Raw genomic sequence first — 206,637 nt, 5'->3', positions numbered from 1 at the left:
GCCGGCAATCGCCCTGGCCACACACGGCCCCGTCAGGACAAGGGAGCAGCGGGGCGATCCAGGGCAGCCCCTTTCCCCGAGAATTCGGGGTTCCCCCGGTCCTGGCGGAGCGGGGCGGACCCTCGGCTGCGGCCGCCCCTCCGGCCCCGGCTCACGGCGGTTCTCCCGCAGGAGCGGAGCCGCTGCCTGGAGAGCGCCTGGCAGGGAATTCCGTATGTCCTGGCCTGGTAGGTGCCCCCGGCCGGGCCCGCCCGGAGCGCCGCGGCCGTGCCGGGCTGGCCCGGGGCTCTCACCCGTCCCTTCCCCAGGCTGGTGCCGGCGCTGACGCTCCTGGCGCAGCTGCTCGCCCGCGGCACCTCCGCCGCCGACATCGCGCCCGCGGTGCCCGGGGCCGGCTCCAACGACACCTTCAGCCTTTACTGCTCCAGGTACGGCCCCTCCGCCCCCGCCCCGCCCGGGGCGTCGCTGCGGCCCCCGGGACACCGGGGGAGGCTTTGGGACCTCCAGCACCGCTCTGTCCTTGCAGCTGCCTCCTCCTGATCCACCCGAACCGGGACATCTGCTCCCAGGTGGGCGCTGCCCCTCCCTCGCTGCCCCCCACCCTCCCTGCGGGGCCGGGGGGGGCTCCGGGGCCGCGGGGGTCGCTGGCCCGGCCCCGCTCATTTCCCGTTGCCTCCCAGACCGGCGGGGACAAGAACGCGGGGCTGGAGGAGAAAATCATCTTCCTGCTGTACCTGCTGCTGGTGCTCGGCTGCTGCTCGGTGAGGTCCCGGCTCGGGGGGAGGCACTGGGGGTCCCCAGCGCCCCGCTGACCCCCGGACGCCCCCCAGCTCCTGTACCGGCGGGTGCGGCTCCGGTGCCGGGGGAACGCGGCGCTGCCGCTGCTGAGCCTGGGCAGGGACGGCGGCTTCGGGGGCAGGAGCGGCCGCAGCGTCAGCAAAGCCTCGCTGTACTTCCAGCTGGTTTTCCTGCTCTGCTGGACGCCAGGCAAGGCCAGGGGGGTGTCCCAAAGCCCCCAGCCCTGCAGGGTCACAATGGGAGTGTCCCACCAAGGAATGTCCTTCTGTGTCCCACCCACAGCCTTCCTCCTCACCATCCTCTCCTTCACCAGCATCAGCCCTGCCTCACTCTTTGTCCTCTACGTGTCCACAGTGAGTAAAGCCCCTTTTCCAGGGCTCCCAGGCTGGACATTTGTCCCCATCCCATCCCATCCCATCCCATCCCATCCCATCCCATCCCATCCCATCCCATCCCATCCCATCCCATCCCATCCCACGTGGGAGCTGTGACAGCCCTTGGGGGCACCCCGGGCAGGGTGAAGACATGGCCCTGGGCCCAGAGTGGCTCATCCCACTGGGTTTTGGGTTGGGATTTCACCCCTTGGCTCTTCTCAGGGCCTGGATGTGCTTTAATTGGCCACACCAAGAGGAAAGTTCCCCCGAGTCCTGTGCCACCCTGCCTGGGCTGTGCCTGCAGGGACCGGGAGCCCTGACCCTGTGTCCCTGTGTCCCCCAGGCCCTGAGCGTGTCCCTGCAGGGCTTCCTGCACAGTCTGGTCTACGGCTGGATGAGGGAGAACTTCCGCCGGGAGGTGCTGGCCCGGAGCCCCTCCCTGCAGAGCCCGGAGGGGTTCAAGGCTTTCTACGACGATTCCCTGGAGGCTGCTCCCTGAGCTCCCACCTCATCCCGTTCCCTGGGGGCTGCTCCCTGAGCTCCCACCTCATCCCATTCCCTGGGGGCTGCTCCCTGAGCTCCCACCTCATCCCATTCCCTGGGGGCTGCTCCCTGAGCTCCCACCTCATCCCATTCCCTGGGGGCTGTTCCCACCTCATCCCATTCCCTGGAGGCTGCTCCCTGAGCTCCCACCTCATCCCATTCCCTGGAGGCTGCTCCCTGAGCTCCCACCTCATCCCGTTCCCTGGGGGCTGCTCCCACCTCATCCCGTTCCCTGGGGGCTGCTCCCACCTCATCCCATTCCCTGGGGGCTGCTCCCTGAGCTCCCACCTCATCCCATTCCCTGGAGGCTGCTCCCTGAGCTCCCACCTCATCCCGTTCCCTGGGGGCTGCTCCCACCTCATCCCATTCCCTGGGGGCTGCTCCCTGAGCTCCCACCTCATCCCGTTCCCTGGGGGCTGCCCAAAGCCCTGGCGGGATTTGCACATTCCCAGCAGCTCAGGGAATCCTGGAATGGTTGGGTGGGAAGGGATCCCAAAGCCCCTCGGGTGCCACCCCTGCCAGGGCAGGGACACCTCCCACGGCCCCCGGTGTCCCGGCAGGATCCTCTGGATGCAGCCCCTCGTGCCTGGAGCGGTTTGGGGAGGACACAGGTGGGGCTGGGCAGGTCCCACGGCGCTGGAGGCACCTGCAGCCCCTCCCTGCTGGAGACCCCCCAACTTCCACAGATCCACCGGGATGGAGTGCAGAATCCTGGAACCACTGAGGCTGGCGTGGTGCTGGAGGGGCTTTGAGGCCCCTTCCCACCCAAACCATTCCAGGACTGTGGGATATTGGGCTTGCAGGAGATGGGGTCTGGCCTCCTTGGGGAATGCAAAGCTAAAAATACATCCCTGAGGGAAAATTCCTGAAGGAGGAAGCTCGGGCTGTTGAGGAACAGCTACAAGAGGTGGTGGAGTCCCCACTCCAGGAGGGATTTCAAAGCCCCGTGGATGTGGCACTTGGGGACATGGTCAGTAGTGGCCTTGGCAGTGCTGGGAATGGTTGGACTGGATGGGCTCCAAGGTTTTTCCAACCCAAATGCCTCTGTGATTCCACGATTCTGTGATTCCATGCCTTGGGAAGGGCAGAGGGACACACAGCCACCCACAGCTGCTGTGAACCCTTCAGAAAACTGGGATGGCCACGAGTGACCAAGAGCAGGGACAACCATTCCCAACCCAATAAACCTCCCCAGCCTCCAAACCAGGACCCAGTTTGGCTCCAGGGCTTTTTCTGGACTGATTTCCTACTTTACAGGAATGCTCAGGGCCTGCACGGACACACCTGGGATAAGTAAGGATTCACACCATCCCAAAGGATATTGCTCAGAACTCCTTCCTGCAGCAGGGCCAGGGGCACGGAGACACCCAGCAGCCTCCTGCAGCTCCTGCCTGGCTCCAGAGGGGAAATTCAGGAAGAGTTCAGCCCCCTCTGAACCCTCCCAGCCCTGAGAACGGGCAGGGACCAATGGAGACAGCACAGCTTCCACTGGGAGCACTGGGAGCTGCCCCAGCTCAGGGCAGGAACAATCCAACAACCCTACCACGTGCAGAGGTGCTGGGTTCGACCCCGCCAGGCTGCCACATCCCTCACAAACCCTTCTTTTAGGCTAAAATTCTGTCCCTGCACGCCCTGCCCTGGTGGTGAATGCAGCTTTGGAGTACCAATGCCCTGATTCCAGCAAATCCATTCCCAAGGCAGGAAGGGGATCCCAGGCACAGGAGCTGCCTCTGGAGGCAGGGGCAGAGCAGCAGGGCCCATTCCAGGCTGTGGGGATCAGCTTGTCCAGGTTTTATTGGGAAGGGGCTGTCAGCAGCTCTCCCAGTGCCTCGGGCAGAGCCCCAGCCCCGCTGTGTCCCTGGAGCTCAGGCTGGGTTCTCAAGCAGAATAAATGGGATTTGGGGCCAGCTCCTCCCAGCAGCCATTCCCAGGCACTCCGGGGAGCTCTGATCCCTGCGGATGCTCCAGCCCCTCCTCTGGCTCTGCCCTGGAGAAACAGAGCAGCAATTGTCCACGTCCAGCAACTCCTCCTCCTGCTCCCACCGGCTGTCCAGGGGCAGGGATGGTTTTGTCACCTCCTCACCGTCCTCAGGAGCTGCCCTGAGCACAGCCCCCTGCAGGGCCGCTCCCGCTTCTCCCGGGCGGGATGGGGCTGCGGGAACGCCGAGGATCCCAGCACGGACAAGGATGAAGTGTCCGGGCGGGCCCCGCACGCCCGGAGCCCTGGGGTCCCTCCTGCCCTGCCGGTGGCACCCAGGGGCCAATTCCACAGGGACAGCCCCAGCCCAGCTCCGGGAGCAGCGCTCCCAGTGCCCCCGGGCGATCCCGGGCAGGAGCTGCCCCAGCGGCTGGGACAGGCTGCGACAGGCTGGGAAGGGTCTCCCGCTCCAGGAGCCCTCCGGGCTCAGGGGTGGTGCAGCACAGCCTGGAGGTCCTCGGGCAGCGAGCCGATGATGGTGTCGATGTAGAGACTCACCCTCTGCAGGGTCTCCTCCTTCACGGGCAGGTGCTGGCACCGAGCCCTCACCTGCGGGGAAACGGGAATTGACACATTCCGGGGGCCTTTCCCCCCTGCCCGGGCTCTGGATTAAAACAGGCAGGAAACGCCACCTGAGCCTCGGGAGGGGAAGAACTTCCCTGGATCCTCCCAGCTCTGAGGATTTCACACAAACACCCAGCTTCCCTGAGCTTCCCAGCCCTCCGGGGAGGGAGAGCAAGGTTTTCCAAGGCACAGGTGTGATCCGTGTCCCGCATTTCTCTCCAGACAGAGAGGGAGGAGTGCAGAGGGAGGGAGGGACTCACCAGCTTCTCCCGAAGCTTCAGCACCAGGTCCACGATCTCCACCTCGGACTTGTCCTTCATCCAGGCCACAATGTCCTAAGGAGAGAGTGGCTTCCCTCAGGGACACTTCCCAAGGGATTCCCCTAAGGAAAGCCTGAAGGTGAGCAGGGGGTTTCTCATCCTCATTCCTGAAACAGACAGAGTGACAGAGCCCCTCCAGTGCCACCAAGGCAGGGACACCTCCCACTGTCCCAGGCTGCTCCAGCCCCAGTGCCCAGCCTGGCCTTGGACATTCCAGGGATGCAGGGGCAGCCCCAGCTGCTCTGGCAATTCCAGCCCAGCCAGGAATTCCCAATTCCCAAGATCCCATCCATCCCTGCCCTCTGGCAGTGGGAGCCATTCCCTGTGTCCTGTCCCTCCATCCCTTGTCCCCAGTCCCTGTGCAGCTCTCCTGGAGCCCCTTTAGGGCCTGGCAGAACTCTGAGCTCTCCCTGGAGCCTCCTCATCTCTGAGTAAACCCAGCCCTGTCCCTGTTCCTGTCACCCAGTGCCTCACAGCCCTGTCCCTGTCCCAGCCCTGTCCCTGTCCCAGCCCTGTCCCTGTCCCTGTCACCCACCGCCTCACAGATGGCCTCCAGGTGCAGGGCCTCGAGCTTCTGGGTCATCTCGCGCTGCCGCTGCCGGAACCAGCCGTCGAAATTGGGGGACTTGAAGAATCGCCTGTGGAGAGAGGTCAGGAATTGTGGAATTGTGGAATTGTGGGGCCCTGGAGCTGGCAGGGACCCACAGGGACAATCCCATCCAACAACCCCACCCTGTGCCCCACAGCTCCCTGAGGTGACCCTGGGTCAAGGGGACCTGGGGCTGGCTCGGGGACACACCAGGACACGGGCACAGGTGCCCAGAGCAGCTGGGGCTGGCCCTGGAGCCCTGGCAGTGCCCAAGGCCAGGCTGGGCACTGGGGCTGGAGCAGCCTGGGACAGTGGGAGGTGTCCCTGCCATGGCAGGGGTGGCACTGCAGGGGCTCTGGGGTCCCTTCCCACCCACCCATTCCATAATTCTGTAATTATTGTTTCTGATGACTTTCTGGGATTTTTTTCATTCTCCATCTCTGTGCATTTCACATTTTCCTTCCTTGGGTATCCAAATTCTGGATTTTTCCCACTCCTATTGCACCAAGTGTCTTCCCCATCCCACTCAGAACCAATTATCCAAAAACCCTGGACCAGCTCCCCTGCATTTTCTCCACTCGTTTAAAACACACGAACCCCAGGGCTGAATTTGCCCTGGATTTTCTCTCCCTGACCATCCTGAGTTAATCCAGTGCCCGCTGGGACTGGCCCAGCTGGGGGTGGGATCAGGGCTCCCTGCAGGTCTCACCTGTAGAGCCCCAGCCAGTCCCCCTTGAGCACACAGGTGAGCTGGGGGCCGGCGTGCTCCAGGCTCTTCATGAAATCCTCCTGGCAGAAGGGGCGGATCTGGGGCGGATTCTGCACAGGGAAACCCACGTTAGTCCATGCAAATCCCTATCAGAGAATCCCAAAGGAAACCAGGAAAACGAGGGCTGCACTTCCAGTGGGAAAGGTGCCCAAGGCACTGAGGATAAAAACGCCCCAAGGCTGATCCCCACATGAGATTCCCAGGAAGTCAGCTCCTGGCAAAACTGGGAATATCTGTCCCAAGAGTTCTTTCAACTTTTTAATGAATTTTTAAAGGAGTAAAACCCCTCTTCCTTCAACAGGGGAGGTTCCCAGGAGTGTGCCCAGCACCCTGTAACACTGCCAATCCCAAAGGGGAGGAGGACTGGGAAGTGCATCCTACCTTCCATGGAGTGATGGCCCTCTGCAGAGGCATCAGGCTGGCCATGTAATGCTCCTAAAACAAGAAAAGATAAAAATAAAAATAATCACTTACAGCTGGGGAGTCTCTTGTGGTGCCCAGAGCAGCTGGGGCTGCCCCTGGATCCCTGGCACTGCCCAAGGCCAGGCTGGGCACTGGGGCTGGAGCAGCCTGGGACAGGGGGAGGTGTCCCTGCCATGGCAGGGGGATGGGATGAGTTTAAAGGTCCTTCCCACGCAGCCACTCCGGGGTTCCCTGCTCCGGGGTCTGTCTCCCCGTCCCCCCGGGGTGTCCCTGCACTCACCAGAGGGATGATGAAGCTCTGGGTGAGCTCCAGGAGGTGCCTCCTCAGCAGAGCGCTCTGCACCTCCGAGGGGCGCTTCCGCTGGATGCCCTGCGAGACAGACGGGGTCACCCACGCACAGGTGTGTCACACGGGGTCACACAGGGCACAGGTGTGTCACACGGGGTCACACGGGGTCACACGGGGCACAGGTGTGTCACACGGGGTCACACGGGGCACAGGTGTGTCACACGGGGTCACCCACGGCACAGGTGTGTCACACGGGGTCACACAGGGCACAGGTGTGTCACACGGGGTCACACGGGGCACAGGTGTGTCACACGGGGTCACACAGGGTCACACAGGGCACAGGTGTGTCACACGGGGTCACACAGGGCACAGGTGTGTCACACGGGGTCACCCACGGCACAGGTGTGTCACACGGGGTCACACAGGGTCACCCACGCACAGGTGTGTCACACAGGGTCACACAGGGCACAGGTGTGTCACACAGGGTCACCCACGCACAGGTGTGTCACACAGGGTCACACAGGGCACAGGTGTGTCACACGGGGTCACCCACGCACTGGTGTGTCACACGGGGTCACACGGGGCACAGGTGTGTCACACGGGGTCACACGGGGTCACCCACGGCACAGGTGTGTCACACGGGGTCACCCATGGTACAGGTGTGTCACTCAGGTGTCCCCTCCCTATCACACACAGCCACGGGAGCCTGAAGTGCTGCCCAAACTCCAGATCCCAAACCCAGATCCCAAACTCCAGATCCCCACATCCAGATTCTCAAACCCAGATCCCAAACCCAGATCCCAAACTCCAGATCCCCAAATCCAGATCCCCAAATCCAGATTCTCAAACCCAGATCCCAAACCCAGATCCCAAACTCCAGATCCCCAAATCCAGATCCCCAAATCCAGATTCTCAAACCCAGATCCCAAACTCCAGATCCCCAAATCCAGGTCCCATAGCACAGATTCCACCCTCTACTCAAGCACATGAAAATTTCAAGTTTCGTTACACAAAATCTGGGTTTTTTTCAGGCTCTTTTTTTCTAATATCAATTCTTCCCACTCAGTTTATTGTTAGCAGCAGGATTTAATCCTTAATATCAAGTGGAAAATCCTAAACCTGGCATGATGAATGTGTCCCAGTATGGACTAGATCATCCCAAACTGTAAATTCTGCTCCTTTGGAGAGCTCTGTCTGCTCAAACCGAGCTCTTGGCACAGTTTTCCCACCCAGGACAGAGCGGGAGGTGCCTACCTTTAGTAGCCTTTTTATCAGGGTTTTGTCTTTGTGAAGGAATGTTTTATAGGAAGTGTAGATTCCTGGATGGGAAAAACACGGGATGGGAAAAAAAACAGGAGTTACAAAGGGACACAGTTCCCTGCTGCCAAATCCCCAAGGGAAGGGGCAGTCCTGCAGGATGCCTGAGGCCTGGACCCACCTGGTTTGGTGTCCAGGGTCTTCAGCTTGGCCAGTTTCTTCACCTTCACCTGCTTGGGCAGGTCTCCTGTCACACACAGGGGGGACAATTCAGGCTCTGTCCCTTCCTGCTGGGACTGCACCTGGGGACACCCAGCCCTGCCCGTGCCCACCCTCACTCCCCACCTCCCTCCAGCCTCAGAGCAATCCCAGCTCCCTTCCCTGCTGGAATTCTGGAATGAGGATGTGCTAAAAACCAGCTCCTCACTCCCAGGGCTTCCTTGGCTTCCCAGTCAACAAAGGTGCTCCATAAAGGAGAGGAGGTTTCTCTCTCCCTCCACCTCTCTCAATTTCCTGCCCAGGAAGGGTTTTCCTCTCCTGGAAGCTCCAGGACAGCAATTCCTGCTCCCCACACCCTGCCCCAGCTCTGTGCTCATCCTGCACATGGCCACAGCCAGAGGTGAGCTCCTGTGGCTGCTGGGCTCTCCCAGGAGAGGAAATCACTGCCAGGGCAGCTCCCTGCAGCCTCCAGCTACTCTGCCAGCCCCACTGAGCCCTGGGCCAGCTCACCTTCCATCCCGAGCTCCCCTGACAGACACCCTGAGCTCACCTTGAATCATGATTTTAAAGGGTTAATAGAACCAATTCAGATTGAAGTTAGATACAGCAGTGATAGTTAATGATTATTAACTATCTAATGATTATTAGATGCTTAAGCTAAAGCTAATTGTTATATTATGAGCTCATTTGTAGAAGGAAGTGGAGCAAGTGAACCATTATAGGAACATATTGAAACCAGTAGAACAGTGCCCACCCTATGTCACAGAGCAGGGGGCCTTGGATCCTGCCAGAGGGTCACAGAGACCTGACAAAGACCTTCCTGACTTCATCCCTGGCACCACTGACCCAATTTGAGACCACCGACCCAATTCAAGAGAAGGACTGCACATGTGTGAAGGACTAATAACCTCATTTTAATACAGAGCGGGGATGGGGGGTGCTGAGGGTGTGCATGTGTGTTATTTTGGGAAATAAGTAAAAGGCAAAAATCCTCGTGCAGTGCAGTCACGCATTTCGGGGACGATCCCCCCGTGCCACCCACTGGCGTAACAAACACATTGCTTTCTAACTTTGACTAGTTAGAGAGTGCTTGTCCGTGATCTTTGGTTTTAATGATTCAACCTGACAGACACGGAGCTCCCCTGGCACCCTGAGCTCACCTGACAGACACCACGAGCTCCCCCTTCATCCTGAGCTCCCCTGCTGTAGGTGCAGTTTGGGTGATGGCAGTGGGAACAGGGAGATCCTTGGGTGTGGGTGCAGTTTGGGTGATGGCAGTGGGAACAGGGAGATGCTGGGAACAGGGAGATCCTTGGGTGTGGGTGCAGTTTGGGTGATGGCAGTGGGAACAGGGAGGTGCTGGGAACAGGGAGATCCTTGGGTGTTGGTGCAGTTCGGGTGATGGCAGTGGGGCTGCCCCAGCCCCATCCCCGTGGGCACAGCTGTGAGCAGCAGGTGAGCAGCGCTGGCAGCACTGAGCCATGGAGTGCCCAGGTGTGCTGAGCCACCACACGGGGCACAGAGGGCACACAGGTGCCACGCATGAACGTGGGGGATAAAAGGGGGGTACAGAGCAAGGGCAGATGCCTGCAGCCCTCTGAGGTGGTGTGGTGTCACTCTGGATGGGCAGATGCCTGAAGCCTTCTGAAGTGGTATGGTGTTACTGGGCATGGGGGAATGCTTAAAGCCTTCTGAAATTGTGTGGTGATACTCTGTGTATTGTGGCTGTCTCGACTGCAACACCCTGGTAGGCACCCTGAGCTCCCCCGGCAGACACCCTGGCAGACACCCTGGCACCCTGAGCTCTCCTGGCAGACACCCTGGCACCCTGAGCTCCCCTGGCAGACACCCTGAGCTCACCTGACATGCGGAGCTCGCCCACCCGCAGGATGTGCGGCCAGTGCTGCAGGGTCTTGATGAAGAAGGGGTTGGTGACGCCCACGACGATGTTGGGCCTGGAAGGAGGGGACAGGCTGAGCGCTGGTGGCCCTGGGTGTCCCTCAGGGCTGGCGGCAGGGCACAGGGGCACTCACGGGGCCTGGGTGCGCGTGGTGTATTCCTTGAACTCGCTGTCGTGGATGGTGAAGTAGGGCCGGAAGTCGCAGCAGTAACGCAGCGGGGCCAGGCAGCTGCAGGGACAGGCAGGGTCACCCTGGGCCAGCACAGGGGACAGTCCCTGCCCTGGGGCTGTGCCCACACCGGGGCTGCCACAGCCCAGGGGCCATCGGCCTCCTGCCCCGCTGGCCACCCTGGGCTCGTGCCCAGCCGCTGGCACAGCACCCCAGGGCCTTTCCCAGCTCTCCAGCCCCCCTGCCCCAGCCTGGAGTGCCCCAGGGGCTTGGGCTGACCCAGGGCAGCACCTGGCACTTGGCCTGGCTGAGCCTCTCTGGGGAAGCTCCAGGTTTTTGGGGTTTTGTGCTAAGGCAGAGCTCTGAGCTGGGGAGAGAACGTTCCTCAGGGCTGGACCCATCAGACTCCTTTGTACTCCTCTCTATCCTTGCTGGAAAATGGGTGTGGAGTATTTGCAGTTTGTCATGCAAAGCTTCCACGATCAAGCTAACCCAACCCAGGTGAGCAGCACAGAGTGCATGTGGGAGGGAAAAGCTGCCAGAATTTGCTGTCACAGCTCCCAGTCCCTCACACGCTGTGGGTGTTACCTGGTGAGGGCCAGGACCATCTCTGAGGACATGGTTGGGGACGGTGCCATCACCACCATGGGCTCCCCCAGCAGCATCAGCTCCCAGAGCATCTGGATGTGGATCAGCACAGGCTGGAAGCACCTGGGACAATGGGAACAATGGTCGGGTCACTCAGGATGGACCAGACACAGCTGTGGCCTGCAACACCCCCCAGGTGTGCTCCCGTCTGGGAGTTTGAGATCTAGGATGGATTTTCAGCATTCTACAGGGAAATTCAGGTGTTTTCACCTGGGCTGTCACTCAATTGTTTCATACAAGTTTAAAGGAAATGCTCTAAGCAAAGTCAAGCAATCTGTGATCAGAGAGTCATGGGATGGTTTGGGTGGGAAGGGACCTCAAAGCCCATCCAGTGCCACCCCTGCCACTCTGGGGCCTCCTCTGGGCTCTCTCCAGCAGCTCCAGGTGCTGCTGCTGCATCCCCAGGGCTGGGGCAGCTCTGCAGGTGGGGTCTCACCTGAGGGGGCACAGGGGCAGGATCCCCCTGCCCTGCTGCCCACTGGGCTCAGCCCAGGGCTGGGGGGTTCTGGGCTGGGTCAGATCCAGCTCTCGCCCCCAGCACCCCCAAATCCTTCTCCCAGAGCTGCTCATGCCCAGCCTGGACGGATCCCAGGGGTTGCCCTGACCTGGGTGCAGCCCCTTGGACTCTGCCTTGTTAAACCTCATGCGATTCCCATGGATAGATGTTGCTTTCAGCGTGTCTGAAACAGCAGGACACCCCGGGATTCCAGAGGATGGACATGGAAATGGCACCTCCAGTGCTGGGAGTGCCTGGGACGCTCCCCTGGGAGCTTTGGGCAGGAGCTGCTCCACAGCCCCTGGAGGGGGACACAGCCTCTCCCCTGCCCCTGGGGCTGTGCGGGGCACAACCCTCAGCTCAAATCCTGCCCAGAATCCCAAAGGAGCCCCTGGAATGCAGCAGTGTTTGATTCTGCACCATCCCTTCGGTTTACGATGCTCCCAGCAGGGAGAGGGCGGCAGGTGGAGGGGAGAGGGTTGGGAGGAGCCTCTCACCTGAACAGATCCAGCTCATGAACACTGGGGAGAACCAGGGGGGCTGGTAACAGATTCTGGATGAGGAAGGGAGAAAAGGCTGTTAGTAGCTGTTAGTGAACTGTGAGGAGATGGGAGCAGCCTGGCTGGAACTGCACCAACCACAGGGAACACAGGGAACAAGGCTCACATCCTGAGGTGTGTGCAGGAGCAGGGCTGGGTGCAGCACTCAATCCCAAACTAATTCCTGTGCCTACAAACTCGGGAAGATTCCCCTCTTTTCCAGATGGGAAAGGCTGCCCATGTCTGCCCCTTCATTTTCCAGGGTTTGAGACACAGAGCCAGCGGGGTTAGAGATGTGGCACCACACCAGTGTTAGTCACAGCACAGAAAGGGAAAGGCGGAGGAATCCAAACCAGAGCTGAACCAAAACACTGAAGCAAATTCTAAACAACTCCAGGGTGAAGGCAGGAGACCCAGCAGGGCCTGAATTCCCAGGAAAAGCAAGGGGAACAGTGAGTAAAGCACCTGGACTGGGTGCTGAGAGCCCTGTGAGACTCCAGGCAGGAGAACCTGGAGTGGAACTGCTGAGACCACACTGATCCCAGGCCAAAGTGTTCCCAACAGCATTCAGGATCCAGCTCCTCCCTCCGTGCCAGCCCCTCTCACCTCCTGGTTGCACTGCTTCACTGGGCTGGAGCCTGGCTTGTCCACCCGGGATGGGATCCTCACCTGCAGGGCAAGGAGAGCAGGGATCATGCTGGGGTGGATTGGCAGGGGACAAACTTCTCCAGCCACCAGTTCCAGCTGGAAGGGTTGTGGGGAATGTGGGGTGAACAGGGATTTCACATCCAGGACCACGGAACACGGGTCCCTTCCTGCTGGCACAGCCCGGGTACCTGGATGACCACTCCCATCACGGGCAAGTTCAGGGTCTGGCCGGGCACTGGGGGTGGCCACTGGTCGATCTCGTTGCACACTGAGGGACATAGGGAAGGGAAAGAGTCTCACCTGAGGGGAAAATCCAGCTCATCCTGGCATTCTGAACGGGAATTATTCCCTGTTCCCAGCTCACACATCCCCCTGGCTTGTGGCAAACCCAGAGCTGATAAATCAGGATGAAACGACCCAGGCAAAAAAGGCCTGTTGGAGGTGTAGCAGATTGCTGGCTTTGGGAACACCCTGTGTTCCTGCATCCACACTGACAGCCCCATCCCCTCCCTCCCTCCCTCCCTCCCTCCCTCCCCACAATCCCTCCTTTGCACCTGGTTATCCGCTTGGATGAGCAGGACAAAGATCTCCCCTGCTGGAATTTGCTCCAGAATGAAGCCATTCGGAGCTTTCCAGCTGTTTTTCAGGAGCCTCCCGATGCAGCCCCTCTATCCCAAGCTGGAATCCCTGCCCCCAGCTCACCTGCCTCCAGGCAGGGCTCCAGCTTGTCGAAGTATTCCGGAGCAATCAGCTGCAGCAGGCACTGGAACAGGTTCACGTAGGGAAGGCGGGACACGAGCACCAGGGACTGGGAATGGCACATTTGGGATCAGGACCCCCCCTGACCCCAGCACTGCACATTTCTGTACTGCTTAGAGAGGGATGAACTTAAAAACCACAACACTAAATCCATAGAGCAGCTCCCAAGCAGAGCTTTGGTGGAATTCTTGCTGCCACCTGCTCACGAGCCAGGATTTGGGAGAGCAAAGGGATGGGGGCATGGCCTGGCAAAAGAGCAGCTGGAGAGGGAATAAAAATCAGTTGCTGGTGGGTTCAAAGCTCCCAAAAACCATTTCAGGTGGAGAAGCACAAAGGAGCAACTCCTGAAATGGGAACTGGACAGATAAACAAAGTCAAGGAATGGTGGGAAAGGACAAAGGAACTTGGAATAACAAATCGTGTCCAGCAAGGCCTTGTTTGTTCTAACTGGGGCTTCCTTGTGAAATAATCCCTGTTTTTTACAGCTGTCCCAACCTAGCCCCACTAGAGGTTTCATTGTTACACTGATTCTTCTCTTCCTCTAACCACTAATGAGTGCAATAATTAGGAATGCAGGAGTCATTCAAACACCTCCTGTCCAACCCCAGACTTGGCCATTTGAATTCAAACCTCGTCCAAATGTGACAATTCCTTCCCTGAGCAATCCCACTGTTCCAGCGGAAAACTCAGTGGTTTAGTGGGGATGGAAAAACTGATTTCTGCATTAGCAGGAGTCTGAAAGGAACTCCTGGAGGTGGAGGGCACAAAGCTCAGGACACTGCTGGGACTGAGATGTCCCCATGGACCAGCACAGGACAAGGGGGAACGGCCTCAGGCTGGGCCAGGGGAGGGCTTCCAGCAGGAATTTCCCCATGGAAAGGGGGTCAGGCCTCGGCTGGGGCTGCCCAGGGAGGTTTGGAGTGCCCATCCCTGGAGGTGTCCAGGGAATTCCTGGAGGTGGCACTCAGGGCTCTGGGCTGGGGACAAGGTGGGGACTGGGCACAGCTTGGACTGGATGGGCTGGGAGGGCTTTTCCAGCCCCAGGGATTTTGGAATTCTGGACTCAGCACTGACCTTCTGGAAGTAGCCCCTCCTCATGGAGCTGTCCTTGACCTGCCGGAAGTACACGTACCCAAAATAGTGAGCAGCCTCTCGCTGCAGGGACAGAGGGACAGGGACAGAGAAACAGAGAGGGACAGAAAGAGACAGTGAGGGACAGCCCAGCCCCACTGTCACCAACCCCTCCTGGGCCACCCCCTTGCTCTGACACATCCTAGCATCCATCCCAGCCCTCCAAGAGAGCTTTCCATGGGGACACAGAGAGAGACACAACTGGAGCCAGGCTGGGAGAGCTGGGGGTGCTCACCTGGAAAGAGAAATGCTCCAGGGAGAGCTCAGAGCTCTGGCAGGGCCTAAAGGGGCTCCAGGAGAGCTGCAGAGGGACTGGGGACAAGGCCTGCAGAGGGACAGGACACAGGGAATGGCTCCCACTGCCAGAGGGCAGGGATGGATGGGATCTTGGGAATTGGGAATTCCTGGCTGGGCTGGAATTGCCAGAGCAGCTGGGGCTGCCCCTGCATCCCTGGCAGTGCCCAAGGCCAGGCTGGACACTGGGGCTGGAGCAGCCTGGGACAGTGGGAGGTGCCCCTGCTTCAGTTCCCTCTCCCAGTGGGGTCTGCCTATTTCTGGTCCACCTCCCAGAATAGCTGGGGGTCCCCATGACTCAGTTAAATCCCTCCCCCCAATTCAATTCACTTTTTGATCCCCCTGACCCAATTCCCTCTCCCAGTAGTTCCCTGTCCTGCTCTCCCTCCCTGTGAGCACGGAAGGAAATCCCTGTGCTGAACCGTTCTTGTCTCACTACTCCCACGGCCAAAGAAAAGGAGGATTTTCCCCAGGGACCCCAAATCCATGGAATCCTTGGCTTTTCCCCCTGGCAGGGGTGGGCAGGGCCAGGACCTACCTGCAGCGTCACCGGGGCCTCCCGGTTGTACCTCCCGTCATCCTGGAACGGGGAATTCCGGGAACCCCCGGCCTGGCGCAGCCGGAAGCTGAACTGGGTGTCCCCGAGGCCACCTGGGACAGAGACAGCACAGGACACAGGGACAGCCAGCTGGGAATGGCTCCAGCAGAACGGGACAGGGCTACGGGGAGTCCAACACGGGAAAGGGGAGGGACAGGGGAGAAACCAAAGCAGAGAAATCCGAAAGGGAAAGGAAGGGAAAAAGGAAGCAAAATGGGAAGGAAAAGGGAAATGGAACTGTAGGAAAAAGCTTTTCCCTGGCAGGGTGGGCAGGCCCTGACACAGGTGCCCAGAGCAGCTGGGGCTGCCCCTGGATCCCTGGAATGTCACAGGCCAGGCTGGACACTGGGGCTGGAGCAGCCTGGGACAGTGGGAGGTGTCCCTGCCATGGCAGGGGTGGCACTGCAGGGGCTCTGGGGTCCCTTCCCACCCAAACCATTCCATGATCCCATGAAAATGCAGAAACCCAACCTTTAAAGCCCCTGTCTGGATGAGCAGATTTATTTCTCACTGTCCGTTTGTGAAGTATAAACTCAGGTTTGGGAACATTTCTGCTGGAAGTGTCCCCTGCCCAGCTCCTGCTCCCAAACACAGGAATGTGACAGCTGCCACCCCTCCTGGCCACATTGGGAATTTCCTTGGAGCACAGGTTCCCACCCAGCAGAGCAGGGGGGGATCAGCACAAGGAGCCCCAGGGTGCTCCCTGCAGTCCCCTCAGCCCTGCTGCACCCCGGGGATTGCCCTTCCACCAGGGACACTTCTGTCACCCACCTGAGTAGGAGTCTGGGAAGGACAGGTAGCAGATGCTCGTTTTCTGCAAAAAACCAGCACCCAGTGAGACCCCACTGCTGCCAAAGGAGGGAGAAGGGGAACGAAGGGTGGTTACCTCCTTCTCGGTGAGCCTGAAGTCGTGGGGATACACCAGCTGTGGAGAGAGCAGAGCCTGTCAGCCCCTGTGCCCACAGCTCCACGCACAACTCCTCCTCCCTGATCCCCACAGAGCCCGCAGGAAAGCACCTGGGGTGATTTAACTCTGAACCTGTCACTGAACCCGGTTTTATTTGGATGTGGTGACAGACCCAAAGGCTCCTGGTTTAGATTTATTCCTGAGAGCTGATGGCCAAGTGAATGAACAGCCCCAAATCCTCCGGGAGCATTCCAGATGTGCAAACATCTGTGCTGTCAGGAGCAGGACAGGGTGGAGAAGGAGCTGGGGAAGAGCAGGTGGGTGTGGGGGGATGCACTGCAGGGGGACACCGGGAGGGCTCAACAGCCATGGCTGGGACAAACCCCACAGGGAGGAATTCCATCTGTGCTGGACTTGATAACCTTGGAGGGCTGCTCCAGCCTGACTCTGTGGTTCTCATAATCCATGGAGACCACGAAGTCACAGAGTCAGGGAATCCTGGAATGGCTTGGGTGGGAAGGGACCCCAGAGCCCCTGCAGTGCCACCCCTGCCATGGCAGGGACACCTCCCACTGTCCCAGGCTGCTCCAGCCCCAGTGCCCAGCCTGGCCTTGGGCACTGCCAGGGATCCAGGGGCAGCCCCAGCTGCTCTGGCAATTCCAGCCCAGCCAGGAATTCCCAATTCCCAATCTCCCATCCATCCCTGCCCTCTGGCAGTGGGAGCCATTCCCTGTGTCCTGTCCCTGCAGGCCTTGTCCCCAGTCCCTCTGTCCTGGAGCCCCTTTAGGCCCTGCCAGGGGCTCTGAGCTCTCCCTGGAGCCTTCTCCTCTCCAGGTGAACATTCCCAGCTCTGCCAGCCTGGATCCCTGGGAAGTGAGGGGCTCCAGCCCTGCAGCAGCTCCATGGATTCCTCTGGGCTCTCTCCAGCAGCTCCAGGTGCTGCTGCTGCGTCCCCAGGGCTGGGGCAGCTCTGCAGGTGGGTCTCACCTGCGGGGGCACAGGGGTGGGATCCTGAGGAGAGGGATCCCGCAGAGGCCGTGCTGAAGTGCAGGAATTGCAGCGGAGCAGAAAGGAGCCGGCAGGGGCTGGGCTGAGCCGGAGCTCCCCTCTCGGCCCCGGGAGTTCTGCTCCAGAGGCAGCTGCTGCTCCTGCCAGGAGCTCCCATCAGCGCCTGCCTCTCCTCCCCAGGCTATAAATAGCCCGGGTGGCCCTGTGCCAGGGGCTGGAAGTTCACCCAGCTCTGGCAATTCCCGCGGATCCCTTGGCGAGGGCGGCGCTCCAGCCGAGCCAGCCCAGTTCCCAATGAACTGATGAGAGCTGAGCTGCAGGGAACAGCCACGAGAATCCTGAGGCAGAACGATCCCCGAGCAGCTCCAGGGACCAGGCAGCATTGGAGAGGGAAGGCTGGGGTGCTGCAGTGGGAAGGGATTGGGATTGTGCCAGGCAGCACTTCCCTGCTCCCCTTGTTCTGCCCCGAACACATCCCTGTGCTTGGGACTAATTAATCCCCACCCAAACATTTATCCTGTTCATTCCCCGGGAATCATGGCCAGGACTGGGAGCCCCGGACAGCTGATCCTGGTCCATCAGGAGCCTGTGAATCCCAGGGACTGTGCTTTCCTCAACATCTGCTGCCTAATTCAGAGCAGGGGTTGGGACAAGGCTTCTGCTTCTCCTGCTGGATTTTGGGGGGGCTTTCTGCAAGAGAACGGTTGGAAAATCAGGCTTTAACCTCCAGGGTTGGAACTGATGATCTCCGAGGTCTTTTCCAACCTTAATCCCTCTGGGATTCCACATCTCTGCTTCCCCTTCACTTTAACTCTGATGTTTCTCTGTGTTTGGGGTGCGGGGAAATCACCAAACATCCAAAATTTCAAAATCTCAAATCCAAGACAAAAAGGAATCAGAGTCACTACAACTTTTCAAAAGCCAAAAAAAAAGGCAAATTAAAAGGAAATCAGGATGTGTAGAAGTCTCCAGAGCAGCTCAAAAGGGCTTCAATCACATCCTGAAATGTTTATTTGATTATTTGAAGGTGGAGGGGCCAGAAACAGGAATTCCATTTAATTTCTGTCTTGATTGGGGTTCTTCTTTCCAACAGCTTGTCCATGGAAGCAGAGTGGGAACCGCTGAATTCCAGAATCCTTGGGCTCTCCCTCAGTGTCTTTTGCATTTCTGAATCTCTCGGAGCTGGATTTCAGAGACCCCCTGTGTTTGTATGGCCAGACCCCCTAAATTGGTACCCCCAGAGCCCCCCAAGCCCCCACAGCTTCTCCTCTTCCTGGCTTCCCTTCCCATGTCTCATGCCTGCTCCTTCCCCTGGAACAGAACTCCACAATGTTTTTCCAGAGGAAGAGGGACAGCGGGGCTGTGTCATCCCCACTGACACGTTCCCAGTTTTCCTAAGTCATTTGTGCCACATAAGGAACATTTTTTCCACTGAAACTTATGCAGGCAAAAGGAGAAAAGGAAGGAAAAGGAGGAAAAACCCTTTCCAGAGATGAGAAAACAACATTCCTGCATCCCTCATCCACAAAGGCCCCTCGTCACAAAGGCAGACAGGTGAGAACCCACCTTTACACATCAAAACACACCTACAAAGCATTCAATTCACCATGCTAATTATTATCCCAGCATTCCTCCCTTCCTTGGGGTATTTCAGGCCTGGTTTTGCAGGAAAAAGGATCAAACAGGTGAAACTTGGGTCTGGAGGAGTTTTTTTTTATTCACTTTCAGGCTCCAGGGAAAGAAACAATGAAGTATTCAAAGCAAGGGAGCAGCAACAAGGTGGAGTTGGTTCCTCCTGCTTCCCATTCCCTTTGGAAGCTCCAGCATTTAAAACTGGGAAGGCTCAATCCTCTGAAAACCAGAGCAACCTCCCTAAAAGGGGCAGAGCAAGGAGTGACTCCCACAACCGCACAAGAAATAAGAAGGAATTTGAGGTGAAGCCTCAGGTTCAGAGAAATCCACACTTCCCTGCTTTCCTCAGAGAGCAGCCCCTGAGGAACCCAGCTCCCCCCAAGCCCTCCTGCAGGACCAGCACTGGGCATTCCAGGGAACTGGGAACGACTGTCCAGCCCTTCCCGCCCCAACCCCACCCTCTGTGGCCCCACAGGGGGCTCAGCTCTGCTCCAAGCCAGGGAAATTCCCTTCCCCGGGAATCCTGCACGGACACCTTCCTGCCCTGCCTGCTGGGAATTCGTGTCTTTGGAATCCTGCAATGGTTTGGGTGGGAAGGGACCCCAGAGCCCCTGCAGTGCCACCCCTGCCATGGCAGGGACACCTCCCACTGTCCCAGGCTGCTCCAGCCCCAGTGCCCAGCCTGGCCTTGGGCACTGCCAGGGATGCAGGGGCAGCCCCAGCTGCTCTGGCAATTCCAGCCCAGCCAGGAATTCCCAATTCCCAATCTCCCATCCATCCCTGCCCTCTGGCAGTGGGAGCCATTCCCTGTGTCCTGTCCCTGCAGGATTGTCCCCAGTCCCTCTCTCCTGGAGCCCCTTCAGGCCCTGCCAGGGGCTCTGAGCTCTCCCTGGATCCTTCTCCTCTCCAGGTGAACATTCCCAGCTCTCCCAGCCTGGCTCCACGGGACATGTCACCCTCTATTCCATGAATGGAATAGGATCCATATGGAAGAGGATCCATAAAGGTCCCTCGGATGCTGCCCTGGCCCCTCCCTGCCCTGGGCACCCCCCAACCACAAAGATCCCACTCACCCCAAATCTCTGCTCGGGCTCCCCTCCCCTCCCTGTTCGCTGCCCCCACCCCAACCCTGATCCCCCTCTCCCCAGCCCCGGCCGTGATCCCGCGTTCCACACGCTCCATTCCTGATCCCCTTCGTCCGCATCCTTCATTCCCTTCCCACTTCGCCATCCCTGATTCCCTCTCTCCCCACCCCTGATCCCTCCACACCCCCAGCCCCTGCCTCCCCTCGTCACCTCGCTATTCCCGATTCCCTCTCCCCATTCCCCACCCTCAGCGCCGATCCCCGATTCCCCCTTCCACCTGCCCGTTCCCGCCTCCATCCCGGACCCCTCGGCAGCCCCGCTCCCTGGCGCGGTGTGCCCGTGCCCGGGCCGCCGCGGCGCACCTCCATGGCCTGTCCCAGCTCCAGGTCGAAGGTCACCACACACACGCAGTCGATCCAGGCGGCGAAGCGGCCCCAGGGCAGCGGGGAGGCGGCGGCGGCGGCGCGGCGGGGCCGCGGCCCGGCCCGGCTCAGCGCGTCCATGGCGGCGCCGCCCGCGCGCGGCCCGCCCCGCGCCGCGCCCCCTGCCGGCCGGGAGGACCGCGCCCCGCGCCCCCGCCCCCGCGCGCCCCCTGGCGGCCGGGAGGTCCCGAGCGCGCCGCCCGCACCATCGAGACGGGAGAGGGTGCGCAGAGCGGCGCCGTGCGGGTGTCATGGCGGCGGCGTGAGGGCTCCCGCGGGGCTCGGCTCTGCTGAACCCACGGCGGCTTCACCGCTCGGTGCCCGGCCCGGGGCCTGTTGGACCCCCGTGTGTACCGGCTGGGACCCCTCCGGCCCCCGGCTGTGCCCGGTGTGAGCCTCCCCGAGCCCCCGTTCGCAGCCCCCGCGGGGCCGATTTTAGGAGCGCTTCAAACACCGTTTAGAAGAGACGCCGTTTATTCCCTGCCGGGCGTGAGGAGGAGATTTCCGCAAAGGGGTAAAAAATGGCATCTCTTCTACAGGAGAAGTTACCCAAACCCGCCCCGGTGTAATTCACACTCTCCACCTGCCTAACGCACAGTTCGCTGTGTGACCTAACCTGGCCCGGCTGAAACTTGACTTTCTCTCGAAAGAGAGTTCTTTTATTAAGCGACTTGTGTTGTAGAAGTTACCCGACGCCTCGGTTGCGTTTACAAAGGTGAGAAAATGACATCAGTTCCTTCAGGAGAAGTTTACCCCGGGAACGAGGATTCGCCGGGGAGCCCCGGGGATGTTGGCAGAGCCGGGCACGGGGCTGTTCCCGAGGCAGAGGGCAAAGGGTGACCCGGGCTTGTTAGTTACGGTGATTTTTGTGGGATTCCAGGCACGTGGATGCAATGCACGAGCTGCTTCCTGCTCAGGGGCACCTGGAAATAGCGGGGATAAATCACAGGTGTGTGGCAGATGTGCTGAGGAGCACCCAGGCGCTTTGGGGGGTTATTTATTGCCAGGGTCAGGCCCGGAGCAGAGGAGGAGGAGAACCACTGTGAAGAGAAAGTGTGAGAAGGAACAATTCCACCCTGGCAGTGCCCAAGGCCAGGCTGGACAGGGCTTGGAGCACCCTGGCACAGTGGTGGAAGCTGTCCCTGCCCACGGGACTGGATGGGCTTTGAGGTCCCTTCCAGCCAAACCATTCCATGATTCCAGAGTGCCTAGAGGCGTCCAAGTGCCCCCGAGCGTGCCGTGACACGGCAGCTCCTGGCAGGAGCTGTTTTCCCCAGGAATTCCGTGGCCAGGCTGCCCAGCTCCCCCAGCAGCACTGCCCCCGTGGGTTTGCTTATTTATTTCTGGCACTTCTTTGCCCCCCCTGTGCTGTTTGTTCAGTTTCAGCCCGTTAATGTGCTTGCCCAGCCTGTCAAACTCCCCTGATCAGGGAGCAGAGGAGCTGCACTTAAACACTGCTCTGTCCCATGAACTGCTAATTAATGCTCATTGTGATTTATTACAGGCTTGTAATAAAGCCTGCAACATTTACACTTGCCACACTTGGAGCTCATTCTTGCCACACAAGGGACAGGAGGAAAAGATAAGGAAAATATGAATTAAAAATATTGGACATTTCTTCCTCAGTAACTCTTTGTCCCACAATAAAAACCAGTTTTAATCTTGTCCCAGAGGTCTCCCATGGCTGATTTCGCTGCAGCCACACGAACATTCCCACCTGGCCAAGCAGAAGAAAATTAACTGTGAATAAAAAGGGCAATAAAAGCGCTTAGAACACCTGAGTAGTGTAAAAGTGAGGGCTGGAGGGTTTCCATTAGAATGGGAGCAGGGCCCTGTACCTGAGCAGGGAACTGTCACGGGCAGAAGGTCACACCCAGCATCCCCATTCCTTCACAGAGAATTTCCCAGAGCCACAAGGCAGGACAGGCAAATGTTGGAATCACAGAACCTGGGAATCATGGAATGCTTTGGGTGGGAAGGGACCCCAAAGCCCCTGCAGTGCCACCCCTGCCATGGCAGGGACACCTCCCACTGTCCCAGACTGCTCCAGCCCCAGTTTCCAGCCTGGCCTTGGGCACTGCCAGGGATCCAGGGGCAGCCCCAGCTGCTCTGGCAATCCCAGCCCAGCCAGGAATTCCCAATTCCCAATCTCCCATCCATCCCTGCCCTCTGGCAGTGGGAACCATTCCCTGTGTCCTGTCCCTGCAGGCCTTGTCCCCAGTCCCTCTGCAGCTCTCCTGGAGCCCCTTTAGGCCCTGGCAGAGCTCTGAGTTCTCCCTGGAGCCTTCTGCTCTCCAGCTGAACATTCCCAGTCTGGCTCCACAGGAGCTTTCCATGAACTGAGGACCTGCCCCAGAGCAGTTTTGGTTTGCTGTTGGTGAAACCCGCAGGATCTCAGGACTCCCTTGCCCAGCTCCCCTCGGTACCCTCCCGGTTGGAGCCGTGCCGGGCTCGGGCTCTGCCCCGCCCGGGGCTGCTGCTGCCGGGCCGGGGAAGCAGCAGAGCGGGGTTTTCCCGGAGGGCTGAGTTTGATGCACTCAGGAGAGGCTGCTGAGGGTCCGGTGGCAGGAGCCGCTGATCCCAGAGCCCGGGCTGAGCCCGGGGAGCTCCCGGCTGCTGCTGGACCATATTTGGGAAGGTCGGCGGTGCAGCTCTGGAAGCGCGGCGCTGGTGCCGAGCTCGGAGCTGCCGGGGCAGCGCTGGGGCTGCTGCTCATCTCCCCGGCAACCCGGCAAACACAACATTGCCCAACCCTGCCGGCTATAATTAACTGTGCGCCCCGGCCCCGCCGGAGCCGCTGCCCCGGCTGCCTGTGCTCCCGCTCTGCCAGGCGGGATAATGTTCCCCAGAGCAGCGAGGAGCATTCCCTGCAGCCCCGGGAACGTGCGGGGTGCCGCAGGCCAAGGAACGCGAGCTGCTCCTGGGGCTGTTTGTGCTCGGGCACTCGGAGCTGTGGGATTTCAACCAGGCCTGGTCACTCGGCCCAAAAGGCAGCCAGAGAGAAACGATGGGGTTTGGAAAAGCTCCCAGAGCAGCGCTGGGTACTCGGCAGAGTCTGTGGCTGTGGGAGAAGGGAGGAAAGCTCGTCCCCTCCTCCCTGCAGGGCCGCTCAGATTAATGTCAAACTGGCGCTGGGAGATCCTGTTCTGATGCCTGCTGGAGGCACCAGATCACGCCTCAATCCTGAGCCAAGAATAGATCCCAGAATTCTTCATCATCCACAGCCTATTCTGGGCCTGCAGCCTCCCACCCAACGTGTGCCCGCTCCCGCTCCCGCCGGGAATCCTGCTCCAGAGCTGGGAGCTCTGCAGCCAGAGCGCTCCTTGTGCTGAGGGGCTGCCCTCACACAGAGAACCAGGCAATCCGGGAATGGTTTGGATTGAAGGGGTCCCTACTGCCACCCAGTGCCACCCCTGCCAGGAACAGGGACACCTTCCGTGAGCCCAGGCTGCTCCCAGCCCCATCCAACCTGGCCCTGCCACACCTGGGCTCAGCCCCTCGTCTCAGTGCTGGAGGAGATTCCAGCAGTTGTTCCCAGCAGGATCCAGTGCCCCGTGTCACAACCAGGGATCAGAACCATGCCCTGGGGTGTCTGTCCCATCCCTGTCCCTGTCCCTGTCCCTGTCCCTGTCCCTGTCCCTGTCCCTGCCGGGAGAGGGGAGCTGGCAGCTCCTGGCCCTGCTGCTGCCAAGCCCAGAGTTCAGCTGTATCTTAGCGTGTTCCAGAGGGCTGGAGCAGAGATGAAGGAAGCTGTTCCAAGGTTGGAACTCTAGAAATCAGCTGGAGGAGTCAGGCTGTACAACCCTGGCCCTCCTGGGGGTGGGAATAGGCTCTGGCGGTGGCTGGAAGATTTGGGAATTTGCTTGGATGGTTTCGTCCTGTCCCCAGAAGCCACAATAAGCCACAAAAAATGCTTTATAAGCCCGTTTCCCTCCAACAGACGAAACAGGGAAGTGAAACTCCTGAGGTTGTGCTATTTTTTCCCACATTAATGGCCACCAACGTGCTAATTACCACACTGGGTGCCGTATAAATTCTAGGAGTCCTTCACACTGGAAAAGCATCCGTAAATGAGGAGTTTTACCCACGCAGTCACGGGGGACACTTCTAGTGGCATTTCTGTGGCAGCACCCCCATGGCCAAACCCCCGCCTGTGGCAGGGGGGTGACACGGGATGAGCCTTAAGCTCCCTCCTGACCCCAACCATTCCAGGATCCCGTGATTCAGTGCCCCCTGTGAGCAGGGCAGTACAAAACCATCCCTCTTTTCCCATGGCAAAGGCCCCGTTTTCCCTGTAAACTTTAACCACGTGCAGGAGTCTCTGCAGGGTCAAGGCCCCCGGCGAGAGCAGCGCAGAGCAGCTTAGTGGTAAATCTCATGGCAGGAATTCGCTTTGGAATGAGGGATTGGATCGCTTCCTGCTGGTTCCTGGAGGATGCTGGCACTTGGAAAGCAGTTTATCCACGAGACAAAGACAAATCCAGGCACGGCGACAGCGGATCCAGGAGCCCAGGCTGCCAGCATGACTCAGAGATCCCTGCTCCCAGCCCTGGCTCCCTGCTCCCTCTGTCTCCCTTTTCCCTCCCTTCTCCCTGCTCACCCCCACATCCCTGGACACAGTGGACCCTGTCCCCCACCCCAGTCCCCTGACCCCCATCTCTGGGGTCCCCCCCTTGCAGTAGCACTGGGGCCACCTGAAGGCCCTGGCCACGGAAGGGCTCCCGCTGTCCCCGTGTCCCCCCAGCCGCGGGGTCCTGTCCTCGTGCTCCCCCCGAGGCCGTGACCACCCCCGGGGGCCGCAGCTCGCCCACCCCACGGTCCCGAGGGCTGTCGCTGTCCCTGGGGCTGGGGCCGCCCCACCGTTCCCCCATCCCCGCCTTTGCCCCACCATCCCTGACCCCTTGTCCCCGTGTCCCCATCGCCATCCCAGTGTCCCCTGACTCTGTCCCTGTCACATCCCTGTCCCACCATCTCCCCGTCCCCGTGTCCCCATTGCCATCCCAGTGTCCCCGTGACTCTGTCCCTGTCACATCCCCGTCCCACCATCTCCCCGTCCCCAGTCCCCGTCCCCATGTCTCCATCCCTGCCCCCAAGTCTCCATCCCCTTATCCCCATTGCTGTCCCTGTCTTCCAATGTCCCCGTTCCTGTCCCCCATCCCCATTCCAATGTCGACCCCATCCCATCCCCGCCCCTGTCCCCCCATTCCCGTCCGCGTGTCCCCATCCTCGTCCCCCTGTCCTCGCCCCCATTCCCCCCACCATCCCCAACCCCATTCCCGTCCCTGTCCCCCTGTCCCGTCCCACTGTTCCTGTCCTGAGTCGCGATCCCCATCCCACTGTCCTCATCCCCGTCCTGCAGTGTCCGTGTCCCCATGTCTGTGTCCCCATCCTCAACCCCGTGCCCATCCCTGCCCCTGTCCCCATATTCTTATGTCCCCGTCCCTATCCCCGTGTCCCCGTGCCCATCCTGGCCCCGTACCCATGTTCTTATGTCCGTGTCCCCATCTCCATGCCCTCATTCCCGTCCCCGTGTTCCCGTCCCTATCCCCGTGTCCCCATCCCTGTGTCCCCATCTCCCGTCCCCGTGTTTCCGTCCCTATCCCCGTGTCCCCGTGCCCATCCTGGCCCCGTACCCATGTTCTTATGTCCGTGTCCCCATCTCCATGCCCTCATTCCCGTCCCCGTGTCCCCGTCCCTATCCCCGTGTCCCCATCCCCGTCCCCGCGGTCCCGCCCCGCCCCAGCCACGCCCGCCTCCCACAGCCACGCCCAGCACCGACCCCGCCCAGCACAGACCGCGCCCCCTCTCTCTCGGCCACGCCCCTCTCCCCCGCCCTGAGGGAGCCGCGGCGCCGCCGCCATTTTGGAGCTGCCGCCGCCGCCGCTCCGCCGCCGCTGCCCGCGCAGCCCCGGCCGGCCCAGCCCGCGGGCCCGGCCCGCAGCCCGGCCCGGCAGCGCCCGAGGGCAGCCCGGCACCCGCAGGTGAGACCCGGCTGTCACCGCCGCCCTCGCGGGGCCAGGGTCGGGGCTGGGCCCGGCGCCGCGGACTGGGCCCCGCCGCCCCCCCGGCTCCGCTCCGGCCTCCCGGAGCCGCCCCCCGCGCTCCGGGGGTTCGGCACCCTTTGGGGGGTTAAAAACCTCCCCCGCCGAGCCGCTGTCCGGGGCCGGGCCGTGGTCCCGCCGCCTCGTTCCGTGCGGATCTGGGTTAAATCCGACTGCTCTGCGCGTGACAGTTTCCTTTTGCCGTGTTTTGGTGCGTGCGGGGCGGGCTGGCGGGGCTGGGGGCTGCGGCCGCGGGCTCCAGGTGGTCCTGGGTCGCACCTGGCCGGCCGGGAGTGGCCGGAGCTGTCGGGAGTGGTGGCGGTGGCAAGGTCAGGGGTCAGGTCACCCTTCCTGGGACTCAGATCCCCCTCTTAGGGCTCAGCGCGCACTCCCGAGGGTCTGGTCACCTTCCGGGGGTCCCCTGCCCGAGGGTCACATCATCCCCCTGGGGGTCTGGTCCCTTTCCCGAGGGTCAGGTCCCCCTCTCGAGGTTCTTGTCTCCCTCCTGGGGATCAGGTCAGTCCCGGGGGTCAGATCACCCTTCTGAGGGTCTCCCTTCTTGGGGTCTGGTTCCCCTCCTATGGGTCAAGTCCCTCTCGGCTGCCTGGTCCCCTTCTGGAGGGTCAGACCCCCCTCCAAGGGGTCTGCTGCCCTTCCCAGGGGCCCGGTCCCCTTCCCGGGTGTGTGGTCGCCTTCCTGAGAGTCTGGCCCTGTTGCCAGGCGTCAGGTCCCTCCCGGGGCTCACAGGAGGGGGATCAGTGGTCAGGGTCCCTCTCCCGAGGGTCTGGTCCCTTCCCGGGGTCAGGTTCCTCGCAGGGCTCACAGGAGGGGGATCAGCCTCCCACGCGTGTCACCCTCCTGGCCACCTGCCCACCTCAGGGTGCAGAGTTTGGCCGTAAATGTCACCGTGCTGGTTTTATTAACGACCAGAAACGGGGGTAGGAGTGGAGGCCCTGCTGGAATCACCACGAGATTGATCTGACAGGAAAGCGGCTCCTGGCAGAGGCTGGGAGGGCCCTGCTGAATTTGAGGGCCTTGTTTTGCACCAGCTTAAAAAAAAAAAAAAAACAGACTAGGAAGTGAAAAAGAGAAACTGAGAGAACTCGGAGGGGCCTAAGAGGTTTTTCCTCGCTTGATCCCCCACTTGGAAATTAATGTTTTAAAAACTTGAAGGTTGTTTTCATCGTTTATTTTGTGTCTCAGAAAGGAGAAGGTGGTGATTCGAGCCCCACAGGTTTGAACCAAGCTCTAAGTGCAGATTTGGGTTATAAAGCTCTGTTTAAAGCCTGATGAGAGAAGAAACATTTATGTTTTCTCTTATTACTCTGACACTTAAAAGCGAACATGCTGCCAAAATACTTCAGTGGTAAAAAAAAACCCTTGGTGGATGGTAGTATAGGGATTTCCATGGCAACCAATGGTGATCTCATGGGAAGCAAAGTTAAATTTTGGGCTGTCAGTGGGAGCACATCGTGGCCTGGGCTGGCCTGGGTGACATTTGCTCGGCAGAAGGTGATGAGGGCTGGGTGGGAACAAACTGGTCTGAACCAAGGCTTGTTTTCTGTGTGTACACTGATATTCCTGGTGCTTTCTGTACTTTCTTTGGATTAATGTTGAAATCCAGGGATGTGGGATAATGTCCTGGCTGGCAGTGGGGACAGATTGGTGATGCAGCAGCAGGTGCCTGTCAGGCAGGTGGTGCAGGAAAGGTTCCTGCAGAACCTCACACTGGGGGAAGGTTTGTTGTGGGATGCAGGGGCTGTGGAGCATCTCCTGCTCAGCCTGGTGTTCCAGGAGCTCTGCGTGTGCTGTGGGAGGGACAGGGTGAATTTCTGACTTCACAAATTGGAAACTGTCAAAAATAATAACGACGAGGCAGCACTGTGAGAGAGCTGCTGCTCGGGGGTTTGTTACCAGGAGAAAAGTGCTCTGTGGGCTTACAGGATTTTTGGGAAGCTCAGGCCGCTGTTGGCAATGCTTCCCTGGGGAAAAGCGTCCTGGGGGACCCAGCTGTGTTCCAGAGTGGGATCTCCGGGTCCTGATCACAGTCTCCTGGTTGGATTGGGAGGCAGCTGGAGGGAATCCCATCCCTGCTGTCCCCCACAGTGAGAACCTGAGTGAGAAGGAGATGTTGGTTCGTTAATGCTTCCTCTCCTCTTTGGTACAGAGATATCCCAGTGTTTTCCCGTGGTGCTTTTCCATGCCCTCTGCAGGGAATGCTTCATTTCAGGTCTCCCCTGAGTTTTATGGTGGCAAAGGGGACCCAAAACTTTTCTTCTCTGAGCCCAGCAGTGGTACAGAGGAATTCCAGCATCACAGAACCATGGGATCTCCTGAGTGGGAAGGGCCCACAGGGATCACAGATCCAGCTCCTGGCCCTGCACAGACACCCCAACAATCCCAGCCTGGGCATCCCTGGCAGCAGTGTCCAAACGCTCCTGGAGCTCTGGGGCCATGCCCATTCCCTGGGGAGCCTGGGCAGTGCCCAGCACCCTTGGAAAAGAGCCTTTCCTGATGTCCATCCCATCCTTCCCTGGCACAGCTCCAGCTGTTCCCTGCGTCCTGTAACTGGTCACCAGAATTTGGGAAGAGCTCGGGGCTGGGAACAGAGGGATGAGCTTTCCTGCTCTCCTTGCTGACAGCCAGGTGTGCAGGGGGAACAGCCGTGGGTTCTGTGCTCGGGATCGTGACTCCGTGGATGTCATCCAGCAGGATGGTTTAACAGGGGCTGCGAGTCAGAGTGCCTGAAGGGCAGGAGCTGCAGCTCAGCCATAAAAATGGGCAAACTGGAACGCCAGGAAATAGGAGAGTCTCTTGTTGGAGTAAATCGTGGGTTTGGAACAGGAGTAGAACAAGAATAACTGGGAAATTTGGGTGCAAATGGTGCAGGAGAAACAGGTGAGATAGGTGAGCTGAGGGCAAAGGAGGAGCTGGGTGTTTCAATCGTAGGATCAAGGAATATCCTGAGTTGGAAGGGTCCCACAGGGATCATCCAGTCCAGCTCCTGGCCCTGCCCAGGACCCCCCAAATCCCATCCTGTGCATCCCTGGAAGTGTTGTCAAAGCGCTCCTGGAACTCTGTCAGCCTCGGGGCTGTGCCCATTCCTTGGGGAGTCTGTGCCAGGTTGACAGAACTTCAGAGAACTTTACAGGGAGGAAGGTTTGTGGGAGGTCTTGTTTTGCTGGATGCAGAATTCCTGAAGAACTAATGGAGTTAATAGAGTGAGTTAATGAGTGACGGCAGCGCTGGGGCCGGGCTGTCAGACACGAAGCCTCGGCCGGGAGCAGCAGTCCCTCACTCCTGGCCCTATTTATAGGGAGCACAGCCCTGCTCCCAGTTACATTTATGGGCTGCAGTGGATTTACCTCCTTTTCACAGAAAATCCGCAGATGTCGGGGGTTTATGGAAGGCTCAGGGAAGGAATGTGGCCTCTGTGTGACCAGGAGTAGCAACAAAGGCTCTTAAGTGTCTCCTTTGATTCAATATTATTGGAAGCAGGAGTGTGTTGTCTTTTCTGGCTGCTGCTGTGTTTCTCTACTTGAGCTTTTCTTTTTCCCTCTCTGCTCCCTGTTCCTCCCACCATCCTCCCTTCACTCCTGGTGGACTTCCCTGCTCCTTGTTTTGATCCTCCCCAGCAGGAGAGCCACCGGCACTGCAATAACCAATATTGGCATTGTTATCACTGCCTGGACTATTTTTACCTGCACCTTAACTCTGGTTTGGAGGGAAACTTGGGCAAATAAATATCAGTTATCTCAGGAAATGAAGCTTTTTCAGCCAAGCTTGAAAATCTCAGATGAAAAAGGCTTGGATTCAGGTGGAATTTGAGTGCCGTACATATTGCTGTTGGATGAGGTGTGGAAGTGGGAAGTTCCATCTCTGTGTTTCTTAGTGCCTGTTAGTCCCAGATGGAGCAGAGGCACCTCGAGAGTGACAGTAATAAACGTCTGCAGGGCCTGAAGCCTGACCAAAATTGTCATTTTTGTCAGAGGCGCCTTTAAACCAAGCCCCACGTGGCAGCTAGCCGTGACCGGGGGCTGTCACCACAGTGAGGGTGAGGTGATGTCAGGAGGAAGTGCAGCTCCTCAGCCTGAGCTGGCAGCTCTGCAGCTGCTGGGCTGGGGTTGCTCCTTGTCGTCCTACTCAGTCTCTCCTTGCTGTATCCACCTGTTACCTGAGAGCCAGGAGCGCTCTGGGGGTGGCTGTCCCCGGTGTCACGGTACCCACACACCCCATTCCTTCCACTGGAGTCAGCCTGGGGGGCCTGAGGACACCGGGATCATCTGGGCAGGAGGGGAAGCTGGAAGGCGTGAGAAAAAAACCTTCTGGTGAAATGGCAAAGGGCAGGGAGTCACAGGGGGCAGGCAGAGCTCAGAGCTCTTCCCTGCCGGGGCAGAGTGAAAAGATTCTCTGGCACAGCTTTCCACAGAATCTCCTGAGCTGGGAGGGCCCCACAGGAATCACAGATCCAGCTCCTGGCCCTGCACAGACACCCCAACAATCCCAGCCTGGGCATCCCTGGGAGGGGAGCTCCAGCAGCCTCAGGGCTGTGCCCATTCCCCAGGGAGCCTGGACAGTGCCCAGCACCCTCTGGGGAAGAACCTTTCCTGCTTTCCAGCCTGACCCTGCCCTGGCACGGCTCCAGCTGTTCCCTGGGTCCTGCTCCTCACAGGGAGCAGAGACCGGAGCTGCCCCTGGGGGTGAAACTGCAGCCCCTGGGGAGGTCTGAGCTCAGTCTCCTCCAGCTGGACATTCCAAGTGCCCTCAGCCGCTCCTCGTGTGGCCCCTCCAGACCCTTCCCCATCCCCACATCCCTCCTTTGGATGCTCCCCAAGAGCTTTAGTTGTTTTGTAAATTGAGGTGCCCAATCCCAGCACTGGAGGTGAGGCCTCCCCCCTGCAGAGCAGGACAGTCCCCTCCCTTGCTGCTGTCCCTGGTGCCCCTGAGACAGGGATGTCCCTCCTGGCACCAGGGCACAGCTGACTCAGATCCCCCTTGCCATCCACCAGGACCAGGTCCCTTCCCAGAGCTGCTCTCCAGCCTGCCCATCGCAGCCTGTGGGTGCATCCAGGGCTGCCCCTGCCCAGGTGTGGAATCCGGCACCTGCCTGTGTTGAACCTCACACCGCTGGTGATTCCCAGCCCTCTGATTTGTCCAGGTCTCTCTGCCTTAGGGGAGTCAGCAGCTCCTCCCAGTTCTGTACCATCTGCACACTTCCCTGGTGTCCCCTCAAGCTGCACCCAGGTCACCTGGGAAGGTGCTGAAGGGAACTGGGCCTGACCTGGAGCCAGGTGGAACTTTGGCTTTGCAGGGAAACTTCCCAAACATCTGGATTGCTCAGTCCAGGGTTTGTGTGGAGCTGACAGTGCCCCTGCTGCACTTCAGGGTGCCTGTGCTGGGAACCTGGGGTTGCAGTGGGATTTCAGTCCTGCGATTTGCTGCTGCTCAGAGCTCTGTGGCCTGGAGTGACACTGATGACTCCGGAGTCGCTTTGATTCTGATTTCCCTGGGCAGCTTTCGGAACAGTGGCAGCAGAGCAGAGCCTCGCACTGGGAGAGGCACAAACCTGCAGGAGTGGGGATGGTCTGGCTGCTGCAGCCACAGGAAGGAAGAAGGAAATAAAACACAAGAAGCTGCTTCAGTTTCAGTTTTGCCTTTGATTCCTTGTGAGGACTGAGTTCTGTCACACCTCAGAGAATGCACCAGTGGCTCTGCTGTGACATTTGGGGTTTTCTTCCATGTGGCAGTTTCTTCCTTTCCTTCCGTTCTCGTAGCCCTGCACGGCCTGCAGCTTGTTCCAGCTCCTTGCTTGGCTCTGCAGTGGGCTGGGATGAGGAGGTTGTGTTTCCTTAGCTGTTTATTTGTGTTCTCTTCCCTCGGCAGATCCCCCGGGACACCGTTTAATTGAATTCTTTCATGTTAAGATGGATTTCTTTTCTTTGAGAAGGATAATTGAGCCTGTGAGCTCACAGGTTGAAAACTGTCCCCGTGTCCCCGAGGCAGAGGACGAAGGGCACGGTTGCACCGTGCCAGGAGCGGGCACAAGGCCAGGCTGCCCTGTGCTGGCGCCGTGTCCGTGCAGGATGGCAGCGGCAGAGCCGCGGGCACGGGGCCAGCGCCGGGAGCTCCGCAGCTGGAGCAGCACGGCAACGCTGGCACCAGGGACAACACGGGGACGTGGGACCCAGGAAGGAGCAGAGTGACAGGGCCGGGGCTGTCCTGGGGATTTAACCAGGGCGTGGTTGGATGGCACTGTCAGTGTCATGGTGCAACATGTTCCTGGTGTGGCTGTGCCACTGCCGGGCTCACAGGGAGCAGGGCTCAGGCACCTCCCCTCCCTGGGAGCTTCTGCTGCTGCCTCTGAGAGCCTGCAGCTCCCGGCAGCAGAGGGACCTGGAGCTGCTGGAGTGAACCCAGAGAGGCCATGGAGGTGCTAGAGCCCCTCTGGTCTGCAGCCAGGCTGGGAGAGCTGGGAATGTTCACCTGGACAAGAGAAGGCTCCAGGGAGAGCTCAGAGCCCCTGGCAGGGCCTAAAGGGGCTCCAGGAGAGCTGCAGAGGGACTGGGGACAAGGCCTGCAGGGACAGGACACAGGGAATGGCTCCCACTGCCAGAGGGCAGCGATGGATGGGATCTTGGGAATTAGGAATTCCTGGCTGGGCTGGAATTGCCAGAGCAGCTGGGGCTGCCCCTGGATCCCTGGCAGTGCCCCAGGCCAGGCTGGGCACTGGGGCTGGAGCAGCCTGGGACAGTGGGAGGTGTCCCTGCCATGGCAGGGGTGGCACTGCAGGGGCTCTGGGGTCCCTTCCCACCCAAACCCATCCCATGACTCTGCGCTCCTGCTTCACTGAACACGAGTCCCTCTGCTGGAAGTTCTGCTGGGCAGTTGGAATATGGGGCTGGAATGTGATGGGGTTGCAGCAGTGGGGCTGCAGTGGTGTTGACAACAGCATGATTCTGTCTTAGTTAAGTCAAGCTCAGCCCAGGGAATGGAATATCTGGGTTATCCTAAGAGCCCTCAGCCCCAGAGCCAGGACTGAGGCTCATTCCTGCTGAGCAGGTGCTCAGTCTGCACCATTTAGCAAATTGGAAAACACCAAAGATGTTTCTTCTGCTTAGCTCTGCAGCTTGTTTCCTTTTTATTTTTCATTTGGAAGGTTGTTTTTCTTTGTGATCAGTTGTTATTTACTTCTTCTGCATTCTCCTAGTCCTTTTTCCTTGCCATAGTTGGAATGAGATGGTCTTTAAAGTCCCTTCCCACCCAAACCACTCTATGATTCCTTGATTTACTATATCATTATTTAATGTTACACTGTCCATGGTATATCTTAAATTTTCTTCCATGGCTTCCTAAGTATTTCCCCTCCCCCCAGCAATGTGTTCCGTACTCTGCCTTGGCTTTCCAGGGGCTGGAACCTCTCCCAAAGTTCACACCTCTGTGATGTAAATCCCTCTTTCTGAGGTAACAGTTCAGGGTTCCTTTTTTAGTCAGTGAAGGAGCCAGGTGCTCATTCCCTGTCTGTGCAGGGGTCTGAAATAGCTGAGTTGTGCTGGAGAAGTGCTCCAGCGTTCCTCTCCTGCCCAGGGAATCTGTGTGACTGACTGGGATCAGTCATCCCCAGTATAAATATCTGCACAATGGGTGAGACCCAGCCTGGGCAGGGGACACCTGCAGGGCTGGGACAGGGGCAGGGACCTCCTCACCTGGGTCAGGCAGCCTGGGAGGTGCTCGGCACAAGAGATTGGGCTGGGTGCTCCCCAGGAGCTTTTCCAACCTAAACGATTCCGTGACTGTGAGACGCTGATGTTTTGCCATGTCCAAACCCTGAGCTCTGCCTGGGAACCTTCTCCCTCTTCCACAGCGGGTGGATGAGTTTGCTGCTGGAAGCAGGAAGGGATTCAGAACCATGGAGATCTCTCTAAGGCTAAAGCACTGAACCAGATTAAAGTTGTTGTTGTGCACATGCCCAGCACAGCTGGTTTTCAGTTCTGTGAGGAGCGCGGGGCACAGCTCTGCTGCTCCTGGCATCAGGAGGACGTGGAGCTGCTGGAGCAGGTCCAGAGGAGCCCAGCACCTTCATACAGAGGCTGGAGCACCTCCAGAGACAGCCTGGGAGAGTTGGGAATGTTCAGCCTGGGGAAGGGAAGGTCATGTGGAGACCTCACAGCACCTTCCAGGGTCTGAAGGGATCCAGGAGAGCCAGAGAGGGACCCTGAATCAGCACTGGAGTGCCAGGGCACAGGGAATGGCTTCCCACTGCCAGAGGGTAGGGATGGATTGGTTTAGATTGGATATTAGGAAAAAAACCCTGCCTGGGAGGGTGGGCAGGCCCTGGCACAGGTGCCCAGAGCAGCTGGGGCTGCCCCTGGATCCCTGGCAGTGCCCAAGGCCAGGCTGGACACTGGGGCTGGAGCAGCCTGGGACAGTGGGAGGTGTCCCTGCCATGGCAGGGGTGGCACTGGAGGGGCTCTGAGGTCCTTCTGGCAGAGGACAGGGTTTACCCACCTTCTTCAGTACCTGGCATGGGGAGGAGCCAAAGCTCAAAAGAAGTTTATCAGTATTTTGCTGAGTTTTTATTTCTGCTTTAGAGAAAGTCCATTTAATTATGGCTGGTCCCAGACTGCTGTGTGTGACTGAGGGCTCTGGAAACTCAAGCATGAAGCAGCAAAGGCATTTCCAAAAGCTGTAAGGGGCTTTAGGGTGCCAGATGATGGTGTGGGGTTTGGGGTGTGGTGCGAGCAGTGACTGCGCACCCCCTTTCATGTCTGTTGCACTGTAACTTCCTCTTGCAAAAGAGGCAATTTCAAACCTTCTGTTTTTCCTTCCCTTCTGTCACCTTTGTTCTGACACATGACATAACTGGTACAGGGCAGTGATGTTAATGTGAGGAGTGCTTCTGGTGTGTCCATGGCCTCCCTGCTCCTGCTTTGCCCTCCATTTCCAGCAGCAGCTCTGCTGAGGAATGTTGTGTCTTGCAGGATAAAAATGGCCACTTCAGCTTCATTTTTGACAGGTGAATTTTGGGCATGAACAGCAATTTCTTTATGGGAAGGGTGGTCAGGCCTTAACAGGGGCTGCCTAGGGAGGTCCTGTTCCTGGAGGTGTCCAAGGAATTCCTGGAGGTGGCACTCGGGGCTCTGGGCTGGGGACAAGGTGGGCATTGGGCACAGCTTGGACTGGATGGGCTGGGAGGGCTTTCCCAGCCTCAGGGATCCTGGGATTCTCAGAGCTTCTTTGTGCTTTTCTCAAATACCTGGAAGCAAATGCTGGAATGAAGCAGTGCAGTTCCCAAGAACAAAACTGTTGAGTTATTTTTAGTTTTAGAAGAGAAAAGCAAGGAGGAGTGTTGGGTGTATCCTTGGATTTGCACTGGAGTTTTCCAAGGAGCAGTGAAGGGAGACGGGATCACCTGGCGGGCACGGGAGACTTTGGCCACGTGGGGAAAATCCTGTTGTGTAATCCCAGTTTGTTTGGAGCTGTGGACAGTGCCCTGGTCAGGAATGTGTCATTTTGGGAAAAGCAGGTGGAATCACCACCAGCCAACCAGCAGGGCCAGTGCTGGGGGAAGCAGGAGGATCTCCAGGGCCCTGGCTGAAAGGAGCAGTGCCCTGCTGGGTTTAGGTTTTATGCTTCAGGGGCAATTCCTGCTGAGGAAATCGCTGCAATTCCTGTGGGTTGGCCCATTCAGACTCCTGGGGGGAATCATGGGATCCCAGGATGGTTTGGGACCTTAAAGCCCCTCTTGTTGCTACCCCTGCCCAGGGCAGGGACATCTTTACTATCCGAGAGGACTCCAAGCCCCACCCAAACCATTCCATGCTTCCATCATCAAGAGGGCTATTGATGATCATCTGTGCAAGGTGGATGTTCAGTTATTTTCCCAATGTTGATCCAATCTCTAGGATTCTTTATTAAGCTTGGAAAAATAAATGTCATAATTTTCAGTATTTTGAAACACTTGCCCTACAGATTCCATGGGTTTTATGAGTGGTTTTGCTTGTGATTGAGGGAATTCAGTCCCAATGTGAGTGACTCCTTGGATTAGTGCTCCAAGCCCGAGTTGGATGGACATTTCAGCTGGAATGCTGTCCCGTTCCTGCTGCTCCATCCTTCCCCACTTCCCTGCCCTCCCTCCCTGCTCAGACATTCCTGTAGCAATGTTGGAAGCCAGTTTGGGGGAATGATCCAGCTGAGTATTTTTTTGCTGCTAATACTTCATGGCAAAGGAAACCCATTTTTTCCCAGCAATGCAGGTTTAATACCCAGCAAGCCGTGGCCTCAGATCAGGAGTGTGCCCTGCTGGTTTGGGATTCCCAGAGCAGGTTGAGCTTTGATGTTTCTTTGTCCAGGTAAAACCCATGGAACTCCTACGGGTGGGTCTGAGAGTTCTCAGGGATTGTTTTCCTTTCAGGATGTTTTAGGATGGATGAAGGCTGGCTCATAAATAGAGGTTAAGTGGTGCCATGCAGGGAGAACAGCCTGGTGGTGCCTTGTCCTGTGAAAGATGAACTGGGTAGAGAGGGAGAAATTTCCCCATGGAAAGAAAGGGGGTCAGGCCTTGGTCGGGGCTGCCCAGGGAGCTTTGGAGTCCCTGTTCCTGGAGGTGTCCAAGGAATTCCTGGAGGTGGCACTCAGGGCTCTGGGCTGGGGACAAGGTGGGGGTCAGGCACAGCTTGGACTGGATGCTCTTTTCCAACCTCAGCCATTCTGTGCTCCTTCTGAAGAGTCTTTATTTCTTTTAACTGCAAATCTTCTTAAACTTTGCATGGACTGTGTCTGTAATGCCCTGAAAGCTTGAGAAAATGAAAAGGCATTCATTTCATGTCCTGTTTGAGGGCTCTGCTTCGCTGGGGCCTCGGTTCTGGGTCTGGTGGGTGGAGGAGCGTTGGAATATTCTGGTAGGAACTGCAGTGTGTGTGACGGGCTGTTCTGATGCAGGTACAGCCACAAACTCACCTTGGGAGCTTTGAACTGGGATGAAGGACCAGGAAAGGAGCACAGCAGTTGTTTCACTGGGCCACTTGAGGCCGTGTGTTGATCAAATAGGCGTCTGTGGAACGGGCAGCCCTTGATCTCCCCATGGGGTGCAGCAGGAAATCTCAGTTTGCAAATGCTGGCCCTCAGTCTGAGTACAAAGAGGTGTCTTTTGTAACATCGCCTTAGTCTGTGTGGGCAGCAAAGATGAAAACAGCCAAGGTCCACGGAAGGACAAAGTGGGATTTCTGTGGAACGCTGCTTGTGCACCCCAGTAAAAACTAACACCCTGCTCTGAGATCCCAGTCTGGTCATGAACGGGGATTTCTGTGGGGCTGAGCTGTGGTGACCCAGGAGAAAATGTCACTTGTTGCTCAGAGCAGACAGAGTAGCCAGCCCTGAGCGGCATCAAAGTGATCCAGGCAGGCCGAGAGGGAGGAGCCTGGAGTCCTGCAAGGGATGGAAATCAACGCTTCAAGCACCCCAGGACTTTGTTTTGCTAGTTTAATATTCAAATACAGTTGCAAATCTCACACTCAAAGGCTGATGTTTAATGGGAAGCCTAGAGTCTCCCCGGGGTTCCTTGGGACTGATGTTGCTTCCGTGGGGCCGTCAGCCCAGAGGAGCAGGGGAATACCAATCCTGCTGAATTATTGCTGAAATACAGATCACAAACTGGGAGATTCCTCTGCCCTCAGAGCTGATGTGAGCCCAGCAGCACACAGAGGTGAATTTTAGGGATGTATTGAGCTCTGTGTGCACTGAGCTGGTAAAAAAGGCCTTTTTTGTGCTGTTCTGTTTCCCGAGCATTTGGGATCCTTCTCTGCCGCTTTTTCCTGCAGCTTTTGAAGTGCTGTGGTTTCGATTTCTTCGTGTCTGGGTGTGGAGCAGTTAATTAAAAAGTAACATTTAAATCAAGAAGCTGTGCAAATTCTGTCTTTAGCATGGGGTAGGGCAGCAATTAGGAGGCTGCTTAACGAGATACTGGGTGAGGATAAGGTTGATGATCAAAACAAAGTACTCCTGATATCATCTCTTTCTTTGGGAGCTTCAGAAGCCGGGAAGGATTAGAAGGAGCTCTTCATTTCGAGTGCACATTTGTCCAACACAGAGGCCTTCAAGGGTTTATTGCCAGGGGCAGCTTTTTGTTAAAGAACAAACCCAGCACAGCCCCTTTCCATGCAGAGCAGCATCCCACTGTGCCTGTGGTTTCCTGCTGCTGGCTAGGGAACATCGGGTGGCACTGAGCTGGGTGGGATGTGGGAGCTCTGCAGAGGGGTGGGGACAGGCTGGATCCATGGGCTGATGCCAGCAGGGTGAGGGACAGCCAGGCCAAGTGCCAGGTGCTGCCCTGGGTCAGCCCAAGCCCCTGGGGCACTCCAGGCTGGGGCAGGGGGGCTGGAGAGCTGGGAAAGGCCCTGGGGTGCTGTGCCAGCGGCTGGGCACGAGCCCAGGGTGGCCAGCGGGGCAGGAGGCCGATGGCCCCTGGGCTGTGGCAGCCCCGGTGTGGGCACAGCCCCAGGGCAGGGACTGTCCCCTGTGCTGGCCCTGCTGAGGGACCCCCTGGAATCGTGGGGACAGCTCCGGGCCCCTCCTGCCAGGAGAGCCCTGGAGGGGCTGGAGAGGGTCCAGGGAATGGAGCTGGGAAGGGGCTGGAGCCCCAGGAGAGGCCGAGGGAGCTGGGAAGGGGCTGAGCCTGGAGCAAAGGAGGCTCAGGGGGGACCTTGTGGCTCTGCACAAGTCCCTGCCAGGAGGGGACAGCCGGGGGGGTCAGGCTGTGCTCCAGGGAACAGGGACAGGAGGAGAGGGAACGGCCTCAGGCTGGGCCAGGGGAGGCTCAGGGTGGATTTTGGGGAATTTCCTCCTGGAAAGGCTGTCCAGCACTGGCACAGCTGCCCAGGGAGCTTTGGAGTCCCATCCCTCTACTGGGTGGCTTTGGAGGGCTTTTCCAGCCTAAATGGTGCCAGGATTTTGTAATGCAAATGCAGAGATCTTTTTTAATTTGTCCGATGTTAAGGAATAGTGAAGAAATTCATCTTCATAGCTCACAAGGGGAAAACAAAAGCAGATTCTTGGCAAACTGGTGAACTATTTGGTTGAAATTTTATCTGTGAATTTTAAGTGTATCCAGGTGATTTTCAATAAGCAGCTTGGGCCAGGGAATGTCTCAGGAAGCTGAAACACCTCTTTTGGGGCTGTGTGGCAATAATGAACCCCCAGTGAGTTGGGATCACTGCCTCAAGGACTCCGGTGTGTCCTGCTTTGCCTTTATCAGGGATTCCAATAAGAATCGAGCAAATGAGCAAGGCAGGGAGCAAAGGGAATGCTGCTGAATGAGAATGGAGTTATGTAAAATCCTGATGTCAAAGGAGCTGTTTTAATTTTGTGCTGCCGCTTGGGAGGGTGTCCCAGAGCTGCCCCTAGGTGGAGAATCTTCCACAGGTCCTGTCCCTTGGCTGTTCCTCATGGCTGGATGGGATGGGCTCCTGGCATGGTGTAATTTGAGAACAGAGGGGCTGGGTTCATGGAATTGTGGAATCCCAGACTGCTATGGGTGGGAAAGGACCTCAAAGGCCCTCCAGTGCCATCCCTGCCATGGCAGGGACACCTTCCACTGCCCCAGGCTGCTGCAAGCCCCATCCAGCCTGGCCTTGAGCTCCAGGATTTATGTAGGAAGCATTTCCTTTCCTCCTTTGGAGTTTCTCACCATCCTTGGTGCCTCTGCCATTCCTCTGAAGAGAAATCCACAAAGGTCTTGGATTCAATCTTTGCTATGTTAAAGATGAATATGGGAATTATTCCATCTTGGAAGCAGAGACAGAGTGTGTTCCTCAGGAGTCTGAGCTGGGAGCCTAAGGAAGTTGAGAGAGCTCTGAAATAACTGAGTAGCTCATGATTCTCTTCCCCTGGCAGACTGAATCCCAGAAATACTGAGGCTGGAAAAGCCCTCTGGGATCACCGAGTCCAAGCTGTGCCTAGTGCTCACCTTGTCCCCAGCCCAGAGCTCTGAGTGCCACCTCCAGGAATTCCTTGGACACCTCCAGGGATGGGGATTCCAAAGCTTCCTAGGCAGCCCCTGCCAAGGCCTGACCCTGTTCCATGGGGAAATTCCTGCTGAATTCCTGCAGGATGGTGACTTCCTGTCTCCCTTGTCCAGCACTCACAGGTGGAGGACTCAGATGTGCCTGCAGCCCCCGTCAGGGCTGACCCGAGACATTTACATTTGCTCTGAATTTTGGATGGTGTTTGCTTGTCTCTCAAGGAAAGTTGGGTCCTTTTTAGGCAAGTGAAATTGTGCAGTCGAGAAATGTTGATAACCCAAATGATCCAATTTCTTGGGAAGAGCTTGGGGATAAAAATACTGGCGAGTGTAAATTGTTGTGAGGTGGCAGTGGGGTGTTATGTATGAGCCTGGCACCGCTCCTCGCCTGCTTTCCTGGGAGTGCTTGACAGGTCTGGGGATGGATCAGGGCTAGCTTCCAGCTGGGCAGGGAGGGAGGGCTGTGCAGCAGGAGCTGGGAAAGGGCTGGGAGTGACCCTGTCCCTGCCCTGGGAGTCACCAGGCAGCAGTGGGACACCTGGGCACCCTCCATATCCCTGCAGGTGATGCACTGCCGGCTCCAGCTTCTTCCCAGGCAGCACTGGGCTGGGATAACCATAACAACAACAACAACAGCAGCCCCTCTGCTTGCAGGTGTGGGCAGGTCATTGCCCTCAGTGACTGCACTGGGAATCCTGGGCTGTGTTTCCTCACCCAGGGCTGCCTGACCTTGGGGACAGACCTGCTGTGGTTTAAGTGTCTGACTGGAAAACCACAGCAGCTGCACGTCCATCCTGTGGTGTACCTGAATCACAGAACCATGGGATCTCCTGAGCAGGAGGGGACCCACAGGGATCACAGATCCAGCTCCTGGCCCTGCACAGACACCCCAACAATCCCAGCCTGGGCATCCCTGGCAGCAGTGTCCAAACGCTCCTGGAACTCTGGGGCCGTGCCCATTCCCTGGGGAGCCTGGGCAGTGCCCAGCACCCTTGGAAAAGAGCCTTTCCTGATGTCCATCCTATCCCTCCCCTGGCACAGCTCCATGGAGATTTGAAAAGATTTGGAGCAGACTCTGGCAGCACAAGGTGCTGGTTCTGTGCTGGGTCAGTTCCTGTGGAAGATTCCCAGAGCTTGGCCAAGAGTTTAAAATAGTAACTGGTCTTGGTGGCTTCTCCAGTTACCAGGATCATTCCAGGGATCTCATGATTTGTGTATCGTTTTCCAAATGTCCACATGCAGAGGAAAAGAAATTTGCTGTTGCTCTGACCCTGAGTTGATGAAGGAAGAGTTGAAATGATGTTTGCCAGGAGGAGTGGATTTAGGGATGAGCCGGAGCTGGGAGCAGCCAGCAGTGTTTGGGCAGAGAGGGGTGGGCTGGCTGCTCCTTCATGGGATGGAACAGGAGCTCCAGAAAATTGCCAGAGGGTAGGGCTGGATGGGATCTTGGGAATTGGGAATTCCTGGCTGGGCTGGAATTGCCAGAGCAGCTGGGGCTGCCCCTGGATCCCTGGCAGTGCCCAAGGCCAGGCTGGTCACTGAGGCTGGAGCAGCCTGGGACAGTGGGAGGTGTCCCTGCCATGGGCACCCCCTTGTCCTGTCCCTGCAGGCCTTGTCCCCAGTCCCTCTGCAGCTCTCCTGGAGCCCCTTTAAGCTGTGGAAGGGGCTCTGAGCTCTCCCTGGAGCAGCTCCATGGTCTCTGGACTCTGTCCAGCAGTTTATCTCAGCTGTTGTTTATTTACTGTTAGAACCAGTGGCTCTGGGAATATTTTAATTCCCGTATTATGGCTGAGGTTCAGAAGAGTTGGTGGAAGGATCTTCATGTATTTATTTATATATTTATTTACTGGAAATGAGGAAGCAGCAGAGACCAGAGCCCATCCCAGTGACCCCTGGGCTGTGTGGAGTCAGGAATGGGCTGCAGGAGTTTGTGGGTTAGAACTAATCAGGACTGCCTGGAGTGACCATGTTGGTCAGTTGGTGTTTGTGGTCACTTGGCCGTTCTGACTGAGCATTGGGGTGGTGCCTGGATGGTTTTACAGCTCTTCCACCCTTTAATCCCTGAATTCTTGGCAGAGACAAGGAGGGTTAGGGAAGAGCTGAAGGTGTCATAAAACCCCAAGTTCAGAAAGTCGATGCAGGTGTTGATGGTATAAAATCCCCAAAATGGGAAAACCTCTGGGCCATTTTTCCCAGTCTTTGCATCACTCACTCCTGCTGGAGAGAAGAAGCTGGAAAGTCCAACTGGTTTAGGCTGGGATTTTTTTTTTTTCCTTTGACTGTGTTTAGCCATGGAAGGGGCTGCCCAGGGATGTTTGGAGTCCCCATCCCTGGAGGTGTCCAGGGAATTCCTGGAGGTGGCACTCAGGGCTCTGGGCTGGGGACAAGGTGGGCATTGGGCCCAGTTTGGACTGGATGGGCTGGGAGGGCTTTTCCAGCCTGAGGAATTCTGTTGGGGCTGCTCTTAAAGCAGGTGGGAAGAGGCTGAATAAATCCCAAAATATATGTGAGTGGACAATGAGTTTGTGGTTGTTCCGTTCTCCTGTCAGCAGTGCAGGTAGCTTGGAAAATGCTGCTTTTCCTTAATTCCAACAGCTCAAACTCTTTCTTTATCAGTGAAGTTCTTGAGGGAAGTTCTAACTTATATAAAAGGTTGAATTTAGCTCATCTGGGCTGATAGTTCTGATCAACCATGATAAAGTAACTGAGGCAGTGGGAAGACTTTAAATTTTGTTAAAAATAGCCGGGTTTTGTACGTGCCTGTCCTTTTTCAAAGGCTCCCATCCCACTGCTGCCTCCTGGGATGTGCCATGGGATGTATGGGAAAGGCAGGAATTCTGTTCCTCTCATGAGATTCATGTTTAAGGGTTAAAAGGACCTTTTGATTGTTTTTATTGAGGAATTCCTGATTCTCCTCATCCTCTTCCAGTTCCTTTAGCAGCCAAAGAACCCTTTCCTTGTAGTTGGCTCAGAGCAATAGTGGGTATGGATTCACCTCAGGGAAGGGTCATTCCATCCTCTGTGCATCCCTTCTCCCTGGGGAAGGGTCATTCCATCCTCTGTGCATCCCTTCTCCTGGGGAAGGGTCATTCCAGCCTCTGTGCATCCCTTCTCCTGGGGAAGGGTCATTCCAGCCTCTGTGCATCCCTTCTCCTCAGGGAAGGGGTGTTCAGCCTCTGTGCATCCCTTCTCCTGGGGAAGGGTCATTCCAGCCTCTGTGCATCCCTTCTCCTGGCGAAGGGTCATTCCAGCCTCTGTGCATCCCTTCTCCTGGGGAAGGGTCATTCCAGCCTCTGTGCATCCCTTCTCCCTGGGGAAGGGTCATTCCATCCTCTGTTTATCCCTTCTCCCTGGGGAAGGGTCATTCCATCCTCTGTTTATCCCTTCTCCTGGGGAAGGGGCGTTCCATCCTCTGTGCATCCCTTCTCCTCAGGGAAGGGGTGTTCAGCCTCTGTGCATCCCTTCTCCTCAGGGAAGGGTCATTCCAGCCTCTGTGCATCCCTTCTCATTGGGAAGGGGTGTTCAGCCTCTGTGCATCCCTTCTCCCTGGGGAAGGGGTGTTCAGCCTCTGTGCATCCCTTCTCCTCAGGGAAGGGGTGTTCAGCCTCTGTGCATCCCTTCTCCCTGGGGAAGGGGTGTTCAGCCTCTGTGCATCCCTTCTCCTCAGGGAAGGGGTGTTCAGCCTCTGTGCATCCCTTCTCCCTGGGGAAGGGGTGTTCAGCCTCTGTGCATCCCTTCTCCCTGGGGAAGGGGTGTTCAGCCTCTGTGCATCCCTTCTCCCTGGGGAAGGGGTGTTCAGCCTCTGTGCATCCCTTCTCCTGGGGAAGGGTCATTCCAGCCTCTGTGCATCCCTTCTCCCTGGGGAAGGGGTGTTCAGCCTCTGTGCATCCCTTCTCCCTGGGGAAGGGGTGTTCAGCCTCTGTGCATCCCTTCTCCTGGGGAAGGGGTGTTCAGCCTCTGTGCATCCCTTCTCCCTGGGGAAGGGGTGTTCAGCCTCTGTGCATCCCTTCTCCCTGGGGAAGGGGTGTTCAGCCTCTGTGCATCCCTTCTCCCTGGGGAAGGGGTGTTCAGCCTCTGTGCATCCCTTCTCCCTGGGGAAGGGGTGTTCAGCCTCTGTGCATCCCTTCTCCTGGGGAAGGGGTGTTTAGCCTCTGTGCATCCCTTCTCCTGGGGAAGGGGTGTTTAGCCTCTGTGCATCCCTTCTCCCGTCTTCCCCGGAACAGCTGGCACGGAGCGGGAGGAGCCCCTGGCAGGGAGGGTCAGGTGGGATCTCAGGAACAGGTTCTTCCCCAGAGGGTGCTGGGCACTGAGCAGGGCATGGTCCCGGCCCCACAGCTGCTGGAGCTCCAGGGGTGTTTGGACAGCGCTCCCAGGGACAGGATCTGTGGTGATCCCCATGGATCCCCTCCAGCTCAGGATATTCCATGACTCCACGAGTCCAAGGACAGTTGTGTGCTTCCATCCACGTGCTGGCTGTTTAATTGCCAGCTCCCTTAAGCAGAGGGACACAGGGAAGGATCCAGGCTCTGCCGGAGCCCATCCCTGTCCCTGCTGGTTGGGCTCAGGGGTCCTGGTGCAGGCTCTGGGATGGGCTCTGACCCCCATGTCCAGCAGGGATGTGTTACACACACAGCACCTGGCACATGTTCTCACAGGAATAGCCACAGGGACAGCGGGTCTGCTGTTCCTGGGCTCTGCAGATCCTCCAGCAGGGCTGGTCCAGGTGGGAGTTCCCTGAGGAGAGCTTGAGAGAGGAGCTGGGATATACTGAACAGTTGTTCATGACTTGCTAATGTGTAAATGCTTTTCCAAAGGCACTGGAGAGGTTTTTAGTGGGTTTTAGTCTGCTCAGTAACGAGCTTTCCTTACCTGCCTGAGTGGATTCCATGGAAAGGCTGCGGAATATCTTGGGACCATCTGTCCTAAGGCATGGAAGGTGTGGCCAAGGTGGGGAAGGTGGGCTCTGTTCATGGGGTATTGGCACACAGATGTGTGGAAAAGCTGCAACACACTTTGATTTCATTCATGTGCTTGGAGCTGAACCATATCCCTGCAAACTCTGGCCCCATCCCTGGCGGTGTCCCAGGCCAGGTTTGACACTGGGGCTTGGGGCACCCTGGGACAGTGGAAGGTGTCCCTGCCATGGCAGGGCTGGCTCACTGGGTGAGCTTTAAGGTCCTTCCCACCCAAACCATTCCATGATCCCCTGATTTATACAAAATGGACTTTCACCCTTGATTGATATTTTCAATTTGTTCATATTTTTGGGGCCGTGTCTTTCCAATGACAGCCACAGCTCTTTGTGTATATTTGGGATATTTGGGACCAGCTGCTGTCTCATGGAAGAGCTGCAGATCAGCAGCCTCTTGAACTCCTTTGGGTTTTGTTCCCACTAAACTTCAGGTGAGTTCTGTGGGCATTTGGCCAATGCTCCTCCTGAGGGAGACACGGCTCCGATTCTGCTGCCGTGTCGGTCCTGACACCTCGGCAGGGTTTGGCTGCTGTGGGAATGAAGGCTGGATGTGAGGGAATTGTGATCATCAGGAGCTGTGTCAGCCCTTGCCCCTGAGGAGCAGTGCCAGCAGCTGCTGGTGTCACCAGGCGTGTCCCTTGGCCAGCAGATGTGTGCTGGTGACAAAGCAGTGACATGGGGTGGTGGCAGGAGTGCTGGCTGAGGTGACACAGCAGTAACACAGGGTGGTGGCAGGAGTGCTGGCTGAGGTGACACAGCAGTGACATGGGGTGGTGGCAGGAGTGCTGGCTGAGGTGACATGGCAGTGACAGGGAGTGCTGACTGTGGTGACACAAAGTGACATGGGGTGGTGACACACACAGGGAGTGCTGGCTATGGTGACACAGAGTGACATGGGATGGTGGCAGGGAGTGCTGGCTGTGGTGACACGGCAGTGACATGGGGTGGTGGCAGGGAGTGCTGGCTGTGGTGACATGGCAGTGACACGGGGGTGGCAGGAGTGCTGGCTGTGTCCAGGTGTCCCTGGAGGCTCTCTGGAGCCGTTCCCATGAGGATGTGCTGGAGCCCGGGGCTTGCTGGGGTCGGCCAGGCTGGATCCCTTGGTGTCCTGCCTCTGCAGGGACGTGCAGTGCCTGTGAGAACTGATGGAGAGAGGTTCAGGTTGGATATTTGGAACAAATTCCTGCCGGGCAGGGTGGGCAGGCCCTGGCACAGGTGCCCAGAGCAGCTGGGGCTGCCCCTGCATCCCTGGCAGTGCCCCAGGCCAGGCTGGGCAGTGGGGCTGGAGCAGCCTGGGACAGTGGGAGGTGTCCCTGCCATGGCAGGGGTGGCACTGCAGGGGCTCTGGGGGTCCCTTCCCACCCAACCCATTCCTGAGCTCCATGGCTGTGGAATGCACAGCCGACTGAGACTGAGACAAGTTCTCCCTCCCAGACCCCTCTTTGCTCCTGTCCCTGGAACAGCTTCTGTGCATTGTGAGAATTCCATGTGTTCTTCCATGGCTTTTCCAGCCTTGAGCTCTCCAAAGCACCACTGTCCATTTAAGCCAGAATTGTGCAGAATTTTATGGAACTCTTGGTGTTTGTGGCCCAGCAGAGAATTGCTGAGGATGTTCTTGTTGGAGGTGTCCCTGCTCATGGCAGGGGTCGGGCTGTGCTCCAGGGAACAGGGACAGGAGGAGAGGGAGCGGCCTCAGGCTGGGCCAGGGGAGGCTCGGGGTGGACATCAGCAGGAATTTCCCCATGGAAAGGGGTCAGGCCTTGGAAGGGGCTGCCCAGGGAGGTTTGAAGTGCCCATCCCTGGAGGTTTCCAAGGAATTCCTGGAGGTGGCATTCAGGGCTCTGGACTGGGGATAAGGTGGGGATTGGGCACAGCTGGGACTGGATGGGCTGGGAGGGCTTTTCCAACCTCCCTAAATCTGGGACTCTGTCAAAGACTTTGGGACACAGCTTCCAGATAAAAAGGCGTTAAAGTTTAGAAATAAAATCCTGAACAGTTTTTGTTCAGATCAATGCCCTTGGTTTGGGTGAATGTTGTACCTCCAGTTAAGTAATCACTGTTTGGATGATGAGGAAATACATTTATTTTCACATTACATTTAATTTCCATTTGATATGGGGACCTGCTGCTGGTTGGTCTCTGTTTGGGTGTACCCCACAGCACACCAGGAATTCCTGGATTTCAGGAGATTGGTTAAAGCCCAGCTCTGGAGTTGCGGGGGAGCTCATGGGCTGAGCCAGGCTTGGCTCTTCCTCTGTGATCCCGTTCTGCTATCTGTGGTTGTTCTGAGCCTCATCCAGCCTGGCCTTGGACACTTCCAGGGCTGAGCAGTTCACATTTACCCAGTGCTGCAGGAGGGGGGAAACTGGGATAACTAGGAGGATCCTGAGTGGCCTGCTGGTGATGCTTTGGCAGGGGCTGTCAGTCCTTGTGATCTTCCTTTGTGCTGAAAGGTTCTGTGAAAGCTCATTTAGGGAAAAAATGAAAAACCTTTGGCCCCCAGGTACCTTTGGTTATTGGTAACTTTTAAAAATCTTTTCCAGGATTGGAAGCTTGCAAAGGAATTCACACTGGATGAAAACCATTTCCTGAAGCTGGGTCTATTCCAGGAACTGTAACCCAAATGTTTCTCCGTTCGTGGAGGAGATTTCACATTTGAAGAAACTTCTACTGAAGGTAGGAACATCTCCCTGTCCTTTTGTCTGGGAGGGCTTTTCCAGCCTCAGGGATCCTGGGATTCACAGTGTGCTGGCCAGGATCCTCCCTAAAACCAGGTTCAGCTGGGAAAAAGTGCCTCTCAGATCCTGATCTCACGTCCGTAATTGCTGGGAAGAGCATGGAACTCCTCTTTCCCTGTTCTCCTAGGCTCTGCTGTGGCTGTTGCAGGAAATTCCCAGTGGAAGTGCCACACTGCACGCTCATCGTGGGGCAGGAAAAGGGAACAGGCCGGGATCTCTCACCAGAGTTCCCCAGGGAGGAGTGGGAACCTTCCAGCAGAGCAGCTCAAGGCACACAGGAGGAGCTGCCCTCTCCTGCAGCAGTAATTCCATCTGGGATTCCCTGGAGGTGTGGGAGCAGCAGGATCCTTCCCAGTGCCAGCAGTGGAGTGGCTCACTCGGGCATTTTCCTGTTGGGAATTCAGTTGGGAAAAGCTCCCCTAGTGCTCCAAAGGGAGAGATTTTATGTAAAACAAGTTCTCCCATGGAAATAGGTGATGAGTTAAAGATGCACAGATTGGAATGGTTAGGTGGGATACTGGGAAGGAATTCCTGCTGGGAGGGTGGTGAGGGCTGGGCTGGAATTCCCAGAGAAGCTGTGGCTGCTCCTGGATCCCTGGAAACGTCCAGGGCCAGGCTGGATGGGGCTTGGAGCACCCTGGCCCTTGTGACAGCTTTGGTAGGCTGAACCTAATTATTTATGTGTCCCAAGCAGATGTTGATTCCCTGCTGTTCCTCTTCCTTCTGGGATCACTCCCAAATCCACTGACCCTGGTTTGGGATCTGCCTGTGCCTTTTCCTTGTTCTAATTTGTGCTGATTCATGTCTTGCCTTTCATCCCACTGCTGAGTCACCAAAGGAAGGGAGTTTTGCTCTAAAGCTGTTTGGGAATTCCATGCCCAGCCCTTCCATGGGAATTCAGCAGAGCCCTTGATCAGCCTGGCCCTGTCCATCTCTGTTTTCCAGGAGGATTTTCCAGTGGTGGAACAGTTTGCTGAAAAAGCTGGTTTGGGGGGTTCACATTCAGCAGCTTCAGTAAAGTGAGATTTTATTCCCTGGAGCTGGGATAACTTACTGCATAACTGGAATTAAAGGTGGAGAATTCTTGGATGGGTGTGTAGTCCTGGTGTGCTCCAAACTTCCTCCCATACTGGAATTGGAGGGAATTCCCTATGTTTTGGGGTATTTTTTTTTGTTGCTTTGTGTAGCAAAGCTTAAAATTATTTGTTCTTATGGAGAAAATAGGGGAGATTTTGTATTAAAACTTGGGGAAAAAAAAAAAAAAAAAAAAAAAAAAAAGAATCAGCTTGAAATTCCCATCAGGAATCTCTGTCTGTCCAGGCTGAAATCCACCCTAAAAGGAACTGGGACCTGTTCAGCTGGGCCAGAACTGCTGGAGTTGGGGTTGGCTTTGGGATTTTGTACTGGATGTTACCGGCATGGCAGGAGGATCCCCAAACTCTTTTTGGGAATGTCCTTCCCTCAGCACTTCCATGTGCTCCCACCTAGTGAAAACATTCAGTGTTTTATTTTAGCAGGAATGGTCTTAAATGGGCCTAAAAAATCAGTAAATCTTGGGAATTTTGTCCTGGTTTCCAGGAGGAGTTGCCTGTGGGGTTCCTGCCCCTCTGTGCTCACTTTTCCTGGCGTTGGAGTGCACAGAGCATTTTGGAAAGTTTGGAAAATGCTGTGGATATTTTGTCTGTGCCTCTGTTTGCTGAGGCTCAGGGGGGCCCTTGGTGATACAGAACTGGCTGGGAATAACCCTGGGAGAAATCACAGCAACCCAGGGCCTGGATACTCCTGGCACCTTGGGATCGGGGGGGCTGGGAGTCACCTGGGAGTGACCCTGGCACTGGCACCACACCCTGGGTCCCTTTGGGGTCACCTGGGAGTGACCCTGGCACTGGCACCACGCCCTGGGTCCCTTTGGGGTCACCTGGGAGTGACCCTGGCACTGGCACCACACCCCGGGTCCCTTTGGGGTCACCTGGGAGTGACCCTGGCACTGGCACCACACCCCGGGTCCCTTTGGGGTCACCTGGGAGTGACCCTGGCACTGGCACCACACCCCGGGTCCCTTTGGGTCACCTGGGAGTGACCCTGGCACTGGCACCACGCCCTGGGTCCCTTTGGGGTCACCTGGGAGTGACCCTGGCACTGGCACCATGCCCTGGGTCCCTTTAGGGTCACCTGGGAGTGATCCTGGCACTGGCACCACACCCCGGGTCCCTTTGGGGTCACCTGGGAGTGACCCTGGCACTGGCACCACACCCCGGGTCCCTTTGGGGTCACCTGGGAGTGACCCTGGCACTGGCACCACGCCCTGGGTCCCTTTGGGGTCACCTGGGAGTGACCCTGGCACTGGCACCACACCCTGGGTCCCTTTGGGGTCACCTGGGAGTGACCCTGGCACTGGCACCACGCCCTGGGTCCCTTTGGGGTCACCTGGGAGTGACCCTGGCACTGGCACCACACCCTGGGTCCCTTTAGGGTCACCTGGGAGTGACCCTGGCACTGGCACCACGCCCTGGGTCCCTTTGGGGTCACCTGGGAGTGACCCTGGCACTGGCACCACGCCCCTGGGTCGATTCCCTGCTGTTCCCACTGCAGTCCCCAAAGGGAGCCTTGGTTTCCAGGAGGCTGGGTGATCATCCATGAAAAAGAAATAATTAAAGGACAAATTCCCCACTGGTATTCCCAGCCAGGAGCTTGTTGGGCTCAGAACATTCTGTGTAAAACATTGATTTTGTCCTTTATGCAAATGAGCAGCTCTGGGGCAGGTGCTGTCCAGGACATGGCTCTGGGGAGGGTGGAAAATAAAATAAAATTAAATACAATAAAATAAAATAACATACAAAATTACATATAAATAAAATATAATATGTGTCCTCCCCCTAGCTCCTGAGCAGATGGAGGAGGAGAAAAAGAACTAAACAGAGCAGAGGGGGTCCTTTGTTTGGGGTTTTTAACAGCAAGTGTGATACTTATTGGAACTTTCTATAAACTCAGCTGGAATTTTGTTGGCAGGGAATTGAATATTCCCAGCCCTGAGGAGGCAGGGTTTGTTAGTCTTGGAATTCTGTGTCAGAACAGGGAAATTAAATATCTCCTGCATTGTCCCAAAATTCAAACACCCCAACACTGTTTTTTATCGTTAATAGGAATTAATTTATGGGTTGGAAACTGGTGCTGCTGTGCTGGGACAGGGGGGCTTTAATCCAGGTGGGGCCCAAAGACACACCTACAGAAATCACCTTCCCTGCTGGCCTCAGGCTGAGGGAGGGCAGGGATGGATGGGATCTTGGGAATTGGGAATTCCTGGCTGGGCTGGAATTGCCAGAGCAGCTGGGGCTGCCCCTGGATCCCTGGCAGTGCCCAAGGCCAGGCTGGGCACTGGGGCTGGAGCAGCCTGGGACAGTGGGAGGTGTCCCTGCCATGGCAGGGGTGGCACTGCAGGGGCTCTGGGGTCCCTTCCCACCCGACCCATCCCAGGATTCCCTGAGCCTTTGGTGCCCACGCAGAGGATCTTTAATTGCTGTGGTTAATGAGCTGTCCCAGAGCCTGCTGCCTGCAGGGGTTGCCATGGGGCTCTCCTTGGCTGCAGCCCCTCTCCTCCTTCCCAGCCCTGCAGTCCTGCAGAGCCTTGGTGGCTTGGGCTGACCCTGGAATTTCCCTGCGTGGGGTTTGGAGATGCTCCCTGAAATGCATCTCAGGTCTGACTGTGCTGCAGGTACTGACACAGAGCTGCTCTCCTGGAGCCCCCGTGGGTTTTGCTCTCATTGGATAGTCCACAAATAAAATCAGCAGCTGGGAAGGGCTTTGAGTGTCCACCTGAAAAAGGGAAAACAGCTCTGCTTTACTGGTGGAAGAGTGACCTAAATTTAAGTACTGAGATGGCAGAAGTGGCAGATCCCATGGAAACAGAGAGTTCTGGAATGGGTTGGATGGGAATGGGCCCCAAAGCCCCTGCAGTGCCAGCCCTGCCATGGCAGGGACACCTCCCACTGTCCCAGGCTGCTCCAGCCCCACTGCTCAGCCTGGCCTTGGACATTCCAGGGATCCAGGGGCAGCCCCAGCTGCTCTGGCAATTCCAGCCCAGCCCCTCTCCACTCTCCCAGGGAAGGTCAGGCAGCTTTTCTTGGAGATGTAGAAAAAGTTCAGGAAAGCTGTGGAATTGCCAGGATTACAATGGGTGTCAGTTTGGAAGGTGAGAATTCCATGTGGATTCCATGCCAGTGGAGGGAATATTTCTGCATTTGGGTTGACTGAGCCCCCAAACCTCCTTCACTGAAGGCCTTTGGTGCCAGATTTTCCCTCGGTGAATTTATAACCAAGCAGAGATGGTTAAAAATACCCAAAGAACAGTTTGTGAGGAACACACCGAGCCCAGCAGTGCTGTCACTGCAGTGTCATGTAGGTTGAGCATTCAGATGGCTGCTCCCAACTCCGAAATTCAGTGCTGAAATCCCAGAATCCCAAAATCCTTGGGGCTGGAAAAGCCCTCCCAGCCTATCCAGTCCAAACTGTGCCTGACCCCACCTGTCCCCAGCCCACAGCCCTGAGTGCCACCTCCAGGAATTCCTTGGACACCTCCAGGAATGGGGGCTCCAAAGCTCCCTGGGCAGCCCCTGCCGAGACCTGACCCCCTTTCCATGGGGAAATTCCTGCTGATGTCCAACCTCACCTCCCCTGGCCCAGCCTGAGGCCGCTCCCTCTCCTCCTGTCCCTGTTCCCTAGAGCACAGCCCGACCCCCCGGCTGTCCCCTCCTGCCAGGGACTTGTGCAGAGCCACAAGGTCCCCCCTGAGCCTCCTTTGCTCCAGGCTCAGCCCCTTCCCAGCTCCCTCAGCCTCTCCTGGGGCTCCAGCCCCTTCCCAGCTCCGTTCCCTGGGCATTCCAGCCCCTCAGGGTCGTTCCTGGGGCACTGCACTTTGAATCCCCCATTTCCATCCACTGCTACCCCAACCCTAGTTTGCCCTTTTGTTATCCTGATTTTTCTCTGTGTGAGTTCTATTAATGATGTTTTTCCACTTTGCTTTTCTAATACCTGAAATTTTGGAAAAGCTGTGAGTTACATCAAACCAAGGCATTGTTCAGACCACTCCTAGGAGACTCTTCCAGGGCTCTTCCTCTTGCTTAACATTTCCTCTTCCAATTCTGCCCTTCACCGTCTCACCTCAGCTCCTCAAAAACCCTTCACAGTTCTGTTCTGGCCACAGCACCAGGTACAGAATTCACAGAATCCTGGGATGGGTTGGATGGAAAGGGACCTCAGATCCCCTCCAGTGCCACCCCTCCATGGCAGGGACACCTCCCACTGTCCCAGGCTGCTCCAGCCCCAGTGTCCAGCCTGGCCTGGGGCACTGCCAGGGATGCAGGGGCAGCCCCAGCTGCTCTGGCAATTCCAGCCCAGCCAGGAATTCCCAATTCCCAATCTCCCATCCATCGCTGCCCTCTGGCAGTGGGAGCCATTCCCTGTGTCCTGTCCCTGCAGGCCTTGTCCCCAGTCCCTGTGCAGCCATTAACACAAACAGCAGGCAGTGGCTGTCACTCCCCAGGGACACGGGACACATCTGGACACATCCTGGGCAGTGCCAGCCCTGGCTCCCACACTCTGCACATGCAGCCCCTGGGCTCAGCCATGTCCCTGTGCCACATTCCCAAATGATCCAGCAGCACCATGTGACTCCATACCCAGGATCACAAGGCTGTTTTTAACCTAACCCACATCCTCATTTCCGCACACAGGACTCTCTCCATCCTTTCCTTCGGCTTTTTCCAGCATCCAAATTTTCCCTGTGCCTGATCTTCAGCTGGTCGCATTCTGCATAACCTCAGCTACAGGACAGCCTGGACATTGTCCTCCTAAAAACTCATTTTCCCTCCAGGAATGAACTGAGGGGGATCTGCCTTCCAGTCACCAGAGCAGGGCCTTGCAAAAGGGTGAAGACCCCAATTTTCCCATTAGATTTTAAATCTCTCAGTCCTTCATGGTGTAACTTCCACAGTGAAGCTCTGAATGAAGCATTCACAGAACCAGGACATGGAACAGGGGAAAAACAGACTTCCTTTTACACATCAGGATTTTCCCACTTGGAATCCTGGGGGCAGCTCTGGAGAGCCCTGGAGGGGCTGGAGAGGGTCCAGGGAATGGAGCTGGGAAGGGGCTGGAGCCCCAGGAGAGGCCGAGGGAGCTGGGAAGGGGCTGAGCCTGGAGCAAAGGAGGCTCAGGGGGGACCTTGTGGCTCTGCACAAGTCCCTGGCAGGAGGGGACAGCCGGGGGGGTCAGGCTGTGCTCCAGGGAACAGGGACAGGAGGAGAGGGAACGGCCTCAGGCTGGGCCAGGGGAGGTCAGGGTGGATATTGGGGAAATTCCTTCCCCAGGAGGGTTGGAAAGCACTGGATGGAGTCCCTGTCCCTGAAGGTGTTCAAAAAATGTGTGGACGTGGCACTTGAGGACACGGGGTGGTAGTGGCTGGGGTTGATGGTGGGACTCGATGGTCTCAGAGGTCTTCTCCGACCTCAGCGATCCCGTGATCATCCACAGTGGGTGTGGAGCAGTAACCGGTGCTTTCCCGCCCCCAGCCAGTCGCGTCCCATCACCATGTTCTGGAAGTTTGATTTGAACACAACGTCACACGTGGACAAGCTGCTGGACAAGGAGGATGTGACCCTGGAGGAGCTGATGGACGAGGATGACGTCCTGCAGGAATGCAAGGCCCAGAACCGGCGGCTGCTGGACTTCCTGTGCCAGCAGCACTGCATGGAGCAGCTGGTCACCCTCATCACCCACGAGCCCCCCGTGGACATGGACGAGAAGGTCCGATTCAAGTAGGTATTGGATCCCTGCTCCCCCGGGACATGCCAGCCAGGGATCCCGGGGCTGGAAACAGAGATTCCACCTGGGTTCCGTCCCACCGCCAGGGGTGGCACCTCCTGGGGGCGAGGGAGGCTTTGAGCTCTGGGGATGTTCCAGCACTTGGGGTTTGCAGGGAATTGGTTTGCTTTTGATGGTTTGACGTTGAGTTGGTCTCCAAAAAAAATCCTATTTCAAGTAATGTCTCCAAAAAAACATAGCTCAAGTAATGTCTCAAATAATCAAATCTCAAATAATGTCCAAAAAAAAAAAATCCTATCTCAAGTAAAGTCTCCAAAAAATCTTATCCCACTCTTCCCTCAAAATTCAAAGCCACTTGAGTAAGTTTTTATAGGAAAGGGAAGCACAAGAGGTACAAATCTCAGAACTCAATGGGTTTCCAATCCCATAGAACAAAGTGAGCTGGAAAATGAATAAAATCTGGAATATTTTCAGTGTGCTGCACGTCCAGATACTGCTGATTTCAGGGATCACAGCTCCAGGCAGGCCCTGCCTCTGCTCAGACCACACTGAGCTCCTCACAGGGGCTTGCTTCTCACCAAAGTTGTGTTAATGGATTTTTAACCCAATGTATACTCAAAAATATTGACATTTGGGTTTGTGGAGTTTGTTTGCTTTTGTGAAGTTTATATAAAAATAAAAGGCTGCTCTGGCTATAAATAAATGAAACTGGGCAGGTTTTTCCTGGTGGGAATGGATCAGGGCTGGGGTTGGTGGAAAGCCACAGAAGTGCCACGTTCAGGTGTGGTTTTGGCTAAGAGTTGATAATGGTGTGAGGTGGCTGTTCCCAGGTGAGTGAATGCCCAGGAGTATGTGGGGTAATAACTTGGAATATCCTGTGGCTGCTGTGCGAGGGTGAATTTGGGACCCACCCTGCTCTGAAGGGACCCACCTGCAGAGCTGCCTCAGCCCTGGGGCCAGCAAAGGACCTGGAGCAAGTCCAGAGGAGCTGCTCCCAGGGCTGGAGCCTCTCTGCTCTGGCGTCAGACTGGGAGAGGTGGGAATGTTCCCCTGGAGAAGGGAAGGATCCAGGGAGAGCCTCCAGCACATTCCAGGCCCTAAAGGGGCTCCAGGAGAGCTGCAGAGGGACTGGGGACAAGGCCTGCAGGGACAGGACACAGGGAATGGCTCCCACTGCCAGAGGGCAGGGATGGATGGGATCTTGGGAATTAGGAATTCCTGGCTGGGCTGGAATTGCCAGAGCAGCTGGGGCTGCCCCTGGATCCCTGGCAGTGTCCAAGGCCAGGCTGGGCACTGGGGCTGGAGCAGCCTGGGACAGTGGGAGGTGTCCCTGCCATGGCAGGGGTGGCACTGCAGGGGCTCTGGGGTCCCTTCCCACCCAACCATCCCAAGATTCCCTGATTGTTTCCAAACAGGTGAAGAATGAGGGAAGGGGGGGACAAGGACATAGGTTTCAAGAAGGAAACTCCTGCTGGGACGCCGAGGGCTGTTGTTCATGGAGCATTTTCTTGGCAGCACTTGGAACTCCCAGGCAGAAAGGGAACTTGGGGCTTCCAGGCCCATAAGCATCTCCAAAGCCTGGAGAGGGGAAGGAGGGTTTTAGCTCATTAGAAATCAGGGAAGCTTTTGGGATAAATAAAAGCTGAGCAGCAGAAAGAATGGACTCTGTGTAAATCCAGATGGAATCCCACTTTTGGCTCTTTGGGAAAGGTTATAAAAGTTGGTGAAGTGGAACAAGGAGAAACTTTATAGCTTTGGAAGGATCTGGGGCTCAGGATATGTGGAGAGGGGATCATCCAAGGGCTTTATCCCTGGAACAGTGGGAGATGGAGGTTCATAAAGTTCAGAGGGGAAACTGCAAAGAGGAAGTGTCCCTGGAAAATCCCCATCCAAGCAGAACTTGTGGAATTAAACCCCTGAAAGGAGGCTGGACAGGAAAGGAGAGTGTGAATCTTGGATCTGCAAATGAGCTGCTGAGCCCAGGGGTGAGGGAAGCTCAGCTTCCAGGCGTCAGAGGGGGAGTTTGGGTGAGGTGAGTTCCCTGCAGCCTGGAAACCTCCAGGGCTGGGATGTGGTGCCAGAACGGGAATGGTGAGGGGTTGGATCAGACCTGGGGCTGTGAGAGCTGCAGGAGCAGAACCTGCTGGGACAGGGAGAGCTCCCATTTCTCCACTGTCCATGGGATGTGTATCCCAGGGAGGCTCCACACACAGATCTTTAGGAATTGTGGGTGCTTTTTGCATGGAATGAGCCAGGAAAAGGAGAAAAGAGTCCTGATGTCCCCTCGGGGCTGTAAGGGATGTAGGGGCTGGAAGGTCCCTCTGTGGTGGTGACAGTGACATCCTCAGCCTCAGCTCCTTGGGCAGCACCAAGCCTGGAACAGCAGCAGCAGGGCCTGGGGGGCTTTTGGAACCTCCAGGGCTGGAACTGCAGGAACAGGAGGAGGCTGCTGCAGGAGGGAATGGTGCAGGGAAAGGGTCAAAACTCCCAGTTGGCCCAGAAGTGTTTTAGTGGCTTGTGGGGAGTGCAGAGCTTGGATTGCAGAGATTGGGAAAGATCCTGGTGTAGAAACCTGGTGTGGTCACAAGTCACTAATAACCCATTGTGGGAAAATTGTTCCTACCAGAGGGAATCAGTCATGGAATGGGTTTGGGTGGGAAGGGACCCCAGAGCCCCTGCAGTGCCACCCCTGCCATGGTAGGGACACCTCCCACTGTCCCAGGCTGCTCCAGCCCCAGTGCCCAGCCTGGCCTTGGGCACTGCCAGGGATGCAGGGGCAGCCCCAGCTGCTCTGGGCACTCTGTGCCAGGGCCTGCCCACCCTGCCAGCCAGGAATTCCTTCACCTCCTGAGACCTTTGCGGAGGGCAGATCCGCAGAGTTCCCATCTCACCTGTGGTCGCTGCGGGTGTGTCGCTGCAGGTATCCCAACACGGCCTGCGAGCTGCTGACCTCGGACGTGCCGCAGATCAACGACAAACTGGGCGGGGACGAGACCCTGCTCAACATCCTCTACGACTTCCTGGACCACGAGCCCCCCCTGAACCCCCTCCTTGCCAGCTTCTTCAGCAAGACCATCGGGAACCTCATTGCACGGAAAACAGAACAGGTGGGGATGGGATCTGTCCCGATCCAGGCAATTCCCCGGCACGGCACTGCCCGTGTTGTGTCCTTGCTGTGAGCTCGTGGTATTCCTGGGGCTGGGTTTAAGGTTGGAGGTGAAATGGAGTCTCTGGAAAGTTCTGGAATTCCTCAGTGCAGGGAGATGCTGGTGTAGACAGACTCTTCCCAGAGTTTTGGGTTAGGATCTGCCACGGCCGGGATATCCCCATGGCACAGCTAAAGCTTCACTTTTCATACCAAGGCATTTTGAGGATCATCAGAGTCATCCCAATCCATAAACAAGGCCTCAGGCTCATCCTTATGGAAGGGGTGCCGAGGCATGGGCTGAACAGAGATTCAGGAATACTCACATCCCAATAAATGCTGGGGCTGTAAATGCTGCCTGATAGGGAGCTTGAGAGGAAAGGGAAATTCTCCAGCTTCACTTATTTCCTTGGCATTGGGTTTCTCTGTGGCACAGAGGGGAGAAAAGTTGGCAGAAAAGATCTGATTTGGTGTTGCCTTGGAATAAGAAGTATTCCCTTGTTCCCTGGAGAGTTCCCAACCCAAGGTCAGTGATTGAGACACAAAGGAGAAGCTCCAGGAGTTGTGGGGGATTTGTGAGGGAGCTGTGTGTCCTGCTGGCAGCTGATGCAGGCTCCTGTTTCCACAGGTGATCTCATTTTTGAGGAAAAAGGACAAGTTCCTGAGCCTGGTGCTAAAGCACATCGACACCTCTGCCATGATGGACCTGCTGCTGCGCCTCATCAGCTGCGTGGAGCCCACGGCGCTGCGCCAGGACGTGCTCAACGTGAGGGCCTTCCCCTCCCAGCCCCTGTCCCTGCCTGGCTCGGGACAGATGGGGTCTGTGGGTGTTCCATCCCAGGAGCAGATCCACCCCTCTGGCAGCTCCTGTTCCCAGGGCTGGGGTCGCTCCGTGGGCTCCCTCAGCCCCGTTGTGGCTCCAGGCCAGCAGCCTGGGTCACTCCTGGCAGCAAAGGGGTTCCCACTCATTTTTCCATGGAGCAGCCTCTCTTTAGTCCAGCTGGAAAGCTTGGAGAAAGGGAAACACTTCCCAGTGTTCAGAAATTCAGACATTGATTGGGACAGTAATTGGTGTAATTCCTTACTATGTTCAAAGAATCATAGAATCAAGGAATCCTGCAATGGTTTGGGTTAGAGAGGACCTCAGAGCCCCTGCAGTGCCACCCCTGCCAGGGTAGGGACACCTCCCACTGTCCCAGGCTGCTCCAAGCCCCAGTGTCCAGCTTGGCCTTGGACACTGCCAGGGCTGCTCTGGGAACTCCAGCCCAGCCTCTCCCCACCCTCCCAGCCAGGAATTCCTAATTCCCAAGATCCCATCCATCCTCTGGCAGTGGAGCCATTCCCTGTGTCCTGTCCCTGCAGGATTGTCCCCAGTCCCTCTGCAGCTCTCCTGGGGCCCCTTTAGGCCCTGGCAGGGGCTCTGAGCTCTCCCTGGAGCCTTCTCCTCTCCAGGTGAGCCCCCCAGCTCTCCCAGCCAGGCTCAGGAGCAGAGAGGCTCCAGACCTATCCCTGGAAATGTTTTTCCTTGTAATGGAAATTTGCTCATTTCCCAGTCAGCTGAGTTTGGGAATTGTTGGGATGAGTCTGGGGGATGTCACACATCCAGCAGTTTTTCTGGAAACAGGTGGGGATGAGGGGCTGAGCCTGCATGTGAGGCTGGGAGAGAGGAATGGAAGGGAGCCTTTGGAGAGGACCTTCCTGGTTTGCCTGGGCCAGAAAGGGGGATAGGGAGTGGTTTGCATGGAGAACAGGAAGTTGTGGAGCAAAGTGAAGGTAGTGACAGCTGTTCCAACATCTGGCAGGAGGTGGAATTGCTGAGTGTGAGCAGCAGGAAGAGCAGGAGCTGCTGGGAGAATGTGGTGGGGTTCTGCCACCACTGCTCAGATGAGGCTGTTTGTCCCTGGAACATTCCAGGTTTCCAGAGGGGTCTGTGTGTTAGTTCCACAGCAGGATGCAAATCCAAATCCATCCCCATCCATGCTGATGCAAATCCGAATCCATCCCTGTCCCTGCCTCAGGGATGGGATTAGGAGAAGGAAGGAAGGGCTTCCCCTTCTTGCAGAGCTTCCCAGGCTTTCTCTTGTTCAGAGTTTTTGGACATCCACTAAGGATTTTCTCTGCTGCTCTTTTCCCTGCAGTGGCTGAATGAAGCCAGGATTATCCAGAGACTCGTGGAGCTGATCCATTCGAGCCAGGATGAGGATGTGAGTGGCACCTGGCCTGGGCATCTGGGGGGCTGGTTCCTGCAGGGTCCGGGAGATTTCTGTTTGCCTTGTCCTGGTGACCTGTGGAGGAGCCACCAGGAATGGCCTTGGGATGTCCCTTCGTCTGCTTTTGACTTACTTTACTCCCAATGTCTTGGTTCTGCTGCCTCAGTTCATCTCAATCCTACACACAGTGGGGATTTCCCTTGGGATTAGGGAGGAACCTGCTGTTCCTGGAAGATTCTTTAAAATCAGCCACTTGATGCCATTTTCAAATCGTCCTAGCCCTGAGTAGGAATTCAGTGATAAAGTCCAGAAAATGTAGTTCTCTGAGCCCAATCCCCTCAGCTCATCCCAGGCAAACTTCCCTCTGTGAGGGAAAACTGGGAACATCCCCATGGATTTGTGTTGGAGCAGATGCTGAGGTACAGCAGCTGCAGAGAGGCTTTGCCTGATGGCCAGAACCAGAGGATGAATTCCTCAAACACCCCTGGAAAGCCTTTTAAATCCCAGGAATTAAATGGAGAAAGGTTTTCTCAAGCTAAAAGCTGAGCAGTGGGAGGAAGGGTAGGATGTTTGTGTTATGGATGTGCAGATTAGCAGGATTGAGGAGAGAAAAAGGAATCCTCACCCCTGAGCTCCTGAACTGCTCTTGATGGTCGTGTTTGGGCCAATCTCCTTTGAGTGCAAAGCCTGTTGATGCTGCTACTCCAGGAGTGTCCAGCCCTGAGTAACTCCTGGGGGAGCAGGAATGGGATTGATCCTAGCTGGAGCATTCCCAGCCTGGCCGGGCTTGGCCCCGGCGCTGATGCTGCTCCTGTCCCTGTTTCCAGAGGCAATCCAACGCTTCCCAGACCCTGTGTGACATCATCAGGCTGAGCAGAGACCAGAGCACTCAGCTCCAGGATGTCCCGGAGCCAGATCCACTTCTCACAGCACTGGAATCGTGAGTACTGGGGGCACTGGGCATGCTGGGGGCACTGGGTGCACTGGGAGGGGCTCCTGGATGGCTCTGCAGGGTGCAGACAGAGCAGGGATGTTCCTTTGGAGCTGGAGAAGCTCTGAATGGCCTCTTCAGCAGTCTGGGGTTTGGGGCTCTGTCCAGAGGCAGGAGAGGGGGTCAAGGAGCCCAAAGGTCCCAACCTGATCCAGAGTGAGGCAAAAACCCAAGGAATTCCAGCCTGGAGAAGGGAGGGTTGTGTGGGGACGTCACAGCACCTTCAGGGTCTGAAGGGATCTCAGAGGAAGCCAGAGGGGGATTGTTCATCCAGAACTGAAGTGCCAGGACAAGGGGAGAACATGAAGCTGCCAGAGGACAGGGATGGATGGGATCTTGGGAATTAGGAATACCTGGCTGGGCTGGAATTGCCAGAGCAGCTGGGGCTGACCCTGGATCCCTGGCAGTGCCCAAGGCCAGGCTGGACACTGGGGCTGGAGCAGCCTGGGACAGTGGGAGGTGTCCCTGCCGTGGCAGGGGTGGCACTGCAGGGGCTCTGGGGTCCCTTCCCACCCAACCCATTCCAGGATTCCCTGATTTCCCAGATAACATTCAGTGTGTACCAGAAGTGTTGATTTTCCCAGTTTTGCTTCATTCCTGGTGTTGTTTCTTTGCTCTTTGCAATGAACATTCAATTATTTATGTCCTGTGTTTTCTGCTTCTTATTTCTTCAAACCTAAAAACTCCTGGAGATTCTCCAGGAGACTGAAACTAAAAAGGCTCTTTTAGGTCTGGAGGCAACATTTTGTCAGGAAAGGGCTGGAAGGAGCCATGGAAGGGACAGGGGCTTCCAGTTCCCCTGAGATATTTCTGTCCACCCAGAGCTCTGAATTTAGGTGGCACGGGGGATCTTTTCTCCTGGTCCAGGGCTGTCAGTTCCTCCATGACTGTGTGATAATTCCTGGGATGGGACCTGGTGTGTGCAGGTGGGAATGGGATGTGGCTCATCCCAGCACTTGGAAGCCACTGGGACCATCCTGGGCTTGCCATGGAGCTCCACCCCTACCAGGAGCTGCTACTCTTCCATAAATTTTTCATTTCTCTCACTGCTCCTGCAGGAATGAGGTAGATCCAGCCTTTGTGCCATGGCCTGACAGAATCCTGTGCTAGGGAAGTGTTGACCTTTCATGGAACCCTGGAAGGGGTTGGATGGGAAGGGACCTCAGATTCCCTCCAGTGCCACCCCTGCCATGTCCCAGGCTGCTCCAAGCCCCAGTGTCCAGCTTGGCCTTGGACACTGCCAGGGCTGCTCTGGGAACTCCAGCCCAGCCTCTCCCCACCCTCCCAGCCAGGAATTCCCAATTGCCAAGATCCCATCCATCGCTGCCCTCTGGCAGTGGGAGCCATTCCCTGTGTCCTGTCCCTGCAGGCCTTGTCCCCAGGAGAGTTGCAGCTCTCCTGGAGCCCCTTTAGGCCCTGCCAGGGGCTCTGAGCTCTCCCTGGATCCTTCTCCTCTCCAGGTGAACATTCCCAGCTCTCCCAGCCTGGATCCCTGGGAACTGAGGGGCTCCAGCCCTGCAGCAGCTCCGGGGCCTCCTCTGGGCTCTCTCCAGCAGCTCCAGGTGCTGCTGCTGTTGGGCTCTGGAGCTGGAGCCACTGGAGGTCACATCCCTGACTGGATGGCCTCTCCTCTGTGCTGGTTCTGAGCCCTCAGAATTTTGGAGATGGGATTGCAGCTCGGTCATTCCCTCTGGGAAATCCCAGGACCTTTAATAAGGGCTGTGATTCCTTGCAGTGATGGCCATAGAAGACATGGCACTTACAGACTTTTTTGGTAATTTTAGGCTTTCTTCATAGTTTTGGAGAGGGCTGTAGGACCCTGCACTTCCAGGAACCATCTCCAGAATTCCTGCTCAAAATAAAGGAGCATTTTGGGCAAAGGGGTTCTTTTACTCTTCTTCCCTTTCTGCTGAAGGTCACAAAGCTCATTACCCTTCCTGGCCAATTTTCCCAGCATTACAGTGACCTTTTGGGTCTTGGATAACTTTTGTCATCCCTGAGTCAGGAATGAATGATCAACATGAAGGAGGTGGGATCAGGGAATGAGCCCGAAATCCAGGTTCAGGAGCTGCTGGCTGGGTCCTATAAAGGGAATTTGGTTCATTACAGAAAATTGCCTCCTTTACCTCCCCTTCTCTGCTGACAGAGGGTATTTAGATGCTCCTTTTTCAAATAATCCTCCCTCATGAATTATTCAGCTGTTTTCACATTTTTGTCTCATATTTTATTTATACCCATGGAAAGGCGACTTTTTGGAACGTTAGAAAATAGTCAGGATTGGGCTGTGAACTCCAGGGATGCTGGGTTTGGCTGGATGTGGAACTGGGGAAGGCTGGGAAGGGACTTGCTGAGGGCTGGATTTTGGGAAGCTGTCCCTGAGGGACGGAGCTGGGATGTGGTGGGGAACAGGAGCTGCAGGAGCTGGAGCAACAACTGACAGAACCGGAGGAGACAGTCTTAAACTACGCCAAGGGAAATTCAGGTTGGATATCAGGAAAAAGCTTTTCCAGAAAGGTGATAAAGTTCTGGAATGGCTGCCCGGGGAGGTGGTGGGGTCACCACCCCTGGATGTGTTTAAAAAGCCTGGATGTGGCACTGGGTGCCAGGGTCTGCCTGAGCTGTTGGGCTGGGCTGGGCTCGATGCTCTTGGAGGTCTCTCCCAACCCAGGGATTGTGTGATTGTGTGAGCTGGGGAGCAGGGCTGTCCTCAGCCTCCTGTTCCTCCCACCCGCCATTCCTTGGTCTGGCAGAGAGCAGCGGGAAGAGTGGGATCTTCCCTTTGCCTTCCGTGACAAAGCCTCGGTGGGTGCAGCAGCCCGGGAGCAGCCCCAGCCCCGTGTGAGTGACCCCCCTGTGTCCCCAGGCAGGAGTGCGTGGAGCAGCTCCTCAGGAACATGTTCGACGGGGAGCAGAGCGAGACCTGCATCGTGAACGGAACCCAGGTGCTCCTGACGCTGCTGGAAACGCGGCGCTCCGGGTGAGCCGGGACCGCCGGGATCACCGGGATCACCCCGGGATCACCCCGGGATCACCGGGACTGTGCCTCGGGACCGCCCGGGGGCTCCTGCCGGGGCTGGGGGCACAGAGGGACGGGCACCGCCCAGACACAGGGAATTGCTTCAAGCTGGAAGAGGAAAGTCTTAGATGGGATACTGGGAGTTAGGAATTCCTGGCTGGGAGGGTGGGCAGGCCCTGGCACAGGGTGCCCAGAGCAGCTGGGGCTGCCCCTGGATCCCTGGCAGTGCCCAGGGCCAGGCTGGACACTGGGGCTGGAGCAGCCTGGGACAGTGGGAGGAACAAACATTTGTTGGGTAACTCTTGCTGAGCTGTTCCCTTTGGAAGTGTTTGGGAATTTGGAACCCCAGGAAACACTTTGGGAATGTGGTTTGCCGGCTCTGCTGGGAGGTTATTTCTAGTCAGCTCCTCCTGAGCTCAGCACAGGTTTGGTTGTGTGAGCAGCACCTGGGAAATGATACCAATATTAACTAATACAGTATAATAAATAATAGAAATAACTAATATAATAGAATCTATACCATGCAGGTATGGGAATGTGTTCAGGAGCTGAATGTTATTACTTTTCATCCTCATTTTTCAAGAGAAAACCACTGACATGGCCAGTGTGACTGGAGGCTCTTTAACAAAATCTCCACCTCTGGATACTGGGGGCAGTTCTGGGCCCCAGGAGAGGGAAGATGGAATGCAGGAAGTGTAGAAAGAAAATGGTTTTAGTGGAATTGCTGATTAAACAGAGTTGGGCAGTGGTTTAATATCATAAAGTCCCAGAATCCCAGGATGGACTGGGTTGGGAGGGACCTTGAGGACCCTGGTATCACTTGGTTGTTCAGAATGGGAAGAGGGAATGGTGAGTGCCTCCGAGTGAATCCTGGTGTTCCCTCAGAGTGGAAGGCCTGATGGACTCGTACACTCAGGGATTCGAGAGGTCTTACACTGTCAACAGCAGCATCTTACACGGCATCGAGCCCCGGCTCAAGGACTTCCACCAGCTGCTGCTGCGTCCACCCAAGGTACCGCCGGCATTCCCGGGAGTCCAGACAGCTCCAGCGAGGACACGTGCCCAGGGAAGGGAAATCCACACGCAGATTCTGCAACTCAGGCCTGCAGGGATGAGCAGCAGGAGTCTGCAGCAGGAATCTGCAGCAGGAGTCTGCAGCAGGAGTCTGAGGGTTGTGTTCAGGGAAATCTTTGGGACTGGGGGATTGACTGGAGATGGGAAGGGATGGAGAGGAAGGAATTTTCAGTGGATAGTTGGATTTTAATCTTCTGGTTTGAAAGTCAAATCTCCCAGTGGCCCTAGAACCATCTTCTTGGGAAGGTGGTTTAGGTTTCCCTGCTGAGAACATTCCTTAAATGGGAGGGTTCTGTTAAATCTGAGAATCCCCGAACTGGTGGGGTTGTTAGGGATCGTCCAGTGCAGCCCCCTGCAGGGCAGGGTCACCTGGAGCGGGTGACACAGGGACACGTCCAGCTGGGTTTGGGATGTCTGCAGAGTGGGGCACTCAGGCCCTCCCTGGGCAGTGGTCCCAGGGCTCTGCCCCACCCTGGTGAGGTGGAATTCCCATGGTTGAGTTTTCGGCCGAGGCGCTGTAGAGCCCTGGCGCGCTGTGGGAACGTTGTCCTCCCCTGACTGCCGTCCCTGCTCCTCAGAAACCGGCGATCCTGACCACGCTGGGGGTGCTGGAGGAGCCGCTGGGGAACGCGCGGCTGCACGGCTCGCGGCTGATCGCGGCGCTGCTGCACACCAACACCCCCAGCATCAACCAGGAGCTCTGCAGGCTCGGCACCATGGACTTGTTACTTGTGAGTGTCCGGGGCCACCGCGGGCAGGGACGGGGCAGTTCCACCTGGGATCCGTTCTGTGCGGGGCTCGTGCCGGGGGGCCAAAGTCCTGGTGTTTCCCTTACCTGCTCCGGCAAGGAGCAGATCCCTGCAGGAGCTTTTGTGATCCAAATCCGACTCTTTGGGGTTTTGGACTGAGCCTCACACTTCCAATTCCGTGTCAGTTCAGTGGAGAAGGTGTGAAACAGTCTGTGCTGTGTGTGTGAGCTCCTGGAATGATGAGAGATGAATTTTCTCCCAGGATCCCTGAGGCTGGAAAAAGCCTCCCAGAACCTGTGCAGCCTTAAGAGAATTAATTCCACCCTTAGCAGTGATTTAGTTCCTGTTTTTCCTAGGCTTCACTGATCCCCAGCAGAGTTAAGTTGTTTAATTCAGTGTGTCTGTGCTGTGAGTGCTGTCTGTGTGAGAGGATTCCTAAGTGCTCCATTTATTGAGAATATTCACTGATTTCCCAACAGACTGAGTGCCCTGGGAATGTAGAACCCAGCCTGCAGTGAGTGCTGGCATGTAGCAGGAAAACTGTTTGAGTGGAATTGCTTGATCAAACAACAGCTTGGGCAACAATTTAATATCCCAGAGTCCCAGAATCCTGGGATGGGTTGAATTGGGAAGATCCTTAAAGATCCCTGATACCATTAGAATATCCCGAGTAAACTCTTCCATCTCTTATTTCTCCTCCAGGATTTATTTTTTAAATACACGTGGAATAACTTTTTGCATTTCCAAGTGGAGCTGTCCATAGCAGCCATCCTGTCCCACTCGGCGCACGAGGGGAAGCCCAGCCCGGGGGAGCCGGGCAGCAAAGAGGAGGCTCCGAGCGGGAGCGCGGCCCCGGAGCCAGCGGAGCCCTCGGAGCCCTCGGAGCCCCCAGCCGGAGCCACCGAGAACGTCATGGTCACCCACGTGAGAGCTGGGATGGGCTGGAGTCTCCAGGGATCTCTGGGGTGGGACTGGGGTCACCAGGGATCCCCGGGGTGGGCTGGGGTCACCAGGGATCTCTGGGATGGGCTGGGGTCACCAGGGGATCCCCGGGGTGGGACTGGGGTCACCAGGAATCTCTAGGGTGGGCTGGGGTCACCAGGGATCTCTAGGGTGGGCTGGGGTCACCAGGGATCTCTAGGGTGGGCTGGGGTCACCAGGGATCTCTGGGATGGGATGGGCTGGGGTCACCAGGGGATCCCCGGGGTGGGACTGGGGTCACCAGGGATCTCTAGGGTGGGACTGGGGTCACCAGGGATCCCTGGGATGGGCTGGGGTCACCAGGGGATCCCCGGGGTGGGCTGGGGTCACCAGGGATCTCTAGGGTGGGACTGGGGTCACCAGGGATCCCTGGGATGGGCTGGGGTCACCAGGGGATCCCCGGGGTGGGCTGGGGTCACCAGGGATCTCTAGGGTGGGACTGGGGTCACCAGGGATCCCTGGGATGGGCTGGGGTCACCAGGGGATCCCCGGGGTGGGCTGGGGTCACCAGGGATCTCTAGGGTGGGACTGGGGTCACCAGGGATCTCTGGGATGGGCTGGGGTCACCAGGAATCTCTGGGATGGGCTGAGGTCACCAGGGGATCCCTGGGGTGGGACTGGGGTCACCAGGGGATCTCCGGGGTGGGCTGGGGTCACCAGGGATCTCTGGAGTGAGCTGGGGTCACCAGGAATCTCTAGGGTGGGCTGGGGTCACCAGGGATCTCTGGGATGGGATGGGCTGGGGTCACCAGGGGATCCCCGGGGTGGGACTGGGGTCACCAGGGATCTCTAGGGTGGGACTGGGGTCACCAGGGATCTCTGGGATGGGATGGGCTGGGGTCACCAGGGGATCCCCGGGGTGGGACTGGGGTCACCAGGGATCTCTAGGGTGGGACTGGGGTCACCAGGGATCTCTGGGATGGGATGGGCTGGGGTCACCAGGGGATCCCCGGGGTGGGACTGGGGTCACCAGGGATCTCTGGGATGGGCTGGGGTCACCAGGGATCTCTGGGGTCGGCTGTTCCAGAACAGGAACTTGTCTCAGTGTGGATTTCTTATTATTTATTTTCATATATAATTTTTAGTGGGTTTTGTTATAATTTATTGCCTTTTAAAAATTATTTTTATTATTTATTATCAATTTTTAGTGGGCTTTATTATTATTATCATTCGTAGTGGTTCTCATGGAGCTGTTGTTGCTGTTGTCCCTTTATTTGCAGCATCCCATTAAAACTCCCCTCATTTAATGACCCTGTGAATACCTTGGTATTTATTAAAATTATCCCTATTTATTATTAAAATTATCCCCATTTATTGTTAAAATTCCATTTTTTTTAGTAAAAATTGCTACAAATTTTGGACAAAAAAACTAACCAAGAACACTCCAGCTGTTGGTGGCCAGGCCTCAGCGTGGTGGTTGGAAAATGCCAGCAGTGCTTTAATTCCTGCTGCTGGGAGGCTCAGGAGCAGCCTGGGGATGCTCCAGGTGTTGCTGCTCTGCTGGGATCCTCTGGGAAATAACCAGGAAGGAATTGGGCTCTCGGGCAGGGGAAGGGCTGAGCTTTGAGCTCCCGAGGAGGAGCAAGGGAAGGAACAGCAGGATCCACAGTTCTGCTTTGGAAAATCCGGAACGTTCTCCCTTTCCCCCCGCAGCTGTTCCAGAAGTGCTGCCTGGTGCAGAGGATATTGGACGCCTGGGAAGCCAATGACAAAATCCAGTAAGGAATTGCTGGCCCGGGGCTGCACACTGACTTTGGAATATTCTTGGAGAATTTCCATTTTAATGGTGTCCAAGCAGACTTGGATTTTGGTTGGGATTTGGAACTGGGGTGGTTTGCATGCTGACAAGCCAAATTCCCAAATAGACAGGATTTGAAGGCATGATGGGTTTTATGGATGTTTCCAGCACCCCATCCCAAACACTCAGTCTTCTGCTTTCCTGCTTTCTCAGGGAATCCCATGGAATATTCACTTTTAAAATTTTTTGTTTTGTTATGTTTTAAATGCACCATTTTATTCTCCCTGGAGTAGAAAACTGTTGGAAGTTGGGATGGCCAAGCATTTGTGGCCTGGATTTCCTATTTTAGCTTTATATACCCCTTGGATTTTGTGCTGATTAGAACTAAATATTCTAAAAGAACTAAAACATTAAAGTGGAAATATTCCAGAGGCTTCAGTTTCCGTGTCCAGCTCAGTGTTTGGTCCTCCCTCTCTATTTTGAGCTCTGGGTTGCTTCCAAGGGCTTTGGAGTCCCACTGGAGTTGTTTAGGCCATAATTGGTGGATTGAGATTTGGATTACTTTTTTTTTTTTTTTGGTGGTGTGGTTTGGGTTTTTGGGTTTTTGGTTCTTTTTACAGCCCCTTGTCCACATAAGGAATTTTGCTGGGCATTTCCTTACCCAGTTCTGTAGGACCATAAATATCCCTGAGTGCTGCTTGGGAGTTTTCTTGATTAAACCAGAAAGGAGCCAGAGCTCATCCCTATTTCCTGCCAGAGTTCCAGTCACCACCACACTGGAAAGAATCTGAGTGGAAGGGAGAAAATAGGGATTTAAGCAGAGGAATCTCAGCTGGGGCTTTGGGAAGGTGGAGTTTCCAGGAAGAATCTTGGCCGCTCTCAGTGGGCAGATGGAGACCAGCAGGGCTGCCCCTGGATCCCTGGCAGTGCCCAAGGCCAGGCTGGGCACTGGGACTGGAGCAGCCTGGGACAGTGGGAGGTGTCCCTGCCATGGCAAGGGTGGCACTGCAGGGGCTCTGAGCTCCCTTCCCACCCAAACTGTTCCCTGAGCTGGTGTGGAGCACGGCTTCACTCTGCAGGAAGGGAAGCAGTGAGGAGCCAGAGAAGGGACTCTGGGCTGCTCGGGCTCTGTCTTGGGATCTGGTTTTATCCTAAGGGGAATCCCATGGTTGGATGGGAATGTCTTCTGTTCTGGGGGAGTCACTGCTGCAATCCCAGCCCTCCTCGGAGCTCTGCCAGTAGCTGTGCTGTAGATCCTTAACTCTGGGAGTTTTCTTCCCTAGGAATTACAATCAGATTCATTCCTGCATCTTTTCCATGTTTAGCTCCTTGTTTGGAGCCCCTCCCACATTACCTGAGTGGGAGGAGGGATCAGGAGGAAGCAGGGTAAAATGAGGGAAGGTCCCCGTGCTGGGGAGAGAGCCCTGCCAGAGCAGGGCTGATCCCTGCTGCGGTTCTGCAGGGAACTCTGGGAAGTGTGGGGCTGGAGTTCTGTGGCCATTGGGGCAGGAATTCTGTGGCCATTTGGGCTGGTCTTCTGTGGGCATTGGAGTTTGACTTCTGTGGGCATTGGGGCAGGAATTCTATGGGCATTGGGGCTGGAACGCCAGGGCCATTGGGGCTGGAATTGTGTGGCCATTGGGGCAGGAATTCTGTGGCCATTGGGGCTGGAATTGTGTGGCCATTGGGGCTGGAATTGTGTGGCCATTGGGGCAGGAATTCTGTGGCCATTGGGGCTGGAATTGTGTGGCCATTGGGGCAGGAATTCTGTGGCCATTGGGGCTGGAATTGTGTGGCCATTGGGGCTGGAATTGTGTGGCCATTGGGGCAGGAATTCTGTGGCCATTGGGGCTGGAATTGTGTGGCCATTGGGGCAGGAATTCTGTGGCCATTGGGGCTGGAATTGTGTGGCCATTGGGGCTGGAATTGTGTGGCCATTGGGGCAGGAATTCTGTGGCCATTGGGGCTGGAATTGTGTGGCCATTGGGGCAGGAATTCTGTGGCCATTGGGCAGGAGTTCCAGGGCCATTCCCAGGGCTCTGTCCCAGCTCCATGGGTATCCTGGCTCCATGGGCATCCCATCCCAACTCCATGGGTATTCTAGCTCTGTAGGTGTCCCAGCTCTGTGGGTGTTCTGGCTCCATGGGTATCCCATCCCAGCTCTGTGGTTATCCCAGTTCCATGGGTATCCGGGTTCCATGGGTATCCCGTCTCCGAGGGTATCCCGGCTCCGAGGGTATACCGTCTCCGAGGGTGTCCCGGCTCCGAGGGTGTCCCGGCTCCGAGGGTAGCGGCTGCTCTCTGTTCCAGGGCAGAGGGCGGCAGGAGGAGAGGGAACATGGGGCACCTGACCCGCATCGCCAACGCCGTGGTGCACAACATGGAGAAGGGGCCCATGCAGACCCAGATCAGTGACTTCATCAAAGGTACCGCCTGCTCCTCCTTCTCCTCTTCCTCCTCCTCTTCAGCTCCCCCTCACTGCTCTCCAGGGAATAATAACCCTTAGGAGCTCCTGGAAGGACTCACTGAGGTATTTCCGCAAGATCCTTTCCCATTGGAAAGGATTCCCAGGGAAATCCCACAATATCCCATCATTTAAAGTATGGTGAGACCCCATTTGGCTGCTCTTGGTTTCCACACAGTGAGGTTATGATTGGACAGTGGAAGGTGACCCTGCCATGGCAGGGGTGGCTCTGGATGGGGTTTGAGTCCCTTCCCACCCAGCCCATCCCATGATTCCATGACTCTCTGAAGAAAGAGACACGAGGTGTCCCCAGAGGCCCCAGATGTGCTCATCAGGGGTATTCCCATTGCCAGGCTGGGTCCATCCTGCCCTCACTGGATCCACTTGGGGAACTGTTTTTGTCCCATGGGTTTGGGTGGGAGGAAGGAAGATTTTCCATTTTCCACCTTTTCCATCCCCACCGTTCAGCCCCTGCCAGGCTGGGACAGGGCACAGCCGGGCAGTGACAATCTGGGGCACAATCTTCTGCTCTTTTCTGCTTTTGTTATTTCTCCATTTCCTTTCCTCAACCCTCAAGTTCTACTCACTTTTGGGCTCCCAGTTGTGCTGGGCTGGGAGGGATGGGAGGGAAGGGTTCCCCCAAGTCCCCAGGAGGAAAGGGAAGACCCAAGCACAGCTGGAGCTCTGCTGGGGATTGTTCCCGGCAAGGTGAGAGAAGCTGTGAGTCCTTAGCCCAGGTGAGTCCCCAAGGAGTTCAGCTGGCTCAGAACTCCCGTGGTTTTCTCCCTCTCATTCCAGAGCTGCCTGAGGACTGCAGGGGCAGGTGGGAGAGTTTCGTGGAGGAGACGCTGACGGAGACGAACCGGAGAAACACGGTGGATTTGGTGAGTTGGTCACTCCAGTGCCTGCTGGGCTTCCCATAACAGAAGAAAGGGGTTTTCCTGGTTTATCTCACTTTCCTTATTTTGCTGAAGAGCACTTCAAAGCAGAGTAGAAAGCATTTCCATAAGCATATTCCATTAACAGTCCTTCAGCAGAGCTGATGCATGGTGCTGAGCTGGTCCCTGGGATTCCTTGGGGCAGCTCCTGCCTGGGCAGGAGTCTGGGCTTTGGTGGAACTGAAACACTGGAGCTTTTCCAGATTTCCCTGGTTCCCTGACTGGTTTGTGCTTTCCCAGGTGAGCACCCACCACCTGCACTCCTCCAGCGAGGATGAGGACATTGAGAGTGCTTTTCCCAACGAGCTCACTCTCCAGCAGGTGAGTTGGGAACATCTTCACTATTCCCAGGAAACTCGCTGCTCTGGTTGCCTTTGGTCATCCTGCTGTGGAGCAGCTTCCTGAACTCTGCTCCCAGTCTGTGTTCAGCTCCTTTGGGCTTTCCCAGGGCAGTTCCATGGCCTGGGATCCACCCGGGAGCAGCGCAGGAGGCATCGGGGGGTGGGGAATCCCAGAGCTCTGTGTGACCCTGCTCTGGGAAGGGGTTGGAATGAGGATTTCACACACTTCTGGGATTTTAATGCTTTCCTGGAGAAGCTGTTTCCATGCAGCTCCACTGACTGTTTCTGGAGTGTCTCTGGACACCCTACTGATGGATTTTTTGGGATCCCTTCCCAGGCCTTTTCCGAGTACCAGATCCAGCAGATGACGGCCAATTTCGTGGATCAGTTCGGCTTCAACGACGAGGAGTTTGCAGACCAGGATGACAACATCAAGTGAGTGTGGGGGTGTTTGGTGATGGTACCAAGTGAGTCTGGGGGTGATTGGCATTTCAGCCTCTTGGCATCCCATCCTCCCTCTGGTTCAGGTTTAAAAATGAGCCTTGTTATCCCTCCTCAGGTTGTAAACAGCTCCTTGTTTTCCAGGAGCCCAGCCCGATCTCCAGAGCCAGGTGGAGAAGGAAGGAAAAGTATTCCTTCATTTCAAAGAGAGAAATAAAGCAGGCAACTGTTGTCCAGCCCTGGTCTGGAATGAGTTTAAAGGCAAAGCATGAGAGCAAACTCTGGGCAGTTAAACAGATCTTTTCCAAGGAATTAAATCCTTATTGGAAGGAGGAGTGAAGGGACAGTGCTCTGATGGAATCCGTGGAAAATGCAGCCATTTTCCCCCTCCTGAGGAAGGGAGCAGGAATGATCAGGAGCAGTGGCAGTTCAGGGAGACAGGAAAGGGGATTCAGTGTTACACAACTTGCTGAATCCAGAGCTCAAAATTTGCTGCTTTTACAGAATTCCTTTAATCCCATTAAAGCTGCAGCTCATCCTCTCTCCTTAGAAATGTACCTGGCACTGGGATTATCCCAGTGGCCATAACGGTCCTGAAACTGGGACCAGTTGTGGACAGAGCAGTGTTCCAGGGGATCCCAGTGCTCCTGGGTTTGTGTCCATCCCAGGAATTCCTTGGGATCCAAGGCAGCACCTCTGCCCTTCCCATCCAGGGTTTTTCATGAGCCTTAGAGATGTCAGAAACTTGATAAGGTCAAAAAGTTCCAGAATAGAATCAAGAGTTGAATTGAACAGAAATTATTCAATTCTACACATATTTTTTAAAAAAAACTAAGTAAATTAAAATAAAATAAAATAAATAAAATAGATTTTTCACTACTGGCAAATACAGCCCCATGTGAGTGATGGGCAGGGAGGAGTTAAATCCCTGAGGAGCTGGTGCTTCGTGCCCGGTGTAAAATGAACATGAAGCTGGAAAAAGTCTGTGCTTGGGATGCTATGGCTCTGTTTGTGATTGGAAAAGAAGAATGTACTGCAAAACCTGGAATATTCTGGGAGTGGTGCTCCCTACCAGCTGTTTCCGGCTGTTGGACACTGGGCTGGAAGTGAATTGGAATATTTAAGGAGTATCAGTCATGTGTCAGGGTCCCTGGGATTGCAGGAGTACTGAACTGGAGAGTCTTTCAAAGAAAATAACACTGGAAGAGCTACGGATCCATGAGTAGGGAGAGTGAACGCTTTCTGGATCCAAACTCTGGGAATTGGGAATTTCTGGGCCTGCAGCACCCTCTGCTGTTCCCACCAGGGGCTCTCCCGGCTTGGACTGGGAATTAGGTCATCCTGTGATATGCACATCCTGGGATACCATCACAGAACAGCCACATCTCGGGCTTTGAGCCACTCCTGCATTGAGATTCACAGAATCCCAAAATCCCTGAGGCTGTGAAAGCCCTCCCAGCCCATCCAGTCCCAGCTGTGCCCAATGCCCAGCTTGTCCCCAGCCCAGAGCCCTGAGTGCCACCTCCAGGAATTCCTTAAACACCTCCAGGGATGGGCACTCCAAACCTCCCTGGGCAGCCCCAGCCAAGGCCTGACCCCCTTTCCATGGGGAAACTCCTGCTGCTGCCCACCCTGCCCCTCCCCTGGCCCAGCCTGAGGCCGTTCCCTCTCCTCCTGTCCCTGTTCCCTGGAGCACAGCCCGACCCCCCCGGCTGTCCCCCAGGAAGCCGCTCCAGTGCCTCCCCTGCGGTGGGCAGGGAATCTTCTAGGCTGGAAAAACCCTTCCCTCAGTGAGGGGACACCGTGGCCTGGGGGCAGGAGAGGCTGTGCAGGGATCCCAGCCCAGGAGTGGCTCTGGCTCTGCTGCTGTCCCTCTGGGAAGCACGGGCTCCTCGGAGCCACCCCTGAGGCTCTTCCCTCCCTCCTCCCTCCCAGCGCTCCCTTTGACCGCATCGCCGAGATCAACTTCAACATCGACGCTGACGACGACAGCGTGAGTGGGGACCTGGGCTGGGGCTGGGATAGAGGTGGTTCTGGAGAGGTGCTGCTTGCATTCTGAGAGAAGAAAGGTTTGGGGGGGTTTGGCCAATGCAGGGGGGCCTGAGAGAGCCAGGCACTGCTCAGCCCCTCAGGGGATTCTCCCAGGAAATGTTCCCTCTGAGGCAGCACCCTGGCATGGAGGGAATCTTCCTCCCTCCCTGCGGTGCCAGATTGTTCCTAGAATCGTGGAATCCTGGGATGGCTTGGGTGGGAAGGGACCCCAAAGCCCCTGCAGTGCCACCCCTGCCATGGCAGGGACACCTCCCACTGTCCCAGGCTGCTCCAGCCCCAGTGCCCAGCCTGGCCTTGGGCACTGCCAGGGATGCAGGAGCAGCCCCAGCTGCTCTGGCAATTCCAGCCCAGCCAGGAATTCCCAATTCCCAAGATCCCATCCATCCCTGCCCTCTGGCAGTGGGAGCCATTCCCTGTGTCCTGTCCCTGCAGGATTGTCCCCAGTCCCTCTGCAGCTCCCCTGGAGCCCCTTTAGGCCCTGGCAGGGCTCTGAGATCTCCTGGATTCCGCTCTTGTCCAGGTGAACACGCCCAGCTCTCACAGCCTTAGATCATCTTTCCAGACAGATTAGGGGAGCATAGGCAGAGATGAATTTCTCATGGATCTAAACATTGCCAGGCTGTTCCTGGCCTTCCCTGGTTTATTGTCCCAAAGCAAAGCAGCCGCTGGACTGTGGTGATCCCAGGTGATCCCAGCTCCTGAGCTAAGCTGGATTTGGTCAGCCCTGAGACTTGGGCTTAAAGCAGTGTCTCCAGAGAACCTCTGGAATGTGATTTCCCTTTGGTCCTGCAGCCCAACGCCTCCCTGTTCGAGGCCTGCTGCAACGAGCGCATCCAGCAGTTCGACGACAACGAGGAGGAGGAGGATATCTGGGAGGAGAAGGACATCTCCTACGCAACCCAGGTCAAGTCCAGGACACGGTAAGGGGAAAGCAGAACCCTGATTTTCCCCCTGCTGCTGGGAATCTGCACATTTCAGTCCAGGCCAGGAGGAATTCCTTGGCTTTTGTGTCATTTTGGGGCTGTGAGGTTTTATCTGACACAACCCTGAGCACTTTCCCTCCACTTGTGCTGGGGGTTCTCTTGAACTGGAGACAGATCCAGTTCAGGGGAATTCATTAACAATGGGAACACCTAATTAATGAGTCTTCAATCAAACACATTAAAACCCCCCACCCTTAGTGTGAAACACTTGGAGTTTGCTCCTTCCCTCATCCTTGGAGAAAAGAGGAGGAAGAGGAGGTGAGACTGAGGGGAGTGGGCAGAACATTCTTTCTCAGAACATTCAAATCAGGAAAGTGAGAACAAGAGGCCTCCCAGGGGCATCTCGGGCTTTGAAATAATTTTTCATCCCTTTGACAGAACCACTCATTAAAATAAAGTTATTTCCATAATTCCCAATCTGAAATGTGATCAAAGGAAACAGGGAAAACATCCAAGACCTCACCATATCCTTGCCAAGCATCAACAACCTCAGGTCCTGCCTGGGCACAGGGTGGGCTCCACACCAGTGTCTGTCCCCTTGCTGGGCACTGGTTTGTGTGGTGTCCCCAGCCCTGGCTCTGTCCTGCACCTCCAGGGAATGCTGGCACCAAAGCCCATGGGAGTCTGGGGGAATCTCTCTGAGCACCCACAATTGTCCTGAGCAGCTGGGGGAAATACTGTGGGGGAAACAACCCTGGGAAAGGCTCTGGGCTGTTTCCCCAGGGACAGGGAGGAGGAGCTGAGGGAGTAGGGCGTGGCTCATTCCCAGTTCCTGTTCAGGTTTGGAGCCTCGCAGACATCAGAGAGCTCCAAGAGTGACCTGGAGAACGGGGACCACGACGGCAGCGTGGACTCGGAGGAGGAGGAGGAGCGGCCACCCCCCTCCCCACACAAGGGCAGCACCCCGGAGCAGAAGGACTCGGACTCCTGCCAAGGTACTGGGGCTGGGAGCACATCCCTGGGTCTGCAGGGATCACAGCAGCACTCTCACACTGCCAGCTCCCCTGGACAGTCCCCAGTTCCTCCTGGCCAGGGGGAAACGGGAATGCCAGGGCTCACTTTGTGCCTCTGGAGTCTCTGGGAGCTGGAGCCCTGCCCCAGAACAGCCCTTGTGTCAGGCAGCCCCACAGGGAGAATCCCAGGGAAAGGGTCCCTGCCCATGGCAGGGCTTGGAATGAGAGGAGCTTTAAGGTCCCCTCGCACCCAAGCCATTCCATGGTTCTGTGGTTCCCTGAATCCCAGCTCCTTCAGTGCAAATCCCAATCAAAGCAGCGGTGCAGGGATGTGACCTGAACTCCTCCCTGGCCAGGACAGGAGTTGTGTGCCCACCTTTGCCAGGTGTCTTCACACCCCCATCCCTGCCCATTCTCCTGCTTTTCCAGCTGTGCTTTGCCAGCAGTAAACCCATCCTACAGTGACTGGAGGAGGAGTGCAGAGGAACAGGCTTTTCCTGGAATGCCAGGAATGGGTTTGGGTGGGAAGGGAGCCCCAAAGCCCCTCCAGTGCCACCCCTGCCGTGGCAGGGACACCTCCCACTGTCCAGCCTGTTCCAAGCCCCAGTGTCCAGCCTGGCCTTGGGCACTGCCAGGGATCCAGGGGCAGCCCCAGCTGCTCTGGCAATTCCAGCCCAGTTCCTGCTCACCCTCCCAGCCAGGAATTCTTCCCAAGATCCCATCTAAACCTGGAGCTGGAAGCCATTCCCTGTATCTTGTCCCTCCAGGCCCCCTGTAAATTGTCTTTTTCCATCTTGTCTGCTCCCTTCAGGGATTTTCACAACTCTTTGTGTAGATGACACCATGGGAATGCTGGACACACACATGGTGCTGTCAGCAGAACAGTTCCAAGGGACAAAACATTTTCCCAACCATCTGTTTTCCCAAGAACTCTTTGAGTTCTAAACCATTATTTTCTCTGGTGCTGCCTTTGTGTTGTCACTGTGAGCACCAGCCAGGGTTATCCCATCATCCTGCTCTCTGCACCCCTTTGGAAGTGTCAGATAATTCCAGTCCATTGGGAAGAACCAGTATGAACCTCCCAGTCCCAGTGGGCTGTGTGTGCCAGCCCAGTCACCCTCTGGAGACTCATCTGGAATTTGGGATCAGTTTTGGGGATGCAGCCTTGAGGGGAGCAGCTCTCCTGCCTGGTTCTATTCCTGCAGAGCTCTGCAATCCTCCCTCTTCCCTGGGAAAAGCTAAGGGAAAACGCTATTCCAGAAGTGGGATTTGTAGGACTGAAAGTAGGAAGTGGGACTAGAAGTGGAAAGAGGTTCTGGAGGAGGAATTGTCCAGGATTGTAAAAAAAAGCAGTGGGTGATTTTTAGGATCTTAAATATTGGAATCCATTGATCAGTTCTTTACCTAAAACCCAGCCATTGGGGATGAAGATGGGAGCTTTTGGCAGGGAACTGAGGGACTGGGAGCTGGGAATCACTGACTTGGGGGATGAAGCTACCCACGGTGTCACGTGTGTCCATGGATTCCTCTCCTGGGGATAAACATCCACAGAGGGATTTCCATGAGACACAGGTGGGTGTGGAAGGGGGGCCCTGGGATGTCCCTGGGATGGGTTGGTCTGTCCCTGGGATCCCAGATGTGTTCCTGGGCTGGGTCACTGTGTCTATGGGATCCCTGGGATGTCCCTGGGATCCCAGCTGTGTCCCTGGGATGTCCCTGGGATCCCTGGGGTGTTCCTGGGATGTCCCTGGGATGGGTTGCTGTGTCCCTGGGATGTCCCTGGGCTGGGTTGCTGTGTCCCTCGGATGTCCCCGGACGGGGTTGCCGTGTCCCTGGGATGTCCCTGGGCTGGGTTGCTGTGTCCCTGGGATGTCCCTGGGATCCCAGGGTGTTTCTGGGCTGGGTTGCTGTGTCCCTGGGATGTCCCTGGGATCCCAGGGTGTTTCTGGGCTGGGTTGCTGTGTCCCTGGGATGTCCCTGGGCTGGGTTGCTATGTTCCTGGGATGTCCCTGGGCTGGGTTGCTGTGTCCCTCGGATGTCCCCGGACGGGGTTGCCATGTCCCTGGGATGTCCCTGGGCTGGGTTGCTGTGTCCCTGGGATGTCCCTGGGCTGGGTTGCTGTGTCCCTGGGATGTCCCTGGGCTGGGTTGCTGTGTCCCTGGGATGTCCCTGGGCTGGGTTGCTGTGTCCCTGGGATGTCCCTGGGCTGGGTTGCTGTGTCCCTGGGATGTCCCCGGACGGGGTTGCCGTGTCCCTGGGATGTCCCTGGGGTGCTCCTGGCCGGCTGAGGCTGGGCTGGCACCCAGGCTATGGTGTCCCTAGGGGCTGGCTGGACGGCCGTGTTCGAGCCCGCGGGCCCCACGCCGCCCGTGGCCATGGACGTGGGCTCCAGCGTGTGGGACTCGGCCGCCCCGCAGAGCAGCGCCCCGGAGGAGAAGGGCTGGGCCAAGTTCACAGACTTCCAGCCTTTCTGCTGGTAAGAGCCACGGAATTCCAGCTCCCTTGGGACTTGGGAACGGGGGAATATTTGGGATACATTTTGATGGAATGCCTGGCTGTAATCCTTTCTTCTTCCCCTTCCCATCACTTCCCTTTTGCTGTTTAATACTGTCTGATGATCCTGGATCAGGGCTCCTTCGTGCTTCCTGCTGCCTCCCAGTGCTCCTGACTGGGGTGGGACACAGCCCCTCTTTCCGTATCCTCAGTGGGGTAGAAAACCAGTAAAATAAGGTTTAGAGAAATTCAGAGCAGGGATGGGAAGGAAGAGCAGGGCTGGTGACTGCTCCTTGGGCTGTTGGGAGGCTCTGGGATGATCCTGGCTCCGTGCTCAGGGCTCTTCCCTCCCCAGCTCTGAGTCCAGCCCTCGCTGCAGCTCCCCCTTGGACACCGAGAGCGGCGGCACCGACAGGACCCCGGCGCAGGGCCAGGACAAGAACTGTGAGTGACACAGGGCCCCACGGGGTGCTCTCAGCTCCTGGGAACCCTGCATGGAGCACCTGGGGCAGGAGAAACGTCCCTGCAGGGCCCCTGCCCTGAGCGTTCCCTGCGGGATCAGTGAATGAAACAAAGGCAGAAATCCCGAGGGTTTGTTGGGACAACGTCAGCAGGGAAGGGATGGACCTGCAGTGAGTTGGAGCTGATGTCACAGGGACACTTCTTTTATCCCTGGAAGTGTCCCAGGCCAGGCTGGACGGGACTGGGAGCACTCTGGGACAGTTGAAGTTGTCCCCGCCCATGGTGGCAAGGGGTGGGCTTTGAGACCCTTCCCACCCAACCCATCCCATGATTCCCAGACCATCTGCAGTGGCTGCAGGCCCTGTTTGACCCCTCGGGCCATTCCAGGGAGCTTTCCCGATGTTCCAGTGTGGGCTGTTCCTCCCCCAGCCAGCGCTGCTGCCTCTCCCTGTGTGTGGAACGCGTGTGGGGCACGGAAGGCACCACTGGTGGCCTTGGACAGCAGCTCCTCGGGCAGCTCCGAGAGCGACGACGACGACGACGACAAAGCCAAGGCTGGCACGGAATCCACGGCCACGGCACAGGAGCCCAGCAAGGACAGGGCAGCTCCCACCAGGTGGGAAGGGATCTCGATGGGCTGGGATGTCCCCTGGGAGCAGGTCCTGCCCCTGGCGTGGCATGGGGGGGCTGAGGGACATATTTAGCACAGGGTTATTCCAAGGAAGGGTTGGGGCTCCTTTGGGCCACTCCAGTGTCACAGGAACATCTTTGTCCGTGATCTGGGATCTGACCCAGGGCGGGATCTGGGTGGGATCGCTCGGAAAAGCAGAGTAAAGGCTCCCATGGGATCCTCCTGCAGCCATGGGGGGGGAAGTTTAACCCACTCAGGTTCTCCTTTTCCCCTCGGTGTCAAAGCCAATCAATGAGAAAAGCACCAGGAAAGGCTGGGGCAGATCCAGGGATTGGGCAGGTTTGTAGGAATTGGATCCTCAATCCAGCCTGCTCCAATCACAGGGGATGAGCTGCTGCCCAACCCAGTCAGAATCTGCTGCATCCACAGAGATTTTACCCAGTTCTAAGATGCTGAGGTTTTTCCTCATACTCTTCCATGGATTTCCTTGTGTTTTTTACTGGAGTCCCTGGGTTTGTGCACCTGACTCAGGATCAGGAGTTTCCCTTCAGCAATGGTTGGTGACAGTTTGGGGACAATCCCAGTATTGTCCAGACATTTCTGGGGCTCTGGGGCCATGCCCATTCCCTGGGGAGCTGTTCAGTGCCCAACACCCTCTGGAGAAAGAACCTTTCCTGATATCCCACCTAACCTTCCCCAGCCCAGCTCCAGCTGTTCCTGTTCTTGTGTCCATCCTCTTTGAGATGTTCTCACCTCTTCCTGCTTTCCTGGCAGGACAGCGGTGTTTGTTCCTGGTTTGGCACGTTGGGAATGTTTTCCTCTCCAGACAAGTGTCTGGACCACACTCCATAGGGATAAAGCTTCCTGAACCTGCCTGTCTTTGCCTGCCTGCCCTTCTGCAGAGCTGATTCCATTGTGGCAAAGAGAGGAAACCCTGGAGCACCCACAGCCTCCCCTGACAGGTGTCTGTGGCTCTCCACAGCTGTGTCCATGGCCAGAGATCCCAGGGGAGCAGTGGGAGGACAGAGTTGGTGCCACAGCTGGGACTGGAGCTGCTCCAGGCCTGGGCTCCCAGTGGGAATCACCACCCAGAGCCTTCCCGGTGTCCTCAGCTCTCCCAAACCACTCTGCCTGCAGAGGGAATATCCATTTCTTACCACATTCCTTAATGATTCCAGGGAGATAGGAACGTTTTGGAGTCACTCAGTGGGTTGTGACTCTCTCCCAGCACTTCCCCAAAACCCCGTTCCTGTTGCTGTAGGAACAGGTTTTCCATCTCCTTTGCCCCTGGAATACTGGAATCTACACAGAGATCTCCAATGCTCCTTGGAACTGCTCAGGAACTCAGGGTTTTCCTTCCACTTGTCCCTGGCATCCACATGGAGGTCTTTTATCCTTGGAGCTGCCCAAGGCCTCTGTGGATTCCATGGAGAGCCAGATGTTGCAGCCCAGCAAATCCTCCAGATGTTCCACCCTCTGTGAGCCCCATCCCAGCTGCCCATGGGGATCCTTAGGGAGATGCAGCTCAGGAATTGCTCTCAGCTTCCCAGATTGGATCCCGCTGTCCTGGGAGGTTTGGGATTCCATCCCTCCAGGGGTGTCCTAGGGACAACAGGACATCCCACACAAACTCCTTGTTTGGGTTGTGTCAGCCCTGGATCTGGCCCTGGGTGTCCAGCTGGGATTTTCCTGGAGCCCAGGGAAGGCAGAGAAATTCCTGAGCCACCATGGGTGCTCAGGTAACTCTGGAACCCTCCTGCCCTGGAAACTTCAGGGATTGGGCTTCAGAAGATTCTCTTTGAGCCATGGAAATGTCGAGCTCCAGTTTTTTGTGTGGGAAGTGGTTTTCCAGCGACACTCCTGGGAACACAGCTCCATCCATGTGTCTCTCCAAGGTGTATTTTGGTACTTCTGAGGAGCTTGTGAGCCCTGGAAGAAAGGGAATGTTTAGATCTCATTATTCCTCATTTTTTACGTTTTTTTTCAAGAGAAGTGCTCCAGAAATAGAACCTCAGTCTCCAATTTCCATCACATGTCCAATTATCCAGCTGAGATTATTTTATTCCATAAACTCCCCCGGAGCTGGTGACAGGATTCCAGCTCAGCCATCTCCAGCTTTCCTCCCTTTTGTGGAGGTTTGCTCTGGGAGACAGGGAAAAAGAATTGTTCTGGATGGAAACTGGGAAGAAAATCATTCCTGGGGCAACCCATCCTCTGCCTTGGAAGCCAAAAAATGGGATGTGCACAGAAATCCCTTCTCCAGTTGGAAATATGTGTGGGTTTATTCCCAACAAGAGATTGGGAGGGTTTGTTCCTGCAGTTCTCCTTTCCCAAGATTTGAGCTTTGGTTGCTGGAGCCTCACTGGGGATGTTGTCCCTCAGGTGGTACCTCTGTGGTCCCTGGAGCACCTTCAGCATGTTTGGATTCTGGACATCCAATCCCTGGAGTTTTTCCTCCATGGGATTGTAGGATCTGCCCCTAAATGCAGGATTTTCTGGGTGCCCCAGAAGCCTGAGGAGCCCCTTGGGCAGAGCCTGTGGAGCAGAGCAGTGTCCGTGTCCGTGTCCGTGCCCGAGCAGAGCAGGCTGTGCCATCCCGGCAATGGGAATGGGAATGGCACTTCGGGAACTCTCAGACTGGATTTGCAGCAGGAGTTGGGAATGCCTCCCTCGAGGAGCTGTTCTGGTGTGTCCTGTTGGGTTTGGGACCCGGAGCCTCCAGGATGTGCCCGCTGATTTGAATCCCAGCTTACTCCAGTTCTCATTCCCAATGGGGTCTTTAGGCCTTTGTGAGGAGAGCAGGAGGAATTTTGTTTTCCCCATTGGAATTTGAGCCCCATTCCAGCGTGAGTCTGCATTTTCCATGGGCTGAGTTCCATTACTGTGTGCCTGCCCTCTCCCACAGTGACTCCAAGGGAAAGGCTCTGGAGACGCTTCCCGTGGCCGACTCCGGGACGGCCGGTGCCCCCCGAGCCCGGAACAGCGCGGCCACGCACACGGACGGGCAGCAGAGAGTGGCCCCTGCTGTCACAACTGCCACAGAAACGGCCACGAGAGACAGGTGAGGGCAGAATCCCGGGATGGTTTGGGTGGGAAGGGACCCCAGAGCCCCTGCAGTGCCACCCCTGCCATGGCAGGGACACCTCCCACTGTCCCAGGCTGCTCCAGCCCCAGTGCCCAGCCTGGCCTTGGCACTGCCAGGGATGCAGGGGCAGCCCCAGCTGCTCTGGCAATTCCAGCCCAGCCAGGAATTCCTAATTCCCAAGATCCCATCCATCCCTGCCCTCTGGCAGTGGGAGCCATTCCCTGTGTCCTGTCCCTGCAGGATTGTCCCCAGTCCCTCTGCAGCTCTCCTGGAGCTCCTTTAGGCCCTGGCAGAGCTCTGAGCTCTCCGTGGCTGAGCATTCCTAACTCTCAGCCTGCCCTCATAGTAGAGATGCCCCATCCCTCTGATCACCTTGGAAGGGGCTGGAATTAGACAGTTGTTAGGTCTCCTCCCACCCAGGCCACTCCCTGATTCCACGTTGATTTTTCCTGTAATATTCCATGAGGCTCCGGGGGAGTTTTTCCATAGGGAGCTGAGAACACTTCACTGGGCAGACAAAACACAGCCAGAGGGAGGGGCTCCAGTCCCAGCAGAAAGGCGTTCCAGGAGGGATGAGGGAAGCTCTGGGAGCTTTCCTGGCATGTCCCACATCCCTAAGGCTGCTCCCTGGTGTCCCTGCAGGAGTGACGAGGCCTTGCCCTGCGCCGAAGCCACGTTGAACGGCCCCGCTTGATGCCGCCGCCGCCCTGGGACGTGTGTGAGCCAGGCCAGGCTGCTCCCTGGTGATGCAATTTGTCAATTCTTTATTATTTTTTTTTCATTTTAATTTTATTTTTTAATAAATGCTGCATTGATGAGAGCGAGCTGGCGTTCAGGACCAGACACGCAGATCCAACAGCACCGATCCGTTCGGAAAGACACTCGGCATTGTCGAAATGTAGCATTGAGTTCAGTCCTCACGGGAATGACGGGCTCTTCCCAAGCCTTCTGCCTGATTTGAGTTGTCCCCTTCCCCGTGCCCCTGGTTTTTGTTTTGGATTTGGGGTTCAGTGCTGTTTTCCCAGTGTTATTGCACACAGTATTCAGCTTCTCTTGGGAAGGTAGCAGGTCCAGCGGCGGCCGGGGCCAGCGCACAAATCCCGCAGCCGTGTGACCAAAGTTCCTGATGGAGCTGTCCTCGGGCAGCCTTTGCACCGCTTTGTAGAGCAATAAAGCCTTACCAGAAACATTTCACAGGAGAGGAGGAATGCCAACACTTCCGCGGGGGGGAGCAGGGAGGGCTCGCATTGGGTTGGCAGGGCCGAGGCCGGGCTTGTCCCCGGCCGGAGCCAGGCAGTGACACTGAGGCCCAGCTCTCCAGGGAACGGCACGTCCCTGCATTCCAGCACTGCTCGGGGCTCTCCGTGGACACGTGGTGGGTCAGGGCAGGGTCTGTGCTGGGCCAGAGGTGGCCTCTCCTGCTGATGTCCGTGTTGGCCGCAGGGGACCCTGCCCACGAGGAGGTGACCAGGGGTTTGCTGGCTCTTTGGAGACTGAGTTAATGTATTTGCAAATGATGATGGAAATCCGTTTTCTGTTTGTTTTGTTCTGTTTTTAAAGTTTTTAATGGATGCAGGAACAGCAACACTTTTGCACTTTGTACCTGGTGATGACAGCGTTGGGGGAGGGCACGGGAGAGCCCTGGGGGACATCCGGATCCCTCAGGGAGGATGGGAGAGCAGGGCCAGGTGAGGGGAGCACCTGGAGCTGGGATATGGGCTGTGGGATGTGGGATATGGGATGTGCTCAGGCTGCAGACCCGCTCCCGGGAATGCCGTGATGGTGCCGGGCTCTGAGCTCCCTGCCAGCCCAGCCTGGGGGGCACGTGAGGTGCACTGGGGGGGTTTGGGCCACCTGGGGCAGCTGAGCTGGAACCCCCTGGCATGTGGAATCCTGAAAAATCCTCCCTTTGGAGTAAAGGCTGGAGCTTGGCACACGGAGCCAGGCCGCTGCTTTGGGATGCATCCCTGAGGGTGGGAAGGACCTCACATTCCCAATAGGGCAGCCTGGCTGCCCGGAAATCCCTTCCTTGTGCTGTGGTGTCTGCTCCTGGGATGTCCTTACGTGGGCTGGGAGGGCAGTGAGGGGAACGAGGTGTTCCCACCGTGGGGCTGCTCCGCTGGGTCCGGCGGCGCCATTCCCGCAGCCCCGGCTCAGCCCTGCCTGCCCAGGTCGGTTCTGCTCGTAGGGAAGAGGGGGGATCCCAGGAACTGGGGTGCTGGACACGGCTGGGATCCTGGAGGTTACTGGGGCTGTGGGCCACTCGTGTGCTGCTGGCAGGGCTGGGCTGTCCCCCAGCCCCAGTTCCTTGGGAATCAGGTGGTGCAGGGCTCTCATTCTGGAAGTTTTCACTCGCTGCGTGTAATTTAAAATTAATAATTTAAAGTTAATTGCACTGGGAGGGAAAAATATCTCACTTTGTGCTTTGCTTCCCCTGCTTGGTGTTCAGGGATCAATCCCACTCCAGCCAGGACTCTCAGGCAGGATCAGTGGCTTTGAGGTCCTGATTAAAGTCTTAATTTTCCAAGGATTGGTGCTAGAGTTCTGCTGGACATCGGCTTCCCTCCGGGCATTCCTGGGGCCCCAGAGCTGATTCCATGGAAGCTGAAGGATCCATGTGCTGGTACAGCCTGGCTGGATCCCGGGGGATGCCAGGGTGCTCTTCCAGCCTGTTCCCTCTGCCTGCCCCAGGGGCAGCTGTGCCCAGATCCGTGCGGGATCGGGGGATGAGGGGAATGTCCTCGGCAGGCACAGCTGGATCATCCTTCCGGCTCGGATCCCTTCCCGTGGGAGCAGGGCTTTGGCTGGGGTGGGGGCACAGCGGGGTCCCCTCATGTGGCCTGAGGGACAGGACAGGGCCTCCACCCTGGGCTGCCGAGCTCTGGGAGCTGTGATTCCACCTGGACAGGGATGGGGCAGCAATAGCCCCATGGTGGCTCCCAGAGGTGGGGCTGGCCGTGCCTTCTGCTGCAATTCCAGCCTGCCGTTCCTCAGCTTTGGCTTCGAGTCCCTGATTGTCAGTGAGAGCTTTAATAATAATAATTATATTAATAATAATGATTATAATAATAATAATATCCTTGGGCATATCCAGATCCGAACACAGCTCGTTACTGGGGGCTCGTTAGTGGGTTAATTTATTACTTAATGCTGAGACACATCACTGGGGCTTGGTCCAACCTGTGGAGATGCACAATTCCATGGGTTTGGTGCCTGTGGGTGATCCCTCCATGGCTGGGATTGAGGCTCTCAGTTCATTGCACCTCTCCACTCCCCTGGGGTTGTTCTTCCCTCCAGCCAGGGGCTGATCCAGACCCAGCTCCTGCTGCTTGGGCTGCCGGGGTTTGCAGCTCCGAACAGAGCCAGAGCCAGTTCCTGACCTGGCTCCGGTGCTTTTGTGGGGAAACCAGGAACAGGAAATCCTTCTGAGGCAGAGCTTCCATCCCTCCGGAGACACAGCGGGTGTGTGGGGCTTGGAGCGTCCCACTTGGGGTTTTCCTTCTCCCTGTGCTCCGGGGAAGGGCTTCCCAGGGCTGGAGCAGGATCTCTTGGCTTCTGAGGATGGAATTCCCTGTCCCCCCATCCCCTCATCCCCTGGCCCTGCTCAGCTCCGTGTCCGAATGATGAGGGCTCCCCCCAAGTCCTGCTCTGCGCTTCCCTCCTGCCTCATGCTTGGAGTCTCCCATGTGCACAGGGTGTCCGTGGGGCTGGGATTGCCCCTGGGGCTGCTGAGGGTGTGGGTGGACACACATCTGTGTCATTCCATAGATATTTATCCACAAACACCTGGATCTTGTGAGAAACCCGGGAAGGGAGCACTGGGAGCACAAGGGGCTGCGTTTTTATCTCCAGGGTCAAGAGCAAAAGCAGCAGGGCCAGGTTCCTGGGGGGGTGGTTCTGGAATGTTCCGTGCAGTGGCTCTGCCTGCCTGGGCATGGATCTGGGGATCCAGTGATCCTGCTGTGCCAACTGCTCCATGCTGGGATGGGAGGGGAGGGCACAGTTAGAGCTAAACCTGATCCCTTTGGCCAATCCCGGGGGATCCCTGGATCGTGGCACACCTGTCCCTGGGTGGGATGTGGGAAGAACAAGCTCCTTGGGAATGGAAAATCCCGTGGTGTTGGGAGTGTCCCTGTCCACTGTCACGTCGGGTGCCCCTTCCCAGTGTCCCAGGTCCTGTGGTGGCACCTGGGTGCGGAGTGAGGGAAGGGAGCAGAGCTGGAGGGCTGGGAATCCGAAATCCCAGTGTGTGGAGCTGTGATCTCACAGCAGATGGAGTCAGAGTGGCTGGGATTGAGCATTCCTGGGGCTCAGGACAGGCTGGGGGGGTTCTGTACCCCCTCAGTCCAGGGTTATCCAGAGGTGTGTCTGGAATTCCCTGTGTGTCCCAGGGGGGAGATCTTCTTCCCACTGCACCCAGCGCCCTGGAAGGGCAGCCAGAAGGGAATATTCCAGTCATTCCCTCAGCAATTCCACAGCCAAAAACTTCCCTAAAAGAGAATTCCCTCTCCTCTCGAGGCAGGCAAAATCCCAGGTGTTTATTGGGGTCCTCTGTCCTCAGCAAAGCCCAAGAGAAATTCTCCGAGTGTCCCAAGGCTTTGCTGCCCCTGGGATGGAATCCCAAGGTTTCATCCCGAGGTTTCATCAAGAACATCTCTTTGGAGAGCGTCAGGTGGGCAGGGAATGGAAACCCTGAAAAAAAAAGGAAAAAAAGATTACCAAAAAAAAGACAAAAAGCTCAGTGTTGCCCTCAGTGTCTGTTCCAAAGGGCTTGGACATCCCAGTTCCCAGATTTCCCAGTGAAAGGTTTGGAGTGAAGGTGCAGGGACATTCCCAAAGAACATATCTAAAGGAAATATCATTTAAATTACTTTCTTCTCTCCAGTGGCATCCCAGAGTCATTTTTCCCACACTGGCCGGGCAGCTGTCATTAAAATCCTGATTTATCAGTGGCAATGCTTGGAGCACATCCCTGCGCCAGGCCTTGAAATCCCAACCCCTTGGGGAGCCCCCTCATCCTGAAGGGCCCTTTCTGCCCCACTGGGTGGGCTGGGAATTGATCTGTCGGAAAAAAAGGAATTGATTGGGAAAAACGGAATTGATCTATTGGAAAAACTGGAGGGTGGCGCTTAGTGAAGGGCTCAAGGTGTATCCCAGGTGTGTCCAGGGTGTATCCTGGGTGTAACTGGGCTGTGTCCTGGGTGTATCCCAGGTGTGTCCAGGGTGTTTATTCCTGCTGTCCTATCACTCGTGGACTGGCTCTGAGCTGGTTTAAACTGGGGCTCGCTGGGCTCCGTGCTCTGAGAGAATTCCTGGTCCCCTCCTCAGCGGCCGAGCTGCACACGTTGGGGTTGGGAGCTCCTCCTGCCATTTCCCATTCCCGCTGTCCTGGCTCCGTACCACATTTGGGAAGCTGTTCTTGCCATGGAACATTCTCCATCCCTGCTCGTCCTGGCTCCGTCCTGTGCTGCTTCCCTGTGCTCTCCTCCTGGGGGAACAGGGATGTGCCACCCTGGAATCCTGGCCGTGCCCTCCGGGCAGGGCCCGAGGCTGCTCAGCCCTGCCCTTGGAACCAGGTGTGCTGCTGTGGTGTATCCATGGAAACCATGGAAATCCATGGAAACCCATGGAGGGGTTTCGTTGTGACTGTTCTCCCTTGGACTCCTTATCAGGATTTTTCCCTTTGCTGTGCCGAGATTGGATTTGGGATTGTGGTTCCCAGTCCAGAATCGGCTCTGGAATTTGGCAGTGTTAATGAATAATTACCTGTGTTAGTTAATGACATGTGGCAGTGGCAGCAATGGTGCCCTTCAGGTGTTGGACCAACTCCAGCATTCCATCAGTGAAAGTCTGAGATCCTTGGGAAGATGGGTTGGATCGGTTCCTGTTGGTTTTGTCCTGGATAACGTTTCTGACTTTATCAGGAATGCTGTTGGGTTTGGGCTGAGAATGAGATCTTTGATCCTGGTTTTTCCCTCTGTGGTGGGAAGTTCCAGCAAACCCAGGAGTTTTCCAGGTGTATTTAGGGCTGAACTTAGGGGCAAACAAATGGAAAAGGAACAATTTGGCTCCTCCCTGCTGGCTTTGCTCACCTGAATCTCTCTTACCTCATCCAGGAAGGGCTTTGTGGTGTCCCAGCTCTCGCCTGGATTTGTACAGAATTCCCAGTGTTCCCTGGTGGTCCTCACCTCTCCCAGCAGTGGGATGTTCCCATGGAAACTGTATTTTTGTATTTGATGCTGATGGGAAGAGAGGGATTTTCCTCTCTCCCTGTATTTGGGGCTTTTCTGGAGGGCAGAGCCTTCCCTTCTATTTTTGATTCCCTCAAATTCCCTGGACAGATGGAAACAAGGAAAAAAATCCTTTCTCCTGTAGTTTTGATGCTCAGAGGTAGTTTTGCAGAACTTTGTAGGAATTCTGGGAATGCTGTAGGGATTCCCCTGCGGGGGGTGGGTTTGGTGCCTTTGGCAGTGAGGGCACTGCTGGAGGATCCCCTTGGCTGGATCTCATGGATCCAGACATGGAATAGAATTATCCACAGGCACAGCAAGCGTTCTTCTCTCCATGGAAATGCTTCTCCCGCTCTCCTCTTTCCCAGACTGCTGCTGGAGAGCCTCGAGTGGCCCCTGGGGTGCTGGGATTGCAGCAGGGAGTTTTGGCTGCTCCACTCCTGAGCCCAGAGTTGAGCCTGGAGTTCCCTTGTTCCGTGGTCCTTGCATGCCTTCCATGTCCTCCTGTGAATTCCTGGCTCCCTGGAGTCCTTCCCTGGCCCTTGGAGTCATCCCTTGGTCCTTGCAGTTCCCTGATCCTCACGTCTATTCCATGGTCCTTGCAGCTGTTCCCTGGCCCTCGTGCATTCCCTGATCCTTGCAGTTAATCCCTGCTCCCTGCAGCCATTCCCTGTTCCCTGAAGCCATTCCCTGCTCCTCAGCTCCCTGTTCCCACTCCTGGCAGTGACTTTGCACGGACACTTCAGCTCTTTCCCTGCTCCTTTCTCTCATCCTAGGAATGTTCAAACTCCAATCTGTGTCTGATAGGCCACAGCAGAATCTGGGAAAGTGTGGAAAATCCCAATCCCAGTCCCTTCCCTTCCCTTCCCTTCCCTTCCCTTCCCTTCCCTTCCCTTCCCTTCCCTTCCCCTGGATCCTGTTAATTTGCAGTTAATTCCCATGTATTCATCACATCCCTGCAATTCCCATCCCTGCTCCTCCCCTCCCTCCAGACCTGCTGCAGCTTTCCCAAAAAAGGTTCTGCTCCCTCGGACACTTCCAGCTCCTGGGCCCCTTGGATCGGGAGCTGTTCCAGGGCACGGCACTGGCCACACTGGAAGTTCCAAAGCAATCCAAATCCTGGGATTTAGTATGGAAGGAGCCACCTCTTCCCATTCCAGCTTGGATCCAAGCCTCTTCCATCCCAGGTCACAGGAGACAGAGAAGGAGAACGTCCTGTGCCCAAGCCCATGGATAACAAATCATTCCCAATTCCCACTGATCCGAGTGCCTTAAATCCATCCCCATCCCAGCAATGGATTTCTGTTCCCTGTGCTCTTCCCCCTACACCTCACAGCTCCTTATCCCAGTTAGCCCATCCCAGTGTCCCAGTTCATCCATCCCAGTGTCCCAGTTCATCCATCCCTATATCCCACTTCATCCCTGTATCCCATTCATCCCAGTTAGCCCATCCCAGTGTCCCAGTTAGCCCATCCCAGTATCCCAGTTAGCCCATCCCAGTGTCCCAGTTCATCCACCCCCGGTGTCCCCACGGAGCTCCGGGCAGAGCCAGATGGGATTTGGTCACAGGAAGCCCCAGGGCCCCTTCCCTGGACTGGGGATGTGAGGGTGATGTTTGGGAGTGGGGCCCTGTCAGAATTCCACAAAACAGAAGGAAAACGTCCTTTGGGAATGCTCAGCTCCCAGGTTTCCCTTTGGGGCCGTGCAGGGAGCAGCTGATCCTTTCCCAAGGGATAACAGAAATCCCATGGGAGTGGGGCCATGGGGCAGGGAACGGGAATTCTGTGTCCATTTCCTGTCTGCTCCAGAGGATCCCAGACTCCAGCCCGGGCATCGGAGCTATCTCTGAGTAATACAGACACTGGGCTTAAAAGCACCAGAAAGAAAGGATTATTCCTGATTTTCTGATGGAATGGAATTAATGTTTAATCCCAAATATTTTATTATTTAATGGAATTTAAATGAAATCTTCCTGGGCCTGTAAATATTCCCCCCTCTTGGAATATAAACATTCCCCTGCTGGGTCTGGGGTTTGTGGAATAGAAAGGGATTTTCTGCCACACAGTCCCAGAGAATTCCCTGATGAGCTTTTCCCTCTTAAAATTGTCCTTCGTCCCCTGGCAGCCGACAGTGGCAAACACGGGAATGCTCAGGCCTCCCGAGTGGAGGGGACAGTGCTGGGATCCAACGTCAAACCTGGACCTGGGCACAGCGGGAGGGGCTGGAATTAGGAATTGCCTGGGTTGGGTTGGGGTTTCCCTGGTTGGGATCCCCCTTTCCCTGGTTGGGATCAAAGGATGCGCTGCGGGGGCGGAGCAGCCGGACTTCCTGGATTTATGGATTTATGGCCAATTTAGGAACAGGACCTGACCCCCACCCGCATTCCCAAGGGAGCCAGAACCTTTCCTGTGGGTTTCCCATTTGGTTGAGGCCGTGACTCGAGGGTTGGACCGTGAGACTGATGAGGAGAGACCTTGGGATGAAAGTCCTTGGGATTTCAGGGAAGGAGGTGGTTGGTTTCTCCCACAGCCTTGGGGACAGGCAGGAGCATCCCAGGGCATGGATCCAAGGAGAGAGGGCTGAGGTGACACTGGGGACAGGCAGGAGCATTCCAGAGGACATGGGTCCATGGAATGAGGGCAGAGGGGACACTGGGGACAGGCAGGAGCATCCCGGTGGTGGCAGCAGGAGCTGCTCCAATCATGTCCCTGGCTCCTCCTTCCCTCCCTATTCTCCCATTCCCAGCATTTGCTGTAAATAGGGAATATTTATAAAAATTTATTGCAGAGATTTCTAAACTCACCTGAATCCCGTTTTTCCCAAAGCTTTTGGCTTTGCTGGGATCTCCTAGAGCAGGAGATTTGCACCTTCCCAATGGGCTCTGGCGTTGGCACAAATCAATCCAATCCCAATCCCAGTCCCGGGTGCTGGGCAGGGCTGGGAATTCCAGGGGTCCCAGGGCTGAGAATGGAGCGACTCCTTCCCCTGATTTTATCCCTGTCCCATTTTCTCCGGGCAGGAGAGGCTGTTCCAGGCTGGAGCCATCCCAGGCTGTCCCTGGCCCTCTCAGAGGTCATGGATTTTCCCTTTTCCTTGTTTCTGTCTTTGCCTTCCATGTCCGACCCGGCTGCAGCGGCATTTGAGGGGAATTTGGGTGGAAATGTGGAATTTTCCAGGCATTCTCCTTGATGAGACATTTTCCAAACCTTTCCTTTATCCCGCCCGAGTCCCGGGATCCACGTGGCCACGGGGGGTGATCCCTGCTGGCACATCCCGGTCCCCAGGGGTTGGTTCCTGGTGGTTTTCCCTGCTGAATTTGCTCCAGCAAATCCCTCCTTGGCTCCGCTTTCCCGCTCCGTCCATCCGCACTCGGAGTATTCCATGTTTGCTGTTGAGTTGGAGCCTCTGGAGCCGCTGTTCCGGGGCTTTTCCATCCCTTGCAGGGGCTCGCTGGGAACACTGGGCTCTGTGACTGTTAGCACAAACCATGGACTCATCCCCCGGGAGACGCCGGTGCCGCCTCCGGCCCCAGAACCCCAAGTTGATCTGAAAATGAGCCAAGCCAGGCTGCTTGTCGGGAATGACTCCGGGTCTCCGGGAGAGCGGGGGGCTCTGGGACCACAGCGGTGCCCGGGGCTGGCAGGGCCATCCAGGCATCTCCTGAGGGAGCGGATTCTGTCCGGGCTCCGTGCCCGTCCCAGGGGCTCCGTGCCCATCCCAGGCCGTGCCTGGCTCCTAGCCTTGGCTCGTTTTGGGAAAAGGCCTTGGGAATGGCACCTCTGCCATCCCCACGTCCCGGCTGAGGCAGAGCTAATTCCAGGCTGTGGGATGGGAGCCGGAGCCTTCCCTGAGCACAGGAGATCCCATAAATCCAACAGCCCGAGCAGAGGGAGGCGCTGCCGCCGTGGTGGTGGGGATTCATGGATTTGGGAAGCTTCCAGGGGGGTCCCCAGCCCGAGCCCGGATTTTCCGCGTCGCTCCGCTCCTCCTCTTCCCGCTCTTCCCAAATCCTGCCGCGGTGTCCCGAGCTGAGTCTCCCTGAAAATCTGCGCTGGCACCGGGGACATCCCGGCAATTCCCGAGGGAATGCCCGAGGGATGGGGGTGTCCCGGCGGGAGCAGCGAGCGGGGGGGACTCGATGCCTTTCTCCACAACCACCGGCCCCGCAAAGCAATAAAACCACGGAGGGGCCGCGGGGAGATCCCGGGATCCGCCCCCGGCCCGGCGCCGGGGCCCGGGCGGGCACGAGGGCGATGCCGGGGGAGCCTTCTCACGATGCCAACTGCCCTTAAATTGGGATCCGGGTCTTTGTAAGCAATGTCTGTGTATTATGTGTAAATATGAGGGACAAATTTGAAATTACTGCCTTTTCCCTGTTTATTTTTCTGAGTAATTCCAGATGTACTTTAGTCTCTCTACTGTCAAAACTTTTATATTGTAAATCTGATGCTGGTGGCTTTTTTGGTTATTTTGGTTTTTGGTTTTGGTTTTGTTTTTTTTTTTTTTTTTTGTAAAAAAGCAACCAAAAAAGAAAAAAAAAAAAAAAAAGAAAATAAGAAAAAAGAAAAAAAGTCTGCATCTCTCTATGTTGTCAGTTTTAGGCTGTAAATTCCAACTATCAATAAAAGCTCAAAATTCACGTGCCAGTGCTGGGTTCCTCCATCCCGCAGGACGCCGAGGGTCCCGAGGGGGCTCTGGGATGGTCAGGGCCGGGAGTGGGGCTGGACTCCTGATGGAATCCCTGAGGCTGGGAAAGCCCTCCCAGCCCATCCAGTCCAAGCTGTGCCCAATGCCCACCTTGTCCCCAGCCCAGAGCCCCGAGTGCCACCTCCAGGAATTCCTTGGACACCTCCAGGGATGGGCACTCCAAACCCCCCTGGGCAGCCCCTGCCAAGGCCTGACCCCTTTCCATGGGGAAATTCCTGCTGCTGCCCACCCTGCCCCTCCCCTGGCCCAGCCTGAGGCTGCTCCCTCTCCTCCTGTCGGGTTGGAATGGTGGCAGCCCCAGCAGGAGCAGGTGGGACAGAGCGGATCCAGCAAAGGTCCCTGAGCCAGGATCCCCCAGGAGCTCTGCCCTGTGACACAGGAGCTGAGCCCGTCCTGTGCTTCCCGAGGCTCTGCCCTCTTTCCTGGTGCTCAGCAAAGCAAAAGGAGCGTCTCTCATATTAATTTTTTTATTAAATTCTGTTAGTTTTCTTTTTATAGAATAACCTTTTCCTCTAGGCACAAATACAATACAAGGACTCTGCATGTTTGACACAATGTACAGAAACTTCAATAATCTACAACTGCTCAGGTAAGTTACAAAACCTCCGTGTTACACCTGCACAGCCAGGATGGTACAGAGGAACGGGGTGACTGTACAAAGAGCTCTGCACTGAAATAAAACGCTGGACTTTAAAAACAAGACAGGTGGAGGGGCTGGCGGAGCTGGGGGGGTCAGTCCTGGGGGTGCTGGGGGGTCCCGGGTGGCAGTGGGGCTGCAGTGACCCCACGGTGCCCTCTGGGGTCCCCCCACGCCGGACCCCCAGTTCACACCAGTGCGGGGGCGGGGGGGGGCTGCAGGAGCCGATTCGGTACCGAGAGCCACCCCCGGCACTGAGGGGCAGCAGCAGTGGGTGGGACAGCAGGGACAGGGACAGGGACAGGGACAGGAGCTGCTCCCTTGGGCCCCCCCGGCTGGGCACAGGCAGAGCACAAAGGGGGCACCCGGTGGGGGGGGGGGGGGGGGGGGGGTTGGAGGGAGGAGAGCCCTGAGGGCTGGGGGTGTGACCTGTGCAAAAGAGACCCTGCAGACACCAGGTGGCACTTGCAGGGCCACTGTCCCAGCCCTGTCCCAGCCCCGTGTGGCTGCAGCCAGAGGGGACCCTCATCCCGGGGCTGGTCTGGTCCCCACCCCCCGGGAGGGGACAGAGGGGCACCCAGGAGGCTGCAGCATTTGGCACCTCCCGCAGGGAATGTGCCCCCCGGGACAGCCAGCCTGGAGGTAGAGACTGTCCCAGCCAGGACAGGCAGCCCCTGGCCCGCTGGGAGCAGAGTGGCCACGGCCACATTCCCCCCAGGGACACGGAGCCAGCGCCTGCAGCATCCCAACATTCCCAGCATTCCCGTTCCTGTGCACAGCTGGGAGCGGCTCCAGGGTGGGACACGACACGGGATGGTCCCGGTGCTCCCGCGCTGTCCCCTCTGCCATCCCCTGAGCTGCAGGTCCCGGCTCCAGCGGGAGGGAGCGGAGCCCAGGACTCGCTCCCAGGCCGGGAGGGGCAGGGAAGGTTACGGGGGACTCTGGCAGACATGCAGGGGAGCAGGACGAGGGGCAGGACGAGGGGTTAGCTCTGCCTCCCCCAGCAGTGTGGGGTGGGGGTGTGGGGTGCAGGACCCCCTGCCCAGGGAGCGGGGCTGGGGCACACGGAGGACACGGGGTCACGACACGGCTCAGACGGGGCTGGGGGCGGGACGGGGTCCCCGCCCGCTTCAACGCGAGGAATCCCTCCCTGTGCCACCCACCCCGGACACGCCCGTCCTGCCCGGCGGGTGGGAGGAAGGGCCGCTCCTCCTCTCCCTCAGTCCTGGGCTCGGCCTCGAGCCTGGCGCTGCCTCTGCTCCCGCTGCGGGCCCGGCAACCGTGCCTGGAATTGCGGCTCCGCTGAGCCGGGCTCACGCGTCCGACAGGCAGCTCTGGATGCGGTCGATCCACTGCTGGGCCAGCTGCACGTCCTGGGCGCAGAAATTGTAAACTCGTTTCGTCGTCTTCAGCTGCGGGCAGAGACAGGAGGGGCTGAGGGCTGCGCTGGGAGTGACCGGAGCTGCCCAGCGCCAGCCCCTGCGGACACTCACGTCGAAGAAAGCTTTCTCATCCACCGTCTTGGGGGCCCCCATGGTGGGGGTCCCCGGGGTGATGGACTCCACCTCGGCCAGGTCGATGACCCCCTTGCACTCTGTGTCCATCCGGCTGTCGTAGTACCGCAGCTGCGGGAGAGCCGGCTCAGGGCAGGGCAGGGATGGGATGGGATGGGATGGGATGGGATGGGATGGGATGGGATGGGATGGGACAGAGGGACAGGACAGACCCCGGGGCCCACCCAGTACCTGATGTTTGGTTTTATCCAGCACAAACCACCGAGACTTCCAGGGTTTCATGAAGGCGCCTTTCTTGTACAGAGACCCCTCGTAGGATCTGCGGGGCAGGAAGGGGCCAGAACAGCGGGGTCAGGGATGGAAACCCACCGGGATCCATGTCCTGTTCCCCCGGGAGGGATCCCCCTCCCACTGCCGGCATTCCCAGCCCACTCCCAGCCCCGCCTGCCTGTTCTCGCTCTCGGACATCTGGAACTGGCTGTAGAGGGTGGAGGTGCTGCGGCGGCCGCCCGGCTTCCCGCTGGACGGGGTGGAGGTGCTGCTGGTGTCGCTGTCCAGGCTGAGGTTGAGCGTGGAGCCCACCCCGCTCTCCTGCAGGTACACGCCCAGCGAGCGCCGGTGGTGGGACAGCCCCGATGACATCAGCAAGGAGCTGGGGGTCTGCGGGACAGGGACAGCGTGAGGGGGGCTGGGGCTGAGCACCAGCAGCAGCAGCAGCAGAACCAGCACCACAACCACCGTCAGAACCAGCAGCAGCCTGCCACACCCTGTCACACCTCTGTCACAGCTCCTGCCACACCCTGTCACACCATCACAGCCCCATCACAGCCCCTGCCACAGCTACGCCCACACCCTGTCACACACTGTCACACCCTGTCACATCCTGTGACGGTGCCTGGCACAGCCCTGTCACGCCCTGTCACCTACCCTGCTGCCCTCCTGCCGCCCCTCCGTGCGCTGGGACGCTTTCACCTTGTCCCACGTGTCCTTCCAGCGCTCCGGGACCTGCCCCAGCTCCATCTCCAGGTTGTGCAACTCCTGTGGGGGGAATTCCAGCATCAGCCCCGGAGGGGACAAAACCCCTGGGGTCACTGTCGCTGTCCTGGGGTCACCGTTGCTGTCCCGAGGTCACTGTCCCTGTCCTGGGGCTGCTGTCCCTGTCCTGGGGTCACCGTCCCTGTCCCAGGGCCGCTGTCCCTGTCCCGGGGCTGCTGTCCCTGTGCTGGAGCCACTGTCCCTGTCCCGGGGCCGCTGTCCCTGTCCCGGGGCCGCTGTCCCTGTGCTGGAGCCACTGTCCCTGTTCCGGGGCCGCTGTCCCTGTCCCGGGGCTGCTGTCCCTGTCCCGGGGCCGCTGTCCCTGTGCTGGGGTCACTGTCCCTGTTCCGGGGCCGCTGTCCCTGTGCTGGAGCCACTGTCCCTGTTCCGGGGCCGCTGTCCCTGTGCTGGGGCCGCTGTCCCTGTGCCAGGGCCGCTGTCCTGTCCCGGGGCCGCTGTCCCTGTGCCAGGGCCGCTGTCCTGTCCCGGGGCCGCTGTCCCTGTGCTGGGGCCGCTGTCCCTGTGCTGGGGCCACTGTCCCTGTCCCAGAGCCACTGTCCTGTCCCGGGGCCGCTGTCCCTGTGCTGGGGCCGCTGTCCCTGTCCCAGAGCCGCTGTCCCTGTCCCGGGGCCGCTGTCCCTGTGCTGGGGCCGCTGTCCCTGTCCCAGAGCCGCTGTCCTGTCCCGGGGCCGCTGTCCCTGTCCCGGGGCCGCTGTCCCTGTGCCGGGGCTCTGCCGGGTGCCATCCCCGGGGCAGCGGTGCCGACCTCGAGCAGTTTGGAGATGGCGTCGGGCTCCACGCGGCTGCGGTTGTCGTAGCAGGGCCAGATGATGCGGCGCTTGCTCTGCGGGGCCGCCGTGTCCTGGCGATCCGGCTCCTCCGCCGGCTCCGGCTGCCCCTGCGCCAGCTCCCAGTCGTACGGGGGCCCCTCGGACAGCGTCTCCTCCGTGTAGTAATCCCACACCTTCAGGTTGGAGATGTTGCTGTATGGCCTCAGCACCTGGGGGAGGGGCAGGGGCGGCTCAGGAAGGGCAGCGGGGCCAGGCTGGACATTCCCAGCCAGACCACGGGGACAGCGTGTCCACATGGAGCGCTGGCAGTGCCCAGCCTGGAGAGAGAAAGGCTCCAGGGAGAGCTCAGAGCCCCTGGCAGGGCCTGAAGGGGCCCCAGGAGAGAGGGACTGGGGACAAGGCCTGGAGGGACAGGACACAGGGAATGGCTCCCACTGCCAGAGGGCAGCGATGGATGGGATCTTGGGAATTGGGAATTCCTGGCTGGGCTGGAATTGCCAGAGCAGCTGGGGCTGCCCCTGGATCCCTGGCAGTGCCCAAGGCCAGGCTGGACACTGGGGCTGGAGCAGCCTGGGACAGTGGGAGGTGTCCCTGCCATGGCAGGGGTGGCACTGCAGGGGCTCTGGGGTCCCTTCCCAGTGGAGAAATCCCAGCTCCAGCTGCTCCTGCAGGGAGGATCCTGGGGTGCTCCCAGGCCCCCTCCAGGTGCCCCAGGTGCCCCCAGCTCTCACCTCCCCGTCCTCAGGTGCGTACAGGTAGTTGAAGAAGATGGGAGCTTTCTTGTTGAGGCGGTCGATGTAATCCCAGATGGATTTGGAGACCTGCTGGCCCTTCCGCTCGCCCTTCTCCTCGTACAGGAGCCCTGGGGGGACAGAGGGGACACCGGGTGTGACGGGGGGCAGGGACAGGTGCCACCCCTGGCCCCGCACGCCGCGCTCACCCAGCTCGATGCGCTCGTAGTCCGAGTCCAGCAGGAATGTCCGGAAGCGGTTGGAAATGTAGTGGTAGCTGAGGAACTTCAGGTAGTACTGGCTGAACTCGAACTCCATGGGGAACTGCAGGTGGATCTGCGGGAGAGCCCCGGGACAGCTCGGATCCACGGACACGGGGCTGGCCTGGGCCCTCCCGCCTGCCCCAGGGCACTCCCAGGGCTCGGGGGTCCTGCTGCGGGCTCGGGGGCCCCGCTGGGCACTCGGGGCTCCCACTGGGTGCTCAGGGGGCTCAGGGGGACACTTGGGGGTTCCAGTAGGCACTGAGGGGTCCCTCTGGATGCTGGGGTTCCCACTGGGCACTCACGGATTTGGGGAAGCTTGGGGGGCACCCAGGGGTCCCCACCGGTCACTCGGGGGTCCCCTGGCCCAGGTCCCAGGGCTCACCTGGTGCACGCAGTCCAGGAACTGGAGGAAGACGGGGGCGAAGCCGCTGCTCTGGCCCGCCAGGGTCTGGGCGCCGCGGTGGCTGAAGCGGTGGCCGAAGGACAGCCACTCCTTCTCCACCAGCAGCCGGAAGCCCTCCAGCGTCCGGTAGTAGGGGTCGGACAGGAGCTGCACCAGGGACACCACCTGCGGGGACAGGGGGCTCGAGGAGCTGCGGGGGGATGGCCACGGGGCCACCCCGGCCGCCGCCGGGCTCTCACCTGGGTGGTGATGTCCCAGCCGTCCTCCAGACTGACCAGCACGGACGAGCCCGTGTCCAGCAGCTCCACCACCAGCACCGAGATCTGCAGGATCTTGTGGATCTGCCAGGGGCAGGGCCAGGAGTGAGGAGGGCACAGGGAGTTCCTGGGCTGGGTGTCGGGGCAGTGTCCCCTTCTCCAGAGTGAGGCCACGCCCGGGGGTCACGGGAGCCACCACCCCGTGCTCAGACACGGCAGCAGGGACAGGGGACCCTCACACCTCCAGAGTGGGACCCCTCCCATGGCTCCACATTGGACCTGTCCCCCTGGGCCGCTGCCAGGCTCATCCTGGCACTGCCCTGTCCCAGCCCCTCTGGAGCACCCCACAGCTCCTGCCCGGCATTCCTGGCCAGCAGCTCCGTCCAGCACCACAGAGCCGAGCTCTGCATTGTCCCACCCTTGTCCCTCACAGCCCCCTACGTGTCCCCAGGGTGTCCCAGTGCTGCTCTGCACAGGGCACTGGAGCCCATCCTCGCTCAGAGCCCCAGGAGAGGCCGCAGGGCAGGGGAGGGCCAGGCCCTGGCTGTGGGGTGACTGACCTGGGACAGCCACTCCGACTCCTCCAGGGAGCGCAGGTAGGCCACGCTGGGGTCGCTGGAGGGGCAGCCGGGCACGCAGGCCTTCATCAGCTTCTTGAAGCTGGCCTTGACCTGGCGCACGTCGAACACCTCGATGGGCACCACCTCCCAGTGCTGCAGCGGGTCCGGCTTCACGCCCTGCGGAGGGACAGCAAGGCCTGGGCTGGCCTGGGCTGGCCTCAGCCACTGCCACCCTTGGGATCAGGGAATTCCTTGGATTGGAAAAGCCCTCCGAGACCGTGGAGTCCAACCATGTTCCCCAGCACTGCCAAGGCCACCACTGACCGTGTCCCCAAGTGCCACATCCACATGGCTTTGAAATCCCTGCAGGGATGGGACTGCAAACCCTCCCCCCTGGGCAGCCCCTGCCAAGGCCTGACCCCCTTTCCATGAGGAAATTCCTGCTGCTGCCCACCCTGCCCCTCCCCTGGCCCAGCCTGAGGCCGTTCCCTCTCCTCCTGTCCCTGTTCCCTGGAGCACAGCCCGACCCCCCCGGCTGTCCCCTCCTGGCAGGGACTTGTGCAGAGCCACAAGGTCCCCCCTGAGCCTCCTTTGCTCCAGGCTCAGCCCCTTCCCAGCTCCCTCGGCCTCTCCTGGGGCTCCAGCCCCGTCCCAGCTCCGTCCCTCCCGCGAGGTGGCAGTGCCGGGTGTCACCTTCAGCTGGGACTTGTCCCCGATGATGTAGAGCGAGGCGCGGTGCTGCCGCAGGAAGGAGGGCTCGGCGGGGGTCCCGTTGTGCTGCGTCCCCAGCAGGTCCTTCCCCGCCAGGCGGGACCCGATCTCCACGTTCAGGGCGTAGCTGCTCATGCGGCCGCTGGCCCGGATGCTGCCCCACTTCCCTGCGGGATCGGGGCGGATCAGGGCGGGGCCGGGGCTCGGGGGCTGCGCTGGCCCCACGTCCCCAGCTGGGGGGGCCCAGCTGTCCCCGCGGCCCGGCCCGGGGGGCACATGCCAGGGAGGTGCTGGGCACCAGGTTTGCTTTGGCTCCTTCTCCCTCTGGGTGCTGCGGGAATTCCTGCCCGCTGGATTCCGATCCCGGCCGCTCCGTGTCTGGTCACTGGCGCTGTCACACCCCACTCCAGCGTCACCAGGACCTGCCACCTGCGCCACAGCCCTGCCACCAGCTGCGCCCCGCCCCGGCCCCGCCGCCCGGCACCGCAGAGGCCGAGGAGCCCAAAGCAAACCTGGCGAGGCTGCCCGGTACTTACCGTGCCCATGGCACACCTGGAGCAGCAGGGGGGCTCGGGGGTTACTGGGGTTACTGGCCATTAGTGGTGAGGGGCAGGGAGTGAGTGAGTGAGTGAGTGAGTGAGTGGGGGGTCAGTGGTCAGTCACACCCGGCCGGCTCGGGCGCGTCCGTACCTCGGGGCGTCTCGCGGCCCTTCGGCGACGCGCACTTGGGGGTGGACAGGGTGATGACCCTGGCTCTGTGACCCAGCCCTGGGGGCACAGGACGAAAGTGACCTCAGCAAGGGACACGGAGCCACGGACAGGGAATGGGATGGAGGCGATGGCGCCGGGCTGAGGCAGAGCCCTCCCTCCCTCCCTGCGCCTGCAGCTCAGGGGAGCACCTGCTCTTCCCAGGGAATTGCCTGTTCTTCCCAGGGGATCACCTGCTCTTCCCAGGGAACCACCTGCTCTTCCCAGGGGATCACCTGCTCTTCCCAGGGGATCATCTGCTCTTCCCAAGGAATTGCCTGCTCTTCCCAGGGAATCATCTGCTCTTCCCAAAGAATCATCTGCTCTTCCCAGGGGATCATCTGCTCTTCCCAGGGAATCACCTGCTCTTCCCAAGGAATCGCCTACTCTTCCCAGGGGATCACCTCCTCTCCCCAGGGGATCACCTGCTCTCCCCAGGGGATCACCTGCTCCCCCCAGAGAAGCATCTACTCTACGAGAGCTGCCCGGGGCTGGGGGTCTCGGCCAGGCCCCCAGGCAGCGGCCCCGCCCCGTCCTCACCTCCGCGGCTCAAAGTCCCAGGCCCTTCGTCCTTCCCTCCCATCACCTGCTTCATGAGCGATCCCAGCTTAGGCTGCTGCCTCTTGTCGGAGAAATCTGCAGCACCAAGAGAACGTCAGCTCCCGAGGCCTCCCGGGGCTCCCGAGGCCCTCCCGGAGCCAGGGCAGGGGCCGGGAGGAAGCGGCAGCAAGCGGAACCCCGGGGATGCGGAGCCAGCGCGGGAAGCACCGTCCAGCTGGAGCCACGGAAAACCAGTGCCCGGGGCAGCCCTGGAGGAGGGGGCTCGGCCCCCAGCCCACGGTGGGGCCACCCTGTGCCAGCCCTGCCAGGTCACCCGTGGCACCCTCAGAGCCAGGCTGAGCGCGCTGGACACGTCCCCTCACACCGGGGAAAGGCCTCGGAGGGGCTGTTGGGAAGTTCTCTGCCTTCAGCATCAGGGAGCCCCCCTGGGCTCCCCAGAGCCCCCAGCCCCTGATGTGTCCACGGTGGTGATGGGTGGGATGATGGGACAGCATGGATGGCACTGGGACAGGATGGATGGCACCAGGACAGGACAGATGGCACTGGGACAGCATGGATGGCACCAGAGTGTGGCAGGGCGGGATGGAGCTCTGCCCTGCAGGAAGGGCCAGCTGGGAAGGGACAGTTGGCACGGGACATTCGGGAAGGGACACCCAGGCAGACTTACCGGGGGTCCCCAGAATGGCCCCGGCACCACGCGTGGGGGACACGCAGTGCTGAGATCCTGGTGGGAAGGGTCTGTCCCCACCGGCCCTCAGAAGGTGCCCAGATCCCAGCACAGGCTTTGGCTCCCAGCACTCCCAGCTCCAGGGACACTGGGCTTCCCAAAACCCCCAGGGCTCCCAGTGCCCCCAGCTCCAGGGACACCAGATGTCCCAAAACCCATCCCCACGCGAAGCCAGGGAGACCCAGCTGGAGCTGGGAGCTCTGGAGAGGCTGCGCTGCCTCCTGGGATGTGGGAGCCCAAAGAGCAGCTCCCTCGGGACGCACAGCAAGAGCCAGGGCTGGCAGGAGCCCACCTGTGCCCCCTCCCCTGTGCCCCCCTCACCTGCACTGCTCATGTGAGCCGAGGTGAAGCCGCTGAGGGTGTTGCGCCCGCCGGCGTCCGAGTAGTGGGGCATGGAATTGATGACGGCCTGCAGGTACTTCTCCTGCTCCAGGCTCGTGGAGTCCGCCTGCGAGGGGCCTGCAGGGGACACCCCGGAGTGTCACCTGGACAGCCCCAGCTTGGCACTGCCCAGAACCAGGAGGCCTCTGAGGGTAACCACCCAGAGCTGGGGAGACCCCTGAGTGCCACCACCTGGAGCTGGGGAGACCCCCAGGTATCACTGCACCAAGCTAGGGAGACACTCGAGTGCCACCTCGCAGAGCTGGAGACCCCTGAGTGTCACCTCCCAGAGCCAGGGGACCCCCAAACATCACTACACAGAGCTGGAGACCCCTGAGTGTCACTGCCTGGATCCTGGAGACCCCCCACGTATCACTGCCTCAAGCCAGGGAGACCCCTGTGTGACCACCCCAGAGCCAGGGGACCCCTGAGTGTCACTGCCTGGAGACAGGGAACCCCTGAGTGTCACTGTCCAGAGGCAGGGGACCCCTGAGTGTCACCACCCAGAGCCAGGGGACACCTGAGTGTCATTGTCCAGAGGCAGGGGACCCCCGAGTGTCACTGCCTGGAGCCAGGGGACCCCTGACTGTCACTGTCCAGAGGCAGGGGACCCCTGAGTGTCATTGTCCAGAGGCAGGGGACCCCCGAGTGTCACTGCCTGGAGCCAGGGGACCCCTGACTGTCACTGTCCAGAGGCAGGGGACCCCTGAGTGTCATTGTCCAGAGGCAGGGGACCCCCGAGTGTCACTGCCTGGAGCCAGGGGACCCCTGACTGTCACTGTCCAGAGGCAGGGGACCCCTGAGTGTCACCACCCCAAGCCAGAGACCCCCGAGTGTCACTGCCTGGAGCCAGAGACCCCCGAGTGTCACCGCCCGCAGGCAGAGACCCTGAGTGTCACCGCCCAGAGCCAGGGGACCCCTGAGTGTCACTGCCCAGAGCCAGGGGACCCCTGAGTGTCACTGCCCGGAGCCAGGGGTGATCCCACGGCCGCGGCTGTGCTCCGGCCGGGGCAGGGTGGGACAGTCACCTGGGGTTGGGGCGTTCTGGGACTTGAAGAGGCCGACGACGCCCTTGCCGTGGAGGCCCCCGGAGCGCAGGAGCACGGCCTTGGTGCGGGAGTTCCTCCAGCACACCACGGGGAAGCGGCTCTGGCGGTAGCAGCGCGAGATCCGCTGGATCGTGTTGTCCTGGATGCTCTGCGGCACGATCAGCAGCCCGGGGTAGCTGCGGACACAGAGCCCGGGGATGGCACGGCTCTCCTGAGCCGGCTTCGTTAGTGCTTTCATTAATCCTCAGCGGTGCCCACTTGGAGCCAGCGCTAATCACCCTCCTCCACACACCTGATTGCTCCTCGGGTCATTAAATCTAACTCCGAGTTGGGTAAAACCAGCCCTGCAAGCTGCACTGAACAAAGCCCGAGGAAGTTAAAGGCTCGACACCTGGGAGCCGGAATTCATGGCCCTCCAAGGACACGATGGAGTGACCAGGACTCATGGTCATCCAAGGAGACATTGGAGTAAATTAAGACAAAGGAAACACTAACAAAGACATTTCAGCCTCAGTGCTGGAAACTCCCCATGTGGCAAAAACATTATAAAAACACCAGAAAATTCAGACTAATCACGAGAAGTGAGAAATCAGTAATCAACAGAGGGCAGAACAGTGATGAATGAAGAGGATTGGGCAACTCAGAGCCAATGAACGTTGGCTAAAAACGCATCAGTAAGTGAGAAAGTCGTGGGGCGCTGCGGGCTGGGATTGGGTTGGCTTGGAGGACAAAGCGATGCTGGCACCGCTGGAAGGTTTTATTGATCCCGGTGGCTCTGGGTGTCCCGGTGACACTGGGATCTGCTGGGATCAGCAGGGATCCGTGGGGATCCACAGGGATCAGCGGGGATCCACAGATATCAGCAGGGATCAGCGGGAATCAGCAGGGATCCGCTGGGATCATCAGGGATCTATGGGGATCAGCAGGGATCCACGGGGATCAGCAGGGATCAGCGAGAATCAGCAGGGATCTGCAGGGATCAGCGGGGATCAACAGAGATAGCAGGGATCCACGGGGATCCGCAGGGATCCACAGGGATCAGTGGGCATTCGCAGGGATCCACAGGGGATCCACAGGAATCAGCAGGGATCTGCTGCGATCCACAGGGATCCGCAAGGATCTGCAGGGATCCGCAGGGATCCACGGGGATCTGCGGGGATCTACAGGGATCTGCAGGGATCTACAGGGATCCAGAGGGATCCACGGGGATCTGCAGTGATCAGCGGGAATCAGTGGGGATCATCAGGGATCTGCAGGGATCCGCGGGGATCCGCGGGGATCAGCAGGGATCAGTAGGGATCAGCAGGGATCAGCAGGGATTCGCAGGGATCAGCGGCAATTCCGGGGATCAGCAGGGATCAGCAGGGATCCACAGGGATCAGCAGGGATCCGCGGGGATCCGCGGCCCGGGCCGGCTCACCTGCGGCAGATGGCGTACATGCGGTTGACGGTGGAGATGCGGAAGGGCTCATTCTTGGAGCGGGTCAGGCTGCTGCTCAGCGTGCCCAGCCCCAGGCGCTGGTAGTCCCGGCAGCAGGCGCGCTCCACCACGTGCGTCATGGTCATCTTCTCCGACGGCCTCATGGTGCTGCCGGGCGTCAGGGTGCTCCTGTCCAGCTCCTCGGACACTGCGGGGACACGGCGGGGCTGGGACACCTCGGCGCACGCACCGCGTCCCAGAGCAGCGGGAGGATGGGCTGGAGCAATGTCCCACCCTGCTGCTGTCACCATCACCACCACCAGACTCCTGGGGGGTTCTCCAGCCAACCCTAGACCTCCCTCCGTGCTGGCCACCACCAGCAGCCAAGGCTGGGGCGGCACCTGGAACTGGGAGATGCTCCCACCGCAGGGACACCCGGACTTCTCCCAGGTGCCACCGCTCCCTGGCCTCCCCGGGGCGTTCCCAACCTGAGATCTCGTCCTCGTTGTCCTCGGGGAAGTGCTGGCTGCCCCGCTGCTCCCAGGCCGGGGGCGTGTACTTCTTGCGGGTCACGTACTGCCGGCCGATCGTCCTCTTGGCGTTCTTCACCAGGTTCTTGGACAGCGTCCTGGGCACACGGGCAAGGGCACAGAGGGACAGCGCTGTCACCCAGGCAGCCAGAGCCACGAGCAGCCCTCAGCCTGGGCGGTCACTGTCACACGGGAGGGGACGGACGTGTCACCTGCCAGCGCCCCGGCCCTGCAGGAGCCCCAGCTCCTGCCATTCCCAAGGGATTTGGGGAGGTGGGATGGGGCCGTGCCCCATGCTCTGGATCAGAGCTGTCACAGGCAGAGCTCCAGCTCATCCCAGAGGAGGCTCCAAATCACAGCAAGGGACAGGGATCCAGCACAGGGACCAGGGGATCTACTGGGATCATGGAATCCACGGCAGGGACCTGGGGATCCACCACAGGTACCAGGGGATCCATGGCAGAGACACTGCCAGCTGAGCCTGGGCTCAGAGGCGCAGCCAGTGCTGCAGGACAACGCTACTCAGTCCTTCAACACTGAAGGACTGTGTCCCCAGGTCACCCAGTGCTGCAGGACAATGTCCCTGAGTCACCCAGCACTGCAGCACTGCATCCCTAAGTCACCCAGCACTGCAGGACCACGTCCCTGAATCACCCAGCCCCGCATCCCTGAGACACCCTGTGCAAAATCAGTGTCCTCGAGACACCCAGTGCAGGAATAATGTGTCCTCAAGTCACCCCGCACTGCAGGACAACGTGCCTGAGTCACCCAGCACTGCAGGGCCATGTCCCCAAGTCACCCAGCACTGCAGCACTGTGTCTCTGAGCCACCCAGGCCCTGGAACCCCTCCTGTGGGACACCTCCTCAGGCAGGGGATACCACTGCAACAAACTCCCACTTCCCAGTGTGACCCTTCCTTCCCAGTGTGACTGTGTGGGGCTGGGGACACTGCAGGACAGGGGACATCTGCAGCTCTTTGGTCTCCACAGCTCCCTGGCAGGAGGGGACAGCCAGGGGGGTCGGGCTGTGCTCCAGGGAACAGGGACAGGAGGAGAGGGAACGGCCTCAGGCTGGGCCAGGGCAGCCTCAGGGTGGGTTTTGGGAAATTCCCTCCTGGAAAGGGCTCTGACACAGGGCTGGAGCGCTCATCCCTGGAGGGATTCCAGAGCTGTGTGGATGTGGCACCTGGGGACAAGGGCAGTGCTGGGAATGGCTGGAGTCATTGTCTCACAGAGCTTTTCCAAGCCTAAGGATTCTCTGATCTCCAGCAATGCAAACCCTGCACCAGGATGGGTCTGAGCAAGGAGGGCTCAGCTCCCCGTGTCCCCTTCCCTGAGTGCCCCCAGCCCGGTGGCTCTGCCGGAGCAGGGACAGGAGGGGGATCCCAGAGGAGGAGGCACATCCAGGTGTGATTCCCTCTCCTGGCACGGGTACCTGAGCGAGGGGTTCTTCTCCTTGGCCTTGGGCTGCATGGCCTGCTTGGGGGACTGGCCCACGGTGAAGGCGAAGGTGCCGCGCACGTGCTGGGGGTAGCGCAGCTTGTGCAGGTGCTTCCGGAAGATCTCGGCGCTGTCCGAGGCCACCTCCTCGTCAAAGGCAATCTTCAGCAGCTGGGGGAGCACGGGTGGGGGTGACAGCGGGGTCAGGCCAGGGGGCAGCCCTTCCCATGGATCAGGGCAGAGCTTGGATCCACCCAGGAGCACCATGGGCATTAGCTGGACTGAGGCTGCCCTGTCTCTCCCTGCATTCCCATTCCCCTTCCTCTGTCCCTTCCCTTTTCCCCTGTCCCATTCCCTTTCCTCTCTGTCCCATTCCCTTTCCTTTATCCCATTCCCCTTCCTTTATCCCATTCCCTTTCCTCTGCCCCATTCCCTTTCCTCAGTCCCATTCCCTTTCCTCTGTCCCATTCCCCTTCCTTTATCCCATTCCCCTTCCTCTGTCCCTTCCCTTTCCTCTGTCCCATTCCCTTTCCCCTGTCCCATTCCCCTTCCTTTATCCCATTCCCCTTTCCCCTGTCCCATTCCCCTTCCTTTATCCCGTTCCCTTTCCTCTGCCCCATTCCCTTTCCCCTGCCCCACTCCCTTTCCTCCTGGAGTCTCCACTCCTGCTCCTGGCTGTCCCTGTGCACGGCAGGTTTGGGAGCTCTCTCCCAGCACGGGCTCCCACCTGGAATGTGCAGGAGCGCAGCTGCAATCCCTCCTGGATGAACTGATCCGCCTGGGCCTGGATGCTGATTTTCTTCTCTTTGGTCAGCGAGGCGATGGGGAAGGACCGGATCACCACCTGCTCCCCCACTGGACACGGGACAGGAAGGGCTCAGCTCCATCCCTGCCCTGGCCCCGGGCAGGGCCACGCCACGCCAGGCCACCCTCCGTGTCTGTCCCACCATGGACACGGGTCCGTGGGACACAGCGGCCAGAAACAACCCCTGATCCCCAGGGATCACCAGCCCTGATCCCCCAGAATCACTGACCAGCCCCCTGATCCCCAGGGATCACTGACCAGCCCCCTGATCTCCAGGGATCACTGACCAGCCCCCTGCTTGCCATGGATCACTGACCCCAGGGATCACTGACCAGCCCCCTGATCTCCAGGGATCACTGACCAGCCCCCTGCTTGCCATGGATCACTGACCCCAGGGATCACTGACCAGCCCCCTGATCTCCAGGGATCACTGACCAGCCCCCTGATTTCCAGGGATCACTGACCAGCCCCCTGATCTCCAGGGATCACTGACCAGCCCCCTGATCTCCAGGGATCACTGACCAGCCCCCTGCTTGCCATGGATCACTGACCAGCTCCCTGATCCCCATGGATCACTGACCCCAGGGATCACTGACCAGCCCCCTGATCCCCATGGATCACTGACCAGCTCCTTGATCCCCATGGATCACTGACCAGCTCCCTGATCCCCATGGATCACTGACCCCAGAGATCACTAACCAGCCCCCTGATCCCCAGGGATCACTGACCAGCCCCTCAACTTCCCGGGATCACTGACCAGTTCCCTAATCTTCAGGATCACTGACCATCCCCCCGATCCCCAGGGATCACTGACCAGCCCCCTGATCTCCAGGGATCACTGACCAGCCCCCTGCTTGCCATGGATCACTGACCCCAGGGATCACTGACCAGCTCCTTGATCCCCATGGATCACTAACCAGCCCCCTGATCCCTATGGACCACTGACCAGCCCCCTGCTCCCCAGGGATCAATGACCCCAGGGATCACTGACCAGCTCCCTGGTCTCCAGGGATCACTGACCAGCTCCTTGATTCCCATGGATCACTGACCAGCCCCCTGATTCCCCATGGATCACTGACCAGCTCCCTCCTCCTTAAGCATCCCCAAACATCCCTCTGATCCCCAGGGAACCCCAGCCCTCTCCCCTGCTCCCCTTTCCCGAGGCCGCAGCCCCTCACCCAGGGGGTCCGTGGGGGTTCCCTTGAAGATGATCCTGTAGGTGGTGAGGAACACGGCTCCCTCTGCGGGGAGCAGGGGGGGCCCCCCGACGCTGCCCCCGGCGCCCTCCTCGCGCCCGTCCGGCATCAGGTACACGCGGAGCCCCTCCATCACACACTCCTCCCCCAGCAGCAGGTTGGGCCGCAGCAGCTTTGGCTGGGGGAACAACGGGGGGCTCAGGCCCGTGGGGAGGGTCTCACAGCCCCCCCCTGGCTCTGCTCCCAGCCCAGCAGGGCATTCCTACCTTCTGGATGGGAGGAAGCCTCTTGCTCTCCCTGTGCACGGCATCCAGGGTCTCGATGTGCATCTGCACGATGTCTGTGGGACAGGGGGTGAGTCCTGCCCCAAATCCCACCCTATCCCTGCCCGAATCCCACCTGTCCTGCCCAAATCCCACCCTGTTCTGCCTGAATCCCTCCTTTCCCTGCCCAAATCTAACCTGTCCTGCCCAAATCCCACCCTGTCCTGCCTGAATCCCTCCTTTCCCTGCCCAAATCTAACCTGTCCTGCCCAAATCCCATCCTGTCCTGCCCGAATCCCACCCTGTCCTGCCTGAATCCCTCCTGTCCCTGCCCAAATCTAACCTGTCCCTGCCCAAATCCCACCTGCCCTGCCAGAATCCCACCATGTCCCTGCTCAAATTCCATCCTATCCTACCCAAATCCTGCCCTCCCTTACCTGAATCCCACTCTATCCAAATCCTACCTGCCCTATCCAAATCCTGCCCTGCCCAAATCTCACCCTATCCCGCTTAAACCCCACCCTGCCTTTCCCAAATCCACTCTGCCCCCCCAGATCCCGCTGTGTCCTCTCCCGCTGTTCCTGCGGGACCCCCGTGGCCACCCCGGTGTCCTCACCCGGGATCATGACGTGCAGCCCCTTGAGGTGCTCGTTGGTGACGCCGCTCTCGGTGCACACCTTGTCCACGAAGCGGTTGATGAACCTTACCACGGAGTTGGCCACGTCCGAGCTCTCGGCGTCCTCGAAGCCGCTCTCGGTGTCGTAGCTCTCGGCCACGCTGCCCGCGATGCTTCCCGAGGGAAATGGGGAAGGGTCAGCCCAGGACAGCCCCGGCCAGGGGCCACTCCCAGCATGGGCCCAGGACAGCTCCCACTCCTGATATGATACCAGGAGAGCTCCCACTCCTCATAGGAGCACAGGAAAGTTCCTACTCCTGATATGATCCCAGGAGAGCTCCCAGTGCTGATACAGACTCAGGAGAGCTCCCACTCCTCATAGGAACACAGGAGAGTTCCCACTCCTGATATGATCCCAGGAGAGCTCCCACTCCTAACAGAGATGCTGGAAAGCTCCCTCCCACTCCTGACAGGAGTCCAAGACTGTTCCCACTCCCAGCATGGACCCAGGAGAGCTCCTACTCCCAGAAACCCCCCTGAGCACCACAATCCACCTCAATCCTGACATAAGCCCGCAATCCCAGCATGGCTGGGATTGGAAAGAACCCTCACAGGCCATCTGGTCCAACCCCCCACAGCGAGCAGGGACATCTTTCCCTGAGAGCAGCCTGGCCCACCGCACGAGCTCTGTCCCAGCTCGGTGTCCCCCATGTCCCCAGCACCTGTTGGTGACGAAGCTGTTGCTGACGCTCTCCACGTCGCCCAGGCCGGAGCTGCGGAGCAGGCGGTTCTTGCTGGTGTCCAGGGGCAGCAGCAGGTAGCTCATCCTGTTGGCGTAGTGGATGGCCTGGCTGAACACCGTGCTCTCCTCCTTCTGGATCAGCTCCTGCTGCTTCTCCCGGCTCATGGTGGGCCACAGCCGCAGCTGCTCCGACGCGATCTCCAGCGCCGACTTGGCCTCCTGCGGCTCCTCCGCGCTCTCCTGGAGCAGGGGGAAGGGATGGGGCTGTCTGTATGGACAGACCCACAGGGATCTCCCACAGCTGGGGTGCAGCCCCTCGTCCTCAGCTCAGCAGGCTGCCCAGAACAGGCAGCTGAACGGGTGCCCAGAGCAGCTGGGGCTGCCCCTGGATCCCTGGAATGTCCAAGGCCAGGCTGGACACTGGGGCTGGACTAGCCTGGGACAGTGGGAGGTGTCCCTGGAGGGCTTTGAGGTTCCCAGCCAACCCATTCTGTAACTCTGTGATGAGCCCCAGCCCTTTGGGAAGAGCTCTCCTGGGCCACCCTCCCACCTGCTCCACGTGGTTCTCCTCGGCGCTGTCCAGGTAGAGGGCCCGGATGTGGTTCTGGACGTCGCAGTAGAACATGGCCTCCCAGAACTGGATGTTGGTCCACACCACGTGCTCCTGCACGCAGCTGTATGCAAACTGGGTGATGCCAGGGCTCAGTTTCTGTGGAAGTAGGTGGAAAAGATCCATCTGCACACAGCCTTTGTGCTGAGTTCTCCACTCAAGTGTCCCTGCTCCTCCAGCCGGTCACTGGGAAAGCCCTGGGCAGGCAGGAGGCATGTCTGCACCAGAGCTCCTCCAGCACTCCCTGAAAATTCTCTTGCTCAGAGCCCACCCAGAAGCACAACCAGCCCAGCCTGACCATGGGATCAAGCTGGCATTCCAGAACAACCCCTTTCCCACAGGTGTTCCAGCCTCCCTGGGAGCCTCGGGCCAGTCTGGGCTGGGTGGAAGGTTCTGGGCAGGAGCCGTAGGCTGACAAGTGCTGAGGGGACACGCCCCTGCAGCCTCTGCCACCTGGGGCGATCCTGAGGGCTCCGGGGTGGGGACACTGCGGTCACTCACCCTGCAGAAGGCGGTGACCAGCGGCAGCAGGGCGGCGGCAATGCCGTGCTCGTCCATGGCCGTGCAGTCCTGGGGAGGGAGCGGGGGTGAGCAGGGGACGTTCCGAGGCCGACCCCTGCCCTGTCCCAGGGGAAGAAGGAGCCCCCCAGCCCCGGCCTACCTGGAGGCAGCAGTTCATCATGCGGATGACGAAGTCGAACTGCTGGTGGTCCAGCACGGCGCGGTTCTGCTGCACGTGCAGGTGCAGCTCCTGGGTCAGGCAGTGCCGGGCGGCCCGGCCCTTCATGGCGCGCAGCACGGCCGGGAACAGCTGTGGGAACGGGGTTTGTGGGGTGGGACGGCGCCGGGACAGTCCTGCTCCCACACGGAGCGGGCCCACACCACTGTCACGGGATGCACTCGGACATGGAGACAAAGCAGGACAGAATTCCAGGTGTGGCCGGCCATGGAGGAGGGGGAGGAGCCCAGGGGCACTGGGAGATGGAACAGTGGAGTTGAGCTGGTGTGGAGTCACCAGCCAAAATCCCAGGAACACCACGAGGGGGACACGTCACGGGGCAGTGGTGGCCACGGCAGTGCTGGGGAATGGTGGGACTTGATGGTCCCAGAGGGATTGCCAATCCAAATGGCTCCATGCTCCTTTTACTGAGGTGGGAGTGGGGCTCTGCTCCCAGGGAACAGGGACAGGAGGACAGGGAACAGATTCAAGCTGGGCCAGGGGAGCCTCAGGGTGGAAATCAGCAGGAATTTCCCCATGGAAAGGGGGGTCAGGCCTCAGCAGGGGCTGCCCAGGGGGGTTTGGAGCCCCCAGCCCTGGAGGGATTTCAAGGCCATGTGGATGTGGCACTTGGGGACATGGGCAGGGATGGCCTTTGCAGTGCTGCGGATGGTTGGACCCGATGGGCTCAGAGGGATTTTCCAACCTCAGTAACTCAGTGATTCCACAACTTTTTGACCCTAAGCCAACCAGCAGGATGTGGGCACAGGACTGGGAATGTCCTCTCCATCCACAGAGGACACCGACCCCCCAACCCCAGCCCCCCTCACCTTTTTGGCCTCCAGCATCTTGTTCTCGAAGACGTAGGAGATGCAGTTCCTGACCACCTCCAGGCGCCGGGCGCTGTTGGCCAGGGCGTTCCCGTTGCGCTCCAGGATGGCAGCTGGGAAGAGATCCCACTCAGGCCAGGCGGGGTGGGACGGGCACCCCGGTGGGGACATGGTGTCCCCCTGCTCCAAGGGGCCACAGGGCCTCCATGGGTGTTGGGAGCCCCTGGGGAGCTCAGAGCCCCAAAGGGGTCAGAGCTGCTGTTTCTCCGTGTTTTACTCCTGTGGTGTGACCCAGAGCAGGGTCCCCCTGTGCCCCACATACCCATGGGGTGTCCCAAAGGCATCAGCAGCCCCCCAGAGCAGGGTCCCCCTGTGCCCCACACACCCATGGGGGTCCCGAGGACACCATGGCCTTCAGCAGCCCCTCAAAGCAGGGTCTCCTATGCCCCTTGTACCCATGGGGGAGTCCCAAGGGCACCATGGCCTCCAGCAGCCCCCCAGAGCAGGGTCCCCCTGTACCCATGGGGGGTCCCGAGGGCACCATGGCCTCCAGCAGCCCCCCACTGTGCCCCACACACCAATGGGGGTCCCGAGGGCACCATGGCCTTCAGGAGCCCCTCAAAGCAGGGTCCCCTGTGCCCCACACACCAATGGGGGTCCCGAGGGCACCATGGCCTCCAGCAGCCCCCCATGCAGGGCCCCCCCGTGCCCCACGTACCGATGGGGGGTCCCGAGGGCACCATGCACTTCTTCTCAGCCTTGACGGCGGGCGGGGCGGTCTGCAGCTTGGCCGTGGCCTGGTCGATGATCCACTGCACGGTGCCCTCGTCCAGGCGAGGGAAGGGCTTCTGGTGCAGGCGCAGGTGACAGCCCTCCGTGGGCTTCTGCACCTTGTGCATGGTCACCGCGGGGTACGGGTTCTCCTGCGCGGGGACGGCTCCAGCTCAGCCCTGGGGCCGCTGCGTGTCCCCTCCCGGACAGGAGCCCTCAGCCCCCTGCTCTGCTCCCAGCTGGAATCTGCAAGCCCCAGGATCCGCTCCCCCAAGCCCCAGGGTCTGTGGCACAGCTGTGGCACGGCCACGAGCCAAGTGCCGGCAGGAGCTCCATCCCAGCCAGTCGAGGCTCCCAGGGGCACTCAGGTGGCACTGGAAACCTCCAGCTGGGCCAGGAAGGCTCAGGGTGGACATCAGCAGGAATTTCCTCCTGGAAAGGGTGGTCAGGCCTTGAAGGGGCTGCCCAGTCCCCCATCCCTGGAGGTGCCCAAGGAATTCCCAGAGGTGGCACTCAGGGCTGGGGACAAGGTGGGCATTGGGCACAGCTTGGACTGGATGGGCTGGGAGGGCTTTTCCAGCCTCAGGGATTCTGGGATTCTGCGACCCTATAAAAGCAGGGGATCCCACTCCCAGGACCTCTGGGCACATGAGGATGTGCCTGACCACACAGGACAGCGCAAGGAGGGACAGGAACCATCACCACGAGCTCATGGAGAGAGGACACAGTGACTAGGACTCCACCCAGGCTCTCCCTGCCCCGTATCCCCCAGCACATTCCCATTCCTGCCCAGGAGCTCCAGGACTCACATTTTTGTAGAGTTTCTCTGCCAGCTCCTTGATGTGCCTCAGGATTTTCTGCTTGTTCCCCTCCTCCGCCTTCATGCGCTTCACCTCGTAGGCCACGAGCTGGGGAGGACAGGACAGGGCTGACAGGAGCAGCTCCAGGGGCGCTCCCAAACCCAGGGCCATGGCAGATCCCGCTCAGCCCCACAGATCCCGCTCAGGCCATGGCAGATCCCACTCAGGCCATGGCAGATCCTGCTCAGACCCCACAGATCTCGCTCAAGCCATGGCAGATCCTACCCAGCTCTGGCAGATCCTGCTCAGACCCCACAGATCCCGCTCAAGCCATGGCAGATCCCACCCAGCTCTGGCAGATCCCACCCAGCCCTGGCAGATCCCACCCAGCCCTGGCAGATCCCGCCCAGCCCTGGCAGATCCTGCTCAGCCCCGCAGATCCTGCTCAGCCCTGGCAGATCCCGCTCAGCCCCACAGATCCCGCTCAGCCCCGCAGATCCCGCCCAGCCCCGCAGATCCCGGGATGTGGGAAGGGGAGCCGCCCCGAGGCCTCACCTCGTCGAAGAGGTCGATGGGGCGGTAGGGAGCCCCGCGCTCGGTGACAAAGCCAGCGAAGGCCATCCCCTCCAGCACCTTGGTGAGGAAATCGTCCTCCGTGAGCCCCCGCTGGCCCAGGAACGCCGCCTGCCAAGGGAACGTCAGCAGAGTGGGTGACACCAAGCCATGGATGGGCAGCTGGGTGGCACTGGGACCGTGCCACCTCCTTCCCTGCGCCACCTGGGTGCAGGGACAGGGTTGGCATGGAAAGCTGAGCCTCTGGCCCGTGGCAGCAGGACAAGGGGCAAGGGAAGGGCTCTGGTGTCACCTTGGCATGCAGAGGCAGGACACAGGGACACAGGGACAGAGCGACAGAGGGACACAGGGACATGGGGACACAAAGCCAGAGGGACTCTGGGACACAGGGACACAGGGATACAGGGACAGAGGGACACAAGGACATGGGGGCACAGGGACATGAGGACACAAAGCCAGAAGGACTCTGGGGCATAGGGGCACAGGGACACAGGGATGCAGGGACATGGGGACACAGGGATACAAGGTCATAGGGACACAGGGACAGCGGGACTCAGGGACACAGGGACAGAGGGGCACAGGAACTCAAGGCCAGAGGGACTCGGGGCCAGAGGACTGCAGGTGGTCCCTCAGCAGTGCCAAGATCTCCCAAATCGCCCAGCTGCAGGCCCGGGCTCCCTCCTCGCTGAGCTCTGCAGGAGCACCCGAGCACACCGGGGCACGGGCAGGGAAGCGCTGCCTGCCCCGGGAGACCTCGGCACGCTCGAGGACAAACACGGGATGCAGGTGGGCTGGCAGGAGCCCTGGGGAGGTCACTGCCTGGAAACCCGGGGCTGTTTCCTGGACTCAGCTGTCCCAGGCCGGCTCAGCCCGGCCCGGACGAGGCCCTCACCTTGTGGAAGCGGATGACGGGCTCGGGGTGGATGCGGATGATGTGCAGGCACCAGCGGTAGCCCTGCAGCAGCTGAGCAAACAGGCGCAGGAACACGGCCCGGATCTCCTTGTCCTGGAACAGGGAAGCACAGCCCGCGCTTGTGGGGCACAGGGTGTGGACAGGGCAGCTCCCGGGGCAGGGATTTCCCCCCAGCACGGGATCAACCCCGGGGTGAGGGCAGGGAATGTGGCTGAGACTCCAGGGAAAAGGGGCACAGGGAGGAGAGGGAGCTCTGGGAATGCTGCAAGGCCAAACATTCCCTGTCTGCTCCAGCCTGGCCGTGAATCCGGAGCCCACGGCACTGCAGGAGCCAGCCAGGGCTCGGAGCAGTGGCCTTGGATGGACAGGGAGCTGGAATGGTGTGAGAGAGCCAGGGTATCTCTGGAGAACAGCCCCTCTCCCAGGGACCCTCTCCTCCTGCCCGGGGTGTCCTGGGAACAGCCCCTCACCCAGGGACCCTCTCCTCCTGCCCGGGGTGTTCCTGGGAACAGTCCCTCACCCAGGGACCCTTTCCTCCTGCCCAGGGTATCCCTGGGAACAGTCCCTCACCCAGGGACCCTTTCCTCCTGCCCAGGGTGTCCTGGGAACAGCCCCTCACTCAGGGACCCTCTCCTCCTGCCCAGGGTGTCCTGGGAACAGCCCCTCTCCCAGGGACCCTCTCCTCCTGCCCAGGGTGTCCTGGGAACAGCCCCTCTCCCAGGGACCCTCTCCTCCTGCCCAGGGTGTCCTGGGAACAGCCCCTCACTCAGGGACCCTCTCCTCCTGCCCAGGGTGTCCTGGGAACAGCCCCTCACTCAGGGACCCTCTCCCTCCCAGCACTCACCTGCATCTTGAGGGAAGAGGCGGAAATGGTGGAAGGGGGGAAGGCGAGGTCGGCCACCTCCAGCTCTGGGTCCAGGACCTGCCCAGGGAGGACACTCAGCTCAGCCCCCCTCCTGGCTGGAGAAGCCAAGGAGATTTCCCCAGAGACCCCACAGCCCCTGTGGAAAAGGTCTGAGGGGCTTGGAGACAAACCACGGGGGATCAGGAATGCTCTGTCAGGCCTGACCCTGCCTTGGGAAGCACAGCTGGCACTGGGATCCCAGGGAAGAGGGAGCCCCTCCTGCTCTGCCAGGAAACCTTCACCCCACATTGCCCCAGGAGGAGCAGGAGCTGCTCCAGCAGTGCCTTGGGAACACAGGAGCAGCCAGGCCACAGCTGCTTCCTGCCCTGGGCCGGGAGCCAGCACCACATTCCCAGAAACCTCTGCCAAAGGAACCCCCCCCCGGCACCACAGGACATCAGAGGGCGTTGGATTGGGAATGGCCACTGTGACAGGGGCAGCAGCACCCCAGGGCAGGAACCAAGGCTCACAGAGGTAACCCCTGCTGCTCCACTCCCAGCTCCCATGGAAATCTGTGTCATTCCCAGGGTGTTGGCCAGAGGCCACTGGATCAGGAATGGTCCCTGTGACGGGATCCCAAGGCATGGGCAGGACCCCAAGGTGTGGGCAGAACCCCAAGGCATGGACAGGATCCCAAGGCATGGACAGGACCCCAAGGTGTGGGCAGAACCCCAAGGTGTGGGCAGGACCCCAAGGCATCGACAGGACCCCAAGGCATCGACAGGACCCCAAGGTGTGGGCAGGACCCCAAGGTGTGGACAGGACCCCAAGGTGTGGACAGGACCCCAAGGTGTGGACAGGACCCCAAGGTGTGGGCAGAACCCCAAGGCGTGGACAGGGCCCCAAGGTGTGGGCAGAACCCCAAGGCGTGGACAGGGCCCCAAGGTGTGGGCAGGACCCCAAGGCGTGGACAGGACCCCAAGGTGTGGGCAGGGCCCCAAGGTGTGGGCAGGACCCCAAGATGTGGACAGGACCCCAAGGTGTGGACAGGACCCCAAGGCGTGGGCAGGATCCCAAGGTGTGGGCAGGACCCCAAGGCGTGGACAGGACCCCAAGGTGTGGACAGGACCCCAAGGTGTGGGCAGGGCCCCAAGGTGTGGGCAGGACCCCAAGATGTGGACAGGACCCCAAGGTGTGGGCAGGACCCCAAGATGTGGACAGGAACCCAGCGTAGGCATCCTGCTCACAGAGGAGCCCTGGCTCCACTCCCAGCTCCCAGGACACGTGTGTCATTCCCAGGGGATGGTGCTGGCAGCCCAGGAACGCCGTGGCACTCACCATGGACAGGGCTTCCCGAGTCTGCTGGAGCAGGGGCTCGGGGAGCAGGGAGATGTGCACGCACTCCGGGACGTTCACGGTGCCGCCGTCCAGATCCGCGATCACCACGTCCAGCTGGGAGGGGGGACAGCAGTGGGACACAGCCCCGCTCCCCAGTCCCACATCCCAATCCCACAGGGCATGGGGAGCTATCCAGGTGAGCTGGCTCAGGAAAGGGCTGGGAGCGGGCTCTGGCTCCTTCCCTGAGCGCTGGGCACTCCCTGTGTCCCATCCCGTCCCCAATTCCAAGGACACGCTGGGATCCCTTGCTGGGGGGATAAGGGAACACCTGGCAGGAGAAGGACCCAGCCATTCCCACTGGACCCAGCCATTCCCACTGGACCCAGCCATTCCCACGAGCCCCGGCCATTCCCAAGTGACCCAGCCAACCCGCTGGCTCCTGTGGGACACCTGGATGCATCCCGGGCTGAGCACACAGAGCCTGTGGCCCTGGGCACCCTCAGGATGGACTGAGCTGTCACCCAAGCCTGTGACACCCACGCTGCTCGTCCCCAGCCCCCTGGCACCAGGACAGGGAATGGGGGCTCTCACCAGCTCCTGGGTCTCCGACTGGAAGATGGAATGGACGCCGATGATGAAGGGGGTGGGGGTGCTCAGCACCTCCAGGAGCTGGGCGGGCAGGATGGGCACGTAGGTGAAACTGCAACCAGAAACAGCCTCAGAACCAGCCCCAAACACAGCCCCACTGCAGCCATGCCAGCCCTGCCCCACGTCCCAGACACGATCCCGGCTCTGGAGCTGTGTCCAGGGTGCCCCTGGCACCCCCAGCCCCTCAGGCACCACGGCCACACACAGCTCCCAAAGGCTGTGGCTGCCCCATCCCTGTGATGGGGACTGGGGACAAGGCCTGCAGGGACAGGACACAGGGAATGGCTCCCACTGCCAGAGGGCAGGGATGGATGGGATCTTGGGAATTGGGAATTCCTGGCTGGGCTGGAATTGCCAGAGCAGCTGGGGCTGCCCCTGGATCCCTGGCAGTGCCCAAGGCCAGGCTGGGCACTGGGGCTGGAGCAGCCTGGGACAGTGGGAGGTGTCCCTGCCATGGCAGAGGTGGCACTGGAGGGGCTATGAGGTCCCTTCCAATCCAAATTATCCTAGATTTCATTATTCCATTATATGATCCCTGTCTGGTCTTGGGGTTGTAATCAAAGTCTGACCTAGGAAAGGGTTTCCAGCAGAGCCATTAACTCCAAAAGAAGAATTTCAGGAAAGAGTCTCCATGGAAAGGGGGTCAGGCCTTGGCTGGGGCTGCCCAGGGAGGTTTGGAGCACCCATCCCTGGAGGTGTCCAAGGAATTCCTGGAGGTGGCACTCAGAGCTCTGGGCTGGGGACAAGGAGGGGATGGAGAACAGCTTGGACTTGGTGACCCTGGAGGGCTTTTCCAAGCTCAGGGATTCTATTATTCTGTGAAAAGGAAGGTTCCTCTGGGACACCAACAGCCTCTCTGCAGCCTGGGGAGGCCAGGCCAGCCTGGAGACAGGAGCTGGCCAGGACCCTCAGCCCACCTGTCCCAGCCCAGCCCTGGCAGAGCTGCCAAGAGCCCCGGTGCTGCCAGGGCTGTGTTCCCACTCCCTGTGGGACATTCCCAGCTCCCCGGGGTGAGCGGGGTTCCAGCCATGCCACAGGAGCACAGACACTGCTGGGAACACCTCACTCCTGCTCATGGAACCATGGGATCTCCTGAGTGGGAAGGGCCCACAGGGATCACAGATCCAGCTCCTGGCCCTGCACAGGCACCCCAACAATCCCAGCCTGGGCATCCCTGGCAGCAGTGTCCAAACGCTCCTGGAGCTCTGGGGCCGTGCCCATTCCCTGGGGAGCCTGGGCAGTGTCCAGCACCCTTGGAAAAGAGCCTTTCCTGATGTCCATCCTATCCCTCCCTGGCACAGCTCCAGCCATTCCCTGCGTCCTGTAACTGGTCACCAGGAAGGACAGAACATCTCCCAGCACTGCCTCCAGAGCCCGTTTTGCCTGGGAGAAGAGGGAGGCGGGACTGGGAGATTCCCTGTTATTCCCCAGACCCCAGGGGGCACCGAGGGTGGGACAGGGGCACAGCTGGCACAGCTGGAAGCTCGGGGACCCTCACCTGTACTTGAGGGGGAACATGAGAGCCAGGAGGGCCCGGCAGGCGTCCGTCAGCCTCTGGTAGCTGCTGGAGAGGAACAGGATCTTGTGCTCGGTCAGCGCCGCGCAGAACAGGAACAGCACGTTGGTGATGCCTGGGCAGGGCACAGCAGGGGCTCAGGAATCGGGGGGGGTCCCTCTGACACCCCTCAGAGACCCCTGACCCCACCCAGGCTGCAGCCCACTCCCCATCCCCACATCCTGCCAGGAGAGGAGCTCAGCATCCCCCAAAGAGCCACTCGTGGTTCTGGTCACTGCCAGGTGTGCTCCCCCTTCCCAGACATGCTCTGTCCCTCCTGGGGGCTGGTGGCCTTTCCTGGGGGACACAAGGCTAGTGGCACCCCCAGACCCCAGCCCCAATCCCACCCTCCTGGAAAAGGGATGGCACAGCAGGGCCAGGGAGGCTCAGCCGGGCCAGAGCTCAGAGCCCCATGTGGGAGGTGACCCGAAGGGACCCCAGGTGCCACGGGGGCAGGGTGGGGACACGTCTCACCGAGCTGGCGGAAGAGCAGGGCCACGCTGCAGCTGCTGACGGGCAGCGAGTCATTGATGGGGGTCTGGATCACCTGCCTGTCCCCCGCTCCCAGCGAGATCGTCCTCTGCAAGGCAACACACACCTGGTCACCAGGGCCACCCAGAGAGGGGCCAGGACAGGGCAGGGGCAGCCAGACCCTCCTGGGCACAGAGCCAGGGCAGCCAGACCCCCGGGCACAGGGCCAGGGCCACCGTGCCCCAGCACAACCCCCGTCTGGAAAGGGAAAGAGAAAGGAAAAGAGGAAAAGGGAAAGGGAAAGAGAGAAAAAGATGCTGCCACGGCACCCACTGGGTGCTTGACTGGGTCCCTGGGCTGAGGGGAAGGAAGGCACCTCCTGCAACATCCCCAGCCAGCACCAGCAATGTCCCAACGGCCCCGAGATCCGCGTGCAGATGGGACACGATGGCTCTCTGGGACACGAGGGCTCCCCAGGATTTGAGGGATCTCCAGAACGCGAGGGCTTTCCAGGATTCAAAAGCTCTCCAGGATAAGAGGGCTCCCCAGGATTCAAAGGGGCCCCAGAATCTGAGGGGAATTCAAGCCTCTTCTGAGCCCTTGAAGCTCCCCTGTCCCAGCCTGGCTGTGCCCAGGAGCAGCCCCAGCTCCACGGCTTCTCCAGTGGAAGGAATATCCTGGGAGAAGGGACGGACACCCTGGGCACAGGATCAGTGCTTCTTCCCTGATACCACTGAATATTCCCAGCCCTGAGCTCATTCCCAGGGACACAGGGACACTCAAACATCCCCAGGCTGCCTCCAGGCCCCTCTCCTCCTCTTCCCACTCCTCTCCAGGGAAAACACTCCTGCAGGAGCAGCGTTCCCACTGCAGCCACCTCCTGGCGGAACAGCCCCAAAATCCACGGCTGAGCCGAGCCAGAGCCCTGAGCTGGGTTCTCACAAGCCCAGGAGGGCACCCAGAGAGGTGTGCCTGGAATTCAGCCCCTTCCCAGAGCCCAGGGACACATCCTGGCTGCCCTCAGGTGGGACACACAGGGACACACACCCGAGGGTGCCCTGAGACCACCAGGACCTGGGGCTGGGTCACAGCAATTAGCAGAGAGGCTGCTAACGAGGGGACGGACCCAGAGCAGGGAGAGAAAAGGTGGGGAAAAGAAGATGGGAAAGAAAAGGAGTTCGTACCACGGCTTCGTCCTCCGCGTCAGGCTGAGATGGGACAGACAGAGAGCACAGTCAGTTAGGACACACAGACAGGCACAGCGGGGACACGGACACCAGCAGGGACAATGGGACAGGAGAGGAGCCCAGAGACACGGACACCAGCAGGGACAACGGGACAGGAGCCCACAGACAGGGACAGGGACACCAGCAGGGACAGGAGAGGAGCCCACAGACACGGACACCAGCAGGGACAATGGGACAGGAGCCCACAGAGGGACACCAGCAGGGACAACGGGACAGGAGAGGAGCCCACAGACACAGACAGGGACACCAGCAGGGACAACGGGACAGGAGAGGAGCCCACAAACAGGGACACCAGCAGGGACAACGGGACAGGAGCCCACAAACAGGGACACCAGCAGGGACAACAGGACAGGAGCTCCCAGACAGGGACACCAGCAGGGACAATGGGACAGGAGCCCACAGACACAGACAGGGACACCAGCAGGGACAACGGGACAGGAGCTCCCAGACAGGGACACCAGCAGGGACAATGGGACAGGAGCCCACAGACAGGGACACCAGCAGGGACAATGGGACAGGAGCCCACAGACAGGGACAGGGACACCAGCAGGGACAACGGGACAGGAGCCCACAGACAGGGACACCAGCAGGGACAACGGGACAGGAGCTCCCAGACAGGGACACAGAGTGAAAGCAATGCCTATGGCACCGGGAAGGAGCGCTGGACACAGCAGGAGAGCAGGAAAACCACGGGAAGGGAAGTGCCACCACCAAACTGTCCCCCCCGTCACACTGTCCCTGTTCCCACGGCGCAGAGCCATCCTGCCCCAGCTGGGGGCACGGATCTGTGCCAAGCTCAGCGAGCCACGGTGGCAGGAGAAGCCGTCCTGCTCTGGCAGCCGCTCCTGGTCCTGCCGGGAGGAGCCGGCTCCGGGCAGATCCCATGGGAAGGGACTGCAAACCCGGCACAGCCCGGGGTGGGCAGCACCTCGCTCTGCCCCCAGCACTGGGACAGGCCTGGCTCCAGCCCTCTCCCACAAATCCCGGCAGCACCGCTGGCTTCTCCGGGACCTGCACGGCCCTGGGTGGCAGAGGGAGCCCCGGACGTGCGGCAGCACCTGCCCCAAATCCCGCTGGGATACGGGATCAGGGACAGCCCCCTCGGGGTCACGGCAGGGAGGAACCCCCTGTGGAGGCACAGGTGCTGCTGTCCCAGTGCCCTGCAGTCTGTCCCAGTGCCTGCAGTCTGTCCCAGTGCCCCGTGCTGCTGTCCCAGTGCCCCGTGCTGCTGTCCCAGTGCCCTGTGCTGCTGTCCCAGTGCCCTGCAGTCTGTCCCAGTGCCCTGTGCTGCTGTCCCAGTGCCCCGTGGCGTTGTCCCAGTGCCCTGCAGTCTGTCCCAGTGCCCCATGGTGCTGTCCCAGTATCCCATGGTGCTGTCCCAGTGCCCCGTGGTGCTGTCACAGTGCCCTGCAGTCTGTCCCAGTGCCCTGTGCTGCTGTCCCAGTGCCCCGTGGCGTTGTCCCAGTGCCCTGCAGTCTGTCCCAGTGCCCCATGCTGCTGTCCCAGGGCCCCGTGCTGCTGTCCCAGTGCCCCGTGCTGCTGTCCCAGTGCCCTGTGCTGCTGTCCCAGTGTCCCATGATGCTGTCCCAGTGCCCCATGGCGCTGTCCCAGTGCCCTGCAGTCTGTCCCAATGCCCTGTGCTGCTGTCCCAGTGTCCCATGACGCTGTCCCAGTGCCCCATGGCGCTGTCCCAGTGCCCTGCAGTCTGTCCCAGTGCCCCATGGTGCTGTCCCCATGCCCTGCAGTCTGTCCCAGTGCCCCGTGCTGCTGTCCCAGCCTGGCCAAGGCTGCTGCCCTGGATCAGCCTGGCTGTGGGATCATTCCTGGCACTCTGTGCTGGGGAAGGGAGCTCAGCTGAGGGAAGGCACATGGGGACACAAGCACACATCCACAGGGACATCCCAGGGGCCAGCAGGACACAAGAGCTCCAGGGCACAACGCTGCTGTCCCCAACCTCCTGCCAGGGGGTCCAGCTGGGCTTTCCCTCTCTGCCATCCCCAAGGATCCTCCCAGCTCCATGTGCTGATCCCAGCTGGGCCAGAGCAGGGCAGGCTGGAGGGACACATGGCTCTGAGGGGACAGCAGGGGGGTTGCTGGCCTCAGCTGCAGGAGAAGCTGCTGCTCCTCAGGCCCCCAGCACAGGCACAGGACACAGCACAGACACAGACACAGGTCCTGGCACAGGACCTGGTACAAACACGGGCACAGGACCTGGCACAGACACAGGCACAGACATGGACACAGGACCTGGCACAGACATGGGCACAGGACCAGGCCAGTGCCCCAGGAAGAGCTCCTGGCCCTGCTGGCCCGTGTCCTCGCAGCTGTCCCAGCCCTGCTCTCACAGATGGCCCGTGACCACTTGGCTCTGGAGCAGCTCTCCACAGGGGGATCCCACAGGGCTGAGCACAGAGCCAGACCCCAGGAGTGCCCACGGACCAGGGAATGTTTGCATGGATTGACCAGCACCTACGTCAAGCCCCTGGTGCTCCCTCCCAAGGCAGCAGGAGCCAGCACATGGAAGCTGCAGCAGGAGCTCCTTGGCTAATTGAGGATGTGAGCGGGATTTGTGCTTGGAAGCTCTCGGGAAGGCAGCAGGGCACGGAGCCAGGCCCTGCCCACGGGGCCCACTCCGGCATGGGGAGCAGGACTGGGCTGGGCTCTGAGGGGACAGAGCGAGGACAGGGATGGGGCAGCAGGACAGCAGCACACCCACCTGCGCTCCCCCCGTGATGGGGATGGTGCAGGTCAGCAGGTTCCCGATGACGTTCTCCAGGGACACGCTCAGCCCGTCCACGTAGATGGTGTAGATCAGCCCCAGGCTGTTCTGGAGAGGGGAGCAGAGCACGGATGAGCAGTGCAGGGAGCTGGGGACACCCCCAGGGCTTGTCCCCGGCCACAAACACACCCTGGCAATGCCAGCTCCAGCTCTTCCTCGTCCACAGGGATGGGATACTCCAGCCAGGAGCACGTCCCCATCCCTGCAGCGACCCCACCAGAGCAGGAGACGTGTCCCCAAGGCCAGAGCTCCGTGGGAGCAGTGCCGAGGGGCTTTCCAAAGCTCCAGGAGAGAGGTGACCGGGGCAGCTGGGCTGCTCCAGCCTCCCTGCACCCCCAGTCCCACACAAACCCCAAGGAAGGCATGGCAGGAGATCCTTCCCCAGCGAGAGCTGGCTGAGATGCCCAAAACTTGGGTGATGCCCTTGACAGCACACCTGGACTCTGGTCAGTCCTGGGTCCCTGCCCACAAAAACAGCCTATTCCAACTGGGAAGCAACAGCAGTCCCAGCTCTGGGGGCACCAGCACAGGCAGCCCTCAGGACAAGCTGGCAAGGAGGGATTTGAGGAATTTGTGTTCCAGGCACCCTCGGGGTGTTGTTTCCAACCATTGAGGAAAAGGGGAAACACAAATAATGGGATTTGGAGAGCAGGGCCAGGCAGACTCTGGCACAATGGAATAATGAGGGAAGAGCAGGATAAAGCTCTGCCCGCTGGAATAACGAGGGAAGATGAAGCTCAGATTCTTGGGCACTGCAATGAGGAGCTGGGAACTGTTTCTGTCCCAGCTGGCAGGACACCTCTGTCTTTGGGAACAAGTGAAGTGACCCTGTCCCCTGGAGTTGCCCCAACTTGTGCCTGGCAGGACCCCACTCTGCTGTCCCAGGCTTAGGAAAACAGATCCCGTATTTCAGAGAATTCCCACTCCACACAAGGCAGGGACACCTCCCACTGTCCCAGGCTGCTCCAGCCCCAGTGCCCAGCCTGGCCTTGGGCACTGCCAGGGATCCAGGGCCAGCCCCAGCTGCTCTTGCAATTCCAGCCCAGCCAAGAATTCCCAATTCCCAAGATCCCATCCATCCCTGCCCTCTGGCAGTGGGAGCCATTCCCTGTGTCCTGTCCCTGCAGGCCTTGTCCCCAGTCCCTCTGCAGCTCTCCTGGAGCCCCTTTAGGGCCTGGAATGAGCTGAAAGCTCTCCCTGGAGCCTTCCCTTCTCCAGGCTGGACACTCCCAGCCCATCCCCATGGACACAATCTGTACCCAGCCCTCCCAAGGCCTCCCCAGGCACACAATGCAGCACCTCTGGAGCCAGCAGGGCTGGCACAGACACTGTTCCAGGAACGGGCTGTTCCTCACGGGTTTCCAGGAGCGGGGCCGGCAGCTGCTCCGTGCCCCGCAGCCATCCGGGATCAGCTGCAGCCCCCACAGCTCCGGGGTGCCAAGGGCAGGACGGGGCCAGGCTCCCAGGGGCTGTGCCAGCATGTTCCCACTCCCCAGGCAGGAAGGCTTTCCCAGCACAGCTGCCCTCTCCCCTGAGCAGCATCCCAGCTCCCTGTGCCGCCCCGACTCACCCGGAACACCTCGGCGTGGTCCAGCCGCGACACCAGCACCAGGCTCTTGGGAGCGAACAGCTGGGCAGGCTGCACGGGGGACGAGGCCTCCTCCTCCTCCTCCTCCTCCTCGCCCTCACCGTTCCTGGCATGGCTCTGGGGCTGGGAAGGCACAAACCAGCCCGGGTTGGGGGTTAAGGGATGCTCTTCCCTGTCCCAAATTCCCAGTGCCAGGGTCCGGATTCCTGTGGCACAGGGAAGGCAGGAACCCCTGGCCAGAGCTAAGCCCAACTGAGTGCTTCTCCAGCAGCACTGGTGACCACCCTTTCCATCCATCCATGGATTCCTGTGGCACAGGGAAGGCAGGAACCCCTGGCCAGAGCCAAAAGCAGCTGGGTGCTCTTCCACCAGCACTGCTGACCAGCCTTTCCATCCATCCATGGATTCCTGTGGCACAGGGAAGGCAGGAACCCCTGGCCAGAGCTAAGCCCAACTGAGTGCTTCTCCAGCAGCACTGGTGACCACCCTTTCCATCCATCCATGGATTCCTGTGGCACAGGGAAGGCAGGAACCCCTGGCCAGTGCCAAAGGCAGCTAGGTGCTTCCTTGTCAGTGCTGCTGGCCACCCTTCCCATCTATCCATGGATTCCTCTGGCACAGGGAAGGCAGGAACTCCTGGCCAGAGCTAAACCCAACTGAGTGCTTCTCCAGCAGCATTGCTGACCACCTTTCCCATCCATCCATGGATTCCTGTGGCACAGGGAAGGCAGGAACCCCTGGCCAGTGCCAAAGGCAGCCGGTGTGTCCCTGTCAGCGCCGCCAGCCCCCGTCCCCGTGTCCCCGTGTCCCCGTGTCCCCGGTACCTGCGGGCTCTCCACGGCCTCCCAGAAGGTGAAGCAGGCGCAGTAGTGCCGCTCCGAGTTGATGTCGGTCAGCACGGCCACGAAGAAGGTGGGGGGGTTCCTCTCGGGGAAGAGCTGCCACCCGCTGGGCTGGCAGAACTGCGGGAGGCACGCGGCGGGCTCAGGGGCTGCCAGCCCTCACCCTCACCGGTGATGCCAGCCCCGACCCCCGGGCCCACGTTGCCCACAGAGCCTGTGGGGACGGGCAGCTCCACGGGCCAGGAGCAGGGAGGGCATTGGGCAGAGCCCCCCAGCTCCTGGAACCGCCCAACCCCGCTGGACCGGCTCCAGGAATTCCCAAATCCCCCCTGCGGGGAAGCAGGGCCAGCAGGAGCCACCTGGAGAACCCCACACCGGGAGGGGTCGTGATGGGAAACCCAGCCAGGCAGGAGCCCCCAGCTCCAGGGGAAGCTCTCCCCACAGCACAGAGACCCCAAAAACTCTGCACTGCCCCTATGGCATACAGACACCCCAAGCTCTGCAAAACCCCAGACCCCCATTGCACAGACACCCCAAACTCTGCACTGCCCCCAGACTCCCATGGCACAGGGACCCCAAACTCTGCACAGCCCCAGACCCCCATGGCACACAGACCCCAAACTCTGTACACCCCCAGCCCACCGTGGGCCAGACACCCCATGCCAGCACCACAGAGAGCCCAGAAGGAAAGGGGACACGTGGGACACGGGCTCTGGAGTGGCTCCAGGAGGTGGCACCATTCCCCTGGCACAAACACGGGCCCGGCGGTGCCATCTCACTGCACCAGCCCCTGACACTCCCCAGAGCCCCTCCCAGGGCCGGGGTAATTCCAGCCGCTGGCCCCAGGACTCCCCCAGCTTCCCGAGTCTCAGGGGGTTTTCTAGATTTCCTCAGGGCTGCATCTGGCTGCTGAGGAGCCGTGGAAAATTCCCTGGGTGCGGGACAGCCCGGCTCCTGCCAGGGCTGGAGGCACGCTGAGGACACGGGAATTCTGCAAACCCCAGGAGGAGAACAAGGTGGCACCAGGGCCTGGCGAGCTCAGGAAGCCAAGGTGGATCCCACCTGAGAGTTTCCCTGCTGTTCACCACTCCCCGTGCTCAAGGCACCCATGGATCCTCCTGTCCTCCCTGGGAAGAGCCCACGGGACAGGAGCTGGGCTTTGTCCGGATCCTTGGGATGGCAGCAGGAGGGACGGCAGGAGAAAGCACCCCAGGAGCTGCTTCCCACATTCTGTGTCCTTGGAAAGCAACACCCGGAGCTTCTCCATGCTGGGGCCTCCTGCTGGCTCCCATGGGAGCACAGGGGAAGGTTTGGCTCAGCAGAACACCGGGATGAGCACACGGTGTCACTGTGGCAGTGTCACTGTCCCGACTGGGAATTGCCCCTAACTGCTCCCAGCCCCACACGGAGATCTCCTGGCACTGCAGGAATGAGGAGCCCAGAGCACAGGGAGCTGCTGGGTCAGAATCATGGAATCAGGGAATCCTGACATGGTTTGGGTGAGAAGGGACCCCAGAGCCCCTGCAGTGCCACCCCTGCCATGGCAGGGACACCTCCCACTGTCCCAGGCTGCTCCAGCCCCAGTGCCCAGCCTGGCCTTGGGCACTGCCAGGGATCCAGGGGCAGCCACAGCTGCTCTGGCAATTCCAGTCCAGCCAGGAATTCCCAATTCCCAATCTCCCATCCATCCCTGCCCTCTGGCAGTGGGAGCCATTCCCTGTGTCCTGTTCCTGCAGGCCTTGTCCCCAGTCCCTCTGCAGCTCTCCTGGAGCCCCTTCAGGCCCTGGAAGCTGCTGGATGTCCCAGAATGCTGGCAGAGGTGGAGCAGGTCTGGAGGCCTGGACATACCCAGCAGGTGCCAAAACCATCCCAGAGCTGCCTCAGGACATGGAAAATCCAACACAGAGTCTGGTAGACCTGTGGCATCATGGCATGGAAGGTCCTAAAGCCCAGAGCCAAGGAAAGATCCAAAAAGGAGAGTGGGAATGGCCCTGAGCCCCTCGGGAGCACAGGGAGCCCCTGGATTTACAGGAATCTCCATTCCCACCTGAACCCCCCTGTTCCAGTAGAGACCCCAGGCTGTGAGGCTGCTCCCCTGGGAATGCCCTCACCCCTGGGAATGCCCCCACCAGGCAGCTCCCAGGGCTCTGCAGGAACAGCTCTGGGCAGGCAGGGAGAGGCTCCCAGGGAGATTTATCCACCCTATGTGCCTGTCCCCAGAGGAACTCGATCCATTCAAATGAGATATTTCTGTTGGGAATTGCTGCCGGACACTGCACGCAGCCAGGAGCTCCAAATCCCACCTCCCTGCACACCCTGGGAACGCTTTTTTCCCCAAAAAGCTGTCAAGGAAGATCAGCCCTGACCGCAGTGTCACGTCCCACCCGACCCCCAGGATGGGCTCCCATGGATTTCCCGAGCTGCCTTCGGATCAGCCCCACGTGCTGCTCCCCCAGGACACTCAGAGAGTTTGTGGGAAGCCCTGGAGCCACCCCTGGCTCCCAACAGCACAGGGCTCCAATTGTTTAAATTCCAAGGATTTTTTGGCTGGACAGTTTGACCCTTGGGAAAAAACGCTGCTTTGCTCCTGCTTGGGACAGTTCCCAAGTCCCTGCAGACACCAGGAAACTCGGAGCAGAAAAATAAAAATAAAAATAAATGTGTGTTTTTGCCTCGGATAAAACAGCACAGAAAGGTCCCAAACTGTGCTGGAATTTCAGGGGATGGAAGAGGAGCTGGACACTGCTGATCCCAGTAACAATGGGATGAGGAGCCAGCAACCCCAGTGATGATGGGCAGGGACACCTCCCACTGTCCCAGGCTGCTCCAGCCCCAGTGCCCAGCCTGGCCTTGGGCACTGCCAGGGATCCAGGGGCAGCCCCAGCTGCTCTGGCAATTCCAGCCCAGCCAGGAATTCCCAATTCCCAAGATCCCACCTAAAAGGATGTCCATCCCTGGCACAGCTGCCCAGGGCAGTGCTGGAGTCCCCATCCCTGCAGGGACTTCAAAGCCACGTGGATGTGGCACTTGGGGACATGGGCAGTGGTGGCCTTGGCACCACTGATTGCATTCAATGGGCTCAGAGGGATTTTCCAACCCAAATAAATCCATGATTCCATGAACCCCAGGGGGAATGGAGCAGCTACCAGAGGGCTCAGCCTGCGGGTCTGTCCCAGCCCATCCTTTTCACTGGGAATGGAGCTCCAGCTCCTCCCTCAGGGTCCCTGGAGCTCCAGGGCACAGGGCCAGGATTGGGAAGAGCTCCCACTCCAGTTCAGCAACGAGGGGAACAACCCCACCCTCCAGGATGAGCTGGAGCTACTCTGGAGGATCCCCACAGCAGCACATCCCGGGAATGTCCCAGCTCTGAGCTGATCCCAAAGCACACCTGAGAGCCAGTGACCGTGTCCAGAGGGCTGGGGACACCCAGACCCCTGGGATCCAGCCTCGGGCAGGGCAACAGGAGCTGGGGGTGCTCAGCCTGGAGAAAAGGAGACTCAGGGCTGGCCTCAGCTCTCTCCACAGCTCCTGAAAGGTGCCTGTGCTCAGCTGGGCTTGGGCTCTCTCTCCAGGCAGCACTGACAGAGCCAGAGCACACAGGCTCAGGCTGAGCCCAGGGAAATTCAGGTTGGATATCAGGAAAAAGCTTTTCCAGAAAGGTGATAAAGTTCTGGAATGGCTGCCCGGGGAGGTGGTGGGGTCACCACCCCTGGATGTGTTTAAACAGCCTGGATGTGGCACTGGGTGCCAGGGTCTGCCTGAGCTGTTGGGCTGGGCTGGATCAATGCTCTTGGAGGTCTCTCCCAACCCTGGGATTGTGTGTGACTGTGTGAATTCTGTGTGATCCTGTGTGATCCTGTGTGATTCTGTGGTTGTGTGATTCTGTGTGATCCTGTGTGATCCTGTGTGATCCTGTGATTCTATGAAAGGCCTGCCCATGCTCCTAAGACACTAAGCTGCATCCATGGCTCCTCCAGGACACATTCCAGCATCCCAGAAGAGCATCCCAGAAGAGGAGGGGTAGCAGGAGGCCGGGAGAGGAGCCAGCACTGAATCCCACAGTTTCTGGAGAGTTCCACAGGTGGAGATGCACCCGGGGCAGGTGGGAACTGCTCCCTCCTGGCCCCCCAGTCAGACCCCGTGTCCCATGTCACCCCCCGGTGTCACCCAGCCACTCACCAGCTCGATGCCCTGCGGGAAGGGGTTGTCCTCCCAGTCCTTCTCGGGGAAGCGCTGCAGGATCTGTCCCTGTCCATCCCCGCTCCCTGTGGAGATAAAATGGGATTAGAGGGCAGCAGGTATCCCGCACCTGCCAGGAATGTCCAGCTGGAACCACCCTGGGGTGCTCCAGCTCTGTATGGATGGGGCAGCACAGGAGAGACCCCAGCCCCTTCCAGGCTGAGCAGCGCTGCCCACTCCAGCAGGGAACAGCAGAGATTCCAAGGAATCCTGGAGCAAACAGCTCCCAGAGCCTTCTCTGGAGGTGGGAACGGTACTGGAGCAGCAGCTCCAGCCCCTCTCCAGCCAGAACTTCCTTCCCTGTGATCCCAACACGGACAGCACCCCCCACTCTGAGCTGCACTCCCTGCTCCTCATCTCCCCGCTGGCCTTCTCCCAAACAACCCTGCCCGGGATTTGCTTTCGGGTTCCTGGCAGCTCCTGCTTCCCCGGGGCTTACAGAGCACTGGGAGCACTCCAAACCCCCACCTGCCCCCCAGGCCACACCACTCCAGACCCTAAATCCTGCTGTTTCCCATGGAGCTGGCCTGGATGGCCTGGAAAAGGCTCAGCAGGGCAGGCGGGCATTCCAGGAGCAGCCGGTTCTGGGACAGCTCGAGGTGACAGTGACACCAAGTGCTCCTGTCACAGACCCTGCCAGGCTGGGAAGGGCTCCCACACTGCTCACGCCTCTCCAGAGACAGAGCCGCTCCTGGATCCAGCTGGGAATCACAAATCCCAAGGATTCTGGCCCAGCCACGAAGGCAGGCAGCCCCGAGATGGGGAGAGGGGGCTCCTTGCAGCCCCTTCCAGAGCTGCTGAGGGATTATCCATTTCCAGGGACCACCCGGGGCCTCTCCCATCCTGGGAGCCGGGTCCTGGCCATGGAATGGGGCTGGGAAAGCAGGAGGAGCACCAGGGAAGGGCTATTTTGGGAGCCCAGACGAGTCCCCAGGGTGTCGCTCACCGCCTGGCAGCCACAGCTGGATTTAGCAGCACCAGGGAAAGGGGCCATTTATAGCCCTGGGCCCAAAATGGAAAGGCTGGAGCCAAACTGGGCACCAAATATCCACAGGGACTGGGTCAACCAGATCCTGCCTGGCCACGTGCTCCCACACCACATCCCTGCTCCTACACCACGACCCTGCTCTGTCACCACATCCCCCTGGAGGCAGCCCTGGCACCCAGTGCTCCCAGCCCTGGCCAAAGGCTGCCCACTCCCAGTGCCAAGGGCTCGGCTCAAGCTCCAGACAGGAAAATCCCTTGAGATCCACATGGGAGGATTATGGCTCCGGCGGCTCCAAGCTGTGCCCTCCACATCCAGCCCTGCCACGGCTTCGCTGCAATATCCTCAGTTAAAGGGGAATAGATACAAGACCACAAAATCATGGAATGGTTTGGGTGGGAAGAGACCCCAGAGCCCCTGCAGTGCCACCCCTGCCACGGCAGGGACACCTCCCACTGTCCCAGGTTGCTCCAGCCCCAGTGCCCAGCCTGGCCTTGGGCACTGCCAGGGATCCAGGGGCAGCCCCAGCTACTCTGGCAATTCCAGCCCAGCCAGGAATTCCCAATTCCCAAGATCCCATCCATCCCTGCCCTCTGGCAGTGGGAGCCATTCCCTGTGTCCTGTCCCTGCAGTCCTTGTCCCCAGTCCCTCTGCAGCTCTCCTGGGGCCCCTTTAGGCCCTGGCAGAGCTCTGAGCTCTCCCTGGAGCCTTCTCTTGTCCAGGTGAACATTCCCAGCTCTCCCAGCTTGGATCCCTGGGAACTGAGGGGCTCCAGCCCTGCAGCAGCTCCATGGATTCCTCTGGGCTCTCTCCAGCAGCTCCAGGTGCTGCTGCTGTGTCCCCAGGGCTGGGGCAGCTCTGCAGGTGGGGTCTCAGCTGAGCACAGGGGCAGGATCCCCCTGCCCTGCTGCCCACTGGGCTCAGCCCAGGGCTGGGGGGTCTCAGGCTCATCATCCTCAACACAAACAGAAATCATTCCAAGGGCTGTTGAGGACAATGGGAATCTGGACTCACAGGGTTTTCCCAGAGCCAGGAGCTGCCACCCTTCAGCCAGCTGCAGGCAGGTACATCCTGATTTTAGGGACTGTCACCAACAGCCCGACTCAGGAATGCAGCACTTCCCTTGGGCAGCCCGATCCCAGCCTTCCCACTTCCCACCATTCAGCTCCGTATCGGGCTGCGGGATCGGCGCGTCCCTTCCTGCCCGGGAGAGCTGGACCTGCCACTCTCCTGCCATCCCAGCTGAGATCCCTGGGAAAGCTCGAGATTCCTGGGAAAGCACGTGTGCCTGTGAACCTCGGCCTGCGGGCAGCTGCCGCTCCATCCTTCCTGCGGCTCCTGCAGGGCCGGGGGGACACCTGGGGGAGCCCGGCCCCTCCCCGGGCCGCGCTGGAAGGTCACGGGATTGTTGTTGTGATACAGGAAATTCTAAATAAGCCCAGAGGTAAACACGGGGCTGAGCCACGGCACCGGATGACCCCGGCTGGGAGCGCTGGCACGCCGGGACGCTGCCGGGAACAGCGCTGCTCCGGACACGGGTCACGGACACTCGAGCGCTGTCCCCCGCTCCCCGTGTCCCCTATAAATGATGGGGCAAGAGGAGCTGCACCTCAGCCCTGCACACAGACCAGCCAGGCCTCTGACACCGGGTCTGGAGTGTTCCCAGAGCCGGCAGGAGGTGCCCAGCTTCCCTGGAAACCCCCGCGCATCCAGAGGTGGAGCACGGCAGCCCCACAGGCAGGTCCTGCTCTGGGGCAGCCACGGGGTCTGGGCAGGGAACCAGCCCTGCAGCAGCTCCTGCAGCCCTTTCACAGAATTCCCAGCTCACACAATCCCTGGGTTGGGAGAGACCTCCAAGAGCATCGATCCAGCCCAACAGCTCAGGCAGACCCTGGCACCCAGTGCCACATCCAGGCTTTTTAAACACATCCAGGGGTGGTGACCCACCACCTCCCCGGGCAGCCATTCCAGAACTTTATCACCTTTCTGGAAAAGCTTTTTCCTGATATCCAACCTGAATTTCCCTTGGCTCAGCTTGAGCTTGTGTGCTCTGGCTCTGTCAGTGCTGCCTGGAGACAGAGCCCAAGCCCAGCTAGCACAGGCACCTTTCAGGAGCTGTGGAGAGAGCTGAGGCCAGCCCTGAGTCTCCTTTTCCTGAGGAGCTGGATGCGACAGAGAGAGAGGAGAAGGGAATTTTCACAGGGATGTGAGGCAAAGGAGCTTGTTTGGAACAAGCCCTGTCCCACCCCTCACACCTGACACCCTCCACTCCCAGGTGACTGGAGGTGTTTCACCACCAGCATGGGACCACTGGTCCAGCCAGTCCCCAGGAACAGCTCCTCTGCAGGCTGGGACACGACTCCCACACCCCTGAAACTTGGGAATTCGGGATGAAATCATCCAGGGGAAGTCAAAGTTCAAACAACACAGCTCAGCACTGGAGCTGGCACAGGTCACCAGAGCAGCTGGGGCTGCCCCTGGATCCCTGGCAGCCCAAGGCCAGGCTGGGCACTGGGGCTGGGAGCACCTGGGCCAGTGGGAGGTGTCCCTGCCATGGAACTGGGTAAGACTTAAGGTCCCCTCCATCCCAAACTATTCCACGATTCTGTGTCCTCCCCACAAGAGCCAGAGCTGTTCCAGCCCTCCTTCCCCCCAGGCTCCAACCTGGAGGTGAAGTCCAGCCAGGAGAGAGTGTGGAATCACTTTGGAAACATCCAGTACCTTCAGATACCTTAAATTATTCCAGAAACATTCATTTCACACCATCAGTGATTCTCCAGCTCCCCCAGGTTCAGGGGCAGCCTCATCCCTGCCTGGAAGCATCAGCTGAGGCTTCTGAGAGCTTCTCGCTGCAGGAATTATTTATAAATTCAGCAGCTTTACAGCACCAGAAAATCCTTGGTGCTCCAAAGTCCTGCCTGGAGGTGGCTCCTGCAAAGGCAAGGACAGAGCAGGCACGAGGCCACACAACCTGCCAGGACCTGGAGCTGCTGCCCAGGACACTCAGAGCTGAGTTCTGACCCCAGCCCGGCCCCGAGCTGCTCCAGCACGGGCAAACGAGCCCAGCCTGGCAGGAGCAGGACACTGAGGGGGCTCTCAGAACAGGGCAGGAGCCATGAATCCCTGCAGCAGCACCAAACAGGATTGGGAAATGCCCCACAAGCCCTGGGAGCCATTGCATCAACCAGCACCAACCAACGCAGCCCCTGAAAGCACCCCAGGCCAGGCTGGGCACTGGGGCTGGAGGAGCCTGGCACAGTGGGAGGTGTCCCTGCCATGCCAGGGGTGGCACTGGAGGGGTTTTGGGGTCCCATCCCACCTGACCAACTCTGGGACTCCCTGATCCTGCAGTCATGCTCTGTCCTACCTGTGCACTGAGTGGTGGCTCGTGCCAGGGCACGGCACACAGCCAGCGCAGGGAGGGCACTGGAGGGCTGGAACGTGAGCCCAGCGGGGCAGGAGGCCGATGGCCCCTGGGCTGTGGCAGCCCCGGTGTGGGCACAGCCCCAGGGCAGGGACTGTTCCCTGTGCTGGCCCTGCTGAGGGACCCCCTGGAATCGTGGGGGCAGCTCCGGGCCCCTCCTGCCAGGAGAGCCCTGGAGGGGCTGGAGAGGGTCCAGGGAATGGAGCTGGGAAGGGGCTGGAGCCCCAGGAGAGGCTGAGGGAGCTGGGAAGGGGCTGAGCCTGGAGCAAAGGAGGCTCAGGGGGGACCTTGTGGCTCTGCACAAGTCCCTGCCAGGAGGGGGCAGCCGGGGGGCTCAGGCTGTGCTCCAGGGAACAGGGACAGGAGGAGAGGGAACGGCCTCAGGCTGGGCCAGGGGTGGCTCAGGGTGGATTTTGGGGAAATTCCTCCTGGAAAGGGCTGTCCAGCACTGGCACAGGGCTGGAGTCCCCATCCCTGGAGGGATTTCAAAGCTGTGTGGATGTGGCATCTGGGGACAGGTCAGCAGTGGCCTTGGCAGGGCTGGGAACGGTTGGATTCAATGGTCTGGGAGGGCTTTTCCAACCTGACTCAGTGAATCCACGGTGCCAGAAGAAAACAGCCCTGTCCCCAGGGAAGCCCTGGGCAGGACATTCCCACGCCGATGGAGCCACTGGGATTTGTCACCAGCAGGGGCTGCCAGCCCAGGTGGGCCAGAACCGGGGCCCAAGGACCCAACCTGCCACCACCAGCTGCTGGCACAAACCAGCGGGGCCACGGCGGGATCAAAGCCTGGCATTGGGGCTCCGGCAGCTCCGCCTGCAATTCCCCAGGATCTGGGAGCAGCACAGCACCCAGAGCTGGGCCCGGGCCAGTCCAGGCTGCAGCACCTGCCCTGCATGGCACCGGCACCGGGCAGGAAGCTCCGGAGGCAGGAAAAGCCTGCGGGAACACGGCTGGAGCCTGCAGCTGCCAGGGAGCTCCCACACAGCCACAGGCTGTGTGTCACACCAGGGGCTGATGGCCTGGGATGGTGACATCCCATCCCGTCCCCAAACCCCTGTGACCACCTCCTGTCATCCCTCCAGTCATGTCCAGGAGCTGCAGCCCCTTTCCCACATCTCCACCACAATCCTGGAATGGGTTGGGTGGGAAGGGACCCCAAAGCCCCTGCAGTGCCACCCCTGCCATGGCAGGGACACCTCCCACTGTCCCAGGCTGCTCCAGCCCCACTGCCCAGCCTGGCCTGGGGCACTGCCAGGGATCCAGGGGCAGCCCCAGCTGCTCTGGCAATTCCAGCCCAGCCAGGAATTCCTAATTCCCAAGATCCCATCCATCCCTGCCCTCTGGCAGTGGGAGCCATTCCCTGTGTCCTGTCCCTGCAGGATTGTCCCCAGTCCCTCTGCAGCTCTCTTGGAGCCCCTTTAGTGGCACTGGGCACTCTGGGACACTGGGAGGTGTCCCTGCCATGGCAGGGGTGGGGTTTGATGTCCCTTCCCACCCAACCATTCCATGATTCTCTGATGTGTCACACCAACCTGAGGACAACCAGCCCATCCTTCATCTCTCTGTTCAGCAGGAATCATCACCTGAGTGGGGAGCTGGGATATTCCAGCCCTGGCCATCAGCTCCTCCCTCCCTCCCAAAGATCAGGAATAAGGCACAGACAGGGATGAGCCATCCCATCCCATCCCGGCCCTGCAGCCCCCCGCCCCCAAGCCCACCCAGAACAACACCCGAGTGTCTGCTGCGGGGACAAAGGAGCCTCTGTTGCTGTGACGTGTCCCCGCCGGGGGCACGGAGAATGGCCTTTCTATGGAGGGAACAAAGGGGCCGTTTGTGGGGCCGGGGGCGGCCCCGCTGCTCCGGCCACCGCCAGGAAAGCCCACCCGGCCCAGGGCGAGCACACGCTCCCTGTCCCACCCCTGGCCACCAGCATGGGATGGGACAGCCCTGTCCCCACCAGCACCAACGGCAGGTGCTGGCAGCTCCCTGTGCCAATCCCAGGATCCCTGAGGCTGGAAAAGCCCTCTGGGATCACCGAGTCCAAGCTGTGCCCAGCGCCCACCTTGTCCCCAGCCCAGAGCCCTGCGTGCCACCTCCAGGAATTCCTTGGACACCTCCAGGGATGGGGACTCCAAACCTCCCTGGGCAATGGAATCCCTGTTCCAGTGCTGGACAACCCTTTCCATGGAGAAATTCTTCCTGAAGTGGCACTTACCGGACCCCCAGTGTCCCCTCCAGCTGTCCCCAAGGCCACATCGCCCCTGTGGCATGGCCGCTGTGCCCCCTAGAACGGGACATGCAAAATCCCAAGGAATAATTTCCCACTCGTGGTTCTCTCCATGTTTTAGTGCAATTCCACAGGACAAGGAGCTGGGGAAGGACAAAGCCCTTCCCAGACAGCAGGAACCCTGCAGGAGCAGGGTGACAGGGACACCTCTGGCTCAGCCAAAGGGATTTGGAGGGGATTTAGGGCAAAAGTCTCCACGAAGTCACACCCAGAACAGCAATTCCTGTCCTGAGTGCAGCTAAAAAAAGGGAAAAACTTAGGAATAAGGGCCTCATTCCCTGTTTAAAGGTCAATGCAGTGATGTCTGAGGATGTGCTTGACCTGCTGGACATAGGGAAGATAAGGATCACCCAGGGAAGATAAGGATCACCCAGGGAAGATAAGGATCACCCACAGCCTGAGACACAGAGCTGGGTGAGGAAGCAAACTGTCTGCATGCAACTCCAGGCTGGAAAAACTCCATCCAGCCACGGAAGGCTTCCCACGGGAGGCAAACCCCTCCAGCCTGGGGTCACTCACTCCCAGTTACAACATCCCGGAGCAGCAGCAGGCAGTGCTGGACCTGGGGACACTCCCAGCACGGCACCTCCATGGAGCACGGCTCTCATTCCCTGTGGAATTCAGGGAGCAATGGCTTTGGCAGGCTCTGGGTGAGGGTGTTTGTAGAAAGCTGAAATGAGGCAGGTGAAGCAGGGGCCAGCGCTGATCCCCCCACCCTGGCTCACACCAGTCCTGCCCCGGGATGTCATTATTCCTCAAACCTCTTCCTAATTGCTCTCAGCTTCTCCCAAATCCCCCTCAAATTCAGGAGAAATGTTGTGGAGAGCCATCTCTCTCTGCACGCAGCCCGGGGGCAGTGCCAGGTGCCCTGCCAGGACCTGGGGGCACAGACTCCCAGGGATCCGGAACGCTGGCAAATCCTTGGCCAAGAGTGCGGCTGGAAAATCCCAGGAGCCTGTGGGATGTGGGGTTCTCCGCTCTCCCAGATCCTGCAGGAAGATCCACTTGGATCCTGCCCACACCCAGCACTTTTGGGATGGCACTCAGCACGTGCCCAGGGGGCCGGGGAAGATCCCAGGATCCAGGAGTGGTCGGTGAAGAGGGAGCAGCCCAGCATGGAATCACTGTTGTCCTGGGAGGTCAGATCCTGGCAGATCCCCACCTCCTCCACCCAAAGCTGGGGCTGGGAGCGGGCTCGGCACAGCCCGGGTAGAGCCCGGCTGTTCCCCAACCCCGTTCCAAGGGAGAGCTGTGTTTATCTTTGGAAACATTAAGGCAGAAGAGGAAGTAATTAAATTTTAAAAACCCCGCCTGCTTCCGAGAGCTCGGCGCAGGAAAGCGCTGCCGGCCCCCAGCGTTCCTGGCAGCGGGACACGGACACGGCCTGCAGCTGCCACTGCTCACCCCGAGCCACGGCTGCAGCAGGAAGTGTTTCCATAAATCCCTGGGGGACACGGCCCCACAACCCCTCAGACCACCACCCACACGGGGCAGGAGCCAGAGGTCCCTTTGGAGGAGCCCTCCAGGAAAATGGGAAGCTGGGAGGGCCCAGGAGCTGCTTTAAGGGATCCCAGGTGACCTCTGAAGGTCCCTTTGGACCTCATATCCTCTGGGGTTCTACAAGAGCAGCCAGGTGACAGTGACACCTGGCTGGGGGGAGAGGGTCCAGGAGGGTTCCAGGAGAGCTGCAGAGGGACTGGGGACAAGGCCTGCAGGGACAGGACACAGGGAATGGCTCCCACTGCCAGAGGGCAGCAATGGATGGGAGATTGGGAATTGGGAATTCCTGGCTGGGCTGGAATTGCCAGAGCAGCTGGGGCTGCCCCTGCATCCCTGGAATGTCCAAGGCCAGGCTGGACATGGGGACAGTGGGAGGTGTCCCTGCCATGGCAGGGGTGGCACTGGAGGGGCTCTGGGGTCCCTTCCCACCCAAACCATTCCAGGATTCCCTGACTGCATTCCTGGAGCCGGGTGGGTGCTGTGGCTCAGCCCCCCGGGAGGAGGATCCCGGTGTCCATCGGGAGCGCCGGTGTCCGGCCATGGTCCCGTGGCCAGAGCTGCTAAAAGTGTTTTGGGGAGGAACCTCTGCTATTTTTACCTAATGCCAAATTCCAGCTGCTTCCCGGGGGAGCCATTCCCAGCTCCAGTGGCACCCCGGGTGGTAATTATGGGGCTGCCAACATTTACCCACGGCCTAAAAACAGCCCTGGCTGCTCCCATGGCCCCTCCTGCCCTGTGGGAAAAATATGTGGGATTTACGAAATGGTTTGGGTGGAAGGGACCTCAGAGCCCCTCCAGTGCCACCATGGGCAGGGACACTTTCCACTGTCCCAGGAGCTCTCCTGGAGCCCCTTCAGGCCCTGCCAGGGGCTCTGAGCTCTCCCTGGGTCCTTCCCCTCTCCAGGTGAACACCCCCAGCTCTCCCAGCCTGGCTCCAGAGCAGAGCTGTTCTCAACTGGCAAAGGGACACAGAGGGAGAGTGGGACAGGATCCAGCCACAGGCACAGAGCAGCTCCAAGCTCCAGGACAAAAGGCCTCAGTGCCAGCCCCGCTCCCATCTGTGCCGGGCAATTCCCTGCAGAGCAGCCAAGGACAGAGGGAAACCCCAAACCCAAATCCCAGCCAGGGCCGGTCCTCACGGATCACACGTGGGTGCCCAAGTCCCTCCCTGCTCTGTCCTGCCAGGGCACAGGGAATGCTCCAAGCCCTGCCTCAGTTTGTCTTGACCCTGCAGGGATCATTTCCACCCAGCCTCTGCCAGCATCAACATCTCCCACGAGGGCAGAAGGAGCTTTTGTTCCCTGTGTCCCACACAGGCGGCGACTGCGGGGCCGGAGCGTGGCACATCCAGGGGGGAGCTCTGCAGGGAGGGACAGTAACAGGAACCACCGGGTAGGAATGGAGAAGTGGGAATGGGGTCAGCTTCCACAGGGGCTCAGCTGGGCTCGGCAGTGCCGGAGCCACCAGAACAGACGTGGGAGGAAACGTCCCACCAATGTGGGAACTTTGAGAATTCCCCGAGAACACACTGACCTGTCCCCAAGTGCCACATCCACACAGCTCTGAAATCCCTCCAAGGATGAGGATTTCACCCCTGGGCCAGTGCTGCACAGCCTTTCCAGGAGGAATTTCCCCAAAATCCACCCTGACCTCCCCTGGCCCAGCCTGAGGCCGTTCCCTCTCCTCCTGTCCCTGTTCCCTGGAGCACAGCCCGACCCCCCCGGCTGTCCCCTCCTGCCAGGGACTTGTGCAGAGCCACAAGGTCCCCCCTGAGCCTCCTTTGCTCCAGGCTCAGCCCCTTCCCAGCTCCCTCAGCCTCTCCTGGGGCTCCAGCCCCTTCCCAGCTCCCTCACCACTCCTCACGGGATCTGTGCTGCAGAAGGGAATCCCCTCCATCAGGGAGGGCCCTCCCCAGGGATCTGCCTCTCCTGGGGCAGCGGGAACAGCGCAGGGTGCACGAGGAGGAAGAGGCTGAATCCAAGGGGAACTGAAACCCCACTGACCACAGACTGCTCCGGGATGGGGAAACGACCCTGCCCTGGAGCCCTCAGCTTCCTCATCGGCATCTCCCAGAGAACCAGGGAATTTTCTGAAGCAGGTACAGCTCCCGTGGAGCAGCAGCAGCCCCAGCGCCTGGAGCTGCCCCTCAGCCTGACCCCACAGCCTGGAGAGGAGCCCTGCTCTGCCCAGGCTCGGCAATGCCAGTCCCTGCTCCCCCCAAACCCCATGGCACACCACCCCAGAGGGTCCAGCCGTGGTCCCAGTCCTGCCCCAGTGACCTGGAGCAGCTCCTCACCTCTGATCCTTGGGAATGAGCAGGGAGACGGGAATGGAAGCACCAGGGAGTGCTGCCAGCTCCGAGCCCAGCCAGGGATTCCTGGCATTAGCACATTCCCAGCAACTCCTGCTCCCAATGGACCCCACCAACACCCAGCTCCCCCAAACCCACCTCATCCCCCCACAGGGATTATCTGGGAACGCTGGGACAGGCTGGGATGAGTCCCAAGGTCACAGAGCCGAGTGGTTCTTCCCCAGTGGGTGCTGGGCACTGCCAGGCTCCCTGGGGAATGGGCACAGCCCTGAGGCTGCTGGAGCTCCCCTCCCAGGATGCCCAGGCTGGGATTGTTGGGGTGTCTGTGCAGGGCCAGGAGCTGGATCCGTGATTCCTGTGGGGCCCTCCCAGCTGAGGATGTTCCAGGATTCAGACTTGTCCCTGGAGCTGCTCCCAGCCCAACCCCGGCTCCTGGAGATCAGCAGGACGTGGGGCCCTTCCCAGCTTATCCCAGGGGTTTGAGCTGAAGAGGGGAGATGTGGATGGGATATTGGGAAGAAATCAATACAAAACGTGACTCGAAATTCCCCATTTCAGTGGACGTTCCTGGAGAATGCAGTTTGTCAAGTGCAGAGGGACTGGGGACAATCCTGGAGGGACAGGACACAGGGAATGGCTCCCACTGCCAGAGGGCAGGGATGGATCTTGGGAATTAGGAATTCCTGGCTGGGCTGGAATTGCCAGAGCAGCTGGGGCTGCCCCTGGATCCCTGGCAGTGCCCAAGGCCAGGCTGGGCACTGGGGCTGGAGCACCTGGGACAGTGGGAGGTGTCCCTGCCATGGCAGGGGTGGCACTGCAGGGGCTCTGGGGTCCCTTCCCACCCAAACCCATTCCAGGATTCCATGACCCTGAGGCACACCCATGCCTCAGGCAGGGGCAGAGGCTCTGTTTGATGGGAAGGGCAGGGAATCCCAGCCCCATGGGATCCTTCCCAGAAGGAAACACAGCTCTGCTCCTCCACCCAAAGCAACAGAACCAGGCAGGGGCTGGGCCCTCACACACCTGGGAGCCGCCCTGGAGGGGATCCTGGGGAGCAGAGGACAAGGTTGGAAGGGGTTCCATGAGACTTGAGGAGCTCCTCCATCTCCACCAGCCTAAAATCCCCCATTTCCCAAAACAACTCAGCTGAAATCCTTGGATCACTTTGACTTTGAGGAAGACAGGAAAGCCTCGCTGGAGTAAGGAAGATGAATTCCTTGTCCTGTGGAGCAGAGGAGAATCCAGCTGGAGCAGGAATGCTCCTCACGGATGTGCCTGGCACATTCCACACATGGAGCTTCCAACCTTGGAATGACAGCTCAGACCCGAGAGAGCAAACATTCATCTGTGCTGCTGCTCTGCCAGGAAAACTGAGAATCGTGGAATCCTGGGATGGGCTGGGTGGGAAAGGACCTCAGAGCCCCTCCAGTGCCACCCCTGCCATGGCAGGGACACCTCCCACTGTCCCAGGTGCTCGGCCACGGCCGCCCCTCTGCCCCAAACTGCTCCACTTCCCCCACGGTAAAACCCTGATTTCCCAGAAAAGAAAAAAGCACTTGGAATTTGACCCAAATAAATCCCATCTCTGGCGTAGAGGTTTTTCCAAACCCTCAGCAAGTGACTGACCCCCCGTTCGGCCAAAACATCTTGGGATTTACCAAGCTGGACAAAAAAAAAAAAAAACAACCATTAAAGAGTTCAACAATAAAATAAACAACCCCAAACCACCGAGATGACACACGAGGGGTAAAACCAAGTCAGGCATGGGGCAAAGGTCAGGGGAAAATGAGCAACAAACTACTGAAAAACACCAAAAAATGGAAATGAACGATAAATTCAACAGGAACACCGAAAATTCAAACATTTTCTCCAGAGTCAGTTTCCTGTCCCGCTTGGATTTTCAGGAATATTGAGTGATGTCCGTGCTGACCCCGTCCCCCCGGGGATTTCAGCAGCACAGCTGGTTCCAGACACACCAGTCCCAGCAAAAAAAACACCTAAAACCCCCAAAACCACTGGCTAACGGCCAGAAAATCGGGCAAACACGCCGCAAGCATTCCAAACTTGGACATGGATTAAGGATTAAGGTTGGTTTGGATGCACAGAGCTCGGGGGAGGAAGGATGGGAGGGACCCCCCCCAAGCCCCATCCCAGAGCAGAAGCGACATTCCCAGAGGCAGGAACTATCCCAGAGCCCTGGGGATAATCCCTGCGTGGGCACACGGGGCTGGGATAAATCCAGGGCTGGGATAAATCCCACAGACACATCCCAGGCCTGCCCGGGACCGCTGGAAACACGGAGTGATCCCGGTGGGGATCCCATTCCCATCCCGGGAATGGGAACCCAGCAGTGACCCCAAAAGGCTCCGGGAAAACAGCGGTGCCGAGAGGATTGTGGGGTGATGTGGCTGGGGACAGAGGCACAGCCCCGTGTCCAGGGGTCCTGGGTGGACACAAGGGGGAGGGAGCACATGGAGGCTCCTGACAGGAATAACTGCATGGACTGCAAAGTGGGAAAAATGCCCCAAACCTATCCAGGATGAGACAAGGAGCACTGGAACTGCACTGGATGAGCCCACCACCTCCCCATTCCCTCCTTCCCACCCATCCCAGACTGGAGCAGGAGCTGGGATGAGCCCAGCACCTTCCCACCCATCCCAGACTGGAGCAGGAGCTGGGATGAGCCCAGCACCTTCCCACCCATCCCAGACTGGAGCAGGAGCTGGGATGAGCCCAGCACCTTCCCACCCATCCCAGACTGGAGCAGGAGCTGGGATGAGCCCAGCACCTTCCCACCCATCCCAGACTGGAGCAGGAGCTGGGATGAGCCCAGCACCTTCCCACCCATCCCAGACTGGAGCAGGAGCTGGGATGAGCCCAGCACCTTCCCACCCATCCCAGACTGGAGCAGGAGCTGGGATGAGCCCAGCACCTTCCCACCCATCCCAGACTGGAGCAGGAGCTGGGATGAGCCCAGCACGTTCCCATTCCCTCGCTCCAGACCCGGGGAGAAGAGTCCACATTTTCCATCAAACATTTCTGGGAAAAGATCCAAGAGCTGTGAGCAGCTCCCGACTCTCCCTGCTCCTCCAGAGCCCCTTCCCTCCTCATCCTCCTTTTGCCCAAAACCAGGGCCAGGAGATGGGATTTTGTTTTTGGGGTGGTGCACAGTGACATTCCCACCTTGTCCCCCTTTTTCTGCCACTCCCTTCCAGCCACCCCAGTGCTTGGAAAATTCCATGAACCCCAAAGCCCTCCTGGGCTGGGATGAGGCAGCAGAGCCAAGGAAAATAATGTGCAATAATCCCACTGAAATTATTTCAGGGACAGAGAATGGGATGGCTGCAAGAGGGAAGCCATTCCCTGTGTCCTGTCCCTGCAGGCCTTGTCCCCAGTCCCTCTGCAGCTCTCCTGGAGCCCCTTTAGGCCTTGGCAGGGGCTCTGAGCCCTCCCTGGAGCCTTCTCTTGTCCAGGTGGGCACCCCCAGCTCTCCCAGCCAGGCTGGTGACACTGGCACTGTCCCTCAGACAAGCTTGGACTGGCTCAGGAGGACTTATCCCGGGTTATCCCAGGAATTCCTGTGTGCCAGAGCCTCTGCTCTGCTCCCAGCACTGGCACCCGGTGCTGCAGGAATATTCCCTAAGAGGAATTTGGCACCTTCAAGGGCCGGGGTCCTTCCTGAGCCTGAGGCAACAGAGAGGCAGCAGAACCCCCTGGACACTGCCAGGGAGAGCTGGGAAGGGGCTGGAGCCCCAGGAGAGGCCAAGGGAGCTGGGAAGGGGCTGAGCCTGGAGCAAAGGAGGCTCAGGGGGGACCTTGTGGCTCTGCACAAGTCCCTGGCAGGAGGGGACAGCCGGGGGGGTCAGGCTGTGCTCCAGGGAACAGGGACAGGAGGAGAGGGAACGGCCTCAGGCTGGGCCAGGGGAGGCTCAGGGTGGGCAGCAGCAGGAATTTCCCCATGGAAAGGGGCTCAGGCCTTGGCAGGGGCTGCCCAGGGGGGTTTGGAGCCCCCATCCCTGTTGGGATTTCAAAGCCATGTGGATGTGGGACTTGGGGACAGGTCAGTGGTGGCCTTGGCAGTGCTGGAGAACGGTTGGACTGGATGAGCCCTGAGGGATTTTCCACCCAAAATAATTCCATGATTCAATTAAAAACACCCAACAGAAGAGAGAAGCACAAGAGCTGCACGTGGGGGGCAGGTGGAGCAGCTGCAGCCAGGTGAGCTCCTCACAGGGACAAACACCCCCAGGTGACCTCCCCCCATGTCTGAACAATGTCACCCAGCCCTCAGCACACCCTGAGGCCCCCTTCCCCCTTTTTTTGGAGCTCCAGCATCCTGGAAGGTGGGCAGGCCCTGGCACAGGTGCCCAGAGCAGCTGGGGCTGCCCCTGGATCCCTGGAATGTCCAAGGCCAGGCTGGACACTGGGGCTGGAGCAGCCTGGGACAGTGGGAGGTGTCCCTGCCATGGCAGGGGTGGCACTGCAGGGGCTCTGGGGTCCCTTCCCACCCAAACCCATTCCATGAATCCATGTCACTGTTCTGTGAGCACAGCAGGGTCCTGTCCCCTCCTGGGGGTCCCTGGCCGGGGCTGACCCCATCCACGCTCCCTCCCCCCTGTTCCCATCCCAGCAGCACTCCCGCCCCGTCTGAGCCAGGAAACCCCGGTAAATCCCGGGATTTGCTTGGAGCCTGGCAGTCTCCATCTGGACCAAGAGCTGCAAATCCCACAGCAGCCTTGCCCAGGATGGGACAGGTCCCCCAGGCTGGCACTGCTCCCAGGACATCTCAGCAAGTCCCCAGGTGCTGCCTCGGGGAGCCACAGAGTCCCTCCTCTCCCCCCGGCTCTGGGGCAGGACACGGTCCCTTCCCTCCCTTCCCACTGGGAATTCTGTCCTGTGCCCCATCCATCCTTCCCCACCCATTTGGGGTTCCCCACTGTGCCAGGTGTGCTGCCAACTGCTCAGCCCTGCAGCATTCCCAGGAACCCCAGGAGCTTGGGGTCAAATCCTTAACAGGGATGTGTCCAATTCCATGGGCTGACAGCACCAGGGGAAACTGGGACTGGTTTGGGGCAGGGGGGGCTCTTTGGTTTTGGGGTTTTTTGTTTGTTTTCATAACTCCACAAGGATATGGATCCTCCTGGAGCTTCATCCAGTGCTCCCACTGGGGCACAGACTGGAATTTCACCTCTCAAAGTGGAACTGCCTCCTTGGTCAGGACATCAGCCCCACATCCCTATCCCATCTCTGGCCCCACATCCCTGCAGCCCCATCCCATCTCCAGCCCCACATCCCTGCAGCCCATCTCCCATCCCATCTCTGGCCCCACATCCCTGCAGCCCCATCCCATCTCCCATCCCATCCCCGGCCTCACATCCCTGCAGCCCCATCCCATCTCCCATCCCATCTCCAGCCCCACATCCCTGCAGCCCCATCCCATCTCCCATCCCATCTCCAGCCTCACATCCCATCTCCAGCCCCATCCCATCTCCAGCCCCATATCCCTGCAGCCCCATCCCATCTCCCATCCCATCTCCAGCCCCACATCCCTGCAGCCCCATCCCATCTCTGGCCCCACATCCCTGCAGCCCCATCCCATCTCCCATCCCATCTCTGGCCCCACATCCCTGCAGCCCCATCCCATCTCTCCACAGAGACGAGATCCCCACCTCCTTTCCCTCACCTCCACACCCTCTCCAGCCTTCCCCTCCTCGGACGTTCCCTTCTCCCACTCCCTGCAGGCTCACACACGCTCTGCACGAGGTGTGAAGGAGAATTTCCCCTTTTATGGTGAAAGGCAGCAAATCCCAGCTGGGGGAGCTGCCCCCAGCCCTGCTCCTCCCCCCACACCCCACCACCGTCCCCGGGATGGGCTCCACAGCTCCCAGCTGCTCCCTCCGCTTCCCCCCGCGCTTCCTACGGGCTCTGGAGCCGGGAACAGATTTCTCCCAGGATGACTCAGAGGATCCCAGCCCTGTGCCTGTCTCATGACTTCACCCCGGCAGGCTCCAGGCTGGAGTGCTGGATTTCTGGGGCTGCCGATTCATCCCCACGTGCCGCCCGGCTGGGATGACGGATCACATTCCTCCTGCCTGGCCCGCTGCCACCTGCATCCCTCACGGCCAGGAGGAACGGCTGGCACACGCCCATGGATGCTCAGAAGGGCCTTTGGGAAAAAGGAACCGCTTTTTCTCGGGGAAAAAAAACTTCCCTGAAAAGGCCAAGATTGCAATCAGGGGATCCTGGGATGGGTCGGGTGGGAAGGGAGCTCAGAGCCCCTCCAGTGCCACCCCTCCATGGCAGGGACACCTCCCACTGTTCCAGGCTGCTCCAGCCCCAGTGTCCAGTCTGGCCTGGGGCACTCAAAGGGATGGGGATGAAGGAAGGAGCTCCAGCAGCTCTTGGAGCTGCTCCCTGAAACCAGACCTGGATCCCAAACACAGCAAACCTCGAGTTCTGCACCAGCGTTAAACAGAAGTACAAAATCCTCGATGGAATTCCCAAGAGATCCAACACTTGTGAAAGGTCCTCATATAAAACCAGAGTTGCCAAGAAAACCTCGGGTCAGAGGGAGAATCCAGAAGAAAATCAACATTCCTCCCTCTGTGTTAATGATAGTGAGGTGACTGCACTGCCAGGACTTGGGAGGAAAAACAGAAAACAGGGATGCCAGGGAGAGTGAGAAGAATGTGGATGCAGATTGTGTGTGACAGGAGCAAAGCCGCCTCCAAACATGGCCCAAACCCATCCAAACAGCAGGGAAAGAAAACGTGAAGTGAAAACACAGACCTGAGCCAGGAGAGCCGAGAGGAACTCGGAGAGGGAGGAAGGAGAAGTTAAATGGACGGAGAAATCCCCCAGGAGAGCCCCACTCTGCTGGGAGAAGCCAGGTCAGGAGAGGCAGGGAATGGCTCTGGGACACCCAGGCTGCAGTGCCACTGTCCCCCCTGCCCTGCTGGCACGTCACCAGGACAGCGCTGTGGTCACCGGGAGAGGGACTTGGGACAAGGGGGAACGGCCTCCACTGCCAGATGGAATTAGATGGGATATTGGCAAGAAATTCTTGGCTGTGAGGGTGCTGAGGCACTGCCACCCTGTGCCAGGGCTGGGCCACCCTTTCCGTGGGGAAATCCCTCCTGATGTCCACCCTGTGCCCTCCCCTGGCCCAGCCTGAGGCCATTCCCCTTCTTCCTGTCCCTGTTCCCCGGAGCAGAGCGGGCCCCACCTGGACCCGCCCTCCTGTCAGGGAGCCGTAGGAAACCACCTTCCTGGGCTTTCCACACATCTCTGCAGGAATTCCCAGCCCTGGGAACACCTGACACATCCCCAGGCTGAGCTGAGAGCCCGCTCCTGCAGCAATCAGCTCTCCCTGCTCCCGGGAGGAACCGGCACTGTCTGACCTCCTTCCTGCTGAGCTCACCTCGATCCCACCCAGGAGCTTATCCCTGTCCTTTCCAATCACCTGCCAGTGCAGAGGAGCCCAGCTGCCGCTGCCTGCGCTCATCCCCTGAAGCCACCAGAGCCACAGTTCTGCTCATCCCTAAGGGCAGCCCGCGGCACTGCACGGAGAGGGCGAGGCTGAAGCCAGCCATTGTCCTCGGCCGGGCCCGACAGAGCCGCTGTGTCCCAGGGACAGCGGGGCCGTGTCCCCACAGCTGCGGCCCAGCCCTGTGTCCCCAGAGCCCCGCAGAGGGACAGCGAGGCCGGAGCAGCGTTACCTGCCCTCGGTTCAGCTCCTCCCCAGCTTTCTCCGCTGAGGGATACAGAAGCTGGCAGGTGAAGGGGCAGGTGAACACCCAGCTGGCACCTCCCGACGCCTGGCTGGGCTTCCTGACGGGAATTTGCTGCAGGGCTGTGACTGCGGGTAGCTCAAAAACACCAAATACCAGGGCAAGGTCCTAAAACCAGGGCAGAGGCTTTTCCCACATAAAACAGCAACAATATGGCAGCTTTGGAGCAGAGCTGACTCGGAATCAGGGAAATGTTTGGGTTGGAGCAGCATCGGGTGAGACCGTTCCCCAGCACTGCCAAGGCCACCACTGACCACGTCCCCAGGTGACTGGCACAGGGCTGGACAGCCCTTTCCAGAAGGAATTTCCCCAAAATCCACCCTGACCTCCCCTGGCCCAGCCTGAGGCCATTCCCTCTCCTCCTGTCCCTGTTCCCTGGAGCACAGCCCGACCCCCCCGGCTGTCCCCTCCTGCCAGGGACTTGTGCAGAGCCACAAAGTCCCCCCTGAGCCTCCTTTGCTCCAGGCTCAGCCCCTTCCCAGCTCCCTCGGCCTCTCCTGGGGCTCCAGCCCCTTCCCAGCTCCGTTCCCTGCCCTGGACAGGAGGCTTGGGAAGGACAATGTGCAGGAGGCCACTGTCACTGTTCCCGTGGATGCAGGGCCAAGCCCCTCGGAGCATCCTGGCTGGGATCAGAATCTGATCAGACCAGCACGGCCCCAACCCTGCTCTGCTGGCCTGGGGAGGGTGTGACAGCGACAGTGGCAGTGACAAGACACAAGGGGCCTTATCTGGGCCATCAGCAGGGCCCGGCTGGGCAGGAAGGTGCTGCAGAGCTCACGGAGGAGCTGCTTTGCTGCACTTCCTGCAGCTGCCCACAGAGACACCTCAGCCGCACACACACCACGGGCGGCTCTTCCTCCCCAGAAATCCCCCTCGTGCTGCCACATCTCGACCGAACAGCTCAGACGCACAAAAATAACGTGTGAGACTCTGCAGATCCCGGCGAGGAGGCCGCGACGTGCGGCTGCTCCCTGCCAGGGGACACGTGGCACTGGAGCCACTCCATACACACAAACCTCTGGAACTGGTGCGGGAGGAAGGGAGAGGCAGGGCCCTCACTGCTGCTCTCCACGTGCCCCGACCCCTAAACCAGTCCCCAGCCCCTTCCAGAGGCTCCCACCAGTCACCAAATCCTTCCACAGGCTCCCACCAGTCACCAAATCCCTTCTCAGGATCCCACCAGCCCCCAAACCCTCCAAGAGGGTCCCAACGGCCCCCAAACCCTCCAAGAGGGTCCCAACGGCCCCCAAACCCTCCAAGAGGGTCCCAACGGTCCCCAAACCCTCCAAGAGGGTCCCAATGGTCCCCAAACCCTCCAAGAGGGTCCCAACAGTCCCCAAACCCTCCAAGAGGGTCCCAACGGTCCCCAAACCCTCCAAGAGGGTCCCATCGGTCCCCAAACCCTCCAAGAGGGTCCCATCGGTCCCCAAACCTTCCAAGAGGGTCCCATTGGTCCCCAAACCTTCCAAGAGGGTCCCAACAGCCCCCAAACCTTCCAAGAGGGTCCCAACAGCTCCCAAACCTTCCAAGAGGGTCCCAACAGCTCCCAAACCTTCCAAGAGGGTCCCAACAGCTCCCAAACCCTCCAAGAGGGTCCCATCGATCCCCAAACCCTCCAAGAGGGTCCCAACGGTCCCCAAACCCTCCAAGAGGGTCCCAGCAGTCCTTAAATCACCCAAGAGGGTCCCACCAGTCACTAAGCTCTCCCAGAGGGTCCCAGCAGTCCCCAGATCACCCCACAGGGTCCCACCAGTCACCAAGGACCCTCTCAGAGGGTCGCAGCAGCCCCCAAACCCTCCAGGCTGCCCTGGCAGCAGCTGCCACCCCGGGAGGGACAAACACGCTCCGGGTAGGGGAAGGCTCATTCCCAGGAGCAGGAATTCCCTGCCCCGAGGCCGGCAGGCTCTCCAGCTCGCCTCTGCCACACGAGCAGCATTTAGTGGTCAGGAGCTCTGGAGCCACAGCAGGAACAGAGCGGCCCTGGAGGCGTCACCGCCGCCATCCCGGAGAGAGGGGGCAGAAAAGCTCCTGCAGATCCCAGCCAGCCCCACAGGACCGGCCCTGCTCCCCCAGGTGTGGCAGGGAACCAGGCCAAAGGGGTTTTGGGGGCTGACTCCTCCTCCTGCAGCCCGGGGAGCTCCAGGGCACGTTCCAAGTGGGGTTTGTTTGTGTTTTAGCACCCATAAAACCGCAGCTGCTGCTCCAGCCCAGCGCCGGGAACGGGAAAAGGGAACTGGCTGCAAGGAAAGGCTTCAGATTCGGGGAAAACACGAGCTGCGGTGAGAGAGACCAGAGGGAAAAGTGCTAAATCCGCACTGGCAGCAAACAAAATGTCACCAAGAAATGGGGCAAGGATCTCAGTACAGCACCTGGGTTAGGGCTCTGTGCCCACCTCACCTTCAGCCACCTTCCCAAAACACGGACTGTCACACTCCAAGGAATACCAGACACCATCCCTGGTCACAGCAGCAGGGAATTCTGGCAAGGAAACCCAGCTGGACACACAAATGTGTCCAAAGGGGGAGACATTACCAGTTCAGAGCTGCAGCTCTGATTTCCCTGCTCAGGGGCTGCTCCAGGTCCACTCTGACCCATCCCACACCACTGATAACAACATGGAAAAGGAGGGGACAGCCGGGGGGGTCGGGCTGTGCTCCAGGGAACAGGGACAGGAGGAGAGGGAGCGGCCTCAGGCTGGGCCAGGGCAGGCTCATGGGGGACATCAGCGGGAATTTCCCCATGGAAAGGGGGTCAGGCCTTGGCAGGGGCTGCCCAGGGGGGTTTGGAGCCCCCATCCCTGTCAGAATTTAAAATCCATGTGCATGTGGCACTTGGGGACAGGTCAGTGGTGGCCTTGTCAGTGCTGGGCATGGTTGGACTGGATGGGCTCTGAGGAGTTTTCCAACCTAAACAATTCCATGATTCCAAGATGAATCTCTCCCCATCCACAAACACAACTCGGTGGAGCTGGAGGAGCTCAGGCCCAGCTCAGGCACTGCCCGGGGACAGCTCTGGCCCTGTCACTGCCCTGTCACTGTCACTGCTTGGCCTCTGACTCCCGGGTGGGACCTGCAGCCCACAGAGCTGCTCCTCCCGGGCAGGAGTTCAAAGGGAAGGAGAGGAGGATTCATGGAGCAGCTGGGATCAGAAGAGCCGCAGTTCCCAGGCCTGGATGCAGCTGGAAGCTGTGGGGGCTGGCGGGAGGGGTGACCCCTTCCAGAGGCAGCCAGTGGCTGCACACGGAATCAGGGAATCCCAGACTGGTCTGGGTGGGAAGGGAGCCCAGAGCCCCTGCAGTGCCACCCCTGCCATGGCAGGGACACCTCCCACTGTCCCAGGCTGCTCCAGCCCCAGTGCCCAGCCTGGCCTTGGGCACTGCCAGGGATCTAGGGGCAGCCCCAGCTGCTCTGGCAATTCCAGCCCAGCCAGGAATTCCCAATTCCCAAGATCCCATCCATCCCTGCCCTCTGGCAGTGGGAGCCATTCCCTGTGTCCTGTCCCTGCAGGCCTTGTCCCCAGTCCCTCTGCAGCTCTCCTGGAGCCCCTTTGGGCCCTGGAATGTGCTGGAAGCTCTCCCTGGATCCTTCCCTTCTCCAGAGCAGCACCCCCAGCTCTCCCAGCCTGGCTCCAGAGCAGAGGGGCTCCAGCCCTGGAGCAGCTCCGGGGCTGCCCTGGATTTGCCCCCTCTCCCATCCCCACCTTTCCCACCGCCGGGCACGTGGCTGGGAGCAGCTCTGCACGTGGCAGGGCCCTTCCCAGCCTCTCTTTCTGTGTGCAAATATTGACCCAGCAAACAGCTCCACCACTGCTGCCAGCCCCGGGGGCTTTTCCACGGCCGGGGTTTTGCCGGATGCTCCCAGAACCCGGCTGATTCAGACCCTGAGTCACCGGGCCACGGCCACACACGACAGAGTGACATGGATAGGTGCCACCAGGAGAGCTGGAACCCAACGAAAAACACAGCTGGGACAGCAGCAGGATGAGCCCTGAGAGCCCTGCCCCGGCCTGCAGATCCACTTCAGCTTCTCCCACCAGGAACCAGCTCCAGGAGCACCTCGGGAAGGGCGGGATGTGTCCTGTCTGTGCCTCACTGCTCACACAGAACACCCCAAAACCTGCCCCAAGCACCTCATGGAAAGAGGCAGCTCTGAGCACGGAGCAGCTTCCTCCTGCCATCCCCGACCGCCCACGGAGCCGCCGAGCCCCAGGCCGGGTGTCTGAGGAGGGCACGAGCGTGGGGTGATGCTGCTCCATGAGCACGGAAACAAGAGAAACCACCGTGACTTCCCGAGCAGCCTCGGCATCCTCCGCAGCCAGCCCGACACCCACGGGACACCGGCACCTCCCGGCGCTCCCGACTGCAGCACGGATCAGTCACGGAGTGGGCACGGTGGGAAGGGACCCCAGAGCCCCTGCAGTGCCACCCCTGCCATGGCAGGGACACCTCCCACTGTCCCAGGCTGCTCCAGCCCCAGTGTCCAGCCTGGCCTTGGGCACTGCCAGGGATCCAGGGGCAGCCCCAGCTGCTCTGGCAATTCCAGCCCAGCCAGGAATTCCCAATTCCCAAGATCCCATCCATCCCTGCCCTCTGGCAGCTTAAACCCCCTGGGAAATCCCAAATCAATCCCAAGCTGGGTCTTGGCTCCCATCATCCAGGCCATGCCCATCCAGTGGTCCCTATCCAAAACTTCCAGACTCCTTCAGCCACAGGGTTTGGAATTGAGCTGTCCTGGACTCTCAGGGAATGGGGGATGCACAGAGAAAACCCCTCTGATCCCAGTAAAACCCAGCACAATCCCAGCTCTGGGAAGCTGTCATTCCCAGGTAAAACCAGGCACAATCTCAGCTCCAGGAAATTCTCATTCCCAGGTAAAACCAGACACAATCCCAGCTCTGGGAAGCTGTCATTCCCAGGTAAAACCAGGCACAATCTCAGCTCCGGGAAATTCTCATTCCCAGGTAAAACCAGGCACAATCTCAGCTCCGGGAAATTCTCATTCCCAGGTAAAACCAGACACAATCCCAGCTCTGGGAAGCTGTTATTCCCAGGTAAAACCAGACACAATCCCAGCTCTGGGAAGCTGTTATTCCCAGGTAAAACCCAGCACAATCCCAGCTCTGGGAAGTTCTCATTCCCAGGTAAAACCAGGCACAATCTCAGCTCCGGGAAATTCTCATTCCCAGGTAAAACCAGGCACAATCCCAGCTCTGGGAAGTTGTTATTCCCAGGTAAAACCAGACACAATCCCAGCTCTGGGAAGCTGTTATTCCCAGGTAAAACCCAGCACAATCCTGGCTCTGGGAAGTTCTCATTCCCAGGTAAAACCAGACACAATCCCGGCTCTCGGAAGCTGAAGGAAGAGCCAGGAGAATAAACCCTGTCCATTTACAGGGAATAATGTGAGCAGTCAGCCCACAATAAAAGAGACCCTGGCATGGAAGGAGCTGATCCCCACTGCCAGGAGCATTCAGTCCACACTTTTCCCTGGAGCCCCTCTCCCACACAGCCCCATGGAGTGGGCTGGGTGCCTGGCACAGCGGAGGGACAGGGGGACACGGTGCCAGGCAGGTGGCAAGTCCATGCTCTGCATTCCTGGACACATCCCCCGTGGCTCCACAAACCAGGAAAAACATCTGGATGCCTGCCTGGGTCCTGGACACACCGTGCAGCCAGAGCAGCTCAAGGCCCACAGCCACAGCCCTTGAGAAAGTTCAGAGCCCTTTTCTGCCCCTGCCCGAGGGGCAGGACGTGATCCCACAGCACAGCCCCAGGTCAGGGGCACGAGGCTGTTCCAGGAAACCCCAGGGACAGGCAGCTCCAGCAGCACCCAGTGACCCCAGGGAACCCGGCACGGCCCCGCTCCAGCACGGATCTGCTTTCGGTTTTGTTCCCACAAACTGCAGCAGGCACGGCAACATCTCGTGGAGCCAGGCTGGGAGGGAAGGGGAGGGCTCCAGGGAGAGCTCAGAGCCCCTGGCAGGGCCTGAAGGGGCTCCAGGAGAGAGGGACTGAGGACAAGGCCTGCAGGGACAGGACACAGGGAATGGCTCCCACTGCCAGAGGGCAGCGATGGATGGGATCTTGGGAATTGGGAATTCCTGGCTGGGCTGGAATTGCCAGAGCAGCTGGGGCTGCCCCCTGGATCCCTGGCAGTGCCCAAGGCCAGGCTGAGCACTGGGGCTGGAGCAGCCTGGGACAGTGGGAGGTGTCCCTGCCATGGCAGGGGTAGCACTGGAGGGGCTCTGGGGTCCCTTCCCACCCAGCTCAGCCTGGCATTGTCACTCTGGAGATGCTGCAGAGCCACCTCAGCTCCCGCCACCCCACCAGACCTTTCCCTTTCACATCCCCAACTGCAAACCCATCCCTGCCCAACCCCAAACCCCACAGGCACGGAACTCCCGGGACTCAGCACCGGCCGGGAACGTGCCGGGGCCCCGGCAGTGCCCAGGGGCTCATCCAGCCCTGGTGCAGCTCAGCCCAGCTTTGTTTACAGGTGAGGCTTACAGGGACAGTGCCAGCCTGGCACAGCCCAGCCTGGCACAGCCCACGGCTCTGCCAGAGCAACCCAACCTGTACAGCAATTAGTCACCGGCAGATGAGCGCCGCTGCCCTTCCTCCAGCATTATCTAAGCAGGGAGGGGGCTGGGAAAGCAGAGCTGGGAGCCGGGAACGCTGCCAGACTGATCCCAAAAACCACAGAACCGGTGTCGGTCCATCCCTGGGGACAGGCCGGCACATCCCTGGGGACACGGCGCGGGACAGCGCTCGCACACCTCCAGAGCAGCACGGGAAGGGGTTTGCTCGGGCTGTCACAGACAGGCCACAACTCCTGGGTGCCTCATCCTGGACAGGTCACTTCTCACTCGGCCATCCCAGCAGCCAGGAGGGTCGGGCTGGTGTCCGGGACCTGTCCCTTCCCAGGGCATCCTGGATCCATCCCCCCACAATATCCTGGAGCCATCCCCTCCCTGCAGAGATGAGTTAAACTCAAAATAAAGTGAATATTTACACCAGAGGAACATAATCTGTTAAATGTGAGCTCTTCCCTTCCCAGTGGCACAGAATCAAGGCGTGATTTGGGTGGGAAGGGACCAGAAGGTTGATCCTGATCCACCCCTGCCATGGCAGGGACACCTCCCACTGTCCCAGGCTGCTCCAGCCCCAGTGCCCAGCCTGGCCCTGGGCACTGCCAGGGATCCAGGGCCAGCCCCAGCTGCTCTGGCAGTTCCAGCCCAGCCAGGAATTCCTAATTCCCAAGATCCCACCTAAATCTGTTCTTCCTTTTGGCCGTCCCAATACAGCCAACCATGTCACCTCACAGCATCACCCCTCTCTCCCCAAGGCAAATCCCACCCCAGACAGACGTGGGATGTTTCCGTTCCCTCGGAAAGTCAGGCTCTGGGAGTGCCAGCAAGGAGCACCAGGCCCAAGGAACGCCGGGTCCCTGATCCCCACCCATCACCAACCAGCTCACAGCACCAGTCTGAAGGCACAGGTCCCAGCTGCAGCATCCTCAGGGAGGAGAGGAGGAAGAAGATGCAGGAGGAAGCACCTGGAGGCAGGACAAAGGGGGTACAGCCCCCCAGCACGGCTCCTGAGAGGACGTGGAAGCTGCTCCCAGACGGAATCCTGGAATCCCCCCTGCATCTCCCACCCCAGCACGGTGTGAGCTGTGGGACAGCAGCTCCTGCCCATCCCAGTGCCCCAGGACAAGGGGACACGGGGGGAACATGCTTGCAGCAGCAGCAATAACAACAACAATAAACCACCAAACCAACACCACGTGAGCAGAAACCCCTCGGGAAACACCAAACTCTGATCCGCAGCTCTGCTCTCCGGCACTCCCGACACACGGCTCGCTCCTCCTGCCCTCCTCCAGGCTGCTCCAGGCTGGGATCCACCAGCATCCCCTGATGACCAAAGCCACAGCAAAACCAGCAATCCCCTTCCCCAGCTGCAGCACAGGCCTGGAACAAGCTCCGTGGCAGCCTGGGGATGTGCCAGGTGGGAAGAGACGCTCAGGGGGGGCTCTGCAGCAAAGCCCCGATTTCCTGATTTTAGGGCACTTCGCCTCCTCCGCGACGCTGCCAAAGCTCGTTTTCCCCAGCAGCTCTGGGGGCAGGGAGCAGGAGGAAACGCGAGGGGAAGAGACCTTCAATCCCAAACTCGGAACACGCCCCGACCAAAACAACCAACAGCATCACCTGACGGCGAGCAGGGATGCGGGAGAGGACACAGGAGCGAGGCGTCTGAGGGATCCGGGGTCAGCAGCGTGTGAGGGAGCAGGGAGGGCACGGGGGCCCGCCTCAGGGGGCTGCGGGTGCCCGGGGAACGGGGCTGGGGCCACAGCCCCCCGTCCAGGGCCGGGGGGCGCGCACTGGAAGCAGGACTGGGAGCAGCGTGTCCCACGCCGGGAGCTGCGGGCGCGCAGGGGGAGCGGGCCTGGGGCCGTGGCCGGAGGACAGCAGTGCCCCCCCAAGCCCAGCCGATGTTTCCGGAGCGGTGACAGCCCGCGCACGGCAGGGGAGGGGGACACACCGAAAACACCCAAACCGTGAAGGCGCCGAGCCGCGCAGGGGCGGCTCCGGCTGCCGGGAGCTGCCCGGGGGCTGCTCACAAGGGGCTTCACGGCGGGCTGAGAACTGCCCGGTGCTGCCCGGCCCGGCACCGGCCACGGCCCCGCGGCACCGGCCACGGCCCCGCGGCACCGGCCCGGGCTCACCCCGCACGCCCGGGACGGCCCCTCAGCCTCGTCCCTGGTCCAGGACCACGCCGTACCCGCCGCCCCGCACTCCCGGCCCCGCGCCCACCCCACAGTCCCGGCCCCGCACCCCCGGCCAGGGCGGCCCCGCGCGGGCCCGGCCCCCCCCCCCGCGTCCCTCCGCCGCTCACCGCGCTTGCCGGGGTCGTATCCCACGAGCACGAAGTAGTCTGCCAGGCGGGCCATGGCGGCGGGGGCGGCCCGGGCCGGCCCCGGGAGCCCCGCGAGGCCGCGCTCGGCTCCTCAGGGCGCCGCCGCCCGCCCGCGCCCACCGCCCGCCGCCGCCGCCATCTTGGCCCCGCGCGCACCGCGCCTGCGCCAGCGCCGGGCGCCGCGGGGGGCGGGGCCGCGCCTCCCATTGGCTGCGGGCGGGCGGGGCCGCGCCTCCCATTGGCCGCGGCGGGAAGGGCGGGGCCAGGTTGCGGAGGGGGCGGGGTCGAGCGCGGGGGGGGCGGGGCCGGGCTTCCCCGTGATGGGGGGGCGGGGACGGAGGGTCCGGGAGTGGGGGGGGGGGGACACGGGGACACCCGGGGGGTGCGGGGACACCCGGGGGACACGGGGACACCCGGGGGGTGCGGGGACACCCGGGGGACGCGGGGACACCCGGGGGGTGCGGGGACACCCGGGGGGTGTGTGGGGACACCCGGGGGACACGGGGACACCCGGGGTGTGCGGGGCACCCGGGGGACACGGGGACATCCCGGGGTGTGCAGGGGCATCCCCGGTGTGCAAGGACGCGCGTGTGGGGGCCCTCCGGACGTGGGGGGACACCCCCCGCGAGCGCAGACCCCCCCGCAGGTGTACCCGGCCCCCAGGGTGCCCACAGGTTGTACCTGACCCCCGTTCCACACAGGAAAGGAGCCCCGCAGGTGTGACCCCACTCACAGGGGTGACCCCACTCACAGGGGTGTCCCCACACACAGACGTGTCCCCACTGAGGTGTGACCCCCAGGACGTGAGCCTGAGGCTCGGTGTCCCCATCCCGTGGTGTCCCCGGCACCCGGGGACAGCGGGACCCTGCCCGGGGGGCGGCGGCGGCCGCAGGACCGCGTCTCCGGTGCCGTTCCCCCGGGCCCTGGGTCCGGCCCCGCTGTGCCCCGCTCCCGGCCGCCTCCAAGGGCAGCTCCCGGTGCAGCCGCCCCCGCAGCGGCACACCGGGGACGGGGCTGCGGGGGCAGCGTGCCCCGGCGCAGCCCGCGGTGCCCCTGGCCCGGAGCAGCGCCCGCAGCGCCGCTGCGCCCGTCCCGTTAGGTCCCGTCCCGTTCCGTCCCGGAGCTCGCCCGTGCCGGGCCCAGCGCAGGCCCGGGGCGCGGGCAGGACCCGGTCCCGGTGCCCCCGGCCCGGGCGGCTCCGGGGCGCGGCGTGGCGGGCACGCTCACCGGGAACATCCCCGTTCCCACTCCCACGCGGGAGCGGGACGTGGGGCGCGTGCGGGATGGGGGGGCGCTCGGCACCGCCCGGCGCCGGGGGTCCGGGCAGAGCCGCGGGTGCGGCGGCACCGGCAGCTCCGCGCTGCCGCGGCCCGGGGGTCACCCCCCGGTGTCCCCGGGGCGCCCCCGGGCTGGGAGGGGGGCCCGGGGCGCGGGGCAGGGACAGCGTCCCCATCCCCCGGCCCTGCGGTTCACCGCTCCCCGGCGGGGAGGGATCCCCGGGATGTGCGGCCGGCCCCGGCAGCCCCGGAGCGGGGTCCCCCCGCGCCCCGCGCCCCGCGCCCCGGCCGGGGGTGATGCAACCCTGCCCGGCCCTTGCGCCTCCCGCCCGGGCCCTCCGGCCGCCGCGTGTCGGGACATGTGCGGCGTCGGGACACGGCTGGCTCCGTGCCGGGCTCGGGCACCGGCCCCGGCCCCGCTGCCACCCGCGGGGTGCCCACAGAGACCCCCACACCGGGCCGGGCCCGCTCCCGGGCAGACCCCACCGGGAAAGGGGGGGCTCACGGCACGGGCGGCTCCTGAGGACACCCGCGGTGCCGGGCCGGTGGTGGCCGGTGGCATCGAGCCGCAGGTGTCCCTGTGCCACGGGCCATGTGCCCGTTCCGGCACGGCTCGGCTATCAGCCGGGTGGGGGCCTGGCAGCGGCGTGGCCGTGCCCATGTCCCCAGAGCCCACGTGCCTGCATCCCCGTGTGCCCGGGATGGAGCCACGCCCGGTCTGCGGGGAGCGCAGCGGGGTCTGTGCGGGCACAGGTCAGGGGAGACCCGCCGGGTGTGCGGCTGTGACCCCACGGGACGGTGACACCCGGCAGGGTGACAGCCCAAGGGACGGGTACCCGGCAAAGGCGACAGCGGGGACGTGGGACCGGAGCGGTGCCGGAGGGTGGGAACAGGAAAACCGGGCTGATCTAGGCTGGCGGCGCCCGGGGCTGGGTGGGTGTGACCTGTCCTGTGCCTGGGTGGGACGGGCACGGCGACACCGCGGGGATTGGCACTGCAGGGACCGCTGCCGGCTGCCGGTGCCGCGGGCCGTGGTGGCAGCGGGTGACACGGCAGCGGGGGCTGTGCGGGACCCGCAGGGGCGGCAGCGGCCGCAGGGAGCCCCGCGGCACCGGACACGGCGGAGGGGACAGGGCGGGACACGGGCACGGGGACACAAGGCACGTGCAGAGCCCGGCCGTGCCGTGTGCCCGGGATCCTCTCGGGCGAGAGCTGCTACTGGGGACCCTGGGGACACTGGGGACCCTGAGGGCACTGGGGACCCTGGGAACCCTGGGGACACTGGGGACCCTGGGGACACTGGGGACACTGGAGACCCTGGGGACACTGGGGACCCTGAGGGCACTGGGGACCCTGGAGATTGCTGGCGTTCCTGAAGATGCTGGGGACACTGGGAGCACTGGGGGTGCTGGTGACACGGGGGACCCTGGGGACACTGACGTGCCCGCAGGCCGCGGACGCGGTTCCTTCCCTCTCCCGGCAGTTCCCGGCCGTCCCCGCGGCCCGGACACGGGGCCCGATGTCCCGGAGCGGCTCCGTCACCGCTGCCCACCGGGACACGGCTCCGGGGCCGTGCGCGGCCACTTCGGGGGTGCCGGGGTGGCGGCCAGAGGGTCGCGGGTGGGCTCAGGGATGGGGTAGCGACCCCTCGGTTTGGGGGTCCCGGCTGTGCCCCCCGGGACACGGCGGGTGCTGCTCGGGGACAGGGCCGGCAGCCCTGGGGGGGGTCCCAGCAGCCAGAGGCGCTTTTTGGGGAGCGGGTGACCGGAGCGGGGCTGCGGGTGCTGCTCGCAGCCCCCGCCCTGCCGCGGGGCCTCAGCCAGCAGGCAATTAAGCTAATTAAAACTTCTCCCGGGTTCCCAGGGCCGGGAGCCAGCGGAGAGGAAGAGGGAGAGGAAGAGAGAGAGGCAAAGTGTCCCGGGGACAGATGAGGTGACACGGGGGCGGCAGCTCCCGGTGCGGGTCCAGCTGTGGCCCGACCGGGTGACAGCCGCTCCCGGGGTGGCTCCAGCGATCACCCGTGCCCGGGGGGCCGTGAGGCGACAGCCGGACCCAGCGCGGCCGGGCAGGCGGGCAGCGCCCGGGATCCTTCCCAGCGCCCCAGGGATGGTGATCCCTGAGGAGGAGGAGGGCAGGGAAACGGCTTCTGCCCCTGCTGCGGGGCTGAGGGGCTCAGCTGCACCCCGGCCATGTCCCCAGAGCCCTCTCCTCGTGCCCAGCCTGATCCTGGTGACACTGATCTGGTGACACTGATCCTGGTGACACGGATTTGCCCCCGGGGGTGACAGCGGCTGGCCCTGCCCCACACGGGGACCCGGGTCCTGGGAGGGGAGCCCAGGCGGGAGCCCGGAATGGCCCTGGGGTCGCTGTGGGAGTGCTGGCGCTGTGCCGCGCTGGGTGACAGATGTCACCTCTGAGATCTGTGCCCCAGACATCCCGTGGGCACAGCCGTGGGGACACCGCGGTGGTGGCGGTGGGCTCAGGGCGGGGGTCGGGGGCCAGGGTGTCCCGCGTACCCCCACACGCTGCTCTCGGCCTTGTTCTGAGCCGGGTTTCTCTCTCGCTGGGGCAATCCAGCAGCAGCCCAGCGGGAGAGCCCAGAACGCGGCAGGAACTCCCCGGGAGCCGGGCGGGACCGGGGGTCGGGGCACGGGGGCCGGCCGTGCCCCCCGCCCCGCTCAGGGCCGGTCCCGCCGCCCCCGGCCGGTCCCCACCGCGCCGGGATCAGGTGCTGCCCCAAATCCCCCCGCACGGGGCCGGGTGTGTGGAGCCTTTGTGTCCCGATAATGCGGAAGAATCCCAGCGATTCCGGGCACGCGGAGGCCCCCGGCCCCTCGGCCTGGGGAAGCCGCGCCGGGGGGAGAGGGTACCCCCCAAGCCTGGGGTCCGGGCCGCCTCGGACACCCGGGGGTGCTGGGGGTCCTCGCCCCAACCCCACCGGGAGCACCGACCCCGAGCAGGGGTTGGGGGTCCCGGCCGGGGGTCCCAGCGAGGGAAACCGTGGGGACCCCTGCCCTGCCCGGCTCAGGAGCAGCCCCCCGGGAACCCCCACCACCCCAGTTTGGGTTTGGGGGAACTGCTGGAGCGGGACCGGTCTGATCCCTGCGGATTTACATTCCTCAATTGTTTTACAAGGCCCCATGTGATGCTTAAAAACACGGAATCAGCCCTGCGAGAAGCCGGGGGGGCGGTGCTGCCCCCCGAGCGGGCCGCGGCGGCAGATGGGGCAGTGCATACTGGGGGCACTGGGCTGCACTGGGTGGGCTCTGCCCCCCCGGGGTCCCCGCCGGGCAGGGGGGTGTCGGGGTGCCCGGGGGGGGCCCCGCTGCCCGGCGGTGCCCGGCGGGAGGACACGGCCGGGTTGGCAGGGCCCGGCGCGACGTGGCGCGGGGCAGCACGGACCCGGCCCCGCCGCCGCCGCGCTGCCGGGGTGCCCAGACCCCCCGATAGCCCCCGGCCAGCCCTGCCCCACTGCCCCCCAGACGGGTCCCCCAGCCCAGCCCAGCCCCAGGGCCGCTCCCCCAGCCCCGGCCCTGCGCCGGGAAGGTCCCGGGGGCAGCGGGGCCGAGGGGGCCGGGTACGTGCGGTACCGGGCCGAGGGTCGGGGCCGGCGCGGCCCTGGGGTGCTGCGGGGCTGGGGCGGTGCCAGGGAAGGTGCGGGGCCGGGACCGGTGCGGGGCTGGGGGCTGAGGAACTGGGGAGGGGCCGGGGGCACCGCGGGGTCTGGAGGGGCACTGCGGGGCCGGGGTGCTGCGGGACTTGGGGATTGCGGGACCGGTGCGGTGCCAGGAGGGTGCGGAGCCGGTGCGCGGCCGGGGGTCCGGGGCCGGTGCGGAGCCGAGGGCGGTGCGGGGCTGCTCCCGCCCGCGGCTCCTCCCGTCCCGTTGGGCTCCACCCGCCCGCCGGCCCCGGCGATATTTAACCTGGGCCGGGGCGGGGAGCGGCAGCGCCGAGCGGGGACAGAGCCGACCCCGAGCCAGCGCAGCCCGATCCCGCTCAGGTACCGCCGGGACCCCGCGCCGCCCCCCGGGCTGCGGCACAGGGAGGGAGCGGAGCGGGGGGAGGACGAGAAGGGGGCTGCGATCTGGAGCCGGACCCCAGCGCGACCCCCGCGCCGAGCCAGCCGCCCCGGGTGTCCCGCAGCCGCCGCCGCCGCTCGTCCCGTCCCGTCCGGCCATGCGAGCCCCGGCCCCGCTGGCGCTGGGTTGCGTCAGCTTCGCGCTGTGCCTCCTGCAGCTGCCCCACGGCCGGGCCCTGCCGCCGCGCAGGTGAGGGACCCTGCCCGCTCCCTGCCCGCACCCCTGCCCCGACCCCTGTCCGCACCCCCTGCCCGCACCCCTACCCCGATCCCTGCCCGCACCCCTGTCCCGCTCCCTGCCCCGATCCCTGCCCGCACCCCTCTGGAACCCCCTGCCCGCATTCTCTGCCCGGGACGAGCCCCCCGCCCTCGCCCCTGCCGAACCCCCCTCCCCACTCATCCTGCCCGGCGCCGCACCCCCTGCCCGCGACCCAGCTCCGCGCCCTCCCCGTGCCCCCCCCGCCCCCGCAGCTGCCCGGGATGGGGGCCTGGGGGGTCCCGGGGCACCGTCTCCTGTCGGGCCCCCAGCCCGGGGGACGCGGTGGCGGGCGGGTGGTGCTGGGGGCACCGGGGTCAGGGTGCGCCCGGGGGGTGCGGGGGGTGCGAGGTGTGCAAAGATGTGCCAGGTGTGCAAAGATGTGCCAGGTGTGCAAAGGTGTGCCAGGTATGTAAAAGTGTGCAAAGGTGTGCCAGGTGTGCAAAGGTGTGCCAGGCATGTAAAGGTGTGCAAAGGTGTGCCAGGTGTGTAAAGGTGTGCAAAGGTGTGCAAAGGTGTGCCAGGTGTGCCAGGTATGTAAAGGTGTGCAAAGGTGTGCAAAGGTGTGCCAGGTATGTAAAGGTGTGCAAAGGTGTGCCAGGTGTGCCAGAGCCGCCCAGGGCTGGCACACGCCGGGACAGAGATTTTGTGCGTGCAGGAGCTCGGGGGTGCCGGGGGCCGGTGTGGGTGCCCGGGGGGGGGGTCTGTGGGGTGCTGAAATGACACCTGGGGGCGGAACGCCCCCCCCCCCGTGTGCGTGTGCACACACCGCACGTGCGTGTGCGTGTCCCTGCTCGGGGAGCGCGCCCGGGCCGGCCCCGGCGCCCGGGGATCCCCGCCTGGCTGCGGGGGATCCGCCAGCTCCGGGGCTGCGGGAGGGGCAGCCCCGGCACGGCCGTGGCTGGGGGGCACGGCGGCACCCCGACCCCACGGGGCCCGGGCAGCCTGAGGGTGGGCTGCGCTGGGGCTGGGGTCCTCTGGGGCACGGGACGAGGGTCAAAATGGGGAGAAAATATTAAAAACAGGGAAAAGAGAAGGACGGGACTAAGAATCGGACCGAAAGCTCCAGGTTCCCTGGAACTCAGGAGGGGTCCCCCGAGGAAAAGGTGTCCCCGGGACGGGGGCACTGAGGCGCAGGGGAGCTCTGCGGCACTGCGGGGGTGCCCTGAGGCCGGACCCCCCCGCGGGTGCCCGGGGCACGGGCGTGGGTGCCGCAGCCGGGCCGCGTGGGTGCCGGGGCAGAGGCCGTGGGAACGGGCTGGGCGGAGCGGGGGGAGCCGGGGCGGGGGGCTCCGGGGGGACCCGCGGGTGCCCGGTGGTGTCGTGTGTGCGGGACACGTGTCCGTGTGCTCGGGGTACGTGTGTGCCTGCAGGTAGCGGCTGCTGCCCTGCTCCGGCTGCTTCCTCCTCTTCCTCCTCTTCCGGAAGCCCCGGGCACAGCGCTGGCTCCGGGCTCAGGAGGTGCCCCCGTGCCCCCCCGCCCCGCTGCTGTCGCCGTGCCACCCCCGTGCCCGGGAGCCGCAGCTGTGTCCCCCTGACCCCGTCCCTTCTCTCCCGCAGGGCCCCCCCGGCGCGGAGCCCCCCGGAGGGGATCCCCGCTCTCCCCGGAGACCCCCCGGCCCCGCAGCCCATCGGGACCCTGCGACACCGAGCGCCGGTTCCGCGGCACGGCCCGTGGGTCGCCCTCCGGCACCGCCCGCTCGCCCCCCGGCCCCCGCCGTGGCACGTCCGGCGCCTCATCCTGCGGCACGACCCCCGGCGGGACCCCCGGCGGGACCCCCGCCCGGCCCGGGGCCGCCGCCACGCCGGGCGACACCTGGTGCGGGTGGGCTGCGTGCTGGGCACCTGCCAGGTGCAGAACCTGAGCCACCGCCTGTGGCAGCTGCGGGGACAGTCGGGGCGCCGGGACTCGTCCCCCATGAACCCCAACAGCCCCCACAGCTACGGCTGAGCGGGGGGCGCGCCCCCGCCCCGCGGGACCCCCTGAAGCACCGCCGCGGGCTCCTCCGCGCCGCCCGCGCGGGCCGGGGGTGGCCCCGGGGGGCTCCTGCCACCGCAACCTCCGGACGGAGCACCAGGGGCTGCCACGCGGTGGCCGCTGATGGACAGGAGCCGGCAGCGGCGCCGTGGGCGCCGGTGGTGGCCCGTGATGGCCCAACGTGATCCGTGGTGGCCAGCGGTGGCTCACAGTGACTGGCGGTGGCCCGGAGTGACTCGCGGTGACCGGTGCCGGCCCGTAGCGACTCTTGATGGCTCAGAGTGGCCCCTGGCGGCTGGCTGGTGGTGGCCCGCGGTGACCCGGGGTGGCCCCTGGTGGCTGGCAGTGGCCAGTCCGTCCGGGGCGGGTCCAAGGGCCGCCGGGAATCCCGCTGACCGCAGCAGCACCGGGACCTTGTGCAAGACCCTCCGGCCACGCTCCTGCTGACTCAGCGTTCCCGTGCCTGCTGTGGCACCCCCGGAGCCCCCCCGGGGCACCCCCAGCACCCCAGTCCTTCCCCAGGGTGACGCTGGGGCTGCGGGGGCCCTGCAAGGACAGGGCACAGGGACCCCACTCCGGGCTGGGGCACGGGGCAGCCCCCAGCACCTTCCCCACCTGGGGGTCCCGGTTGGGGCTGGCACCTTCCCGGGTGCTGGGGAGGGTCCTGCCCTCCTCAGCGTGAACATTGTCCCCTCCCCTGGCACCTTGTCCCGTGTCCCCAGCCCGTGTCACCCACAGCCCGGCAGGAGCTGGCGATGGGGAGATGTCTCCAAATGTGGGGGGCAGTGGAAAGTTTGGGGTCCTGTGCCGCACTGCTGCCCTGTCCCGGACCTGTCCCCACTCCTGGCCCTGTCCCCTGCTGCACCCTCGGGGACACCCCCACGTCACGTCCCCAAAGGCTCAGGGGGTGCCCACACGGGGTGGTGGCCCATGGACACGAGGATGTCACGATGTGTCACATCCCTGTCACCCCGGGGTGCCGCTGTCACCCCCCAGGGCTGTCACCTGCCAGGGCCATCACCCCATGGCCCGGTGGGACAGGGATGTGTGACCCCAGGTCACTGTCCCACCCCCCTCCTGGGAGCAGCTTGAGCAGCCCCCCAGGAGCAGCAGCCCCCACTCCCTCCAGAACAGCCCTGTCCTCCCAGGGGCGCCCCATTCCCAGAGCACCCCATTCCCGGGGCACCCCCATTCCAGGGCCACCCCCATTCCCAGGAGCACCCCCATTCCCAGGGGCACCCCCATTCCCAGAGCACCCCATTCCCGGGGCACCCCCATTCCAGGGCCACCCCCATTCCCATAGCACCCCATTCCCGGGAACACCCCATTCCCGGGAGCACCCCATTCCCGGGAGCACCCCAATCCTCCCATGCCCCAGAACACCCGGATGTCCCGGGAGGTTCTGGGACAGGATGTCCCCTGGGTGCCACACGAACGGAGCTGTCCCCGGGTGTCCATCCTCTGGGTGTCCCGGGAGCTTTCAGGACGGGATGTCCCAGGAATGTCTCCAGGTGTCCCCTGGGTGTCCCGGGACGTTCTGGGATGGGATCCCACGGATGCCACCAGGAGCCGTGTCCACCCCGTGGGTGTCACGTGAGGAATTCCCAGCCCCCCATGGAGCTGCCGAGGGGCGCGAGGGGACCCGAGGGGTGCGGAGGGGTCCCCAGGCCTTTGTCCCCTCCCCTGGGGGCCTTTGTTCCCTGCCCCCGCTGAGCCTGGTGGGTGCCCGACCCCTCCTGGCCCAGCCCGCGGAGTAGTCGCTGCTTCCCGGGAATCCTGCTTTGTGTGGAATAAACAAAGCGTGTGAGGAGGAGCGGGGATGGAGCGTGGTGATCCCATGGGGATGGGGCAGGGATGGGACACAGTGATCCCATGGGGATGGGAAATCGGGATGGGGCACGGGGATCCCATGGGGATGGGATATGGGATGGGGCACGGTGATCCCACGGAGATGGGAAATTGGGATGGGGCACGGAGATCCCATAGGGATGGGGCAGGGATGGGACACGGTGATCCCATGGGGATGGGAAATTGGGATGGGGCATGGTGATCCTATGGGGATGGGGCACAGAGATCCCATGGGGATGGGGCAGGTATGGGGCACGGTGATCCCATGGGGATGGGATGTGGGATGGGGCATGGGGATCCCATGGGGATGGGGCACGGGGATCCCACAGGGATGGGGCAGGGATGGGGCACGGTGATCCCATGGGGATCCCACGGGGATGGGGCAGGAATGGGGCACGGGGATCCCACAGGGATGGGAAATCAGGATGGGGCATGGGGATCCCATGGGGATGGGGCAGGGATGGGGCACGGTGATCCCATGGGGGTGGGATGGGGCACGGTGATCCCATGGGGGTGGGGCAGGGATGGGGTGTGGTGATCCCACGGAGATGGGAAATCGGGATGGGACACGGGGATCCCATGGGGATGGGGCATGGGGATCCCATGGGGATGGGATGTGGGATGGGGCACGGTGATCCCATGGGGATGGGGCAGGGATGGGGCACGGTGATCCCACGGGGATGGGGCGGGGGGTGGGCGAGGGTGGCCGTGTCCAGGGACAGGCGCCAGGTCCCTCAGGGGCAGGAGGTGACAGGCGGGGGCTGCGTCCACAGGGCTGTGGGGACAGACATGGGAACACTGGGGACACACACACGTGTGTCCGTGCCCGTGCCCACACGTGTCCGTGCCCGGTTGTGCCCACACGTGCCCATGTCCGGCCGTGTCCGTGCCCTGTCCCGGCCCACACGTGCCCGTGCCCACCCGTGCCAGCCTGCTCCGTGCCCTGTCATCCCGTGCCATCGCGCTGTCCCGGTCTCCCCCCCGGGGCAGTGCCAGCCCGGTGCCCCCACTCTGCCCCCAGCCCCCCCGTGCCCCACGTCCCCAGGGCCGGTCCCGCTCCCCGTGTCCCTGCGGGGTCACTCCGCGGCCCCACCCGGGGGTCCCCAGCCCGGGGCCGGGCCGGGGGTCCCCCAGCCCCCTCCGGGAGCCGCAGCCCCCCAGGCGGGCGCGGGGTCAAACATTAACCGGGGCGGGTTAACTGGTCACCGATTGTGCCCGCGGGGCCGGGCGGGCCCCCCCGCGCCACCCCCCGCCATAAAAGCGGGGGTGCGGCGGCCGCCCCGCAGCCCGCGAGCCCCCAGACCCACCATGAGCAGCCTGCAGGCGGTGAGCGGGGCCAGGGGGCCGGGGGCTCCACCTCGGGGGGCAGGCACACCTGGGGGGGCAGGCACACCTGGGGGGGCAGGCACACCTGGGGGGGCAGGCACACCTGGGGGGGCAGGCACACCTGGGCCACCCCAAACCCGGGGGGCAGAGGAGACCCCTTGGCGATGTCGTCCCTGCTGGGGGGTGCCACCCCACCCCAAAGGGTCCCAGCCTAGGGGACCCCGCTGCAGGTGGGGGTCTCGAGGACATGGGGAGCTGCTCCCCACCCCGGGTGGGGTTGGGGGGTCAGGGCCAGCCCGGGGGGCGTCCCACAGCGCCCGTGGGGCAGAGCAGGGACCCTCATACTGTCCCTAGTAGAAACCCCCGGATTGCTGTCCCCACCCAGGGATCGGGGATGGCACCCCCAGGTCCGTCTGTACCCCGGGGGGGGACAGTGTGTGGTGATCTGTGACACCGTGTGACACCGTGTGACACCGTGTGACAGATAGTGTGTGATAGTGTGTGATAGTGTGTGGCACCGTGTGACAGAGTGTGACACCGTGTGACCCCGTGCATTGGTGGGTGACGCTGTGACCCCCTGTGACGGCGTGATCCCACACGACCGGCCTTGGGGCCGGTGTCCCCCTGTCCCCAACCCCCTGTCCCCGTCCCGCAGTGCTGGGGGCAGGGTGGGACCCCCGAGCCACTCCCGTCCCTGTGCCGTGTCCCTGTCCCTGTCCCCGTCCCGCAGTGCCCACGCGGGTCCCCCTGAGCCCCCGTCCCCCGCAGGGCCCCGACTCCTCCGAGGAGCCCAAACCCGGCAAGGCCAAGACCGAGCTCCGCAACTACGCCGTGAGTGGGGGTCCCAAAACCGGGCGGGTGCCGGGGGTCCCGTGGGTCCGGCTGTCCCCACAGCCTGGCGGGAGCAGCCCCGAGGGGCTCCGGCAGCCCGGGCTGGGTGGGGGGACGCGGGGGATCCCCCGGAGCCGCCCCAGCCCCCGGTGCTGCCCCGCAGGAGGGGAAGCTGATCGACCGCGTGTACAACACCTACCTGCTCATGCACACCCACCAGACCGTGGAGTTCGTCCGCAGGAAGGTGGGAACTGCCCCGGGTCACCCCGGTGTCACCCCGGTGTCACCCCGTGTCCCCTGCTGTCGCCACAGCGGGGGGTGTCCCAGCCCTCCCCACCCACACCCCAATTCCAGCCGCGCTGCCCCATCCCAGCCCGTCTGGGGGCACCGAGGGACACCAACCCCCGGCCCCGGGGAGGGTGGCGGGGCGGGCACGGCGCTGTCCCCACGCGTGGCGCGTCCCCAGAGCGCCCAGTACGGCTCGTGCTCGCTGCGGAGGATGAGCGTGATGGAGGCGCTGGAGCTGCTGGACCAGCTCGTGGACGAGTCGGACCCCGACGTGGATTTCCCCAACTCCTTCCACGCCTTCCAGACGGCCGAGGGGATCCGCCGGGCGCACCCCGACAAAGGTAGGGCCGGAGCCCGCCCTGTCCCCCGCTGGGGGCCCCGGCCCCGGGGGTGACACGGCCCCGCTCGCCCCCAGACTGGTTCCACCTCGTGGGGCTCCTGCACGACCTGGGCAAGGTGCTGGTGCTGTTCGGGGAGCCGCAGGTGAGCGGGAGGGTGGGGAGGGGGTTCGGGGGGTTCCCCCCGCGGCCGGGGGACCCCCGGGGGGTGCTGTGACCCCCGTGCCCCCCCGGCAGTGGGCCGTGGTCGGGGACACCTTCCCGGTGGGCTGCAAGGTGCAGAAGTCGGTGGTCTACGGGGACTCCACCTTCCAGGACAACCCCGACACCAAAGACCCCCGGTACAGGTGAGCCGGGCCCCCGGGGGGTTTGGGGGGCGGGGGCTGCACCCCCGGCCCGGCTGTGGGGGGGGGGGTCCAGCCGCTCAGCCCCCGCCCCATCCCCAGCACCGAGTACGGCATGTACCAGCCCGGCTGCGGCCTGGACAACGTCCTCATGTCCTGGGGCCACGATGGTGAGTTTGGGGCGCTGGGGGGGGGGGGGGGTTCCCTCCTGGGGGCAGAGCCCCCCACCCCAAGCGGGGCCCTGGTGCCCCCCGGGGGCTGCGCTGACCCTTCCCACTGCCCCCTTTGCAAGGACTGCAGCCCTTGGCGTGGGGCAGAGCTGCTCTTTTGGGGGGGCTGCAGCTCCCGGGGGGGGGCTCTGTGACTCTGGGGGTCTCTGCCCCTCTCGGGGTTCCCCCAGTGAGGGTCCAGCCCCTCCCCACGCCCCCCCTTTTCAGAGTACATGTACCAAGTGATGAAGTTCAACAACTTCGCCCTGCCCAAGGAGGTGAGCTCAGCCCGGGGGGGGGGCTCAGGGACCCCCGGGAGGTTTGGGGGTGCGGGGGGAGCACCCTAAACCCGTGTCCCCCCCCCCCCACCCCAGGCCTTCTACATGGTTCGCTTCCACTCCTTCTACCCCTGGCACGCCCACGGCGACTACGGCCACCTGTGCTCGGAGGAGGACCGGCGCATGCTGCCCTGGGTCCGCGAGCTCAAGTGCGTGCCCGGGGGGGGGCTGGGGGCTCGGCCGGGCCCCCCCGCGGCTTTGGGGGTCCAGCCACCCCCTCACCCTGAGCCCCCGTTTGCCCCACAGCAAGTTCGACCTGTACACCAAGCAGGAGGAGCTGCCCGACGTGCAGCAGCTCCGCGCTTACTACCAGGGCCTCATCGACAAATACTGCCCGGGGCAGCTCTGCTGGTGACCCCAAACCCTGCCGGGACCCCCGCAGCACCCCCAGGCCCTGCCCTGGGGCTCTACAATAAACCTGCTCCTGACGCACCCCCGTGCTGGTCCTGCCCCCGCGGGGGTCACCCTGCCCCGGATCCCAGGAGAGCTGCGGGGCTGGAATGTCAAAGGCTTTAATTAGAAAATTATAGGAAACTTCTGGGCTCGGGAGGAGCCAGGCAGGGGGGAACCGTGGGATGGGCGGGGGGCAGCACCCCAAAGTGCCAGGGGGGACCCCAAAGTGACCTGAGGGGCTGGGCAGGGTAACTGGAGAGGGCTGGCACTGCCCAAACTGCTCCAGCCCGCGGGCACAGAGCCCCCACCCGCTCTGAGCCCCTGACCTGGGCTGAGCCCCCCCCCCGTGGGGTCTGCAGGGGTCCCCAAGGGGTTCCTGGGCAGGGTCCCCAGACACTGGGACGTGTCCCCAAGCAGCCCCCAAAACCCAGGGAGAGGTCCCCAGGAGTGCCTGGACACTGGGGAGGTGTCCCCAAGGGGTCCCCGGGCAGGGGGAGGTGTCCCCAAGGGGTCCCCGGGCAAGCAGAGGTGTCCCCAAGGGGTCCCCGGGCAGGGGGAGGTGTCCCCAAGGGGTCCCCGGGCAAGCAGAGGTGTCCCCAAGGGGTCCCCGGGCGTGTCCCCACCCCGCGTGGCCACACCGTGCTGAAGGCACTGGCACACGGGCACCCCCCCCCCGGGCCGGGGGCCGACAAGCGCTGCCCCCCCCACCCGGGCACTCCCTCCCTGCCCCCCGTTTCTGGGGGGCTGCGGGGGCTACTTCTTCCTCTTGTTGCCGTGCCGGCCCTCGGGCCGCGCCCCGTTGGCGCCCCGCGCCCCCTCCGTGCCCCGCGCCCCCTCCGTGCCCCGCGCCCCCTCCGTGCCCCGCGCCCCGTTGCGCTCGCCCCGCTCCCGGGGCCCTTTGTGGCGAGCGGGGGGCGGCCCCCCCCGGGCCCGCCGGGCCAGGGCTCGCAGCAGCCCCGCGGTGGCGGCCACCAGGTAGAGGGACCAGAGCAGGACGGGGCCCGAGAAGGGCTGGCACAGGCGGCGCACGGAGCCCAGGAGCCGCGGCAGGACAGCGTCAGCTCGGCGGCGCAGAGGGGGCTTGTCCTGGGGGGAAAGGGGTCAGGGGAAAGGGGTCAGGGGGCTTGTCCTGGGGGGAAAGGGATCAGGGGGAAAAAAGGGGTCAGGGGGCTTGTCCTGGGGGGAAAGGGGTCAGGGGAAAGGGGTCAGGGGGCTTGTCCTGGGGGGAAGGGGGTCAGGGGAAAGGGGTCAGGGGGCTTGTCCTGGGGGGAAAGGGGTCGGGGGGAAAGGGGGTCAGGGGGCTTGTCCTGGGGGGAATGGGGTCAGGGGGAAAAGGGGGTCAGGGGGCTTGTCCTGGGGGGAATGGGGTCAGGGGGAAAAGGGGGTCAGAGGGCTTGTGCTGGGGGGAAAGGGGTCAGGGGGGAAAAGGGGTCAGGGGGCTTGTGCTGGGAGGAAAGGGGTCAGGGGGGAAAAGGGGGTCAGGGGGCTTGTGCTGGGAGGAAAGGGGTCAGGGGGGAAAAGGGGGTCAGAGGGCTTGTGCTGGGGGGAAAGGGGTCAGGGGGGAAAAGGGGGTCAGGGGGCTTGTCCTGGGGGGAATGGGGTCAGGGGAAAGGGGGTCAGGGGGCTTGTCCTGGGGGGAATGGGGTCAGGGGGCTTGTGCTGAAGGACAAATGGGATCAGGGTGTGACTTGTCCTGAGGGGAAAATGGGGTCAGGGAGTGGGATGGGACTGGGGGCTGATGGAAAAGGGTCAAGGGTCAAAAAGGGTCCCATGGTGTGGGAATGGGGTCAGGGGACAGAGAGGGAGGGAAGAAGGTCAGGGGTAAGGGAAGGGGGGATCGGGGGCTGATAAAGGGCACCAGGGTGAGGGAATGGGGTTGGGGGCCAAGAAAAAGGGTCAGGGCAAGTGAAAGGGGTCAGGGAGGGGAGGTGGGGCCAGGAAGAGGGGGGTCAGGGGGCCGAGGGGGAGATGGGGGCTCAGGGATGAGGGAAGGGGGGGGAAAAGGGGCCGAAAAAGGGGGTCAGGGTGGGGGAAGAGGGTCGGGGGCCAACAAAGTGGGTCGGGGAGAGGAAAGGGGGCTTGAGGGGTCAAGGGCGAGGGAAGGGGATCAAGGTGAAGGAAGAGAGGGTCAAGAGCAATGGAATAGGGTCAGGGAGAGTTGGGGGCAAGGGAAGGGGGGGGTCAGGATCAGGGCCAGTGGGATCAGGGGTGTTGAAGGACGGGGGTCAGGAGCCAGCGAGGGTCTCAGGGCCCAGGGAGGGGTCACCCCGTGCCCACCTTGAGGCCGTGCTGGCTGAGCAGGGACTCCAGCGTGGGGTCTCCCAGGGACACGGCCGGGAAGAACTCCTGCACGTGCTGCCGCCGCCACCACGGTGCCGGGCCCGGGCTGGGGGCACAGGGGGCTCAGGTGACCCCAACCCCCCCCCCCCCCCCCCGAGGCCGGGCTGGGGGCTGCAGGGGCCCCTCCCCGCTCACCTGCCCTCGCTGGGAGCCGTGAACCAGTACTTGTAGAGCTGGGCCCGCAGGAAGGTGGGCGGGCGGGCGTGGAACGGGTACCGGGACTCGTCCGTCTGCACCAGGCGGATCACTGCGGGACAGGGGTCAGAGCTGGGCACAGCCCTGGCACAGCGGGGACAGCCCCACACACCCCAAACACAGCTGGGGACAGCCCCAACGCACCCCAAACACAGCTGGGGACAGCCCCACACACCCCAAACACAGCTGGGGACAGCCCTGGCACAGCGGGGACAGCCCCACACACCCCAAACACAGCTGGGGACAGCCCCACACACCCCAAACACAGCTGGGGACAGCCCCACACACCCCAAACACAGCTGGGGACAGCCCTGGCACAGCGGGGACAGCCCCAACGCACCCCAAACACAGCTGGGGACAGCCCTAACGCACCCCAAACACAGCTGGGGACAGCCCTGGCACAGCGGGGACAGCCCCACACACCCCAAAAACAGCTGGGGACAGCCCCACACACCCCAAACACAGCTGGGGACAGCCCTGGCACAGCGGGGACAGCCCCAACGCACCCCAAACACAGCTGGGGACAGCCCCACACACCCCAAACACAGCTGGGGACAGCCCCAACGCACCCCAAACACAGCTGGGGACAGCCCTGGCACAGCTGGGACAGCCCCAACGCACCCCAAACACAGCTGGGGACAGCCCCAACACACCCCAAACACAGCTGGGGACAGCCCTGGCACAGCGGGGACAGCCCCAACGCACCCCAAACACAGCTGGGGACAGCCCTAACGCACCCCAAACACAGCTGGGGACAGCCCTGGCACAGCGGGGACAGCCCCACACACCCCAAAAACAGCTGGGGACAGCCCCACACACCCCAAACACAGCTGGGGACAGCCCTGGCACAGCGGGGACAGCCCCAACGCACCCCAAACACAGCTGGGGACAGCCCCAACACACCCCAAACACAGCTGGGGACAGCCCCAACGCACCCCAAACACAGCTGGGGACAGCCCCAACGCACCCCAAACACAGCTGGGGACAGCCCTGGCACAGCTGGGACAGCCCCAACGCACCCCAAACACAGCTGGGGACAGCCCTGGCACAGCTGGGACAGCCCCAACGCACCCCAAACACAGCTGGGGACAGCCCCAACACACCCCAAACACAGCTGGGGACAGCCCCAGCACAGCGGGGACAGCCCCACACACCCCAAACACACCCGGGGCAGCCCCAGCACACCCCAAGCACACCCGGAGGCACCCCCGGGGCTGCAGGAACACCCCAAACCCAAACATGGACACCTCCAAGGCTGTAGGGACACCCCAAATCCATCCAGGGACACCCCAAAACCATGGTGGCATCGATGCTGGGGAGGTCCCACCATACCCTGGGTCCCCAGAGCCCCCAGCCCCCTGTGTCCCCTGTCCCCAGAGCCCCCATTGTCCCCTGTCCCCAGCCCCCTGTGTTCCTTGTCCCCAGAGCCCCCAGACCCCTGTGTCCCCTGTCCCCAGCCCTGTGTCCCCAGTCCCCTGTCCCCAGAGTCCCCCAGCCCCGTGTCCCCAGTCCCCAGAGCCCCCCAGCCCCATGTCCCCCAGCCCCGTGTCCCCTGTCCCCAGCCCGAGCCCCCAGTCCCCCGTGCCCCCATCCCCACGTCCCCTGTCCCCAGAGCCCCCCAGCCCCATGTCCCCAGCCCCCTGTGTCTCCTGTCCCCATGTCCCCAGTGTCCCCATCCCCGCCTCCCCAATCCCCAGCCCTGTGTCCTGTGTCCCCAGCCCCCTGTGTCTCCTGTCCCCAGAGGCCCCCAGCCCCCTGTGTCCCCTGTCCCCTGAGCCCAGCCCCATGTCCCCATCCCCACGTCCCCAATCCCCAGCCCCGTGTCCCTCTCCCCGTGTCCCCAATCCCCAGCCCCATGTCTCCTGTCCCCAGCCCCGTGTCCCCAGTCCCCAGAGCCCCCCAGCCCCCTGTGTCCCCTGTCCCCAGAGCCCCCAGTCCCCTGTGTCCCCATCCCCATGTCCCGTGTCCCCTGAGCCCATCCCCATGTCCCCATCCCCGCCTCCCCAATCCCCAGCCCCGCGTCCCCAGTTCCCCTCCCCGTGTCCCCGTGTCCCCTGTCCCCATCCCCGGTCCCCCTCCGCGCGTCCCCGGTCCCTGACCGTCGGGCTGTCCCTGCAGCAGGCGCAGCACCAGGGCGCTGAACCAGGGGCTGCCCTGGTGGGGCCCGAGGGCGGCGAACCAGAGCTGCCAGTCCAGGCGGGGCTGGTGCGGGGCCACCACGGCCGGCGCCGCGCTCACGTTCCCGGGCTTGTACATGAACTCGATCTCCTGCGGGATGGGCAACGGCTGCCACGGCAACGGGGACCCGGGCACAGCCCCGGAACCCAACCCCAGCCCCAGGGAAAGGACACTGCCACCCAAAATCCTGGGCTTCTGTAACAGGGACACCTTCAGAACCCATTCCAACCGAGTGCCTGGAGTCACCCCAGCCCCAGGAAAAGGACACTGCCACCCAAAATCCTGGGCTTCTGGGGCAGGACACCTGCAGAACCTGATCCTCACCAGGAAAAGGACGTTGCCACCCAAAATCCCCAGGTTCTGGGGCAGGACACCTGCAGAACCTGATCCTCACCAGGAAAAGGACATTCCCACCCAAAATCCCCAGGTTCTGGGGCAGGACACCTGCAGAACCTCATCTTCACCAGGGAAAGGACATTGCCACCCAAAATCCCCGGGTTCTGGGGCAGGACACCTGCAGAACCTCATCTTTACCAGGAAAAGGACACTGCCACCCAAAATCCTGGGCTTCTGGGGCAGGACACCTGCAGAGCCTGATCTTCATCAGGAAAAGGACATTCCCACCCAAAATCCCGGGATTCTGTAACAGGGACACCTTCAGAACCCATTCCAACCGAGTGCCTGGAGTCACCCCAGCCCCAGGAAAAGGACATTGCCACCCAAAATTCTGGGCTTCTGGGACAGGGACACCTCCAGAACCTGATCCTCACCAGGAAAATGACATTGCCACCCAAAATCCTGGGATTCTGTGACAGGGACACCTCCAGAGCCTGATCCTCACCAGGAAAAGGACATTCCCACCCAAAATCCTGGGGTTCTGGGGTAGGACACCTCCAGAACCTGATCCAACCAAGTGGCTGGAGTTACCTCAGCCCCAAGAAAACGCCTTCCCACCCAAAATCCTGGGATTCTGTGACAGGGACACCTCCAGAGCCTGATCCTCACCAGGAATAGGACATTCCCACCCAAAACCCCGGGGTTCTGTGACAGGGACATCAGCACCAATCACAGCTGACCCAACCACATGTCTCATCCTGCTCAGGGTCACCTCAGCCCCAGGAAAAGGACATTCCCATCCAAAATCCTGGGATTCTGGAGCAGGACACCTCCAGCACCTGATCCAACCAAGGGCCTGCTCCTGCCCGGGGCCACCACAGCCCCAGGAAAAGGACCCAGGGTGGCTCCAATCCCAGCGAGGGACAGGATGAGAGGAAACGGCCTCGAGTTGCACCAGGGAAGGTTTAGGTTGGATATTGGGGAAAACTCCTCCTGGAAAGGGCTCTCCAGGCCTGGCACAGGTTGGAGTCCTGTCCTGGGGTGACTCACTGTCCAGCTGTGCCCGTCGTAGCTGCCCTCCAGGATGACCTCTGGCCGCCCGCCCACGCCGGTCATCCTGCGGAAGAGCCCGTAGGAATTGACCACCTGGAACCGCTCCACGGCCCCGAACATCTGGTGGATCCCGGGCCACAGCTTCCCGTTGGACTCGTGCTCGATGTAGGTGAAGGGCACCTGGGGGGGCAGGGGGGCTCTGTCACGGCCTGAGGGGGGGGCTTGGGGGTCCCCAAGAGCCCCGTGGCCCCCAGGCCTCACCAGGCTAACAGCGAACAGGCCCACGGTGGCCGTGGCCATGATGGCCCACTGCAGGGTGGCCCAGAGCTTCCAGAAGCATCCCCGGACGCAGGCACAGCTGGCAGGGCACAAATGGGGTGTTATGGGGGCACAGAGGCTCAGCCCCCCCCGGTTTGGGGGGGTTAAAATCCCTCCATGCTGTGTCTGACTGCTCAAATCCCAGAGTGGGATCACCCCTTCCCACCTCCCACAGTGTCACCTTAGTGTCCCCCATGCCCCTGGGGTCACCCCGGTGTCCCCTGTGCCCCTAGGGGCACCCTGGTGTTACCCCATGCCCCTGGGGTCACCCCGGTGTCCGCTACACCCCTGGGGTCACCCTGGTGTCCCCCATGGCCCTGGGGGCACCGCGGTGTCCCCTAGCCCTCAGGGTCACCCCAGTGTCCCCTACACCCCTGGGGTCACCCCGGTGTCCCCCACGGCCCTGGGGGCACCCTGCTGTCCCCTACAGCCCCGGGGGCACCCCAGTGTCCCCCACGCCCCTGGGGGCACCCTGGTGTCCCCCACAGCCCCGCGGTCACCCCGGTGTCCCCCATGCCCACAGGGTCACCCCGGTGTCCCCCATGCCCACAGGGTCACCCCAGTGTCCCCCACGCCCCTGGGGGCACCCTGGTGTCCCCCATGCCCCTGGGGGCACCCCAGTGTCCCCCACGCCCCTTTGGTCACCCCAGTGTCCCCTATGCCCCTGGGGTCACCCCGGTGTCCCCCATGCCCCTGGGGGCACCCCAGTGTCCCCCACGCCCCTTTGGTCACCCCGGTGTCCCCTACACCCCCGGGGGCACCCTGGTGTCCCCCATGCCCCTGGGGTCACCCTGGTGTCCTCTACACCCCCGGGGTCACCCTGGTGTCCCCCACGGCCCCGGGGTCACCCCGGTGTCCCCCAGACCCACCGGTACATGGCCACGAGGATCTCCCAGGACAGGGACAGGAAGGCCACCCCCACCAGCGGCAGCGTCACCGTCCGCAGCCAGGTGGTGAACTCGTGGTAGGTGAAGGCTGCGGGGAGGCACAGCCCCGGCTCAGGGACAGCCCCCGGTGCCCGCGGGGAGGGGCACACGGGCCGTGCCCCCCGGCACGTACCCACTTTGGAGTCCAGCAGTTTCCTGTCCCAGTCGAGCTCCAGGCCGAAGTAGCGCACGGTCCAGCAGAGCAGGAGCCCGTAGGTGCCGAGCTCCAGCAGCGTGCCCAGCACCGAGCCCAGGCTGGGGGGCCACCCTGGGCCAGGGAGGGGCTCAGAGCCTGCCTGGGACCCCCCCTCACAGCCCTGGGGTCACCCACGGGCACAGGGCCCTGCCTACGGTGTCACCTGTCCCCTGTCCGGCCTGGAAAGGACCCCCTGAATCCAGGGATGCTGGGGGTCCCCGCTGCTTCCAGCGTTGCAGGGAAAGGGAATGAGGAGGGAAAGGCCCAGCAGCAGCAGAACCTCACTGGGACACAGAATTCCAAAGGGTGGGAGCCCCTTGTGGGGTGACAGCAATGCCAGGAGGGACGGCCTCACACAGATCATTTATCCTTCCTTAATTCCCTGATTTCAGAGGGAAGTGAAACCTCCTCCTCCTCATCCTCCCCCCACACCCAGCTCTGACCCATTGGAGCTCCAGCCCCAGCTCCAGGGAGGATCCAGGGAATCCTGGGATGATTTGGGTGGGAAGGGACCTCAGATCCTCTCCAGTGCCACCCCTCCATGGCAGGGACATCTCCCACTGTCCCAGGCTGCTCCAGCCCCAGTGCCCAGCCTGGCCTGGGGCACTGCCAGGGATCCAGGGGCAGCCCCAGCTGCTCTGGCAATTCCAGCCCAGCCAGGAATTCCTAATTCCCAAGATCCCATCCATGGCTGCCCTCTGGCAGTGGGAGCCATTCCCTGTGTCCTGTCCCTGCAGGATTGTCCCCAGCCCCTGTGCAGCTCCAGGCCAGGCTGGATGGCCTTGGAGCACCCCGGAACAGTGGGAGGTGTCCGTGCCCGTGGGGGCTGGAATGGGATGGGATTTACAGCCCCTTCCCACCCCAAGCACTCCCTGATTTCACAGCTGTGCCCCACACCCCTGGGCTCCCCCACGGGCACAGCCCCTGCCTGGGCAGAGCGTGGCAGCTCCCACAGCGTGGCCACCACGTCCCCTGTCCCCCCAGGAGGGCCCCCCACCCCAAAATGGGCTCGGGGGTCTCACCAGCGCCGTGCCTCTTGCGGGGCCGGCCCAGCCAGCGCCCCACGTGCTCCTCGTCCAGCAGGGAGAAGGCCAGCACGATGGTCAGCGCGTTGAAGAAGTTGTAGTTGCCCGTGAGGATGATGAGGACCTGCAGCAGCACCTGGGGGGGACGGGGCGGGGTTGGGGGGTGTCACGGGGCTGGGGGACAGATGGCACAGGACATGGGACACCCCACGAGATGCCCCACTGCCCACGGGGACGAGCCAAGCCCAGGCCTGGAGAGGCCCCATGGGGACCCCCCCAAGCACAAAGAGGGGGCACAATGAGGGGGTCACAGGGCTGGGGGACAGATGGCACAGGACACGTCCCAGTGCCCACAGAGCGAGGAGCCAAGCCCAGCCCCCTGAACCCCCCATGGGAACCCCCCTGGCACAATGTGGGGCACGAAGGGACCCACGGGGTCACAGCACGGGACATGGGACACCCGGCACCCCCAGAGTGAGGTCCCCCATCCCCTGAGAAGCCCCCTGGGGTCCCCCTGGCACGACAGGGGGCACGAGGTGGGGGTCACAGCACTGGCATGGTCATTGGCCTGGGGGTGTCACAGGACTGAAGGCCACAGGACACTGGGTTAACAGAAATTATTCCTCTCCCTAAGCAAACTAAAAAAAAACCTATTCTAAAAATAGTAAACTAACCAAAACTTTAAATTTTGTTTCTTTACGTTGTCAGTAAGAAAACAAAAAATTGTAAAAAGAAGAAAACCAGTCTAAAAATTTATTCTAATCCTTATTACTTTTTCTTTTAGTTACTATTAATAAATTTTTCTTGATACCCTTCTGAAGTTTTAAACCCACTTTCCCTTTCTCCTAATCCAACCTCACAACAAAAAGACCAACGACCACTGGGATGGTCATTGGCTTGGAGGTGCCACAGGACTGACTGAAGGCCACAGGGTACTTTTAACAAAAATTATTTCTCTCCCTAAGTAAACTAAAAAAAAAAAAAACTATTCTAAAAATAGTAAACTAACTAAATTTCAACTTGTGTTTCTTTACATTGTCAGTATGAAAAAAAAAAGTTGTAAAGAGAAGATTTATTCTGATTCTTAATACTTTTTCTTTTAGTTACTGTTAATAAATTTTGTTGATACCCTTTTAAAGTTTTAAACCCACTTTACCTTTCTCCTAATCCAACCTCACAACAGTGAGCACACCAGCAATTAGCCAACACTAAACCCACCACACTCACAAGTGTGCCACCCAAAAAAACCCCAAATTAATAAAATCTCAAATCAACAGTGAGCACACCAGCAATTAGCCAACACTAAACCCACCACACTCACAAGTGTGCCACCCAAAAAAACCCCAAATTAATAAAATCTCAAATCAACAGTGAGCACACCAGCAATTAGCCAACACTAAACCCACCACACTCACAAGTGTGCCACCCAAAAAAACCCCAAATTAATAAAATCTCAAACCAACAAAGAGCACACCAGTAATTAACCAACACTAAACCCACCACACTCACAAGTGTGCCACCCAAAAAAACCCCAATAAAATGTCAAATCAACAGAGTGAGCACACCAGTAATTAGCCAACACTAAACCCACCACACTCACAAGTGTGCCACCCAAAAAATCTCAAAATTAATAAAATGTCAAATCAACAGACTGAGCACACCAGCAATTAACCAACACTAAACCCACCACACTCACAAGTGTGCCACCCAAAAAACCCCCAAATTAATAAAATCTCAAATCAACAAAGAGCACACCAGTAATTAACCAACACTAAACCCACCACACTCACAAATGTGCCACCCAAAAAATCTCAAAATTAATAAAATTAATAAAATTTGATTTGTCAAATCAACAGTGAGCACACCAGCAATTAGCCAACACTAAACCCACCACACTCACTAGCACACCACCCAAAAAAACCCCAAATTAATAAAATCCCAAATACCCACACCAAACCCCCCGGAGCAGCCCACCTGAAGCCCAGCCCAGCCCCGGAGGGAGGAGCCCCCTCCCCACCTGGCAGTAGAAGGCGAAGAGGCGCAGGCGGCGCAGGGGCGCGAAGAAGAGCACGGGCACGGCCACCTCGATGACGTAGGTGGCCACCACGCTGAGCTTCTGGAGCCACACGGGCAGCTGGTGGGCGAGCCACGCGCCCGGCGTGGGGATGCACTGGCTCTCGTAGTGGTACGTCAGCGCTGGGGGGGGGGGGCACAGGAACGGGGGTTTGCCACAAATCCCAAAAATCCACCCCAGCGCCGGGTGAACGCTGGATTTGCCCGCCGCAGAGTACGAGCATTGCTAAGCAGGGAAAAGCTTTCCCCTGTGCAAAAGTGTTTCCAAATTAGGGGGTGCCTCACGGCTGGGGGACACAGGGGGTTTGGGGGGGCTTTCTGTAATCAACTTCCCAAAAATTGAACCTAATTCGGGGTTAATCCCAGTTTTCCCCGCCGCAGAGTACGAGCAATGGTAAAACTTCCCGGGGCAAAAATATTTCCAAATTCAGGGGTGCCTCGGGGCTGGGGGACACAGGGGGCTTTGGGGGGGCTTTCCGTAATCTACTTCCCAAAAATCGAACCTAATTCGGGGTTAATGCCAGTTTTTCCCATTGCAGAGTACAAGCAGTTCTGGGAATTCCAGAATTGGAATTCAGAATTGGAATTCTGAGTTCAGCGGTACCTCGGGGTTGGGGGACACAGGGGGTTTCACGGGGGGCTTTCCATAATCTACTTCCCAACAATTCCCTGGAATTCCAGGCTAATGCAGATTTTCCCTACCACGCAATAGAGTCAGTGCTAAACAGGGAAAAGCTTCCTTGCAGAAAAATCCAAATGAAATGGCACCTCAGAACTGGGGGGGATGGGGGCCTTTCCATAATCTACTTCCCAATAATTCACTGAAATTCCAGGCTAGTGACTGAGCTGGCTAATTCCAGGCTAGTTCAGGCTAGTGACCGAACCCCCCAAACCTGCACACCCCAACACCTGAACCCCCAAACCTGCAACCTCACCTGTGAGCCCCCCAACACCTGAACCCCCAAACCTGCACTCCCCCAACACCTGCACCCCTGTGAGCCTCCCATATGGGGCATCAGCTCATGAGCTTCATGACCCCTAAAACTGGAGAATTCCCCCCAAGAGCTGAGCCCTCCCCTTCACCTGTGAGCCCTGTCAACATCTGAACCCCCAAACCTGCACCCCTCACCTGTGAGCCCCCCAACACCTGAATCCCCAAAGCCCCCTCTCACCTGTGAGCCCTGTCAACATCTGAACCCCCAAAGCCCCCCTCACCTGTGAGCCCTGTCAACATCTGAACCCCCAAACCTGCACCCCTCACCTGTGAGCCCTGTCAATACCTGAACCCCCAAACCTGCGCCCCTTACCTGTGAGCCCTGTCCAACACCTGAACCCCCAAAACCCCCCCTCACCTGAACCCCCAAAGCCCCTCCCTCACCTGTGAGCCCCCCTCACCAGAACCCCCAAAGCCCCCCTCACCTGTGAGCCCCCCAACACCTGAACCCCCAAAGCCCCTCTCACCTGTGAGCCCTGTCAACACCTGAACCCCCAAACCTGCACCCCTCACCTGAACCCCCAAAGCCCCCCTCACCTGTGAGCCCTGTCCAACACCTGAACCCCCAAACCCCTCCCAACACCTGAACCCCCAAAAGCCCCCCTCACCTGAACCCCCAAAAGCCCCCCTCACCTGAACCCCCAAAGCCCCCCTCACCTGTGAGCCCCCACCAGGTGGGGCAGCGGCTGGTGAGCTTCACCACGCCCGAGGCGAACATGAGGCGGAAGAGGAGCCAGCGCACGGCCCAGAAGGTGACGGCGTCGTGGGGTCTCCAGGCCGGGGACCCCCGCCGCAGCAGGCGCAGGGGGGCCACCAGCACGGCCAGGAACCCGGCCTCCAGCAGCAGGCTGTCCCTGGGCGTGGGGGACAGCGCTGGGACCCCCGCCCTGCACCCCACAGGGGGCTGGGGAACGCGGCCACGCCCTGGACGTGGGGCTGGGGACCCTGTCCTGCTGAGCCCCCGCTGTCCTGACGTGCTCCGGTCCCCAGAGCTCCCCACCCCGATGTGCCTCAGTCCCCAAAGTGCCCCACAGCCCCTGTCCTTGTCCCCAGAGCCCCCAGTGCCACCCGCCCTGGTCCCCAGAGCCCCCCACCCCAGTCCCCAGAGCCCCCCACACCCCTCACTCTGGTCCCCAGAGCCCCCCACACTCCTCACTCTGGTCCCCAGAGCCCCCCACCCCACTGTGCCCCCCATCCCACTCCCCAGAACCCTCTGTGCCCCCGTGAACCCCCCACGGTTCACCAGCCCCGAGCCCCCCAGAAGCCCCGGTGAGGGGGGGCCTGACTCACCACTGGAAGTACAGGAACACCTGTCCCACCTGCGGAGAGGGAGCGGGGTGGGGGCTCGGCCGGGGGGTCTGACACTCCCAGACCCTTCCCCACAGGTAGAGACCCCCTGGGCCCCCCTGGCACGGGAGTCTGGGCCAAGGCCAAGGAGCAGGGGGAGGTGACAGCCACCCCTGGGAGGTGACAGCAATGCCAGGAGGGACGGCCTCACACAGATCATTTATCCTTCCTTAATTCCCTGATTTCAGAGGGAAGTGAAACCTCCTCCTCCTCGTCCTCCCCCCACACCCGGCTCTGACCCATTGGAGCTCCAGCCCCAGCTCCAGGGAGGATCCAGGGAATCCTGGGATGGGTTGGGTGGGAAGGGACCCCAAAGCCCCTGCAGTGCCACCCCTCCATGGCAGGGACACCTCCCACTGTCCCAGGCTGCTCCAGCCCCAGTGCCCAGCCTGGCCTGGGGCACTGCCAGGGATCCAGGGGCAGCCCCAGCTGCTCTGGCAATTCCAGCCCAGCCAGGAATTCCCAATTCCCAAGATCCCATCCATCGCTTCCCTCTGGCAGTGGGAGCCATTCCCTGTGTCCTGTCCCTGCAGGATTGTCCCCAGCCCCTGTGCAGCTCCAGGCCAGGCTGGATGGCCTTGGAGCACCCCGGAACAGCGGGAGGTGTCCGTGCCCGTGGGGGGCTGGAACGGGATGGGATTTACAGCCCCTTCCCACCCCAACCATTCCCTGATTCCGTCCCCGTGCCTCCCCCAGCACCCCGAGCGCGCCAGGAGCTGGCAGGAGGAGCCAAGACCCCGCTGTCCCCCGCTGTCCCCGCACCTGGTACAGCGACAGGTAGAACACCCTGAGCAGGGCGAACACCAGGCAGTCGCGCATGGCGTGGCAGAGCAGCGCCCCGAGAGCCGCCAGCATTCCCAGCAGGCACAGCAGCTCCATGCCCTGCTCCGTGTCCAGCCCCAGGCGCGGCCCGAGCCACAGCAGCGTGGGGACATCGCGCAGCTGCTCCCACAGCCCCTTCCCGCTCAGCCGCAGCACCCGGCGCGCCGGCAGCAGCCCCTCGCGGCCGTACAGCCCTGCGGGACAGCGGCGTCCGGCCTTACCGGGAAACACCCGGCATTCCCGGGAAACACCCAGCGTTCCCGGGGAAAAAAAACCCGGATTTACCGGGAAAAAACACCCTGGCGTTACCGGGAAACACCCAGCATTCCCGGGGAAAACCCGGCATTCCCAGGGAAGAACACCCGGCATTCCCAGGGAAAACACCCCGGCTTTACCAGGAAAACCATCCTGGTGTTACCGGGAAAAAACCACCCCACATTCCCGGGAAAAAGACATTGGCATTCCTGGGAAAAAAAAAAAAAAAAACGGCATTCCTGGGAAAAAGACCCCGGCATTGCGGGGAAAAACACCCCGGAGTTACCGGGAAAAAAATACCTGGCATTCCCGGCAAAAAAAACACCTTGGCATTCCTGGGAAAAACACCCCGGCACTCCTGGGAAAAACACCCTGGCGTTACGGGGAAAACCATCCCGGCATTATCAGGAAAAAAACACCTGGCATTCCCGGGAGAAAACGCCCCGGCATTCCTGGGAAAAAACACTGGCATTCCTGGGAAAAAGACCCTGGCATTCCCGGCAAAAAAACACCCCGGCATTCCTGGGAAAAACACCCTGGCGTTACCGGGAAAAAAACACCCGGCATTCCCGGCAAAAAAACATCCTGGCATTCCCGGGAGAAAACACCCCAGCATTCCTGGGAAAAAACACTGGCATTCCTGGGAAAAAACCCCCGGCATACCCGGGAGAAACACTCTGGCACTTCAGGGAAAAAACCACCGGCATTCCCGGGGAAAAAAACCCGGCACTCTCGGGAAAAAACACCCCGGCATTCCCGGGAGAAAACACCGGCATGCTCGGGAAAAAAACCCTGTCATTCCCGGGAAAAAAACACCGGCGTTCTCGAGGAAAAAATTACCGGCATTCCCAGGAAAAACACTCCAGCACTCCGGGGAAAAAATCACCGGCATTCCCAGAAAAAAAAAAAAAACGGCATTCTCGGGAAGAAAACCCTGGCACTCCGGGAAAAAAAACCCTGGCATTCCCGGGAAAAAAACCCCGGCATTCTCGGGAAAAAAAACCCGGCACTCCGGGGAAAAAGTCACCGGCATTCCCGGGGAAAAAAACCCGGCACTCTCGGGAAAAAACACCCCGGCATTCCCGGGAGAAAACACCGGCATGCTCGGGAAAAAAACCCTGTCATTCCCGGGAAAAAAACACCGGCGTTCTCGAGGAAAAAATTACCGGCATTCCCAGGAAAAACACTCCAGCACTCCGGGGAAAAAATCACCGGCATTCCCAGAAAAAAAAAAAAAACGGCATTCTCGGGAAGAAAACCCTGGCACTCCGGGAAAAAAAACCCTGGCATTCCCGGGAAAAAAACCCCGGCATTCTCGGGAAAAAAAACCCGGCACTCCGGGGAAAAAGTCACCGGCATTCCCGGGAAAAAAACCCCAGCACTCTTGGGAAAAACCTCCGGTGTTCCCGGGGAAAAAAACCCGGCATTCCCGGGAAAAAAACCCGACAACACCACCCGGAACTCCCCCGAGGACAAAGCCGGGCCACCGGGAGTGCGACCCAAGCCGCCCCGGCCCCCAGCCCGGCTCTCCCGGCTCTCCCGGCTCCCAGCCCGGCTCTCCCGGCTCCCAGCCCGGCTCTCCCGGCTCTCCCGGCCCCCAGCCCGGCTCTCCCGGCCCCAGCCCGGCTCTCCCAGCCCGGCTCTCCCGGCTCCCAGCCCGGCTCTCCCAGCTCCCAGCCCGGCTCTCCCGGCTCCCAGCCCGGCTCTCCCAGCTCCCAGCCCGGCTCTCCCGGCTCCCAGCCCGGCTCTCCCGGCTCCCAGCCCGGCTCTCCCAGCCCGGCTCTCCCGGCTCCCAGCCCGGCTCTCCCAGCTCCCAGCCCGGCTCTCCCGGCCCCAGCCCGGCTCTCCCGGCTCTCCCAGCCCGGCTCTCCCAGCTCCCAGCCCGGCTCTCCCGGCTCCCAGCCCGGCTCTCCCAGCCCGGCTCTCCCGGCCCCAGCCCGGCTCTCCCAGCCCGGCTCTCCCGGCTCTCCCAGCCCGGCTCTCCCAGCCCGGCTCTCCCGGCTCCCAGCCCGGCTCTCCCGGCTCCCAGCCCGGCTCTCCCGGCTCTCCCGGCCCGGCTCTCCCGGCTCCCAGCCCGGCTCTCCCGGCTCTCCCGGCTCTCCCAGCCCGGCTCTCCCGGCTCTCCCAGCCCGGCTCTCCCGGCTCCCAGCCCGGCTCTCCCGGCTCTCCCAGCCCGGCCCCCAGCGCGGCTCTCCCGCTGCAGCCGCCGGGAAGAGCCCAGGGGCGAGCCAGGAGCTGCCGGAGCCACGTGGAGGGGACGGGGGGCGGCTGCTGGGGGCTCCGGGGCAGCGGAGCCGCGCCGGGCCCGCCCGCCTTCCCGGGAAGGGAGAAACGAGGCAGGGAAACGGGGAGATGGAGGCGGCGGGAGGAGGGAAACCGATAACGGGGATTCGGGGAGATCAGCCCGGCAGCGGGAGGGGGACGGCGACTGTCCCTGCCCCGGCTCCGTCCCCGCTCCGCCGGGCCCCGATCCCGTCCCGGTTCCCCCGGCCCCACTCCCATCCCTATCCCGGTTCCCCCGGCTCCACTCCCGGCTCTGTCTCGGTTCCTCCATCCCTATCCCGGTTTCACCGGCCCCACTCCCATCCCTATCCCGGTTCCCCTGGCCCTGTCCCGGTTCCTCCGTCTCCCTCCCATCCCCATCCCGGTTCCCCCATCCCTATCCCGGTTCCTCTGTCTCCCTCCCGGCCCTATCCCGGTTCTCCCGGCTCTGTCCCGGTTCCTCCATCCCTATCCCGGTTCCTCTGTCTCCCTCCCGGCCCTGTCCCGGTTCCCCGGCTCCACTCCTGTCCCTATCCCGGTTCCCTCGGCCCCACTCCCATCCCTATTCCGGTTCCCCCGGCCCTGTCCCGGTTCCTCCGTCTCCCTCCCATCCCTATCCCGGTTCCCCCGGCCCCACTCCCGGCTATGCTCCGGTTCCCCCGTCCCTATCCCGGTTCCCCCGGCCTCACTCCCATCCCCATCCCGGTTCTCCCGTCCCTATCCCGGTTCCCCCAGCCCCACTCCCGGCTCTGTGCCGGTCCCCCGGCCCCGCCCGGCAGTCCCCGCCGCGGTACCGGGGATCTGTACGTAGAGGGAGCCGAAGGCGGCGATGTAGACCGCGGCCAGCCCGGCCAGGAACAGCGCCCGCGGCCGCTCCCCCATGGCGGCCATGGCGGCCCCGGGCCCGGCGGCGCGCCGCGATGACGTCAGCGACGCCGCGACGCCATCGGCGCGCGGGGCGCGTCACGGAGCGCGGGAAGGACGAAAATGGCGGCGGCGATCGGCGGATGAGGGGGGGCCGGTGAGGGAGCGGGGTCACGGGAGGGAGCGGGGTTTGGATGGGGACCGGGACCGGGACCGGGACCGGGGTTTGGGATCGGGGTCACGGGAGGGATCGGGGTCACGGGAGGGAGCGGGGTTTGGATGGGGACCGGGACCGGGACCGGGGTTTGGGATCGGGGTCACGGGAGGGATCGGGACCGGGATCGGGACCGGGACCGGGGTCACGGGAGGGAGCGGGGTTTGGGATCGGGGTCACGGGAGGGACCGGGACCGGGACCGGGACCGGGGTCTGGATGGGGACCGGGACCGGGATCGGGGTCACGGGAGGGAGCAGGGTTTGGGATCGGGGTCACGGGAGGGATCGGGGTCACGGGCGGGATGGGGGTTTGGATGGGGACCGGGATCAGGGTCAGGGTCACGGTTGGGATTGAGGTTTGGATGGGGACCGGGATCGGGATCGGGATCGGGATTGACGTTTGGATGGGGACCGGTACCGGGATTGGGATCATGGTTGGAATCAAGGTTTGGATGGGGACCGGTACCGGGATTGGGATCATGGTCGGGACTGAGGTTTGGATGGGGACCGGGATCGGGATCATGGTTGGAATCAAGATTTGGATGGGGATCGGGATCGGGATCGGGATCATGGTTGGAATCAAGGTTTGGATGGGGATCGGGATCAGGGTCCCGGTTGGGATCGAGGTTGAGGGCATAATTGGGGTTGGGATCGGGATGGGAATTGGGGTCGGGGTTGGGATCAAGATTGGAATTGAAGCTGGGGTCAGGATCGGGATTGAGGTTGGGGTCGGGACCGGGGCAGAGTTAGGGATGGGAATTGGGGTCGGGGTCAGGTGAGGGGTCGGGATAGGGGATGGGACTGGGGTAAGAATCAGGGTGGGGACCGGGATCAGGGTTGGGATTGGGCTCCAGACTGGGATTGAGTTTGAGGTTGGGGTCAGGTCGGGGTGAGAATCAGGCTCAGGGCTGGGACTGGGGTCACAATCAGGGTCCAGATCAGGACCAGGCTTGGGATAGGTGTTGGGACTGGGGATTTTCCAGCCCAAACAATTCCCCTGAGCAGCCTGAGCTGTGTCCCCGTTCCCAGCCAGCCGAGCCGTGACTCCTGCAGAGCTTCCCCCAGGACCCTCGTTCCCTGAGGGACCCCTCCTGCACCGCCGCTTTTGGGGTCTCTGCAGCGGGGATCCCACCATGGAAGAGGTGGATTCCCGCTTCCTGCACCTGCTGCAGCCCATCCGTGACCTCACCAAGAACTGGGAGGTGGACGTGGCTGCCCAGCTCGGGGAGTACCTGGAGGAGGTAACGGGGTCACCCCCAGAGCTCCTCGTGTCCCCTGCCCGTCTTTTTCTCTCTCCTTTTCCCTCCTTTTCTCTCTCCTTTTCCCTCCTTTTCTTCCTTCTTTTCTCGTTCTTTTTATTCCTCCTTTTCTCTCTCCTTTTCCCTCCTTTTCTCTCTCCTTTTCCCTCCTTTTCTCTCTCCTTTTCCCTCCTTTTCTTCCTTCTTTTCTCATTCTTTTTATTCCTTCTTTTCTCTCTCCTTTTCCCTCATTTTCTCTCTCTTTTTCCCTCCTTTTCTTGTTCTTTTTATTCCTCCTTTTCTCTCTCCTTTTCCCTCCTTTTCTCATTTTTTTATTCCTCCTTTTCTCTCTCCTTTTCTCATTCTTTTTATCCCTCCTTTTCTCTCTCCTTTTTCTCCCTTTTCTTTCTCCTTTTTCCTTCTTTTCTCATTCTTTTTGTTCCTCCTTTTCTCTCTCCTTTTTCCTCCTTTCCTTTCTCCTTTTCTCACTCTTTTTATCCCTCCTTTTCTCTTTCCTTTTTCCTCCTTTTATCCCTTTTCTCCCTCTCTTTCCCCCTCCTTTTCCCCCTCTTTTCCTCCTCCTTTTATCCCTTTTTTAATCCCTCCTTTTCTCTCTCCTTTTTCCTCCTTTTATCCCTTTTCTCTCTCTCTTTCCCCTTCCTTTTTCCCCTCTGTTTCCTCTTCCTTTTATCCCTTTTTTCATCCCTCCATTTCTTCCTTTTCTCTCTCCTTTTTCCTCCTTTTATCCCTCACCTTCTCCCTCCTTTCCTCCCCTCCACGTCCCCGTTTTCCCGGGTGAATCCCGGGGCCATCCGGCCGGGGTGGTGGCCCTGGGGACAGTGACACCTTTCCCAGGCTCTCTGCCACCCCCCTCATCCCTGTGGCCCCCCAAACCCCGCCAGGCTCAGCCTCTCCTCCCTGTAAAGGAGGAGATTTGCAGAGAACTCCCAAAACCTGGCAGGAAGCTCTCACAGCCCTGTAGGTCTGAGGTAAGGCGTGCTGACCTAAAGCCATAAAGCCAGAAATTAAATTGTTGAGAGGGAGAGACTGGACTAGAAACAGGTTTCAAAAACGTGGCCCTTCCAAAGGAATTTGAGAGAATTAAAATTTTAGTTTAATTAAAAATTTCATTTTAGGGAATTAAAACTGTGGAAGGTGCTTTGTGGATTAAAAATGGAAGTGATTAGTGTTAGAAGTAGCAGCAGCATCGTGTGGCAGAAGCCAGTAGGCTGAAAAAACATTTATAAAGAAATACATAAGCATTTATTATATTGTAACCATAAAATAAGTCAGCTTCGAATAGAACAGCGCTGAGTTTTCCATCTGCCTCACCCTGCATCGAGGCTGACAACGGGACAAAAATCTGTTAAAACACCTCTCAGTCACCCCGTTTCTAAAAGCTGAAGTAAAAACCCAGCCCTGCCCCTGCCAGCTGGACCAGGTCTGCATTTCCTTCGACAACGGCAAAACCACCATGAACTTCATGGAGGCAGCGCTGCTGATCCAGGGCTCTGCCTGCATCTACAGCAGGAAGGTGAGCACACAGCTGGGCCCTGCCCCGTCCCCATCCCGTTCCCTGAGCCCCCCCGAGGCCCTGGGCTCACCCCGGGATTCCCCCTCGGCTTCAAATCCTTCATGGGAACAAAGACTTCCTTCATGGGAACGAAGGGATCTCAGCTCGTTGTCTCCAGTTTCCCCCTGAATTTCTCCTAGTTTTCTTCCTAAATTTGATCCCGTTGTAGGTGTTGGCAGCCCCGGGGGAGAGCAGGAGTTTTGCTGTTCTCCGGGGTGGGATATAAAAATCCCATTTCGCCGCAAAATCGTGGGATGTTGGTTCGTTTCGAGCACAAAGTCCTGGAATGGTTCGGGTGGGAGGGGACCTCAAAGCCCATCCAGTGGGCAGGGGCACCTTCTGCTGTCCCAGGCTGCTCCAAATTTAGGGATTTCCCCAAATCTGGCCGTGGAATGGCTGAAAAAAAAAAGGGAAAAGAGCACCAAAACCCCATGGAATTGACCTGTGTAATGGGAGGGGGGAGTCCCTCGGGTGGAGGGGCTTTCCCAGGAGCTGCTCCCCCCGTTCCCAGCTCCAGGTGCTGTTTTCCAGGTGGAATACCTGTACATGCTGGTCTGCCAGACACTGGACTGCATCTCCAACAAAAAGTGAGTGGGATTTTCCCTTCCCGGAGGGGAGTTTGTCCTGCAGAATCCCTGCTCTGGGTCTGTCCTGGTGCTGGGCCATGCCCATTCCCATCCCTGCCCTGGGAGGTGCATCCCAGGCTTAGCAATGCCATCACAGGGATAACACACGAAACCAGGGATGGCTTTCCTTCTGGTTCATGGTGATTTAGGAGTCCAAAGGAGCCTCAGGGAGCCTTTTCCAAAAGGAAAATCCCTGCGGAGTGTGCTGCCAGCTCCTTTGGACTTTCACACCGACGCGAACAAGAGGGGAAAAACCCCGTTGTTTTTTGGGATTTTCCCACCTGGAGGGGCCACAGCAGGGCTGGAGGGACCCTTTCCCACCCTTCCCATGGATCCTGAGCTCTGTTTTTCCCTAGGAGGGAGAAGCTCCCCACTTCCCTGGGCCCCGACGGCCGCGATGCCGACGCCACCTTCACGGACAAGCAGGAGGAGGTGAGGCGGGGTCTGTGCTCCGTGTCCTGCTCCAGGGGGGGCTCCCGGTGTCCCTGCCAGCTGGGGTGACACTGGGGGGGGCTTTCCTGCAGTTCCTGTCCCTGGATGACATCCCAGAAACCAGCCAGGCCAGCGTGGACATGAGGAGGGACCAGCAGTCTGCTGTAAGAGAAAGCGGTTGCATTTTATGCCTCCTTTTATTTCTTCTTCCTCTCCTTTTATTTTTCTGTTTATTTCTCCTTCGTCCTTTTCTCTCTCCTTTTTGTCCTATAGACCCTCAGTTTATCCTTCCTTTTCCCCCTCCTTTTCTCCCTTTTATCCCTTTTTATCCCTCCTTTTCTCTATCCTTTTTTTCTCCTTTTCTCTCTCCTTTCCTCTCTCCTTTTTCCTCCTTTTATCTCTCTTTTTATCCTCTTTTCTTCCTCCTTTTCTCCCTTCCATGGCACCCTTTTCCCGAGTGAATCCCGGGGCCATCCAGCCGGGGTGGTGGCCTTGGGGACAGTGACACCTTTCCCAGGCTCTCTGCCACCTCCTTGTCCCTTCCCAGGCCGTGAACATCGTTCCCCTGACCCCGATGGCCCTGGTGCCCCCGGAAGAGGGGGAGAAGAAGGAAAACCCCCTCCTGAGGTGCCACTCCTGGCATTGTCCCTGTCCCCTCCCCTGGGTGGCATTGTCCTGTGTCCCTTCCCCTGCTCCAGTCAGGGTCCCTGGGTTGGATTGTCCCATGTCCCCTCCCATGGCTCCATTCTGTGTGGCATTGTCCTGTGTGGCATTGTCCTGTGTCCCCTCCCCCGCTCCAGTCCCTGGGTGGCACTGTCCCGTGTCCCCTCCCCAGTGGGATTGTCCTGTGTCCCCTCCCCTGTTCCAGACCCTGGGTGGCATTGTCCTGTGTCCCCTCCCCAGTGGGATTGTCCCGTGTCCCCTCCCCTGCTCCAGTCAGGGTCCCTGGGTTGGCTTGTCCCATGTCCCCTCCCATGGCTCAGTTCCTGCGTGGCATTGTCCCATGTCCCCTCCCCTGCTCCAGTCATTGTCCCGTGTCCCCTCCCCTGGGTGGCATTGTCCCGTGTCCCCTCCCGGTGGGATTGTCCCGTGTCCCCTCCCCTGCTCCAGTGATTGTCCTGTGTCTCCACCCCTGCTCCATTCCCTGGGTGGCATTGTCCCGTGTCCCCTCCCTGGGTTGGATTGTCCCATGTCCCCTCCCGGCGGGATTGTCCCGTGTCCCCTCCCTGGGTTGGATTGTCCCGTGTCCCCTCCCCTGCTCCAGTGATTGTCCTGTGTCTCCTCCCCTGCTCCATTCCCTGGGTGGCATTGTCCCGTGTCCCCTCCCCTGGTGGCACTGTCCCGTGTCCCCTCCCGGTGGGATTGTCCCGTGTCCCCTCCCCTGCTCCAGTGATTGTCCTGTGTCTCCTCCCCTGCTCCATTCCCTGGGTTGGATTGTCCCATGTCCCCTCCCGGCGGGATTGTCCCGTGTCCCCTCCCTGGGTTGGATTGTCCCGTGTCCCCTCCCCTGCTCCAGCCGGGATCCCTCGGGACAAACGCACGATTCCTGCTGGGAGGAGCAGGCAGATCCCGGGCTGTGCGGGGCCATGCAGGCCGGTCCTGTGCCGCTGGGAGGGCCAGGGCGCCACTGGGCTGGCACAGGGGGTGGCACAGGGGACACAGGGGACACTGGGGACAGCGGCCTGACGGCGCTCCCGCAGCCGGCGGGGCGAGGTGCTGGCGAGCCGCAAGGATTTCCGCATGAACACCTCCACCCCGCACGCCTCCGGCGCCTTCCTGCTGGAGCTGGCCGGGCTCTCCCCCACGCACCCGCAGCAGCAGGAGCAGCGCCTGGCGACGGCCACAGGTACCCGGGGGGGGCTCCGGGCTGGCTGTGCCGCTGTGGCCGTCACCGCCGGCACTCACCTGTCGCCGTCCCCGGCAGCGGCTCCGGGATCCGGCCCCGCGCAGCGTCCGAGCGCCGGCGCGGCCCTGGTGCGGGCACTGAGCTTCTGCGAGGAGGCAGGTGAGGGGTGGCACCTGCCCAGGGGTGCCCGGGGGTCCCCGTGTCCATCCAGGAGAGGAGGGTGAGGGGTGAATTCATCCCTGACGGGAGGGGACGGGCAGGGCTGGGCTCTGCTCCCAGGGAACAGGGACAGGAGGAGAGGGGACGGCCTCAGCCTGGGCCAGGGGAGCCTCGGGGTGGATTTTGGGGAATTTCCTCCTGGAAAGGGCTGTGCAGCACTGGCACAGGGATGGAGTGCCCATCCCTGGAGGGGTTTGACATCCCTGTGGATGTGGCACTCGGGGACACGGGCAGTGGTGGCCCTGGCAGTGCTGGGAACGCTTGGATTTGGGCTCTGAGGGATTTTCCAACCCAACCAACTGCACCATTCCCTGCTCCTGCCCTCTGCTGCCCCTGCCCTGGCAGGAGAAGCTCCTGGGGGAATTCCTTGGCAGACAGGGTGGGAATGGGGAGATCCTGGAAGCTTCTCCAGCCTCTGCCCATGCCCACCCCTCCAGGCGCTGCGGAACCTGACGATGACGACGTTCCCGGGGCGCTGGGGGATGACATGGAAGTGACCCCGGTCCCTATCGAACACATCGAGGCTCAGAGGGTCTGTGTGGGCAGGGGCTTGGGGGGGCTGCCTGTGCTCCTTCCCTGGAACCCTGGAGCCCCTTGTTCCTTCCCTGGAGCCCCAGAGCCTTGTGTTCCTTCCCTGGATCCCTGGAGCCCCTTGTTCCTTTCCTGGAGCCCCTCACTCCTTCCCCAGACCCCTGGATCCCCCCACTCCCCCTTTCCCTGCCCCTCAGTCCCTCACTGCCCCTCTCCACGTTCCCCAGAGCACGCCCCGGACCCGGGGGTACATCCTTCGGGAGAGACCCCCCAGCCAGGAGCCCAAAGCCCTCAGCAAGGTAAAGGGGGGGGCCTGGAGCCTGGGAGATCCCAAATCTGAGCCAGGGAGATCCCAATTCCGGGCAGGATGGGACCCCCTGGGATACCCCAGAGCTCCTGCCCATCCTCACCCTTGTGCCAGGAGGAGCCCAATCCATGGCAGAGCCTCGACCCCTTCGGAGACTCCGAGGAGAAGCCCTTCAGGAAAGGTATTTTTGGGGGAAACTGTGCAGCTCCAGGGGAGCAGGGACAGCATGGCCTGTGCTGGGTCATGCCTGGCCACGTGTCCCTCAGTGTCCCCAGCCCCACAGCCGGTCATTCCCAGCCCCACATCCCTCAGTATTCCCAGTTCCATGGCAGGTCCTTCCCAGTCCCATGGGAGGGTCACTCCTGGCCCCACAGAGGGTCATTCCTGGTCCTCCAGAAAGTGATTCCCTGGCCACGTGTCCCTCAGTGTTCCCAGCCCCACAGCCGGTCATTCCCAGCCCCATATCCCTCAGTATTCCCATACCCATGGCAGGTCCTTCCCAGTCCCATGGGAGGGTCACTCATTCCTGGCCACGTGTCCCCACCCCAGTCCCACAGTGGGGTCATTCCCAGCCCCACAGGGGGTCATTCCCATCCCCATCTCCCCATCCCCATGGCAGGACCTTCCCAGCCCCTCAGTGGATCCCTCCCAGCCACACTGGACATCCTCAAGTGGCCCTGTCCCCACGCTGGGTCATTCCAGCCCCATCACGCCATCCAGAGGGGCCCCTTCCCCTTCCCAGCCCCTCGCGGTGGCCCCACACCCGGTGTCACCTGTGCCACCTGCAGGGAGGCCCTTCCTGGTGCCACACGGCCTGGATGACACGGTTGGAGGCAAGAGGAAGAGGAGGGGCCCGAGGAAGCTCCAGGATTTCACGAGATGGTTCTCGGCAGCCTGTGAGTGATTCCCGTGGGATCCTGTGGGATGGAGATCCAAAAGGATTTAAAAACCTTTACAGAGGGATTTGATGGCCCTGTGCACGTGGCACTTGGGGACACGGGCAGGGGTGGCCTTGGCAGTGCTGGGGGGGACTCAGTGGGCTCAGAGGGCTTTTACAACTTTGATAAATCCATGGAATTTCCATCCAATGATTATTCCTGATCTGCTCCCCCAGACAACAACGTCACGGAGGGCCGGAAAAGCAGGAGGAAGGGCCCCACCTTTGCAGGTGAGGGGACACGGGCAGGGACACATTCCCTGTCCTGGGGGACACCAGGAGCTGGATCCTGCAGTGGGGAGGGCATGGAGGGAAGGACACCCCAAAACTGGGGAGAATGGACACTGGGGACTGGATCCTGCAGTGGGGAGGGCATGGAGGGAAGGACACCCCAAAACTGGGGAGAATGGACACTGGGGACTGGATCCTGCAGTGGGGAGGGCATGGAGGGAAGGACACCCCAAAACTGGGGAGAATGGACACTGGGGACTGGATCCTGCAGTGGGGAGGGCATGGAGGGAAGGACACCCCAAAACTGGGGAGAATGGACACTGGGGACTGGATCCTGCAGTGGGGAGGGCATGGAGGGAAGGACACCCCAAAACTGGGGAGAATGGACACTGGGGACTGGATCCTGCAGTGGGGAGGGCATGGAGGGAAGGACACCCCAAAACTGGGGGGGGAATGGACACTGGGGACTGGATCCTGCAGTGGGGAGGGCATGGAGGAGAGGACACCCCAAAACTGGGGAGAATGGACACTGGGGACTGGATCCTGCAGTGGGGAGGGCATGGAGGGAAGGACACCCCAAAACCTGGGATGCCTGGGGGGGGAAGAGGGGCCATCCCAAATCCCTGTTCCCAATCCCTGCAGACCTGGAGGTGCTGTACTGGCGGCAGTTCAAGGAGCGGCTGGCGGCGCAAAGGAAGCTCCACAGCCGGGGGGTGAGTGGGGTGGGGGCTAAACTGGGGGGCTGAGGGGCTCCAGCACCCCCCTGCCACGCTCTGGGGGTGCTCAGGGGGGGCTCAGGGCTGTTCCTTCCCACAGGAGCCGCTGAGGGAGCTGGAGCCAGAGCTGGAGCAGGAGCGCGGGGTCGACAGCGAGGAAGGGGCAGGTGCTGGAAGCCAGAACCCCAAATCCCTCCTGCCTGGGGAGCCTTTCTTTCCCTCCTGGGGGTCTGGGGAGGTCCCAGAAGGTTGGGGCGGGTCTCAGGAGGCTCTGAGGGGGTGTCAGGGGACACTGAACGGTGTCCCCATCCTAGCAGATGATGATTTTGTGGAGCATGAGGACATGGAGCCTGAGGCGCCAGAGGAGCTGGAGGAAGGAGCCCTGGGTGAGCTGCTGACCCTTCCCTCCCCAGTTCCCCGGCCTGTCTGTCCCTGGGGGTCCCCTGTCCCTCCCATGGGGGTGACAGGGTGCTGTCCCCCCTCTCTCTGCTGACCCCATTTCCCACAGACCCCCCTGAACCCGGCTACGAGGAGCTGGTGCGCAGGAACGTGGTAGGTGCTGGTGTGGGGATGTGGAGGTGACTCCAGACGGCCAAGGTGTCCCCAGGAGGCTTGGGGGTGTCCCCAGGAGTGCCGGGGGTGTCCCCATGGCTGTCCCTGTCCTCAGGAGCTGTTCATGGCCAGCTCCCAGAAGTTCGCGCAGGAGACGGAGCTGTCGCAGCGCATCCGGCAGTGGGAGGAGCGCATGGAGCCGCTGCTGCAGGAGCAGGCACGGACCCCGGGCTGGGCTGGGGCCTCGGGGGGCACTGCCTGGGCTGGGCGGGGGGCTGGCACTGCCCTGCTCACCCCTGAGCCCCTCTGCTCACACCTGAACAGCCGCTACCCACGCCCCGAGCCCTCTGCCCTTCCTTGCCCACCCCTGAGCACCGAGCACCCACCCCTGGAGTCCCCTGCCCACACCTGAGCCTCCTCTGCCCCTCTCTCTCCACCCCGGAGCCCCCTGCCCCTCGCTGTCCCCTCATACCTGCAGGAGTCCTGTGCCCCGTTCCATGTCCCCTGACCGGTGGCACTCCCTGTCCCTTTGCTGTCCCCCAGGAGACGCGTGTCCTGTTCGATGTCTGAGCCTACAGGCTGGCACTGACCAGAGACATTCCCTGTCCCTTTGCTGTCCCCCAGGAGACCCATGCTCCATTCCATGTCCATGGGTAGGGGCTGGCACTGACTGGTGGCACTCCCTGTCCCTTTGCTGTCCCCCAGGAGACGCGTGTCCTGTTCGATGTCTGAGCCTACGGGCTGGCACTGACCAGAGGCATTCCCTGTCCCTTTGCTGTCCCCCAGGAGACCCATGCTCCATTCCATGTCCATGGGTAGGGGCTGGCACTGACTGGTGGCACTCCCTGTCCCTTTGCTGTCCCCCAGGAGACGCGTGTCCTGTTCGATGTCCAAGCCTACGGGCTGGCACTGACCAGAGACATTCCCTGTCCCTTTGCTGTCCCCCAGGAGACCCATGCTCCATTCCATGTCCATGGGTAGGGGCTGGCACTGACTGGTGGCACTCCCTGTCCCTTTGCTGTCCCCCAGGAGACGCGTGTCCTGTTCGATGTCTGAGCCTACGGGCTGGCACTGACCAGAGACATTCCCTGTCCCTTTGCTGTCCCCCAGGAGACCCATGCTCCATTCCATGTCCATGGGTAGGGGCTGGCACTGACTGGTGACACTCCCTGTCCCCTCGCTGTCCCCCAGGAGACGTGTGTCTCGTTCAATGTCCGAGCCTACGGGCTGGCACTGACCGGTGACACCCCCTGACACTCCCTGTCCCCTCGCTGTCCCCCAGGAGACGCGTGTCCCGTTCGACGTCCGAGCCTACGGGCTGCAGCTGACCACGCGCTGTGCGGAGCTGGGCCAGTGGCACTCGCTGGCCAGCCTGGTGGCCGGGCAGCCCCCGTTCGAGGTGTGCCGCTACCTGCTGGCCTCGCTGCAGCTGGTAAGGCTTTGGGGGGCTCCCCGGGGCGGGGGGTCGCTGGGTGTGCCAGGACCCCTGGCCACCCCCTGTCCCCTCGGCAGGCCAACGACGCGGAGGTGGAGCTGGCGCAGGACGCGGGGCTGGAGGAGGCGCTGGACACGGCGCGGCTGCGGCTGCTCTCGGCCCGCCCGGCGCACGAGAGGTTCCAGAACTTCCAGCTGCCCTCCCAGAGAGACCCCGGCCCCCAATAAACCCCCCCACTTTGCTAAGGAAAGGCCTCTTCCCTAGGGGATGGCGGGGGGGGGGGGGGATTTGGCCGCACAGGGATTGTGGGGAGGGGCCTGGGGGGGGCTACAGGGGTTGGGGGGGTCACTTCAGTCACCTGCAGAGGGACCCCCAGCCATGGGGAGGGGCCTGGGGGGCTAACAGGGGTTGGGGGGGTCACTTCAGTCACCTGCAGAGGGACCCCCAGCCATGGGGAGGGGCCTGGGGGGCTAACAGGGGTTGGGAGTGTCCCTCTGCCCACCTACCTTTTGTCTCCCTTCCTTTGGGGAGGGGCCTGGGGAGCTACACAGGTGGGGAGGTCACTTCACGCACCTACACAGAGCCCCCCGCCCCATGGGACACTCCTGGGGGCCCGCAGGGGTCCCCTCCTGCCATGGGGCACCGCTGGGGGGCAGTGGGGTCTGGTGGGGGTCCCTCCACCTACTCACCCACGTTCTCCCCCTCACGGGACACACCTGGGGGTCCCTCCACCTGCCCACTCAAAACCTTCCTCACCCCAGACCATTCCTGGGGACACTGGGGTCTCTCATCTGTCCCTGTCCCCCCATGTGACACCCTGCAGGGTGTGGGCTGTGTCAGGGCTCTGTCTCTCCCACAGGACACACCCGGGGGACACTGGGGACCATCAGCTGTCCCTTTCCACAGTGTGACACCCCTGCAGGGTGTGGGCTCTGTCCCATCCACAGGACACACCCCGGGGGACACTGGGGGCTGTCAGCTGTCCCTTTTCCCCCATGTGACACCCTGCAGGGTGTGGGCTGTGTCAGGGCTCTGTCCCACCCACAGGACACACCCGGGGAACACTGGGGACCGTCAGCTGTCCCTAACCCCCCATGTGACACCCCTTGGGGGGTGTGGGCTCTGTCCCTCCCACAGGACACACCCGGGGGACACTGAGGGCTGTCAGTTGTCCCTTTCCACAATGTGACACCCCCTGGGGGCAGTGGGCTCTGCCCCTCCCACAGGACACACCCGGGGGACACTGGGGGCTGTCAGCTGTCCCTTTCCACAATGTGACACCCCTTGGGGGCAGTGGGCTCTGTCCCATCCACAGGACACACCTGGGGGACACTGGGGGCTGTAAGTGTCCCCTCCCCACAATGTGACACCCCTTGGGGGGTGTGGGCTCTGTCAGGGCTCTGTCCCTCCCACAGGACACACCCGGGGGACACTGGGGACTGTCAGCTGTCCCTCCCCACAATGTGACACCCCTTGGGGGCAGTGGTCTCTGTCCCATCCACAGGACACACCCGGGGGACACTGGGGGCTGTCAGCTGTCCCTGTCCCCCCGTGTGACACCCTGCAGGGTGTGGGCTCTGTCCCTCCCACAGGACACACCTGCGGGCTGTCAGCTGCCCCTAACCCCCCACGCGACACCCCCTCACCCCAAATCACGCCGGGCCCCGCTGCGGGGCGGGGGCGCCGCCGCCGTTTATTCCCCTGGCGCGGCGGGCAGCGGCTCGTAGGCGTCCATGTGCGCCCGGACGCTGCGCGCCACCTCCTCGGCCGTGCGGGAGCGGCCGTAGCAGTCCCGGAGGATCCCGTCGGGATCCACGAGGAACGTCAGCACCGAGTGATCCACCACGTAATCCCCGTCGGCGTCGCGGGGCCCGGCGCTGACGTAGACGCGGAAGGCGGCGGCCGCGGCCCGCACCTGCTCGGCGGTGCCGGTGAGCCCCACGAGGCGCGGGTGGAAGTCCCGCAGGTAGCGCGCCAGCGCCGCCGCGTCGTCGCGCTCGGGGTCCACGGTGACGAAGAGCGGCTGCAGCGGCGGCAGCGCCGGGTCGCGCTCCAGCAGCTCCACGGCGCGGCTCAGCTTCTGCAGCTCCTCGGGGCACACGTCCGGGCAGTGCGTGAAGCCGAAGTAGAGCAGCACCCAGCGGCCCAGGAAATCCGCCTTGCTCCGCGCCGCTCCGCCCGTGTCGCGCAGCTGGAAGTCGCCCTGGCCCAGCGCCAGCCGCCGGAGCTGCTCCAGGCGGAGGGCGCGCCGCCGCCGCTCCTTCTCGTGCCGCAGGTACAGCCAGCCCGCCGCCGCCGCGCCCGCCACCGCGCCCGCCACCGCCAGGCGCCGCCGCAGCGGCAGCCGCGGGGCGCCGGGGGCAGCGGCCAGGCGGCGCGGGGCGGGCCGAGGCACCGGGCACCGGCACGGGCACAGCCGCGGGATGGGGCGCAGCGACCGCAGCATGGCCGGGGCTCTGCGCGGGGCACGGCCGGGGCTCAGGGGGCCGCGGCTGCCCCGGCGGCCACCGGCCCGGGGAGGGCTTGAGCCTCAGCCCTGGGCCACGAGTGCCCCCCGAGCCCTCACCCCACACCTTGGACCCCTACTCTGTGCCACGAGTGCCCCCTGACCCCTCATCCCATCCCTTAGACCCCAAATGACCCCTGAGCCGTCGCCCCACGCCTTGGACCCCAACCCTGTGCCCCAAGTGCCCCCTGAACCCTGATCCCACCCCTTAGACCCCAACCCTGTCCCCTAAAAGCCCCCTGACCCCTCACCCAGCCCCTTGGACCCCAACCCTGTGCCCCAAATGCCTCCTAACCCCTCATCCCACCTCTCCCGATGCTCTTGGGCCCCAACCCTGTGCCCCAAGTGCCCCCTGAACCCTGATCCCACCCCTTAGACCCCAACCCTGTCCCCTAAAAGCCCCCTGACCCCTCACCCAGCCCCTTGGACCCCACCCTGTGCCCCAAGTGCCCCCTGAGCCCTCATCTCAGCTCTCCTAATGCACTTGGACCCCCCACTCTTCTCCCCAAATACCCCTTGCCCCCCTGCTGCTCCTGGACCCCAACCCTGTCCCCTAAAAGCCCCCTGACCCCTCAGCCCACCCCTTGGACCCCCACCCTGTTCCCCAAATGCCTCTTACCCCCTACCCAATACCCTGCTGCTCTTGGACCCCCACCCTGTGCCCCAAATGCCCCCTGACCCCTCACCCCACCCCTTGGACCCCCACCCTGTGCCCCAAATGCCCCCTGACCCCTCACCCCACCCCTTGGACCCCAACCCTGTGCCCCAAATGCCCCCTGACCCCTCACCCCGCCCCTTGGACCCCCACCCTGTTCCCCAAATGCCCCTTGCCCCCTACCCAATACCCTGCTGCTCTTGGACCCCAACCCTGTCCCCTAAAAGCCCCCTGACCCCTCACCCCACCCCTTCGACCCCCACCCTGTGCCCCAAAAGCCCCCTGACCCCTCAGCCCACCCCTTGGACCCCACCCTGTGCCCCAGTTCCAGCAGTCCCGCTGACCTTTGACCTCTGCCCGGTGACCCCGCGCCCCGTCCGCCGCCGCTCCCGCCCGCGCCGCCGCCGCCGGAACCGGAAGTACCGATAGGAGGCGGGGCCACGGCGAAATAGGGCGTGGCTATATAGTGCGCGCCAAATGTGGGCGGGGGCGTGGTCCAAACGACAGGGGCGTGGTCAACGCGAGGGGCGTGGCCGGCCCACAGCGCACTCCCCCCTTCCACCACTGGGTGGCGCCACCGCGCCGCAGCCCTCAGAACCGTGTGTGGGGGGGGGTGAATCGCGACACGGCCCCGACATCGCGACCTTTGCCGTTTATTGTGAGTCCCGGCACGGCCCGGGGAGGCCTCCCGAGGGCACGATGGTCTCGGCCACCAGCGGCGGCGGCTCGCGGGGGGGCTCCGGGCCGAGGCACAGCGCGCCCTGCAGCTCGCGGCGGCCCTGCGCGCCGAGGGTCCCCTCGTGGTGCAGCCGCAGCCAGGGCTGGCCTGAGGGAGGGGGACACCGGGGTCACCGGGGGCTCTGATCCCCCCAAATATCCCCCAACCGGGACTGGCCTGAGGGAGGGGGACACCGGGGTCACCGGGGGCTCTGATCCCCCCAAATATCCCCCAAACCGGGACTGGCCTGAGGGAGGGGGACACCGGGGTCACCGGGGGCTCTGATCCCCCCAAATATCCCCCAAACCGGGCTCTCCTGAGGGAGGGGGACACGGGGATTATCGGGGGGCTCTGATTCCTCCATATCCCCCAAACCGGGGCTCTCCTGAGGGAGGGGGACACCGGGGTTATCGGGGGCTCTGATCCCCCCAAATATCCCCCAAACCGGGGCTCTCCTAAGGGAGGGGGACACGGGGGGCTCTGAACCCCCCCATATCCTCCCAGCCGGGGCTGGCCTGAGGGAGGGGGACACCGGGGTTATCGGGGGCTCTGATCCCCCCAAATATCCCCCAACCGGGGCTGGCCTGAGGGAGGGGGACACGGGGCTTAACGGGGGGCTCTGATCCCCCCCATATCCCCCCAACCGGGGCTGGCCTGAGGGAGGGGGACACGGGGCTTAACGGGGGGCTCTGATCCCCCCCTATCCCCCCAGCCGGGGCTGGCCTGGGTTGGGGCACACGGGGATGATCGTGGGGCACACGGGGGTTTCGGGGGTCCCCCTCACCTGCCCGCAGGTGCTGCCCGGTGCCCACCAGCAGCTCGGCGCCCACGCGGGGGTTCACGGGGTCCCCGGCCCGCGAGCGGCCCGCGCCCAGGCGGTGCAGGACCCGCGCCAGGGGCAGCGCCCGCACCTGCTGCACCCAGCCTGGGGGAAAAGGGGGCAGGGACACGGGGTGTCAGGGACATGGGGGTGTCAGGGGTATGGGGGGTGTCAGGGACATGGGGGTGTCAGGGACATGGGGGTGTCAGGGGTATGGGGGGTGTCAGGGACATGGGGGTGTCAGGGACATGGGGGTGTCAGGGGTATGGGGGGGTGTCAGGGACACGGGGGGTGTCAGGGGTATGGGGTTGTCAGGGGTATGGGGGGTGTCAGGGACACGGGGTGTCAGGGACATGGAGGGGTATCAGGGACATGGGGTTGTCAGGGACACGGGGTTGTCAGGGGTAT

General features: G+C 60.9%; 9 protein-coding genes and 2 long non-coding RNA genes across 17 annotated transcripts in view; 4 read left to right on the top strand and 7 right to left on the bottom strand.

The window, feature by feature from the left end:
• Positions 1 to 3,491: 3,491 nt before the first annotated feature.
• Positions 3,492 to 20,440, bottom strand: DENND6B (DENN domain containing 6B). Of its 3 annotated transcripts, XM_053943739.1 has the most exons (20): positions 20,300 to 20,440; positions 16,192 to 16,230; positions 16,077 to 16,119; positions 15,246 to 15,358; positions 14,357 to 14,437; positions 13,226 to 13,331; positions 12,712 to 12,791; positions 12,482 to 12,544; positions 11,834 to 11,889; positions 10,781 to 10,903; positions 10,157 to 10,252; positions 9,984 to 10,078; positions 8,086 to 8,151; positions 7,902 to 7,966; positions 6,639 to 6,728; positions 6,317 to 6,370; positions 5,876 to 5,985; positions 5,113 to 5,215; positions 4,518 to 4,592; positions 3,492 to 4,242 (listed from the first exon to the last, which is right to left on the bottom strand). In XM_053943739.1, the coding sequence occupies exons 1-20, from the start codon at positions 20,438 to 20,440 to the stop codon at positions 4,120 to 4,122; spliced, it is 1,722 nt and encodes a 573-aa protein (XP_053799714.1). In that variant the 3' UTR covers positions 3,492 to 4,119. The 3 variants fall into 3 exon arrangements, with proteins under 3 accessions (XP_053799714.1, XP_053799711.1, XP_053799712.1); XM_053943736.1 differs by lacking the exons at positions 16,077 to 16,119; positions 16,192 to 16,230; positions 20,300 to 20,440 and having other exon boundaries at positions 15,246 to 16,062; XM_053943737.1 differs by lacking the exons at positions 16,077 to 16,119; positions 16,192 to 16,230; positions 20,300 to 20,440 and having other exon boundaries at positions 14,357 to 14,395; positions 15,246 to 16,062.
• Positions 20,441 to 20,578: 138 nt separating this feature from the next.
• On the top strand, positions 20,579 to 84,514 carry PPP6R2 (protein phosphatase 6 regulatory subunit 2). Of its 2 annotated transcripts, none has more exons than XM_053943453.1 (24): positions 20,579 to 21,074; positions 47,930 to 48,062; positions 54,691 to 54,936; positions 57,864 to 58,050; positions 58,717 to 58,854; positions 60,227 to 60,292; positions 61,126 to 61,238; positions 64,153 to 64,266; positions 65,191 to 65,317; positions 65,958 to 66,110; positions 66,831 to 67,052; positions 68,763 to 68,827; positions 71,158 to 71,273; positions 72,110 to 72,195; positions 72,490 to 72,570; positions 72,928 to 73,025; positions 74,967 to 75,024; positions 75,876 to 76,003; positions 76,847 to 77,001; positions 79,342 to 79,495; positions 79,868 to 79,956; positions 80,404 to 80,590; positions 83,511 to 83,666; positions 84,333 to 84,514. In XM_053943453.1, the coding sequence occupies exons 3-24, from the start codon at positions 54,710 to 54,712 to the stop codon at positions 84,382 to 84,384; spliced, it is 2,772 nt and encodes a 923-aa protein (XP_053799428.1). In that variant the 5' UTR covers positions 20,579 to 21,074; positions 47,930 to 48,062; positions 54,691 to 54,709; the 3' UTR covers positions 84,385 to 84,514. The 2 variants fall into 2 exon arrangements, with proteins under 2 accessions (XP_053799428.1, XP_053799429.1); XM_053943454.1 differs by lacking the exon at positions 20,579 to 21,074 and adding an exon at positions 26,256 to 26,340.
• A 3,694-nt stretch (positions 84,515 to 88,208) lies between these two features.
• Positions 88,209 to 89,170, bottom strand: LOC128788425 (uncharacterized). Its single transcript, XR_008431069.1, has 2 exons — positions 89,091 to 89,170; positions 88,209 to 88,382 (listed from the first exon to the last, which is right to left on the bottom strand). It is a non-coding gene; the product is annotated as an uncharacterized LOC128788425 (long non-coding RNA).
• Positions 89,171 to 95,080: 5,910 nt separating this feature from the next.
• SBF1 (SET binding factor 1) lies at positions 95,081 to 160,092 on the bottom strand. Of its 3 annotated transcripts, XM_053942188.1 has the most exons (42): positions 159,965 to 160,092; positions 132,712 to 132,797; positions 128,515 to 128,652; positions 127,673 to 127,813; positions 126,040 to 126,150; positions 122,080 to 122,185; positions 121,549 to 121,681; positions 119,994 to 120,102; positions 119,403 to 119,516; positions 118,065 to 118,142; positions 117,200 to 117,313; positions 116,290 to 116,418; positions 115,744 to 115,842; positions 114,882 to 115,086; positions 114,164 to 114,276; positions 113,277 to 113,426; positions 113,117 to 113,185; positions 112,556 to 112,714; positions 111,986 to 112,245; positions 111,264 to 111,436; positions 110,651 to 110,724; positions 110,367 to 110,562; positions 109,111 to 109,238; positions 108,379 to 108,554; positions 106,903 to 107,042; positions 106,415 to 106,622; positions 104,974 to 105,170; positions 103,886 to 104,023; positions 102,817 to 102,912; positions 102,220 to 102,297; positions 101,512 to 101,696; positions 100,819 to 100,995; positions 100,241 to 100,342; positions 99,981 to 100,166; positions 99,545 to 99,671; positions 99,336 to 99,466; positions 98,580 to 98,813; positions 97,706 to 97,816; positions 97,227 to 97,438; positions 97,010 to 97,097; positions 96,758 to 96,889; positions 95,081 to 96,676 (listed from the first exon to the last, which is right to left on the bottom strand). In XM_053942188.1, the coding sequence occupies exons 1-42, from the start codon at positions 160,017 to 160,019 to the stop codon at positions 96,578 to 96,580; spliced, it is 5,757 nt and encodes a 1,918-aa protein (XP_053798163.1). In that variant the 5' UTR covers positions 160,020 to 160,092; the 3' UTR covers positions 95,081 to 96,577. The 3 variants fall into 3 exon arrangements, with proteins under 3 accessions (XP_053798163.1, XP_053798164.1, XP_053798165.1); XM_053942189.1 differs by lacking the exon at positions 102,220 to 102,297; XM_053942190.1 differs by lacking the exons at positions 102,220 to 102,297; positions 102,817 to 102,912.
• Positions 160,093 to 165,233: 5,141 nt separating this feature from the next.
• On the top strand, positions 165,234 to 168,783 carry ADM2 (adrenomedullin 2). The gene is made up of 2 exons (XM_053942191.1): positions 165,234 to 165,530; positions 167,157 to 168,783. The coding sequence occupies exons 1-2, from the start codon at positions 165,439 to 165,441 to the stop codon at positions 167,545 to 167,547; spliced, it is 483 nt and encodes a 160-aa protein (XP_053798166.1). The 5' UTR covers positions 165,234 to 165,438; the 3' UTR covers positions 167,548 to 168,783.
• A 1,947-nt stretch (positions 168,784 to 170,730) lies between these two features.
• MIOX (myo-inositol oxygenase) lies at positions 170,731 to 173,453 on the top strand. Its single transcript, XM_053943570.1, has 10 exons — positions 170,731 to 170,748; positions 171,517 to 171,579; positions 171,743 to 171,823; positions 172,046 to 172,208; positions 172,283 to 172,350; positions 172,443 to 172,552; positions 172,652 to 172,719; positions 172,987 to 173,036; positions 173,133 to 173,245; positions 173,343 to 173,453. The coding sequence occupies exons 1-10, from the start codon at positions 170,731 to 170,733 to the stop codon at positions 173,449 to 173,451; spliced, it is 843 nt and encodes a 280-aa protein (XP_053799545.1). The 3' UTR covers positions 173,452 to 173,453.
• A 139-nt stretch (positions 173,454 to 173,592) lies between these two features.
• LMF2 (lipase maturation factor 2) lies at positions 173,593 to 190,712 on the bottom strand. Its single transcript, XM_053943852.1, has 14 exons — positions 190,604 to 190,712; positions 187,233 to 187,486; positions 186,414 to 186,442; positions 185,781 to 185,977; positions 184,074 to 184,252; positions 182,054 to 182,192; positions 180,969 to 181,103; positions 180,779 to 180,884; positions 179,853 to 179,949; positions 179,589 to 179,771; positions 178,124 to 178,292; positions 175,965 to 176,076; positions 175,767 to 175,875; positions 173,593 to 174,575 (listed from the first exon to the last, which is right to left on the bottom strand). Exons 1-14 carry the CDS (start codon positions 190,698 to 190,700, stop codon positions 174,243 to 174,245), a joined length of 2,139 nt encoding a protein of 712 aa, XP_053799827.1. The 5' UTR covers positions 190,701 to 190,712; the 3' UTR covers positions 173,593 to 174,242.
• Positions 190,713 to 190,765: 53 nt separating this feature from the next.
• Positions 190,766 to 201,815, top strand: NCAPH2 (non-SMC condensin II complex subunit H2). 2 transcript variants are annotated; one of them, XM_053943182.1, is made up of 21 exons: positions 190,766 to 190,830; positions 191,917 to 192,128; positions 193,558 to 193,659; positions 194,230 to 194,285; positions 194,681 to 194,756; positions 194,849 to 194,920; positions 195,304 to 195,383; positions 196,457 to 196,602; positions 196,681 to 196,761; positions 197,259 to 197,353; positions 197,580 to 197,651; positions 197,774 to 197,840; positions 198,448 to 198,555; positions 198,774 to 198,827; positions 199,470 to 199,540; positions 199,644 to 199,710; positions 199,861 to 199,929; positions 200,052 to 200,095; positions 200,211 to 200,312; positions 201,378 to 201,527; positions 201,608 to 201,815. In XM_053943182.1, the coding sequence occupies exons 2-21, from the start codon at positions 192,021 to 192,023 to the stop codon at positions 201,755 to 201,757; spliced, it is 1,770 nt and encodes a 589-aa protein (XP_053799157.1). In that variant the 5' UTR covers positions 190,766 to 190,830; positions 191,917 to 192,020; the 3' UTR covers positions 201,758 to 201,815. The 2 variants fall into 2 exon arrangements, with proteins under 2 accessions (XP_053799157.1, XP_053799158.1); XM_053943183.1 differs by lacking the exons at positions 201,378 to 201,527; positions 201,608 to 201,815 and adding an exon at positions 200,639 to 201,360.
• On the bottom strand, positions 193,227 to 199,555 carry LOC128788258 (uncharacterized). The gene is made up of 4 exons (XR_008431008.1): positions 199,472 to 199,555; positions 198,433 to 198,576; positions 194,239 to 194,918; positions 193,227 to 194,094 (listed from the first exon to the last, which is right to left on the bottom strand). It is a non-coding gene; the product is annotated as an uncharacterized LOC128788258 (long non-coding RNA).
• A 1,378-nt stretch (positions 201,816 to 203,193) lies between the features above and the next one.
• On the bottom strand, positions 203,194 to 205,098 carry LOC128788257 (protein SCO2 homolog, mitochondrial). Its single transcript, XM_053943185.1, has 2 exons — positions 205,036 to 205,098; positions 203,194 to 203,986 (listed from the first exon to the last, which is right to left on the bottom strand). Exon 2 carries the CDS (start codon positions 203,974 to 203,976, stop codon positions 203,224 to 203,226), a length of 753 nt encoding a protein of 250 aa, XP_053799160.1. The 5' UTR covers positions 203,977 to 203,986; positions 205,036 to 205,098; the 3' UTR covers positions 203,194 to 203,223.
• Positions 205,099 to 205,314: 216 nt separating this feature from the next.
• Positions 205,315 to 206,637, bottom strand: part of TYMP (thymidine phosphorylase) — a 5,220-nt gene continuing 3,897 nt past the window's right edge. The window contains exons 8-9 of the mRNA XM_053943217.1: positions 206,194 to 206,334; positions 205,315 to 205,517 (exon numbers count right to left, since the gene is read on the bottom strand). Coding sequence (XP_053799192.1) covers positions 205,345 to 205,517; positions 206,194 to 206,334 — 314 coding nt within the window. The 3' untranslated portion in view covers positions 205,315 to 205,344. The remainder of the gene's footprint in view (positions 205,518 to 206,193; positions 206,335 to 206,637) is intronic.

This window comes from Vidua chalybeata, chromosome 5, assembly GCF_026979565.1.
Source record: "Vidua chalybeata isolate OUT-0048 chromosome 5, bVidCha1 merged haplotype, whole genome shotgun sequence".
Lineage (NCBI taxonomy): Eukaryota > Metazoa > Chordata > Aves > Passeriformes > Viduidae > Vidua > Vidua chalybeata.
This window is presented reverse-complemented; position numbering and strand designations above follow the sequence as displayed.

Excerpts from the sequence above, each read along its gene's own strand:
- DENND6B (XM_053943736.1), bottom strand. The coding sequence starts at position 15,749 with ATGGAATGGTTTGGGTGGGAAGGGACCCCAGAGCCCCTGCAGTGCCAC. Across the intron at positions 10,253-10,780 it reads ATGGTCCTGGCCCTCACCAG|CTGCCTGGCCCCGCTGCGTT; the intron begins GTAACACCCACA and ends CTGTCCCTGCAG. Across the intron at positions 6,729-7,901 it reads TGATAAAAAGGCTACTAAAG|GGCATCCAGCGGAAGCGCCC; the intron begins GTAGGCACCTCC and ends TCTGTCTCGCAG.
- PPP6R2 (XM_053943453.1), top strand. The coding sequence starts at position 54,710 with ATGTTCTGGAAGTTTGATTTGAACACAACGTCACACGTGGACAAGCTG. Across the intron at positions 61,239-64,152 it reads CTTCTCACAGCACTGGAATC|GCAGGAGTGCGTGGAGCAGC; the intron begins GTGAGTACTGGG and ends CTGTGTCCCCAG. Across the intron at positions 67,053-68,762 it reads AGAACGTCATGGTCACCCAC|CTGTTCCAGAAGTGCTGCCT; the intron begins GTGAGAGCTGGG and ends TTCCCCCCGCAG.
- SBF1 (XM_053942188.1), bottom strand. The coding sequence starts at position 160,019 with ATGGCCCGCCTGGCAGACTACTTCGTGCTCGTGGGATACGACCCCGGC. Across the intron at positions 105,171-106,414 it reads ATGTACGCCATCTGCCGCAG|CTACCCCGGGCTGCTGATCG; the intron begins GTGAGCCGGCCC and ends CTGTGTCCGCAG. Across the intron at positions 99,672-99,980 it reads TCCTGGACTGCGTGCACCAG|ATCCACCTGCAGTTCCCCAT; the intron begins GTGAGCCCTGGG and ends GCTCTCCCGCAG.
- ADM2 (XM_053942191.1), top strand. The coding sequence starts at position 165,439 with ATGCGAGCCCCGGCCCCGCTGGCGCTGGGTTGCGTCAGCTTCGCGCTG. Across the intron at positions 165,531-167,156 it reads CGGGCCCTGCCGCCGCGCAG|GGCCCCCCCGGCGCGGAGCC; the intron begins GTGAGGGACCCT and ends TCTCTCCCGCAG.
- MIOX (XM_053943570.1), top strand. Across the intron at positions 171,580-171,742 it reads CCGAGCTCCGCAACTACGCC|GAGGGGAAGCTGATCGACCG; the intron begins GTGAGTGGGGGT and ends GCTGCCCCGCAG. Across the intron at positions 172,209-172,282 it reads CCGGGCGCACCCCGACAAAG|ACTGGTTCCACCTCGTGGGG; the intron begins GTAGGGCCGGAG and ends GCTCGCCCCCAG.
- LMF2 (XM_053943852.1), bottom strand. The coding sequence starts at position 190,700 with ATGGCCGCCATGGGGGAGCGGCCGCGGGCGCTGTTCCTGGCCGGGCTG. Across the intron at positions 181,104-182,053 it reads CCGCAAGAGGCACGGCGCTG|GGTGGCCCCCCAGCCTGGGC; the intron begins GTGAGACCCCCG and ends TCCCTGGCCCAG. Across the intron at positions 179,950-180,778 it reads ATCCTCGTGGCCATGTACCG|CTGTGCCTGCGTCCGGGGAT; the intron begins GTGGGTCTGGGG and ends GTGCCCTGCCAG.
- NCAPH2 (XM_053943182.1), top strand. The coding sequence starts at position 192,021 with ATGGAAGAGGTGGATTCCCGCTTCCTGCACCTGCTGCAGCCCATCCGT. Across the intron at positions 197,841-198,447 it reads GGAGAAGCCCTTCAGGAAAG|GGAGGCCCTTCCTGGTGCCA; the intron begins GTATTTTTGGGG and ends TGCCACCTGCAG. Across the intron at positions 199,541-199,643 it reads GGAAGCTCCACAGCCGGGGG|GAGCCGCTGAGGGAGCTGGA; the intron begins GTGAGTGGGGTG and ends TCCTTCCCACAG.
- LOC128788257 (XM_053943185.1), bottom strand. The coding sequence starts at position 203,976 with ATGCTGCGGTCGCTGCGCCCCATCCCGCGGCTGTGCCCGTGCCGGTGC.